Source organism: Limanda limanda, chromosome 9, assembly GCF_963576545.1.
Source record: "Limanda limanda chromosome 9, fLimLim1.1, whole genome shotgun sequence".
In the NCBI taxonomy this organism is placed as follows: Eukaryota; Metazoa; Chordata; class Actinopteri; order Pleuronectiformes; family Pleuronectidae; genus Limanda; species Limanda limanda.
The window spans coordinates 1,726,591-1,957,837 of NC_083644.1; the positions used below are offsets into that span (position 1 = coordinate 1,726,591).

The 231,247-nt window shown below is 41.8% G+C and overlaps 17 protein-coding genes across 17 annotated transcripts in view; 16 read left to right on the top strand and 1 right to left on the bottom strand.

The window, feature by feature from the left end:
- Positions 1-11,474, top strand: part of LOC133011164 (tetraspanin-1) — a 16,539-nt gene extending 5,065 nt beyond the window's left edge. The window contains exons 2-7 of the mRNA XM_061078872.1: positions 584-790; positions 2,479-2,553; positions 9,148-9,246; positions 10,547-10,690; positions 11,042-11,125; positions 11,415-11,474. Of these exons, the coding sequence (XP_060934855.1) occupies positions 584-790; positions 2,479-2,553; positions 9,148-9,246; positions 10,547-10,690; positions 11,042-11,125; positions 11,415-11,474 (669 nt within the window). The remainder of the gene's footprint in view (positions 1-583; positions 791-2,478; positions 2,554-9,147; positions 9,247-10,546; positions 10,691-11,041; positions 11,126-11,414) is intronic.
- Positions 11,475-15,657: 4,183 nt separating this feature from the next.
- pomgnt1 (protein O-linked mannose N-acetylglucosaminyltransferase 1 (beta 1,2-)) lies at positions 15,658-30,505 on the bottom strand. The gene is made up of 21 exons (XM_061077730.1): positions 30,047-30,505; positions 24,978-25,080; positions 24,749-24,864; positions 24,588-24,653; positions 24,273-24,386; positions 24,067-24,184; positions 23,803-23,901; positions 23,323-23,450; positions 23,133-23,203; positions 21,274-21,349; positions 21,088-21,171; positions 20,607-20,648; positions 20,267-20,325; positions 19,520-19,592; positions 18,944-19,072; positions 18,714-18,839; positions 18,186-18,250; positions 18,020-18,064; positions 17,786-17,921; positions 17,525-17,634; positions 15,658-17,086 (listed from the first exon to the last, which is right to left on the bottom strand). The coding sequence occupies exons 1-21, from the start codon at positions 30,164-30,166 to the stop codon at positions 17,005-17,007; spliced, it is 1,962 nt and encodes a 653-aa protein (XP_060933713.1). The 5' UTR covers positions 30,167-30,505; the 3' UTR covers positions 15,658-17,004.
- A 1,200-nt stretch (positions 30,506-31,705) lies between these two features.
- LOC133010504 (interferon-induced protein with tetratricopeptide repeats 1-like) lies at positions 31,706-35,396 on the top strand. The gene is made up of 2 exons (XM_061078092.1): positions 31,706-31,710; positions 34,097-35,396. Exons 1-2 carry the CDS (start codon positions 31,706-31,708, stop codon positions 35,394-35,396), a joined length of 1,305 nt encoding a protein of 434 aa, XP_060934075.1.
- A 1,404-nt stretch (positions 35,397-36,800) lies between these two features.
- Positions 36,801-42,201, top strand: LOC133010044 (phospholipase A2 inhibitor and Ly6/PLAUR domain-containing protein-like). The gene is made up of 6 exons (XM_061077458.1): positions 36,801-36,852; positions 37,344-37,445; positions 37,544-37,711; positions 37,836-37,952; positions 39,005-39,162; positions 42,103-42,201. The coding sequence occupies exons 1-6, from the start codon at positions 36,801-36,803 to the stop codon at positions 42,199-42,201; spliced, it is 696 nt and encodes a 231-aa protein (XP_060933441.1).
- An 11,222-nt stretch (positions 42,202-53,423) lies between these two features.
- On the top strand, positions 53,424-56,257 carry LOC133010038 (phospholipase A2 inhibitor and Ly6/PLAUR domain-containing protein-like). The gene is made up of 6 exons (XM_061077451.1): positions 53,424-53,475; positions 53,761-53,862; positions 53,961-54,128; positions 54,255-54,371; positions 55,923-56,076; positions 56,173-56,257. The coding sequence occupies exons 1-6, from the start codon at positions 53,424-53,426 to the stop codon at positions 56,255-56,257; spliced, it is 678 nt and encodes a 225-aa protein (XP_060933434.1).
- An 8,965-nt stretch (positions 56,258-65,222) lies between these two features.
- On the top strand, positions 65,223-69,178 carry LOC133010042 (keratin-associated protein 10-3-like). Its single transcript, XM_061077456.1, has 6 exons — positions 65,223-65,274; positions 65,608-65,709; positions 65,808-65,975; positions 66,097-66,213; positions 68,220-68,390; positions 69,096-69,178. The coding sequence occupies exons 1-6, from the start codon at positions 65,223-65,225 to the stop codon at positions 69,176-69,178; spliced, it is 693 nt and encodes a 230-aa protein (XP_060933439.1).
- Positions 69,179-81,833: 12,655 nt separating this feature from the next.
- Positions 81,834-84,655, top strand: LOC133010039 (phospholipase A2 inhibitor and Ly6/PLAUR domain-containing protein-like). Its single transcript, XM_061077452.1, has 6 exons — positions 81,834-81,885; positions 82,266-82,367; positions 82,466-82,633; positions 82,751-82,867; positions 84,324-84,477; positions 84,571-84,655. The coding sequence occupies exons 1-6, from the start codon at positions 81,834-81,836 to the stop codon at positions 84,653-84,655; spliced, it is 678 nt and encodes a 225-aa protein (XP_060933435.1).
- Positions 84,656-93,772: 9,117 nt separating this feature from the next.
- LOC133010024 (phospholipase A2 inhibitor and Ly6/PLAUR domain-containing protein-like) lies at positions 93,773-96,127 on the top strand. Its single transcript, XM_061077429.1, has 6 exons — positions 93,773-93,824; positions 94,207-94,305; positions 94,404-94,571; positions 94,698-94,814; positions 95,781-95,936; positions 96,045-96,127. The coding sequence occupies exons 1-6, from the start codon at positions 93,773-93,775 to the stop codon at positions 96,125-96,127; spliced, it is 675 nt and encodes a 224-aa protein (XP_060933412.1).
- A 10,425-nt stretch (positions 96,128-106,552) lies between these two features.
- LOC133010032 (phospholipase A2 inhibitor and Ly6/PLAUR domain-containing protein-like) lies at positions 106,553-112,240 on the top strand. Its single transcript, XM_061077443.1, has 6 exons — positions 106,553-106,604; positions 106,919-107,020; positions 107,119-107,286; positions 107,411-107,527; positions 108,702-108,881; positions 112,161-112,240. Exons 1-6 carry the CDS (start codon positions 106,553-106,555, stop codon positions 112,238-112,240), a joined length of 699 nt encoding a protein of 232 aa, XP_060933426.1.
- Positions 112,241-121,677: 9,437 nt separating this feature from the next.
- LOC133010033 (phospholipase A2 inhibitor and Ly6/PLAUR domain-containing protein-like) lies at positions 121,678-130,223 on the top strand. Its single transcript, XM_061077444.1, has 6 exons — positions 121,678-121,729; positions 122,041-122,142; positions 122,241-122,408; positions 122,533-122,649; positions 123,724-123,877; positions 130,139-130,223. Exons 1-6 carry the CDS (start codon positions 121,678-121,680, stop codon positions 130,221-130,223), a joined length of 678 nt encoding a protein of 225 aa, XP_060933427.1.
- Positions 130,224-138,409: 8,186 nt separating this feature from the next.
- Positions 138,410-140,721, top strand: LOC133010505 (phospholipase A2 inhibitor and Ly6/PLAUR domain-containing protein-like; the record flags this gene model as incomplete). Its single annotated transcript, XM_061078093.1, has 5 exons — positions 138,410-138,461; positions 138,738-138,839; positions 138,938-139,105; positions 139,230-139,346; positions 140,549-140,721. Coding segments are annotated over exons 1-5 (612 nt in total), but the record flags the coding sequence as incomplete, so codon positions are not given.
- Positions 140,722-140,778: 57 nt separating this feature from the next.
- LOC133010508 (phospholipase A2 inhibitor and Ly6/PLAUR domain-containing protein-like) lies at positions 140,779-142,635 on the top strand (the record flags this gene model as incomplete). The annotated part of the gene is made up of 4 exons (XM_061078096.1): positions 140,779-140,881; positions 140,980-141,147; positions 141,270-141,386; positions 142,463-142,635. Coding segments are annotated over 4 exons (561 nt in total), but the record flags the coding sequence as incomplete, so codon positions are not given.
- Positions 142,636-159,744: 17,109 nt separating this feature from the next.
- Positions 159,745-169,087, top strand: LOC133010041 (phospholipase A2 inhibitor and Ly6/PLAUR domain-containing protein-like). The gene is made up of 6 exons (XM_061077455.1): positions 159,745-159,793; positions 160,109-160,204; positions 160,303-160,470; positions 160,595-160,711; positions 162,291-162,455; positions 168,999-169,087. The coding sequence occupies exons 1-6, from the start codon at positions 159,745-159,747 to the stop codon at positions 169,085-169,087; spliced, it is 684 nt and encodes a 227-aa protein (XP_060933438.1).
- Positions 169,088-178,333: 9,246 nt separating this feature from the next.
- Positions 178,334-180,592, top strand: LOC133010059 (phospholipase A2 inhibitor and Ly6/PLAUR domain-containing protein-like; the record flags this gene model as incomplete). Its single annotated transcript, XM_061077472.1, has 5 exons — positions 178,334-178,385; positions 178,769-178,870; positions 178,969-179,136; positions 179,261-179,377; positions 180,420-180,592. Coding segments are annotated over exons 1-5 (612 nt in total), but the record flags the coding sequence as incomplete, so codon positions are not given.
- A 57-nt stretch (positions 180,593-180,649) lies between these two features.
- On the top strand, positions 180,650-182,942 carry LOC133010510 (phospholipase A2 inhibitor and Ly6/PLAUR domain-containing protein-like; the record flags this gene model as incomplete). The annotated part of the gene is made up of 5 exons (XM_061078097.1): positions 180,650-180,752; positions 180,851-181,018; positions 181,143-181,259; positions 181,738-181,886; positions 182,853-182,942. Coding segments are annotated over 5 exons (627 nt in total), but the record flags the coding sequence as incomplete, so codon positions are not given.
- Positions 182,943-190,164: 7,222 nt separating this feature from the next.
- Positions 190,165-204,683, top strand: LOC133010043 (phospholipase A2 inhibitor and Ly6/PLAUR domain-containing protein-like). The gene is made up of 6 exons (XM_061077457.1): positions 190,165-190,216; positions 190,525-190,623; positions 190,722-190,889; positions 191,014-191,130; positions 192,625-192,789; positions 204,595-204,683. Exons 1-6 carry the CDS (start codon positions 190,165-190,167, stop codon positions 204,681-204,683), a joined length of 690 nt encoding a protein of 229 aa, XP_060933440.1.
- A 6,904-nt stretch (positions 204,684-211,587) lies between these two features.
- Positions 211,588-230,893, top strand: LOC133010040 (phospholipase A2 inhibitor and Ly6/PLAUR domain-containing protein-like). The gene is made up of 6 exons (XM_061077453.1): positions 211,588-211,639; positions 211,948-212,049; positions 212,148-212,315; positions 212,440-212,556; positions 214,134-214,287; positions 230,809-230,893. Exons 1-6 carry the CDS (start codon positions 211,588-211,590, stop codon positions 230,891-230,893), a joined length of 678 nt encoding a protein of 225 aa, XP_060933436.1.
- The last annotated feature ends 354 nt before the right edge of the window (positions 230,894-231,247 follow it).

Sequence of the window (231,247 nt, forward strand, 5' to 3'; positions counted from 1 at the left end):
TTTGCAGTGGTGTATAAAGTACTTGAAAGCCATACTTGAGTAAAAGTACAGATATCTAACCTGAAAGTGACTTCGGTAAAAGTAAAAGTCACCCGTCAGAAAATGACTTGAGTAAAAGTCTTAAAGTAGCTCATATTAAAAGTACTTAAGTATCAAAAGTATCTGGTGTTGAAATATACTTAAGTATCAAAAGTAAAAGTACAAGTACCAAAACACAGACACAAAACAACCCAAAATGTTTCTCCTCAAGATTTATCTCAACTGACTGAAATATATATATATACTGAATATAATATATATAATGTATAATTTTACAAATTTTGAACCCTAGATGAGAGAGAGAGAGAGAGAGAGAGAGAGAGAGAGAGAACCAACATCCGCTGCTCAAGTAACGAGCCAGAATGTAAGAAGTAGAAAGTACACATATTTTTGTTCAAATGCAACAAGTAAAAGTAAAAATTCGTCAGGAAAAGATATACTCGAGTAAAGTACAGATATGTGAAAAATCTAATTAAGTACAGAAACAAAGTATTTCTACCTCGTTACTTCCCACCACTGTCTGTTTGTCTCCGTCCTCCTGCAGCTGGGCGGCCTCACCCTGGTCGCCATGGGGATCTGGGTGAGCGTGGACGGGAGCTCCTTCCTGCAGCTGCTGGGCCCGTTCTCCAGCCAGGCCATGCAGTTCGTCAACGTGGGCTTCTTCAGCATCGCCATCGGGGTCGTGCTGGTGCTGCTGGGGCTGCTGGGCTGCTGCGGCGCCCACAAGGAGAGCAAGTGCCTGCTGCTCACGGTGAGTCCATCACAACATCTGCACCTCGCTCAATCTGGATTCTAACATCCAAACCTGCATGAGGATTCTGATGTTTTCTAGTCTTGGACGATATGAAACAGAACGAATGAGCTGAGATATCTGGAGAACATCTCAGTGGTCGAGTGGAGTCGTCAAATCTTTTGAATCTTATAACTTAACAATGACCAACTGACCATTCGTTTCGTTTGATTCCGTGACTTTCTGTGAGTTCCTTCATGTCTACAACCAGAACTCAGACTTTGTGTCGTCCTGCGTCTCATTAAGAATCTAGAACCCGTTCCCGTCCGGTGCAGCTGACTTTAACCCCGCCTCCTCTGGATGTTTAACCAAACAATGAGCTCTCTGCCTTCCAATGCAAATGATTTATGGAGGTGTTTCCCAGTGAGACTCATCGAGACGCCGCTCATCACCAGATAACATCCACCTCCGCCCCCCCCCCAGCAGCCCCCGAACACCACAACTCATTATGAGGCTCATTAACAAGCTGCCTTACGACCGCTTAGTCCACTGCAGTGAGTCTAATGAGGAGAACCTCCCCCTGCAGAGCCTCCATCAGGTCCTCACCTCCATCAGGTCCACACCTCCATCAGGTCCACACCTCCATCAGGTCCACACCTCCATCAGGTCCTCACCTCCCATCAGGTCCACACCTCCATCAGGTCCACACCTCCATCAGGTCCTCACCTCCATCAGGTCCACACCTCCATCAGGTCCTCACCTCCATCAGGTCCACACCTCCATCAGCTGAGTGATGACGCTCATCCTGCGATCGGAGGAATTCAGACGAGAAACAGGAAAAGATAAATCGACCTGTGGCTGTTTCCTCCGTCACTTACTGTGTAAAATGTATATTACAAACATCAGAATCTATTCTGATGTTTTACCAGAGAAACCATTATATTTATTGTTATGGGTTTTATTACCTCTGTCAAAGAGACAATGGGCTGAAACTACAGATTAGCGTGAAACTGTCACGGTGGAGGGATCGTGGAAAAGATCGGGGGGGAACCAAGATGTCGTGAGAATAACTCATGGATGTTTATGAGAGGGTGTTATTTGGTGCAGAGCCAAATGAAAATCCAGGAACTGTTTGGACTTTGTTGAGATTTGGGTTCACAATATTACATTTTCAATCTAGAGCTCAAACTGTTTTGATTTGATGTATGTAGATGATCATATATATTAATGATCGGCTTCTGAAAGGCTGAGGAGATATCTTCATATTCTTCATGTCGTCCAACTAAACAAACCAATCCTTACATTTAATATCTATCTTTAAAACTGTAGCTGTACATTAAAAACAGGAAGCTCGTTATATTGCTCGTGTGACCTTTAGTACCAAACATTTTTTCCGATGTGTATTAATAATAATTATCTGGGGACGTTGCTGAATATACGTCTGATGATAACGTGATTCCAATATCGATCTATTTGTTGACTGATGAGACGAAGATGCAGAGACTCGGAGAGGAGTCTCCTTCTGGGTTCATTTCATCCCTCGTTTAAAACACAAGACAAATAACCCATGAGTCACTAATAGAAAGAATAGTTGGTTTCAGCCTTAATGTTATTATATCTGTACAAGCCTAAAGAATGAAGGACTTTATTGTTTTTAAACATTTCCCTGAAGAGTAAAATCTCCTCCTCTTCCTCTTCCCTCTGAACAGTTCTTCTGCATCGTCCTCATCATCTTCATCGCTGAAGTGGCAGCAGGAGTCGTGGCTCTGGCCTACGCCTCATTCGTGAGTTCCCCACTTCACCTCCTCCTCTTTAATTCACGACCTGGTGACATCCCGCTCCTCTTCCTCCTCTTCCACTCCTCCTCCTCACCTCCTCTCCCTTTGTCTCTTAATTCCTCTCGGCCCTGCCTGTTGTTGTCTTTCACCCCCATCACCTCCGCGTCCCACTTTCTGGATTTTATCTCCATGTAAATTCTCCATCATATCTGCGGTCATCATTGAATTACTGGCTTTATGTCCGCCTCAGTACATTCAGCTACTTAATGACTGCGCAGGGCCGGGGGCTGTGTGCGCTGTCTCTCACTTTGAGCAATTTATTACTCTGGAATATGGAAGCTAAAGCATTTTATATGCAAAACAGCCTATTTACATACGTGTCCCCCTCTCACACACACACACACACACACACACACACACCTATATGCTCTCACACAGACGCTCCATTTCCATTTAGTGCCTCATATAATAATTACAAGGATTTCAAATGAAGTACGTAGAAGCAGGTTAGTGAAGACTGGGGACCCTATTAAAGAAAATAGAAAGTGGAGTTTTTTTATCCAATCAGACGATGTATCAGAGGCCCGAGGACTGAGAGGCAATCTGAGACGCCTCCGTCTGCGGCGAGGAGCTGATGAACGGAGGAGCTGATGAACGGAGGAGCTGTGGACGCCACGGCTCGGGAATTCCATTTGTTTGTGCGTCTGCAGTTGTTGAAACAATCTGCAACTGCAGCGCGAAGTCAATCAGAGCAAAGCAGCTGAAGAGGTTGAACGTTGAGTTCCATGAACGATCTGTAGCTGCACGTAAACGTTCTCCTGACTGTTTCTGGAATGTTTCCATGCACCAGATGAACGTCCACGTGGTTCCTCCACTTCTGGTCCGAGGAACCTTTCACACCTGATGTTTAGCTTCAGAGTCTGAAGCTCTGAAACAAACCAGGTTGTGAACGAGTCCCTTACTTTAAAAAAGAAAAGGTTCTCAGGTCTAAACTACCGACTAAATAATAGAAGCACTTTTTGTGTCGGTATCTAACTCCTGCTCCTCCTCTCCTGGTTTCTCGTTGGTCGTGTAACCTGCTCTCACACACAAAGAAGCTGTGTTAGTGTTTGTGTGATTTCCTCTGTTGTGTGTGTGTGTGTGTGTGTCCTTGAACCCAGAGCAGTGAGTATTACTGCTGCTCAGGTGGTTTTGTTGGAATAAATCTTCCCCATCTCTCGCCTGTCAGTTACAAAAGCTGAACTGACCAAGGTGAGCCGTGTAAACGCGTGTGTGTGTGTTTGTGTGTGTGTGTGTGTGCGTGTGAGCTGTTGTCCAAAGCTCAGTGAAATGCAAGACACAACTCATAGCTTTGTCGTCCTTAAGGAGATGTGCGATGTGGTTTAGAGTCAATTTAACGCACTGTTTGTTGGCTTCAGCATCATCTGCTCATTACAACACAAAGGACGAGTTCAGCTCCATCGCGGACACGAGTGAGACAGCAGCTGTCCATCTCCGGCTTTTGATAAGACACAGTAAACACAATAGCATCAGAATAATGAATATGGGTAATATACATCTAATATGCATATATATAGCCGCCTGTGTCAATAGGTAAGAGACAGAGGCGTGGACAATGAGAGGAGGCGATAAATAAAGCCTTGATCTATTCTCCTCTACTTATCTGCAGCATAAATCTGCCTCGAAGCCGCCGGGCCGCCACAGCTCATCTGAGCGAGGAGCCAATAACCTTCAGGTGGTCGGAATAACGGAGATTTAATAAGCAATTCCAGGAGGCATTATGAGAGGCCGTCAGTGGTCGTGGTTGTTCTTACCCTCGCCAGTTATTCGGAAGTGACCAGAGTGGAGATTTATCACCGGAGGCCGATACGGGCGTCAGCCGGGATTAATGAAGGAGGTGTGATGTGGCGTTTAATGAATCTCACTCTGACACGCGGGCACAGCCAAGGAATGTCCTCTTAAAGAAACCTTAATCCCAGGCAGATTACTGTTTGCTTTAATTTCTCATCAGTGAGCGGAGGATTAGCTGGAGTTAGTCGTGTAAAATGATTAACTCCCAATTACTTCTGCTCTACGGCTCCGCTAATTAACATCTTTATATTAAAAATAGAAAAATATTCAACAAGATCTCGTTCAGACCGTCAAACCCACAGAGAATCGTTCAAGGTGTTTGAGTCGTGGTTCAGCAGCAGGTACTCTCTCCTGAAGCAGCTGTGATAATCCCAGTGGCTCCAGGTCTCCACAGCAGCAGTGATTGGTCTCTACCTGCAGCTGCTGGCAGGTGAAGAGTCAGAGTCGAGAACAATCGACTTAAATTCATCAGGTCGAAGCTTCCCTCAGGATCTGATCCGAATCCGACTGATCGGAGACGGAAACACGAGAAACTCGAGTCGTGAAGATATTTCCAAGTAGATTGAAATGAAAAAGCTCCATTTGTCTCTTACCTGAGAGAACAGAATCTGAATCTATAATGAAAAGGAAAAACATTATAGATTTTTCTAGAATTATCAGGTAATGTTACAAGAATAAAGTGGTGTCAACGTGTTTCCTCGTCGATATCTGATTATTCTCTGTAGGTTCATCATAACGGTTTCTTGCTACTTTATTAGTTCTACTGAATAATCTCAACAGATCAGACCCTCGGTCACTGGAGGCGGCTTCTGTTTGAGAAATATTTTATATTGTCAAGGAGATTTTCTTTTCATTGAAACAGTTGAAGAGTCTTTGACCGTGGAAAAACCTTTAGAACAACATTTAAACACATCCTTCCTCCCTTCCTTCCTTCCTTCCTTCCTTCATTCCTTCCTCCCTCCTTTCCCTCCATCCTCCCTTCCATCCTTCCACCCATCCTTCCTCCGATCCTTCCATCCATCCTCCCTTCCTTCCTCCCATCCTTCCATCCATCCTTCCATCCATCCTCCCTTCCAGTGGCGGCTGGTGACATTTTTTTGGGGGGGGGCGCACTTGGGCGGCGCGGTTTAAATAGCCCACCGCAATGAGAAAAAAAAAACTCCGGGGTGCTCCGGGGACCTCCGGTCCGCTCCGGGGACCTCCGGTCCGGTCCTGGTCCGTCCCCGGGGACGTCCCGGTCCCCGGGGACCGAGACCGGGACGTCCCCGGGGACGGTCCCGGAGGAGCACGTCCCCATGCACGTTAACATGTGGTTAAAAATTTCAGCTGATTATTACTGATCGATAAAACTACACACACGACACAGTAAACAACAATGATTCTATCTGTCCACTGTCTGTCCTCTACCTGTCTCACTCAGTGCTCCGGGACCGGAGCTGCACCTCCGTGCAGATTAAAAGTATCTGCTAACTATGCAGCTCCTGTAGATCAGTGATAAGGTCTCTGATTGGACAGTCCTGTCAGCATGATGTATAAGAAACCCTTTCATTGGCTGTAGGCGCAAGTGAAGTGCGCCCATGGCTCGAACTGTCATCCGCCATTGAGAAGCTGTCCTTGCTCAAATGTTCCTGCCCCTTTTGTTGGCTTCCATAGACTTCCACTTGCCCGGCGCCCACAGGGAGGAGTGGCTTCTCTCTCAGTGATAATGAATGGCAAATATTTTACCAAATATAATATATTAAGTGGTTTTTGACAGGGGCTTACGGTCTCCGGCACACATTTAACGCTTTAAAACAGTACATTTCTTATTAAATTATTTGATATATAATGTTTTGACATGTCATTTTTTTTTTTTTTTTTTTTTTTTTTTTCATCTCAAAATTGTAGGGTGGGCGGCGCCCCAGCGCCCTGTATGACGAACCGCCACTGCTCCCTTCCTTCCTCCCATCCTTCCATCCATCCTTCCATCTATCCTCCCTCCCTCCCTCCCATCCTTCCTTCCATCCATCCTCCCTCCCTTCCTTCCATCCTTCTTCCCTTCCTTCCTTCCTTCCTTCCTTCCTTCCTTCCTTCCTTCCTTCCTTCCTTCCTTCCTTCCTTCCTTCCTTCCTTCCTTCCTTCCTTCCTTCCTCCCTCCCTCCCTCCCTTCCTTCCTTCCTTCCTTCCTTCCTTCCTTCCTTCCTTCCTTCCTTCCTTCCTTCCTTCCTTCCTTCCTTCCTTCCTTCCATCCATCCTTCCTTCCTTCCTTCCTTCCTTCCTTCCTTCCTTCCTTCCTTCCTTCCTTCCTTCCTTCCTTCCTTCCTTCCTTCCTTCCTTCCATCCATCCATCCTTCCTTCCTTCCTTCCTTCCTTCCTTCCTTCCTTCCTTCCTTCCTTCCATCCTTCCTTCCTTCCTCCCATCCTTTCATCCATCCATCCTCCCTTCCTTCCTTCCATCCTCCCTCTTTCCTTCCATCCTTCCATCCATCCTCCCTCCCTTCCTCCCATCCTTCCTTCCATCCTTCTATCTTCCTCTCTTCCTTCCTCCCATCCTTTCATCCATCCATCCTCCCTTCCTTCCTTCCATCCTCCCTCCTTCCTTCCATCCTTCCATCCATCCTCCCTCCCTTCCTCCTATCCTTCCTTCCATCCTTCTATCTTCCTCTCTTCCTTCCTCCCATCCTTCCATTCTTCCTCCCTCCCTTCCTTCCATCCATCCTGCTCATCCTTTGACGACACTGGGCGCGAGCAGTCAAATCTCTCTTGAATTAAACAGAGATAATCTGGTATCTTTACTTGAACTGGAGCTGAACTCTGAGTCTTGATAACAAAACACATCAGTGGCACAAACTGGAGCTTTGTCGATGAGGCTTAAACATATTATATATATATATTTATCATCTTTTAATTCTCTGTTTAAATGATTCCTGATGATGCCTGTTGGTGTTTTTGAGGTTAAATTATACACAAGCATGTGAAGGTGCTGCCGAGCATTTTCCTCTCAAGACTTTTCATTTATTGCTCTTCCTCTTTAGAACAATGACCAATTAGCAGCCGACGAGTCGCTGCAGTAAAATTAATCGATAATTATCAGAAACACTGTGAAGCAACAAGAGATTTGAAAACACGTGAAGCTGAAGATTGTATCGTGTGTGTAGTTGTTCACTCCACCAAACGTATTGATAGATGTGTTATCACCTTCCGCCTCCTTGTGCTGTGTTACTGTGGGCTTTGTCCTGCCTGTCCACTGTGTGTGTGTCTGTGTCTGTGTGTGTGTGTCTGTGTGTGTGTGTGTGTGTGTGTGTGTTTAACGGGACGTGGCGAGGCGCTGGGCCGAGTGACAGTGATGAATTAGCCTGCTGGTAATAACCTTCTCTGATCTCAGCCACTCTCCCAGCTTCTTGGGGGGCACTTTTAATTGTGGCATGTATCCCAGCATCCCCTTGGGCATCCTGTACGCCTGCTCCCTCTGATGTACACACACACACACACACACACAGACACACACAGGACGAAGAAAAAAAACACAACACGTGAGCACATGCACGTACAGTAACCACACACACACACACACACACTCATCAGCGGAGGTCTTTGTGTGACTGGAGTATTCATCAAAGTGGGAAAGAGGGAGCTGAAGTGTGCGTTTTTGAGTGTGTGTGTGTTTGTGTGTGTGTGACCCCCCCCCCCAGTCTGAAACCTAACCTGCCTTTTCTTTCACACTGTGAATAAACTCCAATATCAGACAGAATGCGTCCTGACCAGCAGCAGCCATATATATGTAAATGCCCCCCAACCCCCCACCCCTCTTATTTATGACCGTGAAAAAAGGAGGAGAAGAAGAAGAATGGAGAATAATGGCTCGGACCATTTTTTGATTTATTTTCATTTTTGCAGGTGCCGGACGGCGGCTGTTTATTTCCCAGGTGCTTTGTGCGAGAGAAGATTTATTTAATTTGTGATGAATTGGTGACTCCCGGAGAATTACTCTGCCGGCTGCAGACTCAGTGTTTTATTCTCCTGCTGCCGAGTGAACACGTGAGCATGTGGGACCGAGACAGTGAAGATCTGCAGGACTTCCACTCAGTGTGTTTATATCACAGACCTTTCATGCACAGAGCGACGTGTGAAGACACTCGACACTGAAAGAAATACGGTTATTTGATAAGTTAGACATTTTCTGAAGGTTAATAATCAGAATGAAGGAAGAGCACACAGAATTAAAGTGAAATAAAAAGACAAAACTCAAAATCTCCACATTTACTCTTCTCCCTGCAAAACAAGTGCTTGCTTTTAAATAGGATTAAAAGTTTAAAAAGTAAAAGGAGACTATTTCCTTATCTTAACTATAGTCTAATGTTTCCTGCTCTGATTGGATCAGTTGCTCTGTCGATATTTAAACAAGAACATTTCTGAAAAGTTAAGATACTCTGACAAAAGTTAGGTCATTTATGTAAGAGAGACAATGAGGAAATATTTAGGATAATTAGGGCATTTAGTAAAATAATAACATTTTCATTTCCTTAGATGCAAGAATAAGCATAAATAAAAGTGTAGACCTTTTGGAAATGAGGGTTGAGGTGGAAAAATAAATGATAAAAGGTTTTGATAAAATACTTTAGAAATGACTATTTGAAAGTCTGCGTAATGTGCTTCTTCTTCTAAGGGAAAGTTGAGGATTATTTCTTGATTTGAACTGTTTTTAAATGACATGAAGTGTGTGTGTGTGTGTGTGTGTGTGTGTGTGCGTGTGTGTGTGTGTGTCTACAGGCCGAGGGGATCCTCAAAGCGTGGGCGACCCCCGCTCTACAGAACGATTACGGCAGTGAGCCTGTTGTCACGACGACCTGGAACACCACGATGACCGAGGTACAGTCTCTTCATCCTCACACGGTTCAGAACTGGCAGGATTTGCTTATTTCATAACAACAAACTGCAGATGTTTCCTGGTTTTCATTTCCAAACCGAACTTATTGTCGATTCAATTTAAAACTTGTTTTGTTGTCGGCTGAAGAATATATTTTCATGACTCATCAGCTGAAGGATTTTCTAACGCTGTTCTAACACTTGACGGAGGTCGTACCCGAACACGCTATGCTAACTGTCGACGCTATGCTAACTGTCCACGCTATGCTAACTGTTCACGCTATGCTAACTGTCCACGCTATGCTAACTGTCCACGCTATGCTAACTGTCCACGCTATGCTAACTGTCCACCCTATGCTAACTATCCATGCTATGCTAACTGTCCACGCTATGCTAACTGTCCACGCTATGCTAACTGTCCACAACCATTCAAACACACACCAGCTTCACCAGCTGCCTCATTCTGATCATTTACATCAACATGATCTGATTGGCTGCTGAACTTCTGCCGCAACAGAACCACAATGCACTCTGGCCACACATGACCGACAACACATGATCACCACATTCAATGAATTGTTGTGTGACACAAGTGATCAAAGTGACACAAGTGATCAAAGTCGCACAAGAAATACACAAGGAGTACCTGAGGTGAGGTAATTACATGTTTATAACTTCTGTTTATAATGGATCACAAAAGCTTTGACTTTATTTCACAGACTAATTCAAAACTCGCTCTGTGTTTGAACTCAACTGCTCCGATAAAACAGCAAAAACTAACTTTAGATAAACTTTAAAAAATAGAATCATTCAGAATCCAAGCACTCAGTTATCTGCTGGTTCACCTGAGCTCAGCGGCTCAAGGTCACGTCAGACCTTGGGCTGAGCAAATAAAACTATTTTCTTATTGACAGCTCATTGTGTGCAGGCAGCCTTTTCATTTCAGGGGAACTTTTTCATTTGAATGGAATTTAGTTTATTGAGCTCAATCTGTCAATCTGTGAATGTGTCATGTTTACCTGAGGCAACTTCATTGTCAACAGTTTTCTATAGAAGAGGAATTTCTGTGAAGACAAACCCTGGAGACGAGCTGAACTCTGAAGGAACTCGTGTTCAGGGTTAAAAAACAGATGATGACTATTTTCTATGTAAAAATGAACGACAATTATTCTGTGATAATGAAGCTAGCGATGTGCAAGGTTGAGTTTTAAAAACATATTTACAGAGTTTGAAGATTGAACCGAGGTTAAAAACAACTTTGTCCATCGAACTCTCTTCCTCACGCGTTTCCTTCGTCTCACAGCTGAAATGCTGCGGATTCACCAACTACACCGACTTCGTGGGCTCTTCGTTTGAGAAGGAGAACGGAGGCAGCCTGCCGCCCGCCTGCTGCTGGACTCGCAGCGCCCCCTGCAGCCCAGACGAGGCCGAGCGCAGCAATGTGCAGGTGAGAGGGGAAACAAAAATCCATTTAGTTTCCTAACTGGTATGAATACAGACGTTCCTACATTTAAACCTTCCCAGTCCCAGAAACCATCACAGTTTCTGGGACATTTCAGTCTGGAACAAAACCACCAACTCCAGCTCCAGTGTGTCCTTTTTATTGGGACCTCAATGGTTTCCTTGACTACAGGCATGTGCAGGGGAAAGATATCATACATGACCTGATTCGACCCAAATTCATTCATCAAACCTTTCGCCAACTTGCTTCGGAACTTCTTTAAAACCTGTATTATACTGCATCCTGGATGTGTGGATTAGAGGATTGATGTTGATGCTGTGACTCGATGCTCCTCAGGGCTGTTTCCAACAAATCCTGGATACGCTCAAAAAACACGCCAACATCGTGGGAGGCATCGCAGCAGGAGTCGGAGTCTTGGAGGTAAAATGACATGAAAAGGAAACGCTACTGTTCGTTTCCTATGAATGAAGCTGCCAAAAACATCTAGAATCCAAAAGCTCTCACTTTAACCCAGTTAATGTCCCAGAGGAACGAAATGTGACAGAGTGTGAAAGCACATTGGAAAAACTACTGTCCTAATTATATAGCAAATATAAGATGTCTCTTTTAATCTGAAGGCACTTCCTGGTTAACTCAAGTACAGATATACAGTATCTGTACTCAACAGCAGTACATGTACTTCAGACGTCGTGTGTTTCTGTTTCCACAGATCGCCGCCATGATCGTGTCCATGTACCTGTTCTGTCACCTGGACAGCCGGGTGAGCTGAGGCGCCGGCGGAGAAACGCGACGCAGAGGAATCACACGTGGATCAGACTTCAGAATCCACGTTGTGTAACGTCTTCTCGTCCGTGTCGTGTAACGTCGTCGTCTTTCTGTAGTTTCTTTTCTTCCAGGGAAGCATCTGTAGTTTCACTTTGATCTCATGTTAGCCCCATCAGTAAAATCCTTCGGTTTTTAAGTGCAGTAAATTGTGGATTTCTTCTGAGTTTCTGTTAGTTTAAACAATTTTGGATAATGTAAGAACACAATAAATTAAATATATATCATAGGTCTGGTTGTTTTTAGACCATTAATGAATTTTTACATATTAAATGTTTAAATTATGGTTAATATGTGAAGATGACAGCAACTCGTGTACATTTTCACTTGAGGTGCATTCAACTGATTTCGGTGAATTCGGTAAAACTGTGTCCTCCGACCGGCCCATTGTCTCATAATCTGTCCATTACTGAGACGTCCTCAGGGCCACTGTTCCCCCTCTTACATGCTCTCATGTATTCTTCTGTAAGTCGGATGCAGCCGAGCTCCGTCGCTCCTTTGTCCTGATTATTATTCAACCCTGTTCCATCTCCTGCCCCTGAAGATTACTCTCATTGTGTCACAGGCTGAGTAAATATTGACCAATAAAAAGGCCGGAGCACAGACGGAGGCGCTGCATTGTTCCGCTGCTGAATTACTTCTTTCATCTCTGATCATCCACCAGCGACTCGAGGCTTCATCCACCTGCTTCTGTTCAACAAGAGGGAAGCCGCACCATGCTAATGAAGCTCATTTTATTTTGAAAGGTCAACAAGAGGAGAGAGATTAAGAAAAAAAACACACTAAGAAATAACGAGAAAAACTGCTCCTGCTAAAGCATCGGAGGATATTGAATAATGTAGTGTTTCTATTAAACAAGATTAGATGAGCTTCATTTAGTTTATTACATACAACGTCTCGTCTGCGCTCGTTTGGGCTTTTTGTTCGAAGGATCATAGATCGTAGGAAATCATAAAGTTTTGGAGTTGATTCCATTAAAGGAGCAGATCCAGGAAATATAATATTTTAAAGACTTTGACTAACATTGAAGACTGATATCTACGAGTGTGCTGAAATACAACATCTGGCTCGAGTGAATTTAAATGTGGTTTCATAAGGTGACGGGTGAACGTCTGTGTGTAGAGTTTATGTTTCTGAAGTCAGTTCATTTATAAGAAATATGGTGATTAAAGGGTAAATCAGCCTCGGTGGAGGTTTGAGCTTTTCTAAATTATTAAGACACCGTTGGTCGTTTCATTTGAAACATGCAGTAGATTCTCAGCCAACACGTGATTTTGCTTGATGATCCAAATTAATTTTTCAGTTTGAAATGCAAACACATGGCTTCTGTAATTTAGTTATGTAAGAAAATAAGTAAATAGGCTAAACACTGTAAATCCTTGGTGAAAGTCTGATCTGAGGTTGTGTTAACATTTAAATCGTGTAATAGTCCAAACACAAAAAAAACAAAAACAAATTTAAATCTTTCATTTATATTTATTTTCTCTGTTGGAAACAGATTAGATTCTTCTTCCGTTTCATTCACACAATGTGACAACAAAGACCTGACACATAATAAAGAAGCGACAACAGTGAGACCATGAAGTGCATAAAGTGTGATGATAAATGGTGGTGTGTGTGCCATGTCGGCTTCATTGTGTTTGTAGGTGGTGCACGTCCTGTGCTGGGGGAGGGTGTGTGTGTGTGTGTGAGAAGGGAAAAGATGAACGAGTTGTGAAAAAGGAAAATATATAAATTCTAGGTGAATAAATAAAGATAATACAACACAACAGAAGGATAAAATCATAGTTATAAGGCAAGAGGAGTTCATGTGAAACTACCCCAAGGCTTTTATTGTGAAGGACCTACAAGAAGTGTTGATATTAAGGAGTAGTTGTTAAAACGACAAAGTAAAACTGACACGTCAGACCTGGCGATAGTAAAGTACCAAAGTGGTGACATGTTATAGATCTGGGTGTCGTCTGCATAGATCTACAATTGGAAGCATGTCCAGGTTAAACAGGAGGAGCCCAAGAACCGATCCTTGAGGGACTCCACGAGTGAGGAGAGTTCGTTCAGATCCAGAAACACCAGGACGGGTCGAGCTGTTCAATATTAACAATTCATATGTTCAGATAACCAGCTGCATCGTAAACGTTATGGTTCCTTATGGTATATGCTACGCGTGTTACTGGACACCGACAGCAGAGGGCGCACTACAGAACTCGGACTAAAGCTTTAGAAACACTCTCCTCTATAAGCAGACTCTATCTGCTCCTTGTGGATTCCCGGGAGGGAAACGTACACAAAACAGTCGAGGGAAACAGAAAAGTTCCATTATTTCTGTCGCTGATGACTTTGCCCCCTGAGACCAGGACTCACTACAACCCGACCTGTTATGTGGGTTCAGATTGTAATCATTTCTGAGGATGTGCACTAAACCCATGCAGGAAACGTGAAGCAGCCATCTTGTTAATAGCAATTATATTGAGGCCCGTAGTCTCCTCATGTCATTACTCAGGCAAATATGATTTAAAATCTTTATAAGAGCAATTTCTGTGCTATGATGTGGGTGGAAACCTGATTAAACCCCATTCAGGATGTCATTAGTCTGCAAGAAATTATTGATTTGATTAAAAAGTACTTTCTCATTCATGGCTCTTATGAAGGGAAGATGAGACGCCTGTAGTGGAGGAGTTTGTGAGGAGAACATCTCGTGAGCGGCTGGTTGTGTTGAGGCCGAGTGAAGACAAACCATGTTCACTCTTCCATCCAATTATAAACCTGAGAGGCATTTAGAGTTAAATCTGTCATCATCCCAGCGCTGCTGAGCTGTTCAACAATAACCCGAGCACACACACACACACACACACACACGCACACACACACAATCAATATTCCATCTACGTGGCAGTCATCAGCTTCTGAACTCGGCTCATCAGAATGCTCAATAGGTCAAAAATGACATTCAAAGGCGGCAAACACATGCACGCCGATACGAGCCACGGACTTCTGATTGACAGGCACAAACGACCTGGTTTGGAGCTGGTGCTGACGGACAAGTGTGTTTGTGTGTGTGTGCACAATGATTATAATGCCTGATGTGCAACACACATACACAATAAGTACGACTTCATGTTGCTCCATCATGAGTAAACAGACCTGAACATTGATCTTAATTAGACCTGAGGCAGATATTTGGCGAACAGACAGATTCATAAACACACACACACACACACACACACACACACACACACACACACACACACACACACACACACACACACACACACACACACACACACACACACACACACACACACACACACACACACACACACACACACACACACACACACACACACACACACACACACACACACACACACACACACACACACACACACACACACACAGCTGACTTCATGGAAACCAGTTGGTGCCAGTTGATGATGAATATAGAATTCATGTTCCCTGAGCTGTTTCCAGTCAGAATGAACAAACTCGTTAACTGGGCTGAGACGATAATCACACTTCATGACAGTCGACACAAAACCATTCACATTTATCCCCACAACTACACACATACATACATACCTCACACACACACACACACACACCAATTAGCTGCTGAAGCTAAGTTATCTACATTGTGTAGCTATGAGCCACGACTCCTGTAAAACACGCTTCAACAGAAATGTCGTATAAAGTTAAAGCGTCTTGACGAAAGAGATTCCGGTCGGTGAAGACCTCGGTCGTCCCAGACGTGTGAGAGAGAGACAGTCGAGGGACAGGGACGTCTCTGAAATGTAGTTGACGGTCGTTTAGAGGTTTAGTCTCAGAGCTCAGAGGACAGGAAGCCACATTTGTCCTTGGTCAACCGCAGCGGCTGCAGGAATCCACCGTGCTCGGAGGATTTGCATTCATTTCCCTGGCTGCCGGCGCTTCCTCTCACCGTTGCTTTGCCTGATGCTCGATCCCCGGGGGAAATCTGCAGCCGCACAAGGCCACAGTACAGTAGAACCCCCCCGAGCCAAGAATAACAAAGGCTCAAAGTTTATTCCACGAATAATACACAATAATGAAACCTTCCGATTTGAATTACATTAAAAACATGCGATGCAGCCTCTGAAAAGAAGAAGAAACCAAAGTTTAAATATAAACACAACTTTATTCATCTCCATGATAAAAGTTAAAGAAACTCACACCAACAAACTCTTAAACGTACAGTTTGTCCACGGATCGTCACTCACACGTGTTCCTTCCAGTATTTTAAAATGATGATTCAAACAGAAGTACCTGTGACACCAGGAGACAGCGACTTGTTTCCTCTCGACTCAACAGAGAAAAGCACGTGAACCACGACAGTGAACAGGAAAACACAGCGATTCCATTTCTTCACGTCCAGAACACGAATATTGATGAAATAAGTCACAAACACAAAAACACTGTAGAGTGGTTAACGATTGACGAGGACAATTCTAAATCAAACAGCTTTTCATACTCATACTGATCGAGCTGCATTAAAAAATAATTAAGATTCACAGGCATTCATGTTGTCGGTGCAGCTACACGACAGCGTAGTGACATGGAGCTGCAGTAAAACTTAATGAATAAAATAGTTTCAACACAATAATGTCATCGTCGTGAAGCAGGTTGACTTTAAATTGGAAACTCCTCACATGAGGATTTTTGTTGACGGATGATTAAAACTGATGAATAAGTTTTGTGATAACACAACATGTTTCCCTCACAAAGTCTGATCCGAGGCAAACTGACCTTCCACAGTCACACAAACCCACAGGGCTGTTCGCTTTCACTCAAACGCAAAATCTAATGCTGAAAAATACGTTGACCCTTTGAGTATTTCATCCAAAAATATATATATATCGGCAGGTATGTACATTATTATTATTTCATCATCTGTAAACGTTAGGCTCTTAAAAAACTCACTGATCTCGATAAAAGTGGATTTTCTTTTTAAAAAAAGGCAAAAAAACCACTGACGTCGTTCTGACTGACGTGAAATAAATAGAGATAAGTTATAACATATTCACGAGCTGGACAAACACAATCTGAGAAACTCGTGAGTGGGTTTCTCTCATTTGTACCGTTTGTTTTATAAAGTTACAAATTCATGTCTAAAACCAAACCCTGCGCCGCACAACCTTGTTGTCACGGAAACAGAGAAAAACTGTAACATTTTGGTTGTAGAGTCCGATTCACGAAGGTTCCGTGTTGATGCTCCTCCTGGAGCCATTGCACGGGTTGTGTAGTTTGTGTGTGTTAATCCCACTTTGTTTAAAAAAAGAAAGAAAAAAGTTGAAAATATAGAACTCCATTTCCCAGCGTCCTCTTGTGCAGAAGTTCAACACTGAGAGAAAGTTTCTGTAGTTGTGGGTCGCAGGTTGTTCAGTGGAGAGAAGAAGAAGAAGTGTTAAGGCCCAGGCTGGAGTGAGTGTGTGTCTGTTTGTGTGTGTCTGTTTGTGTGTGTGTGTCTACATCTGCTCCACCGGTGCTCCCTCTTCTTTGGGCGGAGGCTCTAAGTGAATGGGGGTGACACTGGCTGGTTTCTTCATACTAGTGGGGACAGAAAGACGGACAGAGAAAGACAGTGGACAGGAAAATCGTGAGATTGGGACACACTTGTATTTGGTGCTGAGGGGAGGGGCTTGTATTGGGTTATGGTTATTTGTGACCATCGGTTTTATTTTAAATTCTAAATCATTTTCTGCTTCATATTTGTGTCTCTATGGTCTTTAGTGACGGAGTTTGGTATCTGATAATACATTATATTTATCGAGTGCTTTTCATGATACTCAAAGGCTCTTTTCAACATTAAAAGTTTAGCATAAAAGTAGCACAATATAAACAGAGCACATATCAAACATTCACATTAAAAGTAATTCTGAAAAGGTGAGTTGTGAACATGTTAATGTCAGTGCAGTCACGGATGTGTTTGGGCATCGTCTCCTTATTTAGAGTAAACGCACAAAGTATCATTAAAGCGTTACTTACGAGTATGGAGAGATGGGCGTGGCCACCACCAGGACATGATTCTTTTTCCTGAAGAGCCGCCACAAGCCTCGGTGGTTCCCTCGTACATCCAGGTCCCAAACATGGAGGCACTGAAGAGACGACAGAATGTTCTGTATCATCCTGTTTCTTACGAGGATTAATATCACCAGCACCTAACACGTCTGAATAAATCTATAATTCACACGGCAACAACACGTCTCTTCATTCAAACTGTGAAACATCCCGACCACCCGTTCGTACCTTGGCTAGTTCGGTCCAGGTGGACGTGTCCGTCTCCGACTCCATCTTAATGAACATGACGTAGACCTTCCCCTCAGAGTCCGGAAGGAACGAGTCCTCACACGGGTTCTTGGTGTGGTCCAGCACCTCCGCTTCCCTGAAATCACACAAACACAATTACAAACATCCTCCATTACTGTAGTTCTTTAATCAATTGTAAACATCTACAGACTCAGAACATTAAGTTTCCCTCACTTCAACAGATTCAGGATTTCCACTTCATACGCATCTTTCTTTAAGCTGTGAAGAAAAAGTGAAAAAAATACATTAGGACTTTTACTGTTTAAATTTGTTTTCAGATAATATTCGACAGCTCATGGTTTTAAAAACCAGGATGAGGTCACATCCTGCGAGTACACACCCGTCAACGTTCTTCAGCTGCACGTTGGGAACTGTGTTGAACTTGTGTTTCTTAAAATAAACCTCCTGCACGACAGAGAAGACGGAGAGAGAGAACAACACAATCAGGCAAACGGATGAGAAACAAATCAGAAATAAATAAAATCCCCTGATTTTACAACAAGAAGAAGAAGCTATGTCAATGTCATGTTCAGAGAGAATTTCACCATGATTCAAAACTCAGCCTATAACACGACTGAAATCAGGATTAAGATCAGTGAACCTGGATGTTGACTTTCATATGTTGTTATTTAAACCTTAATAAAACTTCTACTGGGCTCGTTGTTGTTGTTGTTGTGGTTCAAATCTGAAAGTACCACAGCCAAAGTTCCAGAACAGATTTCTCCTCTGATTCTCCGTTGCTGAATCTGAATAAAGTCGGTCTGAAAATTCCAGTAGTCTGAGCTCAGCTTAATATATTGTTGTCATTACCAGATGTAATTTTTTTCTGGAACTAGACTTTACTCGACACTTTTCTTCTCGAGCTTACGTGGAAGTATCCGTTCATGTTGAGGCCGATGATGCCGAAGTGGTACGAGCGGGACACGTCGGGGATGACACACTCTCGTCCTTTCCTCTGCTCCGGCATCCGCATCCACATGTCCCAGTCCCACAGCTGCCAGACACAAACACACACAGTTCATATCAGCTTCAACACAAACTCACACACAGTTAATGAAAAACATGGAGAATCACTTTATTTAAAGATAAATTCTGCACCTTCTCAGGTGTCGGCCATTTTGGCTCCAGTTCATCCTTGTAGAGGCTTTTCTTCAGCACCCAGCCGAGGCCGGGCATGCTCTCCACTCTGTAGAGCAGAGCCGGGTCCTCCGCTGTGTGTTCGTAGCCCTGAGGACGACAACAAAAACAACAACAATAGAAGCTCAGTGATGCGTGTCTCCAGGAAAAAGACTGATCTATATTTAAAAACAGAAGAAGAAAAGCATCCTGTGCTGTCCCCCTCGTGGACATGTTAGGTTTCACCCTCTGGTGAAAAGGAAAACCGATAAGTCACCTCATCACTTGCTCTATTGTTAAACACGCTTGTGTTCAGACATTCAGACGTCAGTTACACAACTGCTAACAGCCTCAAACCCACATCTCAACTGTAACACAATCATTTCTCCGCCTGAAACCATGACTGTGAGGTTCGTATCTATTCATTCACAGGTGGATGAAACTAAATTCCTGTAAATAATCGCGTAATTACAACTACCAGGGAGATTTTGTGTGAACATGAAGAAGAGGAGAAGGACGGGTGAAGCTGGTGAAGCGGGTGAAGCTGTCTGCACTCACCTGGTCGTTCCAGGCGGAGATGCAGTACAGACTGTCGTCCTCATCCAGCAGGTGGACGGTCTGACTCAGAAAACTGAAAGACAAACAACAGGGATCTGAGAACAGACTAACACTGCTGCATCAATGTCAAGCACAACAAAATATGAAATATGAAAAAGGCCTTTTATAGAAAAGGACCGTGGTTGTAAACTCCAGGACTGATGTATACTTGAAATAACTTTTTTAAATGATAGGAGCAGTTTTTGGAAGAGTGAAGAATGAAGAGTTTGTTGAGTGCAGGAAACTTAAAGCAACACTATTGAGCAACAGCGCCCTCTTCAGGTACACGTGGCTCTGATGGTTTCGTCCCACTCACTGAACTGAGACACAACTGAACAGTGGATATTACCCATGATCCCCGGCTTCCTGAACCAGAGGAGCTGTCGACTCATGTGGTGGAAAAGCTTTGGTGTACAGCAGTGACCATGAACTAAAACCGACTCAGAGCTGCAGCTTCTACAGCAGCAAACACACAACAACACAACAAAAGAAATCTGAAGCCTCTACCACTGTGGATCTACTGCCATCTAGGGGTGACTCCTGCAGCAGGAGGGTAAAATATCCAACTGAGCCCAAAGTCTTCACATTTGAAAAGCTTCTGTCCACAAACTTCACTTGTTTTTTCTTGAATAATGAGACAATAGAGAATCAATCGATTCCTTTTCTGTGAATCCATCAGCTACAGTTGTGAAAAGTGGAGAATTATACCTGAAGAAGTCGATGGAGACGTCCAGGTCTTCTTCCAGGATAATGGCGTAATTAGCCTCCTGATGAAAATGAAGAACATACACATGCTGCGTCAGTGCTAATTTAATATTTACTGGAGCTCACAAGAAAACTGATAAATGATCCTTATCAGTAAATAACAGATGATAAAACAATAAAGTCAAAAAGCTGTCGTTAAAGAGTTAGAAAAACAGGCTCATTTTAAATGTTTGATATTGAAATGCTGAGTTTCATTCAGTTAAACATCAAACACATGTAACTGCTCAACATGACGAGCGTCAGTATCGTTTCCTTGTGAGTCTTTAAAGCCTGAGAGACTCACCGGGTGCAGGTTGAAGGTTGCAGTCATACTGGCCTTGTAGTGCTGCGACGGAGAGAAGAGACAAACTGTTGAATCTTTATACAGATGCTTCAGATCTCAGGCTGCATCCACACTTTAGTTATAGAACTAGAATCCCTTTCTCCCCCCCTCGTTGTCAAGCCCCTCAAGGTGTTGTCCAAATGCTGATGGACATGTTTCAGTTCTTGGGGACTTCTGGACTGACAGAAGTGGAAACTTTTGAAAACAATAACAGTCTCTCACGTTCTCTTCCTGACTCGATCTCATCAGTTATGACCCTTTGACCGGTGGTGGCATCGGTAACATGTGTGTTTCCAGGCGAGTTGTAATAAAAACATTGATGTGGACGCAGCCTCAGTTACTTTAATGACTCGAGGATAAAAACTTTCAATCAGCCTGAAGTAATTTAATAAAGGAACAGGTGATGAAGTGTAAAACATGAATTGTGGAGTTGTCCCTTCACCTGTGAGACTCTGGCGTTCTTGATGCTGATGGGTGTGTGTTGAACTCCTTTCAGTCCAAACAGCTCGACAACATCCATCGGCTCCTGAGACACACAAACAACACAGCCGTCATTTACTCTCAAATGTTGAAAGAAACTCAAAATGTAAATCTAACTTCACTGTCAAACAGGAAACAAAACTATTACCTCATAATATCCATCGATGAAGACAGTGATCATCTGTGGGTTGACGCCGTGAGCTGAGAGAAGTGACCTCAGCATTCTGAAAAACACACCACGGCTGAATGTTAACAGGTTTAAAGCCCAGGGTTCATACACATTTTGACCAATGGATTTCCATGACTTTTCCATGACTTTTCAATAACTTTAAACCAAATTTCCATGACCGAACATTTTGTGAAATCTCGGTGTATACGCAAAAAAGTGACAAAATGTAATATTCAAACTTACAATGAGAATTCCAAGGCATACAGTATACCTTAAATGACACAAACCCAAGTATGCCTGCTTATATTTTGAGCGTATTTCTTTAAAAGCAAATTACTTTTTTAAAAATCAGCGTAAATGAACTAGGGATGGGCATTCGATTAAATTGTCTTAATCGATCGTCAGGAGAATTAATGATCGATTTTCGATTAATCATTAATATTTTTATATTAAAATTCACTATTTATAGGCTTTATTAAAATGCAGTGAAAATAGAAAAAACACAGCGTGTTTCCTCATTGAGATCTTTATTACAAGATGAACAAGTCTTGTGGCAGTTAAACGGGATCCGTTCAATGGTTACACTTGTAAATATGCGCTGCTGTACTCTTCAGCCCCGCTGTGAGCAGCAGCTAGCCGCTGAGAGCTAGCTGGATTTGAAGGTTCTCGACCTTTCAGTCCGGTTGTCGTCACACCCTCACTCCCGGAACCTCTCACCCAGACCCGGGTCTGTCCGGGTTCCCCTCCGCGTGGACTGAGGGTCCGTGTGCGGACATGAAGCCGAGCAGCAGAGGCTTAGCTCCGGGCTGCCTCCTTCAGCTGCTAACAGACACGCTGTGCTGCGTTCAGGGCAACTCGGATATTCCGACCTCCTGCCACATAGCGAACATGCATTCATTTTCATCGATGAAAAAATAATGTCATCGACGAAATTATTAATGATCAGTTAATCAATCATCTATTAATTATGCCCATCCCTAAAATGAACGACATGAAAATATGAATATAACAAATTTCCATGACTTTTCCAAAACTTTTGGGAGATTATTTTTTTCCATGACTTTTCCAGGCCTGGAAAAACACATTTTAAAATTCCATGACTTTTCCAGGTTTTCCATGACCGTACGAACCCTGAAAGCCAAACGACACTCGTTAATTTCTGTATCACTGATGTTATGATTCCTAATTCCACAAGAGGGGAGGAGCCACCATCTTTCTTCTGCTTTGACAACAGCCTCTTATCGCTGCTCTCAGCTCATCAACAAGGTAATTTTCTCAACCATTCATTTAAAATGCAGCAACTAATTCACTAACAGGAACATTAACTGATTCCCATTTCACTGCTTTAGTTTGAGAGTAAAGCTCCGATGCAGAAATAAGAACAAATGTTTTTTTAACGGATGAGTAAAAATCAAAGACTTATATCAATAGTGAAGAATGTATTTATTCTACACGCCTCTTTTAAAAAGTATGTTATTATGTTGTGATAAGTGTGTTGTCAATTAAACTTTTTTATCTTTATATTGCATATTTATAAAAAAGCCTCATCATGTATTTATACTTTCTTAGTAATTTGAGATTCTGTTCTATTGTTTTTAATTTCTTTTGACATTTTCCCCTTGTTACTGTTAGTTCAGTATCAAAAACTCCTACAAACTACCAGAGGTTCAAAGCATCAAGAAGTTGAAACACACAAAACCCATGATTTGGAAGTATTTCAGTATTTCTGAAAGTATCTTTATCAAATGTTGCCCCGAATTTGTTTCCTTTCACAGGAAATAACAAATAAAGCATGAAAATCTCTTAGATCCTGTGTACTGTGAGTGTTAGGCTCTTACCGGTAGAGATAGTTGGGTCTGTTCCCTGCGATCACGGCCACAGGGACACTCAAGACGTTGCCGTTGGGGAACTGGAGGGAGAACGAAAACAAAGTGAGTCTAAACAAAACTAGGATTCCCTGGCTGTTCTCTCTCACTGTGAATGCAGTTAAATCAACCAAACAGTGAAAAGTCTCGTTGTGGGTCCTACGGGGTCGGGGTTGAACTCGATGGGGGCCGGGTCCTTGCAGCTGCAGATGCTTCCGTATCCTTCCACTTTGCTGCAGAACAGCTTCCTCCTCTTGTTCAGCTCATTGTCGGCCCAGTGACACTCTGCCTCTGCAGGGCGGAGGAACACATCGCAGTTCACAACAAGTGCTTTACAACTCTGATCTGAACATCCAACATTCTGCTCCAGTTGTCATCCTCAAAGGGTCAATAGAGCATCTTCCACATGGCAGGAGATTATCCAGGGGCCTGTGATACCGAGTAGACTTTGTGGTTATCGGGTTTACTTCAAGGTTTTCAGTCCTACGAAGCTCGCTCCCTTCTTATCGGGGTGAATCACCATGGAAACGTATGCTGAACGGCTAACCTGCTCCATAAATAACTCCAGAAAGGTTCTGAAACCGAACTTCAGTGCAGCTGTGAAAACCTCGTAAACCAAAAACACATCACAGCTGTATCTCACCTTCAGAGGCCGTGAGCTGCACCTCGGTCTTCAGCAGCACCGGGTCTCCCCAGGTGGACAGAGCCGGGGACTTGGAGTGCTTCTCTCCGTAAACCTGACCTGGACCATGATAAGTGGAAAAGGTAGATGGTGAAACGATGAAGATCTGGGTTAATGAGTTTCCGTCAGATTAGTCAGAATAATAAAACCCTGCTCAGCATTTCTAACACGATGAACCTGAGAATGACTCGTGACTGTTTGCAAAGTGAAGATGAAGCCATCTACCTCCTTTCTTCACCACCAGCGTCCACATGTCCCTCCAGCTGAGGACGAGCGCCGCCTGGCTGCCGAGACTCTTCAGGACGGTCTTAGCGGCGTCCTTCAGGTGGAACGTGCCCTCGTCCTGCAGATGAAAACACAATCTCATGAATGTTCTCTGTTTGTCAGCGGACGGGTTCTTCAGTGGAACAGCAGCAGCGGCACTAGCTGACCTTTATAGTGAAGATGAGAACTCGGCCTCGGGTCACCATGTTGAGGAAGAGGATCATGGCTTCATCCTCGTGAGGCGAGTAGGTGTCAAATATCCTCTTGGCCATGACGTGACCCTGAGGGACACACGGCAACACACAGGGACTGAGTCATCGCAGATTCAGATTAGAAACCATTTGAATTAGAAAGTTTGGTAACAAGTTTTTTTATTTTCCTCCACAGAGCAGATGCTCCCAAAGTTTTTTTAGCCTTCGATTCCTGAAAAAGTTATTTGTTGACAATTAACGTGAAGAAAACTTAAAGCAGAAGATACGTACAGTTGCCTGGTTGAGAACTATCACGTGGATTCCTCTGCCTTGGTCCCGCATGTCGTCCTCCAGAACCTGCAGGAGACAAACACACATGTTCAACCTGCACATAACAGACGCAGCTTCAACTAACCGGATTTATTGTTTTAGAGACAATCAATCAAACTCACGGTGGTTCCATCCACTGCCATGTAGACCTTGGAGCGGCTGGAGTACACCTCGATGTCCAGGACCTTGTGTCCGCTGGCCGGACGGCGTGGCGTCTCCATGTTGGGGACAGCGTCTTCTACAGGAACACAAGTCCAGCATTAGGTTCTCGGCAGGAAAGGCAGAAGCAACAGATCATTACAGATGTTTCTGTCCTTCAGTTCCCTGATGAGTCCTGAACTCGTCTCTCACCGTATTCCCTCGCAGCTGCATCTTCATCAGCGACTCGTCTCGTGTCCAGGATCAGTTTGATGTTCACCAGGACGGTGACGAGAAGGAACAGCACAGCCGCGGCCTGGGGACAGACATACTGCTGTTTGAAACCTGTCTCCATCATGAGGACAGACACACTGCTGTTTGTAAACGTGTCTCCATCATGAGGACAGAAACACTGCTGTTTGAAACGTGTCTCCTTCATGAGGACAGAAACACCGCTGTTTGAAACCTGTCTCCATCATGAGGACAGAAACACTGCTGTTTGAAACGAGTCTCCATCATGAGGACAGAAACACTGCTGTTTGTAAACATGTCTCCATCATGAGGACAGAAACACAGCTGTTTGAAACCCGTCTCCTTCATGAGGACAGAAACACTGCTGTTTGAAATGTGTCTCCTTCATGAGGACAGACACACTGCTGTCTGTAACCTGTCTCCTTCATGAGGACAGAAACACTGCTGTTTGAAACGTGTCTCCTTCATGAGGACAGAAACACTGCTGTTTGAAACCTGTCTCCATCATGAGAACAGAAACACTGCTGTTTGAAACGTGTCTCCATCATGAGGACAGAAACACTGCTGTTTGTAAACATGTCTCCATCATGAGGACAGAAACACAGCTGTTTGAAACCCGTCTCCTTCATGAGGACAGAAACACTGCTGTTTGAAATGTGTCTCCTTCATGAGGACAGACACACTGCTGTCTGTAACCTGTCTCCTTCCTGAGGACAGAAACACTGCTGTTTGAAACCTGTCTCCTTCATGAGGACAGAAACACTGCTGTTTGAAACGTGTCTCCTTCATGAGGACAGACACACTGCTGTCTGTAACCTGTCTCCTTCCTGAGGACAGAAACACTGCTGTTTGAAACCTGTCTCCTTCATGAGGACAGAAACACTGCTGTTTGAAACGTGTCTCCTTCATGAGGACAGAAACACTGCTGTTTGAAACGTGTCTCCATCATGAGGACAGAAACACTGCTGTTTGAAACGTGTCTCCATCATGAGGACAGAAACACTGCTGTTTGAAACGTGTCTCCATCATGAGGACAGACACACTGCTGTTTGAAACGTGTCTCCTTCATGAGGACAGACATACTGCTGTTTGAAACGTGTCTTGATCATGAGGACAGACACACTGCTGTTTGAAACGTGTCTTGATCATGAGGACAGAAACACTGCTGTTTGAAACGTGTCTCCTTCATGAGGACAGACATACTGCTGTTTGTAAACGTGTCTCCATCATGAGGACAGAAACACTGCTGTTTGAAACCCGTCTCCATCATGAGGACAGAAACACTGCTGTCTGTAACCTGTCTCCATCATGAGGACAGAAACACTGCTGTTTGTAAACCTGTCTCCATCATGGGGACAGAAACACTGCTGTTTGTAAACGTGTCTCCATCATGAGGACAGAAACACTGCTGTTTGAAACCTGTCTCCATCATGGGGACAGAAACACTGCTGTTTGTAAACGTGTCTCCATCATGAGGACAGACACACTGCTGTTTGAAACGTGTCTTGATCATGAGGACAGACACACAGCTGTTTGAAACGTGTCTCCATCATGAGGACAGAAACACTGCTGTCTCTAACCTGTCTCCATCATGAGGACAGAAACACTGCTGTTTGAAACGTGTCTCCTTCATGAGGACAGACACACTGCTGTTTGAAACCTGTCTCTATCATGAGGACAGAAACACTGCTGTTTGAAACGTGTCTCCATCATGAGGACAGAAACACAGCTGTTTGAAACCTGTCTCTATCATGAGGACAGAAACACTGCTGTTTGAAACGTGTCTCCTTCATGAGGACAGAAACACTGCTGTTTGAAACGAGTCTCCATCATGAGGACAGAAACACTGCTGTTTGAAACGTGTCTCCATCATGAGGACAGAAACACTGCTGTTTGAAACCCATCTCCTTCATGAGGACAGAAACACTGCTGTTTGAAATGTGTCTCCTTCATGAGGACAGACACACTGCTGTCTGTAACCTGTCTCCTTCATGAGGACAGAAACACTGCTGTTTGAAACGTGTCTCGATCATGAGGACAGACACACTGCTGTTTGAAACGTGTCTTGATCATGAGGACAGAAACACTGCTGTTTGAAACGTGTCTCCTTCATGAGGACAGACATACTGCTGTTTGTAAACGTGTCTCCATCATGAGGACAGAAACACTGCTGTTTGAAACGTGTCTCCATCATGGGGACAGAAACACAGCTGTTTGTAAACGTGTCTCCTTCATGAGGACAGAAACACTGCTGTTTGAAACGTGTCTCCATCATGAGGACAGAAACACTGCTGTTTGAAACGTGTCTCGATCATGAGGACAGACACACTGCTGTTTGTAAACGTGTCTCCATCATGAGGACAGAAACACTGCTGTTTGAAACGTGTCTCCATCATGAGGACAGAAACACTGCTGTTTGAAACGTGTCTCCTTCATGAGGACAGAAACACTGCTGTTTGAAACGAGTCTCCATCATGAGGACAGAAACACTGCTGTTTGAAACGTGTCTCCATCATGAGGACAGACACACTGCTGTTTGAAACGAGTCTCCATCATGAGGACAGAAACACTGCTGTTTGAAACGTGTCTCCATCATGAGGACAGAAACACTGCTGTTTGAAACGAGTCTCCATCATGGGGACAGAAACACTGCTGTTTGAAACGAGTCTCCATCATGAGGACAGACACACTGCTGTTTGAAACGTGTCTTGATCATGAGGACAGAAACACTGCTGTTTGAAACGTGTCTTGATCATGAGGACAGAAACACTGCTGTTTGAAACGTGTCTCCATCATGAGGACAGAAACACTGCTGTCTGTAACCTGTCTCCTTCATGGGGACAGAAACACTGCTGTTTGAAATGTGTCTCCATCATGAGGACAGAAACACTGCTGTTTGAAACCTGTCTCCTTCATGAGGACAGAAACACTGCTGTTTGAAACCTGTCTCCATCATGAGGACAGACACACTGCTGTTTGAAACCTGTCTCCATCATGAGGACAGACACACTGCTGTTTGAAACGTGTCTTGATCATGAGGACAGAAACACTGCTGTTTGAAACGTGTCTCCATCATGAGGACAGAAACACTGCTGTTTGAAACGTGTCTCCATCATGAGGACAGAAACACTGCTGTTTGAAACGTGTCTCCTTCATGAGGACAGACATACTGCTGTTTGTAAACGTGTCTCCATCATGAGGACAGACACACTGCTGTTTGAAACGTGTCTCCATCATGGGGACAGACACACTGCTGTTTGAAACGTGTCTTGATCATGAGGACAGACACACTGCTGTTTGAAACGTGTCTTGATCATGAGGACAGAAACACTGCTGTTTGAAACGTGTCTCCTTCATGAGGACAGAAACACTGCTGTTTGAAACCTGTCTCCATCATGAGGACAGACACACTGCTGTTTGAAACCTGTCTCCATCATGAGGACAGACACACTGCTGTTTGAAACCTGTCTCCATCATGAGGACAGACACACTGCTGTTTGAAACCTGTCTCAATCATGAGGACAGACACACTGCTGTTTGAAACCTGTCTCCATCATGAGGACAGAAACACTGCTGTTTGAAACGTGTCTTGATCATGAGGACAGACACACTGCTGTTTGAAACGTGTCTTGATCATGAGGACAGAAACACTGCTGTTTGAAATGTGTCTCCATCATGAGGACAGAAACACTGCTGTCTGTAACCTGTCTCCTTCATGGGGACAGAAACACTGCTGTTTGAAACGTGTCTCCTTCATGAGGACAGAAACACTGCTGTTTGAAACCTGTCTCCTTCATGAGGACAGAAACACTGCTGTTTGAAACCTGTCTCCATCATGAGGACAGACACACTGCTGTTTGAAACGTGTCTTGATCATGAGGACAGAAACACTGCTGTTTGAAACGTGTCTCCATCATGAGGACAGAAACACTGCTGTTTGAAACGTGTCTCCTTCATGAGGACAGACATACTGCTGTTTGTAAACGTGTCTCCATCATGAGGACAGACACACTGCTGTTTGAAACGTGTCTCCATCATGGGGACAGACACACTGCTGTTTGAAACGTGTCTTGATCATGAGGACAGACACACTGCTGTTTGAAACGTGTCTTGATCATGAGGACAGAAACACTGCTGTTTGAAACGTGTCTCCTTCATGAGGACAGAAACACTGCTGTTTGAAACCTGTCTCCATCATGAGGACAGACACACTGCTGTTTGAAACCTGTCTCCATCATGAGGACAGACACACTGCTGTTTGAAACCTGTCTCAATCATGAGGACAGACACACTGCTGTTTGAAACCTGTCTCCATCATGAGGACAGAAACACTGCTGTTTGAAACGTGTCTTGATCATGAGGACAGACACACTGCTGTTTGAAACGTGTCTTGATCATGAGGACAGAAACACTGCTGTTTGAAACGTGTCTCCTTCATGAGGACAGACATACTGCTGTTTGTAAACGTGTCTCCATCATGAGGACAGAAACACTGCTGTTTGAAACGTGTCTCCTTCATGAGGACAGACATACTGCTGTTTGTAAACGTGTCTCCATCATTAGGACAGACAAACTGCTGTTTGAAACGTGTCTCCATCATGAGGACAGACACACTGCTGTTTGAAACGTGTCTCCATCATGAGGACAGAAACACTGCTGTTAGAAACCTGTCTCCATCATGAGGACAGAAACACTGCTGTTTGAAACGTGTCTCCATCATGAGGACAGAAACACAGCTGTTTGAAACGTGTCTCCTTCATGAGGACAGACACACTGCTGTTTGAAACCTGTCTCCTTCATGAGGACAGAAACACTGCTGTTTGAAACGTGTCTCCTTCATGAGGACAGACACACTGCTGTTTGAAACCTGTCTCCTTCATGAGGACAGACACACTGCTATTTGAAACGTGTCTCCATCATGAGGACAGAAACACTTCTGTTTAAAACCTGTCTCCTTCATGAGGACAGAAACACAGCTGTCTGTAACCTGTCTCCTTCATGGGGACTCGAACCTGCGGGTGTCCACTGACCTGGCAGCAGCGGCGGATCGTCCTCTTATTGGTCAGCTTGTACTTCCAGGTGAGGTACAGGCTCCTCTGCTGCCGCGGGACGAAGGGCTTGGCTCTCGGGTTGGGGGTCCAGGTCTCCATCCTCCCTCCTCCGCCTGCCCTGCTCCACCTGCGGGAGGAGGCCGGGACATGCACCGCTCCGCAGACACCGGGGGACACCGTCACATCGCCGGGAGAAGACCCGGAAACAGCCCGTCCACCGGGGGCTAACGGCCGGGTTCAGCTAGCGAGGGACACCTGCCTGTGTCCGGGAGACTAGGGGCGGCGGTGACTTCCGGTTCCTGTTGTTACGTGATGTCAGGGATCCGGACATGAGCCGTTAAACCTCAGAGAAGAAACATAGACTGTATGAGAAGAACCCGCTGAAGTGAACCCGCAGCTACATGCTACATGCTACACCTCTGTGCGACGACTCACGGCGTTTCCGTCGCAGACAATAACACGTCACTGAGCTCCTCCTTCTCCTTCTTATTCTTCTTCTACGGTGGTTTGTTGCACCTCATCACTGCCACCTACAGTACACATGTGAAACTACAACAATTCAATTATTTCTGTTGGTGGAATTTGAGTTTTTTTTCCACATTTTCTGCTTATTTATTGTATTTTTATTTCTATATAATATTACTTATTATTTTAACACATTCATTTATTTACTTTATATTGTTATTTATTCAGACTGTACAACCAGCTCAGCTCCCAGTAGAAGTACACGCACCCATTATGAACTTCAACTCAATTTACTGTGAAATATTCCTCTGTCTATCCAACGCAATAGTTAATGCGTAAATTTCCCAGCGTGTGGAACTAATAAATTATTTTTATCGTATCTTATTTTTAATATACAAAACATCATATCATAATCTTATAGAGTGGAAATAAAGATAGGAGGTGAGGCACCACTTCCTCCCACTATCGAGAAATGAGGCCAAAATATCTTGGATTCAAACACGAGACATTAGAGATGGTTGTCTGTTGTCTGTATTATTTATTGCTGTGTCTTTGTGTACATGCACCTTATAGTAATAATACTGATAACTTTATTTGTATAGCACTAATTTAAACTAGGTTACAAAGTGCTTCACAAAAAACATGGCAACAAAAATAACAATGACAATTTTAAGCACCAAATCAAAACATATACATGAATCCTTGTTTTGTATATTATTTGTCAGATTTTGTAGTTTTCTACATGTTTTGTGTAGTTAGTTTTGTTTGCTAACAGCTGTGGATCGCTTTAAATTCTGTATTTCACAATAATATTGCTGTTTCATCTGGAGGAGTCCTGATGCTGTTCCTGTGTAAACTGGCACCTGCATGTACAGTGTTTGTGAGTGGTCACGTGACATGTGTTTCCAGGTGTGTTCGTATGGACGAGGATTAAAACTGAATCAGAGCCCACATGCTTGTGTGGACCGAGATCATAGTCCAAAATCTTGAGAGAGGATTATCTGCGCTCCTGCAGACGCATGCTCCTGGAAACAAAAGTCAAAATCCAACACGTTTTTTCTGTTCACGGCAGCATAAAAGTTGAACATTAATGATTTTATGACGCTGCACCCAAAGACGCAGTGAACACAAAGATCAGAAAACACAGAGAAATCTCCTGAGTCGTGCTGGACCATGAGGTGAGTCAGTGCTCAGTGTTATAGTCGTATCTTTAATCAATAATCAATAACATTAATATGTTAAATACCATGGATCCAAAGTTACTGCCTCATACACTTTTTCTTCTAAACATTGCTCTTCATTGTCATATTATTAAGTCTTTCCTTCTGTGCTTCACTTCTCTCTCTTCAGTCCACCTTGCGTTTTTCTTGATCTACGCCCTCCTTCATTTTAGCCACTTATTCTGTTTCTGCACCTTAATTCCTCTATTCTTAATTATTCCCTTCTTTTCAGTTCCCTTTCCTCTCTTTTTCCCCCAAAGTCCTTTCTGTCTTTCCCTCCTTTTCCTCTTGCTGAGACATCAAACCTCTCTTTCTCTCCCTGTTACTTAATCTCCATTTCCTCCGCCTGTCCCACCCTTGAGCCCCTTTTCTTTTTTGCTTGCTTACTTTTCTTTTCGTCTCTTATTTAACAGAAAGTGAACAGTTGTTAGAGCTGAAGTTGGCTTTAGCAACAAAAACAAAAACCTGACACCTGTAAGATATGTGTTTCCTCATCTGTTCCTCATTCTTAATTCTTTCCCCTTCATTTGTTGTTAGTTCAGTTTTCCTCCACCCTTTTTTTTAAGCTCCTTTGATCTACACGCCTCCTGATGTCCTTCCAGCCTTCATTTATATAATCTATATTTCCCACGCTCATTCATCCACTCCTTCCTTCTTATTCACTTCAGATGTTTTCACACATGAACTCTGGAAAATATCAGCACATGGACTGGAGTTCATCTTCCACATCTAAGCAGCAGGAGATTAATGCCCCTTGGTTTCCCTTGCCACGCCGGTTCCCCTTTGAAAAGGGGTTTTGTCACAGAAGTGCAATGAACTTGGTAAAGGCTGTGCCGAGAAGGAACCGTTCTGGAGCCTTGGTTCCTCTGGGATGAAAAGACGCATTTGAAAAGCCACTTGCTCTGAAATTCCCAGACGTTTCCCTGATGTATTCGTTAAGATTTGAGGTATTTTGAATACCACCCCAACAAACCAGGCAGAATAGTTGTTTAATCTATTTCTCTCTTTTTCATTTTCTTGAAGTGCAATAATCAATGGAGGTGGGCTCAGCTCAGACTGTGGTCCAGCTGGTGCAGATTCTAGACAACAGGAAACAAGATGGTTAATTGACTTCCAGTGAATTTGCCTCCAATTGGGCGTCTCCTGGCATAGGGCGCAAAATTCCGAGAGGGCGCCACAAGAGGCTGATTAATCATGACATGATACATACTTTAACCAATGCAGTGACATCACACCATCGTCCTCTAACCCCGGGGACACAACGGAGACAGAAGCACCGCAAAGCGCCTCAAAAGCTGTGCGCCTCCTTTCCACGCCCATGTTAATCAATCGGGCACCGTGAAGCTGGGGGGGGGACTGGGGGACTCTGCAGGAGCTCTCTCCCTTTTGGGTGAGACACTGGCTGGGATCCTGCTGCTGTGGCTCGTGTGTTTCTGAATAATCAATTTAATCAGCAGACACATCTTACGAGAAACAAGTCTCACAAGTTTCTTCCAAGGAAACTGAAAATTAGTTTTCAATAAAAACAGCTCTAAAAATAGTCCAGGAACTGAAAGCTAATTTGTCTGAGACACACCTTGGATTCGTTCCATGCAGAACCTGACCGCAGCTGAGGGTGGGGGAGCATAATTATCATGTAAAGTGACACACTGAGTTCCATTGAAGAGCACAAGTGACAAGGAAATGGTAATAAATGGGCCACTATGAAATCTCGCCTGGAGCTCCAACATTGTCTTGACTCCAAGAAACTGCTAGGCACTTTCACATTCTACAATATAAAATTCCTGAGACTGATGTGGTATTGACAGACATCGTTCAGAGAAAATGTTCCTCCTTTAGTTAAAATCTCAGGCCAGACTCAATGTTCTTAAAACAGAGAGGTTCACTCGCCTTAACCACCAGAAATCTAAAAATCTGATTGCTGATTGGCAATACCTGACACCTGTGCTTGGGAGGAGTCTTGAGCTTTGCCTCCTCAGGTGGCAAACGTCCTGATGAATGCACTGCCCACTGAACCGGATTAAACCCAGTCCAAACAATAAATCATGCAAATTAAAATGTGGCACAGCAAACCAGTCAGATTCAATAGTGCATGAGCTGATCATCCTTGCTGCAGGTCTCATTATGTATCCATATGACTTGGACATTAGCGTTCTCACAAACAGAACCTCCAGAAAATTCAAGGGAAATATCCCGATTTCAGTGAAGGTATGAAAGCAGCTTTACTGTTTCTTCTTTCCTCTGCTTCTTTCTTTGCTCCACATGAAATGAACCTTCACACAACACGCCAGAGAGCTCATTATGTCACTGTGATTTAATACTCCTCACTTTCCTTCTTCATCAGGGCTGCTCAGAGTGACACGGCACTGGAGGACAGACTGGGGGCGCTGCAGTGCCACTTCACCTGGGATCTGGACCCCGGCAGGTCCAAACTTTTCAGTATCAGGGACAAGCTGCAGGACATCGGCACAGAGGAAGGATACAAGTGGCTGGGTCACATCTACAACCTGCAGGGGTACGTCCACTTCCAGCTGGGGTCCATTGAAGAAGCCAGGAGTTTCTTCAGCAGAGCGGCGGAGGCCTTCAGGCAGATTAGAAACACTGTCTCCGAGGAGGGTCCCTGGCTGGTGGTGACCTACGGGAACCAGGCCTGGCTGCACCATCATCAGGGAGAAGAAGCAGAGAGTCGGGCTTGTCTGTTAAAGATCGACGGCCTGATGACTGAGGATCCATCGCAGGACGAGCTGCACCCGGAGATCTGCGCTGAGAAAGCCTGGACTCTGATGAAGTTCAGTGGAGAACAGAAGCTTCTGGCAGCTGATTACTTCCAGAGAGCCATCCGGATGCAGCCGGATGTGGTGGAGTGGCAGACCAGCCACGTGATAGCCTTAGCAAACACCTTTAAAAACTCCAACATGAGGGCGGACATCTGGGAGAAAATGAAAATCGCAAAGGATCACGATCCAGAGAACCTGTACCTCGCTGCTCTCTACCTGGAGGCATGCACCAAGCAAGGACAAAAAGTAAAAGATGAAGCTCATGCATTGGCCCAGAGGGTTTTGAGAAAGCCTGTTAGCAGCTACAGTGGAATCAAACCACTACTACGGCTGTACGCGACCTACGTATCGATGGATGAGGCTATTGATTTGGCAGAGGGGGCTCTGGAGAGGCATCCAGACGAGCGCTACCTGAAAAGATGTGCTGCAGTATGTTACAAAAGGAAACTCATTCTGGACAGGGACAATCCCCTGGAGCACTGCATGGTCGACCGAGCCATTATTCTCTACAGGGAGGTGATTTCTCTTTACCCCGATTCTTCACTCAAAAGAAGAATATCTCTTGCCACCATATACGCACAGTCCAATCACAGCCAGGCGGCCGCTGAGCAGATTTACGAGGAGCTGCTCGACAGTGACCTGGACCCTAAAGGGGCACAGATCCTCTACAGCTGCTACGCAAAACATCTACATTTCATACAGAAGGAGAGCCACAGGTCGATAGAATACCACATGAAGGCGGCAGCGATACCACATCAGTCTTTCTATCGTGACAACAGCATCAGTATTCTAAAGCGGATTAGAGACAGAAACAGAAACAGGATGTGCACAGAAATAGGGGAGTTTTTGGCAAACCTGAAAATATGAGAGCCTTAATAAAGAAGAGGGGATGTTCAATACAACAGTTTCTCAACTTCTTCCTCTAACCATTCTTCCCACTTTCCTCACACTTAGAATAAAGAGTCAACCCAAAAATGTTATTTTGTTGAACCACCTAATCCACTACATCAGTGGTTCTCAACTCAAAAAAAAAACTAGTTAAATGATAAACCTAAACGACCAGCAGGTGCCGATGCTAGAGAGGGAAATATTCCCTTTTACACTCAACTAGCTGCATTTTAATTAAAAAACTAAAAGTGCATCTTAAGGACACAAGGTCATACAACATACATAACAATTCAGTAACTTCAGCCTTCTGTAACAGACTCAACAGTGCTTTCATGCACAAACATGAAATAAAAAAATCTTAGAAGTAGTTTAAAAAAGACTCAAATGATGTAGCTTTAGCTGAGAATACTCACTCACTGAATCCATGACAACCAACAAAACTGATCCTAGTCACACTTCTTAAGAATAACTGTTAATGAGTGTGAACAGACATTTTTTTTGCCCACCCACTGAAAACGGGTTCGCGACCCACCAGTTGAGAGTCACTGCACTACATGGGAACAGTCGATGAGACAAACTCATCAAATTATTAATGTCAGAGGAAATGAAGGAATAAAGTCATAAGCATGTACCAGCGGGAGAACATTCTACTTCTACTTCTACTGAAAAAGTAAATAAAGCTGTTGTTCAAACAACGTGGTTTTTCTCATTATAACAGTAGAACAGATTTGATTGCCCTTTTGATCTAAACTAACTGGTTTTGTTTTATGGTTTCAATGTCAACTAAAGTGAAATGATTAATTTGAACAATAAAGAAGGTATGATTTGTGCATTCCTGAAAATGACATAAAAATCTAGCAGTATAAACTCCAACATATAGGTGGTATTAGACTTTTATGCTTGTTTCCACCCGCATTACAATAGTCAGCATTATTAAAATTGGTTGTGTAGTTTTGATCAAGTTAGCAGAAGCTGAGCTATTTGCAGGTTATTGTTTGTCCTGCTGTTTAACTATTTCCATACAAATGAACCAAGAGAAGTAAGGAAATCAGTTGGTGACACATGAAAGTCGACCAGTCTATGTTGATGTCCAAATACTTAAATGATCCTGAGGGAAATGTAGGTCTATGTTTATGCTTTTTGTTTTTGGTGCAAAATCCTAAACAGGTTAACAGTAACGAAGCTAAAATAGGTGTGTTGTCGTGTGTTGTCGTCTGTTCGTCTGTGACAAGATAGAGGCTGACAGTTTGAATGATCATGCTGTAAAAATGGAAACACGCCCAATCCCTGAGATATTAGGCGTTCATCACCTGTAGAGTATATAAAGTGCCTCCGTGTTGATGAGAGGTCGTATAAGGAATCTGCTGAACTTACCTGATCATCATGATGAAGCTGCTTCTTTCTCTGACTCTCATCTGGGCGCTCTACAGCACAGGTAACTAATTACTATTTTCAATAATATATTATTTTTTATTATATTATTATTATTATTATATTATTAAAGTATTGGCTAACTCTACTCCCCTCCTCCACTCCCTTCACTGGTTACCAGTGGCTGCCCGTATCCGGTTCAAAACATTAGTACTTGCGTACCGTGCTGCTAAGTCTGTACATGTTCTGCCGCAAACTAAAAACACAGAGACGGAAAAACTCTTCCGTCTCTACTTCGAATAAATGTTAAAACTAACAATTTAGTAGCACTTAAATGGCACTTACTTACAAAACTTTGTAGTTTGGTTTTCTTGAAGAAATATTACTTTTCTTGATTCTTGTTGTTCTGGGTTAATACGCTCATGGTTGAATGAACACAACCCATATGTCTGAAACTCCTTTTGAACAGTGAGACGATTTTTAGGCCTTTATGAACCACAATTGAGATCAGATCAACATATCAGTAATAGTCACTGATTTTTGTCCACATTGCAGGTGAAGCACTTTTGTGTGCAAACTGCGCAAGTAATGACTGTTCAACCACAGTAGAAGCTCTATGTCCCACAGGCACGATGTGTATCACAGCTTCCATTCAAGGTAAACTTCTCTACAAGTTACTTTCCAGTTAAATACATGTACTGCAAAGTGACGTGTGCTTTCCATCACCATTAACAAACTGCACTTTGACTCTGCAGCCGTTTCACTTGGGACTCCTGGACGGCAAATCTACAAGTCCTGTGCCCCCCCGTCCCTGTGTCCATCCACAGGCTCTCAGACATTTTCAGTTAACTTGGGTGTTTCGAGTGCTCTTGCAAGTGCTACATGCTGCAACACAGACAGCTGCAACTCCAACACTCTGCCTTGTAAGTAGATGTAGATGACTCTTATTAATCTGCATCCTTCTCCTGACATATTCTGTTTTTAATCCATAACACTTCCATCTTCTCTCTGACTCTAATAAACAGTATCATTTTTTGTCTGTTTCAGTCCCGGTGGCTTCAGCAGTTAACAGTCTTCAGTGTCACGTTTGTAACCCCGTCACCTCTGACTGCAGCTCTTCAGTACAATGTAGGGGAACAGAGGATCGCTGCTTTCAAGCAAGTGGTAAGTCTTCTTCTTTTATACTGCATTTAAACAAAGATTACTTCAAACCTATTCTACTACCTTTAAGTATTTTTAAAATATTCATACAAAAGAGTGAAGAGTTAAGATATATTTACTCATGTACTAAACTTTTAAAGCACTTTAGTTAAATATGTATCATCTGTGTTGCTCTGTATTTATGGTCCATAACATTAAAGATAAAACAAAACTTACTTTTTACTGACTTGTCTTTTCATGGAATATTTACTTTCTCATCATTTTAAGATCATCATAAAGTTTTAGAATTAAAAAGCACAGAGGAGATAAAGTAGTTAAAATTAGTTCCATCTTGACCAGTTGACAAAACTATTGATGATTTCTCAGTTAATTTGTTTGTTATTTTCCATCACGATTTCCTGGAGCTCCACTTGATTATAAAAGTATCTGGCTTTGTGCACAACTACATTTTTTTTCATTTACTAAGAGAAAAGAAAAGAAAAGTTAGAAAACGTTTTTTGCTCATTTTGAGTTTCTTTGATTCCAAAATGACTTAAATGAACAATTCTTTGTTTTGATAATCATTGAACTAAGAAATGGTTACAGCTTTGACATGAGATGAGATAAATATTGCACAACAATAAACATTGAGCAAACTCATTAATTGAGTTAGATTTAGTTCAACATTTTGACAGAAGTGAACATATGTTTAAATTGTGGACTTGCTTCTATCACTGAGACAAGTAAATTAACATCAGAGTGAAACACAGTCTTCTGCTGCCCTCTGCTGGTTGAAAGCTTCAGGCCTGTATCACCTCTGAAAACAACCAGTGTAGTTGAAGGGTCTGTTGCACACGTGAGAACATAAAACAGTGAAATAAGTGATGTCACGTGTACATGTCAGTGTACACGTGTACTTCATGTTAAAATACTGCACGACTGTAACCATGGCAACAACTAATGTTTAACTTCTGTCATCAAAATACATTTCCTGAAGAATTCAAGTTACTCTTAAAGTGAAAAATTCTCTCTGAAATTGTCCAACTAATAAACCTATGATTGTGTTTCATCTTTAGTGACTAATGGGGCCGGCACTTCTCCAGCTTTTGGCTGTGCATCTACAAATCTGTGTGCAGCTGCTGCCAGCCTGGGGTCACTGCCTTTCATGCAAGATGTTGGTAACATTACCAGTGGACTAGCCTGTTGTGGAACTAGTTTGTGTAACACTCTCACTGCACCAATAACAACCACTACCCCAACTACAACAACCACTACTCCAACTACAACAACCACTACCCCGACTAGTACAACCACTACCCCAACTACAACTATCCCAACTACAACAAACACTACCCCAACTACAACAACCAATACCCCAATTACAACAACCACTACCACAACTACAACAACCAATACCCCAACTAGTACAACCACTACCCCAACTACAACTATCCCAACTACAACAACAACTACCCCAACTACAACAACCACTACCCCAACGCCGACAACCACTACCCCAACTACAACATCAACTACCCCAACTACAACAGTCACTACCCCAGCTACAACAACAACTACCCCAACTACAACAACCACAACTACAACAACCACTACCCCAACTACAACTACCACTACTCCAACTACAACAGTCACTACCCCAGCTACAACAACAACTACCCCAACTACAACAACCCCAACTACAACAACCACTACCCCAACTACAACAACCACTACCCCAACTACAACAACTACCCCAACTACAACAACCACTACTTCAACTACAACAACCACTACCCCAACTAAAACAACCACTACCCCAACTACAACAACCACTACCCCAACTACAACAACTACTAATCCAACTACAACAACCACTACACCAACTACAACAACCTCTACCCCAACTACAACAACCACTACCCCAATGACAACAACCACGACCCCAACTACAACAACCACTAGCCCAACTTCAACTACCACGACCCCAACAACAACAACTAACCAAACCACCACGCAAACTACAACAACCACCAACCCTTCAACCATGGCCGTAACAGCAACTACCACGACCCCAACAACAACAACCACTACTCCAACTACAACAACCACTACTCCAACTACAACAACTACCCCAACTACAACAACCACAACCCCAACTACAACAACCACTACCCCAACTATAACAACCACTACCCCAACTACAACAACCACTACTTCAACTACAACAACCACTACCCCAACTACAACAACTACTACCCCAACTACAACAACCCTCCTAACTACAACAACAACTACCCCAACTACAACAACCACTTTCCCCACTACAACTACCCCAACAACAACAACAACCCCAACTACAACAACCACTAACCCAACTACAACAACCACTACCCCAACTACCACTACCGCAACAACAACAACCACTACCCCAACATCAACAACCACTACCCCAACTATAACAACCACTTTCTACACTACAACTACCCTAACAACAACTACCACTACCCCAAGTAAAACAACCACTACCCCAACAACACCTATCCCCAATACAACTACCACTACCCCAACAACAACAACCCTCCCAACTACAACAACCACTAACCCAACGTCAACAACCACTACCCCTACAACCATGGCCGTAACAACAACTAACACCACCCCAACAACAACAACCACCACCCCGACGACAACTACCACTACTTCAACTACAACAACCACTACCCCAACAACAATAACCCCGACGACAACGACCATGACCCCGACGACAACAACCCCTACCCAAACAACAACAACCACTACCCAAAAAACAACAACCATTACCCCAACTACTACCCCTACAAACATGGCTGTAACAACAACAACCACGACCCCAACGACAACAACCACCACCCCAACAACAACAAACACTACCCCAACTACAGCAACAACTGTCCCTACAACCATGGCTGTAACAACAACTACTGTTACACCGACGACAACAACCACGACCCAAACGACAACAACCACTACTCCAACAACCACTACCCAAACTACAACAACCACCACGCCAACTACAACAACCACTACCCCAAGTAGAACAACCACTACCCCTACAACCATGGCCGTAACAACAACAACCACGACCCCAACGACAACAACCACCACCCCAACAACAACAAACACTACCCCAACTACAGCAACAACTGTCCCTACAACCATGGCTGTAACAACAACTACCACTACCCCAACAACAACTACTGTTACACCGACAACAACAACCACGACCCAAACGACAACATCCACTACTCCAACAACCACTACCCAAACTACAACAACCACCACGCCAACAACAACAACCACTACCCCAACTACAACAACCACTACCCAAACTACAACAACCACCACACCAACTACAACAACCACTACCCCAACCACTACCCAAACTACAACAACCACCACGCCAACTACAACAACCACTACCCCAACAACAACAACCACTACCCCAACTACAACAACCACTACCCAAACTACAACAACCACCACGCCAACTACAACAACCACTACCCCAACAACAACAACCACTACCCCTACAACCATGGCCGTAACAACAACAACCACGACCCCAACGACAACAACCACCACCCCAACAACAACAAACACTACCCCAACTACAGCAACAACTGTCCCTACAACCATGGCTGTAACAACAACTACCACTACCCCAACAACAACTACTGTTACACCGACGACAACAACCACGACCCAAACGACAACAACCACTACTCCAACAACCACTACCCAAACTACAACAACCACCACGCCAACAACAACAACCACTACCCCAACTACAACAACCACTACCCAAACTACAACAACCACCACGCCAACTACAACAACCACTACCCCAACCACTACCCAAACTACAACAACCACCACGCCAACTACAACAACCACCACCCCAACAACAACCACTACCCCAACAACCACTACCCCAACTACAACAACCACTACCCAAACTACAACAACCACCACGCCAACTACAACAACCACTACCCCAACAACAACAACCACTACCCCAACTACAACAACCACCACGCCAACTACAACAACCACCACCCCAACAACAACCACTACCCCAATTACAGCAACCACTTCCCCAACTACTACTACCACCACATCTACAACCTTGACACAGCCAGCTACAACTACAACAACCACTGCCAGTGATGCCTGTTGTGTCAGAATGGGAATGCTGCATCTGCTGATTGGACTCCTCATTTTCATCCTGTTTTAGAGTTCAGAACAAAAATGGAAGAACCTTTGAATCCACTTGAAGGACTCTGAGAGAACATTTAGAAGTCTGGTCTTTGGTTTACTTGCTGCCATCTTTGATTGGTAGTCACACAGATTATAATTTACTTATTTAGTAAAAGGGGATAGGGTCTGGGTGAAGTTAAAGTGAGCTAAGTCAGCACCAATGATATAAACACACGCACACAAAACTTTAACTTAACTTTTGTCAAATTCATTAGCCTTAATATAAGCGAAAAATGTATAGCTTCACAGGAACATACTCACTGGGGATTTCTTCACAAACCTGTGTTAATATTTGAAGTGGACTGAATACTGTTATACATTTGATCTTATTTAACTTTTTTTGAAAACTGTACCACTATCATACAATGTTTAAAAATAGTATAATACTAAATTCTTGCATTGATATTCTATTACATTTGATTTTAAACTCATATATTAATGCCAATGTGACTCATTACTGGTGCGAGATTCTAATCAAATAAAATAAAAAAAATTCTTTTAACTCTTAATAATGTTTTATTCATTTAATGCTTTTTTTGTCATGTTGAAAGTGAAGGAAAATACTTGTTGTGGTTATTCTTTTGTAGACTGTTACGTGATGTTAATAAATTCAACCATCATTCAGAACAACAATAAAATCAGTCACATTTGTAACTGGTCATTATACTTGAAAACACAGATTGACATCTGGATAAATAATTATTTATTTATAATTTATTTTTTTTACTGTTGTAAAAACACGAGACAGTTCGGACAGTACCATCCAACCAGTTAACTAAAAATGTATCACAATTAATCGCAAATTTGTATCTATTCTAAATGTCCTTTCATTTATTTTTTTTCCATAATTTTCTTTTTCATTTTAATGCTCTTATCAACATGGAAAAGTGGATTGGCTTGCTTTTTGCAAAGGTTTTATTTTATTGAAAAATAACATTGCCAAACAGGGCGGTACAAAATAAAATTATAAAGTGCATATTTCAGGTAAACAAGGACTCAGCCTATAGTGCAGTTAAACCATGGCTGAATATTTTTTTTTTTTAAAGTTTGCTGCGAACATAGCAGTCAGGCCTCTTATTTCAGAAACAACGAACCGTAACAGTTAGGTTACCAATAAAAGGTAAACCTACTACTTCTTTGCTTTCAGCCAGCTACTCAAACAGACAAGCAACAAAATAACAAACAAACAAAATACACAGGCAAGTGTCGGCCTACTTTGAAATAAATTAAACACAGAACTTTGTAGGGCTATTTGAGTCCTCCCCATATTTGTGGAAAATGTATGAAATAAGAAGTACCCTATTTTGAAATAAATAAAAACATATTGCTACAGCCTAATAGCTTAAAAATATATATTTTAGTTGGCGAAATATAAACAAAAAGCGAGAGCAGGTCAGACTGGAGGCGAACACAGATACTGAAGCTCGGTAGAAACCAACTGCAGCTTCTGCTCTGATCAAGAAGCTGTGGCGCTGATCTCTGAGCAGCTGAGACCAGAGAAACTCTGTGTTTTCACTGTTTCCATAGTTAAGAAGCAGTCAGTCACTGAGCGGCTGCTTCACGTGAACGAGCTCTGATCTCACAGTGTCTCTCTGAGCGGGGGCAGGGGCGGAGACCCCGGACCGGTGTGCTATCTTGGGGCGGGCACACACACACACACACAGACACACACACTCGCCCGCTCCTGGTACTCGCCCGGTACGCGCCTGACGCCGGGTTTATACCGGGCGCTGAAGCGACGCGTAAGCGAAGCGCCATGCCTTAAATAACAGCTGACTCCCATCCACTCCCATGTTAATCCTTTGTGCCGGTTCCACCAGAGGCTGAAGTGCAGCGCTGCGCCAAGGCTGCCGATCACCGTGCAGCGATCGTTTCGGCATGGAGTCTATTTTTTGCGCTTGAAGCGAGCGTATCGCTGCAGGAAAGACACTGAAAAATGATTTTAAACGATATTGATGACGTATTTTATATGATATAAATGATCAAATATGCATCCCATAGTTTGTATTCCCCTTCTGTTGTCCTGGAGTTTTAATTTTACCAATTTTACCGATCACATTATTAAATGTCCCCCCTCTTAAGGGGTGTGTGTGTGTGTGTGTGTCTACGTACTCTCCCCATAGGCTTGAGTGGAGAATACGTAATTTACCCTCGACACCAGACATTGAACGGAGCAAACAGCGGAGAAGTTCTTGAAGAAGGATGACATTAAATTAATAATTGATATGGAGAAGTACAGTGAGCTGTATGATCCTCGGCACATGTTGCATAAAGACAACATTAAAAAGGACAAATGCTGGGACGCTGTTGCAGTTAATGACACATATCAGCTGCATGTGTGATCACGGAGAGGAATAGGATGACCGCCGCGGAGAAAAGCGTGTCTGTTGTGACCAGCCTGGCGCCTTCGCACTAGGGATCTACGCAGCTGCTGTATCTTACACGGGGCAGTGCCTAGTTGGCTGGTTCACAAGGCAGTCCTGCCCTCCTGGCGTCGCGTGTTGATGATGCTGAAAACAGCCTGTATGATTAACACATGTCAAGAGAGGGACCGTTGGGATAACACTACAACTATTTCCCTCAATTTGAATGATGTAAATCTTCTCGACTCAGGCACAAGGTCAGACACAGAGCAAAACCACAGAAAGTGCAACGAGCATAGCAACGAACTGGTAACCATGCACATGAGAGAGGACGTCTCAGAACTAATATAATGAAGTGATTCATGAAATATTGTGAGAAAAAAGGTATGAAAACCTCCTTGTTTGATAAGGAGCATGGGAACTTCTGAAGTTGAGATGACGCACCGTGTGTGTGTGTGTGTGTGAGGGAGGGCCTTGGCTGAGGTCCGCTCATTATCCTTGTGTGTGTGTGTGTGTGCGTTTACAAAGTGTTGACTACGCTACAGAGTGTAGTTAATGCTTAAAGGACATGATGTGTAGCTGACCACACGTTAAAGTGTGTGTATGTCAATAATAGTGATGTCTAGATACTTAAATGATCCTGAAAGAAATGAAGGTCTATGTTTTATGCTTTTTGTTTTATTTAAAACACTTTAATTAAATCTGTATCATCTGTATAACTCTGTAATTAAATAATAAATGGCTTTAATTTAGCCATAAACCTTTTAATTTAGCTTGAGGTTGTTTTCGACAAGTGATGACTAACAATCAAGACAATAAAGATCAATAGTTTATTTAAAAACGTTGATGCTCATTAGGGGTTTTGATACAAAAATACAATAATATTAAGTTTTTGTCCATTTATAACCAATGACAGGAAAAGTGCAACATTAAAAAAATGATTAAGATTCAAGTATCCATTTTTTCTGTGAACAAAGGACAGAGGAAAGTAGCAGCAAAAAAACAAACAAACAAAACAACACTTTCCCTCAACAAAAGAAAAGAAGTGGATTTTGAGCCAGGCTTTCCGTGGTCTACAGAGTCAGTTGCAAGTTGCAACTAGATAATGGTACATGTCAGTTTATTCAAACTGAGGGAAGTTAGCATCTCCACATGGTCTTGAGTGAGGCTTGCTCTCTTCTAAGAGCAGTTATTCCCTGCTGCATAGAAGATTTGCTCTGATTGAGTGGATGTTGCTTGCTGCGGAGTACACGGCTGCTTCTTTTGCAGAAAGCCATACATGGTACCTGTACTCTTCTTCGGACTGCATAAATGTGATTTTAAAAGACGTTTGTCAGACAAAACAACTTCATCTATATGTAGCAGGTTAGATAACAAGCTAACCTTACCGAGGCAAGTCTGCATCGTTGATGTTTAGATGTTCAAAGTGCCTCCTCTTCAAATGTTTGTGTATAACGGACGTACTACCATGGTAAGCAAGGTCCAGCTTTCAAATATTCTTGGTAGTTGATTCCATACTTTGGACTTTCTGGTTCTTGATTGTGTGGCATCAGACACCGCCATTGTGCTAAGTTTGTCGCTATTGCACATGCATGACTGTCAGAGATAGGAAGGAAGCAAGATAGCTCAATGCTACTTCCATCATCACCTCAAAAGATGTTTAGTTCAGCTTCACAGCGCGAAAACCACGCCTCAAGACCTAACCAACAATGAAAGTCATTGACGACTATTTTTGTCATACTTTTTTGGCGACTACGTTGATTAATCGTTGCACCCCTAATGCCAAAGAGTTGTAGGATTTCACAAGCTTAACAAGTAAAATCATAATTCTGGTATATAGCATGCTGATCCTTTAACCTGCTGTATTAAGAAACTACTGTAACTAATGAGAACAGTGTATTTAAAGTAAAAGCTTCTGGTAAACTGAATTAAATATAACCAGGAGTAAATTCTGATGATAAGGTTAAATAGATGAGGTCAAATAACTTCAATGTATTGTTGTCTTGTTTGTTGTTTTCTTTGAGATTGTCCAACACTGCTGAATCTGTTGATTTGTAAGTCCTCTGTTCGGGAAAAAGATGAACAGTTCTGTGGGAACGCGGAACACGAGGTGTGCAACAACTGTTAGACAATGTTTTTGTATTTTAAAGACCATTGATCACCATGACAACAATGTTCCAGTAAACGTGTTTTGCAGAAAATTCCAGTAAGAGGGTTGTGGGGGGAAATATGAAATGATATTTTGTGAGAGAATTAGAAAGAATAGAAGTATTCTTTACAGGCAGCCATTCTGACCGGTGAAGATCCTTCCAAGATGCAGATAAGATATTTTATTCTTCCCTGTATGCTCTTCCCCTGCAAGTTCACTGCAATAATAATGTAATTAAAGACAATAAGAGAAGTTGCGGACATTGCCTTTATGCTCTTGGACAGTAATTGGAATACAGTGGTGATTTTTTACAACTTACTGATTCCAGAAAGTTACTCTATTCGACTATTTTTTAACAGATCCTTTTGGGTAAAAAAGCCAGTAAACAATATCTGAGCAATCTCCAAGTGTCCAGATTATAAGAGGAGAGCAGCCGTTTTGAGTAAATCTACTCAGAGCCTGAAACTCAGACCCTTTTAAATAGAGAGCAGGGGTCTCATTTATAAATTAGTGGGTGAGATTCATACTAAAAGTATACGTGCGGACAAAAGTCAGAAATGGCGTACGCAAAAAAAAAATCTGATTTATAAAACATGCGAATGCACACCTGATGGCAATGTTCACTTTTTAAATCACAGTCCACCTGGAAACCTTCGTACTAGGATCTGCTTCATACTCCGCCCTCTAAACGCACACTTTCAACCAATGCACAGCACCTCATGAATATTAAATTATCCTCCTGACCAATGGGCTTCCACCGTGAGTCCTGACAGAGTCACGGCATCAAGCGATGAGAAGAGGAAGTGAAACTTTCTGACACTGACATGAGGTGTTTGTTAGTGAGGTGGAGGGGAAGAGACATTTTATGGGACAGCAGTGTTGTGCATAATGCGTCAAAAGTAATACCATAAGATGGTGTGCCTTTCCGCATTCAATAAATGTGGTAATCAAAATAAGATATAAAACGTTAATATTTAAAATATTAATATTAAATCATAACTTAAGTTGGTTAAAGTTACCTCGGGGAAGCACCCTTCAAAGGTTGGCAAAATTCACTTATGCAACATTAATGAAAGAACATTTGTGAAAGAAAAACATTTATTATGATTATAATAAGGTATAAAAACACAAATTACTGACAAAAGTACTAACTATTACAAAGATGTGTATGTGAGTGTGTGTGTTTATGTAAATGAGGGGCTCTCAAAATGGTGGTTGACCAAAAGAGTAACACCTTCCTGTGGGCTCCTAAGAATGTAGCCCCCCCCCCCCCCTTCTTCTGAAGTGGTTTTACGACATGTAGCGGGGGTCTGAGCTAATGAGATGAGGAGATATGCGTGTGTCTGTAAATATTAATCAAAGAATGAAAGATTCAGAGAGAGACAGCCTGTAAAGAGCCTACCTATCATTAACTTTCATTTAACTGATAAGCATAATATCACAACATATATCAAACTTACAAACACTACACAGAATCAAATAAACAGTCTTGCTTAGTCTAGTATCATTATTAAGCCCCGTATGTTACCAGTCCTTAGAAAGGGAGAAAGTTGCTGTGCAGTTCGCAGTTCTGTGACGTATCCTGGCTGGTCGTAAGGTTTCTGCATTTGCGGTTCTGTCGAGCTGTGGCTCAGTCGCTGGTTTGAAGTTCTTACCTGCAGGTCTTCGAGTCGCTGCGAGGAGTTTGGAAAAGCTTGAGATGCGTGTAGGTTTCCTTGAAGAGATGAGTTGGAAGCTGCACCTCTGACCTCCTCTGGTTGGGTGGGAAGAGAAGATTTGAGCTGGAGCAGCCCGGCTTCTCCCTCGGCGATGCAGGAAGAGAGGCTGGCCGCCTGCTTCCTCGATGGGTAGATGGAAAGAGAAAGAATTGGGGAAGACCTGTCCTTATATTGGCCTGGTTACCTCGCAGGTCATGGGGCCAGACTGACCAATAGGAGTTGACCCTTGTGGCTTTTCACACCTCTGTGTGAAGTTGACCGGAATTCTGGGAGCCTGAGTTCCTTGGCTTTCTAATAGTTCTAATGAACAAAGAGACCATGCTTGTTCTCAGGCTCTGACCACACATGTAGGCCGAAAAGGAGGCCTTTGGTTTCACAAAAACCGTTTCCCAACATCCCCCATGCGGAGTCAGGATCGCACCTAACGTGTGTTCCTGATGGCGTACTTGAACATGTTTAGTGCAAAGCTGGGAAAGTCAATTTTCAGTTCATTTGGACGGTAACATCTGGGCATTTGTATATACTATCTAGTTAGCTAAGTAGGATTCAAATTAGTCAAATAATTCAGAGTTACAATAACCGTTTAGGGAGAAAACAGAAAAAAAATGTGACATTTGGAAATTGTAAGATAGGATGTAGAGAGGCACGTACAATGATAAAGTCATTTTTGGAATTTCCAAGAGTTTGTTTCTTCCCTAGCACCAAGCCTGACCCCTGGCAGCGTGGGGCCAGGGAGCGTATCCGCCATGTCCAGTTTTGTTCACTCATTGGATCTTACTCAATGTAGTACTCAGTCGTATCTGTTAGACTTACCAATTTTAAACTTCTCAGGTTTTTCTGCAGAAGGTTGTCATAATTTTCAAAATCTCAAAATTAAAATGAGTGTATCATGTTTCTGTAATACATTCCTAATGTCCTAACATGTGTGGTATGGACTACATTATTGTGGAATGAAAGTAGTCGATCCAAACATATTTACAGAGTTGGCAGTGGTATGTAAGTTTAATCATAATTTAGGTTTTTGAGTTTGCTGCTGTTGCTAACAAAACAGTTTGCCTATTTTAACTGCATGAAACTTAATACTGACTGTCAGTACAGGGTTTAACTGTGTTGGTTATGGCCGTGAGGGTCGAGCTCTGGATTGCCTGTGTCGTGGCTCAGGGCTGTAACTCTAAGTGGACTTCAGAGGCGCTGTCACTGTGTGCTCGGTCATAACCATATTTTGAACTGTACTCAGAGATGCTGTCATCATCTTCTGAGTAGTGGTAATTTGTCTGGGCCAGAATGTCAGAGTACGGCTTCCTACAGCTTCTACTGTGGAAATGCTTATCTCTGGGAAGTTGGAGGACATGGCGGATACGCTCTGTGGCCCCACGCTGCCAGGGGTCAGGCTCGGTGCTAGGGAAGAAACAAATTGTTCTACACAGGGTTTCTCCAATGTTAGATCTGAAATTAAAGGATTAGATTTAAGTTTATGAATCAAAAAAATCAAACAGTGTGGTTGGCTTTAGTGTTGCGATGGCAGACACCTTGTAGTGTGGATTTTAACGTACACTAGCCTTACCAAAACAATGGTGGGTAAACAGTTCACGGTAGAAAACAGGGGGAGACCTGGTGTGACGCAGCCTGACTCGGAGCTGTGTCAACAAAGAGGGAGACGGACGAGGGATGAACAAAAACAAGTATTTATTATGACACTAAGGTTTAACAAGCCAAAGTCAACAGCCGAGTGAAGTACAGCCGTCTGCAGCCGGGAAGGGGTTTTCCGAACCGGAAGAGCCGTCCTGATATAACCAGCCCGGACACAGCTGTGGCTCATCAGCCTGATGACCCATCACTCCACCAGGACACCGGAAAGAGAGAAGACCCCTAGTGGAGTGGAGGGTCGTCACACTGGCCTTATATTGGCCCGGTGACCTGACAGGTCATGGGGCCAGACTGACCAATTGGACTTGACTTTTGTGGCTTTTTCACACCTCTGGGTGAAGTTGTCCAGAAAAAGGACCTGCGGCATCCTGGGAGATTGAGTTTCTTGGCTTTCTGGTAGTTCTCCAGAACAAAGGGACCATGCGGTTTCAGGTTTTTGACTACCCATGAAGGCCGAAAAGGAGGCCTGTGGTTCCACAAAAACCATGTCCCAACAGCAGTGATATCACTAATAAATAAAATACACTGATCTTCTGCTGCTGCTGCTGTTAACACAGTACGTGAGTGTGAAGACAATAGAGAGAACCGAGCCTGAAATAAGAAAAGATACAATTCAAAAGTGGAGGCAAAAAAAACACACTCTCAGAATGCGAGGGAACTCTCATGTTTGTGTTTTTATCATCCAAAACTGCAGGATTATGAAATTCTGATACTGGACTCAGTTCAGCATAAATATTACAGATCAAAGATTTATAGAATCTATATCAACTGATCAGTCATCGCTGAACTCTGGTTTTCTCCTCATGCTTCCATTCGCGTGCATCCATCACGGAGCATGAAATGTTTATTTAGAGCAATTAGACCGATTCCCTCACATCAGTGGATCCTAACCTCCACTGGGATATTGTTTGGAAAGTGAATAATTGTTCTCATTTCTAGTGAGTGATCTCCAGTGGGCCGTGTTCTCTGTAACTCCGCTGTTTAATGGAATCTGAACGTAATTTGCTGTAATTTTTTTTATATATTTTTCAATTGAAAGGTTTGTGTGGAACAGAAATGTAACGCAAGCACAACGAAGCTGTTGGTAAATGATGAAGTGGATTAATAATCTGGCTTCAGTTCAACACTTCACGTCTGCGTCGCCACTTTCCCGTCTCCAAAACGTTCGTACTCATGGGTCAGAGTTTTTGTAGAAAAGTCAAGTTTGTTTGTATGAATCTCAACGTTTGCATAAGAAGTGGTGAAACGCACGTTTATGTACGCAACGGTTATAAATGGGACCCTTGGTCAGGAACTCCACACAGTGGTACACTAGGATCTATCACACTACACCAAATACAACAACAACTTCCTCAACAACTACTCCCCAACTACAACAACTACTGCCCAAACTACAACAAGCACTACCCTATCTACAATTACTACTTTTGGCAAAAGGGGATAGGGTCTAGGTGAAATTAAGGTGACTTAAGTCAGCACCATGATATAGACACACGCACACATAACTTTAACTTAACCTTGAGTTCGGCTCCAAATGTTAACCCTCATCAATGATGTTTTTCTTTACACTTGACATCTATTGCACCTCTGTCTGTCCTGGGAGAGGGATCCTCACATGTGGCTCTCTGAGGTTTCTACGGCTTTTTATCCTGTTAAAAGGTTTTTGTAGTTTTTCCTTACTCTTGTTGAGGGTTAAGGGCAGAGGATGTCACACCTGGTTAAAGCCATATGAGAGAAATTGGGATTTGTGAATATGGGCTATACAAATAGAATTTGATTGATTGATTGACATTTAATGTTTTTCTGCTGAGTAACAGACAGACAAACAAAAAAACAAATGCGGACAAAAACATAAGCACCTTGTTGGAAGTGATAAAGTATGAAATGCATAATTTCTTTCCCTGTAATTACACTCCATGACGTGTTCCGACACAGAAATAGTGTGACCAAGGGAAAAACAACACACGTCACCCATGTTTGTGTTTGTATGCACACATGTACATAACCACCACATAGCATACTTCTGACTTTCAAAGGTCTAATATTAAAGTAAAAATAGAGAGAAGCTGTTCAACAGTAGGTGTGGCAGTGTAACAGGGAGCGTCAACAATACAGCCCTGTCTGAATACCAACCCTATGATGACTGACTTTGAATAAAATCCCTCAATGACACAACTATGGAATAACCTTCCACTGGGAATCAGATCAGCCACCATCTTGTTTAAAGACTAATTTTTATAATATGGCTTTTACCTACATTTCTTTTGGCTTCATGTAATTTTGTTATGTTTTTGAAACACTTTGTAAATTAGTTTTTGATAAGAGCTATCTTACTTGTGTTTTATTATTATTATTATTATTAATCATCATACTTGAAAACACAGAGTGTCATTGAAACCTTCATCTGGAAAAATAGTAAAACACAAGACAGTTTGGACGGTACCATCCAATATTTATCCTATCCATCCATTATCTCCACAGCTTATCCTTTGGGAGGTGGGCCTTGCATATATATTTTGTATAATTATTACTGCATCAGGATGCATTCAAGGTCTGACTGACAGGAGAGCTTCTCCCAGTCAATCTTATGCACAACATGGTCATTGAATCAGCAAGTAATAATATGATGCTCACTTATGTCTAGATACTTAAATGATCCTGAGGGAAATGAAGGTCTATGTTTTATGCTTTTTGTTTTTGGTTCACAATCCTGAACAGGTTAACAGTGATGAAGTTAAAATGGGTGTGTTGACGTGTGTTTAGGTGTGTTGACCTTTTTTCCTCTGTGACAAAAGAGAGACTGATGGGCAAAAACAGAACCACATACAATATGAGGAAGGGAGGAAGTATGATTTGCATAATTGCTTCCCCTGTAATAACACTCCATGAGGTGTTCTGACACACACAACAATTGTGTGACCAAGGCAAAAACTATTTAATTTATGTGAACAGTGTTTGTATGTTATATATATCTATCTATCTATCTATCTATATACATATTGATGTCTCAATACTTAAATTATCCTAAGGATAAAATGTAGGTCTATGTTTCATGCTTTTTGTTTGTGGTGCACAATCCTAAACAGGTTAACAGTGATGAAGTTAAAATGGGTGTGTTTAGGTGTGTTGACGTGTTTTCCTCTGTGGCAAGATAGAATCTGACAGTTTGAATGATCACGCTGTATAAATGTAAACACGCCCAATCCCTTTGATATTCCGACATGTATCAGTCAAACAGGCGTTCATCACCTGTAGAGTATATAAAGTGCCTCCGTGTTGATGAGAGGTCGTATGAGGAATCTGCTGAACTTACCTGATCATCATGATGAAGCTGCTTCTTTCTCTGACTCTCATCTGGGCGCTCTCCAGCACAGGTAACTAATTACTATTTTTAATAACATATTATATTATATTATATTATTTATCATGTTGTATTATTAATATCCTTGAAAATATAAGGAGGCTCTATTGATCAAGAAACAGACTAAACAGGTAGGAAGCAGATTAAATAATTTAGAGTCATTTATGAAGTGTCCATTTATATTTAAAGTACAACCCATATGTCTGAAACTCCTTTTGAACAGTAAGAAGATTTTTGAGCCTTTATGAACCACAATTTAGATCAGATCAACATATCACTGTTTTTCTCCACATTGCAGGTGAAGCACTTGTGTGTGAAACTTGCACAGATGCTGCCTGTTCAAACACAGCAGCAGTTACATGTCCCACAGGCACGATGTGTATCACAGCTTCCATTCAAGGTAAACTTCTCTACAAGTTACTTTCCAGTGAAATACATGTTCTGCAAAGTGACGTGTGCTTTCCATCACCATTAACAAACTGCACTTTGACTCTGCAGCCGTTTCATTTGGGACTCCTGGACAGCAAATCTACAAGGCCTGTGCCCCCCCGTCCCTGTGTCCAGCCACAGGCTCTCAGACATTTTCAGTTAACTTGGGTGTTTTGAGTGCACTTGCAAGTGCTACATGCTGCAACACAACCAGCTGCAACTCCAACACTCTGGATTGTAAGTAGATTTAGATGACTATCTTAATAATGTGCATCCTTCTCCTGACATGTTCTGTTTTTAATCCATAACACTTCCATATTCTCTCTTCCTCTAATAAACAGTATCATTTTTTGTCTGTTTCAGTCCCTGTGGCTTCAGCAGTTAACAGTCTACAGTGTCACGTTTGTAACCCCATCACCTCTGATTGCAGCTCTTCACTACAATGTAGGGGAACAGAGGATCGCTGCTTTCAAGCCAGTGGTAAGTCTTCTTCTTATATACTGCATTTAAACAAAGATTACTTCAACCTATTCTACTATTTTTCAGTATTTTTAACATATTCATACTAAAGAGTGAAGAGTTAAGATATATTTACTCATGTACAAAACTTTTAAAGCACTTTAATTAAATATGTATTAATGATCCATAACATTAGAGATTAAAAACTTACTTTTTACTGCCTTATGTCTTTTTATGAAAAGTTTATTTTCTCATCATAAGATCATCATAATGTTTTTGAATTGAAGAGCACACAGGAGATAAAGTAATTAAAATTAGTTCCATCTTGACCAGTTGACTAAACTATTGATTATTTTTTCTCAGTTTATCTGTTTGTTATTTTCCATTACGATTTCCTGGAACTCAACTTGATTATAAAAGTAGCGTATGAGATTCACTTTAAAAAAAAGGCCTATTTTTCATAGATAATTATCTCAAAAATTAAAAACAAATTTTAATTAAAAAATTTAAAAAAGGTAACTTTTTCTTAGATAACTGTAATCTAGTTTGTTGATGAAGTTACATTTTGCATGGACGTTTTGCATCTTTTGTTTGTCAAGATTTATTGTTTTAGCGCCAAGACGTATAGCATCGCTTAAAACTGTCAGACTCTCCGTCTGTATACATGACAGTGAACTACAAAAGACTAACAAACGGAACATTTGAATTATGGACAAATATGAAAACTATCCTTTATCTATCTGTAGCTTATCCCAAAAGAAGGTCGAGACTTTCAACTGATGTTTCCAGGTTTATTTGAAACTTCCCTAAACGACACACTAAGAGCTTGAACCTCTTTGGAGGGTCGCTAAAACATAAAACCTTTCCTTTGTGAAGTTACAGACTCATAATAGTAAGTCAGTGTCCATACAGGATTTTCAATTTTAAGTCAATGCATTAGGCTTCTGTATAAAAATCTCTTGCTTTGTCCACAAAAAAAGTTTTTGCTCATTTTGAATTCCAAAAATAGACTAAAATTAACAATTCTTTGTTTTAATTATCATTGAACTAAGAAGTGGTAACAGCTTTGAAAACCAGAGATAAATACTGCACAACAATAAACATTGAGCAAACTCATTAATTGAGTTAGATTTAGTTCAACATTTTGACTGACGTGAACGTATTTTTAAAACGTGGACTTGCTTCTTTCACTGAGACAAGTAACTTAACATCAGAGTGAAACACAGTGTTATGCTGCCCTCTGCTGGTTTAAAGCTTCAGGCCTGTATCACCTCTGAAAACAAGCAGTGTAGTTAAAGGGTGTGGTTGGATTGGATCACACATATTATTTGTTGCACACGTGAGTACATAAAACAGTGAAATCAGTGATGTCACGAAGTCATGAAGTGCAGTTGTACATGTCAGTAATAAGGTGCGATGTCAAAAAACTGCACGACTGTAACCATGGCAACATCTAATGTTAAACTATTGTCATCAAAATACATTTCCTCATAAATTCAAGTTAATCTTAAAGTGAAGAATTCTCTCTGAAATTGTCCAACTAACAAACCTGTGATTGTGTTTCATCTTTAGTGACTAATGGGGCCGGCACTTCTCCAGCTTTTGGCTGTGCATCTACAAATCTGTGTGCAGCTGCTGCCAGCCTGAAGTCACTGCCTTTCATGCAAGGTGTTGGTACCATTACCAGTGGACCAGCCTGTTGTGGGACTAGTTTGTGTAACACTCTCACTACAACGACAACAACCACTACCCCTACGACAACAACCACTACCCCAACAACAACAACCACTACCCCTACGACAACAACCACTACCCCTACGACAACAACCACTGCCAGTGATGCCTGTTGTGTCAGAATGGGAATGCTGCATCTGCTGATTGGACTTCTCATTTTCATCCTATTTTAGATTTCAGAACAAAAATGGATGAACCTTTGAATCAACTGAGAGAATCTTTAGACGTCTGGTCTTTGGTTTACTTGCTGCCATCTTTGATTGGTAGTCACACAGATTATAAAATACATATTTAGTCAAAAGGGGATAGGGTCTGGGTGAAGTTAAAGTGAGCTAAGTCAGCACCAATGATAGACACACGCACACACAACTTTTACTTTTGTTCAATTTATTAGCCTTAATTTAAGTGAAACATAAAGAGTTTCACAGGAACATTCTCTCTTGGGATTTCTTTACAAATCTGTGTTTATATTTGAAGTGGATTGAATACTGTTATACATTTGATCTTATTAACTTTTTTTGAAAACTGTACAACTATAATTCATTGTTTAAAAATAGTATAATACTAAATTCTGGCATAAATGAAAGTCACAGGTCAGGACAAATTTTCATCACATTAACTATTTAAATTATTTCAAAGCTTTATTTCCTGTTTCTTCATTTTTTCCACTATTCAATATTATTTTAAACTCATATATTGATGCCAATGTGACTCAGTACAGGTGCGAGATTCAGATCTAATAAAATACCATTTTTTCTTTTAACTCTCTTAGTTTAATTATTAATATATTGCTTTTTCTTCATCTACTCATGGTGAAAATGTAGAAAAATTCTTGTTGTGGTTACTGTTTTGTAAATGACACAAATTGGGCTTTCACATTAGATTGAGGACACAAAAGATGGAAATGATGATAAATGTGTGTTATTACACAAAAGAAGAAAATATTTACTGTGTAATATGTTGTAATCATTCATTAAAACAAAGAAAAAACAACGCTATTTCTGCTGTCAATCTCCTTACTGATAAAATCATATCGGGACCAGCTTCATCAAATAACAAAGGTTAAGTTTTCCCAGCTGCTTTAGTAGAGAAACCATTTCTATTCTTCATTTGGACATAAATACAGAGAACGTTCATTTTAATGTTTATGACAGGATGTGTCAAAATCCTCTTCCTGTCCTTGAGTAAGATAAACTTAAAAAATAATTTAAAATATAGAAACCTTATAATATTTGGTATTGACAACATTAGAGATGATAAAACTATAAATTCTCTAACTCACTTCTCCTCCTCCTCCACTGCTGGACCCACAACTTCCACTAGTGTGGAAACTTTCCGAGTCTTTCATTAACTTGTGGAAATTAAGCAGTTGATTTATTAATATGTTGTTTTTATTGTGGGTCATTCATATAGATGACTGGGAGGCTAAAACAGGAAGAGCAGATTTTTTTAGGTGTGAACTTTATCACCAATTTTGTTTTCATCTCCTTTTTAACCCTTGTGTTGTTCTTGGGTCGGATTGACCCAGAGTGTGTGTGTTTGTGTGTCTGCGTGCATGTGTTTAATAATTCGCAATGGATTGTCATTCTCGTAGCTTCTGGGTGGCCAGTTAGACCCCCAGGGAGGGCGCTGTACTGTGGGGTCAGTCAGACCCACACCTCATTCCGATTGTAATCTAGAGGGGTATATAGAGAAGCCGGTGTCCCACTCACCTCACCGTGTGCCACCCTCCCTGACCATGGTAAATGGATTTGTATTTATAAAGCGCTTTTCTAGTCAAACTGACTGGGTCAAAGCGCTTAACAGTAAAGTTTCACATTCACCCATTCACACACACACATTCATACAGTGCATCTACTTGTAGCAAGTATTCTATTGGTGGACATTCAGGGTTCAGCATCTTGCCCAAGGACACTTCAGCATGCAGATGGTTCAGGCTGGGGATCGAACCGCCGACCTTCAGGTTGGAGGACGACCACTCTACCCCCTCAGCCACAGCCGCCATGCCACGATATCACGTCAGGCCGAGTTTCACTATTGGAGCAGCTATTCTCCCAGGACCTGTTAAGATATCTATGTTTTGTTCTCTATCTTATGAATATATTTTACTATATTTTACCTACATTATATCCTGTGAATCAATATTAGCTGTGTAGTCTATAGAATTAACAATATTACAACTGTTTCTTTCATCTGGAGTAATGTATAACTTCTGGACTCAGGCACAGGGTCAAACACAGAGCGCAACCATCTGAGGGTCAATCTGACTGCAAAGTACAGCTTGGAGAGAAGAGTGAGAAGTAAATTCATCTTGAGATTTGAAATAATGAAAGCACAGATTCTCAGGAAGGAGAGAGGACGTGCCAGAACTAAACACAAAGAACCTTTTTCATGAATTATTATGAGAAAAATATATTAAATCCTCCTCTAAAGTCTAATCTGCTGGGTCTCTCTACTCTCCTTTTGAACACTGAACTTGTCTAAATTATTAACCTTTCCCACTTGAACCTCGAATCAACGAACACGCTGTCTGGTCCAGAAGGGACCGGGCTCGACAGATCCCTCCTCTGAGCCCGAAGGGGACGCAAAAGAGGCAGACCGAGAAGTGGATGGACAACCAGATGGAGTAGCAGACTGGGAAGAGGACAGAGACGACTTTGATGACAACGTGGAGGACAACTTGGAGGATGAGGTAGAAGACAACGGAGACAACAAGGACTACGACCCAGTGGATGATGCTTCTGCAGATTCGTCATCCTTGGACGAAGAAGAAGAGGGACAAGACCACGGCTGCACCACCAACCCCCCCCCGGACCCGTGGAAGGAGAGACCTTCCAGTCAAGAAATGGAGAAATTACATGGTCATTGAGGGCGTGCGTCCAGGAGGGGAGCAGTTGCTCCTCCTCCGAGGTTGCTGCGGCTCAAGATGAACGCGAAAGATGTACGCGAAGTCCCACGCCGGTGACATAGCATTGACGTTCGGCCGGTTCATCACGCCGACGGTAGAGAACATCATCCTGGAGATGACGAACCCGGAGGGTCGTCGAAAATACGGTGACGAATGTAAAGGGATGGATGAGACTGACCTGTGCGCCTATGTAGGGCTGCTGATCTTAGTGGGCGTGTTCAGGTCCCAGGGCGAGGCCGCCGCCAGCCTGTGGGACTCCGAGAGCGGCCGGGCGATATTTCGTACTGCCGTACTGCTCCAGACTGCTGAGCTTCGACGACGCAAGACGAGACGCTGTAGACGAACCACGGACGTGTAAGAGGTCTTATGCATTTATCGAGTTGAATAAAGTTGTTTCTTTTCTAGGAGTGAAATCAATGAACCTGTGCTGTCGTACACAATAGGGTTTAGTTATTTCCTGGAGGTGGAATTCCCCAGGTGGCTCCATCACTCTACACCAGGGGTTCCCATACTTGATAGGCTTGTCAGCTACTCTTGAAATGACCAGCTCAACAAGATCTACCCCCCAACCCCCGGCGCACGTACCCCCTCTTTTTTCGTTCCAGGAAACACACTGAAAAAAGATTTTAAACGATATTGATAACATATTTTATATTTAATAGGATATAAATGATTAAATATGCATCCCATGGTTTGTATTCCCCTTCTGTTGTTCTGGAGATTTAATTTTACCAATTTTACCAATCACATTATTAAATGTCCCCCTCTGCCCAGCCACAAGCAGTCATATAGATAAAAAGAGAGAGAGGGGGGGGGGCTACGTATTCTCCACATAGGTTTGAGTGGAGAATACGTAATTTACCCTCCACACCCGACATAGCAAACAGCGGAGAAGTTCTTGAAGATGGATGATATTAAATTAATAATTTAAGTGGAGAAGTACAGTGAGCTGTATGATCCTCAGCACATATGAGACAAAGAAGACACATGTTGGGCTGTGTTGCAGTTAATGTTGGAGCAACAAGTAAGTATATGCTTGAAAAAAATGATTAAATGCCGTTTTTAACCTGGCGTGACTAGCAGTCCGCCAGCGGTTGACGTTCGCAACATTGGCCATGGCCGGGGGGTGGCGGCGGCAGCGTCCAGTTGTGCGATCGACCCACACTGCTGTCGCGATCGACGTATTGGGCACCCCTGCTCTACACTGACAGTACTGGTTCTGTCTTAGCAATCGTACCCGGACCAGTGTGAAGATGTGGGTGAACCACCTGCGTACCTGGCCGTTCACTTTGATCTGAGAATGGAGCTCTGCGTTTTTTCCAGATTTCAGTTGATGATGATGGATGACCAGGCCCTTGTTGTTAGAACGACTTATCTATTGATTTCAGACCCGTAGCATCTTGAGTATCTTTTAAATCTCTTCTCAAAACACTTTCTATCCCAAAGCATTGATGAATGTTTCTTACATTGATGAATGCCATGTCTTCATAAGTTGAAAGCTCAGTGTCTGTCTTTCCCAATTAAAATAGGTTACTGCCCAAGTCAAGGGCATGAGACTGCAGTGCACACACAGAAAACGGAGAAACTGAAAAGAACATTTAAGTCATAGAACGGAAATCTAAAGACAGCGCCACACCGGACTCAAACTCGAAAAAAAAACGTTTTATTCTGAACATAAAATACCCCTAAGAATGATAGACGGAATGAAGTTCTACATTTAGGAGAAAATCACATAGGTGAGGTAAAAAAAATAGTGTGATGTCAGATCAGCTGAGCATCTGTGGATCCTCGACCTGAGCGTGACGGTTCAGATGAATAATATTCGGGTTCAGGTCCGGCTTGGTTTCAGAGTCAATAGGCTACACCTGGCTAGAACATTTGAACTAAAAGCTGCAGCAGTAAAACTATGGAACATGTGACACATTTAATGTTTTTCTGCTGAGTAACAGACAAACAAACCAAAAAAACTAATGCTGACAAAAACGTGAGCACCTTGTTGGAAGTGATAAAGTATGAAATGCGTCATTGCTTTGACCTTTAATTACACTCCATGACGTGTTCCGACACAGAAATAGTGTGACCAAGGCAAAAACAACACACGTCACCCGTGTGTGTGTTTGTGTGCACACACGCACATAACCACAACATATTAATAGCATACTTTTGACTTTCAAAAGTCTAATAATGAAGTAAAAATAGAGAGAAGCTGTGGAGTCAATTAGACAGCAGGTGTGGCAGTGTAACAGGGAGCGTCAACAGTACAGCCCTGTCTGAATACCAACCCTATGATGACTGACTTTGAATAAAATTCCTCAATGACACGACTATGGAATAACCTTCCACTGGGAATCAGACCAGCCACCATGTTGTTTAAAGACTCATTTTTATAATATGGCTTTTACCTACATTTCTTTTGGCTTCATGTGATTTTGTTATGTTTTTGAAACCCTTTGTAAATTAGTTTTTGAAAAGAGCTATATAAATTATGTTTTATTATTATTATCAGAACAACGACAAAATCAGTCACATTTTTAACTGGTCATCATACTTGAAAACAGAGAGTGACATTAAAACCTTCATCTGGAAAAATAATTATACACTATTGTAAAAACACGAGACAGTTCGGACAGTACCATAAAATATTGTATCCTATCCATCCATTATCTCCACAGTTTATCCTTTGGGAGGTGGGGCTTGCATATATATAATTATATATTAAGACTGTCAACGTTAACGCGTGCGATTAAACTGGCAACCTTAACGCGTAAACATTTTTTTTAGAGCAAATTAATCACATCAACAAGTCTGACCACAATTTCTTGCCGTAGTCCTCCAGCGCGGATGTTTACCTGCCTGCAGGTGAAGAAGTAGCGAAGTGATGAGTGAGGAGACGGACCCGGTGTGCTTAACGGCTAATTTAGATTTTAAAAGCTTCGGAATGGGAGTTTAGATAAAACCAAAGTTGTGTGTACATACTGCAGTGATGAACTTTCTTTCCACCGTAGTACAACGAGTCTGAAGTACCATCTTCGTGCAAAGCACAGCTAACACAGACGCTAACACCGAGACGAGATCAAGCCGTGCTCGTCAAGCTACACTGGCGGAGTGCAGCAGAGCCGGCTCCGTCAACAAAACGACAACAACTAAGCTAACTAATGCTATCGCTAAATGGGTCGCAATAGACTGCAGACCAATCAACATAGTTTTAGACAAGGGGCTTCGAGAAATTATCCAGATCGCCTCAGGGGACCCATCCTACAAAACGCCTTTGAGGGGAACTATTGTCACAAGAATTCATGAACTCTATGGAAGTGAAAAGGCAACGAAAGTGGAGCAGCAGGCACGAGCTTCATTTATTGCACTGACAGGAGACCACTGGACATCAGTAAGCAACCATAACTACCTCGGCATAACAGCTCATCTAATAATATGACAGGCTAGCAAATTTGGAAACACTGCTGGAGCCATGCAGGTAAAGTGATTGTCCTAGTCTTAACTCATTTATTTTCTCCAATATATTTTCTTTCAGAAATACTTTTAGGCCTGTCCACTATATGGGTGTTATGAATGAAAAAAGTAGTCTATAATTTTGTCTTGTTTGTGTGTTTGAAGGTACGTTACTGAGCTCTTGGGGGGTGACATACATACAATATGTGTCCTGCTCTGTGGTCCTGCCTGCACTCTGCCACCTTCTGCGCACAATGGAGATTTCAGATGTTGACCCTGCCTACATAGTGCGCTTCAAGGCTGCATTCAGAGGGGACCTGAACACACGAAAGGAGAACACAAACCTATCATGGTTAAAGCTAGCAACAGCTCTAGATCCCAGATTCAATGACCTCAGGTGCGTGCCCAAAGCAGAGAGGGAAGAGGTGTGGCAAAAGCTGAGTCAAATGCTGAAGGACAGAGACACTGAATCACAGCCCTGCAGCGATGAAATGGAACCAGAGCCACCAAAGAAGAAAGTGTCTCTCCTACTGTTGGGGTCAGAGTCTGATGAGGAGGCACTTTTTAATAACAAAACTCTGGACAGATATAGGGAAGAGCCCAGTGTTAGCACAGACACATGTTCACTTCAGTGGTGTTCAGCACACACTGGTGCCCATGGTAGGCTGGCACATCTTGCACAAAGTACTTGGCCACACCTGCCTCAACAGTGCCATGTGAGAGACTGTTTTCTTTGGCAGGCCACATTGTACAGAAGAAGAGGTCAACAAGCTGGTTTGTCTGAGTAACTGGTTAAAAGAAAAGAAGACAATGAATTGGTTGACTGAAGTTATGTCACACAACACGTTTACACACAGTTATTGTTATTGAATTAAGTGCGTAAAAAGGACTGTTCAGTTTCTTTTAAGACACTTATGACATTCAGTTTATAATTCAGCTTTCAGACCACTCAATGTAATGTTGACTTTATTTGCGTGAAATGTTCCCTCACAGTTTACAGACAAGCTGTTTATATTTACTTTGTAGCAGAAGTTAACAGTTTCTCATATGCTTGTCTTCTATTTTAGTTGGCAGTTCATTATGGATGTTCTGGGCAATGCCAAGCACTTTGTATTCATTCTAATGATGAGGCACTTTAATCAGTTAAACCTCTGTGCTGTCACAGAGTAGAGCCCAATCTCAGAGGTGTGTTTACTACAGTGGCACACAGGTGCCTGTGATGAGCAGGTTAAAAGAAAAGGAAGACTTCATGACTGGAGTCATTTGACACAAGTTCACAAGTATCAAGTAATGTTCAATGCAGAGTTTGAAAAGTGACTGTTTACTTTGTCTTTTCAAAGACACCATGGCATTCATTTTCTTTTTAAACCTTAAGCCTACTCAATGTAAAAGTCATGTGGGGAAAAATGGCATTTTAACAAATGATTTACAGGCAAGCAGTTATTTTTGTACTTGATCTGGTTGTCTGCTAATTAAGTTTGCATTTTATGGGTGTTGTTGCTCCGTGAATTAAGATATTCTAATTGGCTGAGATGTAAAATAAAGTTTAAAAAAGCCCTAACCAGTTTGTCATACTTTTCTTTATTCAAACACCGTACTTGTAAATAGTATTTATATTTTAATTGTGTGATTAATCATGATTAATCACAGCCTGTTGACATGATTAACTTGATTAACTTTTTTAATCGATTAACAGCACTAATATATATATATATGTTTAGTTTCTCTATAAAAATTGAAGGTGTCAACCTTACTTTGTAAAGTGCTGTGTGATAATATAGATATTGACTAATATAAATAAATAATAAATATAAAATAATAAATTGGCGCAACGAAAAACAAGAAGCACATGTGACGTGTGATAATTGTAAGAACCTTTTTTTAGGTCTGACTGACAGGAGAGCTTCTTCCAGTCAAATCTTATGCACAACATGGTTATTGAATTTTGAATAAGACATTTTTTTTAAATGATTTATTTTAATTACAAATTATATTTTAAATTATATATTTTGGAATTGGAGATACATGAAATTAAACAACAAAACTGTAATGTAACAATATGATGCTCACTTATGTCTGGATACTTAAATAATCCTGAGGGAAATGTAGGTCTATGTTTTATGCTTTTTGTTTTTGGTGCACAATCCTGAACAGGTTAACAGTGATGAAGTTAAAATGGGTGTTTTTAGGTGTGTTTAGGTGTGTTTAGGTGTGTTGACCTGTTTTCTTCTGTGACAAAAGAGAGACTGACAAAAGACAACGGGCAAAAACAGAACCACATACAATATGAGGAAGGGAGGAAGTATGATTTGCATCATTGCTTCTCCTGTAATAACACTCCAAGAGGTGTTCTGACACACACAAAAATTGGGTGATCAAGACAAAAACAATTTAATTTATGTGAACAGTGTTTGTATGTTATATCTATCTAACTATCTATCGATATACATATTGAAATCTAGATACTTAAATTATCCTGAGGGAAAAGTAGGGTCTATGTTTTCTGCTTTTTGTTTTTGGTGCAAAATCCTTAACAGGTTAACAGTGACGAAGTTGAAATGGGTGTGTTGTCGTGTGTTGTCGTGTGTTGACGTGTTTTCCTCTGTGACAAAAGAGAGACTGACAGTTTGAATGATCACGCTGTAAAAATGTTAACACGCCCAATTCCTTTGATATTCAGACATGTATCAGTCATACAGGCGTTCATCACCTGTAGAGTATATAAAGTGCCTCCGTGTTGATGAGAGGTCGTATAAGGAATCTGCTGAACTCACCTGATCATCATGATGAAGCTGCTTCTTTCTCTGACTCTCATCTGGGCGCTCTCCAGCACAGGTAACTAATGACTATTTTTAATTATATAGTAATTGATAATATATAATTATAAAAATAATTTATCATGTTGTATTATTAATATCCTTGAAAATATAAGGAGGCTCTATTGATCATCAGAGGAGAAATTCATAAGTTACAGTACAGCAGTACAAGAAACAGACTAAACAGGTAGGAAGCAGATGAAATAATTTAGAGTCATGTATGAAGTGTCTATTTAAATTTGAACCCATATGTCTGAAACTCCTTTTGAACAGTGAGAAGATTTTTGAGCCTTTATGAACCACAATTTAGATCAGATCAACATATCCCTGACTGTTTTTCTCCACATTGCAGGTGAAGCACTTGTGTGTGAAACTTGCACAGATGCTACCTGTTCAGCCACAGCACCAGTTCCATGTCCCACAGGCACGATGTGTATCACAGCTTCCATTCAAGGTAAACTTCTCTACAAGTTACTTTTCAGTGAAATACATGTACTACAAAGTGACGTGTGCTTTCCATCACCATTAACAAACTTCACTTTGACTCTGCAGCCGTTTCATCTGGGACTCCTGGAACGCAAATCTACAAGGCCTGTGCCCCCCCGTCCCTGTGTCCATCCACAGGCTCTCAGACATTTTCAGTTAACTTGGGTGTTTCGAGTGCTCTTGCAAGTGCTACATGCTGCAACACAGACAACTGCAACTCCAACAATCTGCCTTGTAAGTAGATTTAGATGACTCTTATTAATCTGCATCCTTCTTCTGACATGTTCTGTTTTTAATCCATAAAACTTCCATATTCTCTCTTCCTCTAATAAACAGTATTTTTTGTCTGTTTCAGTCCCTGTGGTTCCAGCAGATAATAGTCTACAGTGTCACGTTTGTAACCCCGTCACCTCTGACTGCAGCTCTTCAGTACAATGTAGGGGAACAGAGGATCGCTGCTTTCAAGCCAGTGGTAAGTCTTCTTCTAATATACTGCATTTAAACAAAGAGTACTTCAAACCTATTCTACTACCTTTAAGTATTTTTAACATATTCATACTAAAGAGTGAAGAGTTAAGATATATTTACTCATGTACTAAACTTTTAAAGCACTTTAATTAAATATGCATCATCTGTGTTACTCTGTATTTATGGTCCATAACTTTAGAGATTAAAAACTTACTTTTACTGCCTTATGTCTTTTTATGAAAAGTTTATTTTATCATCATAAGATCATCATGATGTTTTTGAATTAAAGAGCACACAGGAGATAAAGTAGTTAAAATTAGTTTCATCTTGACCAGTTGACTAAACTATTGATTATTTATCAGATAATCTGTTTGTTATTTTCCATCACGATTTCCTGGAACTCAACTTGATTATAAAAGTACGGAAGCGTATTTGATTCACTTGAAAAAATAGCCCTATTTTTCTTAGATAATTATCTCAAAAATTTAAAATAACTTTCAATTAAAAAATGTAAAAAAGGTAACTTTTTCTTAATTGTAATTGTAATCTAGAATGTTGATTAAGTTACATTTTGCATGGATGTTTTCGCATCTTTTGTTTGGCACCATTTATTGTCTTAGCGCCATGACGTATAGCGTCACTTAAAACTGTCAGACTCTCCTTCTGTATAAATAACAAAAGAAATCTAACATAAGAAATATTTGAATTATGGACAAAAATGAAAACCATCCTTTATATAGCTGAAGCAAAACCCCCGAAAAAAGGTCGAGACTTACAACTGATGTTTTCAGGTTTATTTGAAACTTGTTAAGGCGAGGCTTCGGACGTAGAGGCAGAGACAGAGGCTGAGGCAGAAGTAATGTCAAAATAGAGTTTTATTGGAATGTCCAATAAGTAAGCAGGCAGGCAGAATCCTGGAGCTGGAGTCAGGGCAATAATCCAGCTGCTGGTCCTGAGCAGGAAGACAGGGCAAAGTCAGATCACAGGAATAACAGGACGTTACAAAATCTAATTAGGAACGATTAGCGGCCGCTATAACTGACGTGAACAGAGTCTATAGTTCGGCGCAGACTGAGAGCAGTAGTGGAGCTTTTGAAGTCAGCTGCTCAATCAAGACCCCACTCCAGCACACCAGGTTCTCATTTGAAATCAGCCACGCCACCTACACACACCGAGAGAGAGAGAGAGAGAGGGAAAGAGAGAGCCTAGTAGGCAGGTGAGGCAGAGGGCATGACAAAACTTCCCTAAACAACACCGTAAGAGCTTGAACCTCTTTGGAGGGTCGCTAAAACATAAACTTTTTCCTTTGTGAAGTTACAGACTCATAACAGTAAGTCAGTGTCTAAACAGAATTTTACATTTCAAGTCATTGCATTAGGCTTCTGTATAAAAATCTCTTGCTTTGTCCACAATTTTTTTTTGTGCTAATTTTGAGAATTCCTTTGATTCCAAAATGACTTAAATGAACAACTCTTTGTTTTAATTATCATTGAACTAAGAAATGGTAACAGCTTTGAAAACATGAGATAAATACTGCACAACAATAGACATTGAGCAAAATCATTAATTGAGTTAGATTTAGTTGACTGACGTGAACGTATGTTTAAATTGTGGACTTGCTTCTTTCACTGAGACAAGTAACTTAACATCAGAGTGAAACACTGTGTTCTGCTGCCCTCTGCTGGTTGAAACCTTCAGGCCTGTATCACCTCTGAAAACAACCAGTATAGTTGAAGGGTGTGGTTTGATTGGATCACACATATTCTCTGTTGCACACGTGAGAAAATAAAACAGTGAAATCAGTGATGTCGGGAAGTCCTGAAGTACAAGTGTACATGTCAGTAATAAGGTGCAATGTTAAAATACTGCACAACTGTAACCATGGCAACAACTAATGTTAAACTACTGTCATCAAAATACATTTCCTGAAGAATTCAAGTTAATCTTAAAGTGAAGAATTCTCTCTGAAATTATCCAACTAACAAAACTATTATTGTGTTTCATCTTTAGTGACAAATACGGCCAGCACTTCTCCAGCTTTTGGCTGTGCATCTACAAATCTGTGTGCAGCTGCTGCCAGCCTGGGGTCACTGCCTTTCATGCAAGATGTTGGTAACATTACCAGTGGACCAGCCTGTTGTGGGACTAGTTTGTGTAACACTCTCACTACAACAACAACAACCACTACACCTACGACTACAACCACTGCCCCAACAACAACCACTACCCCAACTACAACAACCACTACCCCAACTACAACAACCACTACCCCAACTACAACAACCACTATCCCAACTACAACAACCACTACCACTACCCCAACAACAACAACCACTACCCCAACTACAACAACCACTACCCCAACAACAACAACCACTACCCCAACAACAACAACCACGACCCCAACAACAACCATTACCCCTACGACAACAACCACTAGCCCAACAACAACCACTACCCCAACGACAACAACCACGACCCCAACAACAACAACCACTACCCCTACGACAACAACCACTACCCCAACAACAACAACAACCACGACCCCAACTACATCAACCACTACCCCTACAACAACAACCACTACCCCAATAACAACAACCTCTGCCCCAACAACAACAACCACTACCCCAATAACAACAACCTCTGCCCCAACAACAACAACCACTACCCCAACAACAACAACCACTGTTGCAACAACAACTACTGCCCCTACTACAGCAACCACTCCCCCAATAGCAACAACCACTGTTGCAACAACCACTGCCCCTACTACAGCAACTGCCCCTACTACAGCAACTGCCCCAACTACAGCAACAACTGCCCAAAGTACAGCTACTTCTGCCACCACATCTGTAACAACCTCGACACAAGCAGCTACAACTTCAGCAACCACTAGTGATGCCTGTTGTGTCAGAATGGGAATGCTGCATCTGCTGATTGGACTCCTCATTTTCATCCTATTTTAGATTTCAGAACAAAAATGGATGAACCTTTGAATCAACTGAGAGAATCTTTAGACGTCTGGTCTTTGGTTTACTTGCTGCCATCTTTGCTTGGTAGTCACACAGATTATAAAATACATATTTAGTCAAAAGGGGATAGGGTCTGGGTGAAGTTAAAGTGAGCTAAGTCAGCACCAATGATATAGACACACGCACACAAAACTTTTACTTTTGTTCAATTCAGTTGCCTTAATTTAAGTGAAACATAAAGATTTTCACAGGAACATTCTCTCTTGGGATTTCTTCACAAATCTGTGTTTATATTTGAAGTGGACTGAATACTGTTATACATTTGATGTTATTTAACCTTTTTTGAAAACTGTACAATTATAATTCATTGTTTAAAAATAGTATAATACTAAATTCTGGCATAAATGAAAGTCACAGTCCAGGAAAAATGTTCATCACATTAACTATTTAAAAGCTTTATTTCATGTTTCTTCATTTTTTCCACTATTCAATATTATTTTAAACTCATACATTGATGCCGATGTGACTCAGTACAGGTGCGAGATTCAAATCTAATAAAATACCATTTTTTCTTTTAACTCTCTTAGTTTAATTATTAATATATTGCTTTTTGTTCAGACTTTACTCATGGTGAAAATGTAGAAAAATACTTGTTGTGGTAACTGTTCTGTAAATGACACAAATTGGGCTGTCACATTAGATTGAGGACACAAAAGATGGAAATGATGATAAATGTGTGTCATTACACAAAAGAAGAAAATATTCACTGTGTAATATGTTGTAATCATTCATTAAAACAAAGAAAAAACAATGTTATTTCTGCTGTCAATGCTGATAAAATCATATCGGGACCAGCTTCATCAAATAACAAAGGCTAAGTTTTCCCAGCTGCTTTAGTAGAGAAACCATTTCTATTCTTCATTTGGACATAAATACAGAGAACGTTCATTTTAATGTTTATGACAGGATGTGTCACAATCCTCTTCCTGTCCTTGAGTAAGATAAACTTAAAAAATAATTCCTCCTCCACTGCTGGACCCACAACTTCCACGAGTGTGGAAACTTTCCAAGTCTTTTCATTAACTTGTGGAAATTAAGCAGTTATTTATGTTGTTTTTATTCTGGGTCAGTCATATAGATGCAGAGAGGCTAAAACAGGAAGAGCAGATTTTTTGATGTGTGAACTTTATCACCAGTTTTGTTTTCATCTCCTTTTTAACTTTAAGTGTTGTTCTTGGGTCGGATTGACCCAGAGTGTGTGTGTGTCTGCGTGCATGTGTTTGATCATTCGCAATGGATTGTCATTCTCGACTCTTCTGGGTGGCCAGTTAGACCCCCAGGGAGGGCGCTGTGGTGCTGTACTGTGGGGTCAGTCAGACCCACACCTGATTCCGATTGTAATCTAGAAGGGTATATAGAGAAGCCGGTGTCCCACTCACCGTGTGCCACCCTCCCTGACCATTACACGATATCACGTCAGGCGCAGATTCACTATTGGAGCAGCTATTCTCCCAGGATCCCTCCTCTGAGCCCGAAGAGGACGCAAAAGAGGCAGACCGAGAAGTGGATGGACAACCAGATGGAGGAGCAGACTGGGAAGAAGACAGAAACGACTTTGATGACGACGTGGAGGACAACTTGGAGGATGAGGTAGAAGACAACGGAGACAACAAGGACTACGACCCAGTGGGTGATGCTTCTGCAGATTCGTCATCCTTGGACGAAGAAGAAGAGGGACAAGACCACGGCTGCACCACCACCCCCACCGGCTCAAGATGAACGCGAAGTCCCACACCGGTGACAAAGCATCGACGTTCGGCCTGTTCATCACGCCGACGGTGGAGAACATCATCCTAACGATGACGAACCCGAAGAGTCGTCGAAAATACGGTGACGAATGTAAAGGGATGGATGAGACTGACCTGCGCGCCTATGTAGGGCTGCTGATCTTAGTGGGCGTGTTCAGGTCCCAGGGCGAGGCCGCCGCCAGCCTGTGGGACTCCGAGAGCGGCCGGGCGATATTTCTTACTTCCGTACTGCTCCAGACTGCTGCGCTTCGACGACGCAAGACGAGACGCTATAGACGAACCACGGACGTGTAAGATGTCAAATGCATTTATCGAGTTGAATAAAAGTTGTTTCTTTTCTAGGAGTGAAATCAATGAACCTGTGCTGTCGTACACAATAGGGTTTAGTTATTTCCTGGAGGTGGAATTCCCCAGGAGGCGTTGTTGCAGTACCTAATTTTCCCCGCTTCCTTCATGCTACATCAGGGCGTTGTTGGCAGGATTTCACATTTAAATGGGCAGAGACATGTTTCAGTTCTTTTGCAAAAGGGCATGAGATTCAGCAGCTATGGGAGCTTGTGTTACAGATTAAAGGAGATAACAAGCAACTTCGGCAGCTGCATGCTGCATCTCAGTTGGACCCCAGTGGGATGGTCCATTCATTCCCTCTGCTGCAGCTAGTCAGGCCTTGACTGCAAGTGAAGCCCCTGCTGTGCAGAGTGACTGGTTGTAATTCCCAGAGACCATAAATGTCCCATGTTTAATGGCAGGACAGGCATAGGAAAAGCTGAATGGAGATACAGGCAAGTGTGCTCGCTCACCATCTTTTGGCCCTTTTCATGTTTTATTCTTTAAGAGGGAGAGGCAAAGGAGGACATTAAGTTTCGCCCTAGTTCGTAGCGGCTAGACCCAGTCCAGGCTCTTGCCATCTTGCAGGAGCTATATGGTTGTGCAATAGTAGTAGACTTGACGTTGGCTAATTATTAATAATCATGAAATATGATTATTCAAATAATTAAAATTTTTCATTAAAAATAATTAATATTGATTAAGCTATCAGTTGAGAGTAATACAATTATTGATTAAAAATGATACGGTTATCAATTAATAATAATGAAATAATTAATGAAAAACAATACAATTATCAATAAAGAATAATACAATCTGTAATTATAATTTATCAAAGACAGGGCACCACCCTGGTAACAGGGACCAACAGACAATTTGTAATGATCAGTCTCAGTTTATAAAACTTTAATTAATAATCACAATATTTAATATTAACGATAATATAATGAAAAATTGAGGTTTTAAGTTCCAGCCCAGGCTATCGTAATCCAGCTGCATTCACATACATATGGACAAATAATCACGAAATACCGGTACTTTAAATACACTCAAATTTATTTAAAGATAATAACATTAATGTAAATCAATGATTACTATTCTAACAAAACTCCACTATATCGCAGATAACAACAACAGCAGCACTTATCACGATTTATAACACACATGTTATACCGATGGTATATCTATACGTGTGTGTGTGTGTGTCTGTCTGTGTCTCTATGTGTGTGTATGAGGGAGAAAGGAGGAGTGAAAATGGCGTAATTACACAGTCACGTGGTGAAGAAGTCTGGCCGAATCCAAGATGGTGGTAAACCCACGTGACTTGAAACTCAAAATGGTGGTACGAGATTACGTTAATGACGCCATGTGGTGGAAGTCAAAATGGCGGTAGGCCAAATGTGTTGAACAAAGGGAATTTTAGGACAAAGGGAATCTGATCTACCTCGTGGTTTGAAGCTAGAACCACGTGTTTAGAAAAAAGCACTGATATGACCACACTATATTAAGTATCAGAAGATCACTAGGGGGAAAACTCTAGTTAGGCTTTTAGAATTCGATGCAGGCCTCGTTTACGACCCATTGTCTTGATTCGACCCAAACATATGTAACCTTACAGCACGCTTTCTTTTCTCTGCGCCAGCTCGAAGGGGAGACGTTACAAGCTCTCATGGCACGGGCTAAGCAGTGTGCACCTGATGGGATGCCTAATGCAGATGTTCTCCTCTGGGATCAGTTGATGGAGCATGTTCTTGACAGCTCTCTTCGCCAGGAACTCAAGCAACTAGTCAGACACCAGCCCAGTGTCACCTTGTTGGAGCTTCCTGGTGAGGCTAATAGGGAGGAAAGGGAAGGTCTTCCACGCAGGGGGTGCTAGGTGGCGTAGCTTCTCCTTGCCATCAGCTTATATGGAGTGCAGGGTCACCCCTCATGTTCCAACCCGCCCCTCATGTTACTCAACCGGGGCCAAGTTTGAGTGAGTTGATGAACCTTATGAAGCGTCAACAGGAGCCGCTTGACCAGCTAACACCAGACGGTAGCCTCTCTGCAGCCCCTCGCTCCCAAGGTCAGACTTTTCATGGTGGTCATTTAATATGTAGAAGGTGCCAGCAGCGTTGCCATTTTACTCGGGAGTGTGATAGTGAGCGGGCTCCATATCGACGCTTTGCTAATTCAGTCGGCGAGATTTCATATTGGCGCCCCCCACACAGACACATACACACAAGCAAATGCACACGCGCACGCACACATACAAATTCCAACCTTCACTCCAGAGTTTACATTCATTAGTTAATAAAACAAGTTAACAATTCGTTCTTTTGACATAAATTAACTACTTGATACTGGATGTAGGCTATAAAAAACAATTCTTACAAAAAAATATAAAAGAGTCGGAAATCTGCTGTTCTGACAGCTGATAGCTATTCATGTGGACAAAAATAAACATTGAAGTGCAATTCTCGTGCGAGCAGCCGCCCGGCTCACAGGAAGCTTATTTCTCCATGCCGGTATGGGGGAAAATAACCACCAGCTGAGTTTCACTTGGGGTATAAATATAATGCCAAAAACGAATACCTACTTTAAGCTTTAAAAAAGTAATATATGTCCTACAGTTTGACTTACTGTGTGTGTGTTCAGGAGAGGAGGCTCTGTGCTGATCTTCACGGACAAGATGTTGGACAGAGACTTCACGCTGCTCTCTGAATATGAAATCCAGCATCTGTCCGTGATCCAGACGGCGTTGAAGGTTCCTGGAGGACGTACGGTCGGACAGGGACAATGTCCTCCCATACCTCAAAAAAACCTTTTAGCGATGTTCCCAAGTTGCCTTGAAATTTGTTTGAAACGTTGCTTTTGCAAGAAATAAAACCGTGTTCTCTCTAAAGACTCATGTTTGATCAGTGTGTGGGTATCAGGAAGTTAAAGTGAAGCCTCAAGACTCTTTAACAGGGCATCAAATACTGGTAAAAAAGTTTTTTTTCATTCTTGAATTACTTTGTAAATAAATGCATTAATGCATTTTTTTTCCTCAATTTTTTATTAATTATTGAAATGATGTATTACCATTTCCTTGTCACTTGTGCTGTTCCATGGAATTCAGTGTGCCACTCTACAGCAGGGGTGTCCAAACTACGGCCCGCGGGCCAACTGCGGCCTGCCATCTATTTTGAATTGGCCCGTATCAATGTCTAAAAAAAAAAAATTAGAATTTTTTTTTTTTTTTTTTGTGGAAACTAGCAATTTAGTAGCACTTACTTATAGCACTTTGTTTTGCTTCATTTTTGAAGAAATTGTACTTTCTTGATTCTTGTTGTTCTGGGTTTGTTCCCTCGGGGTTGATGCACTAAGGCTCATGCTTCTGCGTTTTCAGAGACACGCAAGAAGGGGTAAGCAAGCACGCAAAAGCCCCTTGCGTACCCCTTCTTGCGTGCTTGAGTGCGTTGCCCAATTTTTTTAACTATACGACAAAGCTACGCAAGCCTCACGCAGCCCGCAAGGCTGTGATTGGTCCGCTAACTACATCCTTTCCGGAGTCACATTTCCGGTTTCATGCCCCATAATACCGGCAGAAACCACGGAAGATTTAGAAGAACGAATATGGACCAAATAGAAGAGCGTTTGGAAGAAGAGATCCGAAAGTATGACCACTTGTATAACCCGTTATTGACGGAATACAAGGACGCGCAGATGACCTGCAATTCCTGGAAGGAGAGCTCGGCTAACGTCGGTCTGCAGGTCGAAGAGTGTACGAAGCTGTTATGTTATGGACTATGGCCCACTGTATTGGACTTCTCAGTTTAGACACCAGGTGGCGCCAAACTCACCCCTGACTTGCCAGCTGTCCTTCAGAACGCCGCCAGTTCCTGGACAATTTTATGATCTGTTTTTATTGAAAACTAATTTTTCAGTTTCCTTGTAAGAAACTTGACTTGTTTCTCGTAAGATGTGTCTGCTGATTAAAACGATTATTCAGAAACACACGACCCACAGCAGCAGGATCCAGCCAGTGTCTCACCCACAACTGAGAGAGCTCCTGCAGTGTCCCCCAGTCACTACAGTTACTGCAGAGTGAATGACCCCCCCCCACCCCCCAGCTTCACGGTGCCCGATTGATTAACATGGGCGCGGAAAGGAGGCGCACAGCTTTTCGAGGCGCTTTGTGGTGTTTCTGCCTCCGTTGTGTCCCGGGGGGTACAGATGTGTGTTTGAGGTGAAAAAAACCTAAAGCTATGGGGGTTGGGTACATTAAAGATGGAGACGTAATTAAAGGGCAATTTCTCCCCTTTATTGAAAATCAACAATGAAAAACATGCCACCTGAGCGAGTGAGTGGGGGCGGGGCCCCAGGGAGTGTATGTGTGCACTGTCTGGGCGAGGGGGGGGGGGCGCAAAGTTATATATTCTGACTAGAATTATGAGTATGACCACGTCAGGCTACTTTCTATCCCAAGGCATTGATGAATGTTTCTTACATTGATGAATGCCATGTCTTCATAAGTTGAAAGCTCAGTGTCTGTCTTTCTCAAATAGCATAGGTTACTGCCCACGTCAAGGGCATGAGACTGCAGTGCCCACACAGAATACAGAGAAACTGAAAAGAACATTTAAGTCATAGAAAGGAAATCTAACGACAGCGCCACATCGGACTCAAACTCGAAAAAAATTACATTTTATTTTGAACATAAAATACCCCAAAGAATGCTCGACGGAATACAGTTCTACGTTAAGGAGACGATCACATAGGTGAAGAAAAAAAAAAGTGTGATGTCAGATTTTACCATCAGCTGAGCATCTTTGGATCCTCGACCTAAGTGTGATGGCACACATCGGCCGAGCCAGATGAATAATATTCAGGTTCAGGTCCCGCTTGGTTTCAGAGTCAATAGGACTATGGCCCACTGTATTGGACTTCTCAATTTAGACACCAGGTGGCGCCAAACTCACCCCTGACTTGCCAGCTGTCCTTCAGAGCGCAGCCACGAACCTGTGCTGTTACACACAACAGGGTTTGGTTATTTCCTGGAGTTGGAATTCCAATACCAATACCAAATTTGTCCCGCTCCATCACTCTACACTGACAGTACCGGTTCTGTCTTAGCAATCGTACCCGGACCAGTGTGAAGATGTGGGTGAACCACCTGCGTACCTGGCCGTTCACTTTGATCTGAGAATGGAGCTCTGCATTTTTTTTGCTAGATTTCAGTTGATGATGATGGATGACCAGGCCCTTGTTGTTAGAACAACTAATCCAGGGGTGTCCAAACTTTTTATCCCGAGGGCCACATACAGAAAAAAATACGAAGGTCTGGGCCACTCATGCCGCCACGCCCCCCTGCCCTGGAGCGAACTGTTGACAATCCCGTCGCTCAGGGTGGGGGGGGGCGTAACGGTGTTAACTGAGAAGTACAATACAGTGGGCCATAGTCCATTACATTACATTGAGCTGACGCTTTTATCCAAAGCTACTTATAATAAGTGCATTCAAGGGTACCCGAGGGTACAAACCCAGAACAACAAAAATCAAGAAAGTACAATTTCTTCAAAAATAGAGCAAAACGACAATTAGTGTGCTATAAGTAAGTGACATTTAAGTGATACTAAATTGTTAGTTAAAAAAAAAAAAAAAAAATTTATTGGCGGGCCAATTTAAAATGGATGGCGGGCCGCAGATGGCCCGCGGGCCGTAGTTTGGACACCCCTGAACTAATCTATTGATATCAGACCAGTAGCATCTTGAGTATCTTTTAAATCTCTTCTCAAAACACTTTCTATCCCAAAGCGTTGATGAATGTTTCTTACATTGATGAATGCCATGTCTTCATAAGTTGAAAGCTCAGTGTCTGTCTTTCCCAATTAGCATAGGTTACTGCCCACGTCAAGGGCATGAGACTGCAGTGCACACACAGAAAACTGAAAAGAACATTTAAGTCATAGAACCGAAATCTAAAAACAGCGCCGCACAGGACTTCTTCTATTTTGAACATTAAATACCCCAAAGAATGCTAGACGGAATACAATTCTACGTTTAGGAGACGATCGCATAGGTGAAGTAAAAAAAATAGTGTGATGTCAGATTTTACCACCAGCTGAGAATCTGTGGATCCTCGACCTGAGCGTGACGGCACATATCGGCCGAGCCAAGTTCAGATGAGTAATATTCGGGTTCAGGTCCCGCTTGGTTTCAGAGTCAATAGGCTACACCTGGCTTTAACATTTTAAGAGCTGCAGCAGTAAAACTATGGAACATGTGACACATTTAATGTTTTTCTGCTGAGTAACAGACAAACAAACCAAAAAAACTAATGCTGACAAAAACGTGAGCAACTTGTTGGAAGTGATAAAGTATGAAATGCGTCATTGCTTTGACCTTTAATTACACTCCATGACGTGTTCCGACACAGAAATAGTGTGACCAAGGCAAAAACAACACACGTCACCCGTGTGTGTGTTTGTGTGCACACACGCACATAACCACAACATATTAATAGCATACTTCTGACTTTCAAAAGTCTAATAATGAATTAAAAATAGAGAGAAGCTGTGGAGTCAATTAGACAGCAGGTGTGGCAGTGTAACAGGGAGCGTCAACAGTACAGCCCTGTCTGAATACCAACCCTATGATGACTGACTTTGAATAAAATCCCTCAATGACACGACTATGGAATAACCTTCCACTGGGAATCAGACCAGCCACCATCTTGTTTAAAGACTCATTTTTATAATATGGCTTTTACCTACATTTCTTTTGGCTTCATGTAATTTTGTTATGTTTTTGAAACACTTTGTAAATTAGTTTTTGAAAAGAGCTATATAAATTATGTTTTATTATTATTATCAGAACAACGACAAAATCAGTCACATTTTTAACTGGTCATCATACTTGAAAACAGAGAGTGACATTAAAACCTTCATCTGGAAAAATAATTATACACTATTGTAAAAACACGAGACAGTTCGGACGGAACCATAAATTATTGTATCCTATCCATCCATTATCTCCACAGTTTATCCTTTGGGAGGTGGGGCTTGCATATATATAATTATATATTAAGACTGTCAACGTTAACGCGTGCGATTAATCTGGCAACCTTAACGCGTAAACATTTTTTTTAGAGCAAATTAATCACATCAACAAGTCTGACCACAATTTCTTGCCGTAGTCCTCCAGCGCGGATGTTTACCTGCCTGCAGGTGAAGAAGTAGCGAAGTGATGAGTGAGGAGACGGACCCGGTGTGCTTAACGGCTAACTTAGATTTTAAAAGCTTCGGAATGGGAGTTTAGATAAAACCAAAGTTGTGTGTACATACTGCAGTGATGAACTTTCTTTCCACAGTAGTACAACGAGTCTGAAGTACCATCTTCGTGCAAAGCACAGCTAACACAGACGCTAACACCGAGACGAGATCAAGCCGTGCTCGTCAAGCTACACTGGCGGAGTGCAGCAGAGCCGGCTCCGTCAACAAAACGACAACAACTAAGCTAACTAATGCTATCGCTAAATGGGTCGCAATAGACTGCAGACCCATCAACATAGTTTTAGACAAGGGGCTTCGAGACATTATCCAGATTGCCTCAGGGGACTCATCCTACAAAACGCCTTCGAGGGGAACTATTGTCACAAGAATTCATGAACTCTATGGAAGTGAAAAGGAAACGAAAGTGGTGCAGCTGGCACGAGCTTCATTTATTGCACTGACAGGAGACCACTGGACATCAGTAAGCAACCATAACTACCTCGGCATAACAGCTCATCTAATAATATGACAGGCTAGCAAATTTGGAAACACTGCTGGAGCCATGCAGGTAAAGTGATTTTCCTAGTCTTAACTCATTTATTTTCTCCAATATATTTTCTTTTAGAAATACTTTTAGGCCTGTCCACTATATGGGTGTTATGAATGAAAAAAGTAGTCTATAATTCTGTCTTGTTTGTGTGTTTGAAGGTACGTTACTGAGCTCTTGGGGGGTGACATACATACAATATGTGTCCTGCTCTGTGGTCCTGCCTGCACTCTGCCACCTTCTGCGCACAATGGAGATTTCAGATGTTGACCCTGCCTACATAGTGCGCTTCAAGGCTGCATTCAGAGGGGACCTAAACACACGAAAGGAGAACACAAACCTATCATGGTTAAAGGTAGCAACAGCTCTAGATCCCAGATTCAATGACCTCAGGTGTGCCCAAAGCAGAGAGGGAAGAGGTGTGGCAAAAGCTGAGTCAAATGCTGAAGGACAGAGACACTGAATCACAGCCCTGCAGCGAGGAAATGGAACCAGAGCCACCAAAGAAGAAAGTGTCTCTCCTACTGTTGGGGTCAGAGTCTGATGAGGAGGCACTTTTTAATAACAAAACTCTGGACAGATATAGGGCAGAGCCCAGTGTCAGCATAGACACATGTCCACTTCAGTGGTGGTCAGCACACACTGGTGCCCATGGTAGGCTGGCACATCTTGCACAAAGTACTTGGCCACACCTGCCTCAACAGTGCCATGTGAGAGACTATTTTCTTTGGCAGGCCACATTGTACAGAAGAAGAGGTCAACAAGCTGGTTTGTCTGAGTAACTGGTTAAAAGAAAAGAAGACAATGAGTTGGTTGACTGAAGTCATGTCACACAACACGTTTACACACAGTTATTGTCATTGAATTAAGTGCGTAAAAAGGACTGTTCAGTTTGTTTCTCTTAAGACACTTATGACATTCAGTTTATAATTCAGCTTTCAGACCACTCAATGTAATGTTGACTTTATTTGGGTGAAATGTTCCCTCACAGTTTACAGACAAGCTGTTTATATTTACTTTGTAGCAGAAGTTAACAGTTTCTCATATGCTTGTCTTCTATTTTAGTTGGCAGTTCATTATGGATGTTATGGGCAATGCCAAGCACTTTGTATTCATTCTAATGATGAGGCACTTTAATCAGTTAAACCTGATAGAGTAGAGCCCAATCTCAGAGGCGTGTTTACTACAGTGGCACACAGGTGCCTGTGATGAGCAGGTTAAAAGAAAAGGAAGACTTCATGACTGGAGTCATTTGACACAAGTATCAAGTAATGTCCAATGTAGAGTTTGAAAAGTGACTGTTTACTTTGTCTCTTCAAAGACACCATGGCATTCATTTTCTTTTTAAACCGTAAGCCTACTCAATGTAAAAGTCATGTGGGGAAAAATGGCATTTTAACAAATGATTTACAGGCAAGCAGTTATTTTTGTACTTGATCTGGTTGTCTGCTAATTAAGTTTGCATTTTATGGGTGTTGTTGCTCCGTGAATTAAGATATTCTAATTGGCTGAGATGTAAAATAAAGTTTAAAAAAGCCCTTACCAGTTTTTCATACATTTCTTTATTCAAACACCGTACTTGTAAATATATTTATATTTTAATTGTGTGATTAATCATGATTAATCACAGCCTGTTGACATGATTAACTTGATTAACTTTTTGAATCGATTAACAGCACTAATATATATATGTTTAGTTTCTCTATAAAAATTGAAGGTGTCAACCTTACTTTGTAAAGTGCTGTGTGATAATATAGCTAACGAATTGGCGCAACGAAAAACAAGAAACACATGTGACGTGTGATAATTGTAAGAACCTTTTTTTAGGTCTGACTGACAGGAGAGCTTCTTCCAGTCAAATCTTATGCACAACATGGTTATTGAATTTTGAATAAGACATTTTTTAAAAATGATTTATTATAATTACAAATTATATTTTAAATTATATATTTTGGAATTGGAGATACATGAAATCAAACAACAAAACTGTAATGTAACAATATGATGCTCACTTATGTCTGGATACTTAAATGATCCTGAGGGAAATGTAGGTCTATGTTTTATGCTTTTTGTTTTTGGTGCAAAATCCTAAACAGGTTAACAGTGACGAAGTTAAAATGGGTGTTTTTAGGTGTGTTTAGGTGTGTTGACCTGTTTTCTTCTGTGACAAAAGAGAGACTGACAAAAGACAACGGGCAAAAACAGAACCACATACAATATGAGGAAGGGAGGAAGTATGATTTGCATCATTGCTTCTCCTGTAATAACACTCCAAGAGGTGTTCTGACACACACAAATTGGGTGATCAAGGCAAAAACAATTTCATATATGTGAACAGTGTTTGTATGTTATATATATCTATCTATCTATCGATATACATATTGAAATCTAGATACTTAAATTATCCTGAGGGAAATGTAGGTCTATGTTTTATGCTTTTTGTTTTTGGTGCAAAATCCTAAACAGGTTAACAGTGACGAAGTTAAAATGGGTGTGTTGTCGTGTGTTGTCGTGTGTTGTCGTGTGTTGTCGTGTGTTGTCGTGTGTTGTCGTGTGTTGACGTGTTTTTCTCTGTGACAAAAGAGAAACTGACAGTTGGAATGATGACACTTTTAAAATGGAAACACGCCCAATCCCTGAGATATTAGGCGTTCATCACCTGTAGAGTATATAAAGTGCCTCCGTGTTGATGAGAGGTCGTATGAGGAATCTGCTGAACTTACCTGATCATCATGATGAAGCTGCTTCTTTCTCTGACTCTCATCTGGGCGCTCTCCAGCACAGGTAACTAATTATCTCTACAATACTGATTCAGCATCTACAACACAACCTCTTTTAAATCTACTTTTAAAAACTTTAACAATAATATTCACAGCTGTTTTTTCCACTTAAAAGAAGTAATTTAATGTCCTTGAAAATATAAGGAGGCTCTATTGATCATCAGAGGAAAAATTCATAAGTTACAGTACAGCAGTACAAGAAACAGACTAAACAGGTAGGAAGCAGATTAAATAATCAGAGCATGTATGTAGTGTCTATTTAAATTTAAATTAAAACACATATGTCTGAAACTCCTTTTGAACAGTAAGACGATTTTTGAGCCTTTATGAACCACAATTAAGATCAGATCAACATATCACTGATTATTTTTCTCCACATTGCAGGTGAAGCACTTGTGTGTGAAACTTGCACAGATGCTACCTGTTCAACCACAGCAGCAGTTACATGTCTCACAGGCACGATGTGTATCACAGCTTCCATTCAAGGTAAACTTCTCTACAAGTTACTTTCCAGTGAAATACATGTTCTGCAAAGTGACGTGTGCTTTCCATCACCATTAACAAACTTCACTTTGACTCTGCAGCCGTTTCATCTGGGACTCCTGGACAGCAAATCACCAAGGCCTGTGCCCCCCCGTCCCTGTGTCCAGCCACAGGCTCTCAGACATTTTCAGTTAACTTGGGTGTTTTGAGTGCTCTTGTAAGTGCTACATGCTGCAACACAGACAGCTGCAACTCCAACACTCTGCCTTGTAAGTAGATGTAGATGACTTTTATTAATCTGCATCCTTCTCCTGACATGTTCTGTTTTTAATCCATAACACTTCCATCTTCCTAACATAAACAGTATTGTTTTTTGTCTGTTTCAGTCCCTGTGGTTCCAGCAGATAACAGTCTACAGTGTCACGTTTGTAACCCCGTCACCTCTGTCTGCAGCTCTTCACTACAATGTAGGGGAACAGAGGATCGCTGCTTTCAAGCCAGTGGTAAGTCTTCTTCTAATATACTGCATTTAAACAAAGAGCACTTCAAACCTATTCTACTACCTTTAAGTATTTTTAACATATTCATACTAAAGAGTGAAGAGTTAAGATATATTTACTCATGTACTAAACTTTTAAAGCACTTTAATTAAATATGTATTAATGATCCATAACATTAGAGATTAAAAACTAGTTAAAATTAGTTTCATGTTGACCAGTTGACTAAACTATTGATTATTTCTCAGTTAATCTGTTTGTTATTTTCCATCACGATTTCCTGGAGCTCAACTTGATTATAAAAGTACAGAAGTGTATCAGATTCACTTGAAAAAAAAGGCCTATTTTTCTTAGATAATTATCTCAAAAATTAAAAATAACTTTCAATTAAAAAATGTATAAAAGGTAACTTTTTCTTAATTGTAATTGTAATGTAGTATGTTTATTAAGTTACATTTTGCATGGAGGTTTCGCATCTTTTGTTTGGCACAATTTATTGTATTAGTGCCATGACGTATAGCATAGCTTAAAACTGTCAGACTCTCCTTCTGTATAAATAACAAAAGACTAACAAACAAAATATTTGAATTATGGACAAAAATGAAAACTATCCTTTATATAGCTGAAGCAAAACCCCCGAAAAAAGGGTGAGACTTACAACTGATGTTTTCAGGTTTATTTGAAACTTCCCTAAACAACACCGTAAGAGCTTGAACCTCTTTGGAGGGTCGCTTAAACATAAAACTTTTCCTTTGTGAGGTTACAGACTCATAACAGTAATTCAGTGTCTAAACAGAATTTTCCATTTCAAGTCATTGCATTAGGCTCCTGTATAAAAATCTCTTGCTTTGTCCACACATTTTTTTTGCTAATTTTGAGAATTTCTTTGATTCCAAAATGACTTAAATGAACAACTCTTTGTTTTAATTATCATTGAACTAAGAAATGGTAACAGCTTTGAAAACATGAGATAAATACTGCACAACAATAGACACTGAGCAAACTCATTAATTGAGTTAGATTTAGTTCAACATGTTGACTGATGTGACGAATGTTTAAATTGTGGACTTGCTTCTTTCACTGAGACAAGTAACTGAACATCAGACTGAAACACAGTGTTCTGCTGCCCTCTGCTGGTTGAAAGCTTCAGTCCTGTATCACCTCTGAAAACAACCAGTGTAGTTGAAGGGTGTGGTTGGATTGGATCACACATATTCTCTGTTGCACACGTGAGAACATAAAACAGTGAAATCAGTGATGTCACGTGGTCCTGAAGTACACGTTCACATGTCAGTAATAAGGTGCGATGTTAAAATAATGCACAACTGTAACCATGGCAACAACTACTGTTAAACTACTGTCATCAAAATACATTTCCTGAAGAATTCAAGTTGCTCTTAAAGTGAAGAATTCTCTCTGAAATTGTCCAACTAACAAACCTACGATTGTGTTTCATCTTTAGTGACTAATGGGGCCGGCACTTCTCCAGCTTTTGGCTGTGCATCTACAAATCTGTGTGCAGCTGCTGCCAGCCTGGGGTCACTGCCTTTCATTCAAAGTGTTGGTTCCATTGCCAGTGGACCAGTCTGTTGTGGGACTAGTTTGTGTAACACTCTCACTACAACGACAACAACCACTACCCCTACGACAACAACCACTGCCCCAACAACAACAACCACTACCCCAACAACAACCACTACCCCTACGACAACAACCACTGCCAGTGATGCCTGTTGTGTCAGAATGGGAATGCTGCATCTGCTGATTGGACTCCTCATTTTCATCCTATTTTAGATTTCAGAACAAAAATGGATGAACCTTTGAATCAACTGAGAGAACCTTTAGAAGTCTGGTCTTTGGTTTACTTGCTGCCATCTTTGATTGGTGGTCAAACAGATTATAAAATACATATTTAGTCAAAAGGGGATAGGGTCTGGGTGAAGTTAAAGTGAGCTAAGTCAGCACCAATGATATAGACAGACGCACACAAAACTTTAATTTAACTTTTAATCAGTTCGTTAGCCTTAATTTAGGTGACACATAAAGAGTTTCACAGGAACATACTCACTGGGGATTTCAATAATGACACAAATTTTGGTTTTCACATTAGATTGAGGCCACAAAAGACGGAAATGATGATAAATGTGTGTTATTAAACAAAAAAAGAAAAATATTTACTGTGTTATATGTTGTAATCATTCATTAAAACAACTATAAAACAACTTTATTTCTGCTGTCAATCTCCTTTTTGATAAAATCATATCGGGACCAGCTTCATCAAATAACAAAGGTTAAGTTTTCCCAGCTTCTTTTGTAGAGAAACCATTTCTATTCTTCATTTGGACATAAATACAGAGAATGGTATTTTAAATGTTTATGACACAGCAGCAGGATGTGTCACAATCCTCTTCCTGTCCTTGAGTAAGATAAACTTAAACAATAATTTAAAATGTAGAAAACTTATATTTGAGATGATAAAACTATAAATTATCTAACTCCCTCGTCCTCCTCCTCCACTGCTGGACCCACAACTTCAATGTGTTGAATCTTTCCGAGTCTTTTCATTAACTAAAATATGGCATTAGGTTTATTAATATGTTGTTTTTATTCTGGGTCAGTCATATAGATGGAGAGAGGCTAAAACAGGAAGAGTAGATTTTTAGAGTTGTGAACTTTATCATATTTTGTTTTCTTTTTAAAGACCTAACAAATTCAAGTTAATTTTTCTTGATGTGTAATATTCTTTTATTTTTTAACAGTCAGTGAAAAACAAAAGGTTTGTTTTCTGTGTGTGACCTAGTTGCTAAGTTGATGATGACATTGTTTGGTGCATCCCAGTGAATGTTGAGCTAAATTATACATTTTGCCTTTTAAAAGGTAAAGCATGTATCTGTAATACACAGTTTTATTAATTAACATTTGTTGTTCTGGCTTGAAACACATTCAACTGACAGTTACTTAATGTTGAATAATGTGAATAATTGACACAGGCTCCTTTAATTGCTTTTCACAGATCCCTAAAATGTATGTTCGGCAGGAGAATGAAACACATGCAGCTGATGCAGTAACTTAAAAAGACTCAGTGGGGCAGGAGTTCACAAAGACAAAAGGCTGGAAGAGAGAGAGAGTCATCAAATCAATGTTTCACCCTTTTGTGAAGCACTTTGTTAAGAAACTTTGTAACTTTGTTAAGAAAAGTGCTGTACAAATTAAGATGGCTAGAAGTATTTGCACATCCACACAATATGTCAACATTATCCTGCTTAAAAATTATTGATCTTGCATATTCTGTCTTTTGGTGGAGCCTAAGATTTGACATTTGACTTGAGACGCCACCAGGAAGAAAGAATCTCACTAAATTCAGAGCACAATTCACCTTTAACTGGGAATATTACTGGGGATCGCAAACAGTTAAGGTAAAAAAAGAGATTTACAATAATATGAGAGCCATTTCTGTTTGACCTAAATCGAGGGAGATATGTTCAGTCAAAGTCCCGGTGTCATGGTTATTTGTTTAAGTTTGATGTTTCCTGGTTTATTTTGTAGTTCTGTTCTGTCTGAAATCACCCACTCATTCAATAACCCTACTTTACTATAAAGGATCTTCTGTATAGAGCACTATATAGTGAGCTCATTAGAAAACCCCACAATACATTTCAGATGTTTATTTTACACTAAGGATAAATACTTTGAGGCAAAAAACATTGAATGATCATCTTTAAATGTTAAGTCGGCAGCAGCAGAAGTATTGCAGGTTATTGTTTATCCTGCTGTAATACTATTTCCACATGAGTGAATATCTTTTATCAACTCTCCTCCTATCTTAACCACAATAACCTTCTTGACACTCACCAGTCTGGTTTCAAGGCCTCTCAACTGAGACTGCCCTCCTTGCTGTCTCTGAGCAGCTTCACACTGCTAGAGCTGCCTCTCTCTCCTCTGTCCTTATCCTTCTAGACCTCTCTGATGCATTTGACACAGTGAACCACCAGATCCTGATTTCCTCCCTTCAGGACCTGGGTGTCTCAGGCTCTGCTCTCTCCCTGCTCTCATCCTACCTCAATGACGGCACTTACCGGGTAAGTTGGAGAGGATCTGTGTCTGAACCTTTTCCTCTCACTACTGGGGTCCCTCAAGGTTCTGTCCTGGGTCCCCTCCTCTTCTCTCTCGGCTCTGTCATTCACTCACATGGCTTTTCCTACCATAGCTATGCTGATGACAACCAACTAATCCTCTCTTTTCCCTGATCTGAAACACAGGTAGCAGCACGAATCTCTTCCTGTCTGACTGACGTCTCTCAGTGGATGACCGCTCACCACCTGGAAATTAACCTTGACAAGACTGAACTACTTTTCCTTCCAGAGAAAGACTCTCCCACCCACGACCTGACTATAAACTTTGACAACTCTGTGTTAACCCCCGCTCAGACTGCTAGGAACCTGGGTGTGACACTCGACAGCTGACTCTCCCTCACTGCCAACATATCTCTAACAACACTTTCCTGTAGATTCATGCTATACAACATCAGGAGAATACGCCCCCTTCTCACTCAGAATGCGGTGCAGGTGCTGGTCGAGGCCCTGGTCACCTGAAGCCTAGACTACTGTTACTTCCTACTGGCAGGTCTTCCTGCTAGTGCCATCCGACCTCTGCAGCTCATTCAGAATGCAGCAGCTCGATTGGTCTTTATCCTAAATTCACTCACACTACTCCACTCCTCCACTCCCTTCACTGGCTACCAGTGGCTGTTTGCACCCGTTTCGAAACATTAGTACTTGGTACCGTACTGCGAAAGGATCCGGTCCAGTCTTCATCCAGGACATGGTCAAACGTTACAACCCAGCCCGTTCACACCGCTTTGCTTCGGCCAATCGGCTTGTTGCTCCCTCACTGCTAAACACTCATCAGAATCACCACTGTTTGCTGTCCTGGCTCCTAAATGGTGGAATGAGCTCCCCATTGACATCCGGACAGCAGAAAGCTTACAAATCCTCTGCCGCAAACTAAAATCACACCTCTTCAGAATATACCTTGAATACAATTTTAAAACTAACAATTTAGTAGCACTTAAATGTCACTTACTTGTTGCACTTTGTAGTTTTGCTCTTTTGAAGACATTTTACTTTCTTGATTCTTGTTGTACTTGTTTTGTACCCTCATGGTTTAATACACTTATTGTGAGTAGCTTTTGATAAAATCATCAGCTAAATGAAATGTAATGCAATGTAATGAACATAGGGACAAAGGGTAAAATTATGGTGCATCTATGGGCAGCACTTTTTCTATGAGGGGCAATTCGGGGTTCAGTATCTTGCCCAAGGACACTCAGGCATTCAGATGAGGAAGACTTCCAGTTCAGTCTCCAAAAGTTAAATTGATTATTTCCCATTGTTTAGGCGTTGTTGGCGTCCTCACACAGAAACAGTTCCCCCCCAAACAAACATTTGAAGCATCTGTGGGAGAAGCTTTATGACCTACCTGAAGAAGAACATACTTTTGATTTCTAAAGGCCAGAGATATAAATAGAGAGGCTATGCCATCAATTCAACAACAGGAGGTGTGGTAATGTTGATAAAGAACATCAACAATACAGCACAACACATTTTAGAGAACAACACGTTAAGTTTTTTAAGCAATTTCTTCACCGACACGATTTTGAGGTCAACAGCAAAAATAACGAATTTGAATGTGAGCCTGAACTAATTCACAGCAGCCATCTTGACCTGGAGTCACATTAAGTCTCTATAGAGCAAGACCTTTGCGTATTGAAATGTCTGTTTGACCATTTCAGGTCATGATGTCTCCAGGTCTATTATCCTGGAAAACATTACAACCAAAGTTACACTGATTCTAAAAGAGAAGAAAAACATTTTAATGGACATTAAACATAACAGAGCACTAAAATATAGTTTTAAACTTCTGATTTCACATGAACCTTTGATGGAGACGATAGTGTTAGAATTAGCTGCGGACAGGACACCTGAGGATACAGCCATGGTCCATTATTACTCTTTGTGTTAAAACCTTGTTAAGCCATGGGGTTTTAATCTTTGTAAAACTATACAGACCACTTTTCCTCGTCGTTTTATTTCTGGGTGACGTCACAGCTGAACTGTTGCCAGCATCATGTTGGCTGCGCTGCTGCTGCTTCTTCTCCAATCTGTTTCCATGTGGTTTGTCTTTAATGATGACGACTGATCACTTGTTGATCAGATGGCATAAAAGTGAAGACTTCCAAACAAACATGAGAGTAAGAGAGAGCGATAGATACAGGGCTGGAAAAAATGTTCAGTGTAGACATTGGAACTACAGTGAAATATCGTATCTGATGCAGCTAACATGGTGTCAAAGTGACAATTACATTTTTTTACCTTAACGCAGAAGTTTGATTAAAATGAGTTAGATGCTTCAATCGCTTGCTCTATGTAACTGGTGAGTGGTTTGTTGAAAAACAGCGTGTTCTTTACTTCGTTAAAGAGAAGAAGAGCCAAACTCAGTTTTGCTCAATTTAAGAATTTATTTAGGAAAGCAATGAACAGGTTACGGCAGAGCAATGGGCTTCCAGTACATTAGGTGTATCAGAGCGCGCTGGACATCCGGTGTCTGTCCATTTTATACAGTAGATCTTCGTTCCTCCCTCCTCGGAAGTGCGCACGCGTAGGACATCCTCCTGGCTTTTGGAATACGGAAGTAGAACAGGGAGACACTCCCCTTGCAATATAGTTGCTAGACAACGAGTTTTACTACAAGAACGTCCTTCAACCTCAGATGCAATGTGGGCCCAAGGTGTTTACAATTGGAGAAAAGATTATTATGTTTCCTGCTTCATCAAAACATTCCTGACTGTGTAAACATTCGCAACAACTTAACCAAAGCAACATACAGAAGTAAGTCAACAACGTCTCTCTGTCTGACCTCCTATCAAGACAGCTGTGAGACTGACCATCAATTTGACGCACACACAATTCTTGTAGATTAAACCTTTAGGAGAGGAAAAGGTTATAATCAAATCATTTGTATGAAGCATAATATCTAGCTAAAACTACTTCTATCTTTATTTTTAAGAGTTCAGTCAGACACAACCTATAGTTAAAAGTTTGAAATCCCAACAGGTTACAATCTTCTTTTAGAAGTGTGGAACTGACTGCAGCTTCAATTGTCCTGATCATTATCTTTATAGACTTTATTGTCGCCTGACGACAATTTGTTTTCACAGTCATGTCAGTACAGTCAACAAGGAAACATTTCAGCTGAGGCCAAACAGAGGCAATTTGCCAAACTTCACATGAAACATAAAAACATTTTCATACAGTTTACATTCATCGTAGCAATTTGTTTAGTGCTGCAATGGCAGAGGGTACGAAGCTCCTACGGAATTGGGCCCTTCTCCGTTTAGGTGATCTGTACCTCCATCCGAATGGCAGTAATGTGAAGCTATGATTAAGGGGGGGGTCGGTGTCGTCTGTTGTGGTGAGTGCTAGGTGTGTGATTTTGGTTGTGGGAAGGCCGATGAAATTAGAGGCCGTCTGTGTGATTGTTTTTGTTGGTCAGAGAGAGCATGTTGGGGGGGGGGGCAACGAGCAGTGCCCTGACTTTACAGATGATAAAGTCTAAGAGTTTATCTCCAATATTCATCAGGAAACCTTTAAAATATTAAGAATTCTAAAGAGAGTTTGGTGGATTTTTTACAGCAGCAGCTGGTATCATGGGTAATATCCAGTGTTGTGTTTCAGTCCAGTGTGAGCGACTACACAGTCAGAGCTCCACAATGAGAGACTCTGTGGTTTTTTAAAATTATTTCATCGCTCGCACACGGATCCCAAGTGTGTGTCCACTGTCCAGGGAACACATCATAGTCTGTCAAACCCACTTTCAGAGTGCATATATCACACACATCAAGGACTATGAAGTAAACACACACACACACACATATCAAGGGCTGTGATTAACACACTCACATGTACTCTTCCCTCAGGGACTGAAACTGATAAAAAAAAATCTAGTTTTTTACTGTAAATATGTTTTTACTCCTTTTCTAAGCGCTTCTCTTTTAATTCAGTATGTCTTAACCCAATTGAATTTAACTTTGCTACAAGTTACTTTGCAGGTCAATATTCTACAAACCCTATGTTGTGCTTATAAATGCAACACAGTAGTAATTAAGGTCACTCTGTTTAAAATTAGCCTCAACTCTGCAAAATTCAAGGTGTAGATGTTTCTTTCATTGCAATAATGGTAAAACTATATGATGATTAACTTAAATTTAACCCACTAATACTGAATTTTGTTCGGTGTATAGTCTACTAAAAATAACAGGATAGTGTAATATCATATAAATATTGTAGGAGCCATATTAACCTAACTTTTAACTATTAACTTATCTTTCTTTATTAGCCATGCATGTATGTGTGTGTGTGTGTGTGTGTGAGAGTGACACTGTGTCTGTAGGTGTTTTTACCCCACCTACAGGACACCTGAACTGAACCTGAGATGCGGAGGGTGAAGCCAAGAGGAAAGGCTTAAAGAGCCAGCCACGAGAGCATCTGGGCTTGGCTGAGGAAGGCAACACTTTTTTGACCATGTTTTGTGACGTTCGATGTGCTCTACGAGAGACTCTTTAGTTTAATGTATTTAGCTACTCCTCATCTTTTATACATGCGTCAGGATCAAACCCAACTCAGCCACCAGTAGCAGTTAAATAGAAATTGCTGCTACAAATATTATTAACACATATTTATTTAATCCTTTTTATGCTACTGCATCAAGATGTATTAACAAACAGGTTACCAGTTTGACAACATTCCAGATGATAAATGACAAGAAGTGTATGTAACATGTAGGGATGTCCGATATTGACTTTTTTCCGATATCCGATATTCTCCAAATTCTTAATTTCCGATACCGATTTCAACCGATATGGTATACCGATATACATATGCAGGCGTTTTTTCCCCCAGACTAATTTTAGGTCCCATCACATTATTTTCTGCCATACATTGTCTATAAAAAAATAAGGAAACTACTTCAACTTATGGAAAAGTTCCATATTTATTAACATTTTGTCAACAGATTGGATTATCATACTTTTCCTGAGATCATCCTGACAATGCCCATTACAACTAGGACAAATCTGATTTCTTCACAAATTGTAAAAAAACAAAACAACAACATTGTTGTCCTGTACAACTTCATACAGCATTTAAAGTAAACATGTGTAGTGTAGGACAGCCTACTGAAAACAAATTTCTATGAGGTACAACAAACAACACTTTTGGAATGAGGTAAAGTGCACACAAAGGAAATAAAAGGGCAAAGATATAGCCTAGAGACAGACTCAGTCCTTAGCCCATTACTTGGACTAATACAGTATTTGTCAATTTAAAATATAAACTGGGCTCAATCAGCCCTGCTAAACATGAGCAAAAACACAACCTGTAATATTAATGTGGTGTGCAATAAAAACAAGAAAGGCACACAGTTCAGTTCAAACCTTCCAGAGTAGTAAACGAAGTTCTCCTTTTGTCCAGAAAATTATGCTGAAAGATTGATGGGCCATATGTAACTGTCCATAACTTGGCTAAAACAATCATTACAAATATAAACCGTTTCTTTCTGCCCTCTCTTTCATAATGAATAACAAAAAATGTGCAAATAAAAAAGGCACAAAACTAAAAACAGCTTCAGTTGAAAGAAGCAAACATAAATTAGAGTGCAACGACTTAAAGTGCTCTAATTCTCATCCTCGTACTACTGTTTAAGAGGGAGATTTTTCTGAATGAAAATAAGCATCTCAGCATTGTCGCAATGTATACGATTCCTCTTCTCGTCGATGACATGCGAGACAGCACTGAACAGCCGTTCGCTGTCTACACTGGTGCAGGGTGCAGTGAGGTACTTGCGTGCTACACGGGCAAGAGCAGGGAAGCTGACTGTTTGAGCGACAGTTGCGTTGTTTTCTGCAGGGAGTCCTTTCCTCGTTGTTGTTTTGCCTTACTTTGCTGCAAAAACGCTTCGTGTGCCTCGGGGTGGTTCTTCTTAATGTGACAGATTAAATTCGAAGTGTTGAATGACGAAGCCTTGCTCCCCCCTCGCATGACATGCGCCTCACAATCTTTACAAACCGCAAATCTGCTATCCGCAGGTGAAACGTTTAAAATATTCCAGACCGCAGACATTTTGTGAAGCAACTAGCGGGCAACCTGTTAGCCACACTAACCACACTCTTCTGTTGTTGTTTTGGTTCCAGGTGCGGTTTGTTGATGTCATCAATTGCGCGCCGGTAAATGTCAGGACCCAACAAGCAGCAGCGCAACCCAGGCATTATAATCGGTTTTCATTATCGGTGGAAAATCCGATAACGATATGAACAGATATTAAAAAAATAGGCTAATATCGGCCGATATTATCGGCCGACCGATATTATCGGACATCCCTAGTAACATGTGTTCATTGTAAAAACAGCTTTCATATTTATTTAGAGTTCTGAGATACATGAAGTCAAAACTCTTAATGAAAGATTCTGCTATTCAGAGAAAGTCTGTTTAAGTAAGCCGTATCAAATACATTCATATATATATATATATATATATATATATATATATATATATATACTGTACATTTGGATACTTAAATGATCCTGAGAGAAATGTAGGTCTATGTTTTATGCTTTTGTTTTTGGTGGACAATCCTTAAGAGGTTAACAGTGACAAAGTTAAAATGGGTGTGTTGTCGTGTGTTGACCTACTTTCCTCTGTGACAACAGAGAAACTGACAGTTGGAATGATCACGCTGTACAAATAGAAACACGCCCAATCCCTGAGATATTAGGCGTTCATCACCTGTAGAGTATATAAAGTGCCTCCGTGTTGATGAGAGGTCGTATAAGGAATCTGCGGAATTTACCTGATCATCATGATGAAGCTGCTTCTTTCTCTGACTCTCATCTGGGCGCTCTACAGCACAGGTAACTAATTATCTCTACAATACTGATTCAGCATCTACAACACAACCTCTTTCAAATCTACTTTTAAAAACTTTAACAATAATATTCACAGCTGTTTTGTCCACTTAAAAGAAGTAATGTAATGTCCTTGAAAATATAAGGAGGCTCAATCTATCCTCAGAGGAGAAATTCATAAGTTACAGTAGAGCAGTACAAGAAACAGACTAAACAGGTAGGAAGCAGATGAAATAATTTAGAGTCATGTATGAAGTGTCTATTTATATAAAAAGTACAACCCATATGTCTGAAACTCCTTTTGAACAGTAAGACGATTTTTGAGCCTTTATGAACCACAATTTAGATCAGATCAACATATCACTGACTATTTTTCTCCACATTGCAGGTGAAGCACTTGTGTGTGAAACCTGCAATGGTGCCTGTTCAACCACAGCAGCAGTTACATGTCCCACAGAAACGATGTGTATCACAGCTTCCATTCAAGGTAAACTTCTCTACAAGTTACTTTCCAGTGAAATACATGTACTGCAAAGTGACGTGTGCTTTCCATCACCATTAACAAACTGCACTTTGACTCTGCAGCCGTTTCATTTGGGACTCCTGGACAGCAAATCTACAAGGCCTGTGCCCCCCCCACCCTGTGTCCAGCCACAGGCTCTCAGACATTTTCAGTTAACTTGGGTGTTTTGAGTTCACTTACAAATGCTACATGCTGCAACACAGACAGCTGCAACTCAGACACTCTGGATTGTAAGTAGATGTAGATGACTATCTTAATAATCTGCATCCTTCTCCTGACATGTTCTGTTTTTAATCCATAACACTTCCATCTTCTCTCTGACTCTAATAATTGGTATAATTTTTTGTCTGTTTCAGTCCCTGTGGTTCCAGCAGGTAACAGTCTTCAGTGTCACGTTTGTAACCCCGTCACCTCTGTCTGCAGCTCTTCAGTACAATGTAGGGGAACAGAGGATCGCTGCTTTCAAACCAGTGGTAAGTCTTCTTCTAATATACTGCATTTAAACAAAGATTACTTCAAACCTATTCTACAACCTTTAAGTATTTTTAAACATATTCATACTAAAGAGTGAAGAGTTAAGATATATTTACTCTTGTACAAAACTTTTAAAGCACTTTAATTAAATATGTATTAATGATCCATAACATTAGAGATTAAAGACATACTTTTTACTGCCTTATGTCTTTTTATGAAAAGTTTATTTTCTCATCATAAGATCATCATAATGTTTTTGAATTAAAGAGCACAAAGGAGATAAAGTAGTTCAAATTAGGTAATTCTTGACCAGTTGACTAAACTATTGATTATTACTTATTGATTATGCAAGCGTATTAGATTCACTTGAAAAAATAGCCCTATTTTTCTTAGATAATTATCTATAAAATTAAAAAAACTGTTTCTTGGATAATTGTAATCCAGTATTTTGATTAAGTTACATTTTGCATGGATGTTTCGCATCTTTTTTTGGCACGATGTCTTGTATTAGCGCCATGATGTACAGCGTCGCTTAAAACTGTCAGACTCTTCGTCTGTATAAATAGCAAAAGACTAACAAAGGAAATATTTGAATTATGGACAAAAATTAAAACTATCCTTTATCTATCTGTAGCATATCCCCTGAAAGATGGTCGAGACTTTCAACTGATGTTTTCAGGTTCATTTGAAACTTCCCTAAACAACACCGTTTGCGTCAAGGGTCGCTAAAACATAGAAATTTTCCTGTGTGTAGTTACAGATTCATAACAGTTAGTCCGTGTCTATAGAGGAAATATAATTTCAAGTGAATGCATTATGCTTCCGTATAAAAGTTTTATGTTCTCACACATGTTAAACTACTGTCATCGAAATACATTTCCTCGTGAATTCAAGTTACTTTTAAAGTGAAAAATTCACTCTGAAATTGTCCAACTAACAAACCTACGATTGTGTTTCATCTTTAGTGACAAATGGAAAGGTCACTTCTACAGCTATTGGCTGTGCATCTGCAAATCTGTGTGCAGCTGCTGCCAGCCTGGGGTCACTGCCTTTCATGCAAGGTGTTGGTACCAATATCAGTGGACCAGCATGTTGTGAGACTAGTTTGTGTAACACTCTCACTACGACAACCACTACCCCAACGACAACTACAGCAGCAACTGCCCAAAGTACAGCTACTTCTGCCACCACATCTGTAATAACCTCGACACAAGCAGCAACAACTTCACCAACCACTGCCAGTGATGCATGTTGTGTCAGAATGGGAATGCTGCATCTGCTGATTGGACTTCTCATTTTCATCCTATTTTAGATTTCAGAACAAAAATGGATTTTTGAATCCACTGGAAGTCAAATTTAGTCAAAAGGGGATAGGGCCTTGGTGAAGTTAAAGTGAGCTAAGTCAGCACCAATGATATAGACAGACGCACACAAAACTTTAAATCAGTTTGTTAGCCTTAACTTAAGTGACCCATAAGGAGTTTCACAGGAACATACTCACTGGGGATTTCAATAATGACACAAATTGGGTTTTCACATTAGATTGAGGCCACAAAAGACGGAAATGATGATAAATGTGTGTTATTAAACAAAAAAAGAAAAATATTTACTGTGTTATATGTTTTAATCATTCATTAAAACAACTATAAAACAACGTTATTTCTGCTTCATCAAATAACAAAGGTTAAGTTCTCCCAGCTGCTTTAGTAGAGAAACCATTTCTATCTTCATTTGGACATAAATACAGAGAATGTTCATTTTAATGTTTATGACACAGCAGTAGGATGTGTCATAACCCTTTTCTTGTCCTTGAGTAAGATAAACTTAAACAATAATTAAAATATAGAAACCTTATGATATTTGGTATTGACATCAGAGATGATACAACTTTCATTAACTTGTGAACATATCGCATTAGGTTTATTAATATGTTGCTTTTATTCTGGGTCAGTCATATAGATGGAGAGAGGCTAAAACAGGAAGAGTAGATTTTTAGAGGTGTGAATTTTATCATATTTTGTTAAATAATGTCTTCTTTTTAAACACCTAACAAATTCAACTTAACTTTTGTTGATGTGTAATATTCTTTTATTTTTTAACAGTCAGTGAAAAAAGTAAAGGTGTGTTTTCTGTGTGTGACCCAGTTGCTAAGTTGATGATGACAATGTTTGGTGCATCCCAGTGAGTGTTCAGCTAAATAATGAAATTCTCCTTTTAAAGATAAAGCATGTATCTGTAATACACCGTTTTATTAATTAACATTTGTTGTTTTGGCTTGAAACATATGTTTAACTGACAGTTACTTAATGTTGAATGATGTTAATATTTGACACAGGCTCCTTTAAGAGCTTTTCACAGATCCCTAAAATGTATGTTCGGCAGGAGAATGAAACACATGCAGCTGATCAGTAACTTAAAAAGACTCAGGAGTTGGGCAGGAGTTGACAAAGACAAAAGGCTGGAAGAGAGAGAGAGTCATCAAATCAATGGTTCACACTTTTGTGAAGCACTTTGTAACTTTGTTAAGAAAAGTGCTGAACGAATAAAGATGGCTAGAAGTATTTGCACATCCACACGATATGTCAACATTTTCTTAGAGGAAGAAGAATAAAGAATCTGAAACACATTGTGAATGGACTAATACCTATAATAAAATATATCCTGGCTTATTCTTTAATGATCTTGCATATTATTATAAGAAGTGTTATTTTACATTTAGGATAAATACTTTGAGGCAAAAAACATTGAAGGATTATCTTAAAATGTTAAGTCGGCCGCAGCAGAAGTATTGCAGGTTATTGTTTATCCTGCTGTAATACTATTTCCACATGAGTGAATATCTTTTATCAACTCTCTTCCTATCTTAACCACAATATACTATAAACTTTGACAACTCTGTGTTAACCCTCACTCAGACTGCTAGGAACCTGGGTGTGACACTCGACAGCTGACTCTCCCTCACTGCCAACATATCTCTAACAACACTTTCCTGTAGATTCATGCTGTACAACATTAGGAGAATACGCCCCCTTCTCACTCAGAATGCGGTGCAGGTGCTGGTCGAGGCCCTCATCTGATCAGGATTTAATCCAATCCAGGTGGATTAATCCTGTCGGATCATTTTGAAATACCGGCCCCTGGGGCCGGTATTTCAAAACTTGTAATCCAGATCAGAATGATCCGGATAACCAAATCCCCCTGTCCTCAGCCACGGATCAACCTGATCTATCCCGGTATTTCAAAACTTTGCTGGATTGGATCAGAGTGATCCTGATACCGGCAGATTGGGATGTCCAAATCCGTCCCGCCCCCTGGCTCACAGACAGGAAACAGGAAATGGAGCCAACATTTTACAGAAAAAGGAGAAGCTAGCTCAACTATTGTCTCTGAATTAAAGTATAATCTTAGCCAGTGTTGATGCGTCCTCAGACTAGATGAAAGGCAATCATTATATTGAGTTAACCAATTATGTAAATCAGCACAAAGTTGAAAGAAGAGCTCGGCGATCTCTAATTAAGCAGGTTCGGCTTAGGTGGAAAAACTTAAAGCAAAAGGCTACGAAGGACCATTCTGAGGCGAAAAAACCCCAAACAGGGAACAAGTCCATAAAACGTGGGGAGTTCACTGATACGGTTTTGGACATCATAGGAGGTGAGAGTTCCCAAGCCTTGTTTGGAATACTGCCAGCTGGTACAGGGGAGTCAATCGACCCCACAGAGCCTCTGAACCTGTCTGCTGAATTGGTCACCCTCACCCCTGTGGAGCTGGCATTTGAAGAGCCCAGCACAAGCCAGAGCCCTGTCTTGGAGGAGATGTGGAATCCACCACCACCACCACCACCATGTAAGCGCAAAAGGCAAGCTGAGAAGGGTGATGGCTACAATGAACTACTGAAGGTGGAAACGGAACGGGCTCAGCAACAAATAATTCTAACAAATGAACAAATCAAACTAACACTTCTTAAACAAGAAGAAGTGAAGTTAAGAATTCAGTTGCTGGAAAAGCAGTTAAAAGACTGAAATGTATACTGCATAGTTTAACACTGTTTGTTTAATAAATCACATTGGAGTTTGTAATGTCACTTACACGCAGTAGTGTAATGTTTATTCTGTGTTGCACTTCTGACGCTGATTTGTTAAAGCATTGCAGTGAACAGCGTGCATGTTTGCAGAAAAAAAAAGGAACGTGAAAAGGAAATAAACATTGATCAAACAGCAGTGAAGCTTAGTTGTATTAAACAAAGAACTTTGGGAGCAGTTACACTTCAACTGTTCAAATCTTAACATGTAATCTCCCTCAAATCCACCTCTGAGGTGGGATCAGGGTGATCCTGATTTTTAGGATCAAACTGATCCAGATTTCCCACTTAAATTTTGAAATACTCAACAGCAGCTTTTAATCCGGATCAAAGGCAGGATTGGATTGCCAAATCTGAATCTGAATCTTCAGGATCAGATTTGCTTTGAAATACCCGTTTTTAGGATCTGATCAGGATTTAATCCAATCCAGGTGGATTAATCCTGTCGGATCATTTTGAAATACCGGCCCCTGATGCCTAGACTACTGTTACTTCCTACTGGCAGGTCTTCCTGCTAGTGCCATCCGACCTCTGCAGCTCATTCAGAATGCAGCAGCTCGACTGGTCTTTAACCTAAATTCACTCACACTACTCCGCTCCTCCACTGGCTACCAGTGGCTGTTTGCACCCGTTACAAAACATTAGTACTTGGTACCGTGCTGCGAAGGGATTCGGTCCAGTCTTCATCCAGGACATGGTCAAACGTTACAACCCAGCCCGTTCACACCGCTTTGCTTCGGCCAATCGGCTTGTTGCTCCCTCACTGCTAAACACTCATCAAAATCACCACTGTTTGCTGTCCTGGCTCCTAAACGGTGGAATGAGCTCCCCATTGACATCCGGACAGCAGAAAGATTACAAATCCTCTGCCGCAAACTAAAATCACACCTCTTCAGAATATACCTTGAATACAATTTTAAAACTAACAATTTAGTAGCACTTAAATGTCACTTACTTGTTGCACTTTGTAGTTTTGCAGAGATTTTACTTTCTTGATTCTTGTTGTACTTGTTTTGTACCCTCATGGTTTAATGCACTTATTGTGAGTAGCTTTTGATAAAATCATCAGCTAAATGAAATGTAATGCAATGTAATGAATATAGGGACAAAGGGTAAAATGACAGTGCATCTATGGGCAGCACTTTTTCTATGAGGGGCAATTCGGGGTTCAGTATCTTGCCCAAGGACACTCCGGCATTTAGATGAGGAAGACTTCCAGTTCAGTCTCCAAAAGTGAAATTGATTATTTCTCATTTTTTAGGCGTTGTTGGCGTCCTCACACAGAAACAGTTCCCCCCCAAACAAACATTTGAAGCATCTGTGGGAGAAGCTTTATGACCTACCTGAAGAAGAACATACTTTTGATTTCTAACGGCCAGAGATATAAATAGAGAGGCTATGCCATCAATTCAACAACAGGAGGTGTGGTAATGTTGATAAAGAACATCAACAATACAGCACAACACATTTTAGAGAACAACACGTTAAGTTTTTTAAGCAACTTCCTCACTGTCACGATTTTGAGGTCAACGGCAAAAATAACAATTGAATGTGAGCCTGAACTAATTCACAGCAGCCATCTTGACCTGGAGTCACATTAAGTCTCTGTAGAACAAGAACTTTGCGAATTAAATGTCTGTTTGACCATTTCAGGTCACGATGTCTCCAGGTCTATTATCCTGGAAAACAGTTCAACCAAAGTTACACTGATTCTAAAAGAGAAGAAAAATATTTTAATGGACATTAAACACAACAGAGCACTAATATAAAGTTTTAAACTTCTGACTTCACATGAACCTTTGATGGAGACGATAGTGTTATAATTAGCTGTGGACAGGACACCTGAGGATACAGCCATGGTCCATTATTACTCTTTGTGTTAAAACCTTGTTAAGCCATGGTGTTTTAATCTTTTTAAAACTATACAGACCACTTTTCCAAGTCGTTTTATTTCTGGGTGACGTCACAGCTGAGTGTGAGGACACACTCGACGACTTCTTGGGAGGTCAAAGCTAATGTTGTACAATGTGCAGCAGTTGGGATAAAACTGAATGAGTGAAGGTGAGGCTGGGTCTTCTGTCTCACACACAAGATTATATGATTTCATCATTTAAATAATAAAATGGTGAAAAAAGTTCAGAGAATTCAAACTAAGTTTTGTTGCCTAGTAAAATATTTACTGTGGAGGACCAAGTGATTTTAGGCTGAATTAAAGCTTGAAATTCCTGACATAATTTCTTCTGTTCTCATTTGTATAACTAAATTCATGGAATCAAACCTAAGGCAAGTGCTAAGTTGACAAAAAATACATGACGTATGAGACACACCATTGTTTCCCCCGATAATAGTCACATATTAAAGCTGAGTGTCAGAGAGAGAGAGAGAGAGAGAGGTACAAATAGAGAGAGGCTGTGCGTCAGTTCAATAGTCAATATATTTCAACAGGTGTGGCAGTGTACCAGAGCATCAACAATACAGCTGTCTGAGTACCAACCCTTTCTTTATTGACTTTAACAAATAACTTTACTGACGTGCTTTTATTTGTTCTCCTGTCAGATAGACCAGGCAGGTCCACAGCTTGGTATGAATCCTCGGACAATGACACAGCAGCGTGTGAAATAAGTCGATGAACTGTTGCCAGCATCATGTTGGCTGCGTTGCTGCTACTTCTACCCCAATCTGTTTCCATGTGGTTTGTCATTAATAATGACGACTGATAACTTGTTGATTGATCAGTTGTACATTAAATCCCACCCCCCACACACACGGAGGAGGGAGGGGCCAAGGTGCAGACCATAATAAAGTACCTCCACCAACAGACTGAGGAGCAGAATCTATCCCAGAGCCATGACCTTCATCACACTCCTCCGTTCCCGAACACATCATAGTCTGTCAAACCCACTTTCAGAGTGCACATATCACACACATCAAGGACTATGAAGGAAACACACACACACACATCAAGGGCTGTGATTAACACACTTACACACACTCCTTCCTCAGGGACTGAAACTGATAAAAAAAAAATATTTTTTCAGTCAAAATATGTGTATTTCTTATCTTCTGTATGTAGTTAGGGGCTGATGCTGCTTCTATTGTTGTTTTCAAACTATATATCTCCACATTTTGACAACTATATAGAGATATATCTTGGAAAGAGAAGAATCTTATAATTTCATTGTACAATGATGACAATAAAGATCTTGAATCTAAAATGAACTACTGGTTATTGCAAAGTGTGATGTTTTATTCCCTTTTAATAAAATGTGTTGCTTCTATTTCTAAATGCTTCTCTTTTAATTCAGTATTTCTTTACCCAATTGAATTTAACTTTGCTACAAGATTCTTTGCAGGTCATTATTCTACAAACCCTATGTTGTGCCTATTAATTAGCCTGACGTTGTCATACTCATTATTCTAGTCAGAATATGAGTCTGAGACCGCTCCATTGGGCTGTGATTATGGGGCGTGTTTCAACAGAACCAGGAAACAAAATGCCTGTTCGCTCAATTGGATAGACCTACAACCAATCAGAGCAACGTAGTATGTGACGTATGTCAAGCGACGCATAGTTGTTGTCAGTTGTCTGTTTCACGAGTTTGTTCACTCTCTAAATAAATCAATGGAAATGCCGCTCGTATATCCACCGGAGGCAAAGCCCCCAGGAAGCAGCCTGTGACCAGGGCTGCTCGTGAGAGCCCCGGCCGGCGGCGGCGTGAAGAAGCCCGCTACCGATCTCTCTCAGAGCCTCGCTACCGGCCCGGGACCGGGACTGCGACCGGCCCGGGACCGGCCCGGGACCGCGGCTCTGAGAGAGATCCGACCCTACCAGAAATCCACGGAGCTGCTGATCCGCACGCTGCGCTGCAGAGCTCCGCTGTCATGGCTCTGCAGGAGGACAGCGAGGAGGAGAAACGGCAGCTAATCGTTTTACACTTCCTTGTTGCTCCAACATTAACTACAACAGCGTCCCAACTTGTGTCTTTTTTGTCTCATATGTGCTGAGGAGCGTAGCGTCCCCCCCCCACTCTCTTTTTATTTATATGACTGCTTGTGTGGCTGCAGCATCGGGGCCAGCTGATACATTAAACTTTTTATGAATCCCGTAGGAGGACGGCAAAAACATCTTTTCGATCTACAAATCGCGTACCTCTGTTCCTCTTTCAAAATGAATGCGCTGTCGATGTCTCTGGAACAGACTCGATGGCAGCATTGACACATCTCAGCTCTGCAGCGGCAGGCAGCGCTCTCTGGTGACGTGGTTGATTACGTCACTGTAGATCATCTGTCAATCATCGTATAAAGCCCGCCCTGACGATTTGACTGGATCGACCAGCTTCGGGTCTATCATAGTTTCTCCCCAACGGAGCGATGCCAGACCGAACTTCCCGAACAACAAATGTTGTGGGCGGGGCTAAGTTCGTCTGGCACCCAGGCTACCTATTAATGCAACAAAGTAGTAAATAATGTCAGCCTGTTTAAAATTAGACTCAACTCTGCAAGATTCAATGTGTAGATGTTTTATTCATTGCAATGTTGGTTAAACTATATGATGATATATAATGATAAACAACATGTGTAATTTTTTAATTATATTCAACTTTAACTTAATCACTAATACTGAATTTTGTTTGGTGTATGGTCTACTTGAAATAACTGGATAAGTGTAATATCATATAATTATTGTTGTGCAATAGGAGTAGACTTGACGTTGGCTAATTATTAATAATCATGAAATATGATTATTAAAATAATAAAAGATTATTTATTAAAAATGATAAGGCCATAACTTATCGTAGAGGGGCACCACCCTAGTTTCCAGGGACCAACAAATCAAGCTATAATTATCAGTCTCATAATGATAAATGTCAAATTAATAATGTCAATATTTTAATATTAACGATTACTTAACAGTGAAGGCTTCTAAGTTCGAGCACAGGCAATCATAATCCAGCTGTATTCACACACTTATGCACAAATAATCACAGACTACAGATACTTTAATTACAAAAGTATTTATTAAAAAGGGGAAATAAAGTTATAATGTTATTCAATGATTTATCATTTTAACAAGCTCCAATATTTCAAAGATAACAACAGCAGCTTATCACAATTTAGAACACGCATGTAACCTCTGGTCCATCTATGTGTCTCTGTGTGTGTGTATCTGTCTGTGTCTATCAAAGTGTCTGTGTGTGTGTGTGTGTGTGGGTGTGTGTGTGTGGGTGGGTTTGTGTGTGTGTGTGTGTGTGTGTGAGAGAGCGAGAGAGAGAGAGAAAAGGAAGGGGGCGTGGCGATGACGCAGTCACATCTAAGATGGCGGCCGATCATGATTCGTGGAATCAAGGCCTAAAAAACTCTCAAAATGGCGGATTGACTACAAAACAAGATGGCGGAGCCGTTATGAATTTAGAGCCAGGATGGGAGGAGAGAGAGAGAGGAGGCGTGGCAATAATAGACTCAAAATGGTGGGTTAACTTGCGTTATTCAAGATGGAGTCTATGTTAATGACACCATGTGGCCGGAGCTCACACTGGTGGTCGTCACATGAATTACACAAAGGAAATTTCAGACAAAGAGAATTCTTATCTCTGCTTGGCTTTGGGGGCCGAATGGTTTCTAGATGTGTTCAGCCTCTCTAAGTATAGATGTAACTATGTGACATGAACTGTATTATAAATACAGATCGGAAACGGGTGTATACTAGGTTTAGGAGAAGAGAGAGAGAGAGAGAGAGAGAGGGAAAACATGCAAGGAGAGTTCAAAGAAGCTCTTAAAACATGCCAGAGATAGATTAACAGTGATTCACCCCTCAGCCCCCAAGCGGACGTTGTGGGCTGAGGTTCTGATCGGTAAACTCACTGCAGACTAACACAGACGTTAACAGCGTGGCTGGAGGCTTTCCTCGCGGCGCTCAACCACTAACACAAAACCCGGAAATGAACCGGAAGTAGCGGCTCGTAGTAGCCGGTTAAACAATGAGACTCAGCGGTCTCGCAACAAATACAATCAAATATTAAACAATATGCTACGTATCTGCCCAGATAATCAGGTCTTACTGTACCACCCTCGCGATGTGCCTGCGCGTCTGCGCGAATGTGTCGGGGGCCAGTGAATCACGTGGTCTCTCTCACGAGCGGAGCTCCGGGCTCGGCCGCTGGACCGGAAAGGGAAGCGAATTATTCCTGCTGCCTTGACGGAATGAAACTTCGTCTTCTTCTGTAACAGCGGAGAACGTGCTGTTTTACAGGAACGGAGTGAATTGTCTCTTACTCCTCAGCGGGATGAACGTCGCGCTTCTGCAGGGAACGGCTTTGTGGAAGCCGTTTGTGGATCGTGAAAAAGAAAAAGTCTATGGAAGTGTCGGAGTCCGTCCAGCGGGGCACTTCCTGTTTCGGTCTTCAAGTTAAAACAGCAAAAAGTCCTATCAAGATAAAACTTAGACTAAAATAAAAGAAGAAAATGAAACGACTTCAAATAAAATGATATTAAACAAACGTCTAATCGCCTCCTTAGTTACTGAGTCGTGTAGTTAGGCCCCTGGAGGGTCTGGAGACGACTTGAGCAGGGTGAAAAGAGAGAGGACAAAGAGAGTCTCTTAAAAATACCGAGTTAACTATTAAGACCCCTAGGGGGCTTGTGGTAGCTTGGGCATCTGAGTAAAAAGAGAATGATTTCTGGGACCTCAACACTCTTATACCACCTGAGGACTTCCTGCTTCCTCAGGAAGTGGTCATAGGGTTCAGTTGGCTCTCAGCCAATGAGAATGTCAGGGTCCCGACCTTAGTGGGCGGGGATTCGACCTCAGTGGGCGTTTCAGAGTCTCATTTGGGTTTTTGCAGAGCGGCCTGCAACATCTCCCCACCAGGGCCTGCTGGAGGGGGGGCACAGTGGGGGTTCAGGAAATGCTTCCCCCACCAAGGCGAGGCTCCAGGCTGTCTAGAGAAGGTGTGAATTAAGACTGAAACTGGTTGAACTGGTTTCAGCTGGGCCTTGTAGGCCTCAAGTATTTACAACCTATTGTTTGATGGTCACTCAGGACCTCACCCCCAACATTATTATCAACACATTTATTTGATCATTTTTATCATGCTGCATCAAGATGTATTAACAGACAGGTGACCAGTTTCACAACATTCCAGATGATGAATGACAAGAAGTGTATGTGACGTGATCATTGTAAAAACAGCTTTTCTTTTATTTAGAGTTCTGAGATACATGAAGTCAAAACTTTTAATGAAAGATTCTGCTACTCAGAGAAAGTCTGTTAAACTATATAATTAAGCCGTATCAAATACATTGATGTATATATATACATTAAACATATAAATACTAAAATGATCATGAGGGAAATGTAGGTCTATGTTTTATGCTTTTTGTTTTTGGTGGACAATCCTAAACAGGTTAACAGTGACGAAGTTAAATTGGGATTGTTTAGGTGTGTTGTCGTGTGTTGACGTGTGTTGACGTGTTTTCCTCTGTGACAAAAGAGAGACTGACAGTTTGAATGATCATGCTGTAAAAATTCAAACACGCCCAATCCCTGAGATATTCAGACATGTATCAGACATACAGGCGTTCATCACCTGTAGAGTATATAAAGTGCCTCCGTGTTGATGAGAGGTCGTATAAGGAATCTGCTGAACTTACCTGATCATCATGATGAAGCTGCTTCTTTCTCTGACTCTCATCTGGGCGCTCTACAGCACAGGTAACTAATTACTATTGTTAATTATATATTATTATTTGTTATATTGTATTATTAATATCCTTGAAAATATAAGGAGGCTCTATTGATCCCTAGAGGATACATTCATAAGTTACAGTACAGCAGTACAAGAAACAGACTAAACAGGTAGGAAGCAGATAAATAATTTAGAGTTATGTATGAAGTGTCTATTTATATTAAAAGTACAACCCATATGTCTGAAACTCCTTTTGAACAGTAAGAAGATTTTTGAGCCTTTATGAACCACAATTTAGATCAGATCAACATATCACTGACTGTTTTTCTCCACATTGCAGGTGAAGCACTTGTGTGTCAAACTTGCACAGATGCTACCTGTTCAGCCACAGCACCAGTTACATGTCCCACAGGCACGATGTGTATCACAGCTTCCATTCAAGGTAAACTTCTCTACAAGTTACTTTCCAGTGAAATACATGTTCTGCAAAGTTACGTGTGCTTTCCATCACCATTAACAAACTGCACTTTGACTCTGCAGCGTCTTCATCTGGGACTACTGGACAGCAAATCTACAAGGCCTGTGCCCCCCCCTCCCTGTGTCCAGCCACAGGCTCTCAGACATTTTCAGTTAACTTGGGTGTTTCGAGTGCCCTTGCAAGTGCTACATGCTGCAACACACACAACTGCAACTCCAACACTCTGGATTGTAAGTAGATGTAGATGACTCTTATTAATCTGCATCCTTCTCCTGACATGTTCTGTTTTTAATCCATAACACTTCCATCTTCTCTCTGACTCTAATAAACAGTATCATTTTTTGTCTGTTTCAGTCCCTGTGGTTCCAGCAGATAACAGTCTACAGTGTCACGTTTGTAACCCCATCACCTCTGACTGCAGCTCTTCAGTACAATGTAGGGGAACAGAGGATCTCTGCTTTCAAGCCAGTGGTAAGTCTTCTTCTAATATACTGCATTTAAACAAAGAGTACTTCAAACCTATTCTACTACCTTTAAGTATTTTTAACATATTCATACTAAAGAGTGATGAGTTAAGGTATACTAACTCAGATACTTAACATTTAAAGCACTTTAATTAAATATGTATTTATGATTCATAACATTAGAGATTAAAAAAAATATTTTTACTGCCTTATGTCTTTTTATGAAAAGTTTACTTTCTCATCATCTTAAGATCATCATAATGTTTTTGAATTAAAGAGCACACAGGAGATAAAGTAGTAAAAAGTAGTTCCATCTTGACCAGTTGACAAAACTTTTGATTATTTCTCAGTTAATCTGTTTGGTTATTTTTAATCACGATTTCTTGGAGGTCATCTTGATTATAAAAGTACGGAAGCGTATTAGATTCACTAGAAACCCCCCCCCCCCCTATTTTTGTTAGATAATTACCTCAAAAATTCAAAGGTAATTTTTTTTAAAAGGCTCTGTTTTTCTTAAATAATTGTAATCTAGTATTTTGATGAAGTTACATTTTGCATGGACGTTTTCGCATCTTTTGTCTAGCACGATTTCTTGTATTAGCGCCATGACGTATAGCATCGCTTAAAACTGTCAGACTCTGCTTCTGAATAAATAACAGTAAACAGGACAAAAATTAAAACTATCCTTTATCTATCTGTAGCTTATCAACAATAAGCTACAGATAGATACAGAACAATAACCATTGAACAAACTCATTAATTGAGTTAGATTTACTTCAACATTTTGACTGACGTGAACGTATGTTTAAATTGTGGACTTGCTTCTTTCAATGAGACAAGTAACTTAACATCAGACTGAAACACAGTGGTCTGCTGCCCTCTGCTGGTTGAAAGCTTCAGGCCTGTTTCACCTCTGAAAACAACCAGTGTAGTTGAAGGGTGTGGTTGGATTGGATCACACATATTCTCTTTTGCACACGTGAGAACATAAAACAGTGAAATCAGTGATGGCACAATAAGGTGCGATGTTAAAATACTGCACGACTGTAACCATGGCAACAACTAATGTTAAACTGCTGTCATCAAAATACATTTCCTCATGAATTCAAGTTACTCGTAATGTGAAGAATTCTTTCTGAAATAATACAACTAACAAACCTGTGATTGTGTTTCATCTTTAGTGACAAATCTGGGCGGCACTTCTCCAGCTTTTGGCTGTGCATCTACAAATATGTGTGCAGCTGCTGCCAGCCTGGGGTCACTGCCTTTCATGCAAGATGTTGGTAACATTACCAGTGGACCAGTCTGTTGTGGAACTAGTTTGTGTAACACTCTCACTGCACCAACTACTACAACCACTTCCCCAACTACAGCAACCACTGCCCCAACTACAGCAACAACTGTCCCAACTACAGCAACCACTGCCCCAACAACAACAAGCACTGCCCCTACTACAGCAACCACTGCCCCTACTACAGCAACCACTGCCCCTACTACAGCAACCACTTCCCCTACTACAGTAACAACTGCCCCAACTACAACAAGCACTGTTGCAACAACAACTACTGCCCTGACAACAGCAACCACTGCCCCAACTACAGCAACCACTGCCCCAACTACAACAACCACTGCCCCAACAACAACAACCACTGCCCCAACTACAGCAACAACTGCCCCAACTACAGCAACCACTGTCCCAACTACAGCAACCAATGCCCCAACAACAACAAGCACTGTTGCAACACCAACCACTTCCCCAACTACAGCAACCAATGCCCCAACAACAACAAGCACTGTTGCAACAACAACTACTGCCCTGACTACAGCAACCACTACCCCAACTACAGCAACCACTTCCCCAACTACAGCAACCACTTCCCCAACTACAGCAACAACTGCATCTACTACAGCAACCACTGCCCCAACTACAGCAATAACTGCATCTACTACAGCAACCACTTCCCCAACTACAGCAATCACTACCCCAACTACAGCAACCACTGCCCCAACTACAGCAACCACTTCCCCAATTACAGCAACAACTGCCCTTACTACAGCAACCACTACCCCAACTACAGCAACCTCTGCCCCAATTACAGCAACAACTGCCCTTACTACAGCAACCTCTGCCCCAACTACAGCAACCTCTTCCCCAACTACAGCAACCACTTCCCCAACTACAGCAACCACTTCCCCAACTACAGCAACCTCTGCCCCAATTACAGCAACAACTGCCCCAACTACAGCCACCACTGTCCCAACTACAGCAACCTCTGCCCCAACAACAACAAGTACTGTTGCGACACCAACTACTGCCCCAACTACAGCAACCAGTGCCCCAACTACAACAACCACTGCCCCAACTACAGCAACAACTGTCCCAACTACAGCAACCTCTGCCCCAACAACAACAAGCACTGTTGAAACACCAACTACTGCCCCAACTACAACAACCACTGCCCCAACAACAACAACAACTGCCCCAACTACAGCAACCACTGTTCCAACTACAGCAACCTCTGCCCCAACAACAACAAGCACTGTTGCAACAACAACCACTGCCCCAACTACAGCAACAACTTCCCCAACTACAGCAACCTCTGCCCCAACTACAACAACCACTGCCCAAACAACAACAAGCACTGTTGCAACACCAACTACTGCACCAACTACAGCAACCAGTGCCCCAACTACAGCAACCACTTCCCCAACAACAGCAACCACTGCCCCTACTACAGTAACAACTTCCCCTACTACAGTAACAACTGCCTCAAGTACAGCAACCACTGCCCCAACTACAGCAACCAATGCCCCAACAACAACAAGCACTGTTGCAACAACAACTACTACCCCAACTACAGCAACCACTTCCCCAACTACAGCAACAACTGCATCTACTACAGCAACCACTGCCCCCACTACAGCAACCACTACCCCAACTACAGCAACCACTGCCCCAACTACAGCAACCACTGCATCTACTACAGCAACCACTGCCCCAACTACAGCAACCACTACACCAACTACAGCAACCACTGCCCCAACTACAGCAACCACTACCCCTATTACAGCAACAACTGCCCTTACTGCAGCAACCACTACCCCAACTACAGCAACCTCTGACCCAATTACAGCAACAACTGCCCTTACTACAGCAACCTCTGCCCCAACTACAGCAACCTCTTCCTCAACTACAGCAACCACTTCCCCAACTACAGCAACCACTGCCCCAACTACAGCAACCTCTGCCCCAATTACAGCAACAACTGCCCTTACTACAGCAACCTCTGCCCCAACTACAGCAACGTCTTCCCCAACTACAGCAACCACTTCCCCAACTACAGCAACCACTGCCCCAACTACAGCAACCTCTGCCCCAATTACAGCAACAACTGCCCCTACTACAACAACCACTGCCCCAACTACAGCAACCACTGCCCCAACTACAGCAACAACTGCATATACTGCAGCAACCACTGCCCAAACTACAGCAACCACTACCCCAACTACAGCAACCACTGCCCCAACTACAGAAACCACTGCCCCAACTACAGCAACAACTGCCTCTACTACAGCAACCACTACCCCAACTACAGCAACCACTACCCCAACTACAGCAACCACTACCCCAACTACAGCAACCACGACCCCAACTACAGCAACCACTGCCCCTACTACAGCAACCACTTCCCCTACTACAGCAACAACTTCCCCTACTACAGCAACCTCTTCCCCAACTACAGCAACCACTGCCCCAACTACAGCAACCACTGCCCCAACTACAGCAACCTCTGCCCCAATTACAGCAACAACTGCCCCAACTACAGCAACCACTGCCCCAACTACAGCAACCACTGCCCCAACTACAGCAACAACTGCATCTACTGCAGCAACCACTGCCCCAACTACAGCAACCACTGCCCCAACTACAGCAACCACGACCCCAAATACAGCAACCACTGCCCCAACTACAGCAACCACTGCCCCTTCTACAGCAACCTCTTCCCCAACTACAGCAACCACTGCCCCAACTACAGCAACCACTGCCCCAACTACAGCAACCACTCCCCCAACTACAGCAACCACTTCCCCAACTACAGCAACAACTGCATCTACTGCAGCAACCACTACCCCAACTACAGCAACCACGACCCCAAATACAGCAACCACTGCCCCAACTACAGCAACCACTTCCCCTACTACAGCAACAACTGCCCCTACTACAGCAACCTCTTCCCCAACTACAGCAACCACTGCCCCAACTACAGCAACCACTACCCCAACTACAGCAACCACCGCCCCAATAACAGCAACCACCGCCCCAATTACAACAACCTCTGCCCCAATTACAACAACCTCTGCCCCAACTACAGCAACCACTGCCCCAACTACAGCAACCCCGACACCAACTACAGCAACCACTACCCCAACTACAGCAACCACCGCCCCAATAACAGCAACCACCGCCCCAATTACAACAACCTCTGCCCCAATTACAACAACCTCTGCCCCAACTACAGCAACCACTGCCCCTACTACAGCAACCACCGCCCCAACTACAGCAGCAACTGCCCAAAGTACAGCTACTTCTGCCACCACATCTGTAACAACCTCGACACAAGCAGCTACAACTTCAACAACCACTGCCAGTGATGCCTGTTGTGTCAGAATGGGAATGCTGCATCTGCTGATTGGACTCCTCATTTTCATTCTGTTTTAGATTTCAGAATAAAAGTGGATGAACCTTTGAATCCACTGGAAGGACTCTGAGAGAACATTTAGAAGTCTGGTCTTTGGTTTACTTGCTGTCATCTTTGATTGGTAGTCACACAGATTATAAAATACCTATTTCGTCAAAAAGGGATAGGGTCTGGGTGAAGTTAAAGTGAGCTTAGTCAGCACCAATGATAGACACACACACACAACTTTAAATTAACTTTTGTTAAATTTATTTATATGTATTTATTACTTTTAATTCATGTGAAACATAAATAGTTCCACGGAAATGTACTCACTGAAGATTCACTCATGAAATCATGTCGTATATTTATTTAAATTATTTAAAAGATTTATTTCATGTTATTTCATTTCCATTATCTTATATTATTTTAAACTCATATATTGATCTCAATGTGACTCAGTACAGGTGCGAGATTCTAATCAACTCAGATACCATTTTTTCTTGTAATTCTCTCAATAATTTATTAATTTATGTATTGCTTTTTTTCAGACTATTCTCATGTTGAAAATGTAGAAAAATACTTGTTGTGGTTATTCTTTTGTATATGACACAAATTGGGCTTTCACATTTGATTGAGACCACAAAAAGATGGAAATGATGACAAATGTGTGTTATTACACAAAAGAAGAAAATATTGCTGCGTTATATGTTGTAATCATTCAATAAAACAACGAAAAACAACGTTATTTCTGCTGTCAATCTCCTTTCTGATAAAATCATATCGGGACCAGCTTCATCAAATAACGAAGGTTAAGTTTTCCCAGCTTCTTTAGTAGAGAAACCATTTCTATTCTTCATTTGGACATTAATACAGAGAATGTTAAGTTTAATGTTTATGACACAGCAGCAGGATGTGTCATAACCCTTTTCCTGTCCTTGAGTAAGATAAACTTAAACTTATATTTAAAATATAGAAACCTTATGACATTTGGTATTGACAACATTAGAGATGATAGAACTATAAATTCTCTAACTCCCTCGTCCTCCTCCTCCTCCACTGCTGGACCCACAACTTCCACTAGTGTGGAAATTTTCCGAGTCTTTTCATTAACTTGTGGAAATATAGCAGTTGATTTATTTATATGTTGTTTTTATTCTGGGTCGGTCATATAGATGCAGAGACTAAAACAGGAAGAGCAGATTTTTAGAGGTTTGAACTTTATCACCAGTTTTGTTTGAATCTCCTTTTTAAATACCTCCTAACAAATTGAAGTTAATTTGTCTTGATATGTAATATTCTTTTCATTTTTCAACAGTCAGTGAAAAAAGTAAAGATTTGTTTTCTGTCTGTGACCTAGTTGCTAAGTTGATGATGACATTGTTTGGTGCATCCCAGTGAGCATTCAGCTAAATAATTACATTCTCCTTTTAAAAGATAAAGCATGTAATACACAGTTTTATTTATTAACATTTGTTGTTTTGGCTTGAAACACATGTGTAACTGACAGTTCTTTTAAGAGCCTTTCACAGATCACTAAAATACATGTTCGGCAGGAGAATGAAACACATGCAGCTGATGCAGTAACTTACAAAGACTCAGTGGGGCAGGAGTTGACAAAGACAAAAGGCTGGAAGAGAGAGAGAGAGTCATCATATCAATGTTTCACCCTTTTGTGAAGCATTTTGTAACTTTGTTAAGAAAAGTGCTGTATAAATAAAGATGGCTAGAAGTATTATTATGATGATTAGCCTATAACATGACTTAAAGTATTTGCACATCCACACGATATGTCAATATTTTCTTAAAGGAAAAATAATAAAGTATCTGAAACACAATGTGAATGGACTAATACCTATACTTATATATATTTTGGCTTATTCTTTATTGATCTTGCATATTCCGTCTTTTGGTGGAGCCTAAGATTTGACATTTGACTTGAGACACCAACAGGAAGAAAGAATCTCATTAAATTCAGAGCACAATTCACCTTTAACTGGGAATATTGCTGGGGATAGCAAACAGTTAAGGTAAATAAAGAGATTTACAATAATATGAGAGCCATTTCTGTTTGACCTAAATCGAGGGAGATATGTTCAGTCAAAGTCCCGGTGTCATGGTTATTTGTTCAAGTTCGGTGTTTCCTGGTTTATTTTGTAGTTCTGTTCTGTCTGAAATCACCCATTCATTTAATAACCCTACTTTACTATAAAGCACTAGAGGAACAGCAGGGGGGGGGGTCTGGAGAAGAAATTGCTATTGGTCACCCTGGGTCATTGCAGTGCACACGTGGGTAAACCCCTCCCACACAATATTAATAATTATAATGAATTCATAGTTGTTACTAATAATGTATATATTAATAAATATTATTATTATTAGTAAGCCTTTAGCAAAAGCACTGCAATTAATGAAGATTATACATTCATTCATGTGATGCTTGATGTTATACGTTGAACATATTGTACAGGGAAAAAAACATGAACAAGGTATATGTGGAGTCAAAGTTTTATTTACATACAGCACAAATATTGTACAAACACAATTGGCCTAGCCAGTGAAAAACTCAGGTGAAGCTTGAAATGTCTCTGCAGCCTCTGGGTCATGAGTTCTTTGTGGGACTCTGTCTGAATCTTCTCCAGTGTGTAGACGTCTGTGGTGTGTAGCTGTGAGATCCAGTGTAGCTTCCAGTCTTATATGAAGTGTGGCACACAGGTCGGTGCGCTCCTGGCTGTGGAAGGACGGATCCATGTCATCTGTCCCGCTTCAATCAGCTGTAAACGCAATCAGTACAATTAGCACAGTTCAATGACAACATACACTTATACATGTAACTGAAAAATGATCTAATGAATCTAACCTTACCCTCTTTCTTTTCCGACGACTACTGAACTCAGGCTGTGAAAACACAATGATGAAATGGATCAGATAAAGTAAACCTGGAGAATGTATTTTAAACAGCACAGCACGTCTCTTCTTTAATCTTTCCCTCGCTCCGCTTCAGTAGTTCTTCTCAAGCACTCAATGCTCTATTCTACTTTTAGCAACTTTCTCGCTAATCCAACAGTTGTTAATAGCTGTAGCTTGTAGCTCTTACCGCAGCTTTACTTTCCCACGCACTCATGTTTTCTTCCAGGGAAACAGCGTCGTGTTGACTCCAGCAAGTTATTCACACCGAAAACAGATTCACTCGTTCCGACCACGCAAACACGAGCCGGTAGTTTCATGTCTGCGGGAGACAGTCGCTTCATTCACGAGGCTGTGATTGGACGAGCCCTCAGGTGATGACGTTAAAGACTGACGTGACGTTTTCAGAGTAAAACTTCACAAATGTCCTTTTCATCTTAAAGCAGCGGTTATAACAGTTTTTAAATTGTACTGAGTATGAGTATGTGACTGGGGACCCGTTTATTCTTTCTGGTGTTAAGTAAATGTACTTACATGATTCTTGCTGTTCTGTGTTGTACCCTCATAGTTGAATGCACTTATTGTAAGTCGCTTTGGATAAAAGTGTTTTAATGGAATACTGAGAAAGTTTAATAACAACAATAAGACGATTGAAGTTCAAATTATGAGGGAATTTCAGCAGAGTCAACTGCTAAGTTTGCCATGGACATGTGAATATGATGCTGTATTTGCCTGTATTTTGGGAGGACAGATATTTTTATGGAAAGCCAGTAGAAATTTGGAGCTTACAGGGCACAGACACATCATACCCAGCATAATTTCTTCCTGTTGAGTGGATTGCTGGTAGATGTGTGGTTAACACATCCTCTGTGCATTTAACCAACACAAGTGCAAAAGTAACTGTAATCATGTCACTCTGCCCAGTGGTTGAGATTTAGGATAGTGTTCACGGGCAATTAAGATTGAAGAGGTGGGTTGTCAGTCCTGTCCAGGGAAACAGACTTACTGAGCCTCATTGCTTTGGATTAAAATAAAATGTTGAAATAAAGTGCACTGTTTCAAATTTTTTACATAGCATTGACCTTTGCTCATGTTATACAATGTAATTCATTATAACACACTAACTTACTTAAGGGAAACAATTTACAATTTCAGGTACACTGCTACTAAATGGTGAACTCACTGTAAAGGGATTCAAGAGTGATCTCAGGCACACCCTCCCTCATGTGTCACTTCTGCTTTTGTCCTGCCTCATTAGTTTCACCTGCTTGTCCTGGGCCACCTGTGGCAAGTTTGTCAATGGTTCTCATTGTATTCAAGTCAACTCCCTACTTCAGTTTTGTCGTGTGCGTCTCTGCCTGCGTCGTCTGTGTGTGCTGTACATTCCTGGTCCTGCTTTGTTGTTGTTTGCTTCCTGCTGTGTCTGCAACCTTATTTGATTTATTTTTCAATGAATTCAGTTTTTTGTTTGGATCCACCTTCTCACTGCATCGACTCAACACTACAAGTTCAAACTGTGATTAAGTCTGTGACAGAGAAGCCTTAAAGTGTGATGATGTCATGACCAGGGAATGCTTCATTCACTCATACCAGTGTCCATGAATTCACATCCCTCCCAGTCAGCAGCACTTGTGTTATGTGTGTCGACTCTGTGCGGTCACTGAAGTTATCCTCTAACTATTTTAGTTCTGTCATATTGTTCTGACATAACTAGTGAATGTGTTGTCAAGGTGTGATCTCCTGTGTTGAAAGGGCACAAGTATTTAGGGATGAATGTAATGACGCACTTTTAATTGCTATGTTAGAAGCACTCTAAATGACAAGACTGATTTAGCAAGAAAATCATGTTGAATCTATTTGTTAACTTTGCATAAGGATAATAATAAAACAGGTGTGGCAGCTTCTCAAGAGCCTTAAAGGGGACATATTATGCCCATTTTACCACAAGTTGATATGGTTCCTTGGGGTCTAAATGAAATGTCTGTTACATATTTTGCTCAAGATACCACAAGGATAATTTAAAACAGCACCCTTTTTACCCTGTCTAAAACAGCCCTCCTACTCCTCATACTTGTTTTGTCTTTTTCTGGTTGTGTCCTATTTGTAGGGCTGCAGGATTATGGCCAAAATCATAATCACGATTATTTTGATTAATATTGAGATCACGATTATTTATCATGATTATTCATTAATTTTAGGGACATCTTTTTATTGCACTTTCACGTTTAAATGAACAAGAAAAGTGCTTCCACTTCAATTGCTGTGCTACATTCCAGCTTATGTACACGTCTTTGCATCAAAATATAACTTATATGGTTCTTATTCACCTGAAGCAAAATATAAATCAAAATTTAACCCCAGGTAAAAAGCTTACCAACAGTAGAATTTATCACCGTATGTTTATCCCTATTACAGTATAATTTATCACCCTTAAACTGAAGCATCATAATCTCAACTAAAGGCTTAATTTTAAAAGAAAGCTACAGTTGTTGTTACTTGGAAAATTATGATTTTCTGGGTTGACGTTGGACATGGACAGAGATTCAGTGAGGTAACGTTAGCTTTGGCTCGTTGATTTTTCAGGTGGTTGAACAAGTTAGTTGTATTGCTCTGCGGTGCCGACCCAACTCTAACGCACTCGGTGCATATGATTTGTTCGTTAAATCCAAAAAACTTCCAGACAACGGATGATGATCCTTTTTCGAGGGAGTAGCTCCTCGCCTTCTGCTCCTGACATTTCATTAACCTTTCACACGACACCCGTGACTGTCTCTCTACCCTTCTACTAATACTGGAGTCGACTGCAGAAGGAATTTTTTTGAGGCTGCCGCTGCAGGGCCCGCATGACACCTTCCAACTCGGTCTCCCCCTGGTGGTTGGCTGACTGTTATTTGAGGAAGAGCTTGATTTGATATATAGCAGAGCCCGCATTTTAAACGTCAATATCGCTGACGATCATGCTCATTTAATTGTGGCAGCCAAAATCGTGATCGCGATTAAAATTCAATTGATTGTACAGCCCTACGTATTTGCATCACTTTAAAGTATTTTGTGTATCTTTCAGTCATTTGTTGTCTCCGTGTTGTTATTTGCTTGACCTTAAAAGAAAAAATATTAACACTCACTTGACACAGAGGTTCTGGACCAGGGTCCCCCCTCCCAATCTCCATCCATGCTGTCTGTAAATCCAGTGTTTTCTTATTTTGTCAGTGTCCTCACAGCAGCAACTGGTCTGCTGTCAACCTGTGCAGGACAGGAGATAAAATAATATTTAAGACAGTATATGAAACATGAAGCAGTTTTAACAAAACACCACACACCTTTATTCTATTTTAAGGTAATGTTTTGTAGTTTCTAATAATTAAGTCGGCAGCAGCTGAGGTTTTGCAGGTTAATGTTTATCCTGCTGTAATACTTTTTCCACATGAGTGAATATAGGAGCAAGGGGTAAAATGACGGTGCATCTATGGGCAGCACTTTTTCTATGAGGGGCAATTCGAGGTTCAGTATCTTGCCCAAGGACACTTCAGCATTCAGATGAGGAAGACTCCCAGTTCAGTCTCCAAAAGTGAAATTGATTATTTCCCATTGTCTAGGCGTTGTTGGCGTCCTCACACACAAACAGTTCGCACCCAAACAAACATGTGAAGCATCTGTGGGAGAAGCTTTATGACCTACCTGAAGAAGAACATACTTTTGATTTCTAAAGGCCAGAGATATAAATAGAGAGGCTGTGACATCAATTCAACAACAGGAGGTGTGGTAATGTTGATAAAGAACATCAACAATACAGCACAACACACTATTCTTTCTTCACTGACACGATTTTGAGGTCAACAGCCAAAATAATTTGTTTTTATCTGAGCCTGAACTAATTTACAGCAGCCATCTTGACCTGGAGTCACATTAAGTCTCTGTAGAACAAGACCTTTGCGAATTGAAATGTCTGTTTGACCATTTCAGGTCACGATGTCTCCAGGTCTATTATCCTGGAAAACATTACAACCAAAGTTACACTGATTCTAAAAGAGAAGAAAAAGCTTTTCATGGACATTTAACATAACAGAGCACTAAAATATAGTTTTAAACTTCTGACTTATCTTCACATGAACCTTTGATGGAAACTATAGCGTTAGAATTAGCTGTGGACAGGACACCTGAGGATACAGCCATAGTCCATTATTACTCTTTGTGTTAAAACCTTGTTAAGCCATGGGGTTGTAATCTTTTAATCCGTCACACCTGTGTGTGAGGACAATCCTCGACGACTTCTTGGGAGGTCAAAGCTAACATTGTACGATGTGCAGCAGTCGGGGTAAAGCTGAATGAGTGAAGGTGAAGCTGAGTTTTCTGTGTCACACACGCTCAAGGAGAATTAACCATGATATCATTTCTTCTGTTGTTATTTGAATAACTAAATTCATGGTGTCAAACCTAAAGCAATTGCTAAAGATGTCTTACATCATAGATATATATATATTATATTATACCATATTATATATTCGGCTTTAATACTTGTCCAAGAGAGTTGAGGAAAGTTGACGAAAAATATATGATGTATGAGACACAACATTGTTTCCCCCGATTGCTATGTGGTGTTGCGACACCGAAATAAAAGTCACATATTGAAGATGAGTGTCAGAGAGAGAGAGAGAGAGAGAGAGAGAGAGAGAGAGAGAGAGAGAGAGAGAGAGAGAGAACCCACCTAGTGAACAACATCTTTTGATTTTCAAAGGCCTATTATTAAGGTAAAAATAGAGAGAGGCTGTGCGTCAGTACAATAGTAGGTGTGGCAGTGTACCAGAGCATCAACAATACAACTGTCTGAGTACCAACCCTTTCTTTATTGACTTTAATAAATAACTTTGCTGACGTGCTTTTATTTGTTCTCCTGTCAGATAGACCAGGCAGGTCCACAGCTTGGTATGAATCCTCGGACAATGACACAGCAGCGTGTGAAATACGTTGATGAACTGTTGCCAGCATCATATTTGCTGCACTGCTGCTACTTCTAACCCAATCTGTTTCCATGTGGTTTGTCATTCATGATGACGACTGATCACCTGTTGATTGATCAGTTGTACATTAAATCCCCCCCCCCCACACACACAGAGGAGGGAGGGGCCACGGTGCAACCCATAACAAAAATCCTCCACCAACAGACTGAGGAGCAGAATCTATCCCAGAGCCATGACCTTCATCACACTCCTCCGTGCCCGAACACATCATAGTCTGTCTAACCCACTTTCAGAGTGCACATATCACACACATCAAGGACTATGAAGGAAACACACACACACACACACACATCAAGTGCTGTGATTAACACACTCACACACACACTCCTTCCTCAGGGACTGAAACTGATAAAAAAAAATATTTTTTTTCAGTCAAAATATGTGTATTTCTTATCTTCTGTATGTAGTTAGTTGCTGATGCTGCTTGTTGTTTTCAAACTATATATCTCCACATTTTTACAACTATATAGAGATATATCTTGGAAAGAGAAGAATCTTATTATTTCATTGTACAATGATGACAATAAAGATCTTGAATCTAAAATGAACTACTGGTTATTGCAAAGTGTGATGTTTTATTCCCTTTTAATAAATGTGTTGCTTCTATTTCTAAATACTTCTCTTTTAATTCAGTATTTCTCTACCCAATTGAATTTAACTTTGCTACAAGATTCTTTGCAGGTCATTATTCTACAAACCCTATGTTGTGCTTATTAATGCAACAAAGTAGTAAATAATGTCAGCCTGTTTAAAATTAGACACAACTCTGCAAGATTCAATGTGTAGATGTTTTATTCATTGCAATGTTGGTTAAACTATATAACAATATATAATGATAAACAACATGTGTAATGTTTTAATTATATTCAACTTGAACTTAACCCACTAATACTGAATTTTGTTTGGTGTATAGTCTACTTGAAATAAAGTGAAATAAGTGTAATATCATATAATTATTAACATATTTATTTTATCATTTTTATCATGCTGCATCAAGATGTCTTAACAAACAGGTGACCAGTTTCACAACATTCCAGATGATGAATGACAAGAAGTGTATGTGACATGTGATCATTGTAAAATCAGCTTTTCTTTTATTTAGAGTTCTGAGATACATGAAATCAAAACTTTTAATGAAAGATTCTCTTACTCAGAGAAAGTCTGTTATACTATATAATTAAGCCGTATCAAAAACATTGATATATATATATATATTAAACATATAAATAAAATGATCCTGAGGGAAATGTAGGTCTATGTTTTATGCTTTTTGTTTTTGGTGGACAATCCTAAACAGGTTAACAGTGACGAAGTTAAAATGGGTGTGTTAAGTTGTGTTGTCGTGTGTTGTCGTGTGTTGACGTGTTTTCCTCTGTGACAAAAGAGAGACTGACAGTTTGAATGATCATGCTGTAAAAATGTAAACACGCCCAATCCCTTTGATATTCAGACATGTATCTGTCATACAGGCGTTCATCACCTGTAGAGTATATAAAGTGCCTCCGTGTTGATGAGAGGTCGTATAAGGAATCTGCTGAACTTACCTGATCATCATGATGAAGCTGCTTCTTTCTCTGACTCTCATCTGGGCGCTCTACAGCACAGGTAACTAATTACTATTTAATGATATATTATTATTTATTATATTGTATTATTAATATCCTTGAAAATATAAGGAGGCTCTATTGATCCCTAGAGGATACATTCATAAGTTACAGTACAGCAGTACAAGAAACAGACTAAACAGGTAGGAAGCAGATACATAATTTAGAGTCATGTATGAAGTGTCTATTTATATTTAAATTACAACCCATATGTCTGAAACTCCTTTTGAACAGTAAGAAGATTTTTGAGCCTTTATGAACCACAATTTAGATCAGATCAACATATCACTGACTGTTTTCTCCACATTGCAGGTGAAGCACTTGAGTGTGAAACCTGCGCAGATGCTGCCTGTTCAACCACAGTACCAGTTACATGTCCCACAGGCACGATGTGTATCACAGCTTCCATTCAAGGTAAACTTCTCTACAAGTTACTTTCCAGTGAAATACATGTACTGCAAAGTGACGTGTGCTTTCCATCACCATTAACAAACTGCACCTTGACTCTGCAGCTGTTTCATCTTTGACTCCTGGAACGCAAATCTACAAGGCCTGTGCCCCCCCCACCCTGTGTCCATCCACAGGCCCTCAGACATTTTCAGTTAACTTGGGTGTTTCGAGTGCACTTGCAAGTGCTACATGCTGCAGCACAGACAACTGCAACTCCAACACTCTGCCTTGTAAGTAGATGTAGATGACTCTTATTAATCTCCATCCTTCTCCTGACATGTTCTGTTTTTAATCCATAACACTTCCATCTTCTCTCTGACTCTAATAAACAGTATCATTTTTTGTCTGTTTCAGTCCCTGAGGCTCCAGCAGTTAACAGTCTACAGTGTCACGTTTGTAACCCCGTCACCTCTGACTGCAGCTCTTCAGAACAATGTAGGGGAACAGAGGATCGTTGCTTTCAAGCAAGTGGTAAGTCTTCTTCTTATACTTTCAAAAGGCTCTGTTCTTCTTAGATAATTGTAATCTAGTATTTTGATGAAGTTACATTTTGCATGGACGTTTCGCATCTTTTGTTTGGCATGATTTCTTGTATTAGCGCCATGACGTATAGCGTCGCTTAAAACTGCAGACTCTCCTACAAAAGAATATCAAACAAAATATTTTAATTTTGGACAAAAATGGAAACTATCCTTTATCTATCTGTAGCATAATCCTCTAAAGATGGACGAGACTTTCAACTGATATTTTTAGGTTTATTTGAAAATTCCCTAAACGACACTGTAACAGCTTGTGCCTCTTTGGAGGGTCGCTAAAACATAAAACTTTTCCTTTGTGAAGTTACAGATTCATAACAGTAATCTGTGCCTATACAGGGAACTTCAATTTCAAGTGAATGCATTACGCTTCTGTATAAAAGTCTCTTGCTTTGTCCACAAAAAAAGTTTTTGCTCATTTTGAGAGTTTCTTTGATTCCAACATGAGGTAAATGAACAATTCTTTATTTTAATAATCATCGAACTAAGAAATGGTAACAGATTTGAAAACATGAGATAAATATTGCACAACAATAAACATTGAGCAAACTCATTAATTGAGTTAGATTTAGTTCAACATTTTGACTGACGTGAACGTGTGTTTAAATTGTGGACTTGCTTCTTTCAATGAGACAAGTAACTTAACATCAGACTTAAACACAGTGTTCTGCTGCCCTCTGCTGGTTGAAAGCTTCAGGCCTGTATCACCTCTGAAAACAACCAGTGTAGTTGAAGGGTGTGGTTGGATTGGATCACACATATTCTTTGTTGCACACGTGAGAACATAAAACAGTGAAATCAGTGATGTCACGTGGTCCTGAAGTACACGTGCACATGTCAGTAATAAGGTGCGATGTTAAAATACTGCACGACTGTAACCATGGCAACAACGAATGTTTAATATCTGTCATCAAAATACATTTCCTGAAGAATTCAAGTTACTCTTAAAGTGAAAAATTCTCTCTGAAATTGTCCAACTAACAAACCTACTATTGTGTTTCATCTTTAGTGACTAATGGGGCCGGCACTTCTCCAGCTTTTGGCTGTGCATCTACAAATATGTGTGCAGCTGCTGCCAGCCTGGGGTCACTGCCTTTTATGCAAGATGTTGGTACCATTACCAGTGGACCAGCCTGTTGTGGGACTAGTTTGTGTAACACTCTCACTACAACAACAACAACCACTACCCCAACTACAACAACCACTATCGCAACTACAACAACCACAACCCCAACTACAACAACCACTACCCCAACAACGACAACCACTACCCCAACAACAACAACCACGACCCCAACAACAACAACTACCCCAACTACAACCACCACAACCCCAACTACAACAACCACTACCCCAACTACAACAACAACTACCCCAACTACAACAACCACAACCCCAACAACAACAACTACCCCAACTACAACAACCACAACCCCAACTACAACAACCAATATCCCAATAACAACTACCACTACCCCAACTACAACAACCACTACCCCTACAACAACAACCACTACCCCAACCACAACAACCACAACCCCAACTACAACAACCACGACCCCAACGACAACAACCACCATCCCAACAACAACTACCAGTAGCCCAACTACAACAACCACTACCCCAACCACAACAACCACGACCCCAACTACAACAACCACTACCCCAACTACAACAACAACTATCCCAACTACAACCAACACGACCCCAACAACAACAAGCACTACCCCAACTACAACAACCACCATCCCAACTACAACCACCACTACCCCAACTACAACAACAGCTACCCCAACTACAACAACCACTACCCCTACTACAACAACCAATACCCCAACTACAACAACCACTACGCCAACTACAACAACAACTACCCAAACTACAACAACCACTTCCCCTACAACAACAACCACTACCCCAACCACAACAACCACGGCCCCTACTACAACAACCACGACCCCAACGACAACCACCACGACCGCAACTACAACAACCACTACCCCAACCACAACAACCACTATCCCAACTACAACCACCACGACCCCAACTACAACAACCACTAACCCAACCACAACAACCACGACCCCAACTACAACAACCACTACCCCAACTACAACAACCACTACCCCAACAACAACAACCACTATCCCAACTACAACCACCACGACCCCAACTACAACAACCACTAACCCAACTACAACAACCACCATCCCAACTACAACCACCACTACCCCAACTACAACAACCACTACCCCAACTACAACAACCACCATCCCAACTACAACAACCACTACCCCAACTACAACAACCACGACCCCAACTACAACAACCACTACCCCAACTACAACAACCACCATCCCAACTACTACAACCACTACCCCAACTACAACAACCACTACCCCAACTACAACAACCACCATCCCAACGACAACCACCACTACCCCAACCACAACAACCACGACCCCAACTACAACAACCACTACCCCAACTACAACCACCACTACCCTAACCACAACAACCACTACCCCAACCACAACAACCACTACCCCAACAACAACAACGACTACCCCAACTACAACAACCACCATCCCTACTACAACAACAACGACCCCAACTTCAACAACCACAACCCCAACGACAACAACCACGACCCCAACTACAACAACCACTACCCCTACAACAACAACGACTACCCCAACGACAACCACCACGACACCAACTACAACAACCACTACCCCAACTACAACAACCACTACCCCAACAACAACAACCACTACCCCAACTACAACAACGACTACCCCAACTCCAACAACCACTACGCTAACAACAACAACAACTACCCCAACTACAACAACCACTACGCCAACAACGACAACCATTACCCCAACTACAACAACCACTACCCCTGCAACCATGGCCGTCACTACAACAACCACTAACCCAACTACAACAACCACTACCCCAACAACAACAGCCACTACACCAACGACAACAACCACCATCCCAACAACAACTACCACTACCCCAACTACAACAACCATTACCCCAACTACAACAACCACTACCCCAACTACAACAACCACTACCCCTACAACAACAACCACTACCCCAAGCACAACAACCACTACCCCAACCACAACAAGCACTACCCCAACAACAACGACTTTCCCAACTACAACAACCACCATCCCTACTACAACAACCACTACACCAACTACAACAACCACTTCCCCTACAACAACAACCACTACCCCAACCACAACAACCACGGCCCCTACTACAACAACCACGACCCCAACTACAACAACCACTACCCCAACCACAACAACCACTACCCCAACCACAACAACCACGACCCCAACTACAACAACCACTACCCCAACTACAACAACCACGACCCCAACTACAACAACCACTACCCCAACTACAACAACCACTATCCCAACTACAACCACCGCGACCCCAACAACAACAACCACTACCCCAACTACAACAACCACCATCCCAACTACAACAACCACTACCCCTACTACAACAACCACTACCCCAACTACAACTACTAGTAGCCCAACTACAACAACCACTACCCCAACTACAACAACCACTACCCCTACTACAACAACCACTACCCCAACTACAACAACCACCATCCCAACTACAACAACCACTACCCCAACTACAACAACCACGACCCCAACGACAACCACCACGACCCCAACTACAACAACCACTACCCCAACTACAACAACCACTACGCCAACAACGACAACCATTACCCCAACTACAACAACCACTACCCCTGCAACCATGGCCGTCACTACAACAACCACTACCCCAACTACAACAACCACTACCCCAACAACAACAACCACTACACCAAGGACAACAACCACCATCCCAACAACAACTACCACTACCCCAACTACAACAACCATTACCCCAACTACAACAACCACTACCCCAACTACAACAACCACTACCCCTACAACAACAACCACTACCCCAACCACAACAACCACTACCCCAACAACAACAACGACTTTCCCAACTACAACAACCACCATCCCTACTACAACAACCACTACCCCAACTACAACAACCACTTCCCCTACAACAACAACCACTACCCCAACCACAACAACCACGGCCTCTACTACAACAACCACGACCCCAACGACAACCACCACGACCCCAACTACAACAACCACTACCCCAACCACAACAACCACTACCCCAACCACAACAACCACGACCCCAACTACAACAACCACTACCCCAACTACAACAACCACGACCCCAACTACAACAACCACTACCCCAACTACAACAACCACTATCCCAACTACAACCACCGCGACCCCAACAACAACAACCACTACCCCAACTACAACAACCACCATCCCAACTACAACCACCACGACCCCAACTGCAACAACAGCTACCCCAACTACAACAACCACTACCCCTACTACAACAACCACTACCCCAACAACAACTACTAGTAGCCCAACTACAACAACCACTACCCCAACAACAACAACGACTACCCCAACTACAACAACCACCATCCCAACTACAACAACAACGACCCCAACTTCAACAACCACGACCCCAACGACAACAACCACGACCCCAACTACAACAACCACTACCCCTACAACAACAACGACTACCCCAACTACAACAACCACGACCCCAACTACAACAACCACAACCCCAACGACAACCACCACGACACCAACTACAACAACCACTACCCCAACTACAACAACCACTACCCCAACAACAACAACCACTACCCCAACTACAACAACGACTACCCCAACTACAACAACCACTACGCTAACAACAACAACAACTACCCCAACTACAACAACCACTACGCCAACAACGACAACCATTACCCCAACTACAACAACCACTACCCCTGCAACCATGGCCGTCACTACAACAACCACTACCCCAACTACAACAACCACTACCCCAACAACAACAACCACTACACCAACGACAACAACCACCATCCCAACAACAACTACCACTACCCCAACTACAACAACAATTATCCCAACTACAACAACCACTACCCCAACTACAACAACCACTACCCCTACAACAACAACCACTACCCCAACCACAACAACCACTACCCCAACAACAACGACTTTCCCAACTACAACAACCACCATCCCTACTACAACAACCACTACCCCAACTACAACAACCACTTCCCCTACAACAACAACCACTACCCCAACCACAACAACCACGGCCCCTACTACAACAACCACGACCCCAACGACAACCACCACGACCCCAACTACAACAACCACTACCCCAACCACAACAACCACTACCCCAACCACAACAACCACGACCCCAACAACAACAACCACTACCCCAACTACAACAACCACGACCCCAACTACAACAACCACTACCCCAACTACAACAACCACTATCCCAACTACAACCACCGCGACCCCAACAACAACCACTACCCCAACTACAACAACCACCATCCCAACTACAACCACCACTACCCCAACTACAACAACAACAGCTACCCCAACAACAACTACTAGTAGCCCAACTACAGCAACCACTACCCCAACTACAACAACCACTACCCCTACTACAACAACCACTACCCCAACTACAACTACTAGTAGCCCAACTACAACAACCACTACCCCAACTACAACAACCACTACCCCTACTACAACAACCACTACCCCAACTACAACAACCACCATCCCAACTACAACAACCACGACCCCAACTACAACAACCACGACCCCAACGACAACCACCACGACCCCAACTACAACAACCACTACCCAAACTACAACAACCACTACCCCTACAACAACAACCACTACCCCAACCACAACAACCACTGCCCCTACTACAACAACCACAACCCCAACGACAACCACCACGACCCCAACTACAACAACCACTACCCCAACCACAACAACCACTACCCCAACCACAACAACCACAACCCCAATTACAACAACCACTACCCCAACTACAACAACCATGACCCCAACTACAACAACCACTACCCCAACTACAACAACCACAACCCCAACTACAACAACAACGACCCCAACTTCAACAACCACGACCCCAACGACAACAACCACGACCCCAACTACAACAACCACTACCCCTACAACAACAACGACTACCCCAACTACAACAACCACAACCCCAATTACAACAACCACTACCCCAACTACAACAACCACGACCCCAACTACAACAACCACTACCCCAACTACAACAACCACAACCCCAACTACAACAACAACGACCCCAACTTCAACAACCACGACCCCAACGACAACAACCACGACCCCAACTACAACAACCACTACCCCTACAACAACAACGACTACCCCAACTACAACAACAACGACCCCAACTACAACAACCACGACCCCAACGACAACCACCACGACACCAACTACAACAACCAATACCCCAACCACAACAACCACAACCCCAACGACAACCACCACTACTCCAACTACAACTACCACTACCCCAACTACAACAACCACGACCCTAACAACAACAACCACTACCCCAACAACAACAACCACGACCCCAACTACAACAATCACTACCCCAACGACAACAACCACGACCCCAACAACAACTACTCCAACTACAACAACCATCACGCCAACTACAACAATCACTACCCCAACGACAACAACCACGACCCCAACAACAACCACTACTCCAACTACAACAACCATCACGCCAACTACAACAACCACTACCCCAACTTCAACAACCACTAGCCCATCTACAACTACCGCTACCCCAACTACAACTACCCCAACTACAACAACCACTAACCCTACAACCATGGCCGTAACAGCAACTACCATTACCCCTCTAACTACAACAACCACTACTCCAACTACAACTACCACTACGCCAACTACAACAACGACTACCCCAACTACAACAACCACTACTCCGACTACAACAACCACTACCCCAACTACAACAACCACTACCCCAACAACAACAACCACCAGCCCAACTACAACAACCACTACCCCAACAACAACAACCACGACCCCTACAACAACAATTACTACCCCAACGACAACAACCACGACCCCAACAACAACAACCACTACTCCAACTACAACAACCACCACGCCGACTACAACAACCACTACCCCAACGACCACAACAACCATGACCCCAACTACAACAACCACAACCCCAACTACAAAAACCACTACCCCAACTTCAACCACCCCTACAACCATGGCTGTAACAACAACTACCACAACCCCAACAACAACAACCACAACTACCACTACCCCAACTACAACAACCACTGCCCCAACTACAGGAACCACAACCCCACCTACTGCTGCCACCACATCTACAACAACCACTGCCAGTGATGCCTGTTGTGTCAGAATGGGAATGCTGCATCTGCTGATTGGACTCCTCATTTTCATCCTGTTTTAGAGTTCACAACAAAAATGGAAGAACCTTTGAATCCACTGGAAGGACTCTGAGAGAACCTTTAGAAGTCTGGTCTTTGGTTTACTTGCTGCCATCTTTGATTGGTAGTCACACAGATTATAATTTACTTATTTAGTAAAAGGGGATAGGTTCTGGGTGAAGTTAAAGTGAGCACCAATGATAGACACATGCACACAAAACTTTAACTTTTTTTCAATTTATTAGCCTTAACTTAAGTCAAACATAAATAGCTTCACAGGAACATACTCACTGGGGATTTCTTCACAAATCTGTGTTTATTTTTGAAGTGGACTGAATACTGCTATACATTTGATCTTATTTAACTTTTTTTGCAACTTGTACAACTATGATACCTTATTTAAAAATTTTATTTCTCTATTTATTATTATTTTTGTCTCATATATTTATGCCAATGTGAATCAGTACAGGCGAGATGCTAATCAAATAAAATACCATTGTTTCTTTTAATTCTCTTAATTAATATGTTAATTTATTACTTTTCTTCAGACTTTTTTCATGAAAATGTAGGAAGTACTTGTGATTTCTCTTTTGTATATGACACAAATTGCTTTCTCATTAGATTAAGGCCATAAAAAAGATGGGAATGATGATAAATGTGTGTTATTACACAAAAGAAGAAAATATTTACTGCATTATATGTTGTAATCATTCATTAAACTACTTAAAAAACAACTTCATTTCTGCTGTCAATCTTCTTCCTGATAAAAGAATATCGGAACCAGCTTTATCAAATAACAATTGTTAAGTTTTCCCAGCTTTTTTAGTAGAGAAACCATTTCTATTCTAGAGTTGGACATAAATACAGTATTTGAATACATGTATTTGAGAACCTTTATTAGTTTATTTATTTTGACAGCAGCAGGATGTGTCATATGCTTCTTCTTGTACGGGTGGAGCTGGAGTTACACACCAGCACGCCTCAGACAACGACTGCCAGCACAGCAAAAGTTTTCTAATAATCATTCAATGATGATAAATGGTTTTGGTACAGGAAGTCTCGTGGGATGAAATGGCTGAATTCTGGCGTGACAGCAGAGGAAGCCCAGTGGCTCCTGTCGTGGAATTTAACCAATAATCAAGCACAAGTCATCACAATTGTTCTTTCTGAGAGTTTAATTCTACATCTGCAGATGGGCATCACAGTACAAATCACGGCAAAGATTTCATACAATGAGCAGTGACATACAGGAGACACAGCAGTTTTAAACGTGTTCAAGCTCCTCCTGGAGAGGAACACATGTTATCAATTAACCACAATAACTTTCTGCAGTGTTTGGAAACAATGTCTGCGGCTGTGCACCAGCTGCATCCCTCATTCGATCCGCTCTGCAAACCGAACAAGCGGCTACTTCGATGGCAGCGTTCTGGATGTGGTTCTTCAACCAGGTCTCTGTGGTGAACAACTAATGAGTCTAAGATTCCTTACCTGAGGAGATAAGCCAGCAATTCTCCTGATATTAAAATAATTGCTTATGTTTTAAATAATGTATTAAAACGATTTTTCTAGGAAAGCATGTTAATGTCTGATTTCTTTAAATTCAACAATTCTTAATTTTGTTTCGTCTTGTTCTGTGTTGTTTTATTCCAAGGTAAATTTTTGACCTTGTTTAGATTAGTGCTATGGAAACAAGAGTTATTATTTATTAAATGTCATGTCAGACAACTTTTACATGTACAGCTTTGGCAGACCTCCTCTACTCCTTCTCCTCCACTGCTGGATCCACAACATCTGCTATTGTTTAAACGTCTTTACATCAACTTGTGGAATATAACAATGAGTTTATGTTCTTTGGGGCCGATCATCTGAGGCTACTAGCTGCAGAGGCTAAGACAGGAAACGATTCATTGAGCTGTGGATGGTGATGAGACTTTTATCACCAGCAATAGATTTTAGTTTTTTGTGTACTTTTGTCATACCTCATAACAAATTCAATTTGACTTGATTTATAATATTCTCTCAGTTTTCAACAGTAACTTTAAAAACAGTAAAAAAGTTTCTGTGTGTGACCCAGCTACTAAATTGATGGTAATATTATTTGCTGCATTGCAGTGGGTGGTCAGATAAACCTTAAGTTACACTTTTTAAAATCTATTTGATAAATCTTGTATCAGTCAACACAGATCAGTCGATGCTGGAAGCTGAATGACACGCTTCACATCCATCTGATGCTGTTACTAAAAAATACCACACTGGGGCAGATGTCGACAAAGAAAAAAGAGGTGGTCATGGAGAAGAGACTGTATATTGTTGTTTTATCCTTTTGTGGAGCAGAGATGCAGAAGGATTAGTCCATGCCTTTGTTACCAGGCTTGACTATTGTAATTCCCTGTGATCAGGCCCCACCACTAAGTCTGCAAAGACTCTGCAGCATGTGTCCAGACAGGAACATTCACATTTCTCCTGAATTTGCTTCACTGGTTTCCAGTTTAATTTAGAAAATAATTTTAAATGATTCTTCCTGAGGGGCTTTGGTTGTATCCAGAACCATTTGCTTCTGAAGAACCTTTTTTGACCAAACAATTTGCAAGGGTTCTTTGTAAAACTAAGGGTGTCATTTAGAACCATTTTTATTTAAAGAACGCTTTTGGAAGAAAGTTCTTCATGGATTTCTCAAATCACGAGTATTGTAAGGTCTAGAAACCTTCATTTAAATGTTCTTGACCTCTTAAATTTCCTTTTGAGTTTCTATAATTTCTCTGTGTGCACACGGCACTGCAGTCGCATGCCATTTTATGGGCAGTGGCAGGGAGTTTGCCAATATGCAAATTAACAACTTCCGAAGATATTGGCATTCATCAATACAGTGAGTTTTATTAGGAAAGTTCTGAAGAAAAAAATGAAGAAAATGAAGAAAATCATGGTAGATGAGGTAGATCAAACCAATTTTACCCTCCAAAACCTTATGCTGAACATCTTGCAACAACAACAGTCCATGGTTTGCACTAATTGAGGCGTTCTTGACAGAGCCTTGAATAACAGCTTAATACAGATCACTCATATATACCAGTGTCCCTAAATTCACATTCAAGATTCCTTTATTGGTCCAAGGGCACTTAGACAGTGGGGGTAGGGAGAGTCCTCTTGGACTTTGACAGATCCAGGTCTAGTCCACATCCAGGTATGTTTGTGTCAGTCCTCGAACCAGTGACCTTCCAGTCTAATGTACGTCTTGTGTTATGAGTGTCGACACTGTGCGGTCACTGAGGTTATCATCTAACTATTTTAGTTCTGTCATATATTCTGACATAACTAGTGAATGTGTTGTCAAGGTGTGATCTCCTGTGTTGAAAGGGCACAAGTATTTAGAGATGAATTTAATGACGCACTTGCATTGGCTATGTTAGAAGCGCTCTAAATGCCAAGACTGATTTAGCAAGAAAATCATGTTGAAAATATTTGTTAACTTTGCATAAGGATAATAATAAAACAGGTGTGTTAGCTTCTCACAAACCTTAAGTTATATTGATCAACCTGTCCCTAAAGTGTATTATTTGTATATTCATACTTGATTTGTCCTTTTCTGGTTGTGTCCTATTTGCATCACTTTAAAGTATTTTGCGTATCTTTCAGTCATTTGTTGTCTCCGTGTTGTTATTTGCTTGACTTTACAAGAAGAAATATTAACACTCACTTCACACAGAGGTCCTGGACCAGGGTCCCCCCTCCCCCTCTCCATCCATGCTGTCTGTAAATCCAGTGTTTTCTTGTTTTGTCAGTGTCCTCACAGCAGCAACTGGTCTGCTGTCAACCTTTTCAGGAAAGGAGATAAAAGAACATTTAAGACAGTATATGAAACATGAAGCAGTTTTAACAAAACACCACACACCTTAACTTTATTTTAAGGTACTGTTTTGTAGTTTCTAATAATTAAGTCGGCAGCAGCTGAGGTTTTGCAGGTTAATGTTTATCCTGCTGTAATACTTTTTCCACATGAGTTAATATAGGAGCAAGGGGTTAAATGACGGTGCATCTATGGGCAGCACATTTTCTATACCAACAACTATTTCTCTACACCAACAACTGCACCTCCAGCCATCCCTCTGTCAAACTCCTGAAGTTTGCAGACGACACGACCCTCATCGGATTAATCACCAATGGGGACGAAGCCGCCTACAGAGAGAAAGTTAACAGCCTGGCTTCCTGGTGCAGCCAGAAGCACCTGGAGCTGAACGCTTTAAAAACTGTAGAGATGGTGGCAGACTTCAGGAGGAGCCCAGCCCAAACCCCCCCCCCCTCAGCCTGTGCAGCTCCCCAGTTAAAACAGTGGAGTCCTTCAGATTCCTGGGGACCATCATTGCACAGGACTTGAGGTGGGCGGAGAACATCACCTCCATCACCAAGAAGGCCCAGCAGAGGATGTTCTTCCTGCGGCAACTGAGGAAATTCAACATGCCGCAGAAAGTGATGGTTGAGTTTTACACAGCCATCATCGAGTCCATCCTCACCTCATCAATCACCGTCTGGTTCGCTGCCTCCACTGCCAAGGACAAGGGCAGACTGCAGCGGATCATAAGGTCAGCTGAGAAGGTCATCGGCTGCGACCTGCCGGCTCTCCTTCACCTGTTCCACTCCAGGACCAGTAAGAGAGCAGGCAAGATCATTGCTGATCCTTCACATCCCGGTCACCACCTATTCCAGAGACTTCCCTCCGGAAAAAGGTTCCGGGCCATCTGGACTAAAACCTCGTGCCATCTGAACAGTTTTTTCCCCGTGGCAGTGGGGCTCACAAACAAGCCCCCTGCACCACACTGACTCTGCCCCACCAGCCCCCCCCTTGCACATAATTTATAACTTATATACTACTGGCTCTATCACCAATCTCTGCACCTTCGCACAGCACGTGCCCATAACTCTGTTACTCTGTTACTGTATAAATGTATATACTTTATTTTATTTTATTTTATTTTATTTTATTCTATTTCTTATATATTGTTGTTTTTTATATTGTTGTTTTATGTACAAAAGTAGTGCACCAATGACACCAAGGCAATTTCCTGTATGTGCAAACATACCTGGCAAATAAAATAATTCTGATTCTGATTCTGATTCTGATGAGGGGCAATTCGTGGTTCAGTATCTTGCCCAAGGACACTTCAGCATTCAGATGAGGAAGACTTCCAGTTCAGTCTCCAAAAGTTAAATTGATTATTTCCCATTGTTTAGGCGTTGTTGGCGTCCTCACACAGAAACAGTTCGCACCCAAACAAACATGTGAAGCATCTGTGGGAGAAGCTTTATGACCTACCTGAAGAAGAACATACTTTTGATTTCTAAAGGCCAGAGATATAAATAAAGAGGCTGTGCCACAATTAAACAACAGGAGGTGTGGTAATGTTGCTAAAGAACATCAACAATACAGAACAACACACTAAAGAGAAACAACACGTTTATTTTTCTAAGCAACTTCCTCACTGTCACGATTTTGAGGTCAACGGCAAAAATAACAAATTTGAATGTGAGCCTGAACTAATTCACAGCAGCCATCTTGACCTGGAGTCACATTAAGTCTCTGTAGAACAAGACCTTTGCGAATTAAATGTCTGTTTGACCATTTCAGGTCACAATGTCTCCAGGTCTATTATCCTGGAAAACATTACAACCAAAGTTACACTGATTCTAAAAGAGAAGAAAAACATTTTAATGGACATCAAACATAACAGAGCACTAAAATATAGTTTTTAACTTCTGACTTATCTTCATATGAACCTTTGATGGAAACTATAGTGTTAGAATTATCTGTGGGCAGGACACCTGAGGATATAGCCATGGTCCAGTATTACTCTTTGTGTTAAAACCTTTTTAAGCCATGGGGTTTTAATCATTGTAAAACTATGAAGACCACTTTTCCAAGTCGTTTTATTTCTGGGTGACGTCACAGCTGAGTGCGAGGACAAATCTCGACGCCTTCTTGGGAGGTCAAAGCTAACGTTGTACGATGTGCAGCAGTTGGGGTAAAACTGAATGAGTGAAGGTGAAGCTGAGTCTTCTGTGTCACACACGCTCAATGAGAATTAGTCATTTGAACTAAATTTATGGTATCAAAACCTAATGCAAGTATATATTAAATAAATAATAAATATTATATATTCGGCTTCAATACTAGTCCAAGAGAGTTAAGGAAAGTTGACGAAAACTATATGAGGTATGAGACACAACATTGTGTCCCCTGATTGCTATGTGGTGTTGCGACACCGAAATAAAAGTCACATATTGAAGATGAGTGTCAGAGAGAGAGAGAGAGAGAGAGAGAGAGAGAGAGAGAGAGAGAGAGAGAACCCACCTAGTGAACAACATCTTTTGATTTTCAAAGGCCTATTATTAAGGTAAAAATAGAGAGAGGCTGTGCGTCAGTACAATAGTAGGTGTGGCAGTGTACCAGAGCATCAACAATACAGCTGTCTGAGTACCAACCCTTTCTTTATTGACTTTAATAAATAACTTTACTGACGTGCTTTTATTTGTTCTCCTGTCAGATAGACCAGGCAGGTCCACAGCTTGGTATGAATCCTCGGACAATGACACAGCAGCGTGTGAAATAAGTCGATGAACTGTTGCCAGCATCATGTTGGCTGCGCTGCTGCTACTTCTACCCCAATCTGTTTCCATGTGGTTTGTCACTCATGATGACGACTGATCACTTGTTGATTGATCAGTTGTACATTAAATCCCCCCCACACACACACAGAGGAGGGAGGGGCCATGGTGCAGACCATAACAAAGATGCTCCACCAACAGACTGAGGAGCAGAATCTATCCCAGAGCCATGACCCTCATTACACTCCTCCGTGCCCGAACACATCACAGTCTGTCAAACCCACTTTCAGAGTGCACATATCACACACATCAAGGACTATGAAGGAAACACGCACACACACACACATCAAGTGCTGTGATTAACACACTCACACACACACTCCTTCATCAGGGACTGAAACCCCCTAAAAGAATCTTGTTTTTCACTGTAAATATGTTTATTTCTTATCTTCTGTATGTAGTTAGTTGCTGATGCTGCTACTATTGTTGTTTTCACTATATTTCTCCACATTTTGACAACTATATATAGATATATCTTGGAAATAGAAGACTCGTATAATTTCATTGTACAATGATGACAATAAAGATTTTCAATCTAGAATGAACTACTGGTTATTGCAAAGTGTGATATTTTATTTCCTTTTAATAAAATGTGTTGCTTCTATTTCTAAATCTTTTAATTCAGTATTTCTTTAACCAATTGAATTTAACTTTGCTACAAGATTCTTTGCAGGTCATTATTCTACAAACCCTATGTTGTGCTTATTAATGCAACAAAGTAGTAAATAATGTCAGCCTGTTTAAAATTAGACTCAACTCGGCAAGATTCAATGTGTAGATGTTTTATTCATTGCAATGTTGGTTAAACTATATGATGATATATAATGATAAAAAACATTTGTAATGTTTTAATTATATTTAACTTGAATTTAACCCACAAAAACTGAATTTTGTTCGGTGTATAGTCTACTTGAAATAACTGGATAAGTGTAATATCATATAATTATTAACATATTTATTTTATCATTTTTATCATGCTGCATCAAGATGTATTAACAAACAGGTAACCAGTTTCACAACATTCCAGATGATGAATGACAAGAAGTGTATGTGACATGTGATCATTGTAAAATCAGCTTTTCTTTTATTTAGAGTTCTGAGATACATGAAGTCAAAACTTTTAATGAAAGATTCTGCTAATCAGAGAAGGTCTGTTAAACTATATAATTAAGCCGTGTCAAAAACATTGATATATATATATATATATATATTAAACATATAAATACTAAAATGATCCTGAGGGAAATGTAGGTCTATGTTTTATGCTTTTTGTTTTTGGTGGACAATCCTAAACAGGTTAACAGTGACGAAGTTAAAATGGGTGTGTTAAGTTGTGTTGTCGTCTGTTTTCGTGTGTTGACGTGTTTTCCTCTGTGACAAAAGAGAGACTGACAGTTTGAATGCTCATGCTGTAAAAATGGAAACACGCCCAATCCCTTTGATATTCAGACATGTATCTGTCATACAGGCGTTCATCACCTGTAGAGTATATAAAGTGCCTCCGTGTTGATGAGAGGTCGTATAAGGAATCTGCTGAACTTACCTGATCATCATGATGAAGCTGCTTCTTTCTCTGACTCTCATCTGGGCGCTCTCCAGCACAGGTAACTAATTACTATTTTTAATAATATATTATTATTTATTATATTGTATTTTTAATATCCTAGAAAATATAAGGAGGCTCTATTGATCAAGAAACAGACTAAACAGGTAGGAAGCAGATAAATAATTTAGAGTCATTTATGAAGTGTCTATTTATATTTAAATTACAACCCATATGTCTGAAACTCCTTTTCTACAGTAAGAAGATTTTTGAGCCTTTATGAACCACAATTTAGATCAGATCAACATATCACTGACTGTTTTTCTCCACATTGCAGGTGAAGCACTTGTGTGTGAAACTTGTACAAATGCTAACTGTTCAACAACAGCAGCAGTTCTATGTTCCACAGAAACGATGTGTATCACAGCTTCCATTCAAGGTAAACTTCTCTACAAGTTACTTTCCAGTGAAATACATGTACTGCAAAGTGACGTGTGCTTTCCATCACCATTAACAAACTGCACTTTGACTCTGCAGCCGTTTCATTTGGGACTCCTGGACAGCAAATCTACAAGGCCTGTGCCCCCCCCACCCTGTGTCCAGCCACAGGCTCTCAGACATTTTCAGTTAACTTGGGTGTTTCGAGTGCGCTTGCAAGTGCTACATGCTGCAACACAGACAGCTGCAACTCCAACACTCTGCCTTGTAAGTAGATGTAGATGACTCTTATTAATCTGCATCCTTCTCCTGACATGTTCTGTTTTAAATCCATAACACTTCCATCTTCTCTCTGACTCTAATAAACAGTATCACTTTTTGTCTGTTTCAGTCCCGGTGGTTCAAGCAGTTAACAGTCTACAGTGTCACGTTTGTAACCCCATCACCTCTGACTGCAGCTCTTCAGTACAATGTAGGGGAACAGAGGATCGCTGCTTTCAAGCCAGTGGTAAGTCTTCTTCTTATACTGCATTTAAACAAAGATTACTTCAAACCTATTCTACTACCTTTAAGTATTTTTAACATATTCATACTAAAGAGTGATGAGTTAAGGAATACTAACTCAGATACTTAACATTTAAAGCACTTTAATTAAATATGTATTTATGATTCATAACATTAGAGATTAAAAAAAATATTTTTACTGCCTTATGTCTTTTTATGAAAAGTTTACTTTCTCATCATCTTAAGATCATCATAATGTTTTTGAATTAAAGAGCACACAGGAGAAAAAGTAGTAAAAAGTAGTTCCATCTTGACCAGTTGACAAAACTTTTGATTATTTCTCAGTTAATCTGTTTGTTATTTTTAATGACGATTTCTTGGAGGTCATCTTGATTATAAAAGTACGGAAGCGTATTAGATTCACTAGAAAACCCCCCCCCCCTATTTTTGTTAGATAATTATCTCAAAAATTCAAAGGTAATTTTTTTTTAAAAGGCTCTGTTTTTCTTAAATAATTGTAATCTAGTATTTTGATGAAGTTACATTTTGCATGGACGTTTTCGCATCTTTTGTCTGGCACGATTTCTTGTATTAGCGCCATGACGTATAGCGTTGCTTAAAACTGTCAGACTCTGCTTCTGAATAAATAACAGTAAACAGGACAAAAATTAAAACTATCCTTTATCTATCTGTAGCTTATCAACAATAAGCTACAGATAGATACAGAACAATAACCATTGAACAAACTCATTAATTGAGTTAGATTTAGTTCAACATGTTGACTGACGTGAACGTATGTTTAAATTGTGGACTTGCTTCTTTCAATGAGACAAGTAACTTAACATCAGAGTGAAACACAGTGTTCTGCTGCCCTCTGCTGGTTGAAAGCTTCAGGCCTGTTTCACCTCTGAAAACAACCAGTGTAGTTGAAGGGTGTGGTTGTATTGGATCAAACATATTCTCTGTTGCACACGTGAGGACATAAAACAGTGAAATCAGTGATGTCACGTGGTCCTGAAGTGCACGTGTACATGTCAGTAATAAGGTGCGATGTTAAAATACTGCACAACTGTAACCATGGCAACAACTAATGTTAAACTGCTGTCATCAAAATACATTTCCTCATGAATTCAAGTTACTCATAAGGTGAAGAATTCTCTCTGAAATTATCCAACTAACAAACCTGTGATTGTGTTTCATCTTTAGTGACAAATATGGGCGGCACTTCTCCAGCTTTTGGCTGTGCATCTACAAATATGTGTGCAGCTGCTACCAGCCTGGGGTCACTGCCTTTTATGCAAGATGTTGGTAACATTACCAGTGGACCAGCCTGTTGTGGGACTAGTTTGTGTAACACTCTCACTACAACAACAACAACCACTACCCCAACTACAACAACCACTACCCCAACAACAACAACCACTACCCCAACTACAACTTCCACACTTGTGTGTGAAACTTGCACAGATGCTAACTGTTCAACAACAGCAGCAGTTCCATGTTCCACAGAAACGATGTGTATCACAGCTTCCATTCAAGGTAAACTTCTCTACAAGTTACTTTCCAGTGAAATACATGTTCTGCAAAGTGACGTGTGCTTTCCATCACCATTAACAAACTGCACTTTGACTCTGCAGCCGTTTCATTTGGGACTCCTGGACAGCAAATCTACAAGGCCTGTGCCCCCCCCACCCTGTGTCCAGCCACAGGCTCTCAGACATTTTCAGTTAACTTGGGTGTTTCGAGTGCACTTGCAAGTGCTACATGCTGCGACACAGACAGCTGCAACTCCAACACTCTGCCTTGTAAGTAGATGTAGATGACTCTTATTAATCTGCATCCTTCTCCTGACATGTTGTTTTTAATCCATAACACTTCCATCTTCTCTCTGACTCTAATAAACAGTATCATTTTTTGTCTGTTTCAGTCCCTGTGGTTCCAGCAGTTAACACTCTACAGTGTCACGTTTGTAACCCCGTCACCTCTGATTGCAGCTTTTTAGTACAATGTAGGGGAACAGAGGATCGCTGCTTTCAAGCAAGTGGTAAGTCTTCTTCTTATACTTTCAAAAGGCTCTGTTCTTCTTAGATAATTGTAATCTAGTATTTTGATGAAGTTACATTTTGCATGGACGTTTCGCATCTTTTGTTTGGCATGATTTCTTGTATTAGCGCCATGACGTATAGCGTCGCTTAAAACTGCAGACTCTCCTACAAAAGAATATCAAACAAAAAATATTTTAATTTTGGACAAAAATGGAAACTATCCTTTATCTATCTGTAGCATAATCCTCTAAAGATGGACGAGACTTTCAACTGATATTTTTAGGTTTATTTGAAACTTCCCTAAACGACACTGTAACAGCTTGTGCCTCTTTGGAGGGTCGCTAAAACATTAAACTTTTCCTTTGTGAAGTTACAGATTCATAACAGTAATCTGTGCCTATACAGGGAACTTCAATTTCAAGTGAATGCATTACGCTTCTGTATAAAAGTCTCTTGCTTTGTCCACAAAAAAAGTTTTTGCTCATTTTGAGAGTTTCTTTGATTCCAACATTAGGTAAATAAACAATTCTTTATTTTAATAATCATCGAACTAAGAAATGGTAACAGATTTGAAAACATGAGATAAATATTGCACAACAATAAACATTGAGCAAACTCATTAATTGAGTTAGATTTAGTTCAACATTTTGACTGACGTGAACGTGTGTTTAAATTGTGGACTTGCTTCTTTCATTGAGACAAGTAACTTAACATCAGACTGAAACACAGTGTTCTGCTGCCCTCTGCTGGTTGAAAGCTTCAGGCCTGTATCACCTCTGAAAACAACCAGTATAGTTGAAGGGTGTGGTTGGATTGGATCACACATATTCTCTGTTGCACACGTGAGAACATAAAACAGTGAAATCAGTGATGTCACGTGGTCCTGAAGTACACGTGCACATGTCAGTAATAAGGTGCGATGTTAAAATACTGCACGACTGTAACCATGGCAACAACGAATGTTTAATTACTGTCATCAAAATACATTTCCTGAAGAATTCAAGTTACTCTTAATGTGAAAAATTCTCTCTGAAATTGTCCAACTAACAAACCTACTATTGTGTTTCATCTTTAGTGACTAATGTGGCCGGCACTTCTCCAGCTTTTGGCTGTGCATCTACAAATATGTGTGCAGCTGCTGCCAACCTGGGGTCACTGCCTTTTATGCAAGATGTTGGTTCCATTACCAGTGGACCAGCCTGTTGTGGGACTAGTTTGTGTAACACTCTCACTACAACAACAACAACCACTACCCCAACTACAACAACCACTATCGCAACTACAACAACCACAACCCCAACTACAACAACCACGACCCCAACAACAACAACTACCCCAACTACAACCACCACAACCCCAACTACAACAACCACTACCACAACTACAACAACAACTACCCCAACTACAACAACCACGACCCCAACAACAACAACTACCCCAACTACAACAATCACAACCCCAACTACAACAACCACTATCCCAATAACAACTACCACTACCCCAACAACAACCACTACCCCTACAACAACAACCACTACCCCAACCACAACAACCACAACCCCAACTACAAAAACCACGACCCCAACGACAACAACCACCATCCCAACAACAACTACCAGTATCCCAACTACAACAACCACTACCCCTACAACAACAACAACTACCCCATCCACAACAACCACAACCCCAACTACAAAAACCACGACCCCAACGACAACAACCACCATCCCAACAACAACTACCAGTATCCCAACTACAACAACCACTACCCCAACCACAACAACCACGACCCCAACAACAACAACCACTACCCCAACTACAACAACCACCATCCCAACTACAACCACCACTACCCCAACTACAACAACAGCTACCCCAACTACAACAACCACTAGCCCAACTACAACAACCACTACCCCAACTACAACAACCACTACCCCTACTACAACAACCAATACCCCAACTACAACAACCACTACGCCAACTACAACAACAACTACCCCAACTACAACAACCACTTCCCCTACAACAACAACCACTACCCCAACCACAACAACCACGGCCCCTACTACAACAACCACGACCCCAACGACAACCACCACGACCCCAACTACAACAACCACTACCCCAACCACAACAACCACTATCCCAGCTACAACCACCACGACCCCAACTACAACAACCACTAACCCAACCACAACAACCACGACCCCAACTACAACAACCACTACCCCAACTACAACAACAACCATCCCAACTACAACCACGACTACCCCAACCACAACAACCACGACCCCAACTACAACAACCACTACCCCAACAACAACAACCACTATCCCAACTACAACCACCACGACCCCAACTACAACAACCACTAACCCAACCACAACAACCACGACTCCAACTACAACAACCACTACCCCAACTACAACAACCACCATCCCAACTACAACAACCACTACCCCAACTACAACAACCATGACCCCAACTATTACAACCACTACCCCAACTAAAACAACCACCATCCCAACTACAACAACCACTAGCCCAACTACAACAACCACTACCCCAACTACAACAACCACTACCCCTACTACAACAACCAATACCCCAACTACAACAACCACTACGCCAACTACAACAACAACTACCCCAACTACAACAACCACTTCCCCTACAACAACAACCACTACCCAAACCACAACAACCACGGCCCCTACTACAACAACCACGACCCCAACGACAACCACCACGACCCCAACTACAACAACCACTACCCCAACCACAACAACCACTATCCCAACTACAACCACCACGACCCCAACTACAACAACCACTAACCCAACCACAACAACCACGACCCCAACTACAACAACCACTACCCCAACTACAACAACAACCATCCCAACTACAACCACCACTACCCCAACCACAACAACCACGACCCCAACTACAACAACCACTACCCCAACAACAACAACCACTATCCCAACTACAACCACCACGACCCCAACTACAACAACCACTAACCCAACCACAACAACCACGACCCCAACTACAACAACCACTACCCCAACTACAACAACCACCATCCCAACTACAACAACCACTACCCCAACTACAACAACCACGACCCCAACTACAACAACCACTACCCCAACTACAACAACCACCATCCCAACTACAACAACCATTACCCCAACTACAACAACCACTACCCCAACTACAACAACCACCATCCCAACTACAACCACCACTACCCCAACCACGACCCCAACTACAACAACCACTACCCCAACTACAACCACCACTACCCTAACCACAACAACCACTACCCCAACCACAACAACCACTACCCCAACAACAACAACGACTACCCCAACTACAACAACCACCATCCCAACTACAACAACAACGACCCCAACTTCAACAACCACAACCCCAACGACAACAACCACGACCCCAACTACAACAACCACTACCCCTACAACAACAACGACTACCCCAACGACAACCACCACGACACCAACTACAACAACCACTACCCCAACTACAACAACCACTACCCCAACAACAACAACCACTACCCCAACTACAACAACGACTACCCCAACTCCAACAACCACTACGCTAACAACAACAACAACTACCCCAACTACAACAACCACTACGCCAACAACGACAACCATTACCCCTACAACAACAACCACTACCCCAACCACAACAAACACTACCCCAACCACAACAAGCACTACCCCAACAACAACAACGACTTTCCCAACTACAACAACCACCATCCCTACTACAACAACCACTACCCCAACTACAACAACCACTTCCCCTACAACAACAACCACTACCCCAACCACAACAACCACGGCCCCTACTACAACAACCACGACCCCAACGTCAACCACCACGACCCCAACTACAACAACCACTACCCCTACTACAACAACCACGACCCCAACGACAACCACCACGACCCCAACTACAACAACCACTACCCCAACTACAACAACCACCATCCCAACTACAACAACCACTACCCCAACTACAACAACCACCATCCCAACTACAACCACCACTACCCCAACTACAACAACAGCTACCCCAACTACAACAACCACTAGCCCAACTACAACAACCACTACCCCAACTACAACAACCACTACCCCTACTACAACAACCAATACCCCAACTACAACAACCACTACGCCAACTACAACAACAACTACCCCAACTACAACAACAACTTCCCCTACAACAACAACCACTACCCCAACCACAACAACCACGGCCCCTACTACAACAACCACGACCCCAACGACAACCACCACGACCCCAACTACAACAACCACTACCCCAACCACAACAACCACTATCCCAACTACAACCACCACGACCCCAACTACAACAACCACTAACCCAACCACAACAACCACGACCCCAACTACAACAACCACTACCCCAACTACAACAACAACCATCCCAACTACAACCACCACTACCCCAACCACAACAACCACGACCCCAACTACAACAACCACTACCCCAACAACAACAACCACTATCCCAACTACAACCACCACGACCCCAACTACAACAACCACTAACCCAACCACAACAACCACGACCCCAACTACAACAACCACTACCCCAACTACAACAACCACCATCCCAACTACAACAACCACTACCCCAACTACAACAACCACGACCCCAACTACAACAACCACTACCCCAACTACAACAACCACCGTCCCAACTACAACAACCACTACCCCAACTACAACAACCACTACCCCAACTACAACAACCACCATCCCAACTACAACCACCACTACCCCAACCACAACAACCACGACCCCAACTACAACAACCACTACCCCAACTACAACCACCACTACCCTAACCACAACAACCACTACCCCAACCACAACAACCACTACCCCAACAACAACAACGACTACCCCAACCACAACAACCACTACCCCAACAACAACAACGACTACCCCAACTACAACAACCACTACGCCAACAACGACAACCATTACCCCTACAACAACAACCACTACCCCAACCACAACAACCACTACCCCAACCACAACAAGCACTACCCCAACAACAACAACGACTTTCCCAACTACAACAACCACCATCCCTACTACAACAACCACTACCCCAACTACAACAACCACTTCCCCTACAACAACAACCACTACCCCAACCACAACAACCACGGCCCCTACAACAACCAAGACCCCAACGACAACCACCACGACCCCAACTACAACAACCACTACCCCAACCACAACAACCACTACCCCAACCACAACAACCACGACCCCAACTACAACAACCACTACCCCAACTACAACAACCACGACCCCAACTACAACAACCACTACCCCAACTACAACAACCACTATCCCAACTACAACCACCGCGACCCCAACAACAACAACCACTACCCCAACTACAACAACCACCATCCCAACTACAACCACCACTACCCCAACTACAACAACAGCTACCCCAACAACAACTACTAGTAGCCCAACTACAACAACCACTACCCCAACTACAACAACCACTACCCCTACTACAACAACCACTACCCCAACTACAACTACTAGTAGCCCAACTACAACAACCACTACCCCAACTACAACAACCACTACCCCTACTACAACAACCACTACCCCAACTACAACAACCACCATCCCAACTACAACAACCACTACCCCAACTACAACAACCACGACCCCAACGACAACCACCACGACCCCAACTACAACAACCACTACCCCAACTACAACAACCACTACGCCAACAACGACAACCATTACCCCAACTACAACAACCACTACCCCTGCAACCATGGCCGTCACTACAACAACCACTACCCCAACTACAACAACCACTACCCCAACAACAACAACCACTACACCAACGACAACAACCACCATCCCAACAACAACTACCACTACCCCAACTACAACAACCATTACCCCAACTACAACAACCACTACCCCAACTACAACAACCACTACCCCTACAACAACAACCACTACCCCAACCACAACAACCACTACCCCAACCACAACAACCACTACCCCAACAACAACAACGACTTTCCCAACTACAACTACCACCATCCCTACTACAACAACCACTACCCCAATTACAACAACCACTTCCCCTACAACAACAACCACTACCCCAACCACAACAACCACGGCCCCTACTACAACAACCACGACCCCAACGACAACCACCACGACCCCAACTACAACAACCACTACCCCAACCACAACAACCACTACCCCAACCACAACAACCACGACCCCAACTACAACAACCACTACCCCAACTACAACAACCACGACCCCGACTACAACAACCACTACCCCAACTACAACAACCACTATCCCAACTACAACCACTGCGACCCCAACAACAACAACCACTACCCCAACTACAACAACCACCATCCCAACTACAACCACCACTACCCCAACTACAACAACAGCTACCCCAACTACAACAACCACTACCCCTACTACAACAACCACTACCCCAACTACAACTAATAGTAGCCCAACTACAACAACCACTACCCCAACTACAACAACCACTACCCCTACTACAACAACCACTACCCCAACTACAACAACCACCATCCCAACTACAACAACCACTACCCCAACTACAACAACCACGACGCCAACGACAACCACCACGACCCCAACTACAACAACCACTACCCCAACTACAACAACCACTACCCCTACAACAACAACCACTACCCCAACCACAACAACCACTGCCCCTACTACAACAACCACGACCCCAACGACAACCACCACTACCCCAACAACAACAACAGCTACCCCAACAACTACTAGTAGCCCAACTAAAACAACCACTACCCCAACTACAACAACCACAACCCCTACTACAACAACCACTACCCCAACTACAACAACCACTTCCCCAACTACAACAACGACTACCCCAACTACAACAACCACAACCCCAACGACAACCACGACACCAACTACAACAACCACTACCCCAACTACAACAACCACTACCCCAAAAACAACAACCACTACCCCAACTACAACAACGACTACCCCAACTACAACAACCACTACGCTAACAACAACAACAACTACCCCAACTACAACAACCACTACGCCAACAACGACAACCATTACCCCAACTACAACAACCACTACCCCTGCAACCATGGCCGTCACTACAACAACCACTACCCCAACTACAACAACCACTACCCCAACAACAACAACCACTACACCAATGACAACAACCACCATCCCAACAACAACTACCACTACCCCAACTACAACAACCATTATCCCAACTACAACAACCACTACCCCAACTACAACAACCACTACCCCTACAACAACAACCACTACCCCAACCACAACAACCACTACCCCAACCACAACAACCACTACCCCAACAACAACAACGACTTTCCCAACTACAACAACCACCATCCCTACAACAACAACCACTACCCCAACCACAACCACCACGACCTCAACTACAACAACCACTACCCCAACCACAACAACCACTACCCCAACCACAACAACCACGACCCCAACAACAACAACCACTACCCCAACTACAACAACCACGACCCCAACTACAACAACCACTACCCCAACTACAACAACCACTATCCCAACTACAACCACCGCGACCCCAACAACAACAACCACTACCCCAACTACAACAACCACCATCCCAACTACAACCACCACTACCCCAACTACAACAACCACTACCCCTACTACAACAACCACTACCCCAACTACAACTACTAGTAGCCCAACTACAACAACCACTACCCCAACTACAACAACCACTACCCCTACTACAACATCCACTACCCCAACTACAACAACCACCATCCCAACTACAACAACCACTACCCCAACTACAACAACCACGACCCCAACGACAACCACCACGACCCCAACTACAACAACCACTACCACAACTACAACAACCACTACCCCTACAACAACAACCACTACCCCAACCACAACAACCACTGCCCCTACTACAACAACCACGACCCCAACGACAACCACCACGACCCCAACTACAACAACCACTACCCCAACCACAACAACCACTACCCCAACCACAACCCCAATTACAACAACCACTACCCCAACTACAACAACCACGACCCCAACTACAACAACCACTACCCCAACTACAACAACCACAACCCCAACTACAACAACGACCCCAACTTCAACAACCACGACCCCAACGACAACAACCACGACCCCAACTACAACAACCACTACCCCTACAACAACAACGACTACCCCAACTACAACAACCACGACCCCAACTACAACAACCACGACCCCAACGACAACCACCACGACACCAACTACAACAACCAATTCCCCAACCACAACAACCAAAACCCCAACGACAACCACCACTACTCCAACTACAACTACCACTACCCCAACTACAACAACCACGACCCCAACAACAACAACCACTACCCCAACAACAACAACCACGACCCCAACTACAACAATCACTACCCCAACGACAACAACCACGACCCCAACAACAACAACAACTACTCCAACTACAACAACCATCACGCCAACTACAACAATCACTACCCCAACGACAACAACCACGACCCCAACAACAACCACTACTCCAACTACAACAACCATCACGCCAACTACAACAACCACTACCCCAACTTCAACAACCACTAGCCCATCTACAACAACCACTACTCCAACAACAACTACCACTACGCCAACTACAACGACTACCCCAACTACAACAACCACTACTCCGACTACAACAACCACAACCCCAACAACAACTACCCCAACTACAACAACCACTACCCCAACAACAACAACCACCAGCCCAACTACAACAACCACTACCCCAACTACAACAACCGCTTCCCCAACAACAACAACCATGACCACAACAACAACCACAACCCCAACTACAAAAACCACTACCCCAACTTCAACCACCCCTACAACCATGGCTGTAACAACAACTACCACAACCCCAACAACAACAACCACAACTACCACTACCCCAACTACAACAACCACTGCCCCAACTACAGGAACCACAACCCCACCTACTGCTGCCACCACATCTACAACAACCACTGCCAGTGATGCCTGTTGTGTCAGAATGGGAATGCTGCATCTGCTGATTGGACTCCTCATTTTCATCCTGTTTTAGAGTTCACAACAAAAATGGAAGAACCTTTGAATCCACTGGAAGGACTCTGAGAGAACCTTTAGAAGTCTGGTCTTTGGTTTACTTGCTGCCATCTTTGATTGGTAGTCACACAGATTATAATTTACTTATTTAGTAAAAGGGGATAGGTTCTTGGTGAAGTTAAAGTGAGCACCAATGATAGACACATGCACACAAAACTTTAACTTTTTTTCAATTTATTAGCCTTAACTTAAGTCAAACATAAATAGCTTCACAGGAACATACTCACTGGGGATTTCTTCACAAATCTGTGTTTATTTTTGAAGTGGACTGAATACTGCTATACATTTGATCTTATTTAACTTTTTTTGCAACTTGTACAACTATGATACCTTATTTAAAAATATTATATTACTAAATTATGGCATTAATGAAATTCAAACTTCAGGAAAGTTTGACATTCAATACAGTAACCATTTAAAAAAATTGAAAGCTTTATTTCATGCTACAAGTGGAAGTTTTTTGAATTTTTTTTCTCTATTTATTATTATTTTTGTCTCATATATTTATGCCAATGTGAATCAGTACAGGCGAGATGCTAATCAAATAAAATACCATTGTTTCTTTTAATTCTCTTAATTAATATGTTAATTTATTACTTTTCTTCAGACTTTTTTCATGAAAATGTAGGAAGTACTTGTGATTTCTCTTTTGTATATGACACAAATTGCTTTCACATTAGATTAAGGCCATAAAAAAGATGGGAATGATGATAAATGTGTGTTATTACACAAAAGAAGAAAATATTTACTGCATTATATGTTGTAATCATTCATTAAACTACTTAAAAAACAACTTCATTTCTGCTGTCAATCTTCTTCCTGATAAAAGAATATCGGAACCAGCTTCATCAAATAACAATTGTTAAGTTTTCCCAGCTTTTTTAGTAGAGAAACCATTTCTATTCTAGAGTTGGACATAAATACAGTATTTGAATACATGTATTTGAGAACCTTTATTAGTTTATTTATTTTGACAGCAGCAGGATGTGTCATATGCTTCTTCTTGTACCGGTGGAGCTGGAGTTACACCCCAACACGGCTCAGACAACGACTGGCAGCATAGCAAAAGTTTTCTAATAATCATTCAATGATGATAAATGGTTTTGGTACAGGACGTCTCGTGGGATGAAATGGCTGAATTCTGGCGCGACAGCAGAGGAAGCCCAGTGGCTCCTGTCGTGGAATTTAACCAATAATCAAGCACAAGTCATCACAATTGTTCTTTCTGAGAGTTTAATTCTACATCTGCAGATGGGCATCACAGTACAAATCACGGCAAAGATTTCATACAATGAGCAGTGACATACAGGAGACACAGCAGTTTTAAACGTGTTCAAGCTCCTCCTGGAGAGGAACACATGTTATCAATTAACCACAATAACTTTCTGCAGTGTTTGGATACAATGTCTGCGGCTGTGCACCAGCTGCATCCCTCATTCGATCCGCTCTGCAAACCGAACAAGTGGCTACTTCGATGGCAGCGTTCTGGACGTGGTTCTTCAGGCAGGTCTCTGTGGTGAACAACTAATGAGTCTAAGATTCCTTACCTGAGGAGATAAGCCAGCAATTCTCCTGATATTAAAATAATTGCTTATGTTTTAAATAATGTATTAAAACGATTTTTCTAGGAAAGCATGTTAATGTCTGATTTCTTTAAATTCAACAATTCTTAATTTTGTTTCGTCTTGTTCTGTGTTGTTTTATTCCAAGGTAAATTTTTGACCTTGTTTAGATTAGTGCTATAGAAACAAGAGTTATTATTTATTAAATGTCATGTCAGATAACTTTTACATGTACAGCTTTGGCAGACCTCCTCTACTCCTTCTCCTCCACTGCTGGATCCACAACATCTGCTATTGTTTAAACGTCTTTACATCAACTTGTGGAATATAACAATGAGTTTATATTCTTTGGGGCCGATCATCTGAGGCTACTAGCTGCAGAGGCTAAGACAGGAAACGATTCATTGAGCTGTGGATGGTGATGAGACTTTTATCACCAGCAATAGATTTTAGTTTTTTGTGTACTTTTGTCATACCTCATAACAAATTCAATTTGACTTGATTTGTAATATTCTCTCAGTTTTCAAGAGTAACTTTAAAAACTGTAAAAAAGTTTCTGTGTGGGACCCAGCTACTAAATTGATGGTAATATTGTTTGGTGCATTACAGTGAGTGGTCAGATAAACATTCAGTTACACTTTTTAAAATCTATTTGATAAAGCTTGTATCAGTCAACACAGATCAGTCGATGCTGGAAGCTGAATGACACGCTTCACATCCATCTGATGCTGTTACTAAAAAATACCACACTGGGGCAGATGTCGACAAAGAAAAAAGAGGTGGTCATGGAGAAGAGACTGTATATTGTTGTTTTATCCTTTTGTGGAGCAGAGATGCAGAATGATTAGTCCATGCCTTTGTTACCCGGCTTGACTATTGTAATTCCCTGTGATCAGGCCCCACCACTAAGTCTGCAAAGACTCTGCAGCATGTGTCCAGACAGGAACATTCACATTTCTCCTGAATTTGCTTCACTGGTTTCCAGTTTAATTTAGAACATAATTTTAAATGATTCTTCCTGAGGGGCTTTGGTTGTATCCAGAACCATTTGCTTCTGAAGAACCTTTTTTGACCAAATAATTTGCAAGGGTTCTTTGTAAAACTAAGGGTGTCATTTAGAACCATTTTTATTTAAAGACCGCTTTTGGAAGAAAGTTCTTCATGGATTTCTCAAATCACGAGCATTGTAAGGTCTAGAAACCTTCATTTAAATGTTCTTGACCTCTTAAATTTCCTTTTGAGTTTCTATAATTTCTCTGTGTGCACACGGCACTGCAGTCGCATGCCATTTTATGGGCAGTGGCAGGGAGTTTGCCAATATGCAAATTAACAACTTCCGAAAATATTGGCATTCATCAATACAGTGAGTTTTATTAGGAAAGTTCTGAAGAAAAAAATGAAAAAAATGAAGAAAATCATGGTAGATGAGGTAGATCAAACCAATTTTACCCTCCAAAACCTTATGTTGAACATCTTGCAACAACAACAGTCCATGGTTTGCACTAATTGAGGCGTTCTTGACAGAGCCTTGAATAACAGCTTAATACAGATCACTCATATATGGGCCATTCTACCGAATTGGTGCAAAGTCAGGTTGGAAATATTTTGAAATTTTGTATGTTTTATTCCCAAAACTTTTTCCGCATATATATTGTACCATATCTAAAGTACACATATCTAGTAAAAGAACCGTAAATTTTTATGTTGTATTTACAGACTGTGTTGGAATGTTTTTCCTCTCCCAAAAATTGTCACTACCGAAACATAGTAATAAACTATAGAAAAAAAGTATTATTATTAACCTGTTAAAATTGTGTTTCCTTCCTTTCTCTGAGGAGTATTTTTAAAAATATTTCTTGAAGGTTTTCACAATGGAATCAATAAAAATGAAATTTTTACCAAATTTTAAAGTTCAATTTATACAATTCATCAAAATCTAAATGCAATATTTCTTTGTAAAATGCATAATACTGATCATATTGATTCCAGAGTTGATGATTGATGAAATTGAACATACATTAAACCAATCAGTATCATGACATTTTAGTTGATAACTCAATATACTTTATTTTTTACAAAACATCCAGTGTTTCGGTAGTGACTGCACTGTTTTTGTAGTGACCACAGTATTTTGTTTGCAAGGTTGTATCATATTTCCTCAACCTTATTGCTTAATCTTAACTCATAACATGCTATAGGTTGGGAATATTAAAAACACAAATGTTTTGTGGTCATTAGAATAATTTGATTCTTGAGGACATAACAATTGTTCGTCCAGAACCATTTAAAGTACAAACATTACCCAATTGGGTTCAGTAAAATAGAAGAAAACATTGAAAAATAACTGATATTATGTTGTACTGTATGTTTAAGGGGGTTTAGTGTCAGACACCATCACAAATCCATTCACAAATTTTAACTTTTCACATACTGCGAAGAACACTCTTGGGGTGATCTGGATATGCCTCTGTGTGACGTTTTCTGGTGGTTTCGCCCAATGTTGTGCGTGAATTTTGATCATAGAATTGGAAAAATTGTATAATGGATATGTCAAAATGGTCCTGTGAGCAGTTTGCAGCATTAAAGTATTTGTGCAGAACTAGCATCTCATGAGTTGGCAAATTGCAGCAGTGAGATCGGCTTCAGACTGTTGAATAATGTGCAGTTAAACTAGGCCTGAAGTTGGAACTTTATGTTTCGGTAGTGACGGTATGTTTCGGTAGTGACTGTTTCGGTAGTGACAATTATAGCTAACTTTGAGCATAACTAAAGAATGCTAGCAAGCACATGGCTAGTATACACATCTTTGAAGAGGTGTACACACATAAAAACACAATACTTTGCATAAAACCCCGAAAAGTTTACTTAATTGAAGATAATATGTGTTTCGGTAGTGACAATTCTTAAGGTTACACGCTGATTTTCAGACTTTGGAACACATTTACATCAAAACTATGGGATTTAGCTGCTTACCATTCAGCCATGAGGGACAGGGATGCAGTGTCACTGCCTGCTCAAAAATGCAGGGGTGTGGCTAAAAACCAGGCTCAGCCAATGGACTAAAACTCTTGTGTTTCGGTAGTGACATGAAAACTGGGGACATGATTTTTTGACTATAGTTTTTTAATTTAAAAATTAAACCCACAATAAATCTAAATCTTCCAAGTTCTGTTTGAACTAAATCATAAAGATCTTTGAAATAAGATCACTGAAAAAAATCTAAAAAATTGATAAAGTGTTATTTTCAGAAATTGAAATTTAGATGTCAGGGTTGGGGACAGCTACTTAGCAATAGAAAGTACCCTATAAATGATTGTTTTATATATATTCAGCTTATCCCTATCTCATTTGATGTCTTGGGTTTAAATAGACCTTAACACATTCTTAGTAAAAATCTATGTCATGAATACTTAATAGTTTTGTAAATAGCTTTTCTTGTTGGGGGACCATACTTTGAACCAATTCGGTAGAATGGCCCATATACCAGTGTCCCTAAATTCACATTCAAGATTCCTTTATTGGTCCAAGGGCACTTAGACAGTGGGGGTAGGGAGAGTCCTCTTGGACTTTGACAGATCCAGGTCTAGTCCACATCCAGGTATGTTTGTGTCAGTCCTCGAACCAGTGACCTTCCAGTCTAATGTACGTCTTGTGTTATGAGTGTCGACTCTGTGCGGTCACTGAAGTTATCCTCTAACTATTTTAGTTCTGTCATATTGTCCTGACATAACTAGTGAATGTGTTGTCAAGGTGTGATCTCCTGTGTTGAAAGGGCACAAGTATTTAGAGATGAATTTAATGACGCACTTGCATTGGCTATGTTAGAAGCACTCTAATTGCCAAGACTGGTTGAGCAAGAAAATCATGTTGAAAATATTTGTTAACTTTGCATAAGGATAATAATAAAACAGGTGTGTAAGCTTCTCACAAACCTTAAGTTATATTGATCAACCTGTCCCTAAAGTGTATTATTTGTATATTAATACTTGATTTGTCCCTTTCTGGTTGTGTCCTATTTGCATCACTTTAAAGTAGTTTGCGTATCTTTCAGTCGTTTTTTGTCTCTTTGTTGTCATTTGCTTGACTTTACAAGAAGAAATATTAACACTCACTTGACACAGAGGTTCTGGACCAGGGTCCCCCCTCCCCCTCTCCATCCATGCTGTCTGTAAATCCAGTGTTTTCTTATTTTTCCAGTGTCCTCACAGCTGCAACTGGTCTGCTGTCAACCTGTGCAGGAAAGGAGATAAAATAATATTTAAGACAGTATATGAAACATGAAGCAGTTTTAACAAAGCACCACACACCTTTACTTTATTTTAAGTTTCTGTTTTTTAGTTTCTAATAATTAAGTCGGCAGCAGCTGAAGTTTTGCAGGTTAATGTTTATCCTGCTGTAAAACTATTTCCACATGAGTGAACATAGGGACAATGGGCAAAATTATGGTGCATCTATGGGCAGCACATTTTCTATGAGGGGCAATTCGGGGTTCAGTATCTTGCCCAAGGACACTTCAGCATTCAGATGAGGAAGACTCCCAGTTCAGTCTCCAAAAGTGAAATTGATTATTTCCCATTGTCTAGGCGTTGTTGGCGTCCTCACACAGAAACAGTTCGCACCCATACAAACATGTGAAGCATCTGTGGGAGAAGCTTTATGACCTACCTGAAGAAGAACATACATTTGATTTCTAAAGGCCAGAGATATTAATAGAGAGGCTGTGCCATCAATTAAACAACAGGAGGTGTGGTAATGTTGATTTAGAACATCAACAATACAGAACACACTAAAGAGAAACAACACGTTTATTTTTCTAAGCAACTTCCTCACTGTCACGATTTTGAGGTCAACAGCAAAAATAAAAATGTTTCAATCTAAGAATGAACTAATTCTCAGCAGCCATCTTGACCTGGAGTCACATTAAGTCTCTGTAGAACAAGACCTTTGCGAATTGAAATGTCTGTTTGACCATTTCATGTCACAATGTCTCCAGGTCTATTATCCTGGAAAACATTACAAAGAAAGTTACCCTGATTCTAAAAGAGAAGAAAAACCTTTCCATGGACATTAAACAGAACATAGCACTAAAATATAGTTTTAAACTTCTAACTTATCTTCACGTGAACCTTTGATGGAGACTATGGTGTTAGAATTAGCTGTGGACAGGACACCTGAGGATACAGCCATGGTCCATTATTACTCTTTGTGTTAAAACCTTTTTAAGCTTGCTTAGTCTTCTGTCTAACACAGGCTCAATTAGAATTAATCATTTGAATAACTAAATTCATGGTATCAAAAGCAAGTGCTAAAGATGTCTTATATCATATATTATATTATATTTATATATCAAACCATATTATACCATATTATATATTCAGCTAGTCCAAGAGAGTTGAGGAAAGTTGACGAAAAATATATGACGTATGAGACACATCATTGTTTCCCCCGATTGCTATGTGGTGTTGCGACACCGACATAAAAGTCACATATTGAAGATGAGTGTCAGAGAGAGAGAGAGAGAGAGAGAGAGAGAGAGAGAGAGAGAGAGAGAGAGAGAGAACAACCCTAGTGAACAACATCTTTTGATTTTCAAAGGCCTATTATTAAGGTAAAAATAGAGAGACGCTGTGCGTCAGTTCAATAGTAGGTGTGGCAGAGCATCAACAATACAGCTGTCTGAGTGCCAACCCTTTCTTTATTGACTTTAATAAATAACTTTGCTGACGTGATTTTATTTGTTCTCCTGTCAGATAGACCAGGCAGGTCCACAGCTTGGTATGAATCCTCGGACAATGACACAGCAGCGTGTGAAATACGTCGATGAACTGTTGCCAGCATCATGTTTTCTGCACTGCTGCTACTTCTACCCCAATCTGTTTCCATGTGGTTTGTCATTAATGATGACGACTGATCACTTGTTGATTGATCAGTTGTACATTAAATCCCCCCCCCCACACACAGAGGAGGGAGGGGCCATGGTGCAGACCATAACAAAGTTCCTCCACCAACAGACTGAGGAGCAGAATCTATCCCAGAGCCATGACCTTCATTACACTCCTCCGTGCCCGAACACATCATAGTCTGTCTAACCCACTTTCAGAGTGCACATATCACACACATCAAGGACTATGAAGGAAACACACACACACACACACACATCAAGTGCTGTGAATAACACACTCACACACACACTCCTTCCTCAGGGACTGAAACCCCCTAAAAGAATCTTGTTTTTCAGTCAAAATGTGTTTATTTCTTATCTTCTATATGTAGTTAGTTGCTGATGCTGCTACTATTGTTGCTTTCAAACTATATTTATCCACAGTTTTATATCTTTATATAGAGATATATCTTGGAAAGAGAAGAATCTTATCATTTCATTGTACAATGATGACAATAAAGATCTTCAATCTAGAATGAACTACTGGTTATTGCAAAGTATGATATTTGATTTCCTTTTAATAAAATGTGTTGCTTCTATTTCGAAATACTTCTCTTTTAATTCAGTATTTCTTTACCCAATTGAATTTAACTTTTCTGCAAGATACTTTGCAGGTCATTATTCTACAAACCCTATGTTGTGCTTATTAATGCAACAAAGTAGTAAATAATGTCAGCCTGTTTAAAATAAGCCTCAACTCGGCAAGATTCAATGTGTAGATGTTTTATTCATTGCAATGTTGGTTAAACTATATGATGATATATAATGATAAAAAACATTTGTAATGTTTTAATTATATTTAACTTGAATTTAACCCACAAAAACTGAATTTTGTTCAGCGTATAGTCTACTTGAAATAACTGGATAAGTGCAATATCATATAATTATTATCAACACATTAATTTTATCATTTTTTCATGCTGCATCAAGATGTATTAACAAACAGGTAACCAGTTTCACAACATTCCAGATAATGAATGAGAAGAAGTGTGTGTGACATGTGATCATTGTAAAATCAGCTTTTCTTTTATTTTTAGTTCTGAGATACATGAAATCAAAACTTTTAATGAAAGATTCTGCTAATCAGAGAAAGTCTGTTAAACTATATAATTAAGCCGTATCAAATACATTGATATATATATGTATATAGATATTTATATATATACATATATTAAACATATAAATACTAAAATGATCCTGAGGGAAATGTAGGTCTATGTTTTATGCTTTTTGTTTTTGGTGGACAATCCTAAACAGGTTAACAGTGACAAAGTTAAAATGGGTGTGTTAAGATGTGTTTAGGTGTGTTGTCGTGTGTTGACGTGTTTTCCTCTGTCACAAAAGAGAGACTGACAGTTTGAATGATCACGCTGTAAAAATTCAAACACGCCCAATCCCTGAGATATTCAGACATGTATCAGTCATACAGGCGTTCATCACCTGTAGAGTATATAAAGTGCCTCCGTGTTGATGAGAGGTCGTATAAGGAATCTGCTGAACTTACCTGATCATCACGATGAAGCTGCTTCTTTCTCTGACTCTCATCTGGGCGCTCTCCAGCACAGGTAACTAATTACTATTTTTAATTATGTATTATTATTTATCATATTGTATTATTAATATCCTTGAAAATATAAGGAGGCTCTATTGGTCCTCAGAGGACAAATTCATAAGTTACAGTACAGCAGTACAAGAAACAGACTCAACAGGTAGGAAGGAGATGAAATAATTCAGACTCATGTATGTAGTGTCTATTTATATTTAAATTACAACCCATATGTCTGAAACTCCTTTTGAACAGTACAAAGATTTTTGAGCCTTTATGAACCACAATTTAGATCAGATCAACATATAACTGACTATTTTTCTCCACATTGCAGGTGAAGCACTTGTGTGTGAAACTTGTACAAATGCTACCTGTTCAGCCACAGTACCAGTTACATGTCCCACGATGTGTATCACAGCTTCCATTCAAGGTAAACTTCTCTACAAGTTACTTTCCAGTGAAATACATGTACTGCAAAGTAACGTGTGCTTTCCATCACCATTAACAAACTGCACTTTGACTCTGCAGCCGTTTCATCTGGGACTCCTGGACAGCAAATCTACAAGGCCTGTGCCCCCCCGTCCCTGTGTCCAGCCATAGGCTCTCAGACATTTTCAGTTAACTTGGGTGTTTCGAGTGCTCTTGCAAGTGCTACATGCTGCAACACAGACAGCTGCAACTCCAACACTCTGCCTTGTAAGTAGATGTAGATGACTCTTATTAATCTCCATCCTTCTCCTGACATGTTCTGTTTTTAATCCTTAACACTTCCATCTTCTCTCTTCCTCTAATAAACAGTATAATTTTTTGTCTGTTTCAGTCCCGGTGGTTCCAGCAGGTAACAGTCTTCAGTGTCACGTTTGTAACCCCGTCACCTCTGACTGCAGCTCTTCAGTACAATGTAGGGGAACAGAGGATCGCTGCTTTCAAGCCAGTGGTAAGTCTTCTTCTTATATACTGCATTTAAACATAGAATACTTCAAACCTATTCGACTACCTTTAAGTATTTTTAACATATTCATACTAAAGAGTGAAGAGTTAAGATATATTTACTCATGTAAGTTTATAATAATAATAATAATAATGATGCTCTAATTAAATCTGTATCATCTGTGTTACTGTGTATTTATGATCTATAACATTATAGATTAAACAATTACTTTTAACTGCCTTATGTCTTTTTATGAAAAGTTTACTTTTTCATTATCTTAAGATCATCATAATGTTTTAGAATTAAAGAGCACACAGGAGAAAAAGTAGTTAAAAGTAGTTCCATCTTGACCAGTTGACAAAACTTTTGATTATTTCTCAGTTAATCCGTTTGTTATTTTCCCTGGAGCTCAACTTGATTATAAAAGTACAGAAGCGAATTAGATTCTCTTTAAAAAAAAGTCCTATTTTTAATAGATAATTATCTCGAAAATCCTGAGATAATTTTGTTTCAAAGGGCTCTGTTTTTCTTAAATAATTGTAATCTAGTATTTTGATGAAGTAACATTTTGGATGGACGTTTTGCATCTTTTGTTTGGCACGATTTATTGTATTAGCGCCATGACGTATAGCGTCGCTTAAAACTGTCAGACTCTCCTTCTGAATAAATAACAGTGAACTACAAACGACTGACAAACGAAATATTTAAATTTTGGACAAAAATGAAAACTATCCTTTGTGTATCTGTAGCATATCCCCCGAAAGATGGACAAAACTTTCAACTGATGTTTTAAGGTTTATTTGAAAATTCTCTAAAAAACACCGTAAGAGCTTTTGCCTCTTTGGAGGGTCGCTAAAACATAAAACCTTTCCTTTGTGACGTTACAGATTCATAACAGTAATCTGTGTCTATACAGGGAACTTCAATTTCAACTGAATGCATTACGCTTCCATATAAAAGTCTCTTGCTTTGTCCACAAAAAAGTTTTTGCTCATTTTGAGAGTTTCTTTGATTCCAAAATGAATTAAGTGAACAATTATTTATTTTAATAATCATCGAAGTAAGAAATGGTAACAGCTTTGAAAACATGAGATAAATACTGCACAACAATAAACACTGAGCAAACTCATTAATTGAGTTAGATTTAGTTCAACATTTTGACTGACGTGAACGTGTGTTTAAATTGTGGACTTGCTTCTTTCAATGAGACAAGTAACTTAACATCAGAGTGAAACACAGTGTTCTGCTGCCCTCTGCTGGTTGAAAGCTTCAGTCCTGTATCACCTCTGAAAACAACCAGTATAGTTGAAGGGTGTGGTTGGGTTGGATCACACATATTCTCTGTTGCACACGTGAGAAAATAAAACAGTGAAATCAGTGATGTCACGTGGTCCTGAAGTAAACGTGCACATGTCAGTAATAAGGTGCGATGTTAAAATACTGCACGACTGTAACCATGGCAACAACTAATGTTTAACTATTGTCATCAAAATACATTTCCTGATGAATTCAAGTTAATCTTAAAGTGAAGAATTCTCTCTGAAATTATCCAACTAACAAACCTACTATTGTGTTTCATCTTTAGTGACAAATTCGGGCGGCACTTCTCCAGCTTTTGGCTGTGCATCTTCAAATCTGTATGCAGCTGCTGCCAGCCTGGAGTCACTGCCTTTCATGCAAGATGTTGGTTCCATTACCAGTGGACCAGCCAGTTGTGGGACTAGTTTGTGTAACACTCTCACTACAACAACAACCACTATCCCAACTACAACAACCACTACCCCAACTACAACAACCACAACCACAACAACAACTACCCCAACTACAACAACCGCTACCCCAACTACAACAACCACTAACCCAACTACAACAACCACTATCCCAACTACAACAGTCACTACCCCAACTACCACAACAACTACCCCAACTACAACAACCACGACCCCAACAACAACAACTACCCCAACTACAACAACCCAAACCCCAACTACAACAACCACTACCCCAACTACAACAACAACTACCCTAACTACAACAACCACGACCCCAACAACATCAACTACCCCAACTACAACAACCACGACCCCAACTACAACAGTCACTACCCCAACTACAACAACAACTACCCCAACTACAACAACCACGACCCCAACAACAACAACTACCCCTACTACAACAACCACAACCCCAACTACAACAACCACCATCCCAACAACAACTACCACTACCCCAACTACAATAACCACTACCCCAACTACAACAACCACTACGCCAACTACAACAATAACTACCCCAACTACAACAACCACTACCCCTACAACAACAACCACTACCCCAACCACAACAACCATGACCCCAACTACAACAACCACTATCCCAACTACAATAACAACTACCCCAACTACAACAACCACTACCCCAACAACAACAACAACAACCACTACCCAAACTACAACAACCTCTACCCCTACAACAACAACCTCTACCCCTACAACAACAACCACGACCCCAACTACAACAACCACCATCCCAACTACAACCACCACTACCCCAACTACAACAACAGCTACCCCAACTACAACAACCACTAGCTCAACTACAACAACCACGACCCCAACTACAACAACCACTACCCCAACTACAACAACCACTACGCCAACTACAACAACCACTACTCCAACTACAACAACCACGACCCCAACTACAACAACCACGACCCCAACAACAACCACCATGACCCCAACCACAACAACCACTACCCCTACAACAACAACGACTACCCCAACCACAACAACCACGACCCCAACTACAACAACCACGACCCCAACCAGAACAACCACTACCCCTACAACAACAACCACTACCCCAACTACAACAACCACGACCCCAACTACAACAACCACGACCCCAACGACAACCACCACGACCCCAACTACAACAACCACTACCCCAACCACAACAACCACTACCCCAACAACAACGACTACCCCAACCACAACAACCACGACCCCAACTACAACAACCACTACTCCTACTACAACAACCACTATTCCAACTACAACAACAACTATCCCAACTACAACAACAACTACCCCAACTACAACAACCATTACCTCAACAACAACAACAACAACCCCAACTACAACAACCACTACCCCAACTACAACAACCACTAACCCAACAACAACTACCCCAACTACAACAACCACCATCCCAACAACAACTACCACTACCCCAACTTCAACAACCACTACCCCAACTACAACAACCACTACCCCAACTACAACAACCACTACGCCAACAACAACAACTACCCCAACTACAACAACCACTACGCCAACAACGACAACCACTACCCCAACTACAACAACCACTACCCCTCCAACCATGGCCGTCACTACAACAACCACTACCCCAACTACAACAACCACTACCCCAACAACAACAACCACTACCTCAACGATAACAACCACTACCCCAACAACAACAACCACTACCCCAACTACAACAACCACTACGCCAACAACAACAACAACTACCCCAACTACAACTACCACTACGCCAACAACCACAACCACTACCCCAACTACAACAACCACTACCCCAACTACAACAACCACTACCCCAACTACAACAACCACTACCCCAACTACAACAACCACTACCCCTACAACAACAACCACTACCCCAACCACAACAACCACGACCCCAACTACAACAACCACGACCCCAACGACAACCACAACGTCCCCAACCACAACAACCACTACCCCTACAACAACAACCACTACCCCAACTACAACAACCACGACCCCAACTACAACAACCACGACCCCAACGACAACCACCACGACCCCAACTACAACAACCACTACCCCAACCACAACAACCACTACTCCTACTACAACAACCACTATTCCAACTACAACAACCACTATCCCAACTACAACAACAACTACCCCAACTACAACAGCCATTACCTCAACAACAACAACAACAACCCCAACTACAACAACCACTACCCCAACTACAACAACCACTAACCCAACAACAACAACCACTACCCCAACTACAACAACCACTACCCCTCCAACCATGGCCATCACTACAACAACCACTACCCCAACTACAACAACCACTACCCCAACAACAACAACCACTACCCCAACTACAACAACCACTACCCCAACTACAACAACCACTACGCCATCAACAACAACAACTACCCCAACTACAACAACCACTACTCCAACAACGACAACCACGACCCCAACTACAACAACCACTACCCCAACTACAACAACCACTACCCCTACAACAACAACCACTACCCCAACCACAACAACAACGAACCCTACTACAACAACCATGACCCCAACTACAACAACCACTACCCCTACAACAACAACGACTACCCCAACACCAACAACCACGACCCCAACTACAACAACCACTACTCCTACTACAACAACCACTACCCCAACTACAACAACCACTAACCCAACAACAACAACAACTACCCCAACTACAACAACCACGACCCCAACGACAACCACCACGACCTTAACAACAACAACCACTACCCCAACTACAACAACCACCATCCCAACAACAACTACCAGTAGCCCAACTACAACAACCGCTACCCCAACCACAACAACCACTACCCCTACTACAACAACCACTACCCCAACTACAACAACCATCATCCCAACTACAACCACCCCTACCCCAACTACAACAACAGCTACCCCAACTACAACAACCACTAGCTCAACTACAACAACCACGACCCCAACTACAACAACCACTACCCCAACTACAACAACCACTACGCCAACTACAACAACCACTACTCCAACTACAACAACCACGACCCCAACTACAACAACCACGACCCCAACAACAACCACCATGACCACAACAACCACTACCCCTACAACAACAGCGACTAACCCAACCACAACAACCACGACCCCAACTACAACAACCACGACCCCAACGACAACCACAACTACCCCAACCACAACAACCACTACCCCTACAACAACAACCACTACCCCAACTACAACAACCACGACCCCAACTACAACAACCACGACCCCAACGACAACCACCACGACCCCAACTACAACAACCACTACCCCAACCACAACAACCACTACCCCAACAACAACGACTACCCCAACCACAACAACCACGACCCCAACTACAACAACCACTACTCCTACTACAACAACCACTATTCCAACTACAACAACAACTATCCCAACTACAACAACAACTACCCCAACTACAACAACTATTACCTCAACAACAACAACCCCAACAACAAAAACCACTACCCCAACTACAACAACCACTAACCCAACAACAACAACAACAACTACCACAACTACAACAACCACCATCCCAACAACAACTACCACTACCCCAACTTCAACAACCACTACCCCAACTACAACAACCACTACCCCAACTACAACAACCACTACGCCAACAACAACAACTACCCCAACTACAACAACCACTACTCCAACTACAACAACCACGACCCCAACTACAACAACCACGACCCCAACAACAACCACCATGACCCCAACCACAACAACCACTACCCCTACAACAACAGCGACTAACCCAACCACAACAACCACGACCCCAACTACAACAACCACGACCCCAACGACAACCACAACTACCCCAACCACAACAACCACTACCCCTACAACAACAACCACTACCCCAACTACAACAACCACGACCCCAACTACAACAACCACGACCCCAACGACAACCACCACGACCCCAACTACAACAACCACTACCCCAACCACAACAACCACTACCCCAACAACAACGACTACCCCAACCACAACAACCACGACCCCAACTACAACAACCACTACTCCTACTACAACAACCACTATTCCAACTACAACAACAACTATCCCAACTACAACAACAACTACCCCAACTACAACAACTATTACCTCAACAACAACAACCCCAACTACAACAACCACTACCCCAACTACAACAACCACTAACCCAACAACAACAACAACAACTACCACAACTACAACAACCACCATCCCAACAACAACTACCACTACCCCAACTTCAACAACCACTACCCCAACTACAACAACCACTACCCCAACTACAACAACCACTACGCCAACAACAACAACTACCCCAACTACAACAACCACTACGCCAGCAACTACCCCAACTACAACAACCACTACCCCTCCAACCATGGCCGTCACTACAACAACCACTACCCCAACTACAACAACCACTACCCCAACAACAACAACCACTACCTCAACGACAACAACCACTACCCCAACAACAACAACCACTACCCCAACTACAACAACCACTACGCCAACAACAACAACAACTACCCCAACTACAACAACCACTACGCCAACAACCACAACCACTACCCCAACTACAACAACCACTACCCCAACTACAACAACCACTACCCCAACTACAACAACCACTACCCCAACTACAACATCCACTACCCCTACAACAACAACCACTACCCCAACCACAACAACCACGACCCCAACTACAACAACCACGACCCCAATGACAACCACAACGTCCCCAACCACAACAACCACTACCCCTACAACAACAACCACTACCCCAACTACAACAACCACGACCCCAACTACAACAACCACGACCCCAACGACAACCACCACGACCCCAACTACAACAACCACTACCCCAACAACAACAACCACTACCCCTACAACAACGACTACCCCAACCACAACAACCACGACCCCAACTACAACAACCACTACTCCTACTACAACAACCACTATTCCAACTACAACAACCACTATCCCAACTACAACAACAACTACCCCAACTACAACAACCATTACCTCAACAACAACAACAACAACCCCAACTACAACAACCACTACCCCAACTACAACAACCACTAACCCAACTACAACAACCACTACCCCAACTACAACAACCACTACCCCTCCAACCATGGCCATCACTACAACAACCACTACCCCAACTACAACAACCACTACCCCAACAACAACAACCACTACCCCAACTACAACAACCACTACCCCAACTACAACAACCACTATGCCATCAACAACAGTCACTACCCCAACTACCACAACAACTACCCCAACTACAACAACCACGACCCCAACTACAACAGCCACGACCCCAATGACCACCACCACGACCCCAACTTCAACAACCACTACCCCTACAACAACGACTACCCCAACCACAATAACCACGACCCCAACAACAACAACCACTACCCCAAGTACAACAACCACTACCCCTACAACAACAACCACTAGCCCAACCACAACTACCACTACCCCAACTACAACAACCACTACCCCAACTACAACAACTACTACCCCAACTACAACAACCCCTACCCCAACAACAACAACCACTACCCCAACTACAACAACCACTACCCAAACCACAACAACCACGACCCCAACTACAACAGCCACGACCCCAATGACCACCACCACGACCCCAACTTCAACAACCACTACCCCTACAACAACGACTACCCCAACCACAACAACCACGACCCCAACTACAACAACCACTACTCCTACTACAACAACCACTACCCCAACTACAACAACCACCATCCCAACAACAACTACCACGGACCCAACTACAACAACCACTTCCCCAACCACAACAACCACTACCCCTACAACAACGACTACCCCAACCACAACAACCACGACCCCAACTACAACAACCACTACCCCTACAACAACAACGACTACCCCAACCACAACAACCACAACCCCAACTACAACAACCACTACCCCAACAACAACTACCCCAACTACAACAACCACTACGCCAACAACGACAACCACTACCCCAATTACAACAACCACTACCCCTCCAACCATGGCCGTCACTACAACAACCACTACCCCAACTACAACAACCACTACCCCAACAACAACAACCACTACCCCAACTACAACAACCACTACCCCAACAACAACTACCGCTACCCCAACTACAACAACCACCATCCAAACAACAACTACCACTACCCCTACAACAACAACCACTACCCCAACCACAACAACCACAACCCCAACTACAACAACCACGACCCCTACAACAACCACTACCCCAACTACAACAACCACTACGCCAACAACAACAACTAGTACCCCAACTACAACAACCACTACGCCAACTACAGGAACCCCTACCACAACTACTGCTGCCACCACATCTACAACAACCACTGCCAGTGATGCCTGTTGTGTCAGAATGGGAATGCTGCATCTGCTGATTGGACTCCTCATTTTCTTCCTGTTTTAGAGTTCAGAACAAAAATGGAAGAACCTTTGAATCCACTGGAAGGACTCTGAGAGAACCTTTAGATGTCTGGTCTTTGGTTTACTTACTGCCATCTTTGATTGGTAGTCACACAGATTATAAATTACATATTTAGTAAAAGGGGATAGGGTCTGGTTGAAGTTAAAGTGAGCACCAATGATAGACACATGGACACAAAACTTTAACTTTTTTTCAATTTATTAGCCTTAACTTAAGTCAAACATAAATAGCTTCACAGGAACATACTCACTGGGGATTTCTTCACAAATCTGTGTTTATTTTTGAAGTGGACTGAATACTGCTATACATTTGATCTTATTTAACTTTTTTTGCAACTTGTACATCTATGATACCTTATTTAAAATTTTATATTACTAAATTATGGCATTAATGAAATTCAAACTTCAGGAAAGTTTGACTTTCAATACATTAACCATTTAAAAAAATTGAAAGCTTTATTTCATGCTACAAGTGGAAGTTTAAAAAAAAAATTCTCTATTTATTATTATTTTAGTCTCATATATTTATGCCAATGTGAATCAGTACAGGAGCGGAATGCTAATCAAATAAAATAACATTGTTTCTTTTAATTCTCTTAATTAATATGTTAATTTATTACTTTTCTTCAGACTTTTTTCATGAAAATGTACGAAAATACTTGTGATTTATCTTTTGTATATGACACAAATTGCTCTCACATTAGATTAACTCCATAACAGATGGGAATGATGATAAATGTGTGTTATTACACAAAAGAAGAAAATATTTACTGCATTATATGTTTTAATCATTCATTAAACTACTTTAAAAAAAGCTTCATTTCTGCTGTCAATCTCCTTCCTGATAAAAGAATATCGGAACCAGCTTCATCAAATAACAATTGTTAAGTTTTCCCAGCTTCTTTAGTAGAGAAACCATTTCTATTCTAGAGTTGGACATAAATACATTATTTGAATACATGTATTTGAGAACCTTAATTAGTTTATTTATTTTGACAGCAGCAGGATGTGTCTCATGTGTCTCTTGTACGGGTGGAGCTGGAGTTATACACCAACACGGCTCAGACAACGACTGCCAGCACAGCAAAAGTTTTCTAATAATTATTCAATGATGATAAATGGTTTTGGTACAGGAAGTCTCGTGGGATGAAATGGCTGAACTACGATTCCTTACCTGAGGAGATAAGCCAGCAATTCACCTGTTATTAAAATAATTGCTTATGTTTTAAATAATGTATTAAAACGATTTTTCTAGGAAAGCATGTTAATGTCTGATTTCTTTAAATTCAACAATTCTTACTTTTGTTTTGTCTTGTTCTGTGTTGTTTTATTCCAAAGTAATTTTTGACCTTGTTTAGATTAGTGGTATAGAAACAAGAGTTATTATTTATTAAATGTCTTGTCAGACAACTTTTACATGTACAGCTTTGGCAGACCTCCTCTACTCCTTCCCCTCCCCTGCTGGATCCACAACGTCCGCTAGTGTGTAAACGTCTTTACATCAACTTGTGGAATATAACAATGAGTTTATGTTCTTTGGGGTCGGTCATCTGAGGCTAAAAGCTGCAGAGGCTAAGACAGGAAACAATTCATTGAGCTGTGCATGGTGATGACAACTTTATCACTAGCAATAGATTTTAGTATTTTTTCTACTTTTTACATACCTCATAACAAATTCAATTTGAATTAATTTGTAATATTCTCTTTGTTTACAACAGTAACTTTAAAAACAATAAAAAAGTTTCTGAGTGTGACCCAGCTACTGAATTGATGGTAATATTGTTTGGTGCATTACAGTGAGTGGTCAGATAAACATTCAGTTACACTTTTTTAAATCTATTTGATAAATCTTGTATCAGTCAACACAGCTCAGTTGATGCTGGAAGCTGAATGACACGCTTCACATCCACCTGATGCAGTTACTAAAAAATACCACACTGGGGCAGATGTCGACAAAGAAAAAAGAGGTGGTCATGGAGAAGAGACTGTATATTGTTGTTTTATCCTTTTGTGGAGCAGAGATGCAGAAGGATTAGTCCATGCCTTTGTTACCAGGCGTGACCATTGTAATTCCCTGTGATCAGGCCCCACCACTAAGTCTGAAAAGACTCTGCAGCATGTGTCCAGACAGGAACATTCACATTTCTCCTGAATTTGCTACACTGGCTTCCAGTTAAATTTGGAAAATAATTTTAAATGATTCTTCCTGATGGGCTTTGGTTGTATCCAGAACCATTTGCTTCTGAAGAACCTTTTTTGACCAAATAATTTGCAAGGGTTCTTTGTAAAACTAAGGGTATAATTTAGAACCATTTTTATTTAAAGAACGCTTTTGGAAGAAAGTTATTCAAGGATTTCTCAAATCACGAGTATTGTAAGGTCTAGAAACCTTCATTTAAATGTTCTTGACCTCTTAAATTTCCGTTTGAGTTTCTATAATTTCTCTGTGTGCACACAGCACTGCAGTCGCATGCCATTTTATGGGCAGTGGCAGGGAGTTTGCCAATATGCAAATTAACAACTTAAGAAGATATTGGCATTCATCAATACACTGAGTTTTATTAGGAAAGTTCTGAAGAAAAAATTAAAAAATTAAGAAAATCATGGTAGGTGAGGTAGATCAAACCAATTTTACCCTTCAAAACCTTATGCTGAACATCTTGCAACAACAACAGTCCATGGTTTGCAATAATTGAGGCGTTCTTGACAGAGCCTTGAATAACAGCTTAATACAGATCACTCATATATACCAGTGTCCCTAAATTCACATTCAAGATTCCTTTATTGGTCCAAGGGCACTTAGACTTAACAGATCCAGGTCTGGTCCACATCCAGGTATGTTTGTGTCAGTCCTCGAACCAGTGACCTTCCAGTCTAATGTCCGGCTTGTGTTATGAGTGTCGACTCTGTGCTGTCACTGAAGTTATCCTCTAACTATTTTAGTTCTGTCATATATTCTGACATAACTAGTGAATGTGTTGTCAAGGTGTGATCTCCTGTGTTGAAAGGGCACAAGTATTTAGAGATTAATTTAATGACGCACTTGCATTGGCTATGTTAGAAGCACTCTAAATGCCAAGACTGGTTGAGCAAGAAAATCATGTTGAAAATATTTGTTAACTTTGCATAAGGATAATAATAAAACAGGTGTGTTAGCTTCTCACAAACCTTAAGTTATATTGATCAACCTGTCCCTAAAGTGTATTATTTGTATATTCATACTTGATTTGTCCTTTTCTGGTTGTGTCCTATTTGCATCACTTTAAAGTATTTTGCGTATCTTTCAGTCATTTGTTGTCTCCGTGTTGTTATTTGCTAGACTTTACAAGAAGAAATATTAACACTCACTTCACACAGAGGTTCTGGACCAGGGTCCCCCTCTCCATCCATGCTGTCTGTAAATCCAGTGTTTTCTTATTTTTCCAGTGTCCTCACAGCAGCAACTGGTCTGCTGTCAACCTGTGCAGGAAAGGGGATAAAAGAATATTTAAGACAGTATATGAAACATGAAGCAGTTTTAACAAAGCACCACACACCTTTACTTTATTTTAAGTTTCTGTTTTTTAGTTTCTAATAATTAAGTCGGCAGCAGCTGAAGTTTTGCAGGTTAATGTTTATCCAGCTGTAAAACTATTTCCACATGAGTGAACATAGGGACAATGGGCAAAATTATGGTGCATCTATGGGCAGCACATTTTCTATGAGGGGCAATTCGGGGTTCAGTATCTTGCCCAAGGACACTTCAGCATTCAGATGAGGAAGACTTCCAGTTCAGTCTCCAAAAGTGAAATTGATTATTTCCCATTGTCTAGGCGTTGTTGGCGTCCTCACACAGAAACAGTTCGCACCCATACAAACATGTGAAGCATCTGTGGGAGAAGCTTTATGACCTACCTGAAGAAGAACATACTTTTGATTTCTAAAGGCCAGAGATATAAATAGAGAGGCTGTGCCATCAATTAAACAACAGGAGGTGTGGTAATGTTGCTAAAGAACATCAACAATACAGAACACACTAAAGAGAAACAACACGTTTATTTTTCTAAGCAACTTCCTCACTGTCACGATTTTGAGGTCAACAGCAAAAATAAAAATGTTCAATCTAAGAATGAACTAATTCTCAGCAGCCATCTTGACCTGGAGTCACATTAAGTCTCTGTAGAACAAGACCTTTGCGAATTGAAATGTCTGTTTGACCATTTCAGGTCACGATGTCTCCAGGTCTAATATGCTGGAAAACATTACAACCAAAGTTACACTGATTCTAAAAGAGAAGAAAAACATTTTAATGGAAATCTAACATAACAGAGCACTAAAATATAGTTTTAAACTTCTGACTTATCTTCACATGAACCTTTGATGGAGACTATAGTGTTAGAATTAGCTGCGGACAGGACACCTGAGGTTACAGCCATGGTCCAGTATTACTCTTTGTGTTAAAACCTTTTTAAGCCATGGGGTTTTAATCTTTGTAAAACTATACAGACCACTTTTCCAAGTCGTTTTATTTCTGGGTGACGTCACAGCTGAGTGTGAGGACAATCCTCCATGACTTCTTGGGAGGTCAAAGCTAACGTTGTACAATGTGCAGCAGTTGGGGTAAAACTGTTGTCATTTGAATAACTAAATTCATGGTATTAAACCTAAAGCAACTGCTAAAGAAGTCTAACATCATTGATCTATATTATATCATATTATACAATATTATATATTTTGCTTTAATACAAGTCCCAGAGAGAAATTTGACAGATAAAATAATGAAAAAATAAATAACGTATGAGACACACCATTGTTTCCCCCGATTTTCTATGTGGTGTTGCGACACCAAAATAATAGTCACATATTGAAGCTGAGAGAGAGAGAGAGAGAGAGAGAGAGAGAGAGAGAGGGGTAAAAATAGAGAGAGGCTGAGCGTCAGTTCAATAGTAGGTGTGGCAGTGTACCAGAGCATCAACAATACAGCTGTCTGAGTACCAACCCTTTCTTTATTGACTTTAATAAATAACTTTACTGACGTGCTTTTATTTGTTCTCCTGTCAGATAGACCAGGCAGGTCCACAGCTTGGTATGAATCCTCGGACAATGACACAGCAGCGTGTGAAATAAGTCGATGAACTGTTGCCAGCATCATGTTTGCTGCGCTGCTGCTACTTCTACCCCAATCTGTTTCCATGTGGTTTGTCATTAATGATGACGACTGATCACTTGTTGATCAGATGTGATAAAAGTGAAGACTTCCAAACAAACATGAGAGTAAGAGAGAGCAACATATGAGGAAAAATGTTCAGTGTAGACATTGGAACTACAGTGAAATATCGTATGTGATGCAGCTAACATGGTGTCAAAGTGACAATTATATTTTGCAGATATTACAATTATATTACATTTGCAGAAGTTAGATTAAAATGAGTTAGATGCTTCAGTCACTTGCTCTATGTAACTTTGGTGAGTGGTTACATTCTCGTTTGAGAATTGTGGAACTGACTTCAATTGTCCTGATGATTATCTTTATAGACTTTATTGTCGCCTGACGACAATTTGTTTTCACAGTCATGTCAGTACAGTCAACAAGGAAACATTTCAGCTGAGGCCAAACAGAGGCAATTTGCCAAACTTCACATGAAACATAAAAACATTTACAAACAGTTTCAATTCATCGTATCAATTTGTTCAGTGCTGCAATGGCAGAGGGTACGAAGCTTCTACGGAATTGGGCCCTTCTCCGTTTAGGTGATCTGTACCTCCATCCGAATGGCAGTAATGTGAAGCTATGATTAAGGGGGGGTCGGTGTCGTCTGTTGTGGTGAGTGCTAGGTGTGTGATTTTGGTTGTGGGAAGGCCGATGAAATTAGAGGCCGTCTGTGTGATTGTTTTTGTTGGTCAGAGAGAGCATGTTGGGGGGGGGGCAACGAGCAGTGCCCTGACTTTAAAGATGATAAAGTCTAAGAGTTTATCTCCAATATTCATCAGGAAACCTTTAAAATATTAAGAATTCTAAAGAGAGTTTGGTGGATTTTTTACAGCAGCAGCTGGTATCATGGGTAATATCCAGTGTTGTGTTTCAGTCCAGTGTGAGCGACTACACAGTCAGAGCTCCACAATGAGAGACTCTGTGGTTTTTTAAAATTATTTCATCGCTCGCACACCCATCCCAAGTGTATGTCCACTGTCCAGGGAACACATCATAGTCTGTCAAACCCACTTTCAGAGTGCATATATCACACACATCAAGGACTATGAAGTAAACACACACACACACACACACGAACACATATCAAGGGCTGTGATTTACACACTCACATGTACTCTTCCCTGAGGGACTGAAACTGATCAAAACAATCTTGTTTTTTACTGTAAATATGTTTATTTCTTATCTTCTGTATTTAGTTAGTTGCTGATGCTGCTACTATTGTTGTTTTAACACTATATTTCTCCACATTTTGACAACTATATATAGATATATCTTGGAAAGAGAAGACCCTTATACAGTTTTTTACGATTACTTAAACACTAAAATCAAAAGTATTACACAATTATCAAAACCTTACACTCAAGGAGCAAAACATGGGCACAGATCTGCACCACTATAAGCACAATGTCAGCTTCACACTTTTTGCAAAACAATACACACAGTGATTTGCAAAACACTAAACACACTTGTATACATTAGACACAGAAGTATATGAAGATGTCACTTCCTTGCAATTCCTAAGCACTGACTGTCAAATACCACCCCTATGAGCCAATTGGTTAAACACAGCCATCGGGTGTGCAAACACATGATGCTTAATTGTAGACACACCAATCCGGTTTAAGCACTATACAAAAGCAGCAGCTGAGTTCACCTGTCTTCAACCAAAATGGAGCTTGTGCTCAAAAAAGAAGAAGAGTGAGGGTGAGAGGGGGAATCCACGGAGGAGGAGAAGGAGTAAGAGTGAGGGTGAAAGGGGGAATCCACGGAGGAGGAGAAGGAGGAAGAGTGAGGGTGAAAGGGGGAATCCACGGAGGAGGAGAAGGAGGAAAAGGAAGAGGAAGAGTGAGGGGGACAGGGGGAATCCACGGAGGAGGAGAAGGCTGCAGCATGAGTATGTGGAGGTATGAATTGTTCACTTTAGCACTGTGATGTTGCATACTGCACACGTAACCTTTATCATGTAAATGTACTGTATACCAGACCTCTGCTGAACTTCACAATCTTGTCTTTCACTGTATTTCAGAGAGTTTTACAGATGGATGCTGAGGAAATCCTGCATGAATTCATATCCATAGATGAGGCAGGGTTCAACCTGACAAAAACAAGAAGGAGACGCAGAAATATCATTGGCCACGCCCACGGGGCTATAATCAATGTCCCAGGACAACGTGGGGGTAACATCACCCTTTGTGCTGCCATTGCACATAATGGGGTCCTCCTCCATCACGCCAGTATGGGCCCTTACAACACACCTCACATTCTCACATTTTTGAAGCGATTGCACAACATCGTCACAGCAGTAAACCACAGGCACCAGATGCAATACACTGTCATCTGGGACAATGTGTCATTCCACCGCTCTGCTCTGGTCCAGAACTGGTTTCAACACCATCCACAGTTTACAGTACAATACCTTCCACCATACTCTCCTTTTCTAAACCCAATCAAAGAGTTTTTCTCTGCATGGCGGTGGAAGTTTTATGATCTCAGACCCCAGGCTCAGGTACCCCTCATTGAAACCTGAACTGGAAACAGAATTTTCTGTTTGTCTGATATTTGCTGAGCTTACAGTGTTATGCACACTCCTGTAGTAGCATGACAACTGGGACAGGTTTTGTTGTGATTCTCCATGTTGACATGTTGACTGATTTGGGTATATGGAGAGGAATAAATTCTATTTTCATGAGTCTTCAGCATTGGTGTTGTGTAGAGTTTGGTGAATTTATTGTCTATTTGCACTTTCTATGTGTACTTTACTTACAGGACTCTAATCGCTGAGACCTGGAATTGCTAAAAGTGTTTTAGGTTAGCAACAGCAGTGTGTAAGTGGCTCAAACAGAATTGAGTCATATGAAGCATGTGTGTTTGATATGGTAACAAAATATGGTTTTGATAAATTAGTGTATAGTTTTTACAAGAGTATTTCATTTTGCAAAGGATCTGAGGTGCTCTGCTGATTGGGTGTGTGGTTGTGCCAATTGTGTTTAGTGTTTTGAAACACCGGGCCCTGTTTTCAAAATCGTGCTTAAGCAATCGAGAAAAACTGTAATTTCATAGTACAATGATGACAATAAAGATCTTGAATCTAGAATGAACTACTGGTTATTGCACAGTGTGAGATTTTATTTCCTTTTAATGTAATGTTTTGCTTCTTTTTCTAAACGCTTCTCTTTTAATTCAGTATTTCTTTACCCAATTGAATTTAACTTTGCTACAAGTTACTTTGCAGGTCAATATTCTACAAACCCTATGTTGTGCTTATTAATGCAACACAGTAGTAATTAAAGTCACTCTGTTTAAATTTAGCCTCAACTCTGCAAAATTCAAGGTGTAGATGTTTCTTTCATTGCAATATAGGTAAAACTATATGATGATTAACTTAAATTTAACCCACTAATACTGAATTTTGTTCAGTGTATAGTCTACTAAAAATAACAGATAGTGTAATATCATATAAATATTATTAACACATATTTATTTAATCATTTTTATGCTACTGCATCAAGATGTGTTAACAAACAGGTTACCAGTTTGACAACATTCCAGATGATAAATGTCAAGAAGTGTATGTAACATGTGTTCATTGTAAAAACAGCTTTTATATTTATTTAGAGTTCTGAGATACATGAAGTCAAAACTTTTAATGAAAGATTCTGCTACTCAGAGAAAGTCTGTTAAACTCTATAAGTAAGCCGTATCAAAAACATTCATATATACATATATACTGTACATTTGGATACTTAAATGATCCTGAGGGAAATGTAGGTCTATGTTTTATGCTGTTGTTTTTGGTGGACAATCCTTAAGAGGTTAACAGTGACAAAGTTAAAATGGGTGTGTTTAGGTGTGTTGTCGTGTGTTGACCTACTTTCCTCTGTGACAAAAGAGAAACTGACAGTTGGAATGATCACGCTGTAAAAATTGAAACACGCCCAATCCCTGTGATATTAGGCGTTCATCACCTGTAGAGTATATAAAGTGCGTCCGTGTTGATGAGAGGTCGTATGAGGAATCTGCTGAACTTACCTGATCATCATGATGAAGCTGCTTCTTTCTCTGACTCTCATCTGGGCGCTCTCCAGCACAGGTAACTAATTATCTCTACAATACTGATTCAGCATCTACAACACAACCTCTTTTAAATCTACTTTTAAAAACTTTAACAATAATATCGACAGCTGTTTTTTCTACTTAAAAGAAGTAATTTAATGTCCTTGAAAATAAATAAGGAGGCTCTATTGATCATCAGAGGAGAAATTCATAAGATACAGTACAGCAGTACAAGAAACAGACTAAAGAGGAAGGAAGCAGATTAAATAATCAGAGTCATGTATGTAGTGTCTATTTATATTTAAATTAAAACACATATGTCTGAAACTCCTTTTGAACAGTAAGACGATTTTTGAGCCTTTATGAACCACAATTTAGATCAGATCAACATATCACTGACTATTTTTCTCCACATTGCAGGTGAAGCACTTGTGTGTGAAACTTGCACAGATGCTACCTGTTCAGCCACAGTACCAGTTCCATGTCCCACAGGCACGATGTGTATCACAGCTTCCATTCAAGGTAAACTTCTCTACAAGTTACTTTCCAGTGAAATACATGTACTACAAAGTGACGTGTGCTTTCCATCACCATTAACAAACTTCACTTTGACTCTGCAGCCGTTTCATTTGGGACTCCTGGACAGCAAATCTACAAGGCCTGTGCCCCCCCCTCCCTGTGTCCAGCCACAGGCTCTCAGACATTTTCAGTTAACTTGGGTGTTTCGAGTTCACTTGCAAGTGCTACATGCTGCAACACAGACAGCTGCAACTCCAACACTCTGCCTTGTAAGTAGATGTAGATGACTCTTATTAATCTGCATCCTTCTCCTGACATGTTCTGTTTTTAATCCATAACACTTCCATCTTCTCTCTGACTCTAATAAACAGTATCACTTTTTGTCTGTTTCAGTCCCTGTGGTTCCAGCAGTTAACAGTCTACAGTGTCACGTTTGTAACCCCATCACCTCTGATTGCAGCTCTTCAGTACAATGTAGGGGAACAGAGGATCGTTGCTTTCAAGCAAGTGGTAAGTCTTCTTCTTATATACTGCATTTAAACAAAGAGCACTTCAAACCTATTCTACTATTTTTCAGTATTTTTAACATATTCATACTAAAGAGTGAAGAGTTAAGATATATTTACTCATGTAATAAACATTAAAAGCACTTTAATGAAATCTGTATCATCTGTGTTACTCTGTATTTATTGTCCCTAACATTAGAGATTAAAAACTTACTTTTAACTGACTTGTCTTTTTATGAAATATTTACTTTCTCATCATCTTAAGATCATCATAATGTTTTAGATTTAAAGAGCACAGAGGAGATAAAGTAGTTAAAATTAGTTCCATCTTGACCAGTTGACCAAACTATTGATTATTTCTCAGTTAATCTGTTAGTTATTTTTCATCACGATTTCCTGGAACTCAACTTGATTATGAAAGTCTCTTGCTTTGTCACAAAAAAAGTTTTTGCTCATTTTGAAAGTTTCTTTGATTCCAAAATGAATTAAGTGAACAATTATTTATTTTAATAATCATCGAACTAAGAAATGGTAACAGCTTTGAAAACATGAGATAAATACTGCACAACAATAAACACTGAGCAAACTCATTAATTGAGTTAGATTTAGTTCAACATTTTGACTGACGTGAACGTGTGTTTAAATTGTGGACTTGCTTCTTTCAATGAGACAAGTAACTTAACATCAGACTGAAACACAGTGTTCTGCTGCCCTCTGCTGGTTGAAAGCTTCAGGCCTGTATCACCTCTGAAAACAACCAGTATAGTTGAAGGGTGTGGTTGGGTTGGATCACACATATTCTCTGTTGCATACGTGAGAAAATAAAACAGTGAAATCAGTGATGTCACGTGGTCCTGAAGTACACGTTCACATGTCAGTATTAAGGTGCGATGTTAAAATACTGCACGACTGTAACCATGGCAACAACTAATGTTTAACTATTGTCATCAAAATACATTTCCTGATGAATTCAAGTTAATCTTAAAGTGAAGAATTCTCTCTGAAATTATCCAACTAACAAACCTACTATTGTGTTTCATCTTTAGTGACAAATTCGGGCGGCACTTCTCCAGCTTTTGGCTGTGCATCTACAAATCTGTGTGCAGCTGCTGCCAGCCTGGGGTCACTGCCTTTCATGCAAGATGTTGGTTCCATTACCAGTGGACCAGCCTGTTGTGGGACTAGTTTGTGTAACACTCTCACTACAACAACAACAACCGATACCCCAACTACAACAATCACAACCCCAACAACAACAACCACTACCCCAACTACAACTTCCAAACTTGTGTGTGAAACTTGCACAAATGCTGCCTGTTCAACCACAGCAGCAGTTACATGTCCCACAGAAACGATGTGTATCACAGCTTCTATTCAAGGTAAACTTCTGTACAAGTTACTTTCCAGTTGAATACATGTTCTGCAAAGTGACGTGTGCTTTCCATCACCATTAACAAACTGCACTTTGACTCTGCAGCCGTTTCACTTGGGACTCCTGGACAGCAAATCTACAAGGCCTGTGCCCCCCCCTCCCTGTGTCCAGCCACGGGTTCTCAGACATTTTCAGTTAACTTGGGTGTTTCGAGTGCTCTTGTAAGTGCTACATGCTGCAACACAGACAGCTGCAACTCCAACACTCTGCCTTGTAAGTAGATGCAGATGACTCGTATTAATCTGCATTCTTCTCCTGACATGTTCTGTTTTTAATCCATAACACTTCCATCTTCTCTCTGACTCTAATAAACAGTATAATTTTTTGTCTGTTTCAGTCCCTGTGGTTCCAGCAGATAACAGTCTACTATGTTATTTTTGTGACCCCATCACCTCTGATTGCAGCCTTCCACTACAATGCAAGGGAACAGAGGATCGCTGCTTTCAAGCCAGAGGTAAGTCTTCTTCTCATCATCTTAAGATCATCATAATGTTTGAGAGTTAAGGAGCACAGAGGAGATACAGAAGTTAAAATTAGTTTCATCTTGAGCAGTTGACCAAACTATTGATAATTTCTCAGTTAACTTGTTACTTGATAAATAAAATAAAACATGTTTCATTTACAGAGACATAGAAGAGCAAAAAACTTCAACATTTGACAAGTTAGAAAATATTTTGCTCATTTTGAGAATTTATTTTAATCCAAATTGACCTAAATAAACAATTCTTTGTTTTGATAATCATTGAACTAAGAAATGGTAACAGCTTTGAAAACATGAGATAAATACTGCACAACAATAAACATTGAACAAACTCATTAATTGAGTTAGATTCAGTTCAACATTTTTACTGACATGAAAGTAAGTTTAAATTGTGGACTTGTTTCTTTCACTGAGACAAGTAACTTAACATGAGATTGTGTTTCATTTTTAGTGACTAATGGGGCCAGCACTTCTCCAGCTTTTGGCTGTGCATCTTCAAATCTGTGTGCAGCTGCTGCCATCATGGAGACACTGCCTTTCATGCAAGGTGTTGGTACCATTACCAGTGGAACAGCCTGTTGTGGGACTAGTTTGTGTAACGCTATGTGCCAAAGAGTTGTAGGATTTTACAAGCTTAACAAGTAAAATCATAATTCTGGTATATAGCATGCTGATCCTTTAACCTGCTGTATTAAGTAACTACTGTTACTAATGAGAACAGTGTGTTTCAAGTAAAAGCTTCTGGTAAAATGAATGAAATATAACAAGGAGTAATTTCTTAAAAGTCATGATTATAAGGTTAAATAGATGAGGTCAAATAAGTTAAATGTATTGTTGTCTTGTTTGGTGTTTTCTTTGAGATTGTCCAACACTGCTGAATCTGTTTGAAGTCTTCTGTTCGGAAAAAAGATGAACAGTTCTGTGAGAACGCGGAACTAGAGGTGTGCGACGTGGTGTGGAGCAGAGCTCGTAACTGTTAGACAATGTTTTTGTATTGTAAAGGCCGTTGATCACCATGACAACAACGTTCCAGCAATGTTCCAGTAAACATTCCAGAGGGTGGGGGGAAATAGGAAATTATATTTAGGGAGAAAACTAGAAAGCATAGAGGTTCTTCTGTTCAGGGGGCCGTGCTGACCGGTGAAGGTCCTTCCCAGATGCAGATAAGAGATAAGAGATTTTAATCGACGCTGTATGCTTTCCCCTGCTAGTTCACTGCAATAAAAGTTTATTAAAGACAATTACAGAAGTTGTGGACATTGCCTTTATGCTCTTGGTCTGCAATTGGATTACAGTGGTGATTTTTAGTTACTTACTGATTCTATACATTTACTCAATTTGACTATTTAACAACTAAATAAAACAACCACTGTCCCAACTACTACCACATCTACAACAACAACAACCACTTCCACAACAACCACTGCCCCAACTACAACAACTACTACCACAACTACAACAACCACTTCCCCAACAACCACTGCCCCAACTACAACAACAACCACTCCACCATCAACAACAACATCAACTACTCCACCAACAACAACAACAAACACTGCACCGACAACGATGACCCCAACTACAACAACTTCTGCTAAAACTACATTACATTACATACGTAGCGCTTCCTTGGCCTCAACCACCATGAGATCCTAAGAACTAGGTACATCAGTTTCTTTACTAATCCCTGTAATACAACTACTATGCATCGGTTATGACTGACAGTAACATGTAACTGAGTACATAGTGGGGTTAACCCCTGTGGTCTTGTGAAACAATACTTCAGCTTTATATCCTATTTATTAACACTGACAATAAGGGAATGTGTATGAAAATTAATTATTAACAAATGAAGGTTAATTTATGAAATCACCTTCTTGTGCAATGTACGTCTGTCTCACCGCTTTAAGGCAAACCTCAGAACAAAATTAAACCACCGTAGGTTTAAATATATACAACCAAACATGTATGTGGGAGATCTTTAACATATTTGACATTTTTGACATATGTCCAATGTCCTCAGGTACAAAGTAGCAACAACAGTTACTTCAAAACACAGTCAGAATGAAACAATAACCACAGCAATAACACACAAATAAAACCCCTGTTGCATGCCACTTGGAGTTGATGACACAGTCCGCTACTCACCCAGCACCAAAGGTTCATCCTCCTCCTTCTCCTGGAGACAGGGAACAGAGAGCAGCGCCCCCTGGTGTCCGTCGAAGCCAGAGATGCCTCCTGCTCTGCCGGTCACACGGTGCCCTGTCTGCTTCTCCCACGGCCGTTTGTTACACTCTAGCTTGGCGTTAGCCGAATGCTAACAAGTGGCTACGCAGCCGGCTAAATGGCGGGAGAGAGCTGCCACAGTGTAAACACTTGTCAGGCGAACTTCCGACAAACACTCAATGTTGACCTGTTACACGTGACACACACAGACACACACGCACACACACTGTTGTCCTCCATCACTCAGACCGCACTCTCCTCTAGTCCCGCCCTCTTGACCAATCACACCCTTGGAAACGTGACGTCTCTCTAAACCGACGAATCAGAGGCAGCTCATACAGGTGGACCCCTGCAGTGAGGAAGTTAGTGTCCCCCCCCCCCACATGTTAGGAGATCTAAACCCCAAAAACAAACTATAGAGAGGTGACACATCTTCAGGTGACTCTGTAGTGTGGCTACTGCATTACATTATTATTGTTCTTGTTATGTTCCCTCTTAGCTCTGGGGAATTAACCCGGGGCCACACATATCATTTGGTTGATGCTTTTATCCAAAGTGAATTAAAATAAATGCATTCAACCATGAGGGTACACACCAAGAACAGCATGAATCATTTAAGCCCAATACCAAGTGCTACATATAAGTGTAATATACAAGTGCAACTAACTTTCTTTCTTTTTCATTTCAACATCAGAGTTGACCATGTTCATTGGACCATCGTCTTCTTAATCAAGGTGTAGTTGGAAGAGATTTGATTTTAGCCTAACTTCTGCCTCAACCACAACTACTACTGCCGCCACATCTACACACAACCTCGACACAAGCAGCTACATCGACAACAACGGGAATGCTGCATCTGCTGATTGGAAAGGCTAAAACAGGAAGAGCAGATTTTGTGAACTTTATCATCTCCTTTTTACCTCCTAACTAATTTAATTTAATTTGTCTTGATGTGTAATATTCTTTCATTTTTCAATAGTCAGTGAAAAAAGTAAAGGTGTGTTTTCTGTGTGTGACCTAGTTGCTCAGTTGATGATGACATTGTTTGGTGCATATTAGTGAGCGTTCAGCTAAATAATTACATTCTCCTTTTAATAGATAAAGCATGTATCTGTAATACACCGTTTTATTATTTAAAATGTGTTGTTTTGGCTTGAAATGCATGTGTAACTGACAGTTGAATGATGTTAATATTTGACACAGGCTCCTTTAAGAGCCTTTCACAGATCACTAAAATGTATGTTCGGCAGGAGAATAAAACACATGCAGCTGATGCAGTAACTCACAAAGACTCAGTGGGGCAGGAGTTGACAAAGACAAAAGGCTGGAAGAGAGAGAGAGTCATCATATCAATGTTTCACCCTTTTGTGAAGCACTTTGTAACTTTGTCAGGAAAAGTGCTGTATAAATAAAGATGGCTACAAGTATTAATATGATGATAAGCCTATAACATGACTAAAAGTATTTGCACATCCACACGATATGTCAACATTTTCTTAGACGAAGAATAAAAAATAATTTGAAACACATTGTGAATGGACTAATACCTATACTTATATATATTTTGGCTTATTCTTTATTGATCTTGCATATTCTGTCTTTTGGTGGAGCCTAAGATTTGACATTTGACTTGAGACACCACCAGGAAGAAAGAATCTCACTAAATTCAGAGCACAATTCACCTTTAACTGGGAATATTCCTGGGGATTCTGTTTGACCTACATCGAGGGAGATATGTTCAGTCAAAGTCACGGTGTCATGATTATTTGTTTGAGTTTGGTGTTTCCTGGTTTATTCTGTAGTTCTGTTCTATCTGAAATCACCCACTCATTCAATTACCCTACTTTACTATCAAAGGTCTTCTGTATAGAGCACTATATAGTGAGCTCATCAGAAAACCCAACAATACATTTCAGATGTTTATTTTACACTTAGGATAAATACTTTGAGGTAAAAACCATTGAATGATCATCTTTAACTGCAGAAATAAACTTGTTTCCCAGTTTGTGCTGGGATGAGCTAATCTTACATACATTTATAAAACAGGTCCGGCTGTTCATTCCTCCCTCTCTCCCCTCGTCTCACTGCTGCGAGCCAAATGCATGATGGTACATATTGCTTGGTTATAGACTTCTCACGATTTTACATGGTGCATTATGGGAAACCATGAGTGCATAGGGAATATAACATGTCATTAAACATTCGGACATTGCAACTAAATGGTGAACTCACTATTAAGAGATTCAAGAGTGATCTCAGGCACACCCTCCCTCATGTGTCACTTCTGCTTTTGTCCTGCCCGATTAGTTTCACCTGCTTGTCCTGGGCCACCTGTGGCAAGTTTGTCAATGGTTCTCATTGTATTCAAGTCAACTCCTCACTTCAGTTTTGTTGTGTGCGTCTCTGCCTGCGTCTTCTGTGTGTGCTGTACATTCCTGGTCCTGCTTTGTTGTAGTTTGCTTCCTGCTGTGTCTGCAACCTTATTTGATTTATTTTTCAATGAATTCTGTTTTTGGTTTGGATCCACCTGCTCACTTTATCGACCACTAAAAGTTCAAACTTTGATTAACATACCAGTGTCCCTAAATTCAGATTCAAGATTCCTTTATTGGTCCAAGGGCACTTAGACAGTGGGGGTAGGGAGAGTCCTCTTGGACTTTAACAGATCCAGGTCTGGTCCACATCCAGGTATGTTTGTGTCAGTCCTCAAACCAGTGACCTTCCAGTCTAATGTCCGTCTTGTGTTATGAGTGTCGACTCTGTGTGGTCACTGAAGTTATCCTCTAACTATTTTAGTTCTGTCATATTGTTCTGACATAACTAGTGAATGTGTTGTCAAGGTGTGATCTCCTGTGTTGAAAGGGCACAAGTATTTAGAGATGAATTTAATGACGCACTTGTATTGGCTATGTTAGAAGCACTCTAAATGCCAAGACTGATTTAGCAAGAAAATCATGTTGAATCTATTTGTGAATCTTACATAAGGATAATAATTAAACAGTTGTGGCAGCTTCTCACGAACCTTAAATCATATTGATCAACCTGTCTTATTTGTATATTCATACTTGTTCTGTCTCTTTCTGGTTGTGTCCTATTTGCATCACTTTAAAGTACTTTGCGTATCTTTCAGCCTTTTTGGTCGTTTTTTGTCTCTTTGTTGTCATTTGCTAGACTTTACAAGAAGAAATATTAACACTCACTTGACACAGAGGTTCTGGACCAGGGTCCCCCCTCCCCCTCTACATCCATGCTGTCTGTAAATCCAGTGTTTTCTTATTTTGTCAGTGTGACTCACAGCAGCAACTGGTCTGCTGTCAACCTGTGCAGGACAGGAGATAAAAGAATATTTAAGACAGTATATGAAACATGAAGCAGTTTTGAAAAAACACCACAAACCTTTATTTTATTTTAAGTTTCTGTTTTGTAGTTTCTAATAATTAAATCGGCAGCAGCTTAGATTTTGCAGGTTATTGTTCATCCTGCTGTAATACTTTTTCCACATGAGTGAATATAGGAGCAAGGGGTTAAATGAGGGTGCATCTATGGGCGGCAATTTTTCTATCAGGGGCAATTCGGGGTTCAGTATCTTGCCCAAGGACACTTCGGCATTCAGATTAGGAAGACTTCCACTTCAGTCTCCAAAAGTTAAGTTGATTATTTCTCATTGTTTAGGCGTTGTTGGCGTCCTCACACAGAAACAGTTCCCACGCGTACAAACATGTGAAGCATCTGTGGGAGAAGCTTTATGACCTACCTGAAGAAGAACATACTTTTGATTTCTAAAGGCCAGAAATATAAATAGAGAGGCTGTGCCATTAATTCAACAACAGGAGGTGTGGTAATGTTGCTAAAGAACATCAACAATACAGAACAACACACTATAGAGAACATGTTTATTTTTCTAAGCAACCTTCACTGGCACGATTTTGAGGTCAACAGCAAAAATAACAAATTTGAATGTGAGCCTGAACTTATTCACAGCGGCCATCTTGACCTGGAGTCACATTAAGTCTCTGTAGAACAAGACCTTTGCGAATTAAATGTCTGTTTGACCATTTCATGTCACAATGTCTCCAGGTCTAATATCCTGGAAAACAGTACAACCAAAGTTACACTGATTGTAAAAGAGAAGAAAAACATTTTAATGGACATTTAACATAACAGAGCACTAAATATAGTTTTAAACTTCTAACTTATCTTCACATGAACCTTTGATGGAAACTATAGTGTTAGAATTAGCTGCTGACAGGACACCTGAGGATACAGCCATGGTCCATTATTACTCTTTGTGTTAAAACCTTTTTAAGCCATGGGGTTTTAATCTTTGTAAAACTATGAAGACCACTTTTCCAAGTAATTTATTTTTCTAGGTGATGTCACAGCTGCGTGTGAGGACAATCCTCGACGACTTCTTGGGAGGTCAAAGCTAACATTGTACGATGTGCAGCAGTTGGGGTAAAACTGAATGAGTGAAGGTGAAGCTGAGTCTTCTGTGTCACACACACTCAATGAGAATTAGTCATTTGAATAACTAAATTTATTGTATCAAAACCTAAAGCAAGTATATATTAAATAAATAATAAATATTATATATTCGGCTTTAATACTAGTCCAAGAGAGTTAAGGAAAGTTAAAAAACTATATGAGGTATGAGACACAACATTGTTTCCCCCGATTGCTATGTGGTGTTGCGACATCGAAATAAAAGTCACATATTGAAGCTGAGTGTCAGAGAGAGAGAGAGAGAGAGAGAGAGAGAGAGAGAGAACCCACCTAGTGAACAACATCTTTTGATTTTCAAAGGCCTATTATTAAGGTAAAAATAGAGAGAGGCTGTGCGTCAGTTCAATAGTAGGTGTGGCAGGCAGAGCATCAACAATACAACTGTCTGAGTACCAACCCTTTCTTTATTGACTTTAATAAATAACTTTACTGACGTGCTTTTATTTGTTCTCCTGTCAGATAGACTAGGCAGGTCCACAGCTTGGTATGAATCCTCGGACAATGACACAGCAGCGTGTGAAATAAGTCGATGAACTGTTGCCAGCATCATGTTGGCTGCGCTGCTGCTACTTCTACCCCAATCTGTTTCCATGTGGTTTGTCATTCATGATGACGACTGATCACTTGTTGATTGATCAGTTGTACATTAAATCCCCCCCCCACACACACAGAGGAGGGAGGGGCCATGGTGCAGACCATAACAAAGATCCTCCACCAACAGACTGAGGAGCAGAATCTATCCCAGAGCCATGACCCTCATCACACTCCTCCGTGCCCGAACACATCATAGTCTGTCTAACCCACTTTCAGAGTGCACATATCACACACATCAAGGACTATGAAGGAAACACACACACACACACACACATCAAGTGCTGTGATTAACACACTCACAAACACACTCCTTCATCAGGGACTGAAACCCCCTAAAAGAATCTTGTTTTTCACTGTAAATATGTTTATTTCTTATCTTCTGTATGTAGTTAGTTGCTGATGCTGCTACTATTGTTGTTTTCAAACGATATATATATCCACATTTTGACAACTATATAGAGATATATCTTGGAAAGAGAAGACTCTTATAATTTCATTGTACAATGATGACAATAAAGATTTTCAATCTAGAATGAACTACTGGTTATTGCAAAGTGTGATATTTTATTTCCTTTTAATAAAATGTGTTGCTTCTATTTCTAAATGCTTCTCTTTTAATTCAGTATTTCTTTAACCAATTGAATTTAACTTTGCTACAAGATTCTTTGCAGGTCATTATTCTACAAACCCTATGTTGTGCTTATTAATGCAACAAAGTAGTAAATAATGTCAGCCTGTTTAAAATTAGCCTCAACTCGGCAAGATTCAATGTGTAGATGTTTTATTCATTGCAATGTTGGTTAAACTATATGATGATATATAATGATAAAAAACATTTGTAATGTTTTAATTATATTTAACTTGAATTTAACCCACAAAAACTGAATTTTGTTCAGCGTATAGTCTACTTGAAATAACTGGATAAGTGCAATATCATATAATTATTATCAACACATTAATTTTATCATTTTTTCATGCTGCATCAAGATGTCTTAACAAACAGGTAACCAGTTTGACAACATTCCAGATGATGAATGACAAGAAGTGTATGTGACATGTGACCATTGTAAAAACAGCTTTTCTTTTATTTTTAGTTCTGACATACATGAAATCAAAACTTCTAATGAAAGATTCTGCTACTCAGAGAAAGTCTGCTTACTATATAATTAAGCCGTATCAAATGCATTGATTTATATATATATATATATATATATATATATATATATATATATATTAAACATATAAATACTAAAATGATCCTGAGGGAAATGTAGGTCTATGTTTTATGCTTTTTGTTTTTGGTGGACAATCCTAAACAGGTTAACAGTGACAAAGTTAAAATGGGTGTGTTGTCGTGTGTTGACGTGTTTTCCTCTGTGACAAAAGAGAGACTGACAGTTTGAATGATCATGCTGTAAAAATTCAAACACGCCCAATCCCTGAGATATTCAGACATGTATCAGTCATACAGGCGTTCATCACCTGTAGAGTATATAAAGTGCCTCCGTGTTGATGAGAGGTCGTATAAGGAATCTGCTGAACTTACCTGATCATCATGATGAAGCTGCTTCTTTCTCTGACTCTCATCTGGGCGCTCTCCAGCACAGGTATCTAATTACTATTTTTAATTTATATATTATTATTTATCATATTGTATTATTATTATCCTTGAAAATATAAGGAGGCTCATCAGAGGAGAAATTCATAAGTTACAGTACAGCAGTACAAGAAACAGACTACCCAGGTAGGAAGCAGATGAAATAATTTAGAGTCATGTGTGAAGTGTCTATTTATATTAAAAGTACAACCCATATGTCTGAAACTCCTTTTCAACAGTAATTAGATTTTTGAGCCTTTATGAACCACAATTTAGATCAGATCAACATATCACTGACTATTTTTCTCCACATTGCAGGTGAAGCACTTGTGTGTGAAACCTGCAATGGTGCCTGTTCAGCCACAGCACCAGTTACATGTCCCACAGGCACGATGTGTATCACAGCTTCCATTCAAGGTAAACTTCTCTACAAGTTACTTTCCAGTGAAATACATCTTCTGCAAAGTGACGTGTGCTTTCCATCACCATTAACAAACTGCACTTTGACTCTGCAGCCGTTTCACTTGGGACCTCTGGACAGCAAATCTACAAGGCCTGTGTCCCCCCCTCCCTGTGTCCAGCCACAGGCTCTCAGACATTTTCAGTTAACTTGAGTCATTCGAGTGCACTTGCAAATGCTACATGCTGCAACACAACCAGCTGCAACTCCAACACTCTGGATTGTAAGTAGATGTAGATGACTCTTATTAATCTGCATCCTACTTCTGACATGTTCTGTTTTTAATCCATAAAATTTCCATCTTCTCTCTTCCTCTAATAAACAGTATCATTTTTTGTCTGTTTCAGTCCCTGAGGCTCCAGCAGTTAACAGTCTACAGTGTCACGTTTGTGACCCCATGACCTCTGATTGCAGCTCTTCAGTACAATGTAGGGGAACAGAGAATCTCTGCTTTCAAGCCAGTGGTAAGTTTTCTTCTAATATACTGCATTTAAACAAAGAGTACTTCAAACCTATTCTACTACCTTTAAGTATTTTTAACATATTCATACTTAAGAGTGAAGAGTTAAGATATATTTACACATGTACTAACTATTTAAAACGCTCTAACTAAATCTGTATCATCTGTGTTACTGTGTAATTATGATCCATAACATTATAGATTAAAAACTTACTTTTTAATGCCTCATGTCTTTTTATGAAAGATCATCATAATGTTTTAGATTTAAAGAGCACACAGGAGAAAAATAAGTTAAAAGTAGTTTGATCTCGACCAGTTTTCATCACGATTTCCTGGAGCTCAACTTGATTATAAAAGTACGGAAGCATATTAGATTCACTTGAAAAAAAGGTCAAATTTTTATTAGATAATTATTTCGAAAATTTGGAGATTTTTTTTTAAAGGCTCTGTTCTTCTTAGATAATTCCAATCTAGTATTTTGATGAAGTAATATTTCGCATGGACGTTTCGCATTTTTTGTTTGGCACGATTTCTTGTATTAGCACCATGACGTATAGCGTCGCTTAAAACTGTCAGACTCTCCTTCTGAATAAATAACAGTGAACTACAAACGACTGACAAACGAAATATTAAAATTTTGGACAAAAATGAAAACTATCCTTTATCTTTCTGTAGCATAGATGGACAAAACTGTCAACTGATGTTTTAAGGTTTATTTGAAAATTCCCTAAAAAACCCCGTAAGAGCTGTTGCCTCTTTGGAGGGTTCGCTAAAACATAAAACCTTTCCTTTGTTACAGATTCATAACAATAATCAGTGTCTATACAGGGAACTTCAATTTCAACTGAATGCATTACGCTTCCGTATAAAAGTCTCTTGCTTTGTCCAAAAAAAAAGTTTTTGCTCATTTTGAGAGTTTCTTTTATTCCAGCATGAGTTAAATGAACAATTATTTATTTTAATAATCATCAAACTAAGAAATGGTAACAGCTTTGAAAACATGAGATAAATATTGCACAACAATAAACATTGAGCAAACTCCTTAATTGAGTTAGATTTAGTTCAACATTTTTACTGATGTGAACGTATGTTTAAATTGTGGACTTGCTTCTTTCACTGAGACAAGTAACTTAACATCAGAGTGAAACACAGTGTTCTGCTGCCCTCTCCTGGTTGAAAGCTTCAGGCCTGTATCACCTCTGAAAACAACCAGTGTAGTTGAAGGGTGTGGTTGGATTTGATCACATATATTCTCTGTTGCACACGTGAGAACATAAAAAAGTGAAATCAGTGATGTCACGTGGTCTTGAAGTACACGTATACATGTTAGTAATAAGGTGCGATGTTCAAATACTGCAAGACTGTAACCATGGCAACTACTAATGTTTAACTATTGTCATCAAAATACATTTCCTCATGAATTCTAGTTACTCATAAGGTGAAGAATTCTCTCTGAAATTATCCAACTAACAAACCTGTGATTGTGTTTCATCTTTAGTGATGAATACGGGCGTCACTTCTCCAGCTTTTGGCTGTGCATCTACAAATATGTGTGCAGCTGCTGCCAGCCTGGGGTCACTGCCTTTCATGCAAGATGTTGGTACCATTACCAGTGGACCAGCCTGTTGTGGGACTAGTTTGTGTAACACTCTCACTACCACAACAACAACCACTACACCTACGACTACAACCACTGCCCCAACAACAACCACTACCCCAACTACAACAACCACTACCCCAACTACAACAACCACTACCCCAACTACAACAACCACTATCCCAACTACAACAACCACTACCCCAACAACAACAACCACTACCCCAACTACAACAACCACTACCCCAACAACAACAACCACTACCCCAACAACAACAACCACGACCCCAACAACAACAACCATTACCCCTACGACAACAACCACTAGCCCAACAACAACCACTACCCCAACGACAACAACCACGACCCCAACAACAACAACCACGACCCCAACTACAACAACCACGACCCCAACAACAACCACCATGATCCCAACCACAACAACCACTACCCCTACAACAACAACGACTACCCCAACCACAACAACCACGACCCCAACTACAACAACCACGACCCCAACCACAACAACCACTACCCCTACAACAACAACCACTACCCCAACTACAACAACCACGACCCCAACTACAACAACCACGACCCCAACGACAACCACCACGACCCCAACTACAACAACCACTACCCCAACTACAACAACCACAACCACAACAACAACTACCCCAACTACAACAACCGCTACCCCAACTACAACAACCACTAACCCAACTACAACTACCACTATCCCAACTACAACAGTCACTACCCCAACTACCACAACAACTACCCCAACTACAACAACCACGACCCCAACAACAACAACTACCCCAACTACAACAACCACAACCCCAACTACAACAACCACTACCCCAACTACAACAACAACTACCCTAACTACAACAACCACGACCCCAACAACATCAACTACCCCAACTACAACAACCACGACCCCAACTACAACAACCACGACCCCAACAACAACAACTACCCCTACTACAACAACCACAACCCCAACTACAACAACCACCATCCCAACAACAACTACCACTACCCCAACTACAATAACCACTACCCCAACTACAACAACCACTACGCCAACTACAACAATAACTACCCCAACTACAACAACCACTACCCCTACAACAACAACCACTACCCCAACCACAACAACCATGACCCCAACTACAACAACCACTATCCCAACTACAATAACAACTACCCCAACTACAACAACCACTACCCCAACAACAACAACAACAACCACTACCCAAACTACAACAACCTCTACCCCTACAACAACAACCTCTACCCCTACAACAACAACCACGACCCCAACTACAACAACCACCATCCCAACTACAACCACCACTACCCCAACTACAACAACAGCTACCCCAACTACAACAACCACTAGCTCAACTACAACAACCACGACCCCAACTACAACAACCACTACCCCAACTACAACAACCACTACGCCAACTACAACAACCACTACTCCAACTACAACAACCACGACCCCAACTACAACAACCACGACCCCAACAACAACCACCATGATCCCAACCACAACAACCACTACCCCTACAACAACAACGACTACCCCAACCACAACAACCACGACCCCAACTACAACAACCACGACCCCAACCACAACAACCACTACCCCTACAACAACAACCACTACCCCAACTACAACAACCACGACCCCAACTACAACAACCACAACCCCAACGACAACCACCACGACCCCAACTACAACAACCACTACCCCAACCACAACAACCACTACCCCAACAACAACGACTACCCCAACCACAACAACCACGACCCCAACTACAACAACCACTACTCCTACTACAACAACCACTATTCCAACTACAACAACAACTATCCCAACTACAACAACTTCCCCAACTACAACAACCATTACCTCAACAACAACAACAACAACCCCAACTACAACAACCACTACCCCAACTACAACAACCACTAACCCAACAACAACAACAACTACCCCAACTACAACAACCACCATCCCAACAACAACTACCACTACCCCAACTTCAACAACCACTACCCCAACTACAACAACCACTACCCCAACTACAACAACCACTACGCCAACAACAACAACTACCCCAACTACAACAACCACTACGCCAACAACGACAACCACTACCCCAACTACAACAACCACTACCCCTCCAACCATGGCCGTCACTACAACAACCACTACCCCAACTACAACAACCACTACCCCAACAACAACAACCACTACCTCAACGACAACAACCACTACCCCAACAACAACAACCACTACCCCAACTACAACAACCACTACGCCAACAACAACAACAACTACCCCAACTACAACAACCACTACGCCAACAACCACAACCACTACCCCAACTACAACAACCACTACCCCAACTACAACAACCACTACCCCAACTACAACAACCACTACCCCAACTACAACAACCACTACCCCTACAACAACAACCACTACCCCAACCACAACAACCACGACCCCAACTACAACAACCACGACCCCAACGACAACCACAACGTCCCCAACCACAATAACCACTACCCCTACAACAACAACCACTACCCCAACTACAACAACCACGACCCCAACTACAACAACCACGACCCCAACGACAACCACCACGACCCCAACTACAACAACAACTACCCCAACCACAACAACCACTACTCCTACTACAACAACCACTATTCCAACTACAACAACCACTATCCCAACTACAACAACAACTACCCCAACTACAACAACCATTACCTCAACAACAACAACAACAACCCCAACTACAACAACCACTACCCCAACTACAACAACCACTAACCCAACAACAACAACCACTACCCCAACTACAACAACCACTACCCCTCCAACCATGGCCATCACTACAACAACCACTACCCCAACTACAACAACCACTACCCCAACAACAACAACCACTACCCCAACTACAACAACCACTACCCCAACTACAACAACCACTACGCCATCAACAACAACATCTACCCCAACTACAACAACCACTACTCCAACAACGACAACCACGACCCCAACTACAACAACCACTACCCCAACTACAACAACCACTACCCCTACAACAACAACCACTACCCCAACCACAACAACAACGACCCCTACTACAACAACCATGACCCCAACTACAACAACCACTACCCCAACCACAACAACCACTACCCCTACAACAACAACAACTACCCCAACACCAACAACCACGACCCCAACTACAACAACCACTACTCCTACTACAACAACCACTACCCCAACTACAACAACCACTAACCCAACAACAACAACTACCCCAACTACAACAACCACGACCCCAACGACAACCACCACGACCCCAACAACAACAACCACTACCCCAACTACAACAACCGCTACCCCAACCACAACAACCACTACCCCTACTACAACAACCACTACCCCAACTACAACAACCACCATCCCAACTACAACCACCACTACCCCAACTACAACAACAGCTACCCCAACTACAACAACCACTAGCTCAACTACAACAACCACGACCCCAACTACAACAACCACTACCCCAACTACAACAACCACTACGCCAACTACAACAACCACTACTCCAACTACAACAACCACGACCCCAACTACAACAACCACGACCCCAACAACAACCACCATGACCCCAACCACAACAACCACTACCCCTACAACAACAACGACTACCCCAACCACAACAACCACGACCCCAACTACAACAACCACGACCCCAACGACAACCACAACTACCCCAACCACAACAACCACTACCCCTACAACAACAACCACTACCCCAACTACAACAACCACGACCCCAACTACAACAACCACAACCCCAACGACAACCACCACGACCCCAACTACAAAAACCACTACCCCAACCACAACAACCACTACCCCAACAACAACGACTACCCCAACCACAACAACCACGACCCCAACTACAACAACCACTACTCCTACTACAACAACCACTATTCCAACTACAACAACAACTATCCCAACAACAACTACCCCAACTACAACAACCATTACCTCAACAACAACAACAACAACCCCAACTACAACAACCACTACCCCAACTACAACAACCACTAACCCAACAACAACAACAACTACCCCAACTACAACAACCACCATCCCAACAACAACTACCACTACCCCAACTTCAACAACCACTACCCCAACTACAACAACCACTACCCCAACTACAACAACCACTACGCCAACAACAACAACTACCCCAACTACAACAACCACTACGCCAACAATGACAACCACTACCCCAACTACAACAACCACTACCCCTCCAACCATGGCCGTCACTACAACAACCACTACCCCAACTACAACAACCACTACCCCAACAACAACAACCACTTCCTCAACGACAACAACCACTACCCCAACAACAACAACCACTACCCCAACTACAACAACCACTATGCCAACAACAACAACAACTACCCCAACTACAACAACAGCTACGCCAACAACCACAACCACTACCCCAACTACAACAACCACTACCCCAACTACAACAACCACTACCCCAACTACAACAACCACTACCCCAACTACAACAACCACTACCCCTACAACAACAACCACTACCCCAACCACAACAACCACGACCCCAACTACAACAACCACGACCCCAACGACAACCACAACGTCCCCAACCACAACAACCACTACCCCTACAACAACAACCACTACCCCAACTACAACAACCACGACCCCAACTACAACAACCATGACCCCAACGACAACCACCACGACCCCAACTACAACAACCACTACCCCAACCACAACAACCACTACAACAACGACTACCCCAACCACAACAACCACGACCCCAACTACAACAACCACTACTCCTACTACAACAACCACTATTCCAACTACAACAACCACTATCCCAACTACAACAACAACTACCCCAACTACAACAACCATTACCTCAACAACAACAACAACAACAACCCCAACTACAACAACCACTACCCCAACTACAACAACCACTAACCCAACAACAACAACCACTACCCCAACTACAACAACCACTACCCCTCCAACCATGGCCATCACTACAACAACCACTACCCCAACTACAACAACCACTACCCCAACCACAACAACCACTACCCCTACAACAACAACAACTACCCCAACACCAACAACCACGACCCCAACTACAACAACCACTACTCCTACTACAACAACCACTACCCCAACTACAACAACCACTAACCCAACAACAACAACTACCCCAACTACAACAACCACGACCCCAACGACAACCACCACGACCCCAACAACAACAACCACTACCCCAACTACAACAACCGCTACCCCAACCACAACAACCACTACCCCTACTACAACAACCACTACCCCAACTACAACAACCACCATCCCAACTACAACCACCACTACCCCAACTACAACAACCACTACCCCAACTACAACAACCACTAGCTCAACTACAACAACCACGACCCCAACTACAACAACCACTACCCCAACTACAACAACCACTACGCCAACTACAACAACCACTACTCCAACTACAACAACCACGACCCAAACTACAACAACCAAGACCCCAACAACAACCACCATGACCCCAACCACAACAACCACTACCCCTACAACAACAACGACTACCCCAACCACAACAACCACGACCCCAACTACAACAACCACGACCCCAACGACAACCACAACTACCCCAACCACAACAACCACTACCCCTACAACAACAACCACTACCCCAACCACAACAACCACGACCCCAACTACAACAACCACAACCCCAACAACAACCACCACGACCCCAACTACAACAACCACTACCCCAACCACAACAACCACTACCCCAACAACAACGACTACCCCAACCACAACAACCACGACCCCAACTACAACAACCACTACTCCTACTACAACAACCACTATTCCAACTACAACAACAACTATCCCAACTACAACAACAACTACCCCAACTACAACAACCATTACCTCAACAACAACAACAACAACCCCAACTACAACAACCACTACCCCAACTACAACAACCACTAACCCAACAACAACAACAACTACCCCAACTACAACAACCACCATCCCAACAACAACTACCACTACCCCAACTTCAACAACCACTACCCCAACTACAACAACCACTACCCCAACTACAACAACCACTACGCCAACAACAACAACTACCCCAACTACAACAACCACTACGCCAACAACGACAACCACTACCCCAACTACAACAACCACTACCCCTCCAACCATGGCCGTCACTACAACAAACACTACCCCAACTACAACAACCACTACCCCAACAACAACAACCACTACCTCAACGACAACAACCACTACCCCAACAACAACAACCACTACCCCAACTACAACAACCACTATGCCAACAACAACAACAACTACCCCAACTACAACAACAGCTACGCCAACAACCACAACCACTACCCCAACTACAACAACCACTACCCCAACTACAACAACCACTACCCCAACTACAACAACAACTACCCCAACTACAACAACCACTACCCCTACAACAACAACCACTACCCCAACCACAACAACCACGACCCCAACTACAACAACCACGACCCCAACGACAACCAAAACGTCCCCAACCACAACAACCACTACCCCTACAACAACAACCACTACCCCAACTACAACAACCACGACCCCAACTACAACAACCATGACCCCAACGACAACCACCACGACCCCAACTACAACAACCACTACCCCTACCACAACAACCACTACCCCTACAACAACGACTACCCCAACCACAACAACCACGACCCCAACTACAACAACCACTACTCCTACTACAACAACCACTATTCCAACTACAACAACCACGACCCCAACTACAACAACCACTACCCCAACCACAACAACAACTACCCCAACTACAACAACCATTACCTCAACAACAACAACAACAACCCCAACTACAACAACCACTACCCCAACTACAACAACCACTAACCCAACAACAACAACCACTACCCCAACTACAACAACCACTACCCCTCCAACCATGGCCATCACTACAACAACCACTACCCCAACTACAACAACCACTACCCCAACAACAACAACCACTACCCCAACTACAACAACCACTACCCCAACTACAACAACCACTACGCCATCAACAACAACAACTACCCCAACTACAACAACCACTACTCCAACAACGACAACCACGACCCCAACTACAACAACCACTACCCTAACTACAACAACGACTACTCCTACAACAACAACCACTACCCCAACCACAACAACCATGATCCCAACTACAACAACCACGACCCCAACGACAACCACCACGACCCCAACAACAACAACCACTACCCCAACTACAACAACCACCATCCCAACAACAACTACCAGTAGCCCAACTACAACAACCGCTACCCCAACCACAACAACCACTACCCCTACTACAACAACCACTACCGCCACTACAACAACCACTACGCAAACTACAACAACAACTACCCCAACTACAACAACCATTACCCCTACAACAACAACCACTACCCCAACCACAACAACCACGACCCCTACTACAATAACCACGACCCCAACGACAACCACCACATACCCAACTACAACAACCACTACCCCAACCACAACAACCACTATGCCTACAACAACAACCACTACCCCAACCACAACAACCACGACCCCAACTACAACAACCACTACCCCAACTACAACAACCACTACCCCAACTACAACAACCACTACCCCAACTACAACAACCACTACCCCAACTACAACAACCACGACCCCAACGACAACCACCACGACCCCAACAACAACCACTACCCCAACTACAACAACCACTACCCCTACTACAACAACCAGTACCCCAACTACAACAACCACTACGCCAACTACAACAACAACTACCCCAACTACAACAACCACTACCCCTACAACAACAACCACTACCCCAACCACAACAACAACGACCCCTACTACAACAACCATGACCCCAACTACAACAACCACTACCCCAACCACAACAACCACTACCCCTACAACAACAACGACTACCCCAACACCAACAACCACGACCCCAACTACAACAACCACTACTCCTACTACAACAACCACTACCCAAACTACAACAACCACTATCCCAACTACAACAACAACTTCCCCAACTACAACAACCACTACGCCAACAACAACAACAACAATCCCAACTACAACAACCACTACGCCAACAACGACATCCACTACCACAACTACAACAACCACTACCCCTCCAACCATGGCCGTCACTACAACAACCACTACCCCAACTACAACAACCACTACCCCAACAACAACAACCACCTTCCCAACTACAACAACCACGACCCCAACGACAACCACCACTACCCCAAAAACAACAACCACTACCCCAACTACAACAACCACCATCCCAACAACTACCAGAAGCCCAACTACAACAACCACTACCCCAACTACAACAACCACTACTCCTACTACAACAACCACTACACCAACAACAACAACCACTACGCCAACTACAACAACCACGACCCCAACTACAACCACCACGACCCCAACTACAACAACCACTACCCCAACCACAACAACCACTACCCCTACAACAACAACCACTACCCCAACTACAACAACCACTACGCCAACAACAACAACAACTACCCCAACTACAACAACCACTACGCCAACAACGACAACCACTATCCCAACTACAACAACAACGACCCCAACTACAACAACCACTTCCCCAACTACAACAACCACTACCCCAACTACAACAACCACTACCCCTACAACAACAACCACTACCCCAACCACAACAACCACGATCCCAACTACAACAACCACTACCCCAACGACAACCACCACTACCCCAAAAACAACAACCACTACCCCAACTACAACAACCACCATCCCAACAACTACCAGTAGCCCAACTACAACAACCACTACCCCAACTACAACAACCACTACCCCTACTACAACTACCACTACACCAACTACAACAACCACTACGCCAACTACAGCAACAACTACCCCAACTACAACAACCACTACCCCTACTACAACAACCACGACCCCAACGACTACCACCACGACCCCAACTACAACAACCACTAGCCCAACCACAACAACCACTACCCCAACCACAACAACCACGACCCCAACTACATCCACCACGACCCCAACTACAACAACCACTACTCCTACTACAACAACCACTACCCCAACTACAACAACCACTACCCCAACAACAACAACAACCCAAACTACAACACCCACTACCCCAACTACAACAACCACGACCCCAACAACAACAACCACTGCTCCAACTACAACAACCACTACCCCTCCAACCATGGCAATCACTACAACAACCACTACCCCAACTACAACAACCACTACCCCAACAACAACAACCACTACCCCAACTACAACAACCACTACGCCAACAACGACAACCACTACCCCAACTACAACAACCACTACCCCTCCAACCATGGCCGTCACTACAACAACCACTACCCCAACTACAACAACCACTACCCCAACAACAACAACCACTACCCCAAGGACAACAACCACTACCCCAACAACAACAACGACTACCCCAACTACAACAACCACTACCCCAACTACAACAACCACTACCCCTACAACAACAACCACCATCCCAACAACAACTACCAGTAGCCCAACTACAACAACCACTACCCCAACCACAACAACCACTACCCCTACTACAACAACAACTACCCCAACTACAACAACCACTACGCCAACTACAACAACAACTACCCCAACTACAACAACCATTATCCCTACAACAACAACCACTACCCCAACCACAACAACCACTACCCCAACAACAACAACCACTACGCCTACAACAACAACCACTACCCCAACCACAACAACCACGACCCCAACTACAACAACCACCATCCCAACAACATCTACCACTACCCCAACTACAACAACCACCATCCCAACAACATCTACCACTACCCCAACTACAACAACCACTACCCCAACTACAAAATCCACTACCCCAACAACCATTACCCCAACCACAACAACCACGACCCCGACTACAACAACCACGACCCCAACGACAACCACCACGACCCCAACAACAACAACCACTACCCCAACTACAACCACCATCCCAACAACAACTACCAGTAGCCCAACTACAACAACCACTACCCCAACTACAACAACCACTACCCCTACTACAACAACCACTACCCCAACTACAACAACCACTACCGCAACTACAACAACCACTACGCCAACTACAACAACAACTACCCCAACTACAACAACAACCCCAACTACAACAACCACTACCCCTACAACAACAACCACTACCCCAACCACAACAACAACGACCCCAACCACAACAACCAATACGCCAACTACAACAACCACTACGACAACTACAACAACCACTATGCCAACAACGACAACCACTACCCCAACTACAACAACCACTACCCCTCCAACCATGGCCGTCACTACAAAAACCACTACCCCAACAGCAACAACCACTACCCCAACTACAACAACCACTACCCCAACAACAACCACTACCCCAACTACAACAACCACCATCCAAACAACAACAACCACTACCCCAAGTACAACAACCACTACCCCTACAACAACAACCACTACCCCAACCACAACCACCACAACCCCAACTACAATAACCACGACCCCAACGACATCCACCACGACCCCAACAACAACAACCACTACCCCAAGTACAACAACCACTACCCCTACAACAACAACCACTAGCCCAACCACAACTACCACTACCCCAACTACAACAACCACTACCCCAACTACAACAACCACTACCCCAACTACAACAACCCCTACCCCAACAACAACAACCACTACCCCAACTACAACAACCACTACCCAAACCACAACAACCACGACCCCAACTACAACAGCCACGACCCCAATGACCACCACCACGACCCCAACTTCAACAACCACTACCCCTACAACAACAACGACTACCCCAACCACAACAACCACGACCCCAAGTACAACAACCACTACTCCTACTACAACAACCACTACCCCAACTACAACAACCACCATCCCAACAACAACTACCACGAACCCAACTACAACAACCACTACCCCAACCACAACAACCACTACCCCTACAACAACAACGACTACCCCAACCACAACAACCACGACCCCAACTACAACAACCACTACTCCTACTACAACAACCACAACCCCAACTACAACAACCACTACCCCAACAACAACTACCCCAACTACAACAACCACTACGCCAACAACGACAACCACTACCCCAATTACAACAACCACTACCCCTCCAACCATGGCCGTCACTACAACAACCACTACCCCAACTACAACAACCACTACCCCAACAACAACAACCACTACCCCAACTACAACAACCACTACCCCAACAACAACTACCGCTACCCCAACTACAACAACCACCATCCAAAAAACAACTACCACTACCCCTACAACAACAACCACTACCCCAACCACAACAACCACAACCCCAACTACAACAACCACGACCCCTACAACAACCACTACCCCAACTACAACAACCACTACGCCAACAACAACAACTAGTACCCCAACTACAACAACCACTACGCCAACTACAGGAACCCCTACCACAACTACTGCTGCCACCACATCTACAACAACCACTGCCAGTGATGCCTGTTGTGTCAGAATGGGAATGCTGCATCTGGTGATTGGACTCCTCATTTTCTTCCTGTTTTAGAGTTCAGAACAAAAATGGAAGAACCTTTGAATCCACTGGAAGGACTCTGAGAGAACCTTTAGAAGTCTGGTCTTTGGTTTACTTACTGCCATCTTTGATTGGTAGTCACACAGATTATTAATTACATATTTAGTAAAAGGGGATAGGGTCTGGGTGAAGTTAAAGTGAGCACCAATGATAGACACATGGACACAAAACTTTAACTTTTTTTCAATTTATTAGCCTTAACTTAAGTCAAACATAAATAGCTTCACAGGAACATACTCACTGGGGATTTCTTCACAAATCTGTGTTTATTTTTGAAGTGGACTGAATACTGCTATACATTTGATCTTATTTAACTTTTTTTGCAACTTGTACATCTATGATACCTTATTTAAAAATATTATATTACTAAATTATGGCATTAATGAAATTCAAACTTCAGGAAAGTTTGACTTTCAATACATTAACCATTTTAAAAAATTTGAAAGCTTTATTTCATGCTACAATTGGAAGTTTAAAAAAAAAAATTCTCTATTTATTATTATTTTAGTCTCATATATTTATGCCAATGTGAATCAGTACAGGAGCGGAATGCTAATCAAATAAAATAACATTGTTTCTTTTAATTCTCTTAATTAATATGTTAATTTATTACTTTTCTTCAGACTTTTTTCATGAAAATGTACGAAAATACTTGTGATTTCTCTTTTGTATATGACACAAATTGCTCTCACATTAGATTAACTCCATAACAGATGGGAATGATGATAAATGTGTGTTATTACACAAAAGAAGAAAATATTTACTGCATTATATGTTTTAATCATTCATTAAACTACTTTAAAAAAAGCTTCATTTCTGCTGTCAATCTCCTTCCTGATAAAAGAATATCGGAACCAGCTTCATCAAATAACAATTGTTAAGTTTTCCCAGCTTCTTTAGTAGAGAAACCATTTCTATTCTAGAGTTGGACATAAATACATTATTTGAATACATGTATTTGAGAACCTTAATTAGTTTATTTATTTTGACAGCAGCAGGATGTGTCTCATGTGTCTCTTGTACGGGTGGAGCTGGAGTTATACACCAACACGGCTCAGACAACGACTGGCAGCATAGCAAAAGTTTTCTAATAATTATTCAATGATGATAAATGGTTTTGGTACAGGAAGTCTCGTGGGATGAAATGGCTGAACTAAGATTCCTTACCTGAGGAGATAAGCCAGCAATTCACCTGTTATTAAAATAATTGCTTATGTTTTAAATAATGTATTAAAACGATTTTTCTAGGAAAGCATGTTAATGTCTGATTTCTTTAAATTCAACAATTCTTACTTTTGTTTCGTCTTGTTCTGTGTTGTTTTATTCCAAAGTAATTTTTGACCTTGTTTAGATTAGTGGTATAGAAACAAGAGTTATTATTTATTAAATGTCTTGTCAGACAACTTTTACATGTACAGCTTTGGCAGACCTCCTCTACTCCTTCCCCTCCCCTGCTGGATCCACAACGTCCGCTAGTGTGTAAACGTCTTTACATCAACTTGTGGAATATAACAATGAGTTTATGTTCTTTGGGGTCGGTCATCTGAGGCTAAAAGCTGCAGAGGCTAAGACAGGAAACAATTCATTGAGCTGTGCATGGTGATGACAACTTTATCACTAGCAATAGATTTTAGTATTTTTTCTACTTTTTACATACCTCATAACAAATTCAATTTGAATTAATTTGTAATATTCTCTTTGTTTACAACAGTAACTTTAAAAACAATAAAAAAGTTTCTGAGTGTGACCCAGCTACTGAATTGATGGTAATATTGTTTGGTGCATTACAGTGAGTGGTCAGATTAACATTCAGTTACACTTTTTTAAATCTATTTGATAAATCTTGTATCAGTCAACACAGCTCAGTCGATGCTGGAAGCTGAATGACACGCTTCACATCCACCTGATGCAGTTACTAAAAAATACCACACTGGGGCAGATGTCGACAAAGAAAAAAGAGGTGGTCATGGAGAAGAGACTGTATATTGTTGTTTTATCCTTTTGTGGAGCAGAGATGCAGAAGGATTAGTCCATGCCTTTGTTACCAAGCTTGACTATTGTAATTCCCTGTGATCAGGCCCCACCACTAAGTCTGAAAAGACTCTGCAGCATGTGTCCAGACAGGAACATTCACATTTCTCCAGAATTTGCTTCACTGGCTTCCAGTTAAATTTGGAAAATAATTTTAAATGATTCTTCCTGATGGGCTTTGGTTGTATCCAGAACCATTTGCTTCTGAAGAACCTTTTTTGACCAAATAATTTGCAAGGGTTCTTTGTAAAACTAAGGGTGTAATTTAGAACCATTTTTATTTAAAGAACGCTTTTGGAAGAAAGTTATTCAAGGATTTCTCAAATCACGAGTATTGTAAGGTCTAGAAACCTTAATTTAAATGTTCTTGACCTCTTAAATTTCCGTTTGAGTTTTTTTAATTTCTCTGTGTGCACACAGCACTGCAGTCGCATGCCATTTTATGGGCAGCGGCAGGGCGTTTGCCTATATGCAAATTAACAACTTCCGAAGATATTGGCATTCATCAATATAAGAACACTGAGTTTTAGGAAAGTTCTGAAGAACAAATTAAGAAAGATTCTGGAGAAAATCATGGTTGGTGAGGTAGATCAAACCAATTTTACCCTCCAAAACCTTATGCTGAACATCTTGCAACAACAACAGTCCATGGTTTGCAATAATTGAGGCGTTCTTGACAGAGCCTTGAATAACAGCTTAATACAGATCACTCATATATACCAGTGTCCCTAAATTCACATTCAAGATTCCTTTATTGGTCAAAGGGCACTTAGACAGTGGGGGTAGGGAGAGTCCTCTTGGACTTTGACAGATCCAGGTCTGGTCCACATCCAGGTATGTTTGTGTCAGTCCTCGAACCAGTGACCTTCCAGTCTAATGTACGTCTTGTGTTATGAGTGTCGACTCTGTGCGGTCACTGAGGTTATCCTCTAACTATTTTAGTTCTGTCATATATTATGACATAACTAGTGAATGTGTTGTCAAGGTGTGATCTCCTGTGTTGAAAGGGCACAAGTATTTAGAGATGAATTTAATGACGCATTTGCATTGGCTATGTTAGAAGCGCTCTAAATGCCAAGACTGGTTTAGCAAGAAAATCATGTTGAAAATATTTGTTAACTTTGCATAAAGATAATAATAAAACAGGTGTGTTAGCTTCTCACAAAACTTAAGTTATATTGATCAACCTGTCCCTAAAGTGTATTATTTGTATATTCATACTTGATTTGTCCCTTTCTGGTTGTGTCCTATTTGCATCACTTTAAAGTAGTTTGCGTATCTTTCAGTCGTTTGTTGTCTCTTTGTTGTCATTTGCTAGACTTTACAAGAAGAAATATTAACACTCACTTGACATAAACGTTCTGGACCAGGGTCCCCCTCCCCCTCTCCATCCATGCTGTCTGTAAATCCAGTTTTCTTATTTTGTCAGTGTCCTCACAGCAGCAACTGGTCTGCTGTCAACCTGTGCAGGAAAGGAGATAAAAGAACATTTAAGACAGTATATGAAACATGAAGCAGTTTTAACAAAGCACCACACACCTTTACTTTATTTTAAGTATCTGTTTTGTAGTTTCAAATAATTAAATCGGCAGCAGCTGAGGTTTTGCAGGTTAATGTTTATCCTGCTGTAATACTATTTCCACATGAGTGAACATAGGGACAATGGGTAAAATGAGGGTGCATCTATGGGCAGCACATTTTCTATGAGGGGCAATTCGGGGTTCAGTATCTTGCCCAAGGACACTTCAGCATTCAGATGAGGAAGACTTCCAATTCAGTCTCCAAAAGTTAAGTTGATTATTTCCCATTGTTTAGGCGTTGTTGGCGTCCTCACACAGAAACAGTTCGCACCCATACAAACATGTGAAGCATCTGTGGGAGAAGCTTTATGACCTACCTGAAGAAGAACATACTTTTGATTTCTAAAGGCCAGAAATATAAATAGAGAGGCTGTGCCATTAATTCAACAACAGGAGGTGTGGTAATGTTGCTAAAGAACATCAACAATACAGAACAACACACTATAGAGAACATGTTTATTTTTCTAAGCAACCTTCACTGGCACGATTTTGAGGTCAACAGCAAAAATAAAAAATGTCAATCTAAGCTTGAACTAATTCACAGCAGCGATCTTGACCTGGAGTCACATTAAGTCTCTGTAGAACAAGACCTTTGCGAATTGAAATGTCTGTTTGACCATTTCAGGTCACGATGTCTCCAGGTCTATTATCCTTGAAAACAGTACAACCAAAGTTACACTGATTCTAAAAGAGAAGAAAAACATTTTAATGGACATCAAACATAACAGCGCACTAAAATATAGTTTTAAACTTCTAACTTATCTTCAGGTGAACCTTCGATGGAGACGATAGTGTTAGAATTATCTGCTGACAGGACACCTGAGGATACAGCCATGGTCCATTATTACTCTTTGTGTTAAAAACTTTTTAAGCCATGGGGTTTTAATCTTTGTAAAACTATGAAGACCACTTTTCCAAGTAATTTATTTTTCTGGGTGATGTCACAGCTGCGTGTGAGGACAATCCTCGACGACTTCTTGGGAGGTCAAAGCTAACATTGTACGATGTGCAGCAGTTGGGGTAAAACTGAATGAGTGAAGGTGAAGCTGAGTCTTCTGTGTCACACACACTCAATGAGAATTAGTCATTTGAATAACTAAATTTATTGTATCAAAACCTAAAGCAAGTATATATTAAATAAATAATAAATATTATATATTCGGCTTTAATACTAGTCCAAGAGAGTTAAGGAAAGTTAAAAAACTATATGAGGTATGAGACACAACATTGTTTCCCCCGATTGCTATGTGGTGTTGCGGCATCGAAATAAAAGTCACATATTGAAGCTGAGTGTCAGAGAGAGAGAGAGAGAGAGAGAGAGAGAGAGAGAGAGAGAGAGAGAGAGAGAGAGAGAGAGAGACAGAGAGAGAAAACCCACCTAGTGAACAACATCATTTGATTTTCAAAGGCCTATTATTAAGGTAAAAATAGAGAGAGGCTGTGCGTCAGTTCAATAGTAGGTGTGGCAGGCAGAGCATCAACAATACAACTGTCTGAGTACCAACCCTTTCTTTATTGACTTTAATAAATAACTTTACTGACGTGCTTTTATTTGTTCTCCTGTCAGATAGACTAGGCAGGTCCACAGCTTGGTATGAATCCTCGGACAATGACACAGCAGCGTGTGAAATAAGTCGATGAACTGTTGCCAGCATCATGTTGGCTGCGCTGCTGCTACTTCTACCCCAATCTGTTTCCATGTGGTTTGTCATTCATGATGACGACTGATCACTTGTTGATTGATCAGTTGTACATTAAATCCCCCCCACACACACACAGAGGAGGGAGCGGCCATGGTGCAGCCCATAACAAAGATCCTCCACCAACAGACTGAGGAGCAGAATCTATCCCAGAGCCATGACCCTCATCACACTCCTCCGTGCCTGAACACATCACAGTCTGTCAAACCCACTTTCAGAGTGCACATATCACACACATCAAGGACTATGAAGGAAACACACACACACACACACACATCAAGTGCTGTGATTAACACACTCACACACACACTCCTTCATCAGGGACTGAAACCCCCTAAAAGAATCTTGTTTTTCACTGTAAATATGTTTATTTCTTATCTTCTGTATGTAGTTAGTTGCTGATGCTGCTACTATTGTTGTTTTCAAACGATATATCTCCACATTTTGACAACTATATAGAGATATATCTTGGAAAGAGAAGACTCTTATAATTTCATTGTACAATGATGACAATAAAGATTTTCAATCTAGAATGAACTACTGGTTATTGCAAAGTGTGATATTTTATTTCCTTTTAATAAAATGTGTTGCTTCTATTTCTAAATGCTTCTCTTTTAATTCAGTATTTCTTTAACCAATTGAATTTAACTTTGCTACAAGATACTTTGCAGGTCATTATTCTACAAACCCTATGTTGTGCTTATTAATGCAACAAAGTAGTAAATAATGTCAGCCTGTTTAAAATTAGCCTCAACTCGGCAAGATTCAATGTGTAGATGTTTTATTCATTGCAATGTTGGTTAAACTATATGATGATATATAATGATAAAAAACATTTGTAATGTTTTAATTATATTTAACTTGAATTTAACCCACAAAAACTGAATTTTGTTCGGTGTATAGTCTACTTGAAATAACTGGATAAGTGTAATATCATATAATTATTATCAACACATTAATTTTATCATTTTTTCATGCTGCATCAAGATGTATTAACAAACAGGTTACCAGTTTGACAACATTCCAGATGATGAATGACAAGAAGTGTATGTGACATGTGACCATTGTAAAAACAGCTTTTCTTTTATTTTTAGTTCTGACATACATGAAATCAAAACTTCTAATGAAAGATTCTGCTACTCAGAGAAAGTCTGCTTACTATATAATTAAGCCGTATCAAATGCATTGATATATTATACATATATACATTGATATATATATATATATATATATATATATATATATTAAACATATAAATACTAAAATGATCCTGAGGGAAATGTAGGTCTATGTTTTATGCTTTTTGTTTTTGGTGGACAATCCTAAACAGGTTAACAGTGACAAAGTTAAAATGGGTGTGTTGTCGTGTGTTGACGTGTTTTCCTCTGTGACAAAAGAGAGACTGACAGTTTGAATGATCATGCTGTAAAAATTCAAACACGCCCAATCCCTGAGATATTCAGACATGTATCAGTCATACAGGCGTTCATCACCTGTAGAGTATATAAAGTGCCTCCGTGTTGATGAGAGGTCGTATAAGGAATCTGCTGAACTTACCTGATCATCATGATGAAGCTGCTTCTTTCTCTGACTCTCATCTGGGCTCTCTCCAGCACAGGTAACTAATTACTATTTTAAATTTATATATTATTATTTATCATATTGTATTATTATTATCCTTGAAAATATAAGGAGGCTCATCAGAGGAGAAATTCATAAGTTACAGTACAGCAGTACAAGAAACAGACTACACAGGTAGGAAGCAGATGAAATAATTTAGAGTCATGTGTGAAGTGTCTATTTATATTAAAAGTACAACCCATATGTCTGAAACTCCTTTTCAACAGTAATTAGATTTTTGAGCCTTTATGAACCACAATTTAGATCAGATCAACATATCACTGACTATTTTTCTCCACATTGCAGGTGAAGCACTTGTGTGTGAAACTTGCACAAATGCTACCTGTTCAACCACAGTACCAGTTCCATGTCCCACAGGCACGATGTGTATCACAGCTTCCATTCAAGGTAAACTTCTCTACAAGTTACTTTCCAGTGAAATACATGAACTGCAAAGTGACGTGTGCTTTCCATCACCATTAACAAACTGCACTTTGACTCTGCAGCCCTTTCATCTGGGACTCCTGGACAGCAAATCTACAAGGCCTGTGCCCCCCCCTCCCTGTGTCCAGCCACAGGCTCTCAGACATTTTCAGTTAACTTGGGTCATTCGAGTGCACTTGCAAGTGCTACATGCTGCAACACAGACAACTGCAACTCCAACACTCTGCCTTGTAAGTAGATTTAGATGACTCTTATTAATCTGCATCCTTCTTCTGACATGTTCTGTTTTTAATCCATAACACTTCCATCTTCTCTCTTCCTCTAATAAACAGTATCACTTTTTGTCTGTTTCAGTCCCTTTGGTTCCAGCAGGTAACAGTCTACAGTGTCACGTTTGTAACCCCGTCACCTCTGTCTGCAGCTCTTCACTACAATGTAGGGGAACAGAGGATCGCTGCTTTCAAGCCAGTGGTAAGTCTTCTTCTTATTTACTGCATTTAAACAAAGAGCACTTCAAACCTATTCTACTACCTTTAAGTATTTTTAACATATTCATACTAAAGAGTGAAGAGTTAAGATATATTTACTCATGTAAGTTTATAATAATAATAATAATAATAATAATAATGCTCTAATTAAATCTGTATCATCTGTGTTACTGTGTATTTATGATCTATAACATTATAGATTAAACAATTACTTTTAACTGCCTTATGTCTTTTTATGAAAAGTTTACTTTTTCATTATCTTAAGATCATCATAATGTTTTAGAATTAAAGAGCACACAGGAGAAAAAGTAGTTAAAAGTAGTTCCATCTTGACCAGTTGACAAAACTTTTGATTATTTCTCAGTTAATCTGTTTGTTATTTTCCCTGGAGCTCAACTTGATTATAAAAGTACAGAAGCGAATTAGATTCACTTGAAAAAAAAGTCCTACTTTTATTAGATAATTATCTCGAAAATCCTGAGATAATTTTTTTTCAAAAGGCTCTGTTTTTCTTAAATAATTGTAATCTAGTATTTTGATGAAGTTACATTTTGGATGGACGTTTTGCATCTTTTGTTTGGCACGATTTATTGTATTAGCGCCATGACGTATAGCGTCGCTTAAAACTGTCAGACTCTCCTTCTGAATAAAAAACAGTGAACTACAAACGACTGACAAACGAAATATTTAAATTTTGGACAAAAATGAAAACTATCATTTGTGTATCTGTAGCATATCACCCGAAAGATGGAAAAAACTTTCAACTGATGTTTTAAGGTTTATTTGAAAATTCTCTAAAAAACACCGTAAGAGCTTTTGCCTCTTTGGAGGATCGCTAAAACATAAAACCTTTCCTTTGTGACGTTACAGATTCATAACAGTAATCTGTGTCTATACAGGGAACTTCAATTTCAACTGAATGCATTACGCTCCCGTATAAAAGTCTCTTGCTTTGTCCACAAAAAAGGTTTTTGCTCATTTTGAGAGTTTCTTTGATTCCAACATGAGTTAAATGAACAATTCTTTATTTTAATAATAATCAAAATAAGAAATGGTAACAGCTTTGAAAACATGAGATAAATATTGCACAACAATAAACATTGAGAAAACTCATTAATTGAGTTAGATTTAGTTCAACATTTTGACTGACGTGAACGTATGTTTAAATTGGGGACTTGCTTCTTTCACTGAGACAAGTAACATAACATCACAGTGTTCTGCTGCCCTCTGCTGGTTGAAACCTTCAGGCCTGTATCACGTCTAAAAAACAACCAGTGTAGTTGAAGGGTGTGGTTGGATTGGATCAAACATATTCTCTGTTGCACACGTGAGAACATAAAACAGTGAAATCAGTGATGTCACTAGGTCCTGAAGTACACGTGTACATGTTAGAAATAAGGTGCGATGTTCAAATACTGCAAGACTGTAACCATGGCAACAACTAATGTTTAACTATTGTCATCAAAATACATTTCCTTATGAATTCAAGTTACTCATAAGGTGAAGAATTCTCTCTGAAATTATCCAACTAACAAACCTGTGATTGTGTTTCATCTTTAGTGACAAATTCGGGCGGCACTTCTCCAGCTTTTGGCTGTGCATCTACAAATCTGTGTGCAGCTGCTGCCAGCCTGGGGTCACTGCCTTTCATGCAAGATGTTGGTAACATTACCAGTGGACCAGCCTGTTGTGGGACTAGTTTGTGTAACACTCTCACTACAACAACAACAACCACTATCCCAACTACAACAACCACTACCCCAACTACAAAAACCACTATCCCTACAACAACAACCACTATCCCAACCACAACAACCACTACCCCAACTACAACAACCACTACCCCAACTACAACTACCACTACCCCAACTACAACAGTCACTACCCCAACTACCACAACAACTACCCAAACTACAACAACCACGACACCAACAACAACTACCCCAACTACAACAACCACAACCCCAACTACAACAACCACTACCCCAACTACAACAACCACTACCCCAACTACAACAACCATGACCCCAACAACAACTACCCCAACTACAACAACCACAACCCCAACTACAACAACCACTACCCCAACCACAACAACAACTACCCCAACTACAACAACCACTACCCCTACAACAACAACCACTATCCCAACCACAACAACCACAACCCCAACTACAACAACCACTACCACAACAACAACTACCCCAACTACAACAACCACTACCCCAACTACAACTACCCCAACTACAACTACCCCAACTACAACAGTCACTACCCCAACTACCACAACAACTACCCCAACTACAACAACCACTACCCCAACTACAACAACAACTACCCCAACTACAACAACCACTACAACAAAAACGACCCCAACTACAACAACCACTACCCCAACTACAACTACCCCAACTACAACTACCCCAACTACAACAGTCACTACCCCAACTACCACAACAACTACCCCAACTACAACAACCACTACCCCAACTACAACAACAACTACCCCAACTACAACAACCACGACCCGAACAACAACAACTATCCCAATAACAACTACCACTACCCCAACTACAACAACCACTACCCCTACAACAACAACCACTACCCCAACCACAACAACCACAACCCCAACGACAACAACCACGACCCCAACGACAACAACCACCATCCCAACAACAACTACCAGGAGCCCAACTACAACAACCACAACCCCAACCACAACAACCACGACCCCAACTACAACAACCACTACCCCAACTACAACAACCACTATCCCAACTACAACCAGCACGACCCCAACAACAACAACCACTTCCCCAACTACAACAACCACCATCCCAACTACAACCACCACTACCCCAACTACAACAACAGCTACCCCAACTACAACAACCACTAGCCCAACTACAACAACCACTACCCCAACTACAACAACCACTACCCCTACTACAACAACCACTACTCCAACCACAACAACCAAGGCCCCTACTACAACAACCACGACCCCAACGACAACCACCGCGACCCCAACTACAAAGACCACTACCCCAACCACAACAGCCACCATCCCGACCACAACAACAATGACCCCAACTACAACAACCACGACCCCAACGACAACAACCACGACCCCAACAACAACCACCACAACCCCAACTACAACAACCACTACCCCTACAACAACAACCACTACCCCAACCACAACAACTACTACCCCAACCACAACAACCACTACCCCAACCACAACAACCACTACCCCAACAACAACAACGACTACCCCAACTACAACAACCACCATCCCTACTACAACAACCACTACCCCAACTACAACAACCACTACGCCAACTACAACAACAACTACCCCAACTACAACAACCACTTCCCCTATAACAACAACCAATACCCCAACCACAACAACCACGGCCCCTACTACAACAACCACGACCCAAACGACAACCACCACGACCCCAACTATAACAACCACTACCCCAACCACAACAACCACTACCCCAACTACAACAACCATGACCCCAACTACAACAACCACTACCCCAACGACAACCACCACTACCCCAACAACAACAACCACTACCCCAACTACAACAACCACCATCCCAACAACTACCACTACCCCAACTACAACAACCACTACCCCAACTACAACAACCACTACGCCAACTACAACAACAACTACCCCAACTACAACAACCACTTCCCCTACAACAACAACCAATACCCCAACCACAACAACCACGGCCCCTACTACAACAACCACGACCCAAACGACAACCACCACGACCCCAACTACAACAACCACTACCCCAACCACAACAACCACTACCCCAACTACAACAACCACGACCCCAACTACAACAACCACTACCCCAACGACAACCACAACTACCCCAACAACAACAACCACTACCCCAACTACAACAACCACCATCCCAACAACTACCACTACCCCAACTACAACAACCACTACCCCAACTACAACAACCACTACCCCAACTACAACAACCACTACCCCTACAACAACAACCACGACCCCAACGACAACAACCACGACCCCAACAACAACCAACACGACCCCAACTACAACAACCACTACCCCTACAACAACAACCACTACCCCAACCACAACAACTACTTCCCCAACCACAACAACCACGACCCCAACTACAACAACCACTACCCCAACCACAACAACCATTACCCCATCCACAACAACCACTACCCCAACAACAACAACGACTACCCCAACTACAACAACCACCATCCCTACTACAACAACCACTACCCCAACTACAACAACCACTACGCCAACTACAACAACAACTACCCCAACTACAACCACCACTTCCCCTACAACAACAACCACTACCCCAACCACAACAACCACGGCCCCTAAAACAACAACCACGACCCAAACGACAACCACCACGACCCCAACTACAACAACCACTACCCCAACCACAACAAACACTACCCCAACTACAATTACCACCATCCCTACTACAACAACCACTACCCCAACTACAACAACCACTACGCCAACTACAACAACAACTACCCCAACTACAACAACCACTTCCCCTACAACAACAACCAATACCCCAACCACAACAACCACTCCCCCTACTACAACAACCACGACCCAAACGACAACCACCACGACCCCAACTTCAACAACTACTACCCCAACCACAACAACCACTACCCCAACTACAACAACCACGACCCCAACTACAACAACCACTACCCCAACGACAACCACCACTACCCCAACAACAACAACCACTACCCCAACTACAACAACCACCATCCCAACAACTACCACTACCCCAACTACAACAACCACTACCCCAACTACAACAACCACTACGCCAACTACAACAACAACTACCCCAACTACAACAACCACTTCCCCTACAACAACAACCAATACCCCAACCACAACAACCACGGCCCCTACTACAACAACCACGACCCAAACGACAACCACCACGACCCCAACTACAACAACCACTACCCCAACCACAACAACCACTACCCCAACTACAACAACCACGACCCCAACTACAACAACCACTACCCCAATGACAACCACCACTACCCCGACAACAACAACCACTACCCCAACTACAACAACCACCATCCCGACAACTACCACTACCCCAACTACAACTACCACTACCCCAACTACAACAACCACTACCCAAACTACAACAACCACTACCCCTACAACAACAACCACGACCCCAACGACAACATCCACGACCCCAACAACAACCACCACGACCCCAACTACAACAACCACTACCCCTACAACAACAACCACTACCCCAACCACAACAACTACAACCCCAACCACAACAACCACGACCCCAACTACAACAACCACTACCCCAACCACAACAAACACTACCCCAACCACAACAACCACTACCCCAACAACAACAACGACTACCCCAACTACAACAACCACCATCCCTACTACAACAACCACTACCCCAACTACAACAACCACTACGCCAACTACAACAACAACTACCCCAACTACAACAACCACTTCCCCTACAACAACAACCACTACCCCAACCACAACAACCACGGCCCCTACTACAACAACCACGACGCAAACGACAACCACCACGACCCCAACTACAACAACCACTACCCCAACCACAACAACCACTACCCCAACTACAACAACCACGACCCCAACTACAACAACCACTACCCCAATGACAACCACCACTACCCCGACAACAACAACCACTACCCCAACTACAACAACCACCATCCCGACAACTACCACTACCCCAACTACAACAACCACTACCCCAACTACAACAACCACTACCCCAACTACAACAACCACTACCCCTACAACAACAACCACGACCCCAACGACAACATCCACGACCCCAACAACAACCACCACGACCCCAACTACAACAACCACTACCCCAACAACAACAACGACTACCCCAACTACAACAACCACCATCCCTACTACAACAACCACTACCCCAACTACAACAACCACTACGCCAACTACAACAACAACTACCCCAACTACAACAACCACTTCCCCTACAACAACAACCACTACCCCAACCACAACAACCACGGCCCCTACTACAACAACCACGACCCAAACGACAACCACCACGACCCCAACTACAACAACCACTACCCCAACCACAACAACCACTACCCCAACTACAACAACCACGACCCCAACTACAACAACCACTACCCCAACTACAACAACCACAACCCCAACTACAACAACAACGACCCCAACTTCAACAACCACGACCCCAACGACAACAACCACGACCCCAACTACAACAACCACTACCCCTAAAACAACAACCACTACCCCAACCACAACAACCACTACCCAAACAACAACAACGACTACCCCAACTACAACAACCACCATCCCACCAACAACTACCACTACCCCACCTACAACAACCACTTCCCCAACTACAACAACCACTACCCCAACTACAACAACCACTACCCCAACCACAACAACCACTACCCCAACAACAACAACGACTACCCCAACTACAAAAACCACCATCCCAACAACAACTACCACTTCCCCAACTACAACAACCACTACCCCAACTACAACAACCACTACCCCAACCACAATAACCACTACCCCAACAACAACAACGACTACCCCAACTACAACAACCACCATCCCAACAACAACTACCACTTCCCCAACTACAACAACCACTACCCCAACTACAACAACCAATAACCCAACTACAACAACCACGACCCAAACGACAACAACCACGACCCCAACAACAACCACCACGACCCCAACTACAACAACCACTACCCCTACAACAACAACCACTTACCCAACCACAACAACTACTACCCCAACCACAACAACCACGACCCCAACTACAACAACCACGACCCCAACGACAACAACCACGACCCCAACAACAACCACCACGACCCCAACTACAACAACCACTACTCCAACAACAACAACCCAAACTACAACACCCACTACCCCAACTACAACAACCACGACCCCAACAACAACAACCACTACTCCAACTACAACAACCACTACCCCTCCAACCATGGCCATCACTACAACAACCAGTACCCCAACTACAACAACCACTAACCCAACAACAACAACCACTACCCCAACTACAACAACCACTACCCCAACGACAACCGCCACTACCCCAACAACAACAACGACTACCCCAACTACAACAACCGCCATCCCAACAACAACTATCACTACCCCAACTACAACAACCACTACCGCAACTACAACAACCACTACCCCAACTACAACAACCACTACCCCTACAACAACAACCACTACCCCAACCACAACAACCACTACCCCAACAACAACAACGACTACCCCAACTACAACAACCACCATCCCAACAACAACTACAACTACCCCAACTACAACAACCACTACCCAAACTACAACAACCACTAACCCAACTACAACAACCACTACCCCTACAACAACAACCACGACCCCAACAACAACATCCACGACCCCAACAACAACCACCACGACCCCAACTACAACAACCACGACCCCAACTACAACAACCACGACCCCAACGACAACAACCACGACCCCAACAACAACCACCACGACCCCAACTACAACAACCACTACCCCAACCACAACAACCACTACCCCAACCACAACAACCAGTACCCCAACAACAACAACGACTACCCCAACTACAACAACCACCATCCCTACTACGACAACCACTACCCCAACTACAACAACCAATAACCCAACTACAACAACCACGACCCCAACGACAACAACCACGACCCCAACAACAACCACCACGACCCCAACTACAACAACCACTACCCCTACAACAACAACCACTTACCCAACCACAACAACTACTACCCCAACCACAACAACCACGACCCCAACTACAACAACCACGACCCCAACAACAACCATCACGACCCCAACTACAACAACCACTACTCCAACAACAACAACCCAAACTACAACACCCACTACCCCAACTACAACAACCACGACCCCAACTACAACAACCACTACCCCTACAACAACAACCACTACCCCAACCACAACAACCACTACCCCAACAACAACGACTACCCCAACTACAACAACCACCATCCCAACAACAACTACAACTACCCCAACTACAACAACCACTACCCCAACTACAACAACCACTAACCCAACTACAACAACCACTACCCCTACAACAACAACCACGACCCCAACAACAACATCCACGATCCCAACAACAACCACCACGACCCCAACTACAACAACCACGACCCCAACTACAACAACCACGACCCCAACGACAACAACCACGACCCCAACAACAACCACCACGACCCCAACTACAACAACCACTACCCCAACCACAACAACCACTACCCCAACCACAACAACCACAACCCCAACAACAACAACGACTACCCCAACTACAACAACCACCATCCCTACTACGACAACCACTACCCCAACTACAACAACCAATAACCCAACTACAACAACCACGACCCCAACGACAACAACCACGACCCCAACAACAACCACCACGACCCCAACTACAACAACCACTACCCCTACAACAACAACCACTTACCCAACCACAACAACTACTACCCCAACCACAACAACCACGACCCCAACTACAACAACCACGACCCCAACAACAACCATCACGACCCCAACTACAACAACCACTACTCCAACAACAACAACAACCCAAAATACAACACCCACTACCCCAACTACAACAACCACGACCCCAACAACAACAACCACTACTCCAACTACAACAACCACTACCCCTCCAACCATGGCCATCACTACAACAACCAGTACCCCAACTACAACAACCACTAACCCAACAACAACAACCACTACCCCAACTACAACAACCACTACCCCAACGACAACCACCACTACCCCAACAACAACAACGACTACCCCAACTACAACAACCGCCATCCCAACAACAACTACCACTACCCCAACTACAACAACCACTACCGCAACTACAACAACCACTACCCCAACTACAACAACCACTACCCCTACAACAACAACCACTACCCCAACCACAACAACCACTACCCCAACAACAACAACGACTACCCCAACTACAACAACCACCATCCCAACAACAACTACAACTACCCCAACTACAACAACCACTACCCCAACTACAACAACCACTAACCCAACTACAACAACCACTACCCCTACAACAACAACCACGACCCCAACAACAACATCCACGACCCCAACAACAACCACCACGACCCCAACTACAACAACCACGACCCTAACTACAACAACCACGACCCCAACGACAACAACCACGACCCCAACAACAACAACCACTACCCCAACCACAACAACCACTACCCCAACCACAACAACCACTACCCCAACAACAACAACGACTACCCCAACTACAACAACCACCATCCCTACTACAACAACCACTAACCCAACTACAACAACCAATAACCCAACTACAACAACCACGACCCCAACGACAACAACCACGACCCCAACAACAACCACCACGACCCCAACTACAAAAACCACTACCCCTACAACAACAACCACTTACCCAACCACAACAACTACTACCCCAACCACAACAACCACGACCCCAACTACAACAACCACGACCCCAACGGCAACAACCACGACCCCAACAACAACCATCACGACCCCAACTACAACAACCACTACTCCAACAACAACAACAACCCAAACTACAACACCCACTACCCCAACTACAACAACCACGACCCCAACAACAACAACCACTACTCCAACTACAACAACCACTACCCCTCCAACCATGGCCATCACTACAACAACCAGTACCCCAACTACAACAACCACTAACCCAACAACAACAACCACTACCCCAACTACAACAACCACTACCCCAACGACAACCACCACTACCCCAACAACAACAACAACGACTACCCCAACTACAACAACCACCATCCCAACAACAACTACCACTACCCCAACTACAACAACCACTACCGCAACTACAACAACCACTACCCCAACTACAACAACCACTACCCCTACAACAACAACCACTACCACAACAACCACTACCCCAACAACAACAACGACTACCCCAACTACAACAACCACCATCCCAACAACAACTACAACTACCCCAACTACAACAACCACTACCCCAACTACAACAACCACTAACCCAACTACAACAACCACTACCCCTACAACAACATCCACTACCCCAACCACAACTACTACCCCAACCACAACAACCACGACCCCAACTACAACAACCACGACCCCAACGACAACAACCACGACCCCAACAACAACCACCACGACCCCAACTACAACAACCACTACTCCAACAACAACAACCCAAACTACAACACCCACTACCCCAACTACAACAACCACGACCCCAACTACAACAACCACTACCCCTACAACAACAACCACTACCCCAACCACAACAACCACTACCCCAACAACAACGACTACCCCAACTACAACAACCACCATCCCAACAACAACTACAACTACCCCAACTACAACAACCACTACCCCAACTACAACAACCACTAACCCAACTACAACAACCACTACCCCTACAACAACAACCACGACCCCAACAACAACATCCACGATCCCAACAACAACCACCACGACCCCAACTACAACAACCACGACCCCAACTACAACAACCACGACCCCAACGACAACAACCACGACCCCAACAACAACCACCACGACCCCAACTACAACAACCACTACCCCAACCACAACAACCACTACCCCAACCACAACAACCACAACCCCAACAACAACAACGACTACCCCAACTACAACAACCACCATCCCTACTACAACAACCACAACCCCAACTACAACAACCAATAACCCAACTACAACAACCACGACCCCAACGACAACAACCACGACCCCAACAACAACCACCACGACCCCAACTACAACAACCACTACCCCTACAACAACAACCACTTACCCAACCACAACAACTACTACCCCAACCACAACAACCACGACCCCAACTACAACAACCACGACCCCAACGACAACAACCACGACCCCAACAACAACCATCACGACCCCAACTACAACAACCACTACTCCAACAACAACAACAACCCAAACTACAACACCCACTACCCCAACTACAACAACCACGACCCCAACAACAACAACCACTACTCCGACTACAACAACCACTACCCCTCCAACCATGGCCATCACTACAACAACCAGTACCCCAACTACAACAACCACTAACCCAACAACAACAACCACTACCCCAACTACAACAACCACTACCCCAACGACAACCACCACTACCCCAACAACAACAACGACTACCCCAACTACAACAACCGCCATCCCAACAACAACTACCACTACCCCAACTACAACAACCACTACCGTAACTACAACAACCACTACCCCAACTACAACAACCACTACCCCTACAACAACAACCACTACCCCAACCACAACAACCACTACCCCAACAACAACAACGACTACCCCAACTACAACAACCACCATCCCAACAACAACTACAACTACCCCAACTACAACAACCACTACCCCAACTACAACAACCACTAACCCAACTACAACAACCACTACCCCTACAACAACAACCACGACCCCAACAACAACATCCACGACCCCAACAACAACCACCACGACCCCAACTACAACAACCACGACCCTAACTACAACAACCACGACCCCAACGACAACAACCACGACCCCAACAACAACCACCACGACCCCAACTACAACAACCACTACCCCAACCACAACAACCACTACCCCAACCACAACAACCACTACCCCAACAACAACAACGACTACCCCAACTACAACAACCACCATCCCTACTACAACAACCACTACCCCAACTACAACAACCAATAACCCAACTACAACAACCACGACCCCAACGACAACAACCACGACCCCAACAACAACCACCACGACCCCAACTACAACAACCACTACCCCTACAACAACAACCACTTACCCAACCACAACGACTACTACCCCAACCACAACAACCACGACCCCAACTACAACAACCACGACCCCAACGACAACAACCACGACCCCAACAACAACCATCACGACCCCAACTACAACAACCACTACTCCAACAACAACAACAACCCAAACTACAACACCCACTACCCCAACTACAACAACCACGACCCCAACAACAACAACCACTACTCCAACTACAACAACCACTACCCCTCCAACCATGGCCATCACTACAACAACCAGTACCCCAACTACAACAACCACTAACCCAACAACAACAACCACTACCCCAACTACAACAACCACTACCCCAACAACAACAACAACGACTACCCCAACTACAACAACCACCATCCCAACAACAACTACCACTACCCCAACTACAACAACAACTACCGCAACTACAACAACCACTACCCCAACTACAACAACCACTACCCCTACAACAACAACCACTACCCCAACCACAACAACCACTACCCCAACAACAACAACGACTACCCCAACTACAACAACCAACATCCCAACAACAACTACAACTACCCCAACTACAACAACCACTACCCCTACAACAACAACCACTACCCCAACCACAACTACTACCCCAACCACAACAACCACGACCCCAACTACAACAACCACGACCCCAACAACAACATCCACGACCCCAACAACAACCACCACGACCCCAACTACAACAACCACAACCCCAACTACAACAACCACGACCCCAACGACAACAACCACGACCCCAACAACAACCACCACGACCCCAACTACAACAACCACTACCCCAACCACAACAACCACTAACCCAACCACAACAACCACTACCCCAACCACAACAACCACTACCCCAACAACAACAACGGCTACCCCAACTACAACAACCACCATCCCTACTACAACAACCACTACCCCAACTACAACAACCACTACGCCAACTACAACAACAACTACACCAACTACAACAACCACTTCCCCTACAACAACAATCACTACCCCAACGACAACAACCACGGCCCCTACTACAACAACCACGACCCAAACGACAACCACCACGACCCCAACTACAACAACCACTACCCCAACCACAACAACCACTACCCCAACCACAACAACCACTACCACAACAACCACTACCCCAACTACAACAACCACGACCCCAACTACAACAACCACGACCCCAACTACAACAACCACGACCCCAACGACAACAACCACGACCCCAACAACAACCACCACGACCCCAACTACAACAACCACTACCCCAACCACAACAACCACTACCCCAACCACAACAACCACTACCCCAACAACAACAACGACTACCCCAACTACAACAACCACCATCCCTACTACAACAACCACTACCCCAACTACAACAACCAATAACCCAACTACAACAACCACGACCCCAACGACAACAACCACGACCCCAACAACAACCACCACGACCCCAACTACAACAACCACTACCCCTACAACAACAACCACTTACCCAACCACAACAACTACTACCCCAACCACAACAACCACGACCCCAACTACAACAACCACGACCCCAACGACAACAACCATGACCCCAACAACAACCACCACGACCCCAACTACAACAACCACTACTCCAACAACAACAACAACCCAAACTACAACACCCACTACCCCAACTACAACAACCACGACCCCAACAACAACAACCACTACTCCAACTACAACAACCACTACCCCTCCAACCATGGCCATCACTACAACAACCAGTACCCCAACTACAACAACCACTAACCCAACAACAACAACCACTACCCCAACTACAACAACCACTACCCCAACGACAACCACCACTACCCCAACAACAACAACGACTACCCCAACTACAACAACCGCCATCCCAACAACAACTACCACTACCCCAACTACAACAACCACTACCGCAACTACAACATCCACTACCCCAACTACAACAACCACTACCCCTACAACAACAACCACTACCCCAACCACAACAACCACTACCCCAACAACAACAACGACTACCCCAACTACAACAACCACCATCCCAACAACAACTACAACTACCCCAAATACAACAACCACTACCCCAACTACAACAACCACTAACCCAACTACAACAACCACTACCCCTACAACAACAACCACGACCCAAACAACAACATCCACGACCCCAACAACAACCACCACGACCCCAACTACAACAACCACGACCCTAACTACAACAACCACGACCCCAACGACAACAACCACGACCCCAACAACAACCACCACGACCCCAACTACAACAACCACTACCCCAACCACAACAACCACTACCCCAACCACAACAACCACTACCCCAACAACAACAACGACTACCCCAACTACAACAACCACCACCCCTACTACAACAACCACTACCCCAACTACAACAACCAATAACCCAACTACAACAACCACGACCCCAACGACAACAACCACGACCCCAACAACAACCACCACGACCCCAACTACAACAACCACTACCCCTACAACAACAACCACTTACCCAACCACAACAACTACTACCCCAACCACAACAACCACGACCCCAACTACAACAACCATGACCCCAACGACAACAACCACGACCCCAACAACAACCACCACGACCCCAACTACAACAACCACTACTCCAACAACAACAACAACCCAAACTACAACACCCACTACCCCAACTACAACAACCACGACCCCAACAACAACAACCACTACTCCAACTACAACAACCACTACCCCTCCAACCATGGCCATCACTACAACAACCAGTACCCCAACTACAACAACCACTAACCCAACAACAACAACCACTACCCCAACTACAACAACCACTACCCCAACGACAACCACCACTACCCCAACTACAACAACAACGACTACCCCAACTACAACAACCACCATCCCAACAACAACTACCACTACCCCAACTACAACAACCACTACCGCAACTACAACAACCACTACCCCAACTACAACAACCACTACCCCTACAACAACAACCACTACCCCAACCACAACAACCACTACCCCAACAACAACAACGACTACCCCAACTACAACAACCACCATCCCAACAACAACTACAACTACCCCAACTACAACAACCACTACCCCAACTACAACAACCACTAACCCAACTACAACAACCACGACCCCTACAACAACAACCACTACCCCAACCACAACTACTACCCCAACCACAACAACCACGACCCCAACTACAACAACCACGACCCCAACAACAACATCCACGACCCCAACAACAACCACCACGACCCCAACTACAACAACCACGACCCCAACTACAACAACCACGACCCCAACGACAACAACCACGACCCCAACAACAACCACCACGACCCCAACTACAACAACCACTACCCCAACCACAACAACCACTACCCCAACCACAACAACCACTACCCCAACCACAACAACCACTACCCCAACAACAACAACGACTACCCCAACTACAACAACCACCATCCCTACTACAACAACCACTACCCCAACTACAACAACCACTACGCCAACTACAACAACAACTACACCAACTACAACAACCACTTCCCCTACAACAACAATCACTACCCCAACGACAACAACCACGGCCCCTACTACAACAACCACGACCCAAACGACAACCACCACGACCCCAACTACAACAACCACTACCCCAACCACAACAACCACTACCACAACAACCACTACCCCAACTACAACAACCACTACCCCAACTACAACAACCACGACCCCAACTACAGCAACCACTACTCCACCTACAACAACCACTATCCCTACTACAACCACCGCGACCCCAACAACAAAAACCACTACCCCAACTACAACAACCACCATCCAAACTACAACCACCACTACCCCAACTACAACAACAGCTACCCCAACAACAACTACCAGTAGCCAAACTACAACAACCACTACCCCTCCTACAACAACCACTACCCCAACTACAACAACCACTACGCCAACTACAACAACCACGACCCCAACTACAACAACCACTACCCCAACAACAACAACCACTACCCCAACTACAACCACCACTACCCCAACTACAACAACCAATACCCCAACCACTACCCCTACAACAACAACCACTACCCCAACTACAACAACCACGACCCCAACTACAACAACCACTACCCCAACTACAACAACCACAACCCCAACTACAACAACCACTACCCCAACTACAACAACCACTACCCCTAAAACAACAACCACTACACCAACCACAACAACCACTGCCCCAACAACAACAACGACTACCCCAACTACAACGACCACCATCCCACCAACAACTACCACTTCCCCAACTACAACAACCACTACCCCAACTACAACAACCACTACCCCAACCACAACAACCACTACCCCAACAACAACAACAACTACCCCAACTACAACAACCACCATCCCAACAACAACTACAACTTCCCCAACTACAACAACCACTATCCCAACTACAACAACCACGGCCCCTACTACAACAACCACGACCCAAACGACAACCACCACGACCCCAACTACAACAACCAGTACCCCAACCACAACAACCACTACCTCAATCACAACAACCACGACCCCAACTACAACAACCACTACCCCAACTACAACAACCACGACCCCAACTACAGCAACCACTACCCCAACTACAACAACCACTATCCCAACTACAACCACCGCGACCCCAACAACAAAAACCACTACCCCAACTACAACAACCACCATCCCAACTACAACCACCACTACCCCAACTACAACAACAGCTACCCCAAAAACAACTACCAGTAGCCAAACTACAACAACCACTACCACAACTACAACAACCACTAACCCTACTACAACAACCACTACCCCAACTACAACAACCACTACGCCAACTACAACAACAACTACCCCAACTACAACAACCACTACCCCTACAACAACAACCACTACCCCAACCACAACAACCACTGCCCCTACTACAACAACCACGACCCTAAAGACAACCACCACGACCCCAACTACATCAACCACTACCCCAACCACAACAACCACTACCCCAACCACAACAACCACTACCCCAACTACAACAACCACTACCCCAACTACAACAACCACGACCCCAACTACAACAACCACGACCCCAACAACAACCACCACGACCCCAACTACAACAACCACTACCCCTACAACAACAACCACTACCCCAACCACAAAAACTACTACCCCAACCACAACAACCACGACCCCAACTACAACAACCACGACCCCAACGACAACAACCACGACCCCAACAACAACCACCACGACCCCAACTACAACAACCACTACCCCAACCACAACAACCACTACCCCAACCACAACAACCACTACCCCAACAACAACAACGACTACACCAACTACAACAACCACCATCCCTACTACAACAACCACTACCCCAACTACAACAACCACTACCCCAACTACAACAACCACGACCCCAACTACAACAACCACGACCCCAACTACAACAACCACAACCCCAACTACAACAACAACGACCCCAACTTCAACAACCAGTACCCCAACAACAACAACCACTACCATAACTACAACAACCACTACCCCAACCACAACAACCACTACCCCTACAACTAAAAAGACTACCCCAACCACAACAACCACGACCCCAACTACAACAACCACTACTCCTACTACAACAACCACTACCCCAACTACAACAACCACTACCCCAACAACAACAACAACCCCAACTACAACACCCACTACCCAAACTACAACAACCACGACCCCAACAACAACCACTACTCCAACTACAACAACCACTACCCCAACTACAACAACCACTACCCCAACTACAACCACCCCTACAACCATGTCTGTAACAACAACTACCACTACCCCAACAAGAACAACCACAACTACAACTACCACTACCCCAACTACAACAACCACTACCCCAACTACAACAACCACTGCCCCAACTACAGGAACCACTACCCCAACTACTGCTGCCACCACATCTACAACAACCACTGCCAGTGATGCCTGTTGTGTCAGAATGGGAATGCTGCATCTGCTGATTGGACTCCTCATTTTCATCCTGTTTTAGAGTTCAGAACAAAAATGGAAGAACCTTTGAATCCACTGGAAGGACTCCTTTAGAAGTCTGGTCTTTGGTATACTTGCTGCCATCTTTGATTGGTAGTCACACAGATATAAATTACATATTTAGTAAAAGGGGATAGGGTCTGGGTGAAGTTAAAGTGAGCACCACACAAAACTTTAACTTTTTTCAATTCATTAGCCTTAACTTAAGTCAAACATAAATAGCTTCACAGGAACATACTCACTGGGGATTTCTTCACAAATCTGTGTTTATTTTTGAAGTGGACTGAATACTGCTATACATTTGATCTTATTTAACTTTTTTTGCAACTTGTACAACTATGATACCTTATTTAAA

What these genes read in the sequence shown, in the direction of transcription:
- pomgnt1 (XM_061077730.1), bottom strand. Translation starts at nt 30,166, where the DNA reads ATGGAGACCTGGACCCCCAACCCGAGAGCCAAGCCCTTCGTCCCGCGG. An exon ending in GCTGGTGGTGAAGAAAGGAG is followed by an intron (nt 23,902 to 24,066) that starts GTAGATGGCTTC and finishes ATCATGGTCCAG; the next exon opens with GTCAGGTTTACGGAGAGAAG. An exon ending in GTCTCCATCGACTTCTTCAG is followed by an intron (nt 19,593 to 20,266) that starts GTATAATTCTCC and finishes TTTGTCTTTCAG; the next exon opens with TTTTCTGAGTCAGACCGTCC.
- LOC133010044 (XM_061077458.1), top strand. Translation starts at nt 36,801, where the DNA reads ATGATGAAGCTGCTTCTTTCTCTGACTCTCATCTGGGCGCTCTACAGC. An exon ending in CAACTCCAACACTCTGCCTT is followed by an intron (nt 37,712 to 37,835) that starts GTAAGTAGATGT and finishes TGTCTGTTTCAG; the next exon opens with TCCCGGTGGCTTCAGCAGTT. An exon ending in TCGCTGCTTTCAAGCAAGTG is followed by an intron (nt 37,953 to 39,004) that starts GTAAGTCTTCTT and finishes TTTCATCTTTAG; the next exon opens with TGACTAATGGGGCCGGCACT.
- LOC133010038 (XM_061077451.1), top strand. Translation starts at nt 53,424, where the DNA reads ATGATGAAGCTGCTTCTTTCTCTGACTCTCATCTGGGCGCTCTCCAGC. An exon ending in CAACTCCAACACTCTGGATT is followed by an intron (nt 54,129 to 54,254) that starts GTAAGTAGATTT and finishes TGTCTGTTTCAG; the next exon opens with TCCCTGTGGCTTCAGCAGTT. An exon ending in TCGCTGCTTTCAAGCCAGTG is followed by an intron (nt 54,372 to 55,922) that starts GTAAGTCTTCTT and finishes TTTCATCTTTAG; the next exon opens with TGACTAATGGGGCCGGCACT.
- LOC133010042 (XM_061077456.1), top strand. Translation starts at nt 65,223, where the DNA reads ATGATGAAGCTGCTTCTTTCTCTGACTCTCATCTGGGCGCTCTCCAGC. An exon ending in CTGGGCGCTCTCCAGCACAG is followed by an intron (nt 65,275 to 65,607) that starts GTAACTAATGAC and finishes TCCACATTGCAG; the next exon opens with GTGAAGCACTTGTGTGTGAA. An exon ending in TATCACAGCTTCCATTCAAG is followed by an intron (nt 65,710 to 65,807) that starts GTAAACTTCTCT and finishes TTGACTCTGCAG; the next exon opens with CCGTTTCATCTGGGACTCCT.
- LOC133010039 (XM_061077452.1), top strand. Translation starts at nt 81,834, where the DNA reads ATGATGAAGCTGCTTCTTTCTCTGACTCTCATCTGGGCGCTCTCCAGC. An exon ending in CTGGGCGCTCTCCAGCACAG is followed by an intron (nt 81,886 to 82,265) that starts GTAACTAATTAT and finishes TCCACATTGCAG; the next exon opens with GTGAAGCACTTGTGTGTGAA. An exon ending in TCGCTGCTTTCAAGCCAGTG is followed by an intron (nt 82,868 to 84,323) that starts GTAAGTCTTCTT and finishes TTTCATCTTTAG; the next exon opens with TGACTAATGGGGCCGGCACT.
- LOC133010024 (XM_061077429.1), top strand. Translation starts at nt 93,773, where the DNA reads ATGATGAAGCTGCTTCTTTCTCTGACTCTCATCTGGGCGCTCTACAGC. An exon ending in TATCACAGCTTCCATTCAAG is followed by an intron (nt 94,306 to 94,403) that starts GTAAACTTCTCT and finishes TTGACTCTGCAG; the next exon opens with CCGTTTCATTTGGGACTCCT. An exon ending in CAACTCAGACACTCTGGATT is followed by an intron (nt 94,572 to 94,697) that starts GTAAGTAGATGT and finishes TGTCTGTTTCAG; the next exon opens with TCCCTGTGGTTCCAGCAGGT.
- LOC133010032 (XM_061077443.1), top strand. Translation starts at nt 106,553, where the DNA reads ATGATGAAGCTGCTTCTTTCTCTGACTCTCATCTGGGCGCTCTACAGC. An exon ending in TATCACAGCTTCCATTCAAG is followed by an intron (nt 107,021 to 107,118) that starts GTAAACTTCTCT and finishes TTGACTCTGCAG; the next exon opens with CGTCTTCATCTGGGACTACT. An exon ending in ACCAACTACTACAACCACTT is followed by an intron (nt 108,882 to 112,160) that starts CCCCAACTACAG and finishes CAACTTCAACAA; the next exon opens with CCACTGCCAGTGATGCCTGT.
- LOC133010033 (XM_061077444.1), top strand. Translation starts at nt 121,678, where the DNA reads ATGATGAAGCTGCTTCTTTCTCTGACTCTCATCTGGGCGCTCTACAGC. An exon ending in TATCACAGCTTCCATTCAAG is followed by an intron (nt 122,143 to 122,240) that starts GTAAACTTCTCT and finishes TTGACTCTGCAG; the next exon opens with CTGTTTCATCTTTGACTCCT. An exon ending in ACTAGTTTGTGTAACACTCT is followed by an intron (nt 123,878 to 130,138) that starts CACTACAACAAC and finishes CACCACATCTAC; the next exon opens with AACAACCACTGCCAGTGATG.
- LOC133010041 (XM_061077455.1), top strand. Translation starts at nt 159,745, where the DNA reads ATGAAGCTGCTTCTTTCTCTGACTCTCATCTGGGCGCTCTCCAGCACA. An exon ending in CTGGGCGCTCTCCAGCACAG is followed by an intron (nt 159,794 to 160,108) that starts GTAACTAATTAC and finishes TCCACATTGCAG; the next exon opens with GTGAAGCACTTGTGTGTGAA. An exon ending in CAACTCCAACACTCTGCCTT is followed by an intron (nt 160,471 to 160,594) that starts GTAAGTAGATGT and finishes TGTCTGTTTCAG; the next exon opens with TCCCGGTGGTTCCAGCAGGT.
- LOC133010043 (XM_061077457.1), top strand. Translation starts at nt 190,165, where the DNA reads ATGATGAAGCTGCTTCTTTCTCTGACTCTCATCTGGGCGCTCTCCAGC. An exon ending in CTGGGCGCTCTCCAGCACAG is followed by an intron (nt 190,217 to 190,524) that starts GTATCTAATTAC and finishes TCCACATTGCAG; the next exon opens with GTGAAGCACTTGTGTGTGAA. An exon ending in TAACACTCTCACTACCACAA is followed by an intron (nt 192,790 to 204,594) that starts CAACAACCACTA and finishes CTGCCACCACAT; the next exon opens with CTACAACAACCACTGCCAGT.
- LOC133010040 (XM_061077453.1), top strand. Translation starts at nt 211,588, where the DNA reads ATGATGAAGCTGCTTCTTTCTCTGACTCTCATCTGGGCTCTCTCCAGC. An exon ending in CTGGGCTCTCTCCAGCACAG is followed by an intron (nt 211,640 to 211,947) that starts GTAACTAATTAC and finishes TCCACATTGCAG; the next exon opens with GTGAAGCACTTGTGTGTGAA. An exon ending in TATCACAGCTTCCATTCAAG is followed by an intron (nt 212,050 to 212,147) that starts GTAAACTTCTCT and finishes TTGACTCTGCAG; the next exon opens with CCCTTTCATCTGGGACTCCT.